At 43.6% G+C, this 287353-nt stretch overlaps 4 protein-coding genes and 2 long non-coding RNA genes across 20 annotated transcripts; 5 read left to right on the forward strand and 1 right to left on the reverse strand.

Moving 5' to 3' along the window:
* The first annotated feature begins 2982 nt into the window (after window positions 1–2982).
* Window positions 2983–46976, forward strand: AK4 (adenylate kinase 4). Of its 5 annotated transcripts, none has more exons than XM_075936168.1 (6): window positions 2983–3212; window positions 3705–3886; window positions 25257–25376; window positions 41126–41298; window positions 41989–42107; window positions 45005–46974. In XM_075936168.1, exons 2-6 carry the CDS (start codon window positions 3742–3744, stop codon window positions 45117–45119), a joined length of 672 nt encoding a protein of 223 aa, XP_075792283.1. In that variant the 5' UTR covers window positions 2983–3212; window positions 3705–3741; the 3' UTR covers window positions 45120–46974. The 5 variants fall into 5 exon arrangements, with proteins under 5 accessions (XP_075792283.1, XP_075792282.1, XP_075792284.1 ...); XM_075936167.1 differs by having other exon boundaries at window positions 2985–3198; window positions 45005–46973; XM_075936169.1 differs by lacking the exon at window positions 2983–3212 and adding an exon at window positions 22661–22753 and having other exon boundaries at window positions 3750–3886.
* Window positions 46977–53820: 6844 nt separating this feature from the next.
* LOC112546121 (uncharacterized) lies at window positions 53821–80246 on the reverse strand. Of its 5 annotated transcripts, none has more exons than XR_003089746.2 (5): window positions 80130–80217; window positions 76727–76813; window positions 56914–57035; window positions 56513–56589; window positions 53827–53962 (listed from the first exon to the last, which is right to left on the reverse strand). It is a non-coding gene; the product is annotated as an uncharacterized LOC112546121 (long non-coding RNA). The 5 variants fall into 5 exon arrangements; XR_012905905.1 differs by lacking the exon at window positions 76727–76813 and adding an exon at window positions 57943–58109 and having other exon boundaries at window positions 80130–80208; XR_012905906.1 differs by lacking the exon at window positions 76727–76813 and adding an exon at window positions 57943–58074 and having other exon boundaries at window positions 80130–80203.
* A 3879-nt stretch (window positions 80247–84125) lies between these two features.
* DNAJC6 (DnaJ heat shock protein family (Hsp40) member C6) lies at window positions 84126–150330 on the forward strand. 2 transcript variants are annotated; one of them, XM_075936171.1, is made up of 19 exons: window positions 84126–84629; window positions 115913–116063; window positions 118890–118939; window positions 119050–119198; window positions 127520–127642; window positions 129430–129563; window positions 130819–131013; window positions 131421–131538; window positions 132313–132392; window positions 133405–133598; window positions 133706–133786; window positions 136332–136778; window positions 140319–140471; window positions 142459–142527; window positions 143148–143282; window positions 144887–145153; window positions 145727–145872; window positions 146799–146975; window positions 148323–150330. In XM_075936171.1, the coding sequence occupies exons 1-19, from the start codon at window positions 84407–84409 to the stop codon at window positions 148422–148424; spliced, it is 2994 nt and encodes a 997-aa protein (XP_075792286.1). In that variant the 5' UTR covers window positions 84126–84406; the 3' UTR covers window positions 148425–150330. The 2 variants fall into 2 exon arrangements, with proteins under 2 accessions (XP_075792286.1, XP_075792287.1); XM_075936172.1 differs by lacking the exon at window positions 84126–84629 and adding an exon at window positions 109904–110515.
* Window positions 150331–154077: 3747 nt separating this feature from the next.
* Window positions 154078–171753, forward strand: LEPROT (leptin receptor overlapping transcript). The gene is made up of 4 exons (XM_006125030.4): window positions 154078–154386; window positions 159471–159546; window positions 161097–161283; window positions 168041–171753. The coding sequence occupies exons 1-4, from the start codon at window positions 154371–154373 to the stop codon at window positions 168155–168157; spliced, it is 396 nt and encodes a 131-aa protein (XP_006125092.1). The 5' UTR covers window positions 154078–154370; the 3' UTR covers window positions 168158–171753.
* A 10358-nt stretch (window positions 171754–182111) lies between these two features.
* LOC142830654 (uncharacterized) lies at window positions 182112–199597 on the forward strand. Its single transcript, XR_012906091.1, has 3 exons — window positions 182112–183357; window positions 186341–186417; window positions 199275–199597. It is a non-coding gene; the product is annotated as an uncharacterized LOC142830654 (long non-coding RNA).
* A 15167-nt stretch (window positions 199598–214764) lies between these two features.
* LEPR (leptin receptor) lies at window positions 214765–280887 on the forward strand. 6 transcript variants are annotated; one of them, XM_075936173.1, is made up of 19 exons: window positions 214765–214892; window positions 229227–229272; window positions 232847–233137; window positions 234495–234618; window positions 239193–239398; window positions 244384–244529; window positions 245251–245395; window positions 247271–247564; window positions 247742–247859; window positions 254153–254352; window positions 258476–258624; window positions 259169–259328; window positions 259416–259498; window positions 262208–262424; window positions 264095–264277; window positions 265189–265284; window positions 268717–268819; window positions 269724–269799; window positions 275184–280887. In XM_075936173.1, exons 2-19 carry the CDS (start codon window positions 229233–229235, stop codon window positions 276006–276008), a joined length of 3456 nt encoding a protein of 1151 aa, XP_075792288.1. In that variant the 5' UTR covers window positions 214765–214892; window positions 229227–229232; the 3' UTR covers window positions 276009–280887. The 6 variants fall into 6 exon arrangements, with proteins under 6 accessions (XP_075792288.1, XP_025041419.2, XP_006125090.2 ...); XM_025185634.2 differs by lacking the exon at window positions 214765–214892 and adding an exon at window positions 215059–215439; XM_006125028.4 differs by lacking the exon at window positions 214765–214892 and adding an exon at window positions 216179–216276.
* Window positions 280888–287353: the final 6466 nt, after the last annotated feature.

Consider the following 287353-nt stretch of genomic DNA (forward strand, 5'->3'; position numbering starts at 1 on the left):
AGGAAGAAATATTTTCTTATGTATAAGTATGATGACACCCCTTCGTTAAACTTTTAAAAGCCAGCTTGGGTGACCCACTAAAATGAGTCTTGCTTTGGTTGGGTGCCACTGAGTGCTTCTTATGTTCTTTAGTAAAGGAAGAAAGCAAAGCAGTGCACTCTCTTGATAAAAGCCAAGCATTTTTATTCCTATGGATCCTGGGAATTGACAACTGAGTTCAACAGAGCTGAAGCCAGAATGCAGCAGCCCTGTATTATTGTGATTCCTTGTGTGATGAACTTTATATACACTTTCTTGCTTTGTACTCTAGTCACAAGTGGCTGAAAGTAGCAAACAAGGCTTCTTTCCCCAGAGTAGGCACTATCCAAGGACAATTAATCCTTTACCACTTCTATTTTATTTAGTCTGCACTCTTGGTTTGTTCCACAGACCAGAACATCTCTCATTCCTAACCTTTGCCATGAAATCTCACATTCGACCTTGTTAGCTGGGTGATTCGCTTGTATTATTCCCCATCTAATTAGCATTCAGTGCTGTTGTAGTGTTTCTGTAGTTCTATTCTCCTTTTTATTGTTAGGTGACCTTTTAAATAAAGAGATCACATAAGCCAAGGATTCAGCAGTTTGTAGATTTCAATGCTTTCTGTTCCCTTTGCTCTGGAGATAGGCTCTTGGTGGGTAGATAGAAGCTTTAGTTTGGGCATCTTACCTGCTCTAGCTATGTGCTCTGAGAAATGGGCTCATGACAAGTGTGGGGATTTCAGGCCTATGTCACTTTTCCACCTGTAGGCCTCCAAGTCCTTTGCAAAAGTAAGTGTTGTTTTCCCAAAGCCCCAGGTCACAGAGCAAGTCCGTGACAAAGCCAGGAATAGAAGCCAGATCCTGTGACTCCCAAGGAGGAGAGGACACTGAGAGAGCTAACAAGCTATGAACATTTTTAAAGTTGTGTTAGGATTTTTCCACACTTTTAACAACATTATTGGTGGCATTCATTAGAATTCCCTGATTTCTTGAACCTGCAAAATAAATCCTCATCGGTATATTTTTAAAATAAAAACTGGTATGTGCACCTCTGTTTGTACAGGTAAGTGGCTTGGCCCCCATGCAGAAAGTATACCAGATATGCCACCTAAGCATTGACCAGTGCACTACAAGACAGCAGTGGGAAGACTATTTGTGTTCTTGGGGTTATTGCACTAACAATTCCTGTCTTTAGTGCCACGGGACTGGTGAAGATTGACAGAGTGGAGAACCAGATGGTGGTTAGCCTGGCTTGAAGGAAGTTTACTACAGATATTTGTAAGAGTTCCACAATGTTGGGAACATTTCTGTGTGTGGACATGAAGCATGTTAGCAGATATTGTGGCATTATGCTAGTGCCTCAAACCAGAAATTCATCTGATGAGCCTGTTTTCATTGTCCAAGCAGGAGGGAGAATCAAAAAGCAGAAAAGGTGGAGAGGAGGGAAGGTTTATATACGTTAAACCTCCATGGTCCAGCACCCTTGGGACCTGACAAGTCCCAAACCAGGGAATTTGCCAGATCAAGGGAGGTCAATGAGCCAGGGGCTCTTCCTTCCATCTATCCTGCTGCTGCCAGGGACTCTGCTCTCCCCACAGCAGAGGGAGGCTCTGCTTTCTCCCCCTGTGGCTCTGCTGCCACCCATGGCTCAAAGCTCTCCCCACAGGCAGGGAGGAGGACTCTACTTTCCCCCCGCCTGGCTCCATTTTCCTATCACTTTATTCCTGTGAGTGCTCCCACGGGGTCACCCGGATGATGCTTGAATAGGAAACTCTGGATTATGGAGTCTCAACCCGTATTTAAAAATATCCGTCAGTTTTAATAATACAGTAATTAGTAACACTAGTAAAGTATTTGCTTTAAACAAACAAAAAAGTGTAATTATGGAACTTGTCCGTGTCCCTTTCGCTTTATAAGCAAGGAAATAGTTCTCCCAACTGAATGAGATCTGACAATACATTATAAATATTTTGTGTGCACGCGCACTAGCACTCTATACACACAGTAACCACAGTCTGCAAAATGACTTTTATAAGAGCTATATTCATTATAGCCCCTCCAGTAACAATGCCATACCAATATAGCATCTCTATAAGCTTTCAGTGATGAGTTATATGAATGAATCCCCTCTTTCAAGTTTTGTACTTTAAGAGACATTCCCTAATGGTGCCTAATATCACATGGCCTGGAGCTGATAAAAATAATTTGATCAGGAATAAAATTATGTTATGAAGCAGTAATCATGAGAACATTTCCAGGTTTTAAGGCAAATACATGATTCTGGGCCACTTACACAACATTATGGGAGTGGTAACCTTTAAAAACCATCCCTTACATTAAAGGCCAGCCTGATAAAAAGTAGGTGCTCCTTCAGATTCTTTCCCTGAGATGGTGCAGGCTAATGACTACCCTTCCCCCCAGATCCCCAATTAACAGTTATTAAATTGGCAGCAGGTTTAAAATAAACAGAAGGAAGCATTTCTTCACACAATGCACAAGCAACCGGTGTAACTCAGTGCGGGAGGTGGTGTGAAGAGCAAAAGTGGGTTCAAGAAAGAAACAGTAAATTCATGGAAGATAAATCCATCAAGGGCTATTAACCAGGATGGTCAAGCACATATCCCCAATGTTCTGGGATCCCAAAGTCTCAGACTGCCAGAAGCTGAGACTGGACACCAGGAGCGGGTTCAATCAATAAATTGCTCGGTTCTCTTCATTCGCAAGGAAGCATCTGGCAGTGGCTGAAACGCCAGGGGACGCTGAGCTCGGGGGAGCCTTGGCCATTCTTGGGGGGAAGGGGCAGCATACGGATCGCCCGCTACTCCCAAGCTGTTCACACTGGGAGGGAAGCAGGCTGCCTGGGAGTTGTAGTCCTTGTGGGCGGTTCCTTTTGGGGGGAGGAGCGGGCGTGGTTGAGACGCGCCAATAGGACTACCACCCCCATTGCGCCCAGCCCTCTGGGGGCGGGGTTGGGAATGTGACAGCTTTTGCAACTGGCTTTCCTCTTCCCCGCAGCTGCGAGGGCTGGAGCTCGACGAGCTGTCGAACGCGAGCGGGGCGCTCCGAGCCAGGCAGCGAGCGCGCGCGGCTGCGCCCGCTCCCGGGACTTCCATTTGCAAAGGGACCAGCCGCAGCCGCCCCAGACACTTTCTCTTAAAGGCGCAGGCGGCGATGCAGGGTCAGTAGCGTGGGGTGAGGGGCCTTTTTAAACGCCATATTGCAGGAGTTCCCCCCCCTCCCCCCTTTAAGAAAGAGTGAGTTGAGTCCCCCCTTCCCTTTGGAAACGCCGCGGGGGCAATCCGGGTAGGGGGACAAGGGGTGGGAAGGAGGCTCCCCCACCCTTTGCAAACAGTCCCCACATTGGCGGGGGTCGAGGGAACCCCGGGAGCTCAGATTCTGGGCGCTCGGAGGCGGCTGGGGAGAATTGCCCGCGTGCAAAGACACCTCCCCCCCCCCCCCCCCCCCCCCGCCCAGTCCGCTTCCCGCACGAGTTGCAAGCGGCTTCGCTGTAACTTTGGGTCGCCCCTCGCTCCAGTGACCGCGCAGGGTGGGTACTATGAAGGGCCTGGCGGGTTCTGTGCCCCTGCCCGCTGGCCTTCCCGCCTCTGGCTGCTGGGCTCGGGAACCGGTCGGGCAGCTTGCCCCCTGCCCTGTAACTTGGCCGGGGTTGCTGTCGCTCCGCAGGGCTCAGCGGGGTGCTCTGATTGCGAGAGAGGCTGCGATGGCTTCCAAACTCCTGCGAGCCGTGGTGCTGGGCCCCCCCGGCTCTGGCAAAGGGACCGTGTGCCAGAGAATCGCCGAGAGCTTCGGGCTCCAGCATCTCTCCAGCGGGCACTTCCTACGGGAGAACATCAGGGCGAAGAGCGGTAAGTGGAAAGCGAGAGTGCCCCGCTGTGGGGAGATCGGCTGCTCGCTCAGGGGCGCCTACGTGTTTCCTTGCATGTAGGAGGCGCCCTGTGGGCAGAGGATCTGGGCTAGCAAGCTGCACGGCGAAATGGTTCTGGGATCAATCGGGGCAGATGAGCCTTAACCACTGCTTGTCCCGAGAGAGGAATTACACTGTGCAATCGAGCCCTTTGCTAAACGTTCATCAGCTCCCCGCTGGCTAGCAACAGGAGCTGAAGGAGCCAGGAAAGTGTGTGTCTGTATGTGTGTGTGTTATATTGGGTGTGAGGAGGCTGGTCAATCTTTAATCTAGTTAGCACACCGTCTTCTATGACATTATGGATCTCGTTTTCAAAAAACTTTCAAAAGTTCTTAGCTAATGAAAATTACAGCAGCCGATGCATGACAGGAGCAAAAATGTGCCTGTGCACAATTTGGAAGGCACAGAGGGGTTAAGTTTTTCCCACTCGTTTTTCCTGCACTAGCAAGTACAGCTACTTAAAGGGATGCTTTTCTTATCCGTGTTAAAAAGACAGGTATCCATGAGTACAATTAAAACAGAACTTTTAAAATTCACTGTGTACACGGCCTGATTTGTTTTAATTGTGTGAAACATGGTAACTTTCTGGTTCTCCTGTCTAAATCCCCACAATTAATTTTTCACTGAAAACTGTTTTTTAAAAAAACAAACAGTGATCCTTGCCTACATAGTAATTGTGGTTTGGAAGAAACCAGTATAAATAGCGTGGGTCCATTCATCCACAGTTAGCTGTGGTTTTGGAGTATGTTGCACTCTAACTTAATCAGAGTAACAATATTACAAAATGGGATATGGTGTAAATATTTGTGTGTGCTGTTAATTTGTGATACCCTAAATATTGTGTATCCTTAATTAACCATAGAATGGTAACTCCCTACTTGTGCAGTGTTAGAAATATCTGTGTTGGGTTGTCCGTTTAGTTTTAAACACTAAAGCCTAAATCTCATCATCCACTCAATAGGTTCATATGGCAGTTGACCCAATGTGGTTCTGTTGCATGCGGGCAGGTTATGGCACAACTGTGAAGTGAAGTGTACTGCGGAGCTGTGCTGTACAAAAGGGCTCCATCTGTGACAACAGAGACTTCTCTGGCTCTTTTTTCAGGGTGGTGGGTAGCACACCGGCATGGCCATTAGCTATGACTGTTGTCACCTACTCCCCTATGTAGTGGGGTGAATGTGTGCATACTAGTAGAAAAGCCTTGAGTGACATATGGACTGCTGGGCAACTCTTGGTCTGGGGGAGGATCTTTACAGTCCCATGACCCTCATAGTTCTCCCAGCTCTGGGCAAGGGAAAAAATTTGGGCTACTTAGAGCTAGGTATTATGAAACTGGCTCCGACTTTGTTGCTTCTGGAACTGGCCATATTTTCCTCTGATGTAGTAATGGTATACTGGCATCGCAACTTATAAAAGAAATACAGTAATTACTCGTTTAACACGTGCCCGCTTAACATGTTTTCGCAATAGCATGATTTTTTTTTAAGGAATGTTTTTCGAATAACACAACCATCCCTGAAATAACACAAAAATAATCAAGTGGCAGACTACTTCGTGCAGCAGTATCAGTTGGTGAAAACAGTGGTAATATGCATGAGTGGATGAATACATGTGGTCACAGCACTCCTCTGCTCATTCACGTGTTTATCTTTGTGTTTTAACAAACTGTGGTGACTTGTGTTGCTAGATATTTTGTGTTGCTAGAGATCTAATGTTGACGTTGATGACCCAGCACCAACAAAAAAATTGACTTTGCCACCACTACCTGAAACGCAACCCCCACCTTTTCCATTATTTTTAATGGGAAAATTGACCCCGCATAGCACATTTTCCCTTAGGATGAACATTTTCAGAAACACATCTATAGTGTTAAATGAGGAATTACTGTAGTCCAATGTGAAACCTTTTATGTGCTAAGTTTCACCTTGGAGCCAGTGTTTATGGCCAAGTTGTAAACTTTTCAGAAATGGGCTTCATAATGATAACGCTAACTGACCAGGGGTTGAATTTCAGTAGCATCTGTTTGCGGGAGTCCATTCCCTCTCACTGCTCACAAGCTAGAGGTTCATCTGTTTACTTATCACCCAGTATAGATTTTTCAGTGAAGATCCCAGAATCCATTTTCTTTGCATGTGTCAATTAGGGAAGTAATCATGTAGTCCAGCGGTGGAGAACCTCAGGCCTGGGGGCCAGATGTGGCCCTCAGTTTGCCTGGATCCAGTTCCTGAGGCTCCGCATTGGAGAGCCAGTGCTGGCTCACTTGCAGCGCTGGAGCACACAAAATCTATTGGCCTGCATCACACTAGGCTCTGGTGTGCGAGGGGAATGTGGGGAATGTCTTTCTCCCTCTGCCAGGGGCTTCTCACTTGTGTGCAGCCCCTGACTGATTTTTTTTTTTTCCGTGGGTCAGTAGCCCCCAACCCAAAAATGGTTCCCTATACTTGGTGTAGTCTATTAATTGATTAGCAAAAGCTTGGCAGTTAATGCTGTCAACTACGTGCATTTCCCCACCCTCTATCCCCTCTGTCAATAAATTTTTTAGAGGGCTAGCCAGCAGCCCGGCTCAGTCCTTGCTCAAACTGCATCCTGGAGCTACCCTCACAGTGGCTCTGCATTTACAGCATATTAGGTGCGGCTTGCACAGGGTCCGGGAGCTACCCGGTGTGGGAGTAGGTCCCAGACCCAGCGTGAGCTGGGACTGATCTGGGCTGCCTCCCTGCCCAGCTCCTAATACACTGTAAATGCAGAGCTGCAGCAGGAATAAGTCCCGGGCCCTGCGTGAGCCTGGACTGAGTGCTTTAACTGTTTTCCCTTATTGACTAGTCTTGTAGTCAATAAAAATTCTACTGATTACACGATTAGCAAATTACCGACTTCTTAATATCCCTAGTATCAATATTAACTCGCCACCTTCAGGCATGAAGGTGAGTAATTATGTAAATGCTCCTCAAATTAGCAATAGCACTCTCTTATTCCCCTCCTTTTCTCTCGCTTACTTCCTGCTGTCTCTACACTAGAATAGGTTTTCTGATATTTCTGTGGGCAAACCCCCTTAGCACTAACACTGCTTATATTGGCAAAAATGCTTTTGTTGATATGGCTTACTTGTACTGGCTTTCTGAGCATAATTAGCTGTACTGGCATAAGCATCTTCATGCAGTTGTAATTCCATCTGCACTAGGGCTTTGGTGGTATAGAAATGCTGCAGAAAACACTGCAAAACTGAAATTGAAAAACTTTTCTACTTTTGACCCTGCCTAGAGCTGTGTCTACACTGGAAAGGTTTGGCAATGAAAGTGTTGTTGACACGTGTAAGTCTCTGAAACTGAAAACTTTTCAAACTTGTTTTTCTACCACCCATTGTCGACATTTCATGGTCACATTGTTAGCTCCACTGTCGACAGAAAGTGCAAAGTACTGTGGGTAAGCATTCCACAGTGCCTGGCATCACCTTCAGTCACTAAGCACTGTGGGAATGCACAACGTAGTGCTAGGCATTTTGGGAACATGAAAAATGTCCCATCAACCACCTCTTTGCTTCCCAGCCACCCCCGGGCTTTCGGCTTGCCTTCACGCCACTTGAATGACAGTCCTTGCTGTGAACTCCAGTATCTGCTGTGAGAAATCATGGATCCCATGTGGTGTTCAATGTGCTTCAGACATGATCCATTGCAGCAAAGCTACATATACAGTCAACAGCAGAGGCTGAAGATTCAGATGTGGACAACAATGTAAGTGACAGGGACAGCACCAAATTTGCATTGTATTGGGCTGTTACAGATTGGCTCTGCGCAGTACTAGGGACGTTAAAATTTCTATTAATAATTGAATAGTTGATAAGGACTATTCGATTAATCAATAAGGACTAGTGTGGTCTGTCTTTGAAATGTACAAGAGCCCCTACATTTCAAAGACTGAAATGCCACGTGGGGTCAGTGGGGGACTCCTCGCTGGCCCCGGGCTCCACATGATGTTCCAACTTTGAAATGTACAAGAGTCCCTGCTGGGGCTCTTGTACATTTCAAAGCAGCAGCGCTGAGTGGAACCAGGGACCTGCCACTTTTGAAATGCTGCGTTAGACTTTGGAAGCCTAACAGTTCAGATACCTGCCAGTAAAGAACCTGTAGTGCAAGGAGGTGGAACTCAGCAGGAGCTATCCTGTGTTTTGAGGTATCTATAGGAAAAAAAACAGACTGTTTTTAATATCTGTTATGTTTACTGGCCACTCTGTTAGGACTTTTGATCTTAGTCATTTTTGAGGCCTTCATATCATCAATTGATCAATAAAGATCAGATCCCGCAAAGTGGTGATAACAAAAGCTGGGAGTGAAAAAGCATCTGTATAGAAGATGACATTTTACAACAGCAAGGAGCTGAGGCAGTGGGGACATAGACTCTGCAGTGACAGGATCCTTAAAACTCAAATTTAACTTTCTGCCAAAAGGCTGTGTGTTCCTGAATTTTTCTAGTTTGTATGAGTTAAATGTCCTCCAAGGGAGTGGCTTGTCTATGGCTCTTGCTTTAATTGCATCATTCACATCACTGCTTCTGCTTTTCTGATATGTCTGGCTATGCATGAACTCTCTTTAAAATGGTATCTGTCGTAAAAGGTTAACAAGCTTAACGAAAGCAGAATGAATGAACATGTTTCTGTCAGCTATCTCTGTACAGATGCTGGGTTAAGTATGGGTTCTGTGTCATAAATACAGATTACAAAGCTGCTGTTTCTTTTAAACCGTTCTGAATGAACAGTCAATTAGCAGCATACTCCAACTTGTCCTGTTATTCTGTTGTTTATGTTGGAGAACAATAAATCTTGACATAAAAGAGAGGTCTGAGTCATCCAGTTTGAGGCAATTTAGTAAGATTCCATTCCAGAGCTCACAGACAAGGTTTATACCTGCTCTTCAGGTTTAGGACCCATCTTTAATTAGGGTGGGGGAAAATACACTGAAATAGTTACTAATCTCTTGAGCCATCCACCCTCAAGTACAGGCTTCTGAACCCTTCATCAGTTAGGCACAGGTTTTTAGCTCAGGTTACTTAACCCTTTCTCTTTCTATGCTTACTCCTTTCTACATTCCGGTGATGCAGATAGTGACGTGCCTTGAAACAGCTGTGATTAGAGTAGTAGTTCTTTATTCTCAATTCTATCCACTGGCACGCTTCCCTTCTGATGATGGAAGAAAGGCATTAGAAAGAAAGAAAAAAGAAGCCATAGCCAAAACTCATAGTCTAGAGGTCAACTTCATCTCTGTTTAACTGGGTAAACCAATGTAGGGATTTAAAACACAAACTTGAAGCAGGTCGGAGTCAATGTCTGACTTTGACCCATTTAGGGTGGGAACTTTGAGCTGCAAGCTCTCTGGCATCTAGACAAGTCTAGCTCCAGACTCAGAGGCGGGGGAGGGGGGGGTAATTGCTCCCGGGTGCCATGCTAGGGGGGTGCCGAGCGCATGCTGCGCAGGCTCATCTGGCCATGCCCTCCCCTCCCCCGCACCCCGGCTCCAGGCCGTCTCTGCCGTGTGCAGTGTTCAATCGGCTCCCACTTGCCTGTGCATGCTGCGCATGGCAGGGACAATCCGAGGCTGGGGCTGGGGTGGGGACGGCCATAGAACTCAACGCCCATGCCAGCGTTCAGTCAGCTCCCCCTTGCCTGCACACACTGCGCAGCATTTGCAGGTGACCAGGGAGATGCCTGGGCATGACATGACATCCCGGCCCAGGACTTTAAAAGTGGTCAGTGCCGCGTGGTGCCGGTCTAGCTTCTGGTTCGGAGTCCGGGAATTTTTGAGGCCTGAGCACAGACTCCGGCCCCGCAAGTGGAAGGCAGAAGGTAAGGGAAGGGGAAAACTAGGGGGAAGGGGTGGGAGAGGAAGGGGCTTGTGTGGAGGGAAGGGGAAGGAAGGAGAGGAGCTTGTGCGGAGGTGGAGGGGAGAGGAAAGATACAAATGCCAGAGGGCCAAGTGCAGACATTGAGGAAAAGGGCAGGAGGGGAGGTGTCAGTGGGAGGGGGGACAGGGTAATGCCGCGAGAGGAGAGGGTAAAGGCATTAGGGTCTGGAGTGGGGAGGGGGAGGTGCTGGGAGAAGGCTTGAAAGAAGGGGTGGACATGAGAAAGGTGGGGATGGAGCAAGTCATGTGTGAGGGCACAGAGGGGCATGAGGGGAATGGGGGCAGAGAGTAGTGAGAGGGTGGGTATCAGGGAAAAAGAGGTCAAAGGGGGCAGGGGCAGTGAGGGAAGGGGGAGGCACCAGGAGGGTGCAGGGCTAAGAGAAGGTGCATGTGCCAGGGGATTCTGGGGTGAAGCAGAAGGGCGAGTGGGAGCCCAAACAAAAAAGTAGTTAGTGTAATGATCTTCTGTTGATATGTGTTTTAGTAGTTAAATTCTTGGACTGTCATTGCTCATGAAAAGTGCTGTCACATGGGTAGAAATCGGGTAAATATTTCACTTTATTAATATCAGCAGAGCTGATTTAAATGGGGTCTGTGTGTTGTGTAGTCTTGCCTTAATCTTTGTATTCATGTCTGTCCATGTGAGAGAAACTATTTGTATATATTTGCTTGCATATGAAACCAAGAATTTGCTTGCATATGCAACCACACTTAAGTTGAGGCCCTCAGCATGTTCTGTACGTATCAGTGTGGCCCCTGGGGCTTCCAAAGTTGAGTTGCCCTAGCTCATCCTTGACAGGTGTCTGTCTAACCTGGTCTTAAATATCTCCAGTGATGAAGATTCTGCAGTCTCCCTAGGCAAATCATTCCAGTGTTTAACCACCCTGACAGGCAGGAAGTTTTTTTCCTAATGTCCAACCTAAACCACCCTTGCTGCAATTTAAGCCCATTGCTTCTCATCCTAACCTCAGAGGCCAAGGAGAACAATTTTTCTTCCTCCTCCTTATGATACTCTTTTTGATACTTGAAAGCTGCTCTCATGTCCCTTTTCGGTCTTCTCTTTTCCAAGGTAAACAAAGCCAATTCCTTCAGCCTTGCCTCATAGCTCATGTTCTCTAGACCTTTCATCATTTGTGTTGATCTTCTCTGGACTATCTTCAGTTTCTCCATGTTTCCTGAAATGTGGCGCCCAGAACTGAACATGATACTCCAGCTGGGGTCTAATGTAAATGGCTCATTCCCTGCTTACGGGACTTGAGACTGGGCAGGTTAATTTCCAGTCCTCCTGTTTATTCTTTTCCTAAGCCAGGAGGGCACAGTAGTTCTGACGGGGGCTCTGCAGGAAGGCAGCCCGCACTGCTCCCTGCCTGAAACCTTGTGCAGGTGTTAAACAGCTGTCCAGCCCACCCTACAGGTGACTGCATTTCAGCGTGCCTGAAGCAGCACAGCATCAGCAATGGACAGGAGAATGGCTCCCAGGCATGGCTTGCTCATGATTGCTTCAGTCCCATTGGATGGGCTCAGCCTCTTTTTTTCGCCTCCCCCGCTTTGCAATGGGGCTGTAGACTCTGGGGGAGAGGGGTGGAGGCGGGCAGAGGTGTCTCCCTGCAGCAGATGTAGACATGTCTCTGTATTAATCATTCTCTCATTTAAGTTTTTAGCTTTTTAGTGAGTCCTTTTACATGGAAACTTTGTATGACGTCTTGGTAGAATAGTCCCTAGGACAAGTGAGGCAGAGACTGTCCCTGTGGGGTGAATGAGGCGGGACTGTACAAGGCGGAAGGTGAGCACCTCTGGGCAGTTGCAAAGATTGGAGAAGGGATGGAAGCCAGACCGAAGATCAATGAGCCCTCGGAAATGGGCCCATGGAAAGGAGACTGGACCTGTGGATGCTTTGGGGGTCAGCAGCAAGGGCCTGCTTTGGGAAGTGAATGTGGCAGCATTGAGACACCACCCAGAAGCCAGCGCCACAGACACTAATTGCAGATTCATGGGACGGCTCTCACAGATCTTGCACATGCATAAGATGATAGATCTGCAGGAGGGGGGCAGTGGCGTAGCGAGGGGACCGGAGGGGTCAGTTGTCCCTGGGATCACCATACTCCAATTTAATTCCATTCTGTTCCCCCTGTTATCCCTTCAGCTCACGGGCTCCTACTCCATCTGCCGCCGGCTGCTGGAGTCTCCTCCCTGCCTCTCTGCTCCGAGTCCAACCCTGCTCCAAACCCGACCCTCCTCCTTCTCCACTGGAGGGTTAGTGCATGTGGGAGCACTAACTGTAGTGAGTGGGGAAAGATGCAGTACAAGTTCCCCCTCAGCTGTGCACCAGGTTTGGGGCCGTGCCACATGGTGGCGGGGGAGGGGAGATTTTTTCCTTTGCCCCCGGACGCATAACACCCTTGCTATGCCTCTGCTAGATGCTCCTCTAGAAGACACTGAAAGCAGTTAGCTGACGGTGTTTTGTCCTGTGTGACACACATTGGTTTCAGCTCAGTATCTAGTAAGTGTAGGTATCTGCTTTACAAGCCCCTGATTCATGGTCTCATCAGAGGTTTGAATGAGCATGGATCCCAAAGTACTGTCTTGCATCTAGGGATGATTATAATCCTAGTGCTGAGTCATACTGGCATGGCTGTTCAGAGGAAACCTTGCACTACTGCTGCCCATTCTTCATTTAGTGGATTGAAAAAGAGAATTTAATCCCCCAGGGAAGTTTGTACCTCTCATTTGTTTTGCTCTTTACAAACAACCCTTTGTTTGTAACCATCTGCTAATGCCTATCTGGCTCTTTTTTAATCTCCTCATAATTAACTGTACCTGTTCCGTGATTGGATCCTGATGGACTATTGAAACTTCAGACAAATTAACCAGGGAAGTGAAATCAGGTGACTTGCCATATCCTTTCTATTATTTAGGTAGCTAACAGCTTGATAATAAGGGCTGCCACACAAAGCAGAGATTGGCATGCATCCCTTCAGAAGAGTATCTCTCTGCCAATCTATTGTGATGATAGTTTTGTGCAGAGTGAGCAGAAATGTAAATCTGTTTACATTAATGTAAATCAGGAGTGGGGGACAGTGGCTCAGAGACCACGTGTTAAAATCTACCACCATACTGAGTAGAAGTTTGGGATGATTTTTTCCTGTCTCTTACGGAGATTGTGTTCTGCTCTGGACACTTATGGATGATCTCTTACAGTCGTGAGTTATTCTTCTTCCCTACAGAAGATAGGGCCAGGTGTAGATGAAACTGGCAACATATAAGGAAGCCACCCTGACAGCCACAAGTCTTGAGGTCAGAGAATGGAATCTGGTAGCTTTGTTCTAGCATTGCAAGTGTTGCAATGCCTAGACTCCTAAGCATTAAGGCCAGAAGGGACCATCATGATCATCTACCCTGCCTCTGGCACGTTGCAGGTCACAGAACCTTTCCTACCCATTTCTGTAATAGACACACAACCTCTGGCTGAGTTACTCAAGTCTTTAAATCAGTAAGGATCAACTTAGGATAATTAGGAGGCGCATAAGTGGCCTCCTTCATTTCATTGGGCCCAAGATGGTTTGCTAGGGTAGCGTAGTTTAACTACGCATTCTTACCTAGAGTTTTCAGTGTATGCTGATTCAGCTGTAGCAGTGCTTTGATTGGATGCAGAGGGAACACACAACTCTCACAGTTAATGTGTGCAATCACGACACACCTCACTTCACGTGCCCTTGGTTTACATATGTGTCACTAATAATGTCAGTTGGAAAAAATCTATATGGACAGAAACCAGCAGAGTCTGGCAACCTTGCGTGTGGGCTACTAATGTAACTTTAACTTGTAGCAAGGACACCCAGGCTGGGGCACAGGCATTCCTTGATCTGTGTCATTTTAAAATATATGAATCGATACAATATTGTACATGAGTCCAAATCACCATCCGGGAAGATGTCAAACAAATACCTTTATTCTGAGGATCTCTGGCTCAGGGATGAAGAGGATGTGAATTATGTTTGGTTTGGTGTCAGCTTGATGTTGGTTTGGGTCAGGTCCCACCACTGTGTGTGTGTGTTTGTGTTTAAACTGGCATTAAAACACAAACCAACAGTATCCAAGCTCTGTGACATGCCCAGTTCTGTATCCCAGCACCAAAGACAGCACAAAGGCAGAAATATGAGCTAGAGCAGGGGTCAGCAACCTTTCTGAAGTGGTGTGCCAAGATTTAACCCTCCTGCTCTAAGCCGTGCCATTCTCCTTGGAGGGTCTCTCTCCACCGTGTGCCCCGTGGACCACCCGGCTCAATGCAAACCTTTCTGGGAACTGCCAGTTGCTAATGGAAACTCACTGTTAATTACATAATTGCACCTGAGCCATTTTGTTAGTGCTGCAGCTGGGGAGAACGGTTTAATTTAAATTATTAAATAGATTAAGCATTTTAACTTTCTCATGTTAGTTCATCAAACTTCATTTTAAATAAAGTAAAACATTATGTCCAACACTAAAGGTTTCAATGTTTCCTTTATTTATGGCAAGGATGGGGAATCTTTTTTTGGGCTGGGGACCACTGACCCACAGAGAAATCAGTTGGGGACCACACAAGTGAGAAGAAAAATCTCCTCTAACCCCCCCCCCCCCAATGCTCATTGATGTGGCCCCCAACTGAGACACCTCACTCCTCTGGCAGTCCAGCCCCCACGGGGTGAGGGGATGGGAAAGGGAGGACTGAGGTTCAGGGCTTCCCATAGGCCAGATTTACTTTTCTGGGGTTCCAGAGTTAGTGGATTTTGTGGACCCCCTTAGGTGCTGGGATGAGAACAAAATGAGGGGCTCAATGTGCGGGATGGACTGCCAGTGAGTGGAATAGGGATGCAGGATGGGCTGAGGAGGGCAAGGTCTAGAAGGGAGTTTGGTGGCAGGAAGGGGTGTGGGGTGGGGTTAATGAGAGAGAGTTTGGTGGTGGAAGGGGGTCAGAGGGAGTTTGGGGGAGTGACACAGAAAAGGTGAGAGGGTGAGAATGCAGCAAAATAGCTAGTTGGGGAGGGAGGCAAAGAAGTGGGGAGTAAAGGAAAGTGCAGCTTCTGCAAAGTAAAATTGTATCCCCCTCACATCTTCCCTCTGCTCCAGCCTCACTCCCTTCAGCTCCAGGATCCCCTGCAGCCTGATCCCCTGCATCGCTCTCTACCCCCTCCCATCCTGCCCCCACATCCCTGTGCCCCCAGAGAGTCTCTTAGGGTTGCCAGATACTTTAAAAAAATACCGAACATGGGTGGGGAAAAAATTGGTTGAACAAAAAAAATAACCCTCTGCTTCCCCCCACCCCCAGACATGGTAGGGGAAGAATGTCCCCACCGGCCTTCCATCCAGACAGAGGCAGTGAAAACCGGACACCTGGCAACCCTAGAGTCTCTTCCCTTCCTAGACCAGCCCTTTGCCTGCAGGCTGCGGCTCTTGGGCTGGGGTAGGCAGATCCTGGGGCTTCCCAGGGCTGGGGAAGGGGTTCCTTGGCCCTGCACACAGACCATGGGGAGCAGCACGTCACCCCACGTGTGCTGGCCGCCCAGCCCCAGCTCTGTAGAGCAGGCCCTCCCAAAGCAGGAAGCCTGAAACGCGGGAGGGAGGGTTAACCCCTTAGCTCCTGGAAGCTGCATGCCCAGGGTGGGCAGGGGTAGCCTAGGGACGTGCGTGTGTGCCTCTTTCTCCCCCTACCCCCAGCAAGAAGCTGGAGCTAGTGTTCCAGCCTGCAGCTGCACAGCTGAGGCTGGAGCCACAACATGAGCTCACAGCTGCATGGGAGGGGAAAGGTGGGGCTGAGCTCCTGCCCTATGTGCTATGGGAAATTGGTTCGCATGCTGGGGGTTGCCTGGGTTGGGGCAAGGTTGGCCGAGGTTGATGTGTACTTAGCACAGGACCTGGAGGGGACGATGGGCTCTGTACCTCCTTTCTTTTCCTGATCCCCGAGTGTCATAGGACTCTTATTTAGGGAGCCAGGAACTGCAGCTGGTAAGAGCAGCCAAAGTAGGAACATTAGACATACACAGAACTTTGTGCAGTGTTGGCTGGGCTTTGGCTGTTTTACCCCAACCCTCTCTCATCTTCCCTTACAGTTTCTTCATTTCGACTTCCCTCCACACCTGCCCCTCTTACCTTCTGCCCTGTCCCCATACACGAGTGGTGGGCAACCTGTGGCCCATTGGGGTTCTTTCTATGTGTGGCCCATGAGGCATTTTGTTTACTGCTGCTCATGTGCAGGGTTGCTAGATACTGCTAGTTTCTGTCTGTGTTGTTTTTTTTCCTCCTGATATTATTAAAGTGACATGCATGTAAAGCAAGGGCACGGGAAGTGAGCTACATGCTCATTGCACACAGCACTGACTGTGGGAGCTGTGTGCTCCCTCTGCATACAATCAAAGCGCTGCTACGGTTCACTCGGCACACCCCACACATTCTAGGTGTGCAAGTGCACTTAGCAAAACTGCCCTATCCAAGGAGACAGTCGTGGTTATGACAGTCTTGCAGCCCACTGTGATGAAGGTGGGTCACTCGTGCAGCCTGCTCACGAGTCTAGGTTGCCCATTGCTGCCATACACTCTTCCCTTTAATGTTCCTGCTCCCTTTGCTTTTCTTTCCATTTAGTGTATCCATCCTCCACACTAACCACACCCAAAAAGAAATAACTGTGGTACTAACCATGACATTTCCTGCCATTGCATGGTTAACTGTGTTTGTGTGTGCTACCCCTTCTCCCAGAGCAGTATCTCTCTGTTTGAACAGTAATATCTTTGCAGTAGGAGCTACCTGCTCCTCTGCTGATACAGTGCCAAGCACAGTTGGGCCCCATTCTTCATTGGTCCTTAGGCACTGCTTCAATAAACATGACCGAGATTGCTTAGCAGATCGGCTGTGCGGTGCTTTCTAGAGGTTAAGAACACACAAGTCTGTGCTTTCCTGTAAGACCCTTAGAGTAGATTACTTTAGGTGTCTTCAAAATCCTAAGCACAATTTCTGGCCTCAACAAGCTGGGGCCATGATTGTTGTATCATGTTAATACACAGTTAACTGTTGCTAGTGTTGACCTAACTGTCTTTTCTTCATTTAATGTTAGATAATTTAGATGATGTATAAACAAGAAATCTTGTAAAAGGCTACTTTGTACAGGGGAAAGCAAAAGGGTTGGGTTTTGTTGTTTTTGTTTGAGAAATATGGCTAAGGGAAGATGGCTGAAGGATTGTTGAAAAATAAAGCCTCTTCCCATTTGGCTTTTCCTTAGGGACATGTGTGCTGTGTGTGTGTAATTTTTTTTATTCATGCCAGTTTCCCAGCAGCTGGGCACTCCAGAACTTTGCAGCAGCTGTGCTGTGAAGATCGCACATGCTCAGAGTCCATGTGTTTGGAAATACATTTGCTGTCATCCAATACAGCACTAACTTCCTCAATCTCTTGACTTGTTTTTATTTAAACACCAGCAGCCTTGGCTGAAAACTCAAGATCTAATGGCAAGAAGTGTAACAAACCTGTAATCACAGGCATGGCTTTGACAAGTGTAGGATCTGGGTGGGGTAGTGGTGGCTTGTGAATGGAGGAGGGAGCTGGGGAGGTGACATTGAGAGCAGAATGTGAATTTGTATGCGCTGCTTAGGTTTTGTTAATTCTCATAATAATGGACCATTCTCCAGGCAGATTAGCATGGTCAGGGACACCAGCATCATGCCACTGCTCTCTGCCCCTTCCCTTTTGAGGCAATCGGAGCTATGTTATAAGAACTCTTGGCTTCTTTAGTGTGGCTGAAAAGGCCCAGATGAAATGTATCCTAGAATATTAAAGGAGCTGATAGAGGAGGTACAGGCAGTCCCCAGGTTACGCGGATCCGACTTATGTCGTAGCCGTATTTACGAACGGGGCTTTTCTCGCCCCAGAGGACGCGGGCGGGGGGACCACCCAGAAGCGCCGAGGTCTCGCCGCCTGCGTCCTCCGGGGCGAGAAAAGCTGCTCCGCGTCTCCCTGGTCTGCTGGGGGGGGGGGGGGGGAAGGCAGCAGACTAGGGAGACGTGGAGCAAAGCTGCGGGGGGACCGCGGCGTGTCCGGGCAGTCCCCCCCACCCGGGTCCTCCGCGGCATTGCTCCGTGTCTCCCTGGTCTGCTGGGTGGGGCGGGGGGAGGACAGCAGACCAGGGAGACAGGGAGGACCCGGGCGGCAGGACCGCGGCGCGTCTCAGTCCCGCCGCCTGCGTCTCCCTGGTCTGCTGGGGGTGGGGCGGGGGCGCAGCTACTGCGCCACCCCTCCCTCCAGCAGACCAGGCTTTTCTCGGGGACGCCTGTGGTAGAGCAGCTGGGGCGCTGCCGGTTGGTTCTGCAGCGCCGCACCTCAGTGCTGCGGGGACAAACCCAGCAGCACCCCAGCTGCTCTGCCCCAGGCGTCCTGATTCAGCCGCTGCTGGTCAGTTTGAGCAGCAGCTGAATCAGGACGCCTGGGGCAGAGCAACTTGGGTGCTGCTGGGTTGGTCCAGTAGCGCCGAGGAGCGGCGCTACTGGAGCAACCCAGCAGCACCCTAGCTGCTCTGCCCCAGCCGTCCCCAAGTCAGCCGCTGCTGAAACTGACCAGCGGCTGACTACAGGAATCCCGAGGCAGAGTTGCTCTGCCCTGGGATTCCTGGAATCAGCCGCTGATCAGTTTCAGCAGCAGCTGGCTGGGGTGCTGCGGGGTTGGTCCCCGCAGCACCGAGGTGCGGCGCTGCGGGGACCTACCCGGCAGCGCCCCAGCTGCTCTGTCCCAGGCGTCCAGATTCAGCCGCTGTTGAAACTGATCAGTGGCTGATTCCAGGAAGCCGGGGCAGAGCAACTCTGCCTCGGGCTTCCTGTAGTCAGCCGCTCGTCAGTTTCAGCAGCGGCTGAATCTGGACGCCAGTTCCGACTTGCATACAGATTCAACTTAAGAACAAACCTACAGTCCCTATCTTGTACATAACCCGGGGACTGCCTGTATCTGAGCCTTTCACTATCATTTTTGAAAAGTCATGGAAGTTGGGAGAGATTCCAGAAGACTGGAAAAGGGCAAATATGCTCATTTATAAAAAGGAAAATAAGAACAACATAGGAAACTACAGACCAGTCAGCTTAGCTTCTGTGCCAGGGAAGATAATGGCGGAAATAATTAAGAAATTCATCTGCAAACATCTGAAAGATAAGAAGGTGATAGGTAACAGCCAGCATGGACTGTCTGGAGAACCGTTCTCAGAGAGTGGTTATTAATGGTTCACAGTCATGCTGGAAGGGCATTACACATGGGGTTTTGCAGGGGGTCTGTTTTGGGATCAGTTTTGATCAATATCTTCATCAACGATTTAGATATTGGCATAGAGAGTACACTTATTAAGTTTGCAGACACCACCAAGCTAGTAGGGGTTGCAAGTGCTTTGGGTCATAATTCAAAATGATTTGGATAGGGCCATAATTCAGAATGATCTGGACAAACTTGAGATATGATCTGAGTTAAATAGAATGAAGTTTAATAAGGACAAATGCAAAGTACTCCACTTAGGAAAGAACAATCTGTTTCACACGTACAAAATGGGAAGAGACTATCTAGGAAGGAGTACTGCAGAAAGGAATCTAGGGGTCATAGTGGACCACAAACTAAATATGAGCCAAGAGTGTGATACTGTTGCAAAAAAAGTTAACATGATTCTGGGATGTATTAACGGGAGTGTTGTGAGCAAGACACGAGAAGTCATTCTTCTACTCTACTCTGCACTGATTAAGCCTCATTTGGAGTATTGTGTCCAGTAGTGGGTATCTCATTTCAAGAAAGATATTGAGAAATGTGAGAAGATCCGGAGAAGAGGAACAGAAACAATTTAAAAACCAGCTCCCCTTGGGGACCAGCTGCTTGTCACACCATGCTGCTGCCTCTGATACAGAGGCAGCAGTCCTTATCTGCAGGGGTTGGGGGGTGGGTCTGAGCTCCCGGATCCAGTACGAAGCAGAATTGAACTGGACTGCCTGCCCACCCAGCTTCTAATACACTTTAAATGCAGAGCTGCAGCAGGGGTAGGTCCTGGACCTGGCACAAGCTGGGATTGAGTCAGGATGCTGGCCAGCCGGCTAAAAAATTTACTTCGGGTGGCGGGGGGGAGGGAATGCATGTAGTCTATAGCATTAACCAATAGGCATTTGCTTATCTGTTAATCGACTGTATTATTACATCCTTAGATTAATAGTCTAGAAAACATCACCTATGGGAGAAGACTGAAAGAACTGGGCTTGTTTAGTTTAGAAAAGAGAAGTCTGAGTAGGGACATGATAGCAGCTTTTAAGTATCTAAAATGGTGTTACAAGGAGAAGGGAGGAAAAATTGTTCTCCTTGGCCTCTGATGATAGAACAAGAAGTAATGGGTTTAAATTGCAGCGAGGGAGGTTTAGGTTGGACACTAGGAAAAACTTCCTAACTCTCAGGGTGGTTAAACACTGGAATAAATTGCCTAGGGAGATTGTGGGATCTCCATCACTGGAGATATTTAAGAGCAAGTTGGATAGACGGCTATCATGGATCATCTAGATGGTGCTTGGTCCTGCTGTGAGGGCAGGAGACTGGACTTGATGACCTCTCCCTTCCAGTTCTAGTATTCTATGATTGATATTAAAAAAGTAGTGAGATGAAGTTTTCTACCTTCTTCTGCAAACCAGGCAGGATTCCTTTTGGAAAACGAAATCTGCATTTCTGTATACTTGGTAAGAAGGAGTTGATTTATGAGGGCATTTCAAGAACTTGAGTTTTGTCAATTAGCTATTGGGTAACTACATTGTTCTCCTGACTCCTTAATAAGCTTTTGGAACACTGTTTTGGTTTTGGAATAGTACTAAACCACTAGATCAGTATTTGCCGTACCCATGTAGTCCATAGTGAAGTGACAATCTCTTAGTGTATATGCTAGGGTCATCTCTTTGTTCTATTTGCACAGCATCTACCACGTGGGGTCCTGTTCCCTTGATGCTCTGTTAATACAAATAACAACTTGCGTTTTGAGAGATTTAGAGCTAGGGGAGGGTGATTTGAAGTTGGAAACTTTAACTTTCTCAGTGGGAGTATAAAGCTGACATTTAAGTCAATATATTCTATCCAAGGGCTGCATTTACACATATGGCTTCAATAGCCATAACTCTGTAAGCTGTAATAAACCTAGAATCTCTCTGTTTAAGCTGGAAAGGGAGAGAAAGTTCTTGGCTCCTTTCAGGAATCTGTCGTGGAAGGTGGAGTTCATTATAGATGCATGTGAGATGTGGTTTTGTAATTCATTGAGGGTGGGGGGAGAAAAGAGAGGTTCAGGCACTGGACTAGGACTCTGAATGCCTGACTTTAGTTCCTAGTTCTGCTACAGAGTCTTTGTGTGACCTGGCTAAGTCACTTAATTACTGTGCTTCAGTTTTCTGCATCCATAAAATGGGGCAGTAAAGTTCCTTTTTTCAGTCATTGTCTGCATAGGTTATAAACCAGTGGTGGGCAAGAGGTGACTAATGGGCCGGATGCACCCCACAGCCACCTCACCAGCACCCCCTCACTGCAGAGCACCTGCAGCTGCTCCAAACAGCAGGCTATAGTTGCTATGAAGTCTGGGCAGGGAGGAGAAAGCTTTGTATGCTGTCCCTGCCCCCTAGCAAAATCCCTCCTCTCCCATTGGCCAGCTTCCAGCCAATAGGAGCTAAGAAATTTTGCTGATGGCAGGGGCAGTGAATGAAGCCTCCTTACTCCCTCTCCCCCCCTCCCCCATTCTGGAGCAGAGTCATATGGAGCATCCCTCCTAGCACACAGGCAGGGAGGCTCAGGTTCCTGCAGAACTGCTGGCTGGGAGCTGCCTATATAAGAATCCCCCAGCCAGAGCCTGCCTCTGGCACCCTACCTCCTGTTTTCCTCCCCACCACAGCTACATGCCCCAGGACACTATCCAGGTCCTCTGTATCCCCTCTCCCCACATCCTCCAGGTCACAACACCCTCCCAGACCCTTCACTCCCTTCTGCAGCCTTCCCCCAGGCCAGAATCCTCTCCTGAATCCACAACCACTCCTGGACCCTGCACTCCAAGCCTCTGCCCCAGATTACAATCCTCTCCTTCACCCAAACTCCTTTTTATACCCCACCCACTATCCCAGACCCTGCACCCCCTCCACAGAAATGCAGCCTTGACACCTTACCAAAATCTTGGAGTGGCTCTCTTCTTCCCCCCCTCCCATTGAAAAGTATTGCCCACTTCTGTTATACACCCTTTGGGGATTAGACTCTTATCATATATTTGTATAGCTCCTAGTACAGTGGTGCCCTAATCTCAGGTGCTGCTGTAATACAAATGATACAAATATTACAAAGATGGAGGAGTCTCCTAAATAACTCATAGGAGATCTTAGCCCTTTAGGATTTGTTCTGTGAAAAACATTAATTCATCCAAACCTTTGTGAGGTGAAGATTCAGTTACTGCAACAGGTTTGCCTGGGTTAACATTGAAGATAAATGCTTTTTCATGACCTAAGAGGTAGAGAATGCTACTTGGCAAATTAATCCCCTGGACACGACTAAACTTCATTCCTGAAAAATGTGCTGCTTTTTAGAGTGAGGATCAAGAAAAATCAGTTAACGCAATTCAGAGGAGGCTGGGAAGGTGACTTGGAGAGAAGGTTATATGTATCTTTTACATATCTGGCACCCGGTACAACTTGGGTTTTACCTTTGGTTTTCAGAGGAAGTATTATGAATGTCAGGGGTAAGTCCTATCTGGCAGGGATTACTTATCAGTGCCCAGACAGGAAGTGTAATCCATTAGTGGCAAGGAACTCAACCTACGCATCCCTTCACAGGTGGTGGTGATAGAATTTTAACCAGGGACCTCCAACACATCACTACTCTCTGAATCATCTACAATATGTTGCGGCATCTTCTGTGTGCTCCAGGTACAATTCAGCTTTGAGTGAAGGATGTGCTGGGACTTCTGACTTAGACCCAGTCCCGCAACCGCTTCTGTGGAGACATATTGCCACTGAAGTCAGTGGGGATCTGTACAGGGCCTAGTCTGTATAGAAAACTTCCCCTTGTGCCTAAGTAAATAAAGATAGTTAGGAACTAGGGTTATCAGATGATTTCAGAAAAATACACTTGATCTCAGAGTGGGGTGGTGGTGGCTGGGAGGAGGTTGAGGGGAATGGGGCTGGCCGGGGGAGATTGGCAGGGGAACTGGCCGGCGGGAAGCAGGGCTGGCCAGGAGGGGGTCAGGGAGAGCAGGGCTGGCCCGGGGGGGTAGGGAGGGAGAGAGGGGCTGGCCCGGGTGCACGCAGATCTTGGGGTGCTGCCTGTCCCGTTCACGGTCCCGGCGGGGATTTCATCCTGCCCTGCCCCCACCCTCCTCCTCTCAGCTATGTAGTTGCATACTGTCTGGCTGGCAGACACACTCACGCAGCATGAGCATGTCTACCAGACAGGCAGTACGCAACTATACTGATACTCATGATAATAATAAAATGTATTTAATTAGAAAATACCAAACATTTATATGTCCGGTATTTTCTCAATTTGTTTCCCGGACAGAAAGCTCAAATACCGGACTGTCCGGTTCAAAACCAGACAACTGGTAACCCTAGGAATGGCAAGTGCTTTGAATCTGAGAGTGTTTTTGCCAAACAACAAGTTATGGCCATGTGAACAGGTTTAAAAAAAAAAGTATATGCAGAAGGCTGTGATTAAAAGTTTATGCCGAAGGGGTGCCTGCGGTTGCATAAGATGAATGTTGATCCTTCTGATGTGTTTAGAGACCTCTGGAGCAGCAGAAAAGTGAACGATAGTGCAGGAGTGGTGGCTGTGTGTATTCATTACAACTGGAGTCTGCTCCAGTACAGAAATGGATTGCCTTCAATTTTAAAAGTCACTCCTGGTCATCTCTCTGTACCTACACAGGCTCACCCTGTTACCACAGCAACTAGCAATAGCTGATTTACCATGCTGTTTTAAATGTCTGCATTCAGAGAGAAGTACCCTATGAATCTCAGCCCAGTGACTCATCTTTGCAGTCCACTAAATGTGCTTTTTGCCTTAGTGTTCCCCAATGTTTCTTTTTAAGATTACATTTTCACGTCAGAATTGGACATCTATTTAATCTTCTCATGTTCCTTGGCAACAATAATCTCAGTTCTAGGATGTTTTTAGGATCCCATTTTATTTTGTTTTATTAATAGAAAGATCCCATTAGCAATCCTTGTTCAACCTGTGGCTTCAACGGTTTCCGAGATTTCTGAAGGGTATGAAAGTAAGTTTGCAAAAGTATTTAAAATGTATTAATTCCTGGGTGATGGATAAGAAATACACATTTCAAGTTCATGGTCTATAAAAACTTGGCTAGAAGTCAAGGTTTTGTATTCAGTAACACAATGCTTTGTATAAAAAGCTCAGGGTTCAGAGTTCATGGTTTCAGAGCCAGGATTTTGATGAACTGTATTTAACTTTGTTAGTATTTTGTGTGGAGATTGTGAGAATTTCTACCTCTGAAGTCCTATGTAAGGGATGGTATACATTTTTTTTACAGCACTTTAACCCTTAATTTTGTGAGGGTGCAAGATAATAGGATTAGGCAAAATCTGACAGGTTTAATCCTACTAAAATTACCAGCACTGTTCAGAATATCTGTGCAGTGTTCCAGTACTCTGATTATTTTTCACACTCATGGGAGCTGCCTCCATAGTACACTGTTGGAAATCCATTCTCTGAGGGATTGCAATTGTTATGTGTACATTTGTGCATATAGGAAAGCAAATTAAATTCATAGTCTACTTGTATAAACACCTAGCATAGCCGTGATTTGTTTAGCTTCTAAGACCATCACAATATCACCATTTAATAGTCACTTTGAAATGCCCCTACTTGTGTTAATAATAACTTTATATTAGTAAAACAAGAGGTTTTTAAAATATTATTTTCAGCATTTCACTGAGCCTTTCTGACTGAACTGAATCATTTAACTTACTAGTGATTTTTGTTTTCTGTTTATTACTTTGTTAATTTGTAGACTTCAGATGTCATAGGATGGATACTCTTCCTTCAGAAAAAACCCTCTCTCTGTCAGGGAGAGGCCAAATTATACAATAAGATATAGATATAGATTTATTTAAGTTTTTGGGGTCAACATAGGCAGAGTGTCCCTCTTAAAATTCTGCGTGTACATCCAACATTGCAAAAATTAGCACAAATCCATTCCTGTATTCTACAGCTTCCTTTATTCCCTATATTAAAACTTCACAGCTGGCAAACTGGGTTTTCCCCACAGCTCTGTTAGGGACCCTGGATACCAATAACAGGGAAGCATCCCCAACAAAGCTAATGAGCAAAAAGAAGGCTAGAGGGAGGAGTTTCTAGATTTGTGTTATCAAGAAGAAATTTTAATTGAAACATGTTTTGTGTCTTTAATAGAATTTGGTGTCTTGGCAAAGCAGTATCTAGAGCGAGGCCTTTTGGTACCGGATAATGTCATCACCGGTGTCGTCATGATGGAGCTGGAGAAAAAGCAGTCTCAGCATTGGATACTTGATGGTAGGTAAACTCATGTGCATGATTTTGGCATCATGGGTGCATCTGTCTGCTCTGGTAGCTCTTTGTGGATTGAAAGTACCGGTCTTCTTGAGGCCTATTTCTTTTAATAAGATATTACTTTCCCAGGAACACAGGAAAACAAATAAAACCAAGTGTAGCCATTGAGTATTTTTAGCAGCTAGGCAGGGGCGGAGGAGAAAGCAAAAACACTTCTGAGAGTTTTTAAAGACAGAGCTGTTCAGGGCTGGCCTCCTCTTAAAGACTGATTCCTCTGGAAATTAAACCTGATTCTACTTGCAATAGATCACAGGTACTAAAGATTTTGTTAATTTAAGCAAGAGGCCAAAAGCACCACTCAAAGGGTACTGTCACTCTAATGAAAGAGGTTTACAGCTCCCATTGTGGTACTCATACAGCACAGTACAGTGCATCGTAGTGCAAACTGCTACAGCGCATGTCTGCAGGCACTGTTTGCCTTATAGCTGTCTCCTCCCTTGTGAATTCTTCACATCCTTAACAGTAAGGTCTCTGTAGTCCAGTATCTGCAATTTGGAAGAAGGGAGGGGGGAACAGAAGATGTACAAGCCTTTATTTAGCTTGTTCTCCCTCCCTTCTGCTCCTCTGAGGAACAGTGCACGTGTGTCTGGTCAGTCTCCCCTGCAAAGGTATGTCAGAATCTATGACTTTTATTGTCTATTGTGTCAAACAGGTCTCTCACACCACCGCCGCCATTCCAAACCATGAAATTAAGCAACTAGTACGTGGGAGTGACTGGGCACATGCCAAGATAAATCACTTGTAGTTTCTTCTTCATAGACATGTGAAGTATTAACCATGCATCATGTATTCTAATCAGAAGCCTTAAAAATACAGTTGGCTTTTTTAAAAAAAAAAACTTCTTGGTTGTGAAGGTGAATTTTTGGTCCTGAAAATAATTGGTTCTCCAATTTCGCATCCTGAATCAATTGTGGGAGCGAGCAAGTAGCGGAATATCTAAATATAGAATCTTAGAAGAATCATAGGGCTAGAAGAGACTTTGAGAGGTAATCTAGTCCAGTCCCCTGCGCTTGTGTCAGGACTAAGCACCATTGACCATTCCTGACTGGTGTTTGTCTAAACTGCTCTTAAAAATCTCCAGTGATGAAGATTCCACAACCTCCCTAGGCAATTTATTCAAGAGTTTAACCACCTGACAGGAAGTTTTTCCTAATGTCCAACCTAAACCTTCTTTGATGCAATTTAAGCCCACCGCTTTTTGTCCTATCCACAAAGGTTAAGGAGAACAATGTTTCTCAATCTTCCTTCTAACAACCTTTTATGTATTTGAAAGCTGTTATCATGTCCCCCCTCAGTCTTCTCCTTTACAAACTAAAGCCCAATTCTTTCAGCCTTTCCCATAGGTCATATTTTCTAGACCTTTAATATTTTTTCTTGTCTTCTCTGGACTTTTTCCAACATGTCAACATCTTTCCTGAAATATAGGGCCCAGAATTGGACACAATATTCCAGTCGATGCCTAATCAGTTCAGAGTAGAGCAGAAGAATTACTCCTCATGTCTTGCTTATAACACTCCTGTGAATACATCCCAGAATGATGGATGGATATTTGTTTGTTTTTTGCAACAGTATCACACTCTTCATTCATATTTATCTTGTGGTCCACTATGACTCCCAGATTTTTCCTCAGCTCTCTTTCATAGGCAGTCATTTCCCATTTTGTATTTGTGCAACTGATTGTTTCTTTCTAAGTGGAGTACTTTGCATGTGCTTATTGAATTTCGTTCTATTTACTTCATATCATTTCTCCAATTCGTCCAGATTATTTTGAATTATAATCCTATCTTCCAAAGCACTTGTAACCCCCTACCAGATTAATATTGTCCACAGACTTTATAAGGTACTTTCTATACCATTATTTAAATCACCGATGAAAACATTGATCAGAATTGGACCCAGAATGGATACCTGTGGGACCCGACTCGTTACGCCCTTACAGCATGACTGTGAACCATTGATTACTACTAAACCCAGATAGAGGTCTTTTGTAAATATCAGGTCTAAAATATGAATTGTTTTGTCTGAGTAAGTGTAGTTTTAAAATCTGGAGTGCCCCACTGTTGCCTGCATTTATACTTGATTTGATTTAGAAGTGGAGCAGTAGTCTTGAGATTACATGGAGGGGGTAAAACAAACACTTCTTGCAAAAGTTCAATTTCTTTCAACGAAATTTAAAAGAAACATTTCAGAGCATCTCTAATTATCTTAAATGTAAAAAGTGACTAATGGAGAGATATTCGGACACCATGTAATGACACAATATAAACTACTATTGGTTCATTTACATTATAATTAGATGTTTGTTTATAAATGCATACACTGGAGATTAGAGGCCACACTAGAGCTGAACTCTCTGGAACATGGATGGGGAACCATTTTTTTTTCTCTCTCAAACCCATTGACCCACAAGATATAAACAGTGGCGGGTCATTCACTTGTGGGAGTGTTTGCAGCTCTTGCCCCACAGTCCATATCAGACTGAATGAAAATAAGCTAGGGGCTGGATCTGGCCTGCATCCATAGGTTCTGCACTCCTATTATAGGGAATGCTTAAACATATGTGACCTTTTCCAGTCAGCATAATCATTCAGACCCTATAGTTCCTTAATCTGGTAATTCCAGAATTTGCCCATCATTAAACTACATCTCAGATTAGGGTTGCCAGATGGTTTCAACAAAAATACTGGACACACTTGACATTACATCACAATCTACATTACATCTGATTGAGAAAATACCGGAGATTTATATTTTCTCAATTTGTTTCACGAACAGAAAGCTCAAATACTAGACTGTCAGGTTCAAAACCGGATACCTGGCAACCGTATTTCAGATTGAGGTCTCATTAATACAAGGGCATTGTATGTCAGAATAAATATAGCCACTGATTTGCATAAATTGATCATTACTGTACTGAAATGTTGCCGCTCATGGGAAGCAAATAAATCATTGCCAGAACTGATGCTCTCCTGTCTCTCCAAATAAAGCAGCCAGTGGTAGTCCGTGTTGCCATGAGGTGACTGGAATGGTTTATGGTACTTGTGTAAATGACCACGTTGTTTCCTTTATGAAGGACATGAACGCTCTGAAACGCAGACTCTTGTTTCTCTTGCAGTGACTTTGATTGACACTTAGAGAATTTATGGACCCAGTCAAGGCTGTCTTACACTGTAACTACTAAAAATGAATATTCTGAGTCTCTCTAAGCTGCCTTCTGTGTCTTTCCTCCACTGCCACCTTGTCTCTGCTGCTTCCCTTGTGCTCTTTCTTGGTTTGCATTAGCTGCACCACAGAAAGAATGGCTTTAATCTCAAGTTCTTGTCCATTAGCTCCAGGCACTGAAATCCCATCACTCTATTTTGATGTGTTGCTGGTGCAAAAAAGAAACTGGAGGACAAATACTACTAGGGTGATCCAATTGTTAAGAACACCCGGATGGTTAGGTCAACCAGTGCTCCTGCAAATGATGGTGCTAAATTGTCCAATGTCAGTTCCAGGCAACACCCTATGTTCCTATTCTCTCCTCCCTTTTCAGTGCTTTCTGCCATTGTTGCTTTTTCACTTCATTAAAACATTCACGTGTGTCACCTGCTTGCACAAGTCAGAGAAGAGAGCATTGAAAGAGTCTGCTGTTCCCCTGGAGGGAGTAAATGTATTGCCAAGTGCACAGGTCTCCCTGGGGTTTTAGTTACCAATACAGGTAACTTTCTAGGGAAGTAGTGTCCAAGAGCCATTGTTACAAGTATTCTACTCACAAGACTCCTCCTGAATGATCGAAGTTCAGTTGGTAAACTTTACAAATACTGCATGTGACAGGGCATTAGCCCTGCACTGGCCCTTTAAGGGCAAACCCCAGCCTGAAGCAGGGCTGGGGAGTTTAGCCCCTAAAGGACCAGTGCAGGGCTAACGCCCTGTGTCACTGCAGTACTCTGGGCAGCATATAGCTAGCATGTGGAATTCCTCGTCGCAAAAATTGAAGAGCTTAAATACATAAATGAATGGATATAATTGAGGCAACTTAACTTATGACCTCACAAAGACCTTCAAGCAGTGGTTGAGATCCTCATTTCCCTGCCTTTCCTTTCTGTCCTTGGCACAAGTTCATCCTGGGAGTGGATTCTCCTGGCTCTATAAAATAAGATATACTGTACTCAAGGTAATCAGTCATACTGGCGTTCTAGAATCGTCGCAGCTCCTGCCTTTAAATAAGAGTGTGAAGACAAGGATGTGCACACTGTATGTATGTGTGTATATACATTTATTTTTTTTGGAATACATATCTGGGTTTCTGACTTTCACTACTTTGTGATAATGCAAGATTTGGCTTCCCCTGTCCATGCTATTGTGTGTGAGAAACCAAATAGCTGACTGGACAATTAGGCTCAAAAGGTCACCCTGAAGGAAACCACAAAACCAGGCTTTCTTTTGGCCTGTCTTTATTGGTTCCACTGTTACTATACAGCCCTTAAGGCAGGGATGGGCAAAATATTGCCCGCAGGCTGATCTGGCTCACCATGGTCCAACAGGCTCCCCAGACAGGCAACGCATACCTCTCATAGCGGCCTGCTGCTGGGGCCAGTGTGTGTCTCACTACACCAGAGGTGGGCAAGAGGCTGCCAGCAGGCTGGATTCAGCCTGCCAAGCCATGGGTCCAGCCTGTGGCTGCCTTGCTGAAATCCTTAGGCAGAGGACAGGTCATGCTGTAAACAGCCAGCTGCTCTCTGCTCTGGAGGGGGAGGAGGGAGTCTTTCCACACTGCCCCTGCTCACACCATCCCTAGCAAAATCCTCAAAGTAACGTTAGTTCACACCACGGGGTTTGATTTGAACGGACATGTCCCGGAGTGCACTTCCTGGTTCGAATCAGCTGGCGAGCGGAATAGCGCGCTGGCGAGATCATGCTAATGAAGCACGGGATATTTAAATCCCCGCTTCCTAGCAATTTCGGTCGGCTACATTTGCATCCCTAGCTCGAACTAGGGAGCAAATGTAGACATACACTGAGATCCCATGGCCAATTTCTGGCCAGTAGAAGTTGAGAAAATTTGCTGGGGATGGGAGAGCAGGGGCAGTGTAGGAAGCCTCGGTCCCTGCCTTCTATGCCCAGAGTAGAGCCACATGGAGGAGCCTCAGATTACAGCAGACAGTCTGCCTCAGGTTCCTGCAGGGCTGCCTAGGTAAGCGCCTCCTGGCAATAGCCTGCCTCTGGCACCCCACCCCCTCTTTTCTCCCAACTACCTGCCCCAGGCCTCCTCCCAAATCCTCTGTATCCTCTTTTCTCCCCTTCTCCCAGGTTACAACTCCCTCCTAGACCCTGCATCTCCTCTCTTACATCCCTCTCCCAGGCCAGAATCCTCTCTTGCATCCCTGACTCCCTGCCTGACCCTGCACCCCATTCCCTTGCCCAAGGTCACCACCCAAACCCTCTGCAACCCCTTCATCCAGGTTACAGCTCCCTCCCAAAACATTCACCCCTTCCCCAGGTCAGAATCTTCTCCTGCACCCTTACCTCCTCCTGGACTGTGCACCTCAAGCCCCTACCCAGATCACAGCCCCCTCCTTCACCCAAACTCCCTCTCAGACCCCACGCCGCCTCCTCCACCCCAGTCCCCTACCCCGAACTCACTCTGTCCCACACCTCCTCCATAGAAGTGCAGCCCTTGACTACTTGCCACAATCTTGGAGTGGCCCCCCATTAAAAATATTGCCCGCCCCTGCTGTACGCTGCACCCCTTGGAGGAGGGGGGAAACAGGTGTATTTGCATGCTGTCTCCACCCCCACCACAATTCTCCCAGCTCCCATTAGTTGGAAACCAGCCAATTGGAGCCGCAGGGGCAGTGTTTGCAGGTGTGTACAGCGTGCACCTTTCCCCCCCAAGGGGCATGCCACGTGGAGACACACATGCTGGCCCTAGCACTGGGCTGCTTAGAGTGGCATGTGGGGCCGTGGCAGGCAGGGAGTCTTCCTGAAAGGTATTGCTGTCTGGGAGCTGCCTATAGTAAGAGCCTCCCAGGCAGACCCTGCACCTGCCACTTCACCCCCTTCCTGGTCTAGGTCACAATCCCTTCCTGCATCCAGACTCCCTTCCTGCCCCCTCTTCTCCACCCCTGGCCCAAGTCAGAACCCACTCCTGAACCCAAACTCCCTCCCACAACGCACACTGCATCCTGCACCACAAATCCCTGCCCAGAGCTCCCTCCTGTATCCATACTCCATCCTTGATCCCACACTTCTCCATTAATATTATAGAAAAGTGGAGACCCTGACCTCTTACCAAATTAGGGCGTGGCCTCCCATTGGAAATTATTACCCATCCTTGCCTTAAGGTCTGAATGACCTCAGTGCTGGGATTTAACATGTCTAGTCCCTGTCTCTCTCTGCACTCACAGAAAGAGAGGAGCAAGCAGCGAGAAATGGCAGGTGCTGGAGCAGGTGCCGGGAGCTGTTCTCCAAAGAAAGTGAACTGTAGTCAAGGGGCACTGTCTTGCTTTTGTGAAGTCAATAAAAAAATGATTGGTGCTAATGTTGCTCTGTAACTGGGGAATACAAGCGCCGGCATGACATGAAGTTGAGCAGATTTGTTGTGGATCTGAGGTGCCCAGGGAGATAGATATTTATAATGGGTTTTTACTGGAGCATATCATTGCAGATTGGTGGTGAGAGCAGCAGGCTTTGGCAGTCCCCCTGGCTGGGAGGCAGAGCGCGACAGAGAATTCCCTCTGCACTGGAACAGGGAGGGACATGGTATTCCTCTGGGTTGTCAGCAGAGACTCAAGAGGAGGAGCAGCTGACTTGGGATGGGCAAAATATGGCTTATGGGCCAGATGTGGTTCGCCAAACATTTTCTTCCCATCCACCATGATGTTCTGGGCCAGGGCTAGAGGAAAATGTCTCATGGCCCCGTGGGGTGGTCAGGCAGTCTACCTGCTTGCTCTGGTCCCAGCCACACCACTCCTGGATGTATCATGGCCAGAGGCTGCTGGGGCAGGCATATCTTGCACACACCTCTTTGAGCAAGAGGGAGCTGCAGGTCTCCATGCACTACTCCCACCCTCAGCACCATCCTCACACTTCCCATTGGCCGGAAACCAGCCAATGGGAGCTGCAGTGGGAGTGTTTGTGGGTGTGGGCAGCACATGGAGATCAGTTATCCCCCTTCTCCAAGGGGCGCACAGAGATATGCTTGCCTGTAAGAGCTTGCAGCTTTAAGCAGCATGAGGGGCCACCATGGCAAATAGACACCTATGGTAAATGCCTCCCCACCAGAGCCTGCACCTGGCACCCCCTCCCACATTCTTGCCCCAAGTCACAACCCTCTCTTGGATCCAAACTCCGTCCCAGATCCTGCACCCCAGTCCCTGCCCGGAGCTTCCTCCTGCACCCAAGCTCCATCCCAGACCCTCTCTTCCCCGCATCCCTGCGTCAGGTCAGAATCTCCTCCTGCACTCAATATCCCTTCAATGTCCTGCACCCCCTCTTACAGCCCAGTCTCTGCCCGTAGCTCCCTCCTGCACCCAAGCTCTGTCCCTGACCTCACAGCCCTTGTATTAACATAACAGAAAAGTGCAGCCTATAACCACTTGCCAAAATTCTTGGAGAGTCCCTGCTGCAAAAATTATTGCCCACCCTTCAGCTGACGTCCTGCATGCATGAGAAGGAATCTAGACGTGCTGCATCCAGATTCTTGGGTCAGTGGGTTTCTGTAATGGTTGGGAGCAAAGGGGGTGCTATGCTTAAATCTCCCGGTGCTTGGTGACTACTGGAACACAGCGCATTGGGAGGTACTTAGGCTGTTGGCCTGCCGTGAGGCAGTGAGTGTCTCTGGAAAAGGCTTGGAAAAAATGAGAGGCTGCCTCTGTATGAATAGGTGTGTGAAAGCTGGCCTGAAATGACTGGGTTTATTGATGCCTTACACACCGCTTGCCCTAGCACAGTGTTCCTCACTGTAAGGCCCGTGAGCCAGTGCAGTTCCTTGTTGATTGCAATTTCCAGTGGTGTAATGGGCTCCTAGCCTGTCCTAACCCTAAGCTACTCCGGGAAGCAGGCAGCAGGGCCGGCCTTAAGCCGATTCGCCAGATTCCCCCAAATGGGGCCCCGTGCCTAAAGGGAATCCATGCCCTGAACCCAGAAGTGTGCCTGGCACCCTGGGTGGTGAATTAATATTCAGAGCCGGCATCCATGCTCCAGCAATATTTGAAGCTGGGTCTCTCCCCTGGCTCTGCCTGGAGTGGGCCCCGGCCCCTTGCTGCCGGTCCCCCCACTCATTCTCCCACCCCGCCCCCAGAGCGTTCCCCTCGGCCCCGTCCTGTCCCAACCATGCACGGCTCTCAGTGCGGCTCCCCCTTGCCGGTGTGACGTTCCCAGGTGGGCAGAGAGGGTGCCCGGGCATGACGTGACATGATGGCCTGGGACTTTAAAACTCCTCGGCACCGCATAGCCTAGCTTTGGGTTCGGAGTCCGGGGCCCGAGCACAGATTCTGGCCCGGCAAAGTGAAAGGCAGAAGGTGGGGGAGGGGTGGGAGAGGAAGGGGCTTGTGCGGAGGGGGTGGGAGAGGAAGAGGCTTGTGCGGAGGGGGGAGAGGGTGGGAGAGGAAGGGTCTTGTGTGGAGGGAGTGGGAGAAGAAGGGGCTTGTGCGGAGGGAGGGGGAAGAAAGAGGAAGGCACCAAGAGACAGGGTGGAGGAGAGACAAATGCCAGGGGGCCAAGTGCAGACAATGAGGAAAAGGGCAGGAGGGGAGGTGTCAGTGGGAGGGGGGACAGGGTAATGCTGGGAGAGGAGAGGAGAGGGGAAGGGCATTGGGGGCTAGAGGAGGGAGGGGGGATGCTGGGAGAAGGCTTGAAAGAAGGGGTGGGCATGAGGAAGGCCAGGATGGAGGAAGTCATGTGTGAGGGCACAGAGGGGCAGGAGGGGAATGGGGCAGAGAGTGGTGAGGGGATGGGCATCAGGCAAAAAGGGGGCAGGGTCAGTAAGGGAAGGGGGAGGCATCAGGAGGGTGCAGGGCTAAGGGAAGGTGCAGGTGTCAGGGGATTCTGGGGTGAAGCAGAAGGACAAACACCTGCAGGGGAGGGACCAGCACCAGAGGAGAGAGGCAGGGCAGGTGTTTAGAGGGAGGTGTTAGAAGAGGGGATGAGGGGGGGTAGCTCACATTATCAGAGTGGGACTACTGTAGGAGTAGGCACAGGGGGGAGAGAAGGGCTGGTGGAGGGGGGCAGGTCACAGGAGGGCTGAGGGCAGTGAGAAGGGCAGGAGTCAGGATAGCAGAGGAGTGTGAGGAATTGGGGGGCAGCAGGCACCCGGGGAGCTGATGGAGCAAGGAGAGAAGACATGGCAGCAGAGAGAAAAGGTAAAGTTTTATAAAATATTTATTAATAACTTGGGTGCCACAGTGGCACATCCAGACAAGCCACATGAACTCAGTACAGGTGCACAACACAAAATCCATTCTGCTTGTGGGAAGAAACTCCTAGGCTATGTCTACGCTTGCGGCTTCTTGCACAAGTACTATGTGAGCTGTGCTTTTGCGCAAGAGCATCCATGGCTGTGTGGACGCTCTCTTACGCAAGAAAGCTCCAACGACCATTTTAGCCATAGGGGTTTCTTGCACAAGAAATCCCTGCCGAGCATCCACACTGCCCTCTTGTGCAAGAGAGCTTACACCTGTTAGAAAAGAGCGTAGCTCTTGTGCAAGATGCCCTCTCTTACCATGCTGTACTGTAAATTTCCTTGCACAAGAGCAGGCGAGCAGTGTGGCTGCTCTGTGGGTTCTTGCTCAAGAACAGCTGTACCTCCGCAAGAAGCCGCGAGTGTAAACATAGCCTTAGAGGGAACACTTCCCCCAGTTTCTCTGCCCCTGAGTTAATGTCACACACATTGGGTTAATGCAGTCACAGGATAGTTGCATGAGGGGGGTTTGGTGGGGGCCAAACGAATCCCTGTTGGTAGGAGGATGCTGGGAAAAGTCCTCAGAGAGGGATGACATGACACTTTTTACTTCTGATCATGTGTCCATCTTGCCCTGAGCGTGTTACCTCCAGAGGTCTGGTTAACGGGGGTCAGAGGTGTGGCTAATGGGGGTCGGGGCTTGGTTAACGGGTCAGGGGGCGTGGCTAATGGGGCACCACCAAAAATTATACAAATCTTCCAGCCCCGGAGCAGGAGTGCGTTGGCTGCCTGCACCACAGGAGGTGTGAGTTTAGCACAGAGTTTTCCTGTGCTGCGGGAGGGTGTGTTCGTGTGTTGGCAGAAGATTTTTTTTGTGGTGTGTGTGTGTGTTTGTTTTTTGGCTCAATCAAAAAATTACTGGGGCCCCCCATCGAAACTTTTATGTGTGCTTCCCCCCCCCCCCCCCAACCAAAATTGCTGTGGGGCCCTGTGGAAATTGTTCGAATTGGGCCCTGCATTTCCTAAAGCCAGCCCTGGCAGGCAGCATGCCCTTGTGGTGGGCCTGGGGTGGGAGAAAGCAGAGGTCTCTCCTGCCTGCAAGCACCGCCTCCCCTGCCCCTGCAGCACCCTCTCCTGTACTCCAAACCCTGAATTTCCTCCCCAAGCCAGCACCCCAACACTGCACGAGTCTGGAGACCCTTCCTGCATACAGTCTCCATCCCAGAGCTTGTGTACCTCTTTCTTTCTTGCTCCCCAACCTCCTGCCCCAGGCTCAGCCCAAAGCATCTCCCACACTGCGAATCCCTTGGCCCAACCCAGAGCCTGTACCCTTCCCGAGTCCCTGTCCCAGCTGGGTGAGAGTTAGTGAAGGTGAGAGGAGGGGGAGCAGGGTGGGACTTTGGGGGAGGGGTGCGGTTTCGGGGAATGGGCACGGCTTCTCAGATGCATCGCTCTTATTCACTTCAAAGATCGTGACAAGCACTGTCCTAGCTAGATACCAGTATTCTAAGCAAAATATGGCACCCTGCTTTGCTCACCCTGCGCTGCATGAAAGGCCCCACCTCCCCTCCGGAAGTGTTTTCTCGCTGTCGGTGCCTTGAGATCCCAGAGGGAGGGGCTGAGGAGCTTGTGTAAGAATGGGGCATGGGAGTGGGGATTCAGGGACATGGTGATGGTTGTAGAAACCCTCTCACTACAGCATCTTCCACACCCCTTGTTTAAAATATACCCGCTGCTTTGCTTTGCGCTCCCCACAGCATGGGATCTGATGGCTCTTCAATGGGCTTCTTGGATTTGTTCTTCGGGTACAGATTTGTTTCATAATTCCAGCTTTATTTTTCCCACAGCTGCACTGTCACCCTTTCCATCTTGCTGTGGGCAAGCCTCCCACTCACACACCTGTTAGCGCTTGGAGAAGCTTTTCCTATTTTCCATCAGAATGATGGTAGCAAACTTGCTCAGTAGCTGGGGTGAGAATCTCTACAGCAGTGGGTGAGTCATAGAGAAAAAACAGCTTGTGTCTAATGCATGTGTTGCACAGCACCCTGATCCTCTGTACTAAATCCTAAATTATTACATACTCATCCCAGTCTTCTGCATATGCCGTTTCCAGGGTGTCTAACCGGGCATACTTCACCCCCATCTTCTAATGCCCCATGGTATGCCTGTGCTGCAGTTAGACACCTTTGGCTGTCCTGCATGGCTGTCCTGTATCAGCTGGCTCGGGCTAAGGGGTTATTTAATTGCAGGGTAGATATTCAGGATTGGCCCAAGAGGGTCCCAGCGCTCAGACGCTCAGACTCTAGTGCAACATTTCCCCTGTAGTTAAACAGCCCATTAGTCTGAGCCAGCTGAAGCGGGGCAGCCAAAGGTGTCTATTTGCAGCACAGACACATCCCCAGACACCTCTCAGGCTGTCGAGTAAGTGGCAAATGTGCATGATCGTATTGACATTGCTATCACCAGCACAGTCTCATTCAGCAAAGTGCACTTGAGCCTCCATACGCCGGGTGTTCCTAATCCAGGAACAGCCATGGTACACAGGAGGAAGAAGTGGATATACATCTCTCATAGAGCTGGAAGGGACCTTGAGAGGTCATCGAGTCCAGTCCCCTGCCCTCACGGCAGGGCCAAGCACCATCCCTGACAGATTTGCCCCAGATCCCTAAATGGCCCCCTCAAGGATTGAATTTACAAGCCTGGGTTTAGCAGGCCAATGCTCAACCCACTGAGCTATTAGCTCTACGTGCTGCTGTTCTGTTCCCTCCCCCCCAGCTGGGGAAGTAGCAGTGCTCAGAGTCGCTTCCCCTGAGGCTTTTCCCCATGGCTCCCATAGGGGCAGTGCATGGGAGCTGTGGGGAACATGGACCCACACTTGCTCCCCAGGACCCCACCCCCTCATGCCCAGCCTGCCTGGCAAAATCTTTAATCCTGCACGCCTCGTTTCCCTGGGTTAGCGGATTAAAGAGAGTCAGATGTATTTACAGTGCTTCACTCCCGTTAGCCCTTCCCACAGAACCAGAGAAGAACAGGAGTCTTCCATAATTGAGATTCTGGGCTCATCTAGCCCTGATTCTTACCTCTGTGCCTCCTTTGTCTCCCCCCCCCTTCCTGTCTTCTCTTTATACACCTTGCCTGATGGACTAATTGGCTCATCCAACCTTATCATCCTGTTAACTTGCACATCTCCAAACAGGCTGATTGATGTCCAAGTGATCAGAGTGCTGGCTCTGGTCAGTTTCCAGTACTCATCACAGGATGGAATTTCAGAAGTTCAGTCTACTTTGAGGAGGAGTGAACTGGCAGTGTATTAAACTCTGTATCTATACTTGCTACCAATATATTAGACATGCTATCAAGTGAACTGCTTTTTGTAAAATTCACTTACTACTGGGTCTCATAACCCTACTGTCCACCCCAACCCTCCCCTTGCCTTGCATGTTTACATGTGCTTCCTGATTTTTTTATCTTTCTTTGACAGGGTCACTTCTTATGGAAGGATGCTTCTGCGCTATATTCTTAACCACTGAATGAAATCATTGCAGTATAGGGAACAGAAAATGTTTGGTTCTGTTCTTTATTTATCTAATGTTTCAAACAAGCACTCACTAGGGACTAGAAAAACGTTTCGTTCTCTGTGGCTTTCAGTTCTATAAAATGTGGAGTATGGCAAAATATATGAGCACGTGTCTCAGAATGTGTTGATATGCCGCATTCCTTCACCCCTACCATCAAGCTGGAATTTAACAAAACCAGTTCTCAACTGCAGCTTGCTCATCCCTTGATTCTACCTTCTGCCAGGAGTGGTCTGACTCAAAACCTTAGCTCTGACTGCTCCTAAAACTTGGAAACTGTCTGCTGGGTTTTAATCATGCAATCCCATCTCTAATCACAGCATCACATGAAGGGCCTCCCACAAGGGGAAAGGGAGCAGTCTTTGGCAACAGCAATAGCCAGAGCACTGGGCCCTTTACATTTCTGCCAGAGCTCTGCAGAGCACAGTTAGGGTGTCATTGCATGCTGGCTGGGGAAGCTGCAGTGCAGTCCAGACAGCACTGAGGGCTTAGCGGCCCTTTAGCCTCATGCCTTTCATCTAAGGCCTCGCCCCTTCTGGGGGACTCAGAGCTGACCCCGCCCCAAATGTCATCCAGGGATCTGCAAAGTGTGTTGTAGTAAAATGAAGGTTCATCTTACTACGTATGTCACCAGACCTGATCACAAGGCTAAACAGATAATTGCTGTCTGTAGAATTTCTCTCTTGATACACACGATTTAGCACAGTATGGCCAGTCCTGAGAATGAGTTTTGCACAGGGAACCCTGTCTGGGGGAGGGGATGAAACATGGACGTTGAGTTGTGTGATTTGTTTTTGAGGTCGCTAGGCTATATGACTAGAAAAGGTTTTCAATGACGGCAGCACTCTCAGTTAATAAGGTGTTAGTCACTCAGAATACAGGGTGAGTAGTGCAAGGTGAAGGTGCACACGAGAACGAGAATTGTGCTAGCAGAAAGCACCATCTCTTCTGGAATTAGGAATCCCAGTGGATGTGGTTACATGAAGTTGTTGCTGGGGCCCAAGTACGATTGAAGCCAGGGCATTTTGTGTGAAGAAAACTCCCATGGTGGTGAGCAGGCAGGCACTCCAGTCTGAAAGGTTTCCTTTGAACATGTCCATTCCTTGGAACGTTTAAGTATTTTTCCTCTCAGGCTCTGTCAGTTTAAAATTATGACTGTGCTGCTTCTGTCTGGTTTATCCATGAGGCAGGACAAGATTTGAAAGGAATGGAAGTAGCCAATGGCCTGCAAACATCTGGCTGTATATGGCGCTTGCAGTGTACTTACTAGGTACAAACTAACATTTAAAGGGCACAGGTGACATCCCACTCATGACATCTGATAAGGGAAATGTGATTATATCTATACAGCCATCTCCTCTCAAGAGACCACCTCAATTGTTTTGAGCACATTTCTACTCCTCTCTTAAAATACCATCCTTTAAGGTTATTGCACTGGTTTTTATTGTTTCATATGGACATCAATGCACTTACTTTATGGTGAAGACACAAATCCTGGTGCTAAGGGGCATCATACACAGTTTACCAGTGTGAACAGTCATTTAGGGTATGTCTACACTACAGTTATTTCGAAATACCGCATCTACACACACAATGCACTGAGTGGACTCTGAATCACATTTAAGGCTGGCCAGAACCAGTTCCGGCAGGGCACCAGGTCAGGACTTAAACCTGAGGCTATCTGAGGTCTGTGCTTAAAGGGACACCCCCCCCCCCCCGGACTGCCAGTTCTCAGGTTTCCCTGCTTGCTTGCCTACCTCGATGAGGGACAGCAAAGCATTTTGTCTCTGCGTGCTCTGATTGCCCTCACTTGGGACACCACAGCACTCTGCAACATGGAGTCAGAGCTGCCCCTGGGCACTCTGGTGCTTCTCGTGGACACATTGCCGTGAGCCTGGCTGCACTTTCTGCAGGCTGCCATCCGGGAGGTCCATGGGGGGGCTGTCAGTATCCAGGAGGCCCTGCGGGAGAGCTTCCACCCTGAGGAGCACTAAGAGCCTCCCTGGTCTGCCCCACTGGGGGCTTGTGCCTCATTCCTCCCTCACATTCTTCTACTTCCTGACCCCCCTTCCTGATGTCCTTTGGGCAAGATCCAAGAATCCCTCCAGCCCTTCCTCTGACTTCATGTAGCTTGTAGAACACGAGATGCAATACTTGGATCCCCTCTGCCCTCTAGAGACCTTGCAGCCTCTGGTATATTTGGCATTGTCCTGTCTCGGTACTTACACAGCATCCTTTTGCTTCACAAATATCCAGTGGGTTTACCCTGGCAACACCCTTCTGACATAAGGAAATTTTATCCCCGTTTTATAGAAGGGAATTGGGGAGACACAGAAATTTGGTGACTTGGCTGAGAAGTCACAGACATAGCACTGAGAATTTCAGCGTTAATATTGGTGGGTCAGTCAGGGAGGTCAGTCAAATCAACAGTTAAGAACTTCATAGGGTCGTCATAGGAAACGTTAAAGGAAACAGACGTTGTATCGACTTGTATTCAACAATGAGCAGACACGATGCATGCAGCAAAGTGGCCTGTCTAAGGCAGAGAGTGTGAATTCTTATTTGTTTATTTTAAATGTATGTGTATTCAAAACCTCTGATGCTTATTGCATTTGCTGTAACAGGAATGGTGGTTTTTCACCAGAATTGATATTGTGAAACTATCCAATAAATACTAATTGCTTTGTTAGTTTATGTATGTTTTTCTCTTTTTTTTGCCTCCACCACCCATTCAGGTTTTCCCAGGACACTAGTCCAAGCTGAAGCACTTGACAGAATCTGTGAACTGGATCTAGTGATCAGTTTAAACATCCCATTTGAGACACTAAAAGACCGTCTGAGTGCTCGCTGGATTCACCCCTCTAGTGGAAGAGTCTATAATATGGAGTTCAACCCACCTCATGTACATGTAAGAGAATTTACCATATTAAAGGCTAATTTAGCTGGAGAAAATTTAAATCTCCTTCTAAATCAGTGAAGATGTCCCACTCAAGAACAGCTGAGTAGTCTTTTTAAAAATATTAGGAAGAGAAATCCTATTATATGTATTCATATATAAGTATGAATGCATGGGAGTTGAATTCTTCTTGCTAAATAGGTTCTAGTTAAGTTTTTCATGCTCAAGCTAAGAAGACAGCTGAAAGATTGTGTGCAAGGCTGGAAACAGTGAGACAAGATTTATTTAGGAAAATGGATTTATGTTAAGCACTGTGCAAAAAAAATTTACTGTAATTACTGTGCTCCCGAATACCATAGTGTATTATTGTGTAGTGGTGGCACAAATGATTATTCTGGGATCTATGGCAAAGTGCACACAAATGCAATTGTGACCACAGCAGAATACAAGGTGTTTTACAATGACTGGTCCTAGTGTCGTGGATCATTGTTAATTATCTCTGTCTCCGATTTTTATCTAATACATATATATAGTGCAGTAAGTAAAGTGTCTATCAGTGATATCATCTTACATGAATGCAAGTTCTTTAGAATTGGCCAACTTCTACCCCCAATTACACTCATTAAAACCCCATGGCTCCTTGTGTGGCACGGGTTGTATCTGGTCACAGTGTTCATGATGGTTTGTTTGTCTTGTACGCAGGGGGTTGATGACATCACAGGTGAACCATTAATCCAACAGGAAGATGATAAACCTGATGCTGTTGCTGCAAGGCTAAGAAAATACAAAGATGCTGCAAAACCAGTAATAGAATTATATAAGTGAGTTTGGACACACACAAGTAATACAGACCATGCCTGTAAAAATAAGTGCTAAATTTTCATCTCCACAAACCTGTTCTTGGCTCACTCAGGGATATCTTTGGGTGGCCTCTCACAAGTAAAGTGGCTTATGTATTAAAATTTTTGCCTGGCCATAATCAGCAACCATACTTTTCAGGGATGGATTTATTCCCTACTCGAGTGGCATGTGGGAGGAATAAGGGGGCTGCAGTAGACCACAGAAAGCTCCCAGGCCAGGAGCAGTGTAGGGATAGTAGAAACGGAGAGGCCAAAAGCAGAAACAATGTCCCTGCTTTGCTTAGTGCTATGGGTATTCTGGGCTGCAAAGCAGCCCTGGTGAAGCTGCTGTAAATTAGAATACACCCCACGGAGGCTATACCTTATGCCAGAACCTGTTTCGAGCCCTACAGTAGCCTGAAACTCAGGCAGTGAGATGGTGATTCCTTTGCCTTTCTTTTTCCTCTACTATAGCTGGTTCACTAGATTCTTTGCTGTGTCGTCGTCCCTCCCTTTTATAAGCCAAAAGCAGAGCCTGCTTTGGCTTCAGCTCAAGAGATGACGCTAATTTTGCTGTTAAATGTAATTTGGGGGAGATCCATATATTTCTATGATGTCTAATCTGCTGTTTTTTCAGTGTACATAGTACTGTGTTTAAAAAGTGGCTAGCACATTTTGGGTGCCATTTTGGGTGGTCTACGTGATAAAGAGTGTAAATTATGTGTCTCTAAGGGTGTGTCTACACAGCACCCTAAACTCGAAATATGATATGCCATTGGCACTTTGCAACTTGCGTATCTTATTTCAAAACTATATAGAAAAAGCTTATTTTGAAATTTGGCATGTCTGCACAGCACCAAATTTCAAAATAATGTACTATTTTGAGCCATTCCTTACCCTCATGCAAGGAGGTATACCAGAATGGCGAAACAGTGCGCCCATTACTTCGAAAAATATTTCAAAATAACAGGCGGCTTGTGTTGACGCAGGGTAGCTATTTTGGGATATCTCCGGTATCCTGAAATAGCCGTGCAGTGTAGACATATCCTAAAAGAGTAGAATTGTACATACAGGTTGAACCTCTCTAGTTGGATACTCTCAGGTCCAGCAACTTCTGTGGTCCAGCATGATTTTAATTAGCCAGATGTCCACTTATCATGGGTGTGGCCAAGTTTCCCTCGGTATCATAAAGTTTGTTTATAGCTACCAGTTCTGGCTCTCATGTTCTGTTCTGAGCTGTTATTTAGCTTTAATTTACTCCTAACTGTCTTTTAGGAGCCCAGAAAGCAGTGGAAGTGTTGGTAATGCTGCTAGACAATATTGACCTCCTCTGGTCTGGCAAATTCTCTGATTTGGCACTGGTCAGGTCCTGAGAGTGCTGCACTAGAGAGGTTCATCCTGTAATCTAGTGGTGATTTTTTTTTTTAAAAGGAGCTTTCTGTCTTTCCTTTTTTTTCTCCTTTTTGATCAGCTCATCTGTCAGCTCCAGTGTGTGCTGGTAGAATTGCATGATTAAAATAGCTGTGTGTCTGTAAGCAATGTATACAAGAGGAATCGTGATCTAGTGACTGGAGCACAGAACTACAGCCGTAACTATAAAATGGGAAGATCTCTACCTCTCTCTTAAGGATGCTGTGTATTTGAAGCTGGAAGATCTTAAAATTAACATTTCTGATCTTTTTAAGTTTATGTAGGGCCTCACAAAGCGTTGGACAATAAAAAAGAGAAAAGCTTAGGGCACAACAAAACCAAAACTGTACATAAAAATATAACATCAATCAGTTTTTAAAACTCCAGTTAAATGGAGGTTAGTTCCTTACTGCGAATGACAGCATGTTCCAGGCACAAAGATCACAAGAGCTTTCTTTAAAAGCTAACACAGACTCAGGATTTATTTGTATGGTTGTAGTGCCATAGAGCCCTTATCCTGGGCCAGAGACCCCTTGTGCTAGGTGCTGTACAAACATGGAACAAAGATGGCCCCTGTCCCAATGACCTTATAATCTAAGTATAAGAAGAAAAGAGACAACCAATGGGTATGGTGTGAGCGTGCTAGGCTGGGTTCTCAGCACATTAGTTGCCTCATCTGTAATTTTATCTCATGAACCAGTCTCAAGCAGTTTGGAAGAGCTTGCCCCACTAAAATTTTGAATGAGGCTCATTAACTACAATTTCCCTCTCTGTAATATTTTTGTGTTTATTGTTCTATACCAAAAGAACAATTTGGCGCCTGATGTAATAGAGCTTCTCACATGAGTAAGAATATTCACATGCTTAAATATTTATAGGCCTGGCTTTTAAGAGAATGTGGTAATGTTCTTGCCTATGCTGTGATTATTCTGGGGCATGTGGTGTACTTCCTATGCCTTACTTTTAGTTCTGTGCTAATGCTTTAGTAATTCTGAGGCTGAGCATTTGAAAACAGTGCAGCACTTGGTAGCATTTTAAAAGTTGAAACAGTCATATGGAATGAAAGGGACATGAAATACAAGATCCTAAGTCACCCAAGACCTTAAGCATGTGAGTAGTCCTTACTGAAGCTTGTAAAACATTTTAAAGGTAAGTGCATACTTTGGTAAGTCTGAGTCTAAGGCTTTTTCCTTGCAGTTTTTCTGCTGATGAGGCATCCATTCTAATGTGATGAGGAATATACTGTAATGAGCAAACCTGCATTGCAGAGGGCATGACTAGATAAATCTCTTATATATAAAATGCAATACAACTCTGTCCAAGATACTAGATACATAGTTGGGTAGCTACCCTGCTATTTGTAGCACACATGCATCTACCTAAGCTGCAAATTACACCTCTCAGCTGGAATGTCTTTCAGAATTTTCAATCAGTTTATACTGATTTCTAATCTTAATTATATTTTTCAGGAACAGAGGTGTCCTACACTCATTTTCTGGGACAGAGACCAACAAAATCTGGCCTTATGTTTACTCTTTGGTTTCCAGCAAGATCCGGCCTGTCCATTCCAAAGAAGCAAATTAACCGTCTCATGCAATAGACCGAGAATTTAATATGGTGGTTTATTTGGTTTCTCTGTGCCATTTTGGTGCTATGTCCAATTAGAGGATAGTACAATATCTAGAACAACTTCCTTGCATTTACTGGAGTTCACAGTTTTAGAAATGCAATTACAGCCACTGTTGGGGGAAAGAGGGAAATAACTCTTTCTATAAAAGGTGAAGTCTGCTGGAATAAGAAATTTTAGTTTTCATGGTGTAAAGTATTGCTAATATGGTCTGGGTACCCCAGCAGACCTAGATATCAGGTCTTTCTAATCTTCCATGGTCCCTTCCCACCTCGCCCCAAATCCATGTACCATGTGCAAGGTGCTGCTGTTCCTTGCTCCACATCACCCTTTTCCTAGAGATAACTCAACATGGCAACTTTTTAAATTTTCTCTGAGAAATAAAAACCCTAAGTGTGGACTTTAACCCCATAGGGAATCAGTGAGTAATGTGGAAAATATTTACACTGCCAAGTTCAAATGTGAATACAACATTTCCAGTATTAATAAACATAGAAGAAAAAGAAATCCTCGGGGTTAAATATATACTTGTGCTATCCTCCAAAAAAATGCTGCTATATTATCTAGTTTTCACCAAGTGTTATGATATATGCCAACCAGGTAATGGAGTAGGCTTTGGTTTGTCTATGAGAAATGAGTTGCACTATTTGTGATTCGGTTGTTTATAGCTTTAATACTACAAGATATAGGCATAGTATATTAGTTTGTCCCAAAGATTTATTCTAATGTCTCTCTTTGGTAATTTTCTCTGAAAAAAAAATGAGTTCATTGTATATCTTTTGCTGTCATTATAACTGAGGTACTTTCTTCTCTCAGTGTAAAAGGCCATTCTAGGGGAAATACCCTTGGCAGGAGATAACTTTTTTCACATATGATGGAACATGTTAGGGTTTGGTCCTTCAGGTCTTATTCAGACACAACTCTCCTTGAAATCTGTGAGCATTATACAACCAGTTGGTTGTATTTAAGCACTTCCTTTGTGAATCAAAAGCAAACTCTTTGTTTATTTCTTGTACGTTCCTTGATAGGCAAAACTGACTCTGTTACTTTATATATGCAGTGTTGTTGTAGCTGAGTTGGTCTCAGGTGATTAGAGAAACAAGGGGGTGAGGCTATATCTTTTATTGAAAGTTGGTCCAGTAAAAGATATTGTCTCATCCGCCACCTTATCTCTGTTACTTTATACTCAGTCTAGTCTTATGTGTGAGGCTATGTATAGATAAGCATGCAGCTAATCTAAAAACACTGCCCAATTTCTTGCCAGAAACCTTTCCAAGCACTGAATAAAAATACTGCATTTTTCTAGAGGTGTCTCAAAGTTTATATAGGCTTTTTTTCTTTGTTCAGATTTTTAGTTTCTGGTTACAGTTTATGAAATGGGAAAGCTTTACTGTGGTGCTTGTGTTTTTTGTTTTGTTTTTGTCCTCTGTTAACATTAATTTCCAGTTACAACTGCAGTGGCCTGAACACTTTGAACTACTAGTGATTCTTTTTTTTAAAACTTGCGGGGGGAAATGTAAGTACCTAGATTGACAACATTACATGTAAATGAATCATTGTGAAGAAACACCTTCAGGATGTATGAGCTCTTTTCCTCAGTTTTCTTTGTTCCTGTTTTCATGTGTTGAGTCACAAAGGTAGGTACAGTGGTGGTTTTTCTAAACTGGAATTACTGTAGATTTGTTTGACTTGATCTTTTATACAGGCAGTCCCCGACTTACGCGGATCCGACTTATGTCGGATCTGCACTTACGAACGGGGCTTTCTCGCCCCGGAGCTCGCAGGCAGCGAGGACTGTCCCCAGCAGACCAGGGACACCAGGAGCAAAGCCGCAGCGGTGGCGGGGTCCCGCGCCTCTGAGGCTTTGCCAGAGCAAAGCCTCAGAGGCGCGGCACCCTGCTGCCGCTACGGCTTTGCTCCCCGTGTCCCTGGTCTGCTGGGGCGGGCGCAGCTAGTGTGCCCCCCCCCCCCAGCAGACCAGGCTTTTGTTGTGGACCCTGGGGCAGAGCAGCTGGGGCGCTGCCGGTTGGTCCCGCAGCGCCACTCTGGGCACTACTGGACCAACCCAGCAGCACCCCAGCTGCTCTGCCCCAGGTGTCCCCAAGTCATCCGCTGCTGAAACTGACCAGCGCTGACTACAGGAATCCCGAGGCAGAGTTGCTCTGCCCCGGGCTTCCTGGAATCAGCCGCTGATCAGTTTCAGCAGCAGCTGACTTGGGGACGCTTGGGGTTCTTAAGTTGAATCTGTATGTAAGTCAGAACTGGCGGTCAGTTTCAGCAGCGGCTGAATCTGGACTCCAGTTCCAACTTACATACAGATTCAACTTAAGAACAAACCTACAGTCCCTGTCTTGTACGTAACCCGGGGACTGCCTGTACTTACACTACCTAAATAACCAGGGGGTGTAATTGACCTCAGAAGGCCATATCTCCTCAAGTTGCCTTATTTTATAAGCTATTTACGAAAAATCAAGATGTGTATTTTTGAGAAATAAGCTGAATTTTACAGATTAGCCTTTTGAGAACTCTTCACCAAACTGCTTCAGTCACATACCTTGCTACAGTCCATTTTACTATCAGTAACCAATTAGAAGAGCTACCTCCATATTACAGTAGACAACTTGATTAATTACAACAGTTAACAAGCAGGGCAAGCATGTGCCTCTGAAATGTCACAGTTCCTTCTTTTTACTCTGGAAAATACACTTCTAAGGGCAGTATTCCTTGTATACTGGGTGGTCACCCAGAAGAGAGTCAAGTGCTGCCCATCTGCTTAGCAGAGTGTCCACTGCTGGCAGCATGTGTTTGTACTGGTGGTGCACATCTGCACACTCCTCAGTGCACATGACAAAATTTATTCCACACAAGGATAGGGAGAAAATAAAAGAAGAGAGGGAACACTTCTGAAGAGTGGCTAGATGTCTGTAGTGGGAGGATTCTTAGATGGAACTCACTTTGTTTTTCTGAGGCCTGGGGAGATTTGTTTGAATAGAATGGGTTTATTTTGGCATTGAAAGAATTGTAATCCTACATTAATGCTTTTCCCAGTCAGAAGGATGCTAATGTTTGTCTTGGCATCCTTTTATGATGGGAAAACAGTGTGTCATAGGTATGTTTACAGCTTCCTTTTCATACCACTCACATTAAATCTGGTGCACAAGGTTTTCACCAGCCTTATTCTGCATTCCATTTTCTTCCCCATAAATCGTGACCCCTTCCTGCTCCTGGCAATAGAAGGCACACTCTGGCAGTCCCAGATTTTTGCAGCCAGTCAGCCATTGTCATCACTAGGCTGTCAGGCTGGCATCCTGTGGCCATTTGGGTGATAGCCATGATGAGACTGAGCAGTACTGCACACTACAGTCTCTCACCAAGGATCTGAGGAAGTGGGTCTGGCCCACGAAAGCTCATCATCTAATAAACCATCTTGTTAGTCTTTAAAGTGCTACATTGTCCTGCATTTTGCTTCAACTACCCCAGACTAACACGGCTACATCTCTATCACTATTCACCAAGGACTGTAACTGTTGTGTTTGCCATAGTATAACTATGATGTTGGATCTTCTTTTTTATTATAGAACCACTGTGAAATGTGGTGAAGCAAGTGCCTTCCTAGCCAGAATACATGGCTTTGGCCTGGGACCAGACAACTTTCTAAATGCCATTATTGCCCCTTTCTAAGTGAGACAAAGCAGAACTGGCATTTGCACTGCTGTGGCATGAAGGTTGAGTGAAAAACCCCAGTGGCCTGACTTGGTCTCTCCATTCATGCATGGGGCAGGGTTTTGAGGTACTTGGAGGGAACAACCTAGAGGAAATGAAGAGATGCGTGCAACACTTTTTGGGAAACCCATGTTATCTGCAATCCGTAGGGTTTTGGAGGCAGGGCCAATGTTGCGAGATGTAATTTGGCAGATCCATAACTAGTGCCATGCTACAAGGCATGGTACTTAGCTGCCTATCCATTCTCCCCCTCACTCCCTAGTTGCCTTCCACTGAAAGTAATGATATAGAGGGGCACTGAGGTGTCCTTTCCACTGACTCAAATGGAGCAGAATCAAATTCCACAAGGTTCTGTCATGGTGTGTGAGGAGAGGGAGCAGCCAGAGAGCATGTGGGAGATCTGTGATAACTGTATGCAGATGAGGACTACTGGAAGGCATCTACCATCCACCTAGTTAAAACATACTAGCAGGCCTATACCCTACACAAAATAAATAGTTCAAATGAGTAATATATTTCAGCACTGAAAGGGGTTATTTTCCTGAATCCTCATTCATTACTGTGAAACCTCTGCTTTCACAAAATGGTTAGGTAAAGGATATTGAAAGTATTTTAAAATATGAAATTGACGACAGTGAAAGTTTGCTTGTGTGCACATCTCTGACCTTTACTGCTGATGTGCTCCACTCATTGCACAGGACAGACCACTGCTGGATTTTGAGCCATCTTAGGAATGGTGTACACTGTCGTGGCCATGTTTTGTTGCCATGAGTGTCCATTCTGTGGGGTGAGGACAACCAGAAGGTGTCAAGGCAGGTGTATTCCCATATGCTACTGAGAAGTGTGATGGAGGGAAGGCCAAGTCTTTGAGATGTTTGGATGGAGCCCTTGAAAAGCGACTGCCAGAGGGGGTGGAGAAGAGGACCAATGTGACGACTGACTAAACATTTCTAATATCTAAAATATATGTGGCTAAACTTATCAGAGTTACTAAACTAATGCAACTGTGGAGTAGGCAGAAAACACCTACCGGTCAAAAAATAGATGCGTGGGAAGGGATGTATTTGCGAACATATTCTGTTTGCCAATAGGTGTTAAATGCGTGTTGGAAATGCTGTGTAATCTCCTCCAAAGCATTCAAATTCCTGGGTCTCCTTTCCCTGCTTTTACGGTCCTGCCCTCCAGTGCTGTTCAGGGGGATATATTTGAACACTGTCATTTGGAGCTTTCCTCCGTGTTAGTTATTTTATTTGTTTTTTGTTTCTGTTCACTCTCTGTATTGAACGTTTTAAAGATTTTACAAGCCTTCCTTGAGACTATGCTCCTTCAGTTTATCAAAACCTACTAACCTGCAAGTGCTGCTGCTTCCATTGTTTTCCAGGGTATTTGTATTTCATAAGATCAGAGATTGTGTTGGGCACTCCATCCTGCATCTTTCCCCTGAGGGAAATTGTGCAAGACAAATGGCTTAGAGCATCACTTAGAATGGCTCTAGCATATCATAGATGTATGCACCTTTGAAATGTAGATAGAACACCTTTTGCTTTACTCTGCCTCGCTCTTGGTCCATTAGTAGTCTTAGCCTTCTTTTTTACACGCGTATATAATGTTTCATATAGTGCTTTACAAACATTAATTAGTCCTCCAGCAGTGCATACTGCCCCTATTTTGCGGAGGTAGGTGGCTTGCCTGAGATCGCTTGTCAGCTAGGAATGTGGGGCTTGTAATTCTGTTCTGAGTGCCCTGGACTACGTTTGGGTAACTTTCTGCTGAAGAAGTTACAAAATTACCTGTTGAAGGCATGTTCATGCCCTGTTCCCATGCAGTACCTACACACTCCATTCTTGATTGCCTTTTTTTTTTCAATTGTTTTTAGTTACAGTATCTAGAGGATGATTGTTGCATGTCCAGGTTGTTTTGAATGAAAGAATTCTGAACATTGATCAGGACTATGTAGCACTTTAAAGACTAACAAAGATGGTTTAAAGTGCTACATAGTCCTGTTTTTTGTTTCAGCTACACCAGACTAATACGGCTACATTTCTATCACTATTGAACATTGATGTTCTTCGATTTTAAATTCACTAATACTGTCACTAACACTGGCACTTTTAAAATCTAGATTGGATGTTTTTCTTCAAGATATAGTCTAGGAATTATTTGAATGAAATTCTATGGCTATATTATACAAGAGGTCAGACTAAATAATCACGATCCAGGTCTCTTCTGTCCTTGGAATCTGTGAATCTATCTATGAAAATAGCAATCACTATTCTTTGTGACATTTACAAACATTTTTACTGTCCTTTTTTTTAAGAGTTGTAAAATTCTTTGCATCAATTTGAGACCTGACCATCATGGGAATAATAGTATATTTATGTATCATATCAGGGCATTGATGAATTGACATAAAGCACTGTAGAAGTATGAAGTAGTGTTTTTTTTAAAGAGTTGGTGCGCACAGTATGTGCATTCCTCAGGGTTTGTTATAGGGTTGCCAGGTGTCTGGTTTTGAAATGGACAGTCCAGTATTTGAGCTTTCTGTTTGGGAAACAAATTGAGAAAATATAAATGAGGAAATATAAATGTCTGGTATTTTCTAAATAAGATGTAATCTAGATTGTGATGTACTGTCAAGTGTGTCCGATATTTTTGTTGAAACCATCTGGCAACCCTAGTTTGTTGTTGATGCTGTAGGTTGGAGTGGTTGTGGTAGAGGTCAGCAATATATTAACATTAATACACTACACATGGCAGCACTGTCATTTCAGCACTAGGTTTTTCATTTTGAGTTTGTAAGATGACTTTCACATCTATTCTTTAGTGTAAAGCAGAGTCCAGGAAACCCTGAATTTGGGTAGGAACACCAAAATTCATTTAAACTGGATACAACCTGGCAATCTGTGTTTCAACCAACCCTCTCATCCCAGAGTCCAGCTCTGTCTGTTTAGCTGTCTTTGGTGTGGGCAAAGGGGTGGAGTGTTTGGAATATACAGGTAAAAGGATGGAATGGATGTGCATGTATTTACCTTAGAACAGCTATGGGAGGGCTTTTTGTGGTTTTAGGCCCCAAATAGATCCACTTTTTAAAGGAGGGGAATAGGTCTAGTTTTAAGGTATGTACTAATTAACTATTGCTTGTACCCTGTCGTTAAAGAATGGATCCAGTCATTGAGAGATGAACATCTTCAGTTTGAGTTACATACCATCTCACAGTGCTTGGGTCATACAAGCTAAGTCTTTCAGTTCTTAGCATGTCCACACACTGAAAATCAGTTGTTTTATTTCACCTTTCTCCTGCATCCTGTCAGAACACAGTTCCCTGACTTTGGTACTTTACTGTGAATCTCATGCTTTATTTTTTGTTCTGTTTTGTTTTGTTTTGAATAAAGTGGTGGCAGTTCTGTAATAAACCAAAGTGGGGGCTGGGAGGAGGAGGTTCCCTCTGTTTGTCTTTTCACCTATGGAGCCATTTGGTATTTGTATGGTTGCTGATGGCTGTAAATGTAGCAGCGAGTTTCTTCTGGGATGGTCTCGTCCTTGGAGAATCCTATAGCTGTTTTGCTGTTTAATATATGTAAATAAAAATTTCCCCCCCTTTTACCTGTTTTATGTGGTGTTTATATTGTGGCAAGTACTGGCACTAAGATCACACTCTTTGGTGAGCACCAGCAGTGTATTTGCTCCTGTGTTTGCAGGAGATACTCCCTGCCTCTAGGATCTTGTAATATGTGTCCTCTTTCCTACAAACTTCTCTACATGGGCACTTTTGGTTTTTAATTTTCTCCTGGGATTTAAAAGTTTGTAGTGAGTCATCATGGCTGCCCACTGACCCAGAAGGAGAAGCCCTCCATAAGACCCCCTTGGTGGGTGGGGCCAGAGCCAACAGCCCCTCCCACAGGAAGTGGAAGGGTAGAGCTAGAACTATAAGAGCTGGCCTTGAGAGCTCAGTAAGAACCCAGAGGGCAAGGGATGACTGGCTAGGGCCCCCAGGAGACAGGCCAACATCACTCCGAACCCCGCCAGGCACCAAGGAAGGACTGAGGGGACCAGAGTCTGTGCCAGGTCCCAGAGCTGAGGTTGTTTTGCCAGGACCAGGGAGGGACCCAGAGCCTATGGATACCATCCCAGCGCTGGCGCTCCCAGAAGACCCCGAGAAACAGCAGTCATGCCAGGATGGTCCACACAGGGAATTAGGAAATGTCCCAGGGAAAGCCGACTCTGCACCAGCTAATGAGATGGAGGTCGAGTGGGCAACACGTTGCTGCCTGGATTCCTTCCAACCAAGTGGCTGCCCATGCTGCCACTGCTAGGGCCCTGGACTGGGACTCAGTAGAGTGGGCAGGCCTGCGTCCCCCCGCCACCTCTCCACTTGGGGTGGCAGGTTCCCCCTGTAGGGGAAAAACCCTTGTGCTTGTTGGCTCTCTGCCAAAGCTGGGAGAGCTGACCCCCGACTCAGCCTGCAGACAGGCCTGAGCCTCAAACTGTTATAGACGTCTTAGTTTGTTTGCTGCCTTTCCCTGACCCAGAGCCATCGCAATTGAACCATAGTCTTGTTTGTTTGTTTGCTGCCCGCCCTGACCCAGGACCAACGCTGCTGAACTGTATAACCACCTTGCTGTTTGACACCCGTCCTGACCCAGGAACAAGAAATTCCTATTATGCCCAGCCTGTGTTGTAAGTCAGCATAGCCGTCCACTGACCCAGAATGGTACAGGATCTTCACTTAGCAACAGCCCAAACAGAAAGTCAGTTTGGAGATAGAAACACCTGGATCAGTGCTGAGATGTATTTATTCCTTTGGCAGAATGGTTTTACAGGGGCCACTTTGGGAAGATAACACTGTCAGGAAGAACTTGCTTTTTGAGTAACTGTTTCCTCTGACCCTCTAATACTAATACATCTCTCTGCTCCTGGGGTTATTGTGTCTCTGGTTGCTTCATTGTTTCTCCCAATGAAGGCATTGCTTATAGTGTAATGTTCACAAATGCAAATGAATCACATGACGGAGCTTTTTCATGCAATTGCCCAGAAATCCAGGTACATCTGTGTATCTCTCTCCAGGATGTAAGGGCTGCTGAAAGAATAACAAAACTGATTATCCTTCATTTATCTTGAACACGTCTCTCTCTACATGCATGTGAAAGTTTGGGCTGGGCACCCTCGTGCCTGAGTCCCTATCAAGACCAGTTTTAAAACTTTTCAAGCAGGAGTCTTCATTCATCGAGGACAGAAGAAATTTTCCCAGTGTGTATCAGTAAAAAGCCTAGCCACTTCTCCCTAGGGCTCCCTGTCTCTGCCTTGTGACTTTCCACACCTAATTAGGGGATCAGCTGTCTGTGTGGTACTCCACAGCGGTGTCTTTCTGCTGTCCCTTGAACATTTAGTGGGTCATTTTTAATGCAAGAGGTATTTGATGTACTTGTGACTGCAAGAATCCTGGAGCCAGCTAAATTCTTCCATTGGCAAGGCCTGGTTCCTATTTGAATCCCACTGGATGAGCTTTGTGGCTTTTGTGGGAGTCAATGGGCAGTAGTTCCGTCACTCCATGAGCAAGAGACACTGTCATGAATATCACACAGCCATCATTGCAACCATTCATTAAGGGGGAGGGATAGCTCAGTGGTTTGAGCATTGGCCTGCTAAACTGAGGGTTGTGAGTTCAATCCTTGAGGAGGCCATTTAGGGATGGGAGCAAAAATTTGTCAGGGATGGTACTTGGTCCTGCTGTGCAGGGGACTGGACTCACTGGCTTTTCAAGGTCCCTTCCAGTATCTAGGAGATAGGCAATCTCCATTAATTTAGGTTCAATGCACTAGGAAGAACAATGGTTAAAGAGACATGAACCAGAAGCAGTTACTCTTGTGGGACAAATAGGTGTCTGTCTTTCTAATCCAAAGCTGATTCAGCACGCTGGAAAGGCCTGTTTTAGATTAAAAACAGATCTGGACTTTCAGTGAGACTGTAATGAAATATGAATTTGAGTCAGTTCTGATGTCCTCTTGCTACGTTTCAGAGCTCTCCCTTATATCATAAGCCAAAAAGCATGGTAAGGTTTTCGTTGCCCAATGTAACAGTTTATTTCTCCACAAAGACGAGGTTACACTGTAGTGATGGATGAGCCAAATACAGGGTAATATGGAATTAAAACAAAATGTTCTAGGAGTGGGAAGCAACATTTAATAAGATGATTGTATTTGTCCTAAAGAAAATACCAAAGGGAAGAACAAGCCTTTCTGCTCAGCTGGTAAATATAACAGTGTGTGCACATGAGCTTAGACATCTTGTTCCTAAATATAAGTTGGCCCAACTGCACTTATAAACCATTACCTGGTTACAGGCACTTTATCATAAGAATACATTTTGCGTTTACATCTAGTACCTTGTATCCAAGAATCTGAAAACATTGCACAAACAGTGAATTAAATTGTTCCATTCCTGTGAAGGGAGAGGGCATTCTTATTGCCATTTTACTAGACAATGGAGATGCATACTTGAAAGTGACTTATCCCAGGCCCCAGAGTCATTAGTGGTAGGGAAGTGAATTGAAATCCTATTTCCTAGTTGTAGGTTCTCTCCACTAGACCATAAAACTTACCAGTCAAGATATCGTTTGTGGTAACTATCCACATAACTCCCTTTTAGACTAGGAAGCCTTTTGACATGAAGTGTTTTTGGCTCCTGTTTATTAAAACTCTTGCTGTGTGCATGAGTGGGGCAATTGTTTCATGGTGGGAGACAATTCCAGGCAATTGGTTTATAGGCATCTTCCATTCTCCCAGTACCTCCAGCTGGTAGCAGTGGGCTAAATTCTAGCTCTACTATACTTTTCACATTCCTTACTAGAAAGTTACTGATGTTACCAATATTACCATAAATGATTAGTACCTATTTTTCAGATAATCTAGGGCGGAGAGATGCTCTTTCCATCACTTACTGGTGGAGGTCTTAACTCCTTGTACATTTGGTAACCTACCATCAGGATGTCTGCCATGGTGCTTTTCTAGCACATTAGTTTCTGTTGTGAGATGCTGCAGATCCAATAGACTGAACCTGATTTTTCCCTGCCACTTGTGTCAATTACAGGGTAATAATTGACCCAGCTGTAAATGACATAAGGTTCACGGCAATGCAGAATCAAGCCCACTATGAGAAAATGATCTTGAATGTGACTTTGCCAGATGATACGCTATGAATACCCCAAATGAGTGTTGTCAGCAACACTCGTCAGTCTTGAACTGGTGGAAGAATCTCCAACACGTGTTAGCGTTTGGTCTTTTTTTTAGCCAATAATTTAAAGACGACTTCTTTCCAAAACTAGAAACTCTCAAGGGCTGGTATGGTGGGCTAAGAATGGCTATGCCAGGCACTACCTAACAGACTAGATCACTTTTCTTTAGTGCATGAAAGGGATCTAGGACTTTGTTGATAACATTCTAGGGGGCTGGTTATTTTTCTGTTAGTGAGCAAGAGCATGCTTGGTTTTATGGATTGTTTTAAAAATAGGGTTAGTAATGTGAGGCAGTGTATTGAGTTTAAAAAGTCTGTTCAAAAGAATACAGTTACATCATGTCTACTTTTTTGCTTGTTTGTGAATGGCCATCTCCCTGCAGGAACAAACACTCACCATACACTCTCTTCCTCCTTCAGCAGGGCTGGCTGTGCTCAAGCAGTTCTCACTGGTGGGGTCATTCAATTCCAAGCCTAAATAGAGCAAGTTACATTTTTGCCTTATTAAAGTCTGTTCACCCCTTCCCCCAGTTCCTACCATGTTACCTCCCATTTAATGTTTAAAACACACCATTGGTCATAGGGTTCTTTTGTGGCCAGCTGGCATTATGGCAGAGCATTTCACCAGTGGCCTGATTTTCAGAAGTGCTGAGCTCCCCCGTTCCTCATTGAAATCAATGGGACTTGCTGGTGCCCAGAACCTCTGAAATTCATCTGTGTGACCTTAATTTCAGGAGCAACAGCCTGATATTCCAATATGCATCTGTTCCTTTCCTGGTACTTTCCTCTCTTACTCACCAAGGTTGTTTAAAGTAGTATCTTTTGTACTCTCAGCAGAACAAGATTTGGAGTGTCCTTGCTGTTTGTGGAATACTGTAATTCAGCTCTGTTCCCCTGCGAATTCCATAGGTACAATCAAGCTGCATGAAATGCAAATATTTAGTAATTTAGCTTCACTGCTTGTATTCTACTTAGTTTATTTTTCCTTTTGGCTATGATGGTTCTCAGGCCTTTGGGCCCCTCTAAAAGCCCATCTTGGATTTGGGGAAACTGGCCATGTAGAGGAGAGTCTAGTTACAGACAATATTTCTGGCCCGTTTTCCTTTGCACATGTAGAGACACAAACTGAAAGAAAATATCACTTTCATTTTGGCAGCTAAGATCTGGAAGGCATCTGATCACCGGTGTGTTGAGAGGAGGGATAAATACACTAAAGATGGTGAGCTGCTCAGATACAATGGTGATATGGGCCAGATAAACACCTTTAAAGATATGTAAAACTTTCACTGGAACTGGTTTGAAACGTGCTTAGAAGAAACAACACATTCCTCCTAAACCTGCTGGGAACATAGTTGCACTGTATAAGGATTATGGGGGTGAATAGTAATCAAATTATACTAATAATTAGTGAGGGCATTTATAGATCCACACAACATGGGTCATGCTTCAAGTCCACTACAATATATTCTCTTTACCCTATAATAGTTTTCTGATTTTTTTTTTTTTAGGCAATAAGGGATAGAATTGATTGCCACAAGCGTCGTCCCAAGGAGAATGACAATCATTTGCTGATTATCATGCATTCTGATTTCAATGTTCTCTACAAAGAACATCTTTTGGATGCAGTTTTACCTATGTGCCCCTTTATCAATGAATTTTTCCAAAGGATTTAGATTTTTTTTTTAAATGAAACTTGATTCAGATCTGAATTAAGGGGAAATCCTTTGACTCCAGATCCTACTCCATGCCACATTTTAGAAAATGTGTTATGTCTGCTCACATCCCCATCCTTCTCTGATTCTGTATAATTCTAACTATAACCCATACCATACACAGTTGCATACAATTATCACACATCAGTTCCCCGGCTTGATGGACATAGCTTGCATGACCTATGACTGGCTGTGAATGACAAATCAAAAGTCAGCATTTCCCAAATCAGCTGGGCTTCCTGCTGATCTGCAGCAAGAGGAGGAAGAGGAGAATGAAAGAATCTGAAAATAAAGGTAAGAAAAGACCATAAATAGGACAGCATGCAATGGAGGAAAACTGAGATGGTGCATAATTAAATAGGTGGCTCTATTTACAATATATTCTGAGGAGTAACAATTTTAAAAAGGCATCCTTTATCTTGGATGCAAAGATCCCAGTAAAAAAAATGCAGTTATATAACTGAGGGAAAGCTTTTTGCATCAACATCTGTTCTGATTTCAATACATCACATAGTGCCATTTGATGGGAAGTTAAGATGCTGAATGTAGTGAGTGCATAGCTAAGTATTTAGCATTTGAATAACTGAAGCAAATCCCCTTTTCCCCACATACCTAGCTAACTAGGCATACATCATTAAAGCTTTGTTTGATAACCTAAATGTATATTTGACATAATTTTGTATTTTCTATTATGTCATCTGAGCATATTACCTCCAATAGAGAAAAATAATGTAACATTTTCAGGTTAAAATAATAATGGTATGATGTGGTTAGTAGTTGAGTGCATCTCTGCTTCTGATAGAAAAATTAACAAGGTATGTGCTTAGGAATATAAATATTTCATATAAAGATACTTAGTCATTTTTGGGTCCTTTATGATTAAACTGAACTTCATAGTTAGAAAAATTCCAAAAATTGTATTTCAGTCCAGAAAAGACTTTATAACTTTCCGTTAAATGTAATTTGGTGTGACCTTATTAAGATAGATGCAAACAAGCCTGCTATGAGAGGTAAAGGCAGAAAGAAATAATAACATTCATAATGTCAGGTATGTTTCTAAGACTGTGTATTAAACTACCATTTCTAAAGTACATATTCCCTACTGTAGTGCTTCTAGGTTCCTCAGGCTTTAAAACATGAAATATTTTATTTCTTCCTGATGTATTTTTGCCTTATATTGCTGTCCATAATTTGGATACTCTGGGAAAGAAAAAAGGTCTATAACTCTGGGAAGCAGAACCCTTTAATCTGTGAATTTGGATTCAGGCCTCCATCTTCTAACATCCCCTAAACTGAGGCTTTTCTCTGAGTCATAGCATCATTCAAGGGGAAAAATCAACTTTGTGTCAAGTAATTTAGATGGTACACACAGCATTAAGACAACACAGGCTGCGCTATATTTAGTCTGCTGTGACAGAGCCTGCTTGTTTGTAGTCCCAGAAATGTTAACAGCTGATACATGCAGTATTTTTTGAGCTCTTTCTCTGACTTTTAAGAAGGGAACAGATTTTGTCCTTGAATACCGTTTTTTTACTGCATGTCTTTGGTAGTGTAAGCTCAAATGTTCTACTGCTGACGGAACTAATCTGCTTCACACATACCGCTTTATCCTGGTGCAGCGTAATCCTAGATGTAGCCAGATAGTGTAGGCCTCAAGCCTGTTCTGTTTGTTGCCTGCTGCTGCTGTATCTTTTTATCTTCCCCACCCCTATCTATGTGACACAGAATTGTGTGTTTTTACAAGTGTTTTCTAAAACTGCTTCTACTTGTCTGAGGAACGTAACAGGGAATGGTTATCAAAGAAAGTCAGACTACTTTGATGGTAGAAAGAGTATAGTACTGAAATGCCCTGTACAGAGGGTTTTTTTGATCAACATTAAACAAACAAGTCCTACAGGCTCAGACCATATAAATAAATGATGTTGCTTTCAATCAAATATCTAATACATGGTCAGGATTTGGTATAGGTCACTGAGGATGTGTTTACATTTCAATTATCAGTGTTAGAGGTTAGAGTCTGTGTATAGTAGATAAGGACATAATATGAACACAACTAATGAATAGAAAATCTGGAAGCGATTGCTGCTCTTGAGCCAATGGGCTTTGGAAGCATTCAGAAATGTATTAACTAATGCTGAAGTATTGTGAGAATCTGTTCTTCGCTGTGTGGGTCACGCGCTTATTAATGCGAAGGCACAGAGAGGAGAGTAAATCTCTTTGAACATGTTAAATATATTCTACAAATTATAATTGTAATGTTGCCAAATAAATAGTTTCCATTCACTTTTAAAATCAGACATAATGAGATACTGGTTCAGCTCGGTATTGATGCATAAGCAGCTGTGTAAAGCTGCTTAAATTAAAACACTATAAATACTACTTTATGAATTCTAATTATTTAATATTACAATATCATGTAAAGGCCCCAGTAGATACTGTAGCCTCATTGTTCTAGGATATGTACATACTCCTAGTGTGAGACAGCCTCTGTGCTGAAGTGCTTGCAAACTTCATAGACAAAAAATATATAAATGGTGGGAGAGGTAATGCAGTCTCTGCCTCTGTGTTGTAGTACAGCACTGAAACAGAGAGATTAAGGGAGTTGTATATGGTCATATAGGAGGGCTATAGACAAAGTGGCAAAGTTAGGAAATAGATCCTGAAACTGGTTTTCAATTAGAAAGTGAAATTTTGCTTAAACTAAATATCTGCTACCCATGGGGAATTTTTTTTGCAGGGGAGAGTTGGTCTAAAACAAAATTCCCAGAAATAAAAACCTTTTGACTGAAAGTCTATTTTTTATTTTTTATTTTAGTTTGTTATAATTTCTGCAGAAAATGTAGACAATCTTTTCCTGTTTTAGAAATATTTGCACAATAAAGAAAAATAGTTTTTCACTTAGCCCTATTCCTGAGTCCCAGTCTGATGCCATAGATACATCATACTGCCTTGCAAGGAACCCTTGAGGCATGTTAATAATATAGGTAGAATTTATTTTTAAATAGAAATGTCACTTACTTAAATTCAAAATAGCTAAAGTTTCCATTTTTGGAGCAGTGGGGACTAACAATATGCCCTGTACAGAAAACAATGTTAACAACTCATTCACCGCTCCACAATAAAAACCACAATATCTTCTCGTTTAAATTACTGCCGGGCCTAAGGAGGTAAATGTTGAGATTTTAATGGCAAAGCATCATCCTAATACTGAGTAAAGTTCATCTGACTCTGGCAGCAATAAATTTCAACAGAAGGAGTTCCCTAAATGACCCTACTCTCTAATGCAATGGTTCTCAAAGTGCGGTCCGTGAACCACTAGTGGTCCATGGCCGCCTCCCAGGTGCTCCGTGGCTCATGCTCAACGCCCCTGCTGCCACTGGAGCCTCGTGGTTGGTGCGCAGCCATGAGGCTGCAGCACTAGCTCTGGCTTGGAGGGTGCATGGGGGGGGAGGGGGGGAGGAGATGTGAAGAAAGTAAACTCATTCCTTTCTGGCACTAGATGCAGAGCTACAGGTGGAGGAGCACCCCCTCACCCCCTCCATGGGAAAGTCCCGCCTGTGGCTGGGTGTCTGCCTTGCCTAGGCCATGCCAAGCTCGCAGTCAACATAGTAACAGTGGCACTTTCTTTGGTTGCTCCCGTGGAGCAGGCAGCAGGTTGGGCTGTGCGGGGATGGTGGGGTGGGCTCTTATGGTGCGTGAGCAGTCAGCACCCTCCCTCTTCCCAGACAGCAGGTTTGGCTGTGCCATGCCCAGTGACAGTGGGAGGAGGCGGCACTGCAGCTGAGGAGCCCACATAGGTGGGGGCTCGGGGACCTTCAGGGCTTTGCATCCCCTGCAGAGCTGGACACCGCAGTGTCACCCACCTGCCCACCCCCACCTCACTGCACCATGCCCAGGTTCCCTGCCTCCTCCCCCAGGGGCACCCCACTTCCTCTTTTCGCTGAATCCCCCTGAACAACTCTGTCCCCCAGCTCTGGCCAGACATCCCCTGCACCCTCCCTCCTGGCCAGACACCCTACCCCAAGCACTCTCCTACATCCTACTCCTGGCCAGACATCATACCCTTGGTCCGCTCCTGCTCCCTACCCCTGGCCAGATGCCCTACTCCCAGCCTGCTTCTGCACCCTACCTTCCACCCAGACCTTGCAACCTTTCCTCATTCTGCACTCCACCTCCCTCCCAGATCCTGCACCCCATCCCTACCCACCTCACTGGCAGCCTGTCCTATACACTCAACCCCTCATTTTTGTCCCCACCCCAGAGCCTAAGGGGGTCCATAAAATCCACAAACTCTAGAACCCCAGGATAGTAAATCTGGTCTATGGAAAGCACCGAACCTCAATCCTCCCTGTCCCTTCCCCTTGCCTTGTGGGGCTGGAATGCCAGAGGAGTGAGGTGTCTCAGTTGGAAACCACATCAGTGAAGGTTGGGGTTTTCGTAGGAGTTTTTTTGCTTCTCACTTGGGAGGTCCCCAATTGATTTTTCTGTGGGTCAGTAGCCCCCAACACAAAAAAGGTTCCCCACACCTGCCATAAATAAAGCGAGCATTGAAACCTTATGTGGACATAATATTTTACTTTATTTAAAATGAAGTTTGATAAACTAACACAAGAAAGTTAAAACACTTAATCTGTTTAAACCATTCTCCATAACTGCAGCACTAGCAAAATGGCTTAGGAATAGTTATGTAATTAATGGTGAGTTTTCATTAGCAACTGGCCGTCTGCAGAAGGGTTTACATTGAGCCAGGTGGTCCACGGGCCAAAAAAGTTTGAGAACTGCTGCTCTAATGCCTGGCTAGAAGAATTTTGCTTTAGCTCTTGACCTCCCTGTTAATATGTACAACTTCCTTAGAAGTTGGTAACTGATGTTGCTGAAATTTTAGGGCAAGGTCATTTTCAAAGCATATAATAAATCAGGTAATGTAATGAGTATGGCAGGAAACAATCTTTCTTATCCCCAGATCCCATGATATTTTTGCAGTAGAAGGATTAAGCATGTACATAAATATTAACAGAATCAAGGCCTTTGATGGCCAATTCTATGTTCATGATCATAAAGACAGTCTCTGCTAGGCTTGTGTGAACTAGACCCCTCAAAGTTAACTTTCAAGATTAAATTAAATGTTTCTCATTCCAACTGGCAGCAAAGACCCTGAATTGTAGTTGTCTGCAGAGCTAGATTTTTTGAGAGATTCCAGCCTTTTATTCAGCCCTGTTCTTCACCGCTACTAGTCACACTTTCAGGAAGAGGCAAAGCCAAATCCCGTGGCTCAACAAAAATTTTGCTGAGTCACTTACCCAGGTGCAGAATGCAGATGTGACTTCACATTTTTGTGAGGCATGAATCCCTTCCACTGGACAAAGCCTGCCTTCTTTTAAATGTGCTTGATATTCTTTTATTGTACAACATCCAGATACATGTCAGGAACGCAAGCCAAAACAGATCACAAAGCAGACTTCAGATCTTTGTAATCCACAAAAGAGTCATTTAAACACCAATTGTAAGCTCAGTGCTGAACAAAACAAAGTATGACGTGGGTTCCTACTTTTCATTTATGCTGTTTAAACTACATCCCTTTTCTCGAAAAAGGATGTAAATTAGACACTTTGAAATTGCAAATGAAGCCAGAATTTAAATTTCCCATGCTTCATTTGCACAATGGCATCAGCGTTTTTTCAAAATGGGGCTTTTCGAAAGAAAAACGGCTGTTTAGACAGGGATTGATCAAAAATAAAACCCTTTTTTGAAAGAGCCTGTACTCCTGAAAAAATGAGGAGTACAGGATCTTTTGAAAAAGGGTTTTATTTTTGATCGATCCCCATCTAAACAGCTGTTTTTCTTTCAAAAAGCCCCTTTTGAAAAAAAACCGCGGCCACCATTATGCAAATGAAGTATGGGAAATTTAAATTCTGGCTTCATTTGCAATTTCAAAGTGTCTAATTTACATCCCTTTTTTGAGGAAAGGGATGCAGTTTAGACACCGTCTATCACTAAGAGGTTTCTGTACTCCATTCTGGCAGTGTAAAAGGGCCTCGAAATGTGCACAAATGTCACTTCCACCCATCTGAAGGCCCTTTACACTATCATAGGTGGATAAGGGATCCTCAGGATACATATGCACCACAAATGTTGGTATGATTGCAGTGCAGGTAGACATACCTGTATTTGCTTTAATCTAGATAGCTCTGTTAACAATGGTAGTCAGAATGAGGCAAGATGAGCTTTACAGTGGACTATTGCCTACTCCAGCCTCCAAGTTTGCTGAAAACACTGGCAATGTATTTGGATTGCTGACCCATGCTAGGATCCATGCTATTGCATCTTCACTACTACTGTTACATGCACTTTAAGTTGAGCCTTTCTAATTCAGCAAATTTGGGATCTGATCGATTCTGAACCAGAGAATTTACAGAACCAAGGAAGGTCAATATTGTCCAGCAGCATTACCAACACTTTCACTACTTATGGGGCTCTTAGAAGACAGTTAGGGGCAAATTAAAGCTAAATAGCAACAGAAAACACAGAGCCAGGATTGGTGGCCATAAACAAACTTTATGGAACTGCAAGAAACTTGGCTGCACCCATGGTAAGTGGACATCCAGCTAACTAAAATCATGCCAGATGATGGATGTTGCTTGACCAGAGAGTGCTGGCCTTGAGAAGTTCAGCCTGTAGCTAGATTAAAGCAAGCATAAGTTTGTATACATGCCCTACAATTACACCTTAACTTGTTATGTAGGCATACCCTCTCTGTTACTGTGAATTAGGCCTTGGGCTGCTACCCGGCTGAACTTCATGTGAGTTCATCCTGCAATGCCATTTCAACAAGCAAAACTGTTTCTTCTTTTGCCTGATGTGCGAGTTATTCTTCCACAACTACATGCTACTATATTTTGATGGCAACAGAGGGGGGTAGGGCACAACCCAAACAATAGCACAGCCCAGGCGGGTACAGATGAATAACGACTTTGGAGATAGTGGAAAGAAAAGTAACATTCTTGAACTCCCAAATTCCATCCCCTAGAGCAGACCCATGGCATATTTAGGAGTGCTGTGGAAGTATGGTCTTTGGGAAAGGGGCCATTTTTGTATTGTGTTGGTACAGCATGTTGCACAAGGGGGCCCTAGCACTACCGCAGTAAGCACTAGGAATATCAGTAATAATATGAGAAGCTATAAGGGAGCAGAGACGCTTTCAGGAGGAAAACAATGATAGAGTGAGTTACAACAGATGGGAAGCCTCTAATTGTTTGGTCCATCTTCAGTCACACACCACACCTCTCTTCTGGACTTGTTTAAAACAAAACTCTCATCTTAGAAATCATTGAGGAAAATCCCTGAAATTTTCTTACTTGCCTCCTATAGACAACCACCTAACCTCAAGATGATTCTTACCAACAACCACGGGACATTCCACACTAATACCAACCCTGGTACCTTCCCTTGCAACAAACCCCATTGCCAGCTTTGTCCACATATTCACTCTGCTGATACCATTATTGGACCTAACCAAGTGAGTTATAAGAGTAAGAACACATATTCCTGCGCATCCAGAAATATAATCTATGCTATCATGTGCCCAAAGTGTCCGTCTGCTATGTACAGTGGACAAACGTCTCAGGCACTTCGCCAGAGGATCAATGCCCACAAAACAGATATTAGACAGGATCACAAAGAAAAAACAATTTCTTGCCATTTCAGCCAGAAAGGACATTGTCTCAACGACTTGATTACCTGCATCCTGCTTCAAAGGCCTTTTAAGACTACACTTGAAAGAGAATCCTCTGAACTGGCATTCATGCTTAAATATGACACTTTACACCTAAGATTGAATAAAGACTCTAATTATCTTACCCATTACAAAGATAGCTTCCCCAATTATCTCCTGTAATATCATTAGAATCATTTACAAAGGAAATTTTAAAGTTCTGCTTTGCTCTATTTCCTGCTAACACAGCTTGTTTCCCTTGCATTTCATTCAGGGTAGAAATGAAAATAAACTAGGGTATGTTTACACTACCCTCCTAATTCGAACTAGGAGGGTAATGTAGGCATACCGCACTTGCAAATGAAGCCCGGGATTTGAATTTCCTGGGCTTCATTTGCATAAAGCCGGCCGGCGCCATTTTTAAATGCCGGCAGTTCAAACCCCGTGCCTTGTGGAATGAGGAGTACAGCTAGTTTGGATTAGGAAGCCTAATCCGAACTAGCTACTCCGTGCCGCGTGTAGCCGCGCGGCACGGGGTTCGAACTGCCGGCATTTAAAAATGGCGCCGGCCGGCTTTATGCAAATGAAGCCTGGGAAATTCAAATCCCGGGCTTCATTTGCAAGTGCAGTATGCCTACATTACCCTCCTAGTTCGAATTAGGAGGGTAGTGTAGACATACCCCTAGTCAGTTTCATTTTTGCTTTACTTCTCTGTGGCACTTCAGGAATGGGGGTTGTATAGACCAGTGTTTCTAAATGATATTCCATGGAACATTGGTGTTCCATGAACAACTCCCAGGTGTGCTGCAATCTCTTTGTTTTTGTTACATTTTTGTTTTCGTCTTTTTTTGTCTGACAACAATTTTTTTGAAGAAAATTTACATAGGTGTTCTGCATTAAAAAAAATTGTTCGGTGTTCTGTGGTCTCAAAAAGTTTAAGAAACACTGGTATACACCCTGCAGAGAAACATTTGAAACCAACTATAGTAAAACTCCAATAGTCCGGCATCCAATAGTCCAGCACTCCCGATAGTCCAGCATCAAAATGGCAAGAGCCTAGTGAGTGAGCTTCGGCAAAAAAAGAGTCACAAGGTAACAGTGGCAGTAGCTGAACTGAGCAAAAAGGGTAAAAAAGGCTTAAAAAAATGAAAACAGTACAGTATACTGTATACAGTATGTACAATAAAAAGGGTTAAGAACACTTTATATACAGTATATAATGTATACAGTGTAGATATATATAACCTGCTTATAGTACCTCCTGATAGTCCGGCATCTCTGATAATCCGGCACGACCTAAATCCCATAGGTTCTGGATTATCGGAAGTCTACTGTAAATGCAAAACAGCCATTTCACTGAAATTGTTTTTAAAAACAATTGAAGCTTTTGACCATTAAGTTTGCCAAAACCTTGACTTCACACAACTTAAACATAGAGCCTAGGTCAATCTGAAGGTGCTTCTTTCATGTGGCCTCCATGCAGAAGGGACCATCAGTAGGTTTAAAAACTACTGGCAGTTTAAAAGACATGAGGACTATAAATACCTTCTGATCCTTCCTAAGACTAATATACCCTCATAGGTGTGTAAAGTACAGTACATTTGAAACACAATTACTGGATTCAGTCCCATTATCTTCCAGGCAAATTGCTGGTTACAACTTTTTATTTTTCTGTCTTTTTTTAAATGTTCCTTGGTCATGTTGTCACCTCTCTTCTGCTCCATATCTTTTCTTTGGAGCGAAAGGAAATGTACTTTTTTGGGACACTCCCTGTTAGATTTTTTTGAACCACATTTAACCATTACTGGTCTACTGCATGTTACCAGGTACCATCAACAATATCTGGGACAGTTCAGCAAGGCCAGCTATGAAATGAAGGGATGACAAAAGACCCTCTCTTTGCCTCTGCACATTCAGCTTTGCATTGTTGTTGCAGCTTGAAATGTAGTGTGGTTCAGTGAGTAGGACACTAGGCTGGGAATCAGGAAATCTGGGTTGTGCTACCTGCTCTGCCACTGACCTACTGTGCAGCCTGAGGCAAGTCACTTCAGCTTGGTATGCTTCTGTTTTCCCTTTGGCACGTTGTCTGTTTTGATTGTAAGTCCCTGGGGGAATGGACTGTCTCTTACTCTGGGGTGTATTGTGCCTGACACAACAAGGTTCTGATCTCAGTTGAGGTCTCTAGATACTACCTCATCATGCAAATAATTTTAGGTCAGGTGCATTGCAGGTTTCTACCTTTTCTCTGAAATACCAGCCTTGATGGTAGGATACAAAAATTGATGGAATAATAATCTGATGTAATATGGAAAATTCCATAATTCGTTTCCCTAAATTTCCATTACATCATTTTATAACCTGAAGAGTTTTTCTCCTTGATTTCATCAAACCTAGTGCAGAGCAGATGGCATGATTTATTTTCACAGGTACTGAGTTATTAAATCTAATCTGAGCTGAAGGTTCCTCCAAACAACTCTAAAAATCATGCTATGAACACACAATGCTGATTATGTCAAATGACATTTTAACAAATATGTTTTTGACCAGAGATTTCAAATACATACTAAAGGAAATCTATTAGGTTCTAATCTTGGTTTAAGATTTCCATAAAAATTACTTTATTAATAAACATTGGGGTTTATTAATTAATATAAAAATCTAGAAATATATACTAAAAAATCTAAAAAGATATACAAAACCTGTTTCAGTTATTTTTCTGCTCTAAATTGAACATTACAGCAGATTATCCCATGGTGACTCTTTAATCTTTATTTTAGCAAGTTGCATTGTTTAACTGAGAATGATCCTTTTTTAAAAAGATATTCAAGTGCTGTAAAGTTTACTTTTTTGTGACACACACTAATTCCCAAATTTCTGCACTGTTGATGTTTCTGTTTTAAGCACAGCTGAAAAACATTATAATGCCACAGACAGCTATAGACATCTGTCTTTCCTTTGTGTGAGTGTTAAGCTAGGAGCTGGGGGAAGTAAGATGGCGTAATCAGACAAAACTACCATGCCTACAAGGAATATTGAGCATGGGAATGGACTGGGCCTTGAAATACAGATCAGTGCGGGTTGTGAGTAAATGTATATTTAGCTGTGATCAGGTTACTTTGTTTTGTTGTTTGGTTAAATTTCTCTGTGCTAAATCCATGTGCACCCCTCCACTCCCATTCACTATATATAAGCTGCACCCAGAGATATTACGTTTCTTTGTGTTTTACTTTGGTTTTACTCCATTGCTCTGTAGCACCTAGTAACCAAGTATGCTTTCTTAAGTATATCCTTTTGGTTTTGTTAATAAAAATCACTTTTTTAAAGGTGATGATTTAATTCTTGTATTCTGGAAAGTAGCAAGAGGTCTGTGTATGCATTCCAAAGACTAAAAGGCCAGCTATCAGAGGATGCATCAACACAGCACTCTTAGCTTGAAATAAGCTACACAGCACAAAATTTCAATATAACTTGCTATTCCAAAATTCCCTTTAGTGAGAGTTACTGGGATGTTGGAATAAGCCACCTGTTATTTCGAAATCTATTTTGAAATAATGGGCTACTTCAGTAGATGCAGAATAGGTATTTCAGGATACTTCCAGTATCCCCAAATAGCTCTTCAGTGTAGACATACCCAGAGATTGCAGTTTGTTTTCTATTTTCCTCAAGCTCTCTTGTGGTAAAAGAGTGTGGGAGGTTTCCTCTCTGGAGGAAGTTCAAATTCTTCTTTCTGGGTTTCAGAAGAAGGGGTTTTGTTTTTACACTTGATGGTGGCAACTACCTTCCAAGGGCAAGAAATCTTTGACCTTGGTGAGTTTTGTAAGCAGAAGTCTATAGAGACCTTAAATACCTTGCCTCTTGCAGACTTCCATCGTCTGCAGTTGGAGTGCCTCAGTAGGGAACAACCTTGGCAGACTTAAGGCAAGATAAGGGGTAGGTATGTGAATGGGTAACAGGTTAACTGGGTGATGCTTACCAGGTAACAGTTAGCTGGTGCCCAGGAGAAGCCCCTGCCCATGGCCTGCTATGGGTGGAAGGCTGCTCCAGCCCCGCTAAGCCCCAGTGTAGGGCCAGAAGCTGCTCCATCCACCCAGAATCCCATTTAGTCAGTTAACTGGTTAAGCTGATTAATCTAACATTTAACCAGGTAACTGATTAATCAGGATTCTGTGTCCCTAATAAGGGTTTTGATTGTGCCAGGAAAACGGGCATGGCTGGAATAGGATTGCTTCTCATAAACCATACAGAAAAGAGACAGAATCACCAGGCAGGTGAAAGGGGCTGGCTGCCCTTCCTCCCGCCTCCCCCCATCTGGGACTGCCCCAAGCCACCTACTCCCCAGGCACCTTTTAGGGAAGTTGGAAAGGCTAAAGCCTCCTCCACCCCCCTAGATTCATATGGGGACATTGCTGGCTGTTCCCCTTTGGCAGGGAGCAAGGGGACAGTGCACCATTTGCTACATTCCTTACTCTGGCTGGGGAGTGCAGGGGGCAGACAAACCTGGATTGCCCCAGTCAGGGGACATGCACTCCTACCGCAACTGTGCCCGCTGGAGCTGCAGCAGCCATGGAGAAGTGCTTCTCCTTTGGCCCCAAGCTGCTGCAGTGAGAGAAGGCTGAAGTTGTCCTCTCTTTCCTTGGGGCAGCCTGCATACTGAACCCCTCATCTCCAGCCCCACCCCAGAGCGCTGATTTAAATGAAGCATGTACATTTTCATTTTCCAAAAAACAAAAATTGTGTTAAGGACCCAAAAACACTGGATAAATCTTCTAGTTGCTTACACTAAAAATAGCTAACAGCCCTTTATGACTTGCTGCTGCTCAATATTGAGGAAAACAGCTGAATCTGTTGAATTGGGATTTTCCACAGCACTCAGCATTGACCTAATTCTGCTCCTGTTAAAATCTCTGGTAAAAGTCCCACTGACTTTAATGGGAGCACAATAAGGCCTATGCTGTGTGCTTCTAAAATCCTCACCCTTCCCAAATCTAGCCAGTTAGTTAGGGGTACTTTAAAATATACATTTTACAGTGTACAAACAGGCACAAAGAGGTTATGTGATTTGGCCAAGTAGTCACAATCTGTAGAACAAAACATCTTCTAATGCCACACCCTATACTTAGACCAGCAGGCTATATTTCTTCTCCAATGTTTTAACAAGATTGAAATACAATGACTACAATCCTTAAGAATTCAGACAAACAAAACCCATGAATGAGGCCTAATACCAAAACAAAGAAAGAAAGGGTTGGGGAAGAAGATAATATTATTGTAGGGCCAACACTGGTCATACTACAAAGCCTTGGAAACAAGAATGTTGAGGAATTCTTTTTAGTAGGAAATGAGGAGGGAAAGCATGTAAAAGGGAGAGATGTGCAAAGGGTAGAGCCCTCCATAGGGAAGGTAAGATCTAATGATGGGTACTGTCTCACGGAAGATAATTGGGACAAGGGTCAAGGAGGGGGGCCTCTACTCTTAGAGAAAGAAGGTTAGAAGACCTTGGGTATGTTTAGACTGCATCCCTCTGTTGGCAGAGGGATGCATATTAGGCAGGTCAACATTGCAAATGAGGCAGGGATTTAAATATCCCATGCCTAATTTGCATAAAAATGGCCACCGCATTTTGCTAACTCAGCACTTTGTCAGCAAAACATGTCAGTCTAGAGGGGGATCTATCAAGAAAGAAAGCCTTTTTCGACAGATCCCTTATGCCGCCTGCAAGGAGGTTTACAGGATCTGTTGAAAAAAGCTTTCTTTCTCGACAAATCCTCCTCTAGGCTGCCACTTTTTGCTGACAAAGTGCTGAGTTGGCAAAATGTGGTAGCCATTTTTATGCAAATTAGGCACAGGATATTTAAATTCCTGCCTCATTTGCAATGTCGACCTGCCTAATCTGCATCCCTCTGTGACAGAGGGATGCAGTCTAGACATACCCCTTCAGATTCTGATGCATTCTTTTAAAGATTCATAGTATAGCTGGGCCAACTATCCAAAGTGTGATTTTTTTGATGAAACTAGCCCTTTGCTCCTGACTCATTCCTGTGTAAATATAGATTTTTTACAAGCTTTTTCAGAACTTTTTGACATCTAGTTTTAGATAAATGTTTCTGTCTGTAGATTACTTGTGAATGACTTGCCAAGAAAGGCTTAAGTGAGCAGCCTCCTAGCACACTGTCACATGGGAATGAATCTACTCCCTGAGGCCATGTCAACTCTAGAAAATTATTTCAAAATTACTAAATTTGACTTAAGAACTCCCAATTTAACAAATTCCAACTAGTGTTTCCGCACTATGGGAAGCCTCAAAATTAGACTGAGGCAGGCTCCGTTAAATGCGGATGTGCTACCTCAGACTTAGAGCACAGGGCAATAATTAGTTCATATTTTGAAATAGCAGCACCAGAGGGACCACACTACCATTATCTGAAATGACTATTTATGAATTAGTGTTATTCCTGATGAAAAGCAGAAGTATAGATTTTGAATTCTGAGGCCTGCTATTTTGAAATAACGGGTTTGATAGTGTGATGCTCCACTTATAAATTCAACTGTGGGGGAGGAGGGAGAGGGTTATTTTGAAATAAAGTCCTAGTGTAAACCAGTGCTTTCTTAATAACTCTCAAACCCACAAAGTACTTTCAGGAAGGCTAAATGACTACTTCTAGTGCAAGTATTTTGAGAGAATACAATTGTGAATGTGTTTATGATGATCACATTCCTTCACTAAATATTCTTGTTAACCCAAGATCAGATACAATGTTTGTGAAAAACTAATAAGAAGAGCCTTGAATACTTGCCAAAATGACTAAATGGCCTTTATTTGACTAAATGTTTGTAAATATGTTTGAGGTATTAGACCTGCTCCAGTAAACATCAACAAGGCTTTTGAGATCCCAGTTTGTTTTATACTTTGCTACAGTAGCACTCCTAGCTTCATTTGATTTTGGAAAACCAAATGTTTAATGCATGAATCAAAAGTCTCAGTGCTCAAAGGCACATCTGACACATTTTTCAGCCCTGCATTTCCTTTCACTAGAGATGGGGGAAACAGAGACAGCCAATTCAAACTGTTTTGAATTTCTGGGTGAGGTGAACAAAGATTCAGATCACCAGGTCCAGCATAGCCTTTATTGTTTAGTACTCAATTGGATACAAAAGAAAAAAGGGACCTATTTTTCCAATGGCAAACTTTCTAAAACTTAAGAAATTCCTGGAAATGCTATTCATGTACTAAACCTGCAAGTAGAGTATCTACATAAATATTATTGGCCAATGAATAGCATTTCACTGGTGATTAATATAGCCTCTGAACACCCCATAAAGGAGGGGCGTATTAGCCCTGTTTTACAGATGAGGAAACTGAGGTACAGAGAAGTGAAGTGAATCCTCTAGTGTCACACACAAACGCTCTATCAGAATCAGGAATGAAATCCAGATGACCTGACTCTTGCTCCTATACCTTAACAAGGGATTCTGGTTCTTCATATTATGACTAAATGTAGTTTCTACCTCAGGAGTGTGTTAGGTGTCCATTGAGATTACAGGCACCATCCTTATGTTATCAGTTAACTGAATGTGTAATGAAGCATAAATTAGTGTCAAAACCTTTTGGTAAGACAGAGACCCCCTCATGCACAGACCCTGTTTACCTCAATTAAGTTCATTATAGGTGTGTGGATTGGGCATAAATATTCAAGGTGAGGCTCTTAGGAGAGGGATGATCTTCCTGAAACTTAGTATCTACTGGAGACCTCTGGGCTGAGTGAGAAGGCTCTACACTATCCAGAATCTACCTGGGTCTGACTAGTTTAGAAGAAAAGTTACCAAAGGCCAGCTTCGGAGAGACGGCTTAAAATTCAGGCAGCTGCTAGAGCCTATGCCAGAGCTCCCACTGGTGGACTGGCACTGGTGGTAGTGCAATGGTGAGGCTAGATTTCAATATGAAACTAGACAATATTTACTGGTGCAGAGGAAAATCATGAGAGGCCCACAGAAGGAACAAGAACACTGGGCAGGCATAATTCAAATCAGAGTCTACTAGGGTGTTGCACCCTCTGCTTGCTACACTCTCCGACCTCCTTCTCTCTGGGGGTAGGTGTCCGGCTGGGGGGCGGGTGCAGGAGTGGGTTTGGGGGCAGGGTGTCTGACTGGGGCGAGGGGGCAGGAGCAGGCCGGGGTGCAGGATCTCAGCAAGGTGGTAAGTGAGGGGGCTGGGTGTGTGGGGTCTCAGGTTGGAGCATATGAGTGAGTGAGCTGGGAGTGTGGGGTCTCAGTTCAGGGTGTGTGTGGCGGGGTTGGGGGTGCAGGGAGGTGGGAGGCCTCACGGATCCCAACCCCTCCCCTGGAGCATCGGGGGGGGGGGGAAGGAGGCTGCACAGGTCTGGTCCCCCCATGAGGGAAACAGTGCACAGCTCCTGGGCCCCCCTTGAGAGTGGGAGGGCACACAGCTCCCAGCCCCGCCCAGAGGGAGGAGGTTGAGCTGCTCCCGGCCCCTTCCCTCAGAGAGGGGAGGGTACATGGCTGCTGGCCCCCTCTTAAACACAGAATGTATGTGTTAAAGTTATAGTTCAAAGCCATACCACATCTGGGGGGCCCAGGAGCTGCAAGCCCTCCCCCCTTGCAGGGGGCTTGGAGCCGCATGCCTTCTCCCTCCCTGGCAGGCCGGGAGCCACTCAGCCTCCTCCCTCTTGTTGGGGGAAGAGAGGAGGGCATGCGACTCCCAGCTCCTCAGAGTGTGGGAGACCTTGTGGTTCCCAGCCCCACCAGAGTGGGGGGAGAGTGTGCAGTTAGTTCCTTGGCTCCCCACGAGGTGGGAGAGCATGTGGCTCCCGGCCCCTCCTGGACGTGGTATGGCTCTGACCTGGAACTTTAATACATACATACCCTCTGCTTTTAATTTAACAATGCACTTTTCTTAATGATACAACAAAGGTCATTGGTAGAAATTACATTTTAAAGAAAGCAGTTCGTTGTGAAACACCTTATGGACTTCAGTGGTGATACACACTGAGAGAAAATGCCTTCAAAATATACTTTACAAACCCTTTCTAGAGTCAATAAGTCCCATTTTCAGGCATGACTTGTCAATGCATCTTAGGCACTTCTGAAAATGTTACCAATAGTGCAGTGTGTAAGGGTGACACAAATGTGGGTCAGGTAGAACTGGCCAGGAATTTTCCATTGAAACATTTGTTTGTTGGAAAATGCCAATTCCTGTACACCTACAGTTTGAATTCTGCTAAACCATCTCCCCTTGTAGGTTGCTGGTGAGCTGGTCTGCCAGTGGCTGCAATTTCTGGCTAGCGGCTGACAGTTAGGGCTAGGGTTTCCAGCTTCCTGATATGCAGCTAAGAGCCTAGGAGTCCTAGCACAAACCATCGAATAACAATTTAAATAGAGGCACATCTTACTACTACTGCAAAGGGCTGCATAATGTGTAGGTCTAGGTGTTCAAAACCCATTCAGCAGCTGTACATCTTTGAGATAGAACATACATTTTATATAAAATATTCAAACAATCCGACAGGGCTTTGAGAAAAGAACTAATGTACATGGGTGGAACTAGTATGTCAAATTGTGAGGCTTTAATTGTATTTTTTAATAAAAAATATATTTTTTTTCTAATGTTCAAGGGACATCCAACTGTTTGTATAAAAACAAAGTTTTCTTCCTTGCCTATAATTTAGCACTGTAGTTAGCTAAATCATGCTTTTAATATTTTTTTTAAATGAAAGAGGGTAAAAAAATGGTTGTTTCAGTAATGATTATTACTAGAGACATTGGTTCTGAAATAGTCTGAAAGAGAATGCAAGCTCAGTCTTGGACTCTAATTCTGTAAGGTGTCAAGAATAGAGAGCTAAGCTCTTAGCAGACTGGACCTTTAACGTGTTAATAATGCAGTAAGGGTACCAAACAGATGAATGTGATATTAGAATAAAAAAGCTAAACAGGATTAGAGTAAAATTAGAGTAAAAAAACTAGCCAGAATTCTGCTAATTAAAATTATGAATCTTAATTATACTAAAATCTTGCAGACTTAAATACACTAACTATCAAAATAAGATGGAAATAGAAAGAATGCAATCCCTCACTGGCTACTATGTTCTAGCTACTATGCTTTAACAAGGAGAAAGCTATGTTTGTGACTCTCCTCTTATATTTATTAAACTAAGTATTTTCACTCAGGAGAGTTCTCTTCCTTGGAGGATGGCACAGATCTCACACACTTAAAACCTCTAGACTATAACAACTGCATCATGCAACAGGTGGGTTGCCAAATGAAGGGCGTCATCTTGCAAACCTTGTGTGGGTAAGTCCTATTGAGTTCAATATGACTTCTTGCTTGAGTTGGGACTTGTCATTGAATAAGCATTTCCAGGGAAGAGGTCCAAGGTCAGACACTGAGCACTTCAAAATCTCAACATTTGAGCGACAGATACCCTAGGGCACAATTGATGAAGAGTCTGCCTTTTGACACCATTATCTGCCTTCTGCATTTTTTGTCCTCCTGGGCCTTGCCTCTTAAGGCTGCAGTGTAGACATTAATTCCTTTAGTGATTTAGGCAATCCTGGGAGGTAGTAGTTTGCCATAAAAAGGGCTGCTTTAATGACCACCAATTTGCTAATTCCTTTTTGCTCGTGTTATCCTCAAATAAAAAATGCTGTGACACAAGAAATCCATGGAAAGAGTCTCATTAGGCCACATTGACTGAAATTGAAATAGGATTAGAATAGCTGGAGCCACTTCAGATGATGAATGGAAAATCTGAACGTACATTAATGAGCTTCATTCACAGGGTACTGATAGTACATATTTCTATCTATTGGAATAACCAGATAGGGCCACATCAGTGGAAACAGAGGGCATATAATATGAAAAAGCTGCATTCTTTATATAGACTGTATTTTACAAAACACAGATATACTAAACACCAGTATAAATTCAGCCTCATCTGGGACCTGATTCAGTGCCCATAGAAGTTGGTGGAAATGTTTTTGCTTTGGACCAAGCCGTCAGGACTTGATTCTTCTCCAATTGAAGGGAGTTTTTCTATTGCCTTTAAGGGGAGCAGGATCAGGTCCTTACTACATAGAAAAGGGGTGAGGGTCCTTTTTTCAGGCAGGGACCATTGACCCACAGAAAAATTACTCAAGGGCCACACACAAATGAGAAGCAACCCCCCAAACCTACCTGTAAATCTCATTTGCATTCAACGTGGGGGCACTGGGGCGCCGCTCATTCTCCAGCCTCACAGGAGGCGGGCCCAAAGCTCTAGGCCTGAAGGAGGTAGGGAGAACACCAAGGTTCAGGATTTCCAGCTTACTGTGCAGAGACTTGCCATAAGCTGGACCAAACTAAGCAGAGAGCTGGATCTGGCCCACAAGCCGTGGTTCCCCACTCTGCTGTACATTTGGTAACTATCCCAATCTGTGCTGATATATGTGGATATTTCAACAGTGCTCCCAAAAGTTCAGTTACTAGGTTTCAATATGGTAAAACAGAATAATGAATAAAATTTACTTTTCAAAGGGATTGAATGTAGTAATCAAAACAACAATTAGTTCATGATTTAGGATACAAAATTAGTTTCCTTCAATTACAATCCTTTTGTGCAACTGTCTTTTCTAAATATGAAGTTTAGTCACAAACTTCAACCATACATTTTTGTAGCGAGGGTGAAATTGGCTTTGTTCTGATTATCAGTTCCTTATTTCATGTATACACTGTCCTAAATAACGTTGATGGAAAGAAATAAAAACTGAAACAGCTTTTAGAGCCAATTTAATTAACTAATTGAGAATACAAATGAGTTACTTTCAGGAAAACTTTCTTGTACATTACAGAACAAACTAACAGGAATGAATAGCCTATGTAAATACTACATTAATATAGGCACTTTTTTGTACATTTAAAAGGGAGAGAGTCCAGTGAAACATTCAGATATGAAATCAGCATTCCTTATGTTGAGTTGCCATAGGCTTTAATCGGTTCTTTACAGGCTCAGTTCACAGCCCGCACCTTTATAAATCAGAGAAAGCAACTTGTTTATCAGACATTAGAATATTGAGCTAGCCATGCAGCTGTTAGACTATGATGAGTAACAGATGCAGGACGGACAACACACTTCTCTGCACATTGGGCAATGTATGCGTGCGGAGTAGGGTGGGGGCTCAGCTCCAGGCCTGGCGGAGGGGGTGGAATGAGGGGCAGCCAGTCCTCAGCACTGCCCAGACCATGGCAGACAGGGGTTCTCGTGGTGATTTAAAGGGCCTGGAGCCCTGGCCACAGCTACTGCTTTGGTAACAGCAGGGACAACCTGTAACCCCAAACCCTTTTAAATCACAGGGCCCTGGGTCAACTGCCCTTTTGTCATCCCCTCCCCCTGAATAGTCGGCGGCCCTGCTTAAATGCATTATTCATTATCAATGTGACTAATTAAAGTGCATGGCTAATATCCTATTTTAAGACAAGATGGAAGGAAATTACATAGCATGATTAAAAGCCTGCATTTGGATGAACTTGGCTAAAAACAAGACAATGTTTGGTGACAGAGGGGAACATGATTAGCCCTAGCTAATTACATCATTTTGTCATTCATTTATTGTGTGATGTTGTGATTAACAAACATGTCATACATAATCATTGTATGCTAAATAAAGTTAAGTTTCAGGATTATAGGGGCATAAGATTGATTAGTAGTTAGGTATTAGGTATCAAAGGGTATGTCTACACTAGCCCCCTAGTTTGAACTAGGGAGGCTAATATAGGCATTTGAAGTTGCAAATCAAGCGCGGGATATTTAAATCCCGGGCTTGATTTGCAACTTGGAATGCCTGCATTAGCCTCCCTAGTTCGAACTAGAGGGCTAGTGTGTACGTGGATTTAAGGGTGAATCTACACTGCACCCGTAGGTCAAAATAAGATACACAATTTGCGTAGCTCAACTGTGTATCTTATTTCGATCTAATTTTGAAATAGCTTATTTCAAAATTTGGATGTCTTCACGGCACCAAATTTTGTAATAAACTGCTATTCCAAAATGTCCTTTAACTATCATGGAACAAGGGTTACAGGGATGTTGGAATAATGAGCCCGTTATTTCGAAATCTATTTTGAAATAATGGGCTTGTTCAAAAGACATGGAATAGCTATTTCAGGATCCCTCTGGAATCCCAAAATAGTGGCACAGTCTAGATGTATCCTGAGTAAGTAGGGCTGAAATACAAGGCCTACAGGCTGAAGCTTTCAAGATTTTAACATACCCATACTTGACTATAGGCTAAAGAAATTCTTGACATAAGTAACTGACCAAAGAATGACACTATGCCACAAAATTATGGGAATAGATCAGTGGTTCTCAAACTCTTTGATCCATGGACCACCTGGCTCAATGTAAACCTCTCCACAGACCATCAGTTGCTAATGGAAACTCACCATTAATTACATAATTATGTCTGAGCCATTTTGTTAGTGCTGGAGCTAAGAAGAATGGTCTAATTTAAAATATTAAACAGATTAAGCATTTTAATTTTCTCATGATAGTTTATCAAACTTCATTTTAAATAAAGTAAAATACTAATTTATGTCCAACACAAAAAGGTTCAATGTTTTCTTACTTTATGGCAGGTGTGGAGAATCTTTTTTGTGTTGGAGGCCACTAACCCACAGAAAAATCAGTTGGGGACCACACAAGTGAGAAGCAAAAAAACTCCTCCAAAAACCTCCAAACCTCATTGATGTGGCCTCCAACTGAGACACCTCAGTCCTCTGGCAGTCCAGCCCCCACAAGGGGAAGGGACAGGAAGGATTGAGGTTCAGGGTTTCTGAAAGGACAGATTTACTTTTCTGGGGTTCTGGTGTTAGTGGATTTTATGGACCCCCTTAGACTCTGGGGTGGGGACAAAAATGAGGGGTTCAGTATGCAGGACAGGGCTGCCACTGAGTGGGATACGGATAGGGATAGAGTGCAGGATCTGTGAGGGAGGTGGGGTGCAGAAGGGGGGAAGAGGTTGCAAGGTCTGGGTGGGAGGTAGGGTGCAGAAGCAGGCTGGGAGTAGGGCATCTGGCTAGGAAAAGGGAGCAGGATCAAGGGAGGATTCAGTGTGTGGCCAGGAAGGAGGGTGCAAGGAGTAATGGTGAATGCAGAAGCAGGGTGGGGGTAAGTGTCTGGCCAGGGGAGGGTGCAGGAAGGGGTTTGAAGTAGAGTGTCTGGTCAGGAGGGTGGGTGTAAGGAGTATCTGGTCAGGGACAGGGGATGAGGCAGGAATGCCTGGAGATAAAGCTGGAGGGCAGAGTGGCTCAGAGGGGTTCAGGGAAATAGGGGAACGGGATGGCTGGGCATGGCACAGTGAGGTGGGGGTGGCGGATGGGTCACCCTGGGATGTCCAGCTCTGCTGGGAGTGGGGTCCTGTGCGGGTCCAGCCTATGTTGACCTAGGGGGTAAGCACTGAGGCGGCTCGACCCCTCCCTCCAGACCGAGTCCCCACAGGTGCAAAGCCCCCAAGGGCCCCAAGCCTCCACCTGCATCCTGCATGTGTGGGCTCCTCAGCCCCAGTCCCACCTCTTCCCCCTGCCACGTGCAGTGCAAACTAACCTGTTGCCAGGGAAGAGGAAGGGCACCAGCCACTCGCACACCATGAGCGCCCGCCCCACCCGGCTGGCCCCGCACAGCCCAACCTGCTGCCTGCCCTGTGAGAGCAACCCAGGGAAGTGCCACTGTTACCATGGCAACTGCAAGCTTGGCATGGCTAGGTGAGGCAGACACCCAGTAGTGGGTAGAACTTTCCCATGGAAGGGGGTGGGGCAGTGCTTTACCACTGGTAGCTCTGCGGCCTGCATGGGGGGCAGTGAGTTTCTTTTTTTCAACTTTCTTACCTGCCCTTCATGTACCCTCCAAGCCGGAGCTAGTGCTGCAGCCTTGCAGCTGCACACCAACCACCAAGCTCCAGCAGCAGTGCAGGCTTCCCGCTCCATGTGTGGGGTGCTGAGCTCCAGCCACAGACCACCTGGGAGGCAGCCTTGGACCTCTAGTGGCAGTTTTGTTCCAAAAACAATACACTACCACTCTCAAACTTTTAATATCACTAGCTATTATTGAATAAATCCAGACACTTCTAATTGCTTTCCTAGCATGCTGTGTTTCTCTTGTGCTACTGCTGTTGGAAATTCTGCATGACGTAGATAAATCTCAGAGGGGTAACCATGTTAGTTTGTATCTGCAAAAACAATGAGGAGTCCTATGGCACCTTAGGGACTAACAGATTTATTAGGGCATAAACTTTTGTGGGTTAAACCCATTTCATCTGATAATCTGATGAAATAGATTTTACCACAAAAGTTTATGCCCTAATAAATCTGCTGGTCTCCAAGGTGCCACAGAACTCCATGTTGATGATGTAGAGAAATATACTTAACAACCCTTATGACACTCTTGATTTTATACATACCTCAAGGAGGACAAATACTCGTCTACTTTTCCTCTTGAATTATGATACCCAGGACCAATGGTTGCTCTGTTTGCACTCCATCTTATAATGGATCTCTGGGGAAAAAATTATGGCCCTAGACTGCCCCATCTCATCATTAAGTTGTCGACAGAGCATGATGCATGTCTCTGTGATCTGTCCTCACTGACATGGGGTCCCTTCCCCATCAGCACGCTGGTCAAATCCCACGCTATGAAAGGGACTTTGCAGAAAAGTGATGGAACTAAAGGTGTCAACATAAGTGATCGCAAGCTAGTTGGGAGAAGAGACTGTCTTTTTGTTCATAGTTTAGCCTTATGGAGTCCTCTTCTATGACTAGAGTTCTTAGGCTCTATAACAGGGGTGGGCAAGATAGCTTCCATGGGCCGCATCCGGCCTGCAAAGCTGGTTGATCCAGCTTGCAGCCACCCTCTCACTCCTCTGCCTCAAGGCCAATCGAGACTTTGGGATGGGGAGTGCACAAAGTCTCAGCTCTCTGCCAGATACGCACAGCACCAGAGGGAACTACCAGCTGTTCAAAACAGTTGGCGGTTCTCTCTAGCCACTGTGCACCCTGGCAGGATAGGGGTTGGGGGTCAGAAAATTCACGTTCCCCACCTCAGGCCCTGATTAGCCTGGGGGAGAACATCAAGTCTCCTTCCATGCCAGGGGCACATGGCTCCTAAACTGAACTGTCAGCTGTTTAAAACAGCTGGTGGTTCTCTCGCACACCTAGCAGGGTGGAAGGGGCGGGGGAGAAGAGGTACAAAGACTTCATGCACTCTACCACCCCCAGGCAATCAGGATCTGTGGGTGGAGGAACAGTGGAAGCCTCCTGCCCTTGCCCCTTCTGCCCAAGGCCCCGGCCCTTCTGGGGATGTCCATGACCATTTCCAAAATTTGTGAAGTGGTCCTCTATCAAAAATTATTGTTCATCCCTGCTCTATAGCAATAAAATATTATTATTATTATTATTAATAATAATAATAATAATAATTAAGAATTAAGAAAGAGGAGGATCCATGAATGGAAGATGAGGATTCCACATCCTCCTTTCCAAAATATGAAGGGAAGAACTGACAGAAGAATCATGGATTAAGCTTTCTCTAATATAAGTGCAACTTGCTTGCAAACTACTGGAAATGTAAATGTTGAACCAGAAAAACATGTGCTGCATGTTTCAGTGAAACCTGATAACAAACATGAAAATAGGGAAATTCCATTTCTAATGAAGTATAAAGCAAATATCAAATTGTTTCAGTGCATTGTGAAGTGTAAGCTACAATTCCAGCTACTGTGAACATTTGCTTGAACAATGACTTCAAGGTTTCCTGCTGATCATTATAACAGGAAAGGCTGTATATTTGGAGTGTTCAGTGGAGACGCAGTATTTACTTGTCCAGGATGAGTTAAGATTTAGGGTCTGGCTCTGCCTTTATCTATAGCAATAAAATATTATTATTATTATTAATAATAATAATTAAGAATTAAGAAAGAGGAGGATCCATGAATGGAAGATGAGGATTCCACATCCTCCTTTCCAAAATATGAAGGGAAGAACTGACAGAAGAATCATGGATTAAGCTTTCTCTAATATAAGTGCAACTTGCTTGCAAACTACTGGAAATGTAAATGTTGAACCAGAAAAACATGTGCTGCATGTTTCAGTGAAACCTGATAACAAACATGAAAATAGGGAAATTCCATTTCTAATGAAGTATAAAGCAAATATCAAATTGTTTCAGTGCATTGTGAAGTGTAAGCTACAATTCCAGCTACTGTGAACATTTGCTTGAACAATGACTTCAAGGTTTCCTGCTGATCATTATAACAGGAAAGGCTGTATATTTGGAGTGTTCAGTGGAGACGCAGTATTTACTTGTCCAGGATGAGTTAAGATTTAGGGTCTGGCTCTGCCTTTATTGATGCTCTTGGGCTACAACTGGACAAAGATAAAAGAAAACAGATCAGTAAATGCAGTAAGTAACAGTCTGCTTAAGCCAGGCACCCCTAAAAGTGGAAAAATGTAAAAAAACAACAAATAGTCTAGTAGCACCTTAAAGACTAACAAAACATGTAGATGGTATCATGACCTTTTTTCCCCTAAAAGTGGGGCAGCCTGTAATAGCTATTCTACTCCAACTTGGGCTAGACTTTCCTCAAGGACTAAAAGAACCATGACAACACCGCAAAAAACGGAAGAGTCACACTTTGAGCAGGGACACCAGTTTGGTTTTATTTTCGAATAAAGAAGGCAGAAATATATCACTTTGATTGTAAAGAATTTCAAAGCTTGCATACTGGCAGTGCAGGAATCATTCAAGATTTACTGGCTGTCTAATGTGAGGGGTGTTGCTCAGCACTGTACATATCCAGTCAAGATTAATTAAAAAAATAAGTTTAACTCCACTGTATATTCAGATTGGTTTCTTGGTATCGTATTTCTAACATGAAACATTTTGGCAAGATTTGCTCTATGCATTTTACTTCATACAATATTTTCACACAATACTACAAAGGGGCAGAATTGATGTAAACCTACCCCAGAATTAGTTTGGTTCAAGTGTCCTGGCAGTGCTAATGACTGCAATTTGTTTGCAGTTTTACAGTCCTTGTGGTGGTTATGATAGGTGAATTATAGCTTCAAATCAGAGAGACCAATATTTTTTCTTGTGAACTCCTCGATTTCTAAGAGATAATTGGATTCAGAATAAAGAGCAGAGAAGACACGAGTAGATAGGGTGTGTGTGTAGGTTGATAATACATAGGGCCTGGGTGTGGAGCTAATATATCGGGAGTGTGTAGCTTATATATGGAGGCGGGTGCGTATGTAAATAACACACAGGGTGTGCAGTAGGGGTGTGTGTAGGTAATATATTATCTGGGGGAGGTGTTACACACACCTGAGACTGTGAACACTCCAGACCTAATCTTTGAATCATCCCCATCAAACCCTTTGAAAAGGAGCGCGCGGGGCGGGGGAGGAGGGGAGTTAAGAGGCTTTGTTCGGCTCTAGGCTGAGCCAGGAGCCATTAGGCCTTCCCCCGCTCCCCCGCCGCCTCACACGGCGCCCCCTCCCCCGCCCAGGCGGGCTGGGGCTGCTGCCATGCGTGCCCCTCCCCTCTGTCGGCGCGGCGCAGGCCAGGCCGCGGGAGGCAGGGCGCGGGCCGGGCCTGACGCCCCCTGCTTGGTTTCCGGGCCCGGGCTCCACACACCGCTGGCTCCGGGCCAGGGGGCGCCGAGGCTGCGTGGCGGCCGCCGGGGAGCGCTGCGCTCAGGCCGCGCCGGGGAGCGGAGCCGGCGGCCCACGCCCAGCAGCCAGGGCCCTGCTGGGGCTGCGCCCGGCGGCCCGGGGAAGCGCCTCCCGCCCGCCCGCCCGCCGCGCCGCTCCCTCTCCGACTCGCCCATGAGCCTGCTCGGGAGCTACCGCAAAAAGCCCGGCAATGACGGGTACGAATCTTTGCAGCTGGTGGAGAGCAACGGTGAGCTCAGCGGGGGCAGCAAGGAGCGCGCCGGCGGCAGCAAGCAAGGGGTGATCCCGGCCGTCTTGGCCGCAGCCCGGAGCCCGGCTCGACAGCAGCCGCAGCCGCAGCCTCTGGACTGCAGCACCAGCACCATGGACAGCTCAGGTAAGGGGCGTCCCCTGCCCTTCTCCCGCCGCCCGCCCAGAGGGCAGGCCGGGGATTCCAGCAGCCACGGGCTTGGGGATCGGCTTACGGACCCACCTTCCTGCTCCCGGGCCAGGAGCGGGCAGGGAGGAGGGTCTGGCTGCCCTGGATGGATGTGGGGAGGAAACCCGAGAGGGGCAGGGTCCTGCAAATTTAAAGAGTTCTTCTTCCCAGCCCATGAATAAACACAGCCCAGGGCGCTACTGCTCGGTCCTGCTAATGAGGGGGCTGAGATGTTGGTCCTTGTGAGGGAGGGGAGGCTGACATCTCTTAATGGCAGGAAATTGTCGAAACCATAGCAAGAAAATGCGTGTTCATCGAAATGCAACCTGGGCATTGCCCTTGCATGGTAAATCTTTGGAATGGGCATGCTTAGGAGAGTAGGAGGGAGTTCATTATTCACCTGAGAAATGCATTGTGCTGTTGTGCAGCTAAATATACTGAATAGGTAACAATCATCTGAAGATGCTGATGCAGTGTTGTAAGTATTGATTGACTAAACAATGATGGAATTATTTTTATAAGGAAACATGAGCATGAGTCTGTATGGTAAGTGATAATAGAAGTCCTTTGTCTGGGCTAACAGCTTTCAGAAGAGCAGTAACAACATAGGTGGTTTGGGTGATGGTCAGATCATAGATTCAATTCAATTTTGGAGAGCTGGAAATCAAAAATACTTTTTGATAGTGTAAAATTAAAAGCAAATGACTGTCATTGCAATGAGAAGAAAAGGCTGTTGTGAAACCATTGTTTAAATTGAAATAAAGCATAAATAAATAAAAGGGAGAGAAATCCAGAATATAGTCTGTTGATTTCTTTTGAAGTCATTTGGGAATCATTTTGTTCTAAAAACAACTCATAGAATTAAATCCAATAACTTTTGATCATGCTGCATGAACTTTTATTTTATTTTAGTTAAATCTTGCCATGGAGGGACCAGATGGCCCATGTGACTGGTAACACAAAAGAGCTCTTTACCTCTAGGTCACATATTCAAATTTGCCTGATTCTCTAGTGATTTGAACATAGTTATCTTATGACATTTCAGTGCTGGCTGAAATGAATTGGTTTCAGTTCACTTCCTAGTGGGTCATTTGACACATCATAATTGCTATCCCAAGTTTTTTCAGAGAACTTTAGAGCCAAAAGGTCTATTGAGTGGAACTCAAGTATCATTTTGAGCTCTAGGGGTCCAAATTGGTGTGTGAACACTAATAACTTAGCTAGCTGTATGCTTATTCACAGTAAGTTGCTAAGTTGTAGTTACCTAGGTTCTCATATTGACACCCACCTGAGATACTTGGAGGCTATGGTCTACATCAGTGGTCCCCAACCTTTTGAGGTTGTTGGGCGCCAGGGGGCGTGGCCGTTCGCCCGCCGGGCGCCAGCGGGCGGGGACACTTGCATGCCCGGGGGCGGCCCCCCCCATAGCTGCATGCCCGGGGGCGGGGCCCCCCCATAGCCACATGTCCAGGGCCGGTGCCCCCTCCAAGGGCCACGCGCCCTGGGCTGGCGCTCCTCCCCCCCCCCCCGCCAAGCGCCGCGTCCCGGGGCCGGCACTCTCCCCCCCCCCCCCGCCAAGCGCCACGCACCCGGGGCCGGCACTCTCCCGCCCCCCCCCCCGCCAAGCGCCGCGCGCCCGGGGCCGGCGCTCTCCTGCCCCCCCCCAGCGCCGCGCGCCCGGGGCCGGCGCTCTCCCGCCCTCCCCCCCGCCAAGCGCCACGCGCCCGGGGCCGGCGCTCCTCTCCCCCCCCCCCCGCCAAGCGCTGCGCGCCCGGGGCCGGCGCTCCTCTCCCCCCCCCCCCGCCAAGCGCCGCGCGCCCGGGGCCGGCGCTCCTTTCCCCTCCCCCGCCGAGCGCCGCGCGCCCGGGGCCGGCGCTCCTTTCCCCTCCCCCGCCGAGCGCTGCGCGCCCGGGGCCGGCGCTCCTCTCCCCCCCCCGCCGAGTGCCGCGCGCGCGGGGCCGGCGCTCCTCTCCCCCCCCCCCCCCCGCTGAGCGCTGCGCGCCCGGGGCCGGCGCTCACCGTGCGCCATGTGCCCGGGGCCAGGCCAGCCCCGAGCACCTGGTGGGCGCATGCAAATGCGCTATGGCGCCCGCGGGCACCGTGTTGGGGAACACGGGTGTACATAATATGTACTGTATTTTTGATGTATTATTAAAGCAATTGGTCTTGGAATTGATTAGAATATAGAAATAGAGGAACTAAGTGTGTCAGATGATAATATTTATATCTAGCCATATCTGGCAAATATTCTATAGAAAATGTCAAATGGTGACCTTTGCTTAATGCTGGCTTCTGTGTTACTTGAGTGTTCTTGTTACAATTGCTCTGCTATTTGTTCAATTTTCACTATTTCCTCCCTCAATAAAAACAAGTGTTCATGATGATGGTTACATAGAATTGTTCTACAGAACTTTTTACAGGTTTTACTGGACTTTCTCTGTCTGATGCTGATTGATTTGCTGTGTGCTCCAACCTTCTCCTGCAGGCTCTTCACCGCAGTTTTACGTCACACCTCCCTCTCTTGGCCTCTTCTTACCTGTCCTGTCCCTTTCTCACTTTTTCTTCCCTCCTATTTAAATGATCCCCCTGTCCCTTCAAAATCAAACAACATGCAATTTGGTGCCACAACGTTGTTCACTGTATTTGTGTGTTATATCTCTTCCCACCAAACTGTGTTTGTCTTGTCTAGATAGACTGTAAGTGCTCCAGGGCAAGGGACATTGACAGAACCTAGCAAAATAGGACCCCGTTCTTGATTGGCTTGCGGAAGGTGGGGAGGGTGGACTGCTGTAATTAGCATGATTAATAACATTTATTTGATGAATTTCATAAGTACTGCAAGCAACTGTGTATCTGACAGCACAACAACACTGTTTTATGCTGCTGAAATTGGTTTATAATATTTCTTGATAGTGATTTGTCTCTGCTAAAATGAGACCATTTTTTGATTGATGAGGTATTCTCTGCAAGATCAGAAATACTGGGTCACCTGTGATATTCTACTCAAAACTTGATGTCCATTTCTTCCACCTTGTTGGCCCAATTAAATTTTTATGCTGTGAGAGATTATCAATAACAGTCTACTGTAAATATACAAATTACATACATTTAGCTAGTTTGCAGAATAAAACAAGTTTTAAGAGCTTTAACTACTCCTCAGGTGTTTATATGGTTGCCATTGACTTCTACTAGGGTGTTGCTTATGAATGTAAGTACATAATTTGTTTTTAAAGCTATACAATTATTGTTAGATAAGTGGGTGAAATTAGACAGTCCAACAAGACAAAGACAGTAAACTTAACCTAGTAAACTTTATCAAAGGGAACACACAGCAAAACTGTCAAGATAATCTCCTGTCTTGGTAGCCTATATAAAACTACCAGTGGGATATGGTGCAGTATCACAAGATGGTTTGTGTCAAAATAGGTCTGTGTCTCTGATAACCAATCTGACATCTAAATGCTGTATGCAGTGATGTTGATTCAGTGAATAATACTTTTCTCTCTAAATTAATACTTTCATAGTATTAAATATGTGCTGTGCTTTCTTTTGGATGAGAGGAAGTGATTCCTGATTTATTTTTATATGGACTACATGTTGTATATTCAGAATATATAATATATATATATATAGTTCATGAGGGGGTTTTCTGGCCAAAGTATAACTCACTCACATTCTACTCAAGTGATTTTTCTCTGGGTTTTCAACAGACTATAACTTTCTTCATTTCCCATCTTAATTTATGTTAATGTCAGTATTCTGCTTCTGCAGAAGTTACCATATTTCTTTTATGGAACTGGTGGTATTTGGGTGGTGGGTGAAGTGATCCTTCAGTGTAGCTTTAAGTTGTCAGGCACCTTGGGGCTGTTCAGCATACAAGATGCCAAGAATGCAATGACTTGGCATGTTTGGTTGAGGTAGTTATTGTACCTTGAACCCACATGTCTTTGTGTGCAGAGAAGGACAGGGTCTGGTACTTCACATCACTTCTACACTAATGGAACTCCACCAAAGAACCATTCTGTAAAACTGAAGAAACAGTGCGGAATCAGGCCTTTCACCTCTGGTTAGAGCAGTACATTTGAAAGAAATTTCCAGAGTTAAATAGCAATCCCTCCTATTAAGCCAGACTTAGGCCAATGGCTGAGGAGAAATCATTGCTGTTCTCTTGCAGGTGTTCCTGGGGGAAGACAGCTTTAAAATCAGTCTGGATCTTATTATGAGTTTCATTGATGAAGACTTAATGAGCATGTTTTCCAGCTGACGTAATCTGGATCCTTCTTATGCAAACTATACTCACTTTAGGGACTGCACTTGCTCTGGTTGGGCACTCAGTAGAGTGGGTGCTACCAGAAATCTGTACCACCTGCACTCCTGGTGGACTCCATGTCTAGGGTGCTGGAGTCTGGGTTCCTCTTTCCATGAAGTGAACTGGATCCATAGTTTTGATGCTGTTTTGTTGCTGGTAGTGTTTCTTAGCGTTACATTTAAGAATGCTCTTCACTATGTCAGGAGTGCATTAATAAATTGCCAGTTACATAAGGAAAACCCAGAAGAGAAAAGAGTGACAGAAATTGGGGTATAACCTAGGATTGGTCATTTCATTCCAAGGTAAACACCAACACTTTGGGGCATAGATGGGTCTGGGTTTGATCAAACTCTGGCTTTAACTTGAGTTGATGTTTTAGGTTTTCCAGTTATAACATTGTCTTCTCAACTCATGTAAGATTAAAGGGATGTGTTTGTGCATAGAAGGAGTAGTGCCCAGAGATTGACAATGTGAAATACAGAAAGATGTACAAAATACATTCCTTTTATTCTAGGTAGGCACGGTTCTGCAAAGAAAACATTTAAAATCCACATTTTTGACAATATTAAGTTTAAGGTAGCTTCGTTACTCTAGATTTAGATGTTATAAAGTAATTAGGGAACTTTATAATTCCCTTATTATAAAGGAACTGAGGATGGTGAAAGACCATTGTGAAGCCATATTACTGGGAATTCTGGATCAGAATCTCAGCTGTTGTAGTAAAGTCAGTGCAGTTGTGCTAAATTATCCCAGCTCAGAATTTGACCCTCTATCTTAAAAAAAATATATTTTTGAATCTTACTTAAAGACTAAAATTAGGTCTAAACAGACTTGCAATCCTATAAATAACTCTTTGCAATTAAAATAACCAAACACTTTAGGCTACATTCTAACTTGCCAGGTATTTATATAGGGAGAATGAAAAAATCCTTTTCTTTAAATTTGAAGGATTACATTTAAATTTGAAGGATTACATTAAGTAAACTCGTATTTGGGCATAGCTTGGGGAAGAAAGCATTTTCAGGCAAATATATAAGGTAGGTGTGTATGTGTGTGTGTGTGTGTGTGTGTGTTAGGGTATGTCTACACTACATTCCTCTTTCAAGAGAGGAATGTAAATGCAGCTGAACGAAATTGCAAATGAAGTGCGGATTTGAATTTCCCACGCTTCATTTGCATAATCGCATCCTGGCGCTATTTCGAAATACCCTATTTTGAAAAAAGAAACACTGTCTAGATGCGGTTATTTAAAAAGAAAACCCTTCTTTTGAAATTACCCTTAAACCTCATTGTATAAGGAGTAAGGGTAATGCTATGGACTATACACATTTTCCTCCCCCCACACCTTGCCAGTAAATTTTTAGCAGACTGGCCAGCAGTCCTGGCTTGCAATGGGTCCGGGACCTACCTCTGCTGCGGCTCTTCATTTTCAGTGTACCAGGAAGGCAGGCAGCCTGACTCAGTTTCGGCTTATACTGGGTCCCAGAGCTCATACCCCCTAAGATAAGGGCTACTGCCACCCCATACACTGCTGCCTCTTGATCAGAGGCAGCAACACAGGGTGACAGGCAGCAGGTCCATGAGGGGAGCTGGTTTTTAAACTGGCTCCCCTCGTGGACCAGCTCCCGCCTGACACCCTGTGCTGCTGCCTCTGATACAAAGGCAGCAGCGCAGAGTAGCAGGGGGCTCCTCAGGAGTGGGGCCGGAGCACACTGGCTGCTGGCCTCACCTGTGGGGACTATAGAATAGTTGACCAACTGATAAGAGTTCATGAGGTTACTCTATTCAATTAACCAGTATTTAACACGCAAATAAAACTATAAAATGTAATCTGATTAGAATAGGAGATTTTAACTGAAGTCATGTTTTGATCTGAACATTTTCTTCCACTGATTGTGTAATATGTAAATGTGTTTTGCTTAAGCATCGCAACATTGTGTTAGCACATGAAAACAAGAGACACTTGATTGATCTATGTCCATTGTCCAAATTGAGTGAAACAGAGAAAATTCTTGTTTGAATAATTTAAGATGTTGGTTATACAAGGTAGGAAATTTAAATAATTTGAACTTTGTTTTTCTCTGTCATCACATAAGATGTGAAAGTTTAACATTCTGGTTCAAATCACACTTGTGTTGACTTCCCTTTTTGTTTTAAATAGGAATGCAAAGGTATAAATGAAGGCAGAATTTGACCTGCACTAAGGCTTCATGCGTAGGCTGGTCTTCACTAAGAGTTTAGGTTGAAGGTAGTCACATTAGGTCAATTTTATAACAAATGAGTTTATACCACCAACTCCCTTTCACTGACTTTCAGGGGCTTTTAAACTCAATTTCTGTACTCCTTTTTGATGAGAAGAGTAGTGCTAAATTCAGCCTTCCATGCTTGACTTTGGGATAGTGCAAACACAGCACTGTTAAAGTTGATGTTCTTGGACTCCAGGAGGTGTTCCATAGTGCCCCTAATGTGACTGCTCTGGCCAGCACTTTCAGCTCTGCTACACTCCCTGATACAGAGGAAAAGCTCTGGGAAATGTTGAATTTTATTTCCTGTTTGGTCAGCATGATGAGCTCTGCAGCACTCCTGAGCCATGAATGCCCAAGAGCTCTTGGATCTGATTGCTATGTGTAGAGAAGAATCTGTGCAGGCAGAACTCCGAAGCAGCAGAAGAAACACTGATATCTAAGCCAAAATTGCTAAGGCCATGGTGGGAAAAGGATACAGCAAGGACAGCCAGCAGTACCATGTGAAAATAAAGGTGCGCACGCAAGTGTTCCAGAAGACAGAGAAGGCAAATGTTCGGTCCAGGTCAGAGCCTCAGACATGCTGCTTCTATGAGCAGCTGCATGCGATTCAAGGGGGGACCCAACCAAAACTGTCCATGAATACCTCCCAAGCAACTCTTCAGGCAGCCATGGGCAGTGACGAGGAGAACATAGTGGATGAGGAGAAGCAGAATGCTTAGCAGGCAAGCAGAGGATCTGATCTCCCCAACAGCCAGGACCTTTTTCTAACTTTGGAGCCAATCCCCTGCCGGGGGTAGTGCTGCTGGACCCTCATGGAGGGGAGGGCATGTCCGGTGAGTTCATATTTGTAATCATGCTGCAGTGGTTAAATGTAATTAATTGGCTTTAATCTGTTTGATCAGTCCTGAGGGATACCGTGGATACAGCAGTGGCACCCCAGAAAAGTTTGTTAATGTGTTTGGAGATGGAGCAGGAATCCTCCCTGCACATCTCTACAAAGCTCTCAGGGTATGTCTACACTACCCCGCTAGTTCGAACTAGCGGGGTAATATAGGCATACCGCACTTGCAAATGAAGCCCGGGATTTGAATTTCCCGGGCTTCATTTGCATAAGCGGGGAGCCGCCACTTTTAAAACCCCGCTGGTTCGAACCCCGTGCAGCGCGGCTACACGGGGCACAAACTAGGTAGTTCGAACTCGGCTTCCTAGTTCGAACTACCGTTACTCCTCGTGAAATGAGGAGTAACGGTAGTTCGAAGTAGGAAGCCTAGTTCGAACTACCTAGTTTGTGCCCCGTGTAGCCGCGCTGCACGGGGTTCGAACCAGCAGGGTTTTAAAAATGGCGGCTCCCCGCTTATGCAAATGAAGCCCGGGAAATTCAAATCCTGGGCTTCATTTGCAAGTGCGGTATGCCTACATTACCCTCCTAGTTCAAACTAGGAGGGTAGTGTAAACATACCCTCATAGAGGTACTCTTTCATCCTTCTCAGAAGGTTTCTGGGGAGGCTGCCTTATTCCATCCTCCATGGTAGGATACCTCCCCACACCAAAACAGCAGTGATCTAGCATCATTACAGCACAAAGCATAGCAGCATAAGGTCCATGTTTCTAGGCACATTCAAATCAGCATCCACTTGCTGTCATGCTCTGTGATTCAGAGAAGACTGATATGGTGCTTGGCAGCCTTGATAAAATAGGGGCAGTTCTGTAATTGATAGCACTGAGGCAATCCACCTCCGTTTGCTCATTCCCAATGAAGCATGAGGCTAGCTTTGCTGTTCTGTTTGCAATGGACGTGAAGGGATCATCCCAGAGAACATGCTGTTTGGGATGGAGGGGGAGGATCAGGTTTTCAAAGCGAAAGTAAAAGAGCAAAAATCACAACCTGTTGCTTAACCTGCTCAGTTTAAAATGAAAAATTTGGCCTTGTAATAGTTAACCTTCTGTGTTTTACAATGTATCTTTTTTAAAGTCTACTCTTGGGTGTTTTCCCCCCCAGTGCAGCTGGAACAATGATTCTGTTACCTGCTCCCTCAATTCCTCCGGCACTTTGGCTGTCACAGATCAGAAGGTGAAAAAAACGTACATGGGATGCAGTGTTTAATGAGCTAATACAGTCCACCCAAACAGATAGAGCTCAACTGAATGAATGGAGAACAACACTACTAGACATCATCTGCTTGGAACATGAGTACAGGAGAGTAAGACACAGTACAAGATGTTGACACCCATGGGAGAGCAAACAGAGCTGATGAGGTGCCTGGAAGAGATGCAGGAAGAGCATCTGGAGCACAGAATCCCCCTGCATCCTATGATAAAACTGCCTCCTCAACAAGTTCCAGTGCCTCCTCTCCCAGACATCTAGAATGTGTGCAGGTGGGGTGGGGAAGGAGGAAGTCCCAGGAGATCTTTCACTCAACTCACAGGGATGCTTTCATTCCCAGAACTTTGATTGCTACAGAGGGGAACTGTAATAAGTCATTTGCCCTTGCACCTTTTCCCCCACCACTCACTTATCAGCAGGACTCGACAAATAATACAATCTACTCGCCTGTGGCGAGTAGATTGTAACCTGGAAGAGCCGGGTTCAGGCAATCTGTGCATGCGCAGATCACCGGGCAGCACAGCTGGTGATCTCACACCCTAAACTCTCACACCCTAAGCAGGTGATCTCACTGCTTATCAGATCTCACACCCTAAACTCTTCTGTCTCTGTTCCCTGTGTTTCCTAAATAAAAATGAATGCTTTGAGAACAACAGGATCTTTATTCATTGTGCCAAATGCTTTTGGGGCAGAGGTAGGGGGAGTAGTGCAGGCCATTACATGTACAGAAGGGGGCGCCCTGTTAAGAGCAACATACATCATTGTCTGGTCATTCATAAAACTGGTTTTCAAAGCCTTTCTCACTGGTGGTGCCCCTCAATGTGCTCTCCTTATTGCTCTAGTGTCTGGCTGCTCACATTTAGCTGCTAGGCAATCTGCCTTGACCTTCCTCCCCGCCCACCCTGCTAGAAACATTTCCCCGATCACTTTCACATATATTATGGAGCATGCAGCAACAACAATGGGAGTGTCACTTTCACCGAGGTAAAACATAGTCAATAAACTGAAAGCATGCCTTTAAATGGCCAAAGGCACATTCTACCACCATTCTGCACTTGCTCAGCCTGTAGGTGAGTTGCTTCTTACTGCTGTCTAGGCTGCTTGTGTTCGGCTTCATGACCCATGGGAACAAGGAGTAGACTAGGTTTCTGAGGATAGCTATTAGCATTTCAATGTTTCCAGTGGTATTTTTCCAGTATAACATATGTCACTCAGGAGGGTGGTTTATTCACACCCACAAGCAACATAGCGTATACACACATAAGTGGTAGCATGTATGCATCCTTAAGGCTTCTCTACACTGGCATGTTTTGTTGACAAAAACAACCTTTTATTGACAAAACAGTGAGAGCAAGCACAATACAATGAAACTTTTGTCCAAAAAAAATCCAGTTTTGATAACAAAAAACGCCCTCTTCGTTAGAGATTTTTGTCTTCCTCCCCCTACTGTCAACCAAGAACCAGTGTGGACTCTGCTGTTTGTTTTGTCAAGAGAACTGGCTTCCGACAGTATCCAACAATACCTGCATGATGGCTGTGCTCAAGTGTTTTGGGATCTCTGCTGTCCTTCAGGCATGTGCCCCTCCCCTCTCAAAGTTCAAGGAAATATCTGACAGCTGAGTGAGCTGCTCAATTTTGGGAACAAACAAAAAGAACAAATCATTGGAATGCTACTGATGCAGGGCGAAGGCTGGAGAGAATATTGTGCTGCTTTGACATTTTCTTCAGCACAGAGAACTCACAAGAGCTACTGATGATGCTGATCCCAGCAGCTGAGAACGCTGTGGGAGAACTTGGAGGGAATCTCAAGAAGCACAGGAATCAGCTCTGCCTTCCCATAACACTGTACTCTGGGACGTTTACCCACATTGCTTTGCTCTATCTGTCAACAGGGGAGCTGCAATGTGGCCAGGAAATGTCAACAATGGGAAGCAGAAAAAACAGTTTGACTGCTTTTCACTTTTACCGACTTTTGTATGTCGACAGCACTTTTGGGGTATGTCTAAACTACATGCCTCCGTCGATGGAGGCATGTAGATTAGACAGATCGACAGAGGGAAATGAAGCCGTGATTAAAATAATCGCGGCTTCATTTAAATTTAAATGGCTGCTCCGCTCTGCCGATCAGCTGTTTGTCGGCAGATCGGGGCAGTCTCGACGCGCTGCGTCGACAAAGAAGCCTTTCTTGATCGGCACAGGTAAACCTGGTTTCACGAGGCATACCTGTGCCGATCAAGAAAGGCTTCTTTGTCGACGTGGCGCGTCCAGACTGCCCCGATCTGCTGACAAACAGCTGATCGGCAGAGCGGGGCAGCCATTTAAATTTAAATGTAGCCGCGATTATTTTAATCGCGGCTTCATTTCCCTCTGCCGATCTGTCTAATCTACATGCCTCCGTCGACGGAGGCATGTAGTCTAGACACACCCTTGTTGTCAAACCTTCCCAGTGTAGACACAGTCTTAGAGAGGGCGACGAGGAGTCCTGTGGCACCTTATAGACTAACTGAAGTGTAGGAGCATAAGCTTTCGTGGGCAAAGACCCACTTCGTCAGATGCATGTAGTGGAAATTTCCAGAGGCAGGAATAAATATGCAGGCCAGGATCAGGCTGGAGATGACCAGGTGGATCCAATCAAGGAGGATGAGGCCCACTTCTAGCAGCTGATCTGGAGGTGTGAATTCCAAGAGAGCAGAAGCTGCTTTTGTAGTTAGCAAGCCATTCACAGTCTTTGTTTAATCCAGAGTTGATTGTGTCAAACTTAAAGATGAACTGTAGCTCAGCAGTTTCTCTTTGAAGTCTGGTCCTGAAGTTTTTTTGCTGCAGGATGGCTACTTTTAGATCTGCAATTGTGTGTCCAGGAAGATTGAAGTGTTCCCCTACAGGTTTTTGTATGTTGCAATTCCTAATATCAGATTTGTGTCCATTGATTCTTTTACGTAGGGACTGTCCTGTTTGGCCGATGTATATAGCAGTGGGGCATAGAGAGGACTGAACTTAGAAAGAGGACAAAAAAGTCAAAATTAGCAATGGAAAATTTGAGCAGAAATGGAGAGAGAGAAAATATAAAGCGAATACAAAAATAATATCTGGTATGAAATATGGAGAAGAGTTTATAGGTGGCTGGAGAATGGGTATCAAGCAATGGAGGAATAAAGTGAGTTTCTTGCTTCTGCTGTGACGTGCGTAATAAAGCTCTCTTGAAATCTATGTCTACACTGCTGTTTTTTTGGCAGAAAATATGCAAATCGCTCTTCATTTGCATATCTTCTGTTGATTCTTTTCGCAGAAGAGATTTTGCTGATAAAAAGCCCCAGTTTGCTGGGAAAAAAAAACCTTTTTTGCAAGAGCCTGTAAAACTCATTTTTTTGAGGAATAAGGGATCTTGCAAAAAAGGGTTTTTTTTCTGACAAATGGCCCTGTCTACTCTGGGCTTTTTATCGGCAAAACCTCTTCTGCAAAAAAGGATCCGCCGAAGATATGCAAATGAGAGTACGATTTGCATATCTTCTGCCAAAAAAATCCTGGCAGTGTAGACATAGCCGAAGCAACAAGATGAATATTGAAAGAATATGAGTGTTTGGTAAACACACACATATGAAAGTAATCATAAGAACATACCTAACTAAACACATGAAATTGCTGCTCACATTGGTCTTGTGCAGTATTCTTAAATTATTCATAATCTGAAAATGATCTAAAATCTATTGTAAGTATAAATTCAGGATTTCTTGTAACTGTTTTAAATTTGCATGCCCACAAATCAAAGCCTTGTGTGTTGGTGCTTACCCCTGACTGAGTCAGGAGAGAGACATCTCCATATCACTGGCAATGAGATCGAGCATCTCAGACAATGTCTGCTTTGTTTTGTATCTCTGCACTTTTCAAAGAGAAGGTTCCATTTCATAAGCCTCTTTGTTTTGAACAGTGAATAGCATGGCCAGATTCTTTCTGCATGTGATGTTGCAGTAGCTTTGCTTGATGTTTTTTTCTCAGTTTTAGTGTGAACTTTGAAAGCAAGTTATGTAGCTTCAGCAAGTGTCAGCATTTAATCACTTCAACTACCAACACATTTTACTAACCATAATGTAAATTTCACAAACTAGGAAAATCTTTCATTTGGTATAAATAAACGTGACTGATCAATAGGGGAGGAAGGAGGAAAATTACTCACAATGCTGATGTTTTGCCCAGGTCACTTGTAACACTGAGCTATTTTGTACCTCTCCCTTCAAATATATCTGCTTATTGGTAAGGATATTGTTTAGACGATAAGGCAAACTTGTAAAGTTCTGCAGAAACAGCAGTAATATTTCCTAGAGTTCTCAACATTTTCATGAAGATTTTATGTACGCAGTCTGATAAACCCTTAAGGCTTTATTAATACAAAACTACTTAATGTAGTCATTCTGTGTTGGTTTTATAACTATACTAGAAGATTTAGCTGGCATTGTTAATTCAATTTTTGGGGTTGTTGGTTTTTTTGGAAAATAAAATGAAAGTATACATTCTTCATTTAAATGCTCACTCAGGGCTGGGGCTGGGATGATGGGTTCAATATGCAGGTTGCCTTGGGAAGAGAGGCTATCCCAGCTTTCTTGCACTGCAGCAGCTTGCGGCCAGGTGAGGAGCACCTCTCCATGGCTGATGCAGCTCCACGTGGGCAAAGCCAAGGGAAGAGTTCATGTCCCCCAGCTGGGGCAGGTTCAGAGTCATCTGTCCCCTGCACTCCCCAGGCAGAGTGAAGAATGCAGCAAACTGCATTTTCCCCTCACTCCCTTATGAAGGGGAACAGCCAGCAATGTTCCTGTACAAATTGGGGTGGGGGGAGCTTTAGCCCCCTGCCCTCCTTAGAGGGCACCTGGGGGACGGGAGGCTTGAGGCTGGGACAGTCCCAGACTAGGGGGGGACACCTCCAGCCAGCCCCTTTTCCTGCCTGGTGATTCTGTCTGAGCTCTTTTTTCTGTGGTCTTATGAGAAGCAATCCCATTCCAGGTGCATCCCATTTTCCTGGCACAACCAAACCCTTACCTTGCTTTAAGTTATGATAAGAGGAAGCTGTGTACCAAATTTGGTGGTCCTCTCTCTTACCATTTAGGAGGAGTTCTTGAACAGAGATAGACAGATGGACAGACAGACAAACTCTCTCAAATATATAGTAGATATGCAAATATAGGGATTATCCATAGAAAGTATAGTGTTGAATGTTTACATGAAGGGGGAGCTTGACACTGAAAGAAAGTGATGACAAATTACATGTGGAAATTAATACTAGACTCCTTATAAGAAGCACTTTTCATTGGTAGATCTTCAAGTCCCTTACAAAAGGAGGTCAGTATCATTAATCCCATTTTAGAGGTGTGGATACTGAGGCACAGAGAGTGGAAAGTGAATTGTCAAAAGTAATTCAATAGACCACTGGCAGTGCTAGAATTAGAACTGAGATGTCCCAGTTCCCAGTACAGTACTTTAGCCACTAGCACACACTGTTACGGATAGGACATAGCCTTTGTACATTAGCATAATTGCATAATAAACAGAGCTCATTCATGCAAGTATGTGTCCTGAAAGACTACATGTGAACTTGTGACTGTACACTGCTGCACATGTTCATGTCATAACCTCCCAATTGCCCATATCTGAAACGCTGAAGCATGTTTCTGAATTACAGCACACAGCACAGATGCTACATGCATGAGGGGTGGCCTCATATCAGTACATACTAGTGCTGTGTGGACATGGCCAATGAATGTGTGCCAGATTATGGGTATTGATAGTCCTCCTGAGCTATTCCCACAATGCATTCATCTTTTTACTTACCACCTGACCCTTACCCAAAGGCATGGGTTGACCTCCCCACTTTCCATTGCTAAGATTGCAGCAACCTGCATTGAGCACTTCAGATCAGTTCTCCCAGGAACTCAGGGAGATCAGGACAGGCGACCATGGATCATGATCCAACAGTTACCTCTGGTCCCTCGCGCACATTTGGGTTCTGATGGATGTGTGGTCACTGTTCACTGTCCTCCACAGCTTTGCTTGGTACAGCAGGAACATACTCCTCTAACTCATTTTATAAAGGTTGGAAGAGGCAGGATTCACTAGACTCCAGCCCACTGCTGGGTGCACATGAATCAGGTGAAGTACTCAACAATCACTCCAGAAGGGAACCTAATAAACATATGCCCATTCTACAATGAGTTGGCCCAGGCACCTTCTAGGACTGCAAATGTGAAGCTAGAATTGATTGATAATAGAACAGGACACCAAGTTCTCGGAATGTATTGAAGACCTTTTTTTTTTAATTTCAGAAGGTGGAGAAAGTACTAGATTTTTTTTTTTAACAAATGAGGTTGAGGGAAATGGTTGAGAATTTTAAAGTGAAAGGTAGCTTGGGTGTAAGTGATCATGAAATGTTAAGAGTTCATGATTCTAACTCTTAGAGGGGAGAACAGCAAAATAAAGACAATGGATTTCAGGAAGGCAGACTTTAGTAAACTCAGGGAGCTGGTAGGTAAGTTCGCATGGGAAGCAAGACTAAGTGGAAAAACAATTGAAGGCAGTTGGCAGTTTTTCAAAGGGATGTTATTAAGGGTACAAGAGCACACTACTCCTCTGCATAGAAAAGATAGGAAGTATGGCAAGACACCACCCTGACATAACCAGGATATCATGAATGATTTAAAAATTAAAAAGGAGGCCTATACAAAGTAGAAACTAGGTCAGAGTACAAAGGATGAATATAAACACAAAACATAAATACGTAGGGGCAAAATTAGGAAGGCGAAGGCACAAAATGAGCTCGTTTTAGCTCGAGATGTAAAGAGTAACAAGAAACATTCTACAAATATTAGAAGTAAGAGGAAGACCAATGACAGGGTAGGACCATTGCTTAATGAAGAGGGAAAAAATAACAGAAAATGTGGAAATGGCAGAGCTGTCTGTGTTCATTAATAAGATTGGTTGGTGGTGATTGGACGCCTACAATAATGAATGCTGGAGAAAAGGAGGTAGGTTCAAAAGTTAAACTAGGAAAAGAACAAGTTAAGAATTGCTTAGAAAAGTTAGAGGCCTTTAAGTCACCAGGGCCTGATGAAACACATCCTAGAATACTCAATGAGCTGATTGAGGAGACATCTGAACCATTATCTATCATCTTTAAAAAGTCATGGAAGACGGGAGAGATTTTAGAAGTCTAGAACAGGGCAAATGTGGTACCCATCTATAAAAAGGGAAATAAGGACAATCCAGGGGACTGGATTTGATGACCAGTTAAAAGTAATATTTGACCACTTAAATGTTTTAAATGGAAAAGTGTGGGGGAGGCCGGGCTGGAGTGGCCCCCCTGCGGTGAACAGGAGCTGCTCCAGTGTGCCTGGCCTGGCTTGCTGTGACAGGTCCCATGGGACTGAAGCAGCCCCCAGTGATTAACCATCTTCCTTTAACCATTAAGGATGAGGCTTACTGGTTAACCCATTCACATTCTTACTCTGAAGTGTTACATATTTCCAAAAAATGAGTGAGCTAGTACTGGATCAGGCTGTTTGCACAAGCCTGCTTCTTCATTTGGAAGTTATGTAGAAATTGGTCATCATCCCAGGACTCCAGTACAATATGGTCTCACCACACTGTGCTGCTCCTCCAGGGCCAGAAGCAGCAGTTCACCCATGGCATACTATTGTGATCCCAGCATTGAAGGCATCTGTTCCATGGGACTGCTGTAGGTTTTCATTCACCCTCTTTAGCATTTCATATATATCTGGACTCATTCCATCCCTCAGCCAGTGCAGGTCCACAGAAACATTTTTCCTGCAAGCAGGATCAGAATTACATCATCCTGGACTTGCTTTTTATCTTCCAATGCAGTTTGGCAGAATGCAAAGAGAACTCGGAGCTGCTACTGCAGAATGTGTGATGGCAACATACAGTATCAGCAGCACATAGAAAGGCAGTTCCCAACCTGTTTTCTGTGATGCAGAAGATTATGGGATACTGTCCTGTAATAGCGACAAGGAGGTAGCATGAAGTAATGTTTTCTCCCCTAGACCAATGAGTTAAATTGCATTTTTTTGTTTTGCTTTTAGACTCAATTAATAGGCATATTCATTGTTTCCAATACATTCAGCTATGAGATAAATTTGAAACATTCAGAAAATGCACATAGTGACAGCAGTGTATACATTTATAGACACAAGGGTGAGATGAAAGTTGAGGTGGTAGAAAGAATTTAAAAAACTGAGGCAGATGCAAGGGACAAACCAGAAAAAGCAAAGAGATTGCAGCTAATATCAAAGAAACTGTAACTGACATCAGATTCCTCACTGGCAAAAAGAGGACACAAACTAAAGAAACACTAAAAATACATGGCTGTGTCTGCACTGGTGTGATCTCGCGCAAAAGCAGCCGCTCTTGCGCAAAAACTTGCTGCCTGTCCACACTGGCCGCATGTTCTTGCGCAAGTAAACTGACATTCTAATGTATAAAATCAGGGCTCCTTGCGCGAGAACTCTGATGCTACCGCTCAGGAATAAGCCCTCTTGCACAAGAGCTCTTCCAGAAGAGGCCAGTGTAGACAGGCAACATGAATTTCTTGCGTAAGAAAGTCCTATGGTTAAAATGGCCATCAGAGCTTTCTTGTGCAAGTGAGCGTCTACACTGGCATGGATGCTCTTGCGCAAAAGCACATGCCAGTGTAGACGCTCTCTTCTGGAAGAGTTTTTGCAGAAGAACTCTTCCGTAAAAGAGTTTTTGCGTGAGAACGTGCCCGTGTAGACGTAGCCCAGGTGTATTTAAGAGAGGATCAAGGGGTGACACAGAATACCTGCTGCATATGTGAGCTTAGAGAAGGAAAGTTTCTGTGTTCTCTGATTAGAGACAAAACAGATCATCTGGAAAAGTACAGACTGCGGAAGATGGCATGGATTAATAAGAAATCATGAGTATTTCTGATAAATTTCTCACAGTGACAGTAAAGACTCAAGAATTAAGCAATGACACTTCACTGAGATTTCAAGAAAGTTTTTAATATTATATTGCATACGTAACTAACAAGGTTTATAAGATGTATTGAAAACATCAATTTAAAAGCAGGTCTTTATAAAAGGTTATTGCTCATTGGGTACTACTTGGGTAAGGGGAGGCGCAGTGAAGTATGGCAGAGAACTTTGTGACATCCACTTTTCACACATGCTTTACATACCAGGTGTAAAGATGTCCCAGAGTATGTATCTTCTATACTGACTCCCTGAGAAGCCATGAGTGTCAGGAATGAGGTCCTGCAGCTGCATCTGTCCAGTCATCAGGCAACTAATGAGCACAGCTAGTTATAACAGAACCATATGATTGGCTGAGGCAGTCAGGTGGTTTGCTCTTTTAGCCAAGCACCTCCACAGGACCAGAGCTGCTCAATATCTCCTTATGTGCATCTCACTTTATTCCAGCCTAGATGTGCCCTGCACCCCACCTCACACTAGTCCTGAATTTGCTGTCTCCAGATAATTGAGTTCTGATGCTCAGCTCTGGTGTCTAGTGCTGACTCTGTCTGAAACCTTGCCTCTGGAATTTGGACGCTAATTTTGGTTCCGTTCTTTAGCTCCAGTCACTGGCTCTGACTCTGCCTTAACTTTGGGCACTGGCATTTTGACTCTGATCACTAGACCTCATCCACCAATGACCCACTCACTCTCCTGACAAGGAAGCATCTTAGAAAAGGGCAAATGAAAACTTAAACAGTAAATATAAAAGAACAGTACAAGCAGCCTCTGGATTACGTACAAGATAGGGACTGTAGGTTTGTACTTAAGTCGAATTTGTACTTAAGTCGGAACTGGCATCCAGATTCAGCCGCTGCTGAAACTGACCAGCGGCTGACTACTGGAAGCCCGAGGCAGAGTTTCTCTGCCCCGGGCTTCCTGGAATCAGCTGCTGATCAGTTTCAACAGCAGCTGAATCTGGATGCCTGGGACAGAACAGCTGGAGCGCTGCCGCACCTCAGCGCTACGGGACCAACCGGCAGCGCCCCAGCTGCTCTACCACAGGCGTCCCGAGAAAAGCCTGGTCTGCTGGACGGGGGAGGGAGGGTGCACTAGCTGCCCCCCCCCCCCCCCCCAGCAAACCATGGAGACGCGGGCGGCGGGACCGAGACGCGCCGCGGTCCCGCCGCCTGGGTCCTCCGCGGCTTTCCTCCGCGTGTCCCTGGTCTGCAGAGCAGGGACACGCGGAGCAAAGCCGCGGAGGACCCGGGTGACCAGGGAGACGCGGAGCAAAGCTGCGGAGGACCCGGGCGTCGCGGTCCCGCCCGGGTCCTCCGTGGCTTTGCACCGCGTCTCCCTGGTCTGCTGGGGCCTCCACCCCCCAGCAGACCAGGGAGACGCGGAGCAGCTTTTCTCGCCCCAGAGGACGAGGGCGGCGGGACCTCGGTGCATCTGGGTGGTCCCGCCGGCCGCATCCTTCGGGGCGAGAAAAGCCCCGTTCATAAGTGCGGATCCGACATAAGTTGGATCCGCGTAACTCGGGGACTGCCTGTATTTAGACACTAACTCAAGAAAGGGAAAGGGGCAGGGAAGACACTACCAAGGAGGAATCTGAAGTTTAGTTTTAATATTAGTCAGTGCTTAAGAAAACCAAGTATATGCTGGGATGCACAGAGAACAGGGATGTAAAATCCTGTATAATCAGTTAACTGGTCAAACATTACATTTAATAGAATCATAGGATACTAGGACTAGAAGGGACCTCGAGAGGTCTTCGAGTCCAGTCCCCTGCCCTCATGGCAGCACCCAGTACTGTCTAGACCATCCCCAATAGACATTTATCTAACCTACTCTTAAATATCTCCAGAGATGGAGATTCCACAACCTCCCTGGGCAATTTGTTCCAGTGTTTAACCACCCTGACAGTTACAAACTTTTCCCTAATGTCCAACCTAAACCTCCTTTACTGCAGTTTAAGCCCATTGCTTCTTGTTCTGGTCCTGTGGAGGTGCTTGCCTAAAGGGGAAAACCACCTGACTGCCTCAGCAAATCACGTGGTTCATCCTCAGAGGCCAGGAAGAAACATTTTTCTTCCTCCTCCTCATGACACCCTTTTAGATACCTGAAAACCACTATCGGCTCCCCTCTCAATCTTCTCTTTTCCAAACTAAATGAGCCCAGTTCTTTCAGTCTTCCCTCATAGGTCATGTTCTCGAGACCTTTAATCATTCTTGTTGCTCTTCTCTGGACCTTCTCCTGTTTCTCCACATCTTTCTTGAAATGTGGCACGCAGAACTGGACACAATACTCCAAGTGAGACCTAACCAGCGCAGAGTAGAGCGGAAGAATGACTTCTCATGTCTTGCTCACAACACACCTGCTAATGCATCCCAGAATCATGTTTGCTTTTTTTGCAACAGCATCACACTGCTGACTCATATTCAGCTTGTGGTCCACTATAACCCCTAGATCCCTTTCTGCCATACTCCTTCCTAGACAGTCGCTTCCACTTTTGTATGTGTGAAACTGATTGTTCCTTCCTAAGTGGAGCACTTTGCATTTGTCCTTATTAAACTTCATCCTGTTTACCTCAGATCATTTCTTCAATTTGTCCAGATCATTTTGAATTATGACCAGGGCTTGACAAATTAGTCAATCTACTTGACCGGAGCGAGTAGATTTTAAGCCGGCACGGCGCCGCAGTGCGATCAGCGTATGCACAGCGCCGTCTGCACATACACAGCGTGACAAACTGTGCAGCTGGTGAGCGGGGCTCGCTGCCCCTTGTCAAGCCCTGATTATGACCCTATCCTCCAAAGCAGTTGCAACCCCTCTCAGCTTGGTATCATCTGCAAACTTAATAAGCATACTCTCTGTGCCGATATCTAAATTGTTGATGAAGATATTGAACAGAACCGGTCCCAAAACAGACCCTTGCGGAACCCCACTTGTTATACCTTTCCAGCAGGATTGTGAACCATTAATAACTACTCTCTGAGAATGGTTATCCAGCCAGTTATACACCCACCTCATGGTAGCCCCATCTAAGTTGTATTTGCCTAGTTTAGTGATAAGAATATCATGCAAGACCGTATCAAATGCCTTACTAAAGTCTAGGTATACCACATCCACTGCTTCTCCCTTATCCACAAGACTCATTATCCTATCAAAGAAAGCTATCAGATTGGTTTGACATGATTTGTTCTTTACAAATCCATGCTGGCTGTTCCCTATCACCTTATTATCTTCCAAGTGTTTGCAGATGATTTCCTTAATTACAGTACTTGCTCCGTTATCTTTCCTGGATAATTTAACTGGTTAACCACTTAAATGGGATCTCATGGTGTGGTGGGCCCAGCCAGACTGGAGCAGCCCCAGCCTGGCCAGGCTACTAGATAACCTGTAAGAATTACCTAGTAAGGGTGATGCTTACCATTTAACCAGTGACATCCCTAATAGAGAGATGATTAGATCACCAATCCCATGAGACTATAACAGTGTTTAAAGAAAAAAATGTTGCTCCTTTATTTGGAGCATTGTGCAGTTTGGCCATTTTACAGTATTTGGAAGACTGTAAAGTTTAAAAATGGAAGGATAAAGGGTCTTGAGAATGTGGGAAAGCTAAATTCATTAGAAAATGGTAATGACTGAGGAGCCTCTAGCTAATCAAATATTGAATGGAAAGGAAATATTCTGCTAAGCTTTTATAGAGTGACAGGGGCAGGAAAATAATGTAAAAATAATTATTATTTTCTAAATAGATAATTAGCATAAGAAACAGACAAAGAGGCAGTAATAGAAACTGCATAAAGAATGCCAGTCTGGAGGGTGACATAATACAAGATACAAACATGAGCTGCAGGCTCTTCTGTAATCTGTCGAATGTACCCAAGCTGTATAACTGTCCATGAATGTATTTGAAACTTTTATCATTAGGCACATACCTGGCTACTGTGGATAATTGTGTGTGGTCATTGTAGGACTCTGAGGAGATTCATTGACGTCAGTAAGAAACCTGAATTCTAGCAACATCCTAAGGTTTGCATATGTTAAGTTTGGCTTCAATGTACGCTATCCTATTTGCTGAACAACAGCATTTTAAGCCATTTCTACACCCTTGCAGCCTGAATTCCTTTACTTTCCTAAAAGTACAACCATATTCTTCCTCTATTTCAGATTCACAGCCTTTTAGCAACTGAAGCATTCTGGTGCCACAATTTACATGGCAAATGTATGGATCTTTCATGTAGCACTACAACTGGCAATTCAGCCCTTACAGACCACACACTGATGCAGGATGGGTGTGCTGTATTATGTTAAGTTTTCATTGAATACCAGGTCTGTATGTGTTTTAGACCTTGGTGTGTCCCGTAAGTAACATTAAACATACTTCAGTTATAGTGAAGCCATCCACTTACAAAAGCAAATGCATACAATCTTCTTGCTGAAGGGGTGTAGCCATAGCATCTCTAAGGGTATGTGTAGACTACATACCTCTTTTTCAAAAAAAAATTAGGAGTACAGGATCTTTCAAAAAAGCCTCTTGCGCAAAAATGGAACCTAATTAATTATGCAAATGAGGCAAAATGATATTCCATGCTTTGCCTCATTTGCATATTTTTTGCACAAAATGGGGGCAGCATAGACATAGCTCAAGAGTTTTGGAGTATGCTCTCTACTTTACTTTGGGAAACACTACACTGGACCACAGTGCAACATAACTGTTCCTTGCACTTAATACTTCATAGAATACTAGGACTGGAAGGGACCTCGCGAGGTCATCGAGTCCAGCCCCCTGCCTCCATGGCAGGACCAAATACGGTCTAGACCATCCCTGATAGACATTTATCTAACCTACTCTTAAATATCTCCAGAGATGGGGATTCCAAAACCTCCCTGGGCAATTTATTCCAGTGTTTAACTACCCTGACAGTTAGGAACTTTTTCCTAATGTCAACCTAAACCTCCCTTACTGCAGTTTAAGCCCATTGCTTCTTGTTCTATCCTCAGAGGCCAAGATGAACAAGTTTTCTCCCTCCTCCTTATGATACCCTTTTAGATACCTGAAAACTGCTATCATGTCCTCCCTCAATCTTCTCTTTTCTAAAATAAACAAACCCAATTCTTTCAGCCGTCCTTCATAGGTAACGTTCTCTAGACCTTTAGTCATTCTTGTTGCTCTTCTCTGGACCCTCTCCAATTTCTCCACATCTTTCTTGAAATGCGGTGCCCAGAACTGGACACAATACTCCAATCGAGGCCTAACCAGCGCAGAGTAGAGCGGAAGAATGACTTCTCATGTCTTGCTCACAACACACCTGTTAATGCATCCCAGAATCATGTTTGCTTTTTTTGCAACAGCATCACACTGCTGACTCATATTCAGCTTGTGGTCCACTATAACCCTTAGATCCCTTTCTGCCATACTCTTTCCTAGACAGTCGCTTCCCCTTTTGTATGTGTGAAACTGATTGTTCCTTCCTAAGTGGAGCACTTTACATTTGTCTATATTAAACTTCCTCCTGTTTACCTCAGATCATTTCTCCAATTTGTCCAGATCATTTTGAATTATGACCCTATCCTCCAGAGCAGTCGCAACCCCTCCCAGCTTGGTATCATCTGCAAATTCCTTCACATAACCAGTCATGGCAGAGCAACCACAGACTGTTGGCTTATTAGCTGGCTGCCCCTCGAACAGTGCTAAGCGGTTTACCCTCATTCCAGATACCTGCCCCTTCTGCGGCGTGAGGGAGAACCTGGCGCACGCCTACCTCGAATGCGCCAGGTTGCAGCCCCTATTCCGGCTCCTCCAGAACCTCTTATTGAGGTTCTGGCTGCACTTTTCCCCCCACCTATTCATCTACGCACACCCTATCCGTGGCCCCACAAAGTCGCGAGACCTCCTCGTCAACCTCCTCCTGGCCCTAGCTAAGAGCACCATCTACAATACCAGGAGGAGGATGCTAGACGAGGGGGTTCTCTGCGACTGTGGGGCCTACTTCCGCTCCTCCCTTGTGTCACGAATCCGAGCAGAGTTCCTCTGGGCGGCGTCCACTGGCTCCATCGACAGCTTTGAGGAGCAGTGGGCGCTGTCCGGGGTTCTCTGCTCGGTGTCCCCATCCGGCTCCCTTATTTTGAACCTCTAACCCGCACTCCTTGATCCTTTATTCATTATTTGTCCCAAGGAATTAGTTGGACATGGGTCCAGTGTCTCTCCCATAAGGCTGGGGAGGGGCTTTTAGAAGGTGGGCGGGCTTTGCCCGCCCACCATCCCATGTTTTCAAATAGTTCGAACAGTGCTAAGTTGCTACATCATGGAGCTATAAAAGATGGACCATTTTAAAAGTTCACTTTGCAGGGATTGATGATGTTTATTAGAAGTACAGGAATGAAATCTAGCAAATCTGTGGAGTTGATTAGTGTACTCTGCTGATCTACTCTGTCACAGCCAGCTTACTCATGGGATACATTTCTGAGAGGGACTGTCTCTCCCAGGTATTGCTTTATAAGAGCAGCACATGTTTCAACTTATGTACACTGAAGCATTCTAGGGAACCCAACAATACTGAAAAATTAAAGAAAAAATTAAAAGGACAATTGGATCAAAGGAGCAAAAGCTGCAGCTTAAATATTTCTATTTTCAAATTTCCTAATTCTTTAGGAAGAGGTTAGGATCTAGGCTCTAATCTATCCTGGATGTCTGAGGGATTTTTGCAAGTCACTTTCATCCAGGTGAGTGAGACCATTTATGAATCTACTATACCCTTTGGTGCTTTAAGTGTCTCATTTAAATTAGATGAATCTCAGAGGGGCACAGCTATAACAGCTCATTTCCAGTTTGCAGTTATAAGCAGGCCTGGGTAAAGGGTTATCTCTAACACTTGTTAGATTTTGATGGCCACTATTGCAAGTATATTTGACAAATTCAACACTTAATATTATCCATTATCAGAGGCTGAAAGGAGTCACCTGTGCAAAGGAGTGTCCTTTACAAATACCAGCCACCTTCACATTTTAAGTATGATGTGTTTGTATGTTTCCATTAATATTCATCACATGATTTGAGAATCTCTGCTGAAATGCAATAAGCATGGAAGGAGTGAGTTAGGAAATCCTCACTTCTAATCCTTATTAATACTTCCTCTGGCCTTGAACAAGTCATAATTTAACTTTTCCCTTCCTTAAAAAAGGGGCTGATACTGAAGCACTTCAGTGGTTGTATTAGTAGCTGTGGGGACATAGGGAATGCAGGATTAGACTCCTTCTTGCATATATCACAAAGTTGTCATGTGTCTTAACATTACCTTTGAAGTAAAGTGCAGGTTCATAATTATAAAGATGTTTGTATGTCTTAAGAGTTTGTTTAAAAACAAAACTCAAATGACATCCCAGAAGCTGCTATGGTAACAACTTGAGGGGAAAAACAAGATCTGTAAACTGAAGTGTTTTGGGGAAAATGTGGCTTAAAAGCCAGAATTTTGGGAATTGAAGCACCTGTGCAAAGTCAGCTGATGAGCTAGGTGAGCTCCTCTAAGTACAGTGTCAGAGTGCTAACATGGGGTATAGTCACTGGAGTATTTGATACGTGGAGCATAAAAGCAGCACTGATGTTGAGAAGAAAATGGAAATCTTGCATGTTTTGGAATCTATCTATAGTTTCTGCTCTGATTTGAGTGATAGTCTATTTTGCCACAGTACATCTGACATAGACTCTGCCCTCAATTTATAGAGTCACCACTCCTAGGGGGAAACTGGAAGATACTTTTTTTCCTGAGCATGTGCCTGCGAGATCCTTGTTAAAGTTTTGTTGTGATATTTAAGACACAATGAAGGGGATTCTTGTGCTTCTGGTGGAGTAACTCCCTATTTGGATACTGCTAATGCTAAAATGTCCCTGAAATGGAGTGCTTATCCATGAGTATGATGTAATTTAAAAGATCTCTCCCTTCCCATTCTGAAGTGGACAAGATTTGCGCTAGGAGGAAGGACATTCCTGATTCTTTGGGGGAAGTGGGTGAGGAAAGGGTTAATTTGCTGCAAGGAACACAGCTGCCTGCTCTTGTTGCAGGAATCTGCAAGGGAGCAGGGTGGGGTTATCCCTATTGACTCTGTTTAGTCTGCCTCAAAAGGGAGCAGAGAGACCAACTGCAAGGAAGAGGAATAGTCCTGGGCTGGGAAGTGTGTTATGGAGCATAGCGAGTACCCCCATGATGTTGGTGAGCTGAAGTAAACTTGATTCCTTTGCACTACTGTTTGCCTTAAAGGACTAGAAGACTTCTTGGCTTGTTAGTTGTCTGGATGAAGGACTTTGATGGGCTTAGTTTCCTGACTTTGCATATCTGCCTTTACCTCCACTTCAAGTTAAATGCTGTCTTTGCAAACTTCCAAGAGACAGACTGAATATTGATGTTGACAAGTGCATTTTAAATGCTTGTTTGCTCAATGGCTTCTTCCTGAGGCATAAGAAAAAAAGCCATGAATGAAATGGGAAAGTGTCCTAGCCCTACACCCATTGCTGCCAGTGCATGCATCCCTAGAATACTGGGTTTCTCACAGGTGAAGGTGATGTGCTTGAAAAAACTTCTTAACAAAATATAGGCAATTAATCTCTATCCTCTAGGTCACTAGTATCAAACTGCAAACACTATATAAGAAGTGTTAACTAAAGCCTTGTGTTCATGTTCTAGTACATAGAGCACTGAATCAGAGCCAGCAGCTCTGACTCTAGTTTCAGCTCTACCAGTGACCTTTGCACATTAGAACTTTGCCAGGTATTAACACTGAATTTCACATCTCTATTCTTGGGTTTTAATTTAATATTGTTAAAGCATAAGCAAATGGGCTATTGCACTGCAACTGCTCCTTCCTGGGTGGGAATAGGGTTGTCAGATGGTTTCAACAAAAATACTGGACACACTTGACGTTGCATCACAATCTACATTACATCTTATTTAGAAAATACAGAGCATTTATATTTTCTCAATTTGTTCCCTGAACAGAAAGCTCAAATACTGGACTGTCTGTTTCAATACTGGACACCTGGCAACCATAGGTGGGAATGGCCCCCTTATAATCTTGTGTAGCAGCCTAGTTTCCCACACTGGTAATGTACAGACTATGCCAACAACAATACCAATTGTGCCTGCTGCATTCACATTTTAAGGAAGATGCTTATATTTTTATTGTCATATATTAATTAAGTTGGATTCTTGGGGGTTCTGAGAATAGAGGTGGTTCTTGAATGCTAAAAGAGCACTTAGTTTCAAACTGTGCATCCCTTCCAAGCCCGTGTGCCTATCCATTGAGCTGTATGTTAGGCTGTAAGCTCTGAATCCTTCCCTTTGGTGTCTAGGCAGCAGCTATATAGAGAGGTGTTCTTTTATGATCCTTGGTTATTGATTGGCTTCATTAAAATTATACCAGGGCTACTGATAATTTTTCTAACATTTTTGAAAACCATAATCAAATGACGTTTTAGTATAGGTTGTGAATTGGTGTGTGTATGTGGTTTTGTTTTTAAATCTGCTTAATTCCTGCCTTGGAAATGTTCTTGATTTAAATTTCAATTTTAAAAGGAAAGTGAAAGTATAGATACATTACTGCTGAGGTTCTATTGATTTCTTCATTGACAGAGCGAAACAAAGTTTTGTGGATAGTGGTCGGGGGATGTTATGTCTACTGATGGTTACTGAGGTTTATATGCATGATATAAGCAGCCTTTGAAGGTGTCTCTTTCGCATATCCTGTTTTATATTATCAGTGTGCTCTCAGAAGTGGCTAACCAATCAATGATGATAGTAGTTAATACTACTAGACTTGCTTGATGGGTTGCAGCAAGAGAGGCAGTGGTATATAATTTCAGACCTCAGTTGGTGAAAGAGCTCTGTGAATCTCAAAAGGTTTTCCCTTCCACTAACAGAAGGTGGTCCAATGAAAGCCATTACTTCATCCACCTTTTCTCTCTCAATATATAGCTCGGCTAAATCCTGGCATAGTAGTTAATGTTGTTGTTGTTGTTTTTTTTTTAATAACTCAATGTCAGCACTTGCAGAATCAATTTTCTCTTTTTGTACTGTGAAAATATTGCCCCACTAGTAGCATGTGTAGACTAAACAAGGCAAAAAAGCTGGGATTTGTGTAGAAAGAAATGGTTATGCCGACATTATCTGAACAGAGTGGATAATTTTGCAGTCCTATTCTTGTCATGGATTAATTCCCTGGTTTCAGTCTGTTGTTTTCTTAGCATCTGAGATGCTCCATCACTTCTGCTCAGTGATACTGATTTTGTTCTGGCTTTCATTGCTTTTATGTTTTTTCATGGCTTTGGGAAAGTGTTTGCCAGGCACAGAGGAGCTGTTGCCAAATATACATGTTCAATAATTGGAGAATAATGTGCAGTAGAAAGAGAGAGTTTTAAAATACGCTCTCTCTGGAATGAAATATCACTCTGTATTCTTGTAAATTGTCTGAGGAATCTGCACAGTATCTTGTAATTAAAAATTTGCTTTATCTGTCAGATCATAGAAGACACTTCAGATTCACTGGCTAGAAGATATCCGGTGCAGTAACTACCAAGGTTTTGTGTCAAGTGCTGGTGTATTGTAGGCTTCTCAATGTGTGTAGGATGGATAACTGTGATAACTGCTTGTCCTTGCAACTTCACTTTTGGTTTTGTGCCCCCAGTTGCTTGATACTCGCTATCTCAGCTCTTCAGTGGCAACATCTTGAGATTCTTTCTATATTCTCTTTCAGCACCATATGTACTTGTAGCACATAGGGACTTATTGTGATGATACTGTTGTATCAGTCTTGACTTTCTTGATCTCTTCAAGAAAGATGGAATTTATATTCTCATTAGACAGACACACACACACTCACCCTTTCTAGGCTTTAACTTTCTAACTCTTGCATTTTCACTTCTTTTGAAAGGGGTGTATGTCATCCTTTTCTACGTGTTCCTGCAGTTCCTTTAGCAACTACACTTAATTAATTACCATTTATTTTCAGCTTCTTCTTCTATTTCCATGTGTTCTACTATCTCACTTCAGTTCTCTCCAAAGTGAATTGGAAAAAAATATATATTTGAGTACAAAGACTGACTCCCACTTTCTTGCTTCATATGCTAGACATATCAGATGGTGTTTGCTCTCCACTATTCTTCCTTATTCCCCTGTATGTCACATACTTCAACTTACAGTGAACACCTTATGTAATCAGCCTTTCACTACCATATGACCTGGCTCTTTAGAAGTGTGTAGGATGGAAGGGAGTAATAGATCAAGTGTAGTACCTTACAAAGACAGCAAGAAGCACAGGTAAAGTTTGTGGAGTATTGCAATTCTCCTAGCGAGAAGACTTCAAAATATAGGTAACTAGTCTTTACTTTTACAGCTGCTGTATGGATTGCATTCTAACTGTTCTGAAACTACCACTGTACCATAGGCTAACTTGAATAAAGGCATAGCTTTCAAACTATAGGATCTATTGGTTCATTACACAGACTCCATTACTGTTTAGATTTTAAACAAGTGTTGTGTAAATTATTTTTTTAAATAGGGATGTAGGATTGGTGGTTTATAGCAAAGTGGAAACTATGTCTACAAAGTAAATCTAGTAACTGGGCTGTCGATGATTTAGTACTATTTATGATCAGTACAGGAGCACTACATAGGTATATGTTAACCTGAGTTGCATAAATGTATATAATACTGCATGACCAAAAATTACCAATAGACCTGAAAGCTATGAGTTGTCAGGAATAATGTAGAACAGGAGTCAGTAACGTTTTCAAATCCTAGAGCCAAACTACGTCAAAATTCAGAACAAGCGGTAAACAAAGAACAGTATAAGAATGGCTATTTGTATGACTGAAACTATGCAACTTAATCATCATGTCCGTTAATAATATTAATAGCAGCATAAATGAAACCTTGTATTCACAGACTTTATTTAATGGGATTTCTGCTGCTGGATGAGGGATTGGGCCAGAATTGCAACTTCACCTCCTACCCGTGCTGCAGCAGGGGATGGGGTGTTCCACTATCCCTTTCTTCAGTTAGATGGGAGTGGGACCACGGGGCCTGTCCCAGGATCGGGGCTGGAGACAGAACGTTGCGGCTAGATGAGTGCTGGGCCCCAATTGAGGTCTTATTGCTGCAGCCCTGGCCCCAGGAGCAGCCAAACCATCCCTGGACTCTGGCATGGGGGCAGCGGGGATGACCAAAAGAGCCATATTTGTGTCATGAGCCATAGGTTGCTGACTCCTCCATCATATTGGTTTCACAGCATAAGTTTATAACTGTGAAGACATGCCTTTTTATTATTGTTGACATTGCATAATGGGCCCTGGTCCAGATTGGGGCAGGGCCCATATGTTTATTCAGCAAACTGTATTAATTGCCCAAAGAGATTATATTTTCTTTGTCAAAAAGTCACAAACATGTCCCTTCTCCTCATCCCCTAATAAAATTGACAAGCCTGCCCTTGCTGACTTGAAAACAGATATTGCCAGGAACATATACTCTTGACTATCTCCACTCTTAAGATGCCCTGTTTGAGAAAAGGAATGTCTACTGCCTTCCCCTCTTGCATGTTGTGTGTGTATTAGGAGGGTGGAAGGCAGAGAATAGAAAAGCTATTGCTTTGTATTTCTCCTAGGAGACTAGATATTCAGGGATTGGTAATTGGGAGACAGAGCCTTTCATTTCTGAGATGCATTCAGGCTGGTGACTATGTCAGCTATGAAGAGAATTGCTGTCTAATTGTATTTTAACCTGTACAAAAGATTGTTGCCTTTTTATGGTAGAGAAGTCAGTTACAGGAAGGACAACCTTGATGGAAAGTGAATTCTGCTTTCACCTTGAGGGTTGATTGAGACAAAAAGTAGCATAGCTTGTACTGCTCTTGTCTATGCTGTGCCTAGTCTATAGACCAAACTTAATGACTCTTTGAGCAATGCATGACAATCCTAAGAAGTGCTGGGGCTCATTTCAGCTCTGCAGGAGGTGCCTGCTGAGGGGGAAGGGAGGATATCTTGGAGTTTCAGCCCCGTGGGAGGCACCTGCTCAGGCTTAGGGCTTCAGATGCTTCAGTTGCATTTGCTGCAGCTTCTTCCCAAGGATAAAATACCCCTCCCTGCATCTCCCTGCTGTTAGCTGTGCATGGAGAGTCTGTGACTAACATCTGGGAGCTTGAGAGAGGCCACTGAAGAAAAGAGGGGGAATGTGCCTGGGGTATGTGACTCAAAATGTTGAGGGCACAATTTATAGGTTCAACCTTCCCAACTCTTTCGGGTGGCAGTTTTATCTGGTAGAAGCTCCTACCCCATCATTCTGTTGCGGGGCAGAAGTTCCAAGCTCCTTCCCCTGTTTGGTAGGTGGAAAATTGGGGGCTGCAGTTTGGTCATTCCTTTGTTACAAACTGTCAGCCTGGTGCCTTGGCTAAGAGGGCTTTGAAATCCATTTTTCACTGGAGACTTCTGAGAATAGCCTTTTCCCTGATCTTAAGTAAAGCACTGGGCTGTGTTATCATGAGGCTAAACCAGAATGCCTAATGGCAGTATGTTTGTTATTCTGAATGAGTGACATCTCCGGCTGTGTGTTTTATTTTTTAAGGGGCATCCTCGCCAGACATGGAATCCACCTATGCAGGAGGCTTGCTAGATATGGTGAAAGGAGGAGCAGGGAGACTCTTCAGCAACTTGAAGGACAACCTGAAAGACACACTAAAAGATACCTCTTCAAAAGTTATGCAATCTGTTGCCAGGTATCGTACTACCAGAGCGTCTCCATGTAGGCAAAACCAATATTTTAGCTGCAGGATGTAAGTGGGGAGGAAACTATTTTGTCCCTAATTGGCATTGGACAAAGAGCCTGGGAAAAGACCAGTTTATCTAGAATACTTAAGAGTGTTTGTGACTTTCATGATTGAATTGGTCTTATAATTGGATATATTGTTTAAATGAAGTTAAGACCACCTAAAGCAAAATATGTAACCTTGGGATGAGTCAACGTCAGATCCTGAACTTCCTGGTGGGCCTTTCCTAGCCATTCTTTTCTCCAAGTCTCTCTTCCGCTCTGTTTCCCTTATGCAATCCCGCTTCTACCCTATGCAGACAGCTCCTCTTTTTGTTCCGATCCTTAAATCCATTCTTGAGTGCTATCTGTTCAGTTGACTTGTTGCACAGGCAGTTCGTCACTGCTGCTGACCACACCTGGACTATGCACTGTGCTCTGGTGCCGCCTTGTGGTGTGCTCTGTGTATTCTGGGCTCACCTGAGTTTGCAGAGCACTGCATAGCTCATGATCCTCAAAGAGGCTTTCAGGTGTCTGTGGAAGTGATTGACTATGGAGGGAGCTTAAAAATTTCCATTAGAAATTGGAATCAAGGTAGCTCCCACTAATGGAAAGTGGAGGATGCTCTTTTGAAAAGAAGCATGCAATGGGGTAAAGACAGCTGGATATAAAAATCAGAATAGTTCAAGCCATTGTTGGAAAGAAATATGGGTATGTCTACACTACAATGTTAGTTCGAACTAACGGACGTTAGTTCGAACTAACATTCATAGCCGCTACACTAGCGCTCCGCTAGTTCGAATTTGAATCTAACTAGCGGAGCGCTTAGTTCGAACTAGGAAAACCTCATTTTACGAGGATTAAGCCTAGTTCGAACTTACTAGTTCGAATTAAGGGGTGTGTAGCCCCTTAATTCGAACTAGTGGGAGGCTAGCCCTCCCCAGGTTTCCCTGGTGGACACTCTGGCCAACACCAGGGAAACTCTATGCCCCCCTCCCGGCCCCGGACCCCTTAAAGGGGCACGGGCTGGCTACAGTGCCCGTGCCAGGTGCAAGCCTGCCAGCACCCATCCAGCAGACCCTGCACCTGGCACGGCACAGAGCCACCCACCCGATGTCCCCCAGCCCACCCCCTCTTGCCGGGACCAGGCTGGCGGCTCCCGGGAGCTTGCCCTGGACCGCAAGAGGCGGGCACCTTCCTGGGCTAGTGCAGACATCGTGGACCTCATCCACGATCTCCGCACTAGGCACAGGAAAGTGGCCGTCTGGGGCAGGAGAGCTGCCAGCCTGGCCACCCAGGAGCAGGTGTGCATGAAAATCAAGGGGGTCCACTGAGACCCCCGACCCTGAGCCCTGAGCTTACAATGGCCGTCCTGGGTCAGACCAAAGGTCCATCTAGCCCAGTAGCCTGTCTGCCAACAGCGGCCAACCCTAGGGACCCTGGAGGGGATGGACCGGAGACAGTGACCAAGCCATTTGTCTCGTGCCATCCCTCTCCAGCCTTCCACAAACTTTGGGCAGAGACACCTCTCCTACCCCCTGGCTAAGACTACTCCATGGACCCAACCTCCATGACTTGATCTCACTTCCCTTTAAACTCAGTTCTAGTTGTAGCCTTCACAGCCTCCTGCAGCAAGGAGTTCCACAGGTTAACTATTTGCTTTGTCAAGAACAACTTTCTTTTACTAGTTTGAAGCCTGCTACCCATTCCTTTCCTTTGGTGTCCTCTAGTCCTTCTTTATGGGAACTCAGGAAGAACTTTTCTGAATGCACCCTCTCCACCCAACCCCTGCTTTTAGAGACCTCTATCCTGTCCCCGCTCCATCTCCTCTTTTCTAAGCTGAACAGTCCCAGTCTCTGTAGCCTCTCTTCATCTGGGACCTGTTCCCAACCCCTGATCGTGTTAGTTGCCCTCCCCTCTCCCAGCCTTTCTCTTCCCCTCTCCCACCTCCTTTTCCCAGTCTCCCCCAGTTTTGTTCAATAAAGACAGAGTCAATGTTGGAAGAAACGTTATCTTTATTTTGTACATCAATAAGAAGGGGGGCTAGGGAAGGGTAAGTGGAAGGAGGTGAGGGAGGAATGGGGTACGAGCCCCCGATGGGGAGGACTGGGCTGGCTCTGCGGGCTTCTGGGGGTGGAAGCTCTCCTGCAGCCCCCCGATTGCCCCCTCTCCCCAGATGGCAGCCTGCGGCAAGTGCAGCCGGGCGGATGGCCAAGTGGTGTGATGTGCCCAGTGTGGGTACTCCAGGCAATTCAAGCCAGGACTGCTTTGCAAGCGGGGCACCCCTTAGAACTGTCTGTCCGGGGTGGGGGTCGGGACCCTTTAAGTGCAGCCCTCGGCTAGCCTGAGACAGCATCTCCACGCTCTAAGTCCTCCTCTGATGCCCTGCCGGCACTGCTTCCAGCCATCCTTAAGCCCTGTTCAGGGTCCACTCAATGTGGACGCGCTAGTTTGAATTAGCAAAACGCTAATTCGAACTAGTTTTTAGTTCTAGACGCGTTAGTTCGAATTAGCTTAGTTCGAATTAACTAATTCGAACTAAGTTAGTTCGAATTAACATTGTAGTGTAGACGTACCCTATTTTAAAACTCTGCTTTTCATCTTGTTTAGACTTAACTATAGTATAGTATACTTAAGCATGGTAAGTAGTTTCTCACCTGTTAGCCATTCCTAACCAGAAGTGAGCTTTTGTGGAGAAACATTGTTGTCTTGGCTTCTGTATCCCTTCTGAGCTCAGTCTTCTCCTGTATGTAGGTGTGCATGTTAACAAGTGTCTTTCCTGTTTTCTTTCCTTTAGTTACACCAAGGGAGAGCTAGATATTTCTTATGTTACCTCAAGAATCATTGGTAAGTGTCAGTCACTTGTGTAAATGAAATCATGCTGTCTCTGGTACTGTATGAACCCATTTCTGAACCCTGTTATGGTCCACACTTACTCTTATGTTTGGTCTTGATAGTTATGTCGTTTCCTGCTGAAGGCGTTGAACTGGGGTTCAGGAATCACATTGAAGATGTGCGGACATTCTTAGATTCACGACATGCTGACCACTACACCGTGTTCAATTTGTCACAGAAGTCTTATCGTAGTGCCAAGTTTCATAATCGGGTAAGTGGTTTCTATTGGGTAACAAAGCCCATGATCGCAAACTTTGGGGGACCGACAGTTTCCTATATTTCTTGATACAGTAAATTTACAATAATCCGGCACCTTTAGGACCCAGGGGGTGCCAGATTATCAAATATGCCGGACTATTGGAAGGGGGGGGGCTATGAGGGGTCTGAAGTGCAGTGGGGGGGATGAGCCCTTCGGCACTGAGGGACCAACCCAGCAGCACCCCAGCTGCTCTGCCCTGGGATTCCCAGAGTCAGCCGCTGGTTAGTTTCAACAGTGGCTGAATCGGGGAAGCCGGGGGCAGAGCAGCTCCAATTGTCCAGCACTTCCGGGTTCCAGATGGTGCCGGACCATCAGGAGTGTCGGACCATTGGATGCCAGACCACTGGAGTTTTACTGTGTCTTGCTCAGAGGCCTTACAACACACGGGAACAGGCTGGCTTTAAAGACCCATCATGCTCCCTGGATTCTGGCCTCCTGTGGAGCCTCAAACAGCCCCTGGCATAAGTTAAAGCAACCTTTGAAGGATGTAACTGCACCAGAGTTTGTAATGGAAGACACGCTAGGGCTACTTACGTTGCCCTTATGCTGTTTGTGGCTCCTGTTCAGCTACGAGATTGGGGGTGGGCAAATACCAATCTGCCAGCGTTAGTTCCTGGCAGGCCACCACACCCCCATATTTACCTATTTAAAAGCAAGATCCCCTGAGTACCGTCTCAACAGTCTCACTTCCCCTCCCCCCCCCCGTGCTGCTGCTTCTATTAGAGGCGGGGGAGAGGGGGTGCTAAAGGGCACTGCTGCTGCAGGTATGGGGGATCACAGCTCTTATTGGCTGCAGATTGCCATTCCTGGCCAGTGGGAGCTGCAATCATCTGTATCTGTGGAGGTGCAGATAAATATAGTGGCAGCAACCCACGACAGGCTAACCCTGGTGATCAGATGCTGCTTTATTGCCCACCCTGTACTAGGAACTGGTGCAGGGGAGTGGGGAATAAGTACTTATTCTTGCCAAAAAATTCTGACTTATCAGTCTCTAAAAATTAGTGTAGTATAGGGTTGTTTAAAAGGTGGATATTTAACTGAGTAGTCAATAGGCACCCTGCTTAGTCCCAGCTCACACCAGGTTTGGGACCAAACCCTGCTGCGGCTCTGCACCTTAAAAGGCAGTCAGGGGGGTAGGAGGGTGAGAGCTGGCTGCCAGGCTCCTACTGCCTTTTAAATTGCAGAGCCACAGTGGGGTTTGGTCCTGCACCTGGTGCAAGCTGGGACTGAGCCATGTTGCCTGCTCAGCTGGCAGCAGCACCTGTCCATGAGGGGGGAGGGGTCCCAGTGGGAAGCTGGGACCTCCAGGAGACAGGGGCTGCTGCTGTGAAGCAGTCCATGTTCACGGCAGCCTGGCTGTGGACAGGAGCTGCTTTGTGGCAGCCGCTGCGCCTCCCTCTTTCCCCACTGCCTCTAATAGAAGCAGCAGTGCAGGGGCAGGGAGAGACAGGTGGCACTGTTGAGACGGTGTTTAGGGGTTCTGGCTTTTAAGCTAGCTCCTCCCCCCCCCATCTTGCTGCCTATGATACAGAGGCAGTAAGGCGGGGGGGGGGTGAATGCGAGTAGTCAACTCGACTACTCCCTTGGTAGTTGACTACTACCTTACATCCCTAGTATAGCGTATTGACTGAGGTGCACATCTCTTTACAATTGTAGTATGCATGACTGAAAATAGCTCTCGTATGCATTGCAACCAAACAGTGTAATACTCTACTAAGGCCTGAAAAGCAGAGGAGAATGCAATCAGCTACCTACTGATACTGTATGTAAGGAAGCTTCACTTCTCTTCTAGACAGAATTAAAAAAACCAAAGCAGTGAGAACTGGTATCCTAGCAAAGGTACTTCTAAAAAGTTTTCTTAAAATAAAACAACATACTTCTGGGTTGCAAAATTGTTCTTAGTTGCATAAAATCTTGATGCAGTTGGTGCAGGACCACCAATGGGGGGGCAGGGGAGCAAAAGAGGCAACTACCCCAGGGCTCAGTGTTTCAGAGCTGCTCAGGGCTCCCAGTCATCTCCGCCACTGCTGCAGTAGTGGTAGTGGGTGGAACTCCGAGTTCTTTTTTGATTATTGCTGCAGGGCGTGCTCTAGGCAGCACTAAGGGCTCATCTAGACTACGCTAGAGTGTCAAATGAGGATCATCTTCTGATCTCACTTTCGAAAGAGGAGCTTTTGAAAGTGAAAGTAGTTCAGATGCGGCTTTTTTGGCAACCCCCTTCCCTTGTTGAAAAGTCGTGTAAACCTCATTTTTTGAGGAAGAGTGGCTTTTTGACAAAGCGGGGGGAGGGAGGAGGGGACTTGCCGAAAAAGCCGTGTCTAAACTACTTTGACTTTCAAAAGCTTTGCGAAGTGAGATCCTCTTTCGACACTAGCGTAGTCTAGAGGAGCCCTAAAGGCTGTGGGGGAGAGGTGTTCCAAGTGACACTGAGGACTGTTTGGGGGCTGGCACTGTGTGCGCTCTGGGCCCTGCCATTTCCATCTGAGGCCCCGCCCTTTCCAGGAGCGCACAGTTCTCTCCGCTTCTCCCCCATGCAAGGGCCCATGGAGACTGTTGGCTCCTCTACATTGGTGACCACTTTTATTTTTTGAGAGCAGGAATATCTGGTGGCTAAAGGACCGGATTGGAAGTTAGCTAAGGGTTCTGTATCTGCCTCTGCTACTGGCTTATTTGAGAAACCATTAATATTTTCTGCCTTAGTTTCCTCCTCTGTAAAACCAGAATGATACTAGAGAAAAGTGTTGGGCTACAGTTAATTGAAGACTTGAAAACTTTTGGAGATGCATATAGATACAGAAGGTAGAAAATATCTAATACATAATGGTAGGAAAGTTTTGCTATCAAATGATCCTCCTCCTTTCTAGCTTGATCTTCCACAAAAGTGCAACAGTAATTACTAGATGTCACTTTTCATTGTGGGTAAGGTAATCTTTTGCTATAGTAGCTTAACTTCTATTTTTCAGATTTACAGTTGAGTCCATTTGCAGCCATTGTAGAGATCAGCCCTTCCATTTACGTTGATGCACACACTATGGATTTTAACACCAAAAATAGCTCAGTTTGTAAACTGGCTTTCTGTGAGGATGTTGCATGCTGTAAATGAATCGGAAAACCTATTAAAGTAATGAAAGTGCTTTTAATTCACTTTTGCTTAACAAATATAGATGTTTGCTGACAATGGAGCTGAGATAAGGAGTACTCAAACAGACTAACATCAGGGCTCTCATGCATCAGTGGGAGATGCAGTTGGATCTGTATTTTCAGCAGTTCAACTTAAAATACTTTAGTGGTATTGCTGCTGCATTTGAAAGAATGCTATAGGCAGAAAATAGAATTCATGCTCTTATTTAATACTGTATATGTTAACTACTAAGAATGACTAGTCATTTTGTTAGCTGTTGCCTCAAGACATGAGGAGAAAATGATAAATAACAAAATTTAGAGCCATTGGAAGAACAGAAATAATAACAGTTTAAAGTTCATTGGACTACTAAAGGGCTAGTCTTCTAATGACTTTCCTGGTGGTAGGTTGTCTGGCAGTTTCCCAAGGAAGCTGGAAGCAATTCAAAATAATAGTTGGTGCATTAAAAACAAGATGATGATACTGTCCTAACACTAGGATTTAAAAAAAAGTCCACTATATTTTAAAAGTCATATAAAACTTCCACTTATTTGTATATTGTGTTGAATTTCCTTAGTGATATTAAGGTAGCACTTCAAATAAAGGAAACTGCATAACATATACTTTAAAATTTCCTAATTACATATCTGCTTACTGCCCTCTAATTACAGACCAACTAAATGCATAATTATGGACTGCTTGAAATGCATATTCACTTTATAGATAGTAATGGCTTTTCAGAGCCGTTGCAGTCTGATGCATCAAGACTAGTTAAAAGCCATTTAGTTCATGGGTCATTGGTCATATTGACAGTAACAATCTCTCTTGGAGAACAGCAAAACACAATCGAGACTAATTACCTGCTTTCAAAAATCCTGGTGCAAAACTGTCTGGAAAAAATGCATTTCAGTTTGCCTGGTGATAGCCTAATAGAATGGCCTAACATACACTCCTTGTGCTTAATGCGAGCGCTCCCTAATGTGTGCTTATGTGCTATTGATCAGAATGACTATTTCTAACTATTGTACGTACATACATTGAGAATTGTGTTACAGATCTTAACTGCAGCAACAGGTGGAAAACAAATGGAAATGGAAAACATGCTTATGGGGAGTTCCAGCTTTGCTGTAGTGTAGTTCCTCTTACTAGCATTAAAGATTCTAACTAAATAGAATCCAAAATACAGAATTAATTGCTTAGACATTATGGGCAGAGTCTGAGTAAGATGTCTTGCCAAACTCATCTCTCTCTTTAATGCTTTTATATGATTATCCCAAGGAATTTTCCCATATTTAGGACTGTCTAACCAAATAATCTTTTCCTCTTCTCCCCCACCCCCGCACACCCCAAGCTCCATGTCTGCTTGGAGGGAAGCTGCCTGTCAGACAGAGTGAAACTTGGTACTGCAGCTTCCTATTAACATCTTTTTAAATGGCATTAATTTAAAAATAAGCCAAATGAAGAAATAGGTTTGTGGAAGGGTTACTGATCTGCAAGTTGGCAAAGCTCTGCAAACATTGTCCTTGAGACAACTGTGTGATTCAGAGAGTATGTGGATGAGGGATAGCTACAAGTACTTTGCTTATTTGTACAGCTAATGTTATGGCTGACACTTCAGTGACTGTTTCATACCCAGTTTCTTTCCACAGAAAATTACTTGTAAGTATTAAGAGATTGCTGTAGAAATCAGATCTGTCAGTACCTAGAGTGCAAGAATTAATGTTTACTAATTAGGCACTAGTGGCTTGATCTTCCAGGTTGCTGAGGTCTTTTAAATTCCACTCCATGAAGTAAATGGGAGCAAGAGATGCTCAGCACCTTTTGAAAACCAGGTCCTAGCTTTAAGAACTAGCACAATGTTTAAACCTGTGACCAAGGGAAGGACTTGCTACCAAGTAACTGGTTCCAGAGGTAGCTGCATTGGTCTGTTTTAGCAAGAACAACAAAGAATCCAGTGGCACCTTAAAGATTAACAATTTTATTATAGAATAAGATTTTGTGAGCTGCAACATGCTTCATCAGATGCATGAAGTGAAAGACAAAGGAAACGGATAGTAGGGATACAGAGATGGGAGTGTTAAATCACAGCTAATTTAAGCTAATTTAATCCGGGTGGAGGTGGATAAGAAGGTGAGAATACCTAAAGTGGAAAATTCCTTATGGTCACGAGTGAGCCATTCTCAATCCCTATTCAGACTAGGGATGTTAAATATCGGTTAACTGAATAATCGAATGACCTCACGAATTCTTATCGGTTAGTCGACTATTCTGTAGTCCCTTAGGGCGGGGCCAGCAGCAGCGAGGGGTGCCAGGCAGGAGCCAATCTACGAGGGCAGCCAGTTTAAAAACCATCTCCTCTTGCAGACCAGCTGCTTGTTGCCTTATGCTGCTGCTCCTGATAAAGAAGCAGCAGTGTGGCAGCAGCCTCTGTCTGCAAGGGGACGGGGCCTGCCTGAGCTGCACCCAGCATGAACTGGAACTGAGCCAGGCTGCCTGCCTCCTAGCTCCTAATACTCATTAAATGCAGAGCCACAGAGGGGGTAGGTCCCACACTTGGTGTGAGTCAGAACTGGTTGGGTGGGGGGCAGGAAGGAGAGGGAAATGTGTGTAGTCTATAGCATTAACTTATAAACTTTTGCTTATCAGTTAATCGACTATGCTATTATATCCCTATTCAGACCCATTCTGATGGTGGCAAATTTGCATATGAATTCCAGCTCAACTGTTTCACCTTTCAGCCTGTTTTGAAAATTGCCATCCTCATAGTTACAGTCTTAGATTTTTTTTTCTTTGTGTCCAGGGAAGCTAAAATGTTCTCCTATTGATTTTGGTATGTTACTGTTCTTGATGTCTGGTTTGTGTCCATTTGTTCTGTTGCATACAGACAGTTTGGCTTGTCCAGTGTACATGGCAGAGGGGCATTACTAGCACAAGAAGGTATTTATCATATTAGATGTGCAGGTGAATGAACCTTTGATGGAATGGCTAATGTGTGTAAGTCCTATGATGGTGTCACTAAGCTAGATGTGTGGATGCAGTTGTCAACGGGATTTGTTGCTAAGATTGGTTCTTGAGTGAGTATTTCTGTTGCGGGGGTGTGTGGTTGGTGGTGAACATAATATGTTGTAGCTGGAGAAGAGGGTTGCCTGAAAGTGAGATTTGTTTTTTGACTTTGGGAAGCAGGCTAAGGGATTGTCATCTAGGATAGACTGTAGATCCTTGATGATGCATTGAAGAGGTTTTAGCTGGGGGCTGTAGACAATGGCCAATGATGTTCTGTTGCTCTCTTTGTTGGGTCTTCCCTCTAGTATGGTACTTGCCTGGCTCTGTTGATCTGTTGCTTCCCTTCCCCAGGTGGGTATTATAGTTTTAAGAATGCTTGATCATCCTGTAGATCATGGGTTCCCAAAGTAGAGGGCTGTGAAGAAATTCCCGGGGGGGGGGGGGCGGCACAAGGCAACCAAGCCCTACCCCGGTCAATCCCATCCCAAGTTTTGCTGCTATTTTTTTGGGAGGGGGGGGCGTGAGAGTTTCTCAAAAATCAAAAAGGGGGCGTGATGCCGAAAAGTTTGGGAACCACTGCTGTAGATATTTGTCTCTGAGGGACTGGAGCAAATAGGGTTGTTTAGGGCTTGACTGTAGCAGTGGATCATGTGATGTGTTGTGGATGCAAGCTGGAGGCATGTAGGTAAGCGTAGCAGTCAGATTTCTGAGAGAGGGTGGTGTTGATGTGATCATCTTTTATTTGTATGGGCATGCCCAGGAGATGCATCTCTTGTGTGGAGTGGTCCAGGCTGAGACTGGCAGTGGGGTGGAAATCGGTGGAATCCTTCAAGCGCCTGCTTCCTAGAGGTCCAGATCAGGCTGGGCAAAATGTGGCCTGGGGGCCGTATCTGGCCTGCCTAACTCTTTGATCCAACCCACGGACTGCATCTGGCCATTTTCTATCCTTATCCTGCCGCCCATACCACCGAATTTCCAGGTGGTGGCTTAGGTATCAGGATCCGATTTAAATGTCTCATGGCTGCTGGTCAGGGTGCTACCCCGGCAGGGGCCAGAGCTGCAAACCCCTTTAAATGAGTCACAGCAGCCCATGGCAACGCAGTAGTGGTGGGGTTAGGAGCCATGAGCCTTTTTTCTGTGGTGTGTTTTTAAATTCAAAGTCTCTGGCCCCAGACAACTTGCCCCACCCCTTCCAGGGTGGAGCCAGTCCATGACTACACTGAAGGATTTATTAAATGGCTGTGCCCTGTGAAAATTATTGCCCACTCCATTCCAGATGATGTCATTGATGTAGCTCAAGTAGAAGTAAGGTACTTGGGGACGAGAGTTGAAGAAGTGTTATTCTAAGTCTGCCATAAAAATGTTGATGTACAATGAAGCCATGTTGGTATCAGTAACAGTGCCACTGACTTGAAAGTATAAGTTGTCACCAAATTTGGCATGGTTGTAGGTGGGAACAAAGTCACAAAGCTCAGCAACCAGCTCTGCCATGGCATCCTTGGGGATACAGTTCCGGTCAGCTTGTATTCCATCTTTGTGTGGAATTTTGGTGTAGAGAGCTTCTACATCCATAGTGCCTAGGATGGCGTTTTCTGGAAGAAAATTATAATTTCCTCAGGAAGTCAGTTGTATCTTGAAGATATCTGGGAGTATCCCTGCTACATTTCTCCTTTCTTTCACTTCATGCATCTGATGAAATGAGTTGCAGCACACGAAAGCTTACGCCATAAGAAAATAGCTAATCTTTAAGGTGTCACTGAACTCCTTGTTTACAATGTAACTGCATAATCAAAGCACAGCAATTTGATCCAACTCTTCCTTGAAAAGAGTTCTGAGCTTTAAATGATTTCGAAGGATGATCTGAGTTGCATGCTAAATATTTTAAATCCATTTTAAAATGTATTGTCAGGGACGAAATATCAATTTCACATTATGAACAAAAAAATCCTCTTCTCTTGCCCTTTCTCTAATTCATGCCTCCCTCATTAAGCAGAATTATGCATTAGAAAAGACGCTGCAGGGGTTTAAAGTGCGTAATTTACCTTGTGTGGAAGGGACCTGATTTTTTTTCCCTGTCAAAAAGGATCATGAAAGTGCCTCAATTAAGGGGATTATGAAATTTATTTTTCTTCATGGTGTGATCCCTTAGGTATCTGAATGTAGCTGGCCAATGAGACAAGCACCCAATCTGCATAATCTCTATGCTGTATGTAAGAACATGCACAACTGGTTACAACAGAACCCCAAAAACGTATGTGTCATCCATTGCATGGTAAGTCAGCCAGTAGCTGCATTTGAGAAATCTCTACTTGTAAACTCCTTGTGTCCATGACCAGCAACAAAATGCATCATTGTACAAGAATACAATTAAGTAAATCCATAGAGAAGAATAAGCATTATACAATCTGTGAATATGCAAAATTCTAAGATTAACATAAAGAGAATTCAAATTGATTAAAGCTAAAATTGCCTTTAATCTTATATGTATTTGATCACCTAGTTTGAGAGACCTTTAATACCCAACAAAACAGCCGATGTTTCATTGAGTGTTGTCATGGTTTGTCATAACTACATAGGCCATTTCTAGTTGGGGGGTGGGGAGGAGGAAGGAAAAGAGAGCTTTAAGAATAATTATACTTACCATTAAAGTATGCGTCTATTCTGAAAATTCTCCCTGCAACAAGAGGGACATTTTACCCAGAGCTGCTTCATGTGAGTATTAAGTCAGTTCTACCAACTTACATGGAAAAAATAAGTTTGACACTTCCTCCAGGTAGCTCTGCAAAGTCAACATACCTGAGGAAGATGAGTGTCATTACATACATATTTGTTAACAAAGTAGTATATCCAAGGCCTTGTGAGGGCCATATTATTGCACACATGTTGAGGACAGCTACACAATCATGCTCTTATCTTTTGGAACCTTTACTGTTAATGACCAAGAAGGTGTTGTGGTGTTTAACTTTTGGAGCTCAGATGGACATTCAGGGCTAACAGTTTGGGCAGTAAAAACTTTGATATAGGCAGATTTCATTTGTAATCCCCTGATAAATATTAACCCAGGGGCCTCCAAGTGTCAGTCTCAATTTGAGTATAGTTTTACTATGAAAAGCAGAAACTTATAAATCATCTAGGCAAGTTGTGTCCCAACCCAAAAGACTCTAACATGACACAGCTCCAGAACCTGTTAAGTGCACAAATTAATGTGTCAAAGGGCCTTTTTTCTCCTTGACCTTCTATCTTCCCCATCTCCCTGTAACTAACTTGTGCAGCCACAAATGATAGGCAGGATACTAATATGGGGCCCTCTTCAGCCAGGTACTTAAACCAGTGATTAACATAAAGCATGCAGTGATGATGTTGTACCTGTTTTTGCCCCCAAGGTATTAGGAAAACCAGGTGGGTGAGATTTCTTTTATTGGACCAACTTCTGTTGGTTAGAGACAGAAGCTTTTTGGCTTATAGGTAGCTGTAGCCCTGAAGAAGAGCTTTCTGTAAGCTCAAAAGATTCTCTTACCAATAGAAGTTGGTCCAATAAAAGATACTACCTCATCCACCTTGTCTAACTTAAGACATCTTAATGGCCCTATTGATTTCAAGCAAGTGTCCATATTTAGCAGCATATGTAGGCCTGAGTTTGGTCTGGGTTGGCAGACCCTGTGTCAAGATAGCCACTGAAGCAGTTTTTTGAAATAGCAAAATGTAGTGAACCCAAGTTATGCAGTTTATTTTAATACTCCAAACCAAATTACTAAAATGTACAGTAAAAGGTCCAGTCCAAAGACAAGAGTTAGTTATGGGCCTTCAAAACTTATGTGAATCTACTCTTGTAATGGACAAATAGTTGAATAAGTTTAAATCAAGTGTATTGACTTTGGTGCTTTAACTTCAGTCATTACCATTTGAACCAGAGTTTCTAGTCTAGACCTTCCTCCTGTAGTTGTAATACTGCCATGTCATTGAAATCTTGCTGAGCTGTACTTTTTAAATATGTGGACTATCTTTTCCCTTCAATTAAAAGGATATCTCTGATAGGTGCTCTTGCATTTTATCTGACAGGATGGTCGTGCAGCATCAGCAGTTCTGGTCAGTGCAATGTTCTGTTTCTGTCATCTCTTCTCTAGTCCAAATGCAGCTATTCAGTTGCTCAACTCAAAGAGACCAGGAATAGGACTCTGGCCATCCCACAGAAGGTATAGTATGTTAGTCAGGAAAGCACTATTCAACATAGTCAAATTCCTTAGGTGACCAGGCCTGGGCCCTGCAAACATGCCTATGAGTGGTCCCATGGAAGTCAGTGGAGCTACTTGTGCAACATGCTAGTCTGAGTAATCTGGGTCTAAAGTATTAAACAAGGAGTTTGGAGCATGGAATGTTTGGGATTTAGTCCTATCATGTCACCATCACCAGAGCTTTGTGGCCCTATTGGGATCCAGGGCCAGAGCTTTGTGGTGAATGCTGATTTCCTCAAATTGTGGCTAAGGGTTAATAGATGAAAGCTATGTACGTTCATGATGGCTTTATACCTTAGCTGAACTTTTTTTTTCTCCCCAAGTCTGGGTTTAATTTTGTTTCAGACGTCCCCAGAATGAGTCTGATCAGAAACTTGCTTTGTAAAATGCCTTGCTTGCAGTTGGTTTGTCTTGCAACAGAAGAATATCTTGTTTGCAGGCTCCTGCAGAGTAAATCAGAAAAATGCAGTGATAAATATTTAAATATTTTTTAGGAATAAGGGTTCTTGCGCAAAAGGGGGGTTTTGCGCAAAAGGCACCATCTACACAGCACTTTTTTGTGCAAAAACCTCTTCAGCAAAAAGGATCGGAAGAGAATATGCAAATGAGTGCTCCATTTGCATTTCCTTTTCCGGAAAAAGTTCATAGTGTAGCCGTAGCTTTAGTCGTGTTAAGCTGAAAGCCACGTTGCTGTATCCTGGTAAGCTTTGGAATTGAATCACTATTTTTTCTGTTGGAAAAGTGCAGTTTAACATCATTACAGAAACAACTTTCCAACCCGCTTAGCTGGAGCTAAATTAACTTTCCTCTATGGGTAAATCTACACTGCACAAAATACCTGCAACTGTGAGTCATGGAGCCCATCTTTTTGCTACGGTGCTCAAAAATGGGGTTACCATCAAAGCCGATCCAGCTGAACCCCATTTAAGGAATTTGGGACACACTGAACTGGGGGGGGAAAAAAGTGCTGATCGTTAGGACTGCTGATCAGACAATCCTGCTACACTGAGTCTGTAGTCCTGGGCTCTGAGACTGCCTGCACATTTTTTTATTGTTTTTATGTGCTTTTTTTGCAGTATAGATCTGCCCTAAGATATTAGTGCTTTAAAAAATGCAGAATAGGTATGTAAGCATTTTATGCCAGACTTGAAAAACAAATGTCATAATAGATCACTCTATGATGGGATCATGTGGTGATGGCTCTCTTTTGTTCCAGATACCTAGCCTACATTTGTGATCTAATAGCAGAAAAACCCATCCACCCTCACTGCAAGCCTCTTACTATAAAATCAGTCTCCCTCAGTCCCGTCCCCTGTTTCAATAAGCAGAGAAATGGGTGTCGTCCCTTCTGTGACATTCTAATTGGAGAAACCAGAATCTTTACAACCTCCCAGGAATACGAAAGAATGAAGTAAGTTACTATGGCTTTCTGTTATTAGAATGGTTAAGAAACCTCTTTTATGATGTAATATGTTTAATTTCCTATACTCTGTATTTTTTCCTGATTGTAATTGATTTGGGTAAGATAATGCTACTAGAAGTGAAACTATTATTAGAAAGCTGATACCTGGTATTAAAACTCAGTGCCAAGTTTGTCTGTATTTCTATCATGAGGGACTGGGGTTTAATCCTGGCATATTTCAGCACTACATTAGTAGTTCTATATGAACTATATTAGTGTTTCAAATGACAACGAGCAAGAGAGACTTCTATTTGCTAATTATGGCCTGAGTTTTGAGATTATGTATTTTAAGCCCTAACTTTTAATGGTACTACTGAAATGATCATAAGGGATTTCTTCCTGATTTTGTTTTAAAGGGAATTCCGTGTGCAAGAAGGGAAGGTCGTAATCCCATTAGGAGTCACTGTTCATGGAGATGTTGTCCTTTCTGTCTACCATATGAGATCAACCATTGGCGGACGACTTCAAGCAAAAGTATAGTTTGGTCACCTTTTGATAAGCACAGCACACACTCACTCACACTGAGTGAGACTCCCCCTGGCACTCAAAGCTTGAGGTGGAAGGAGCGGAGTAACCATGACCCCAAAGTCTTAAGATTTTGGGCATCTGGGAGTGATACTCAGAGTAGGCAGTGACAGTGCTGATGGCTCCATATGGAGGGGGCCAGGCGGAATTCTTCTATCTGCTAGACTGCAAAGACCTGAAAGTCCCTTTACCAGTTACCAGCTTGAAGTAAGAGTCCCCTGGACTCCCTAACTTGCCACTTAGGGAAGATGTTGGCAACAAGCTAGTATCTCCACATTCCTAATGCACCATTTTGTCATCCTCAAGGCGGTCTGGGTTAGAGTGGAGCCTCCATTTGCAGGAGGAGAATCCCCACATTTTCTCAGGATTAGAACAACAGAGATTTTAACCCACATAATGGTAACATAGTTGTCTAAACGGATATACTGAAATAAAACTAAGACTTCTTGAGAAAGGAGAGCAAAGGGACGAATGTTCACTTAGCACTGAGATGTTCAGAATTGCATGCCGGGAAGGAGGGTGGAAGATAGAGAAGGTGTTGCCTGCTGGGGGAGGGAGGGAGGGACTCAGGTGATGACCTAATAAGTCTTTACTGCCTGCTACATCATTTTATTTGCTTAAGTAGTAATGGTTAGTGAAGTAGAACTGTATGTCTCATAAAGCAAGTTAGTTAATTCACTTTAAAAAGTGTAAATTTTAATTTTGTGGGTTTTTTTTTTTTAGATGACAAACACACAGATATTCCAAATTCAGTTTCATACTGGATTCATAGCACTGGGAACAACTATATTAAAATTTACAAAGTAAGTATCTCTTAATCAGACCAGCTGCCAGTGCTTCATGCAAACTTCAGCATATTATCGACATACAAACAACCTGACTATCTCTGATAAGCTTGATAAAGTAACCAACATGTGCTGGACTACAAATAGAGCATACCTATAGCAATGGCTCTTCTAGGATCTGCTGCTTGAGTGGCTTTGACAACATGCAATGGACTAAACTGTTAGTTTTTTATTCCAGTTCCTCCCAAATACTTGTTCTGAGGTGCCTAGGAAATGGGGCTTTCTATAGGACCATCTTTCTTTTATTTTGGGGGCACTATCTCTTCTCTAGGTACAATTCAGGGATTCTCAAGCGACATAATGGGCAGATGCCAGAAAAAATACTTGAGCCTGTTTGTGCTGTTGTTTAGCTCTAATTTTACCCTTGTGTCCTTTAAGAGCCCAGTAAGCAGTAGAAGTGTTGGTAATGCTTCCAGACAATATTGACCTCCTGTGGTTTGACAAATGGTTCAACCTGTGTTTGATTTTTTTGGGGAATGGGGCCCTAGCTCACATCTAGCTTATTGCAGTAGCAAACTAATTTGGGTAACTGATTCAACTTCATTATAAATGATGAAGCATCTCTCTTCAGGAGGAGTGTCTATATTTTCAGCTGCAGATAGCAGCACAATCCCTCAACAAATGAGGTTAATTTGTTTTTTAAATGAAGACTGTTAGGATGGAGTGAGTTGAGTCTTTAGAGTACAGTTTTTGCCCTCCTGTTTTTCCTTCTTTGGGCACTAACAAAAGAATAACTTAGTCTATACTTTGCTGACTGACGTGTTACTACAAGATGAATCATTCAGTTGTTTGCTTCATCCCCTGCCACTTTGCTGCTGTTTGAATGCAGTTGAAAAGATGCTAGAAGTGAATGGGGAGAGTGGAAAAATGAATAACATGGAGGTACACAGGTTAAAGGCTAAACTTTTTATGTCTGCAAAAAAAAAAATTACCTTGCTACTTTTAACTGAACAACTTTGTCAACCTTTAGACCTGAACTGGATGCATGTGATTCCCCAGACAAATATCCCCAACTATTTCATGTTACACTGGAGATAGAAATAGACTCTGCTGATAGACAGACTGACCTGACGCCTCCCTGGGAGAACTTCACAACAAAAGACATCAATGCAAGCATTCTCTTCTCCTCTCACCAGGAGCATCAAGATGCTCTCGCCTTGGCAGGTGAGAACTGCACTGCTTTGTGCTTGTTCTTCAGCTTCTAATGCTGACATTGCCTTTTGCTATCTTGTGACTTCCTTCTATCCTGGTGTGTTGGCTCTGTCTTACAGGTCGAGGCCCTGTTGATGCACCTCAGGATAACCTAAAAAACGTTGGACAGGGGGCATTTCTCTCCTCTCTCAGCTGGCAAGGTACTTGGACTTGGCCCCTATTTTCAGCCAAAATATTGTTAAAAAAGGTGTGTCTTGTTTTTAAAGGATGAATGTGCTAAAGGAAAGGCTTGGCTTGGGATCCTGGCTGCTTATTATGCTCCAATTTGAGTTAAAATCATAGAATCATAGAATAGAATAATAGGACTGGAAGGGACCTCAAGAGGTCATCGAGTCCAGCCCCCCTCCCTCAAGGCAGGACCAAGCTCCACCTACACCATCCCTGACAGATGTCTATCTAACCTGTTCTTAAATATCTCCAGAGAGGGAGATTCCACCACCTCCCTTGGCAATTTATTCCAATATTTGACCACCCTGACAGTTAGGAATTTTTTCCTAATGTCCAATCTAAACCTCCCCTGCTGCACTTTAAGCCCATTACTCCTTGTCCTGTCCTCAGAAACCAAGAGGAACAAATTTTCTCCTTCCTCCTTGTGACACCCTTTTAGATATTTGAAAAACCGCTATCATGTCCCCCCTTAATCTTCTTTTTTCCAAACTAAACAAGCCCAGTTCATGAAGCCTGGCTTCATAGGTCATGTTCTCTAGACCTTTAATCATTCTTGTCGCTCTTCTCTGTACCCTTTCCAATTTCTCCACATCTTTCTTGAAATGTGGCGCCCAGAACTGGACACAGTACTCCAGCTGAGGCCTAACTAGTGCAGAGTAGAGCGGCAGAATGACTTCACGAGTTTTGCTTACAACACACCTGTTGATACAACCTAGAATCATATTTGCTTTTTTTGCAACAGCATCACACTGTTGACTCATATTCAACTTGTGGTCCACTATGACCCCTAGATCCCTTTCCGCCATGCTCCTTCCTAGACAGTCGCTTCCCATCTTGTATGTATGGAACTGATTGTTCCTTCCTAGGTGGAGCACTTTGCATTTCTCTTTATTAAACCTCATCCTGTTTACCTCTGACCATTTCTCTAACTTGCTAAGGTCGTTTTGAATTATGTCCCTATCCTCCAAAGAAGTCGCAACCCCACCCAGTTTGGTATCATCCGCAAACTTAATAAGCGTACTCTCTATCCCAATATCTACATCATTGATGAAGATATTGAACAGTACGGGTCCCAAAACAGACCCTTGAGGAACTCCACTTGTTATCCCTTTCCAGCAGGATTTAGAACCGTTAACAACAACTCTCTGACTACGGTTATCCAGCCAATTATGCACCCACCTTATCGTGGCCCTATCTAAGTTATATTTGCCTAGTTTATCAATAAGAATATCATGCGAGACCGTATCAAATGCCTTACTAAAGTCTAGGTATATGACATCCACCGCTTCTCCCTTATCCACAAGGCTCGTTATCTTATCAAAGAAAGCTATCAGATTAGTTTGGCATGACTTGTTCTTCACAAACCCATGCTGGCTATTCCCTATCACTTTATTACCTTCCAAGTGTTTGCATAGGATTTCCTTAATTACCTGCTCCATTATCTTCCCTGGGACAGACGTTAAACTGACCGGTCTGTAGTTTCCTGGGTTGTTCTTATTCCCCTTTTTATAGATGGGCACAATATTTGCCCTTTTCCAGTCTTCTGGAATCTCCCCTGTCTGCCATGATTTTTCAAAGATCATAGCTAAAGGCTCAGATACCTCCTCTATCAGCTCCTTGAGTATCCTGGGATGCATTTCATCAGGACCTGGTGACTTGCTGACATCTAACTTTCCTAAGTGACTTTTAACTTGTTCTTTGTGAATCCTATCTTCTAAACCTACCCTCTCTCTGCTTGTATTCACTACGTTAGGCTAGAAAGAGCCCACGCACCTCAGCCCCCACCACCCCTTTCATTTTTCTGAGGGAGTAAGCACAGTGACCACGCTATCCATGCAATAGTCTGACTGAGGTAGTCCATAATCTCAAACTCAAAAACATTGATTCCAGCTGCTAGTATAAATTAAGACTGTTTTAAAATACATGCCTCTTCCAATATTGCTGTTTCTCTTACAACATCCCTTGGCACCTTATATGACTGTCTGGGGGGAAATATTCTGTGCCTGCCATTGGAGGGCTGGTATTTCATGGGACATAATGGTGTAAGAGAACATGTTCTGTATTACCATAAGTCTCCTTGCAGTATCAGTGCAACCTCATGAAGGAACCCCACATGAAGAATCCCCCTTTTACCAAACTAAAAAGTTAAAGCGGATTAAAGTTAGTGATGATTTCATTAAAATGCATCTACATTGTTGCCCTTGCCTTGTGTTTGAGTCTCTGTAAATAAAACGTGAGATAAATGAGTCTAAGCATCACATCTGGACCTAGGAACAGCTAATGACTTGACAGAGCCTGGATGAGAACAACTTCCCTATCAATAAAGCAAGGCTATTTCCTCACAGGGTGGAGAGATTGGGATTTAAGATAAATTAAGCCCTTCCATTTTCAATTTAGCTGAACCCATGTGATATGATACTTGCTGCTTTTTTTTTCCATGGGAGGTTAGTAAACTGCTTGTATGTAAGAAGCTATAAAGAACACATAGCTAACACAAATCCTTTTTTGGTCTCTTAGATCAAAAATCTGACAAAGGCAGTTCTCACCCCACTTCTGAGGATCGGGCAGCACTAGTGCACGAGGAGAGTGAACAATCAGATGATGAACTCTTATCCCTTTCGAGTCAGCACAGCAATGCTAGCAGTGACAAACCCCACGGGACTCCAAAACACAGCAAAAAGCAGCAAGAGGCTCCAGCTCCACCTCCGCCTGAGGATGTCGACCTTCTGGGTCTAGATGGTAGTCCTATGAGCAAGACTTTCTCCTCTCAGTCCACTGCTCTCCCTTCTAACTCAGACTTGCTGAGTGATCTGTTTGGGGTCGGTGGTTCCAGTGCCCCCAGCCAAGGTGGGCAGGCAGCTTCTGAGGATGTCTTTCATGTGGGCGGGACCGGATCGGCACAGTCCACCCCTCGACGTTCTGCAGCTTCAGCATCTCCATCTCCATCCCCAAGAGTAGGAGAAGGTAATACTTCTGAGCCTAGTGCCTGACTTGATACACATGTATCCTATTATTCCAGGGTTACAACTGTTGAATGAGTCTTTGTGCTATTGGACTCGTTATGGAGGTAATGGACAAGTGAGACTCTATATGGGGAGGGATTTGGAGTATCTGAGAGGCCTGCCCCCCTGTCCCTGTCCCTCCCAAAGGCATTTTGCACTACATAGAGCATCACTTTCTGAGGAATCTCAAATACTGTAGTTTTCAGTAGTCCCTGCTAATGCATACATTCTTCTTCTCCGGTGAAGAGACCTGTTCATTACACTTCTTTTCAGGTAAGTTCGTTATATTGGTGATATTCAGTCAGGGCCGGACTTAAGGGTGGGCTAGCCGGGCAGCTGCGCAGGGCACCAACCTATGGGGGTTAACCCCCGTAGCACCAGCCAGCAGCACCCTTCCCTCCTCCCCCCCCCCCCGAGGTTGCAGGGCCCTGCATGGCCAGGCGTAGCCCGCCCCGGGCTGTGCACATCGGCGGTGGCTGGGCCAACTGGGAAGCGCATGTGCTGTGTGTCTACCCATGCGCCCTGGGGGCGGGCCCACGTATGGGCCCTGTGCCCGGAGGCAGGGCCGCAGGTCCTGGGGGGCGGGCCTGTGCATGCGTTGTGTGCCTGGAGGCGGGGCCATGCACCCCGTGGGCGGCACCACGCACCTGAAGCCCAGGGAGCCAAAATTTCTTGGGCCGGCCCTGCATTCAGTATTTGGTTTTTGTAGGTTAATAGTCTCCTCCCACCAACGCAACAATTTTTAAAATACTGTGAAGCAAAGGTAGAAAGAGAATGTTTTAGAGTTCATAAACCTTACAGGGACCCAGTGTCCAACTCTAGGAAATTCTGGATTCCAATCTATAAAGACTAGCTGCTGCTACTCATAACTCTCCAGTTAGTGGAATGCTACAGAGTCTGGTAGGCTGGTAGGCATGTGTTCTGAACTACCAGCTGTTGGCTTTATGATGTAAATGGACCTGTATAGCAACATCTAGATTTCAACTTCTTCATAGTAGCTCAGGAGGGTGAGGAGCTGTGGTTGTGGTCCATCTCTAGTTTTAGAAAACAAGGCAGAAACATACACGTGAATTATCTCTTCTTTGAGCAGGCAAGTACTGAAACATTAAAAATATTCTCGCCCGCCTGCTTGCTGAAAACGTACAAGGCAAACTGTTCGGATCAGAGGTTCTCAAACTGTGGTCTGAGAGTTCCATTTAGGTGGTCCATGGATGGTTTCCTAAGTCGTATACCTGGGCAGTGTCATGTGGGAAAATGAATGGCTGTCCACCTAATTAGTGGAGCCATGCAGGTATAGCTTCACTAATTAGGTGCTTTGATGCTGGAGAAGACGCGCATGTAAAGTGAAGTGGTGGCTCTGGAGGTATAGGGAGTAGATGTGGGGGACCTGTAGTGGAGTATTCGGGACATGTAGGGCTGGAGAGGCCAGAAAAAGAGGTGGCTTTTGCCAGCTCCAGGGTTGTGGCTAGGGATGTGAACGCATAAATGGCTAACTGGTAAGCCTGTTGAAAGCAGGGCTGCAGACGGGAGCCTGTGTGCTTTGGGAGCTGGCTTAAAAGCCAGCTCCTGGGGTGTACCGGCTCCCAGGGAGTCTGCTGCCACCCTGCAGCTGCTGCCTCTGATACACTGAGCATTGATAAGTTTACCCATAGGCTGTGTGGGAGGGGGACCATGCTCCTTGGGGAGGAAAGAGACAGGAGGGGGACCATGCTCCTTGGGGAGGAAAAGGAGGAATGGAGGATCTACAAAGGAAATGATCAAGGCAGAGTTTCAAAAGCCCAGATTGGGGAAGAGTCTCTGAGAAGTGGTTAATCAATGTTAATTAATTACGTGGAACCTCCAATCTACCTTGATTGCAAGCTTGAGAGGAGCTATTTCAGATCACTAAGTACTATGCTTAAATTGCAGCATGTCCCTGCTGTGGGTGGACACTTGTTTTAAGAGAGAGCTGTAAAGATCAACTTCTCCTCTATCCTCTTAAAGAGAAATACTATTTCAAAATCAGTGTAAAAAAAAAAAAGTATGTTAAAGGCTGGGACATTGGTGCGTGTGTGGTTTTTTTTTTTTTTTTTTTTTTTTTTTTGGTCATCTTATCCCGCAACTTTCAGTCTTAAACCGGTTAATTGAAACTAGTGATAGCATATGTACATCAATACAGAACTGAACTCCATATATTGAACTTCCTTATCCTATTTTCCCCCTCTGCAATCACTTAGTACTGCTCTGAGTCTTAATGCTGTGGTGTTTAAAATCCATTTGTAGTGCACTAGATCAGAACTGTTTAAGACTGGAGTAGAGTTCACTGTAGTAATAGCCACTAACGGTGAGGTTGTCATAGCCAGTTTTTGAAGATTCAGAAGTCAACTAGGATAAGGAATCCAATGTCCTATTTTTAGAGTGGAAACTTTATTTACTAGTGCACAGAGAAGGGCTAGGAAGGGAGTTCCCAGATGAATAGGTTGGGCAGAATGAGGAAGACAGGTGAGAGAGCTAGGTTGTGTAGGACCTTAAAAGCAATTATAAGAACAGTAATTCAATGTAAATGACATATAACTTCTCTAGCATTCAGTGTTCACAGCTCAGGATTGTATTCTATAATCTGTTCTGTTACATATTTTGCATGGTCAGATTAGATTGCTCCCCTCTTTCCTTAAACTTTGTTCTTTGCTGCTGGCAACTTCTTGTAGAAATAGCTTTAGAGAAGCACAAATGCCCTTTGGACACTTCATAATCTTGGAGACATCCTCTGGGTGTCTTCAAAACATTTAGAGAACTTCTAGAACTCCCCTTTTTATTTCTCAGGAAGGGGAATAGGTTAGACAGACTCATACACCAGGTTTTTGGGCTGCTCACTGACTTCTCCACACTGTGTGCCAGTCAGAAATTAGGAAGGTGTGTTATAAGCGTCCCACTTCAGCTGAAGTGAGGAGCAGTTCTCCTCCTTGGCTAAGACAGGTGGGATGTGTACCTGTGTTGCCATGGATGTGTCCCACAGAGCCTAGAGTTATAGCGGTTGGAATACTTTTAAATCTCAACTATAAGCAGGCCCCACAATGGGGGAGGAGGGGCTAAAGGTGATCCCACAATGGCCGGGGACAATGGGCGGCCATTGCCTCAGGACCTGGCAATTCAAAGAGGCCTGGGGCTCTGGCCACTGTGCACCAGGCCCTTTAAATTGCTGCTGGAGTGCTGGGCCATGTGCTCCAAGCAGCACTAAGGGTTGGGGGGTTGGCACGCCATGCTCTGGGCAATGCTGAGGGCTGACTGCCCTCAGCCTTGCCCCCTCCAGGAGTGCAGAGCAGGACCCCCCCCCCCCTCCCACACACACACATTGCCCAGGGACCTCTGCTGGTTGAATCTGGGTGTGCACCCTACCTCCTGTTTAGTGTGGGTAGGAATTAGAAATGATGCCTACTTGTTTTGAGGAGACTGGATCTAATCCAGGCTGACAGGGAAAGTATGGTGTGAGCTGGAGAAATTAACATCTAATGCATTTTTACAGCAACTGCCTTTGACCCATTTGGAACTAGCTCAAAGCCATCTGGTCCAGATCTACTGGGTTCTTTCCTTGGTTCATCAAATGCTACTGGTGATCCTTTCCTTCAAGCAACAAGAAGTCCTTCACCTACAGTGCACAGTGACCCTTTTCACATGGGTAAGAAACTCAGTGCCTCATTTATAGTATTTAAAACAGGTGCTTATACAATAATGGTGAGGGAACAAGCCATTAATAAGCACAAACATACTTATCTCTGAAATAATGACTAGAGTATAGCTGCTCAATGGAGAGAGAAGAAAGGGCTTTCAGTTCCTAGATTTCCATTTTATTTCTCATTTGAATCCTGTTACGCTCCTAATCCGTACTTAATTAATGAACCATTTCTGCATATGAAGAAATGAGACCGCTAAACAGCGATGCCTGCTTGTATATGCATGTGTTTGAGGTCTGATATTAACCAATTTATCATTAATCATACTAAATAAGGCACAGCACACTAAGCCTGGTAAATAAAATGCAGGTCTCTTAATGTTTTTAGTCAGGCATCAGTCATCCTGGATCTAGATTTCTGATGGTTCTTTTCTTCATATCAGATTTCTTGTTGGGTTTTTTGTTGAGTCTGTCAGACTTATCCTAAGCTTTGTATGCCTAAAGAAAAGGAAAGGGCTTTTGTGCAACCAGCAATCTCTCCTCGTACTGCTCTTCAATCTGAGAATCATGTCTCTATGCCCATTTATTTTTGCAAGACCCACCAAGTAGTCTCTCCCTTCAAGTGAACTAGATGTCCTGCTCCTCATTCAGATATGGAGAACTTTTGATCCTGTAGCCTTTTCTGCCTTAAACAAATTCAGCCCCAAACTAATCCTTGTCTGATCATCTAAAACTCCTTTATAGGGGGGCGGGGGAGGGAGCAGGGAGAGATCCTCTTTGGACAGTTAGTAGCATTACAGAAGAGGGGATCCTTACTAGGGATATAAAAGTACAACCATTTAAATGGTTATACGCAAGCAGAGAGTGGTACAGCGGCAGGGAGCTGGCTGCTACCTCTGATACAGAGCCCACAGGCCATATCTACTGAGTTAGAGGCATATGTATGAGGTTCAGTTTTCATTTTACATTTTCTCTGTGTGGTGCTGTGCATGCATAGGGGTCCTTTCTTTCACAAGCCAGGCCCATCACTCCAGAGAGATGTTCACTTTCACAAGAGTGGTACAAAAAATCAATAAAAGACTGAAGGGTATGTAAAGTTGCCACAGTGTGTTAAGTTAAACAATGTTTGGAATCGATTTTTATTTAAAACACTTTCAATGTAAGGGATTATTGGGAAATTTTATGTATCCATGTTCACCCCAAAGTATTGACTGGGGAAATATTAACATTACTAGGGTAGAGAAAAATAGGTTTCAGGGTACATGATCTACATGGAAGATTGGGACTTGCTTCATTTTAAAGCACAGAATTTGAGGATAATGCTGATCTAAACTTGGGTTAGACCTATTTTCCTTTTCCTATGACAGTTACCCTTTTAACAGATCTACTCTCCTAAAACATGGGAATTTGCAAACACTTCAAAATTTGAACTCCTCTACTGCTAGAACTTGCACCTACTGAATGTGCTAGATAATTCAATCTTCCACCAAGTACAGTAGCTTTGTGCTTTGTTCATTACTTAAATTATTTCTGGTAATTAATGTTTAGGCATCTCAAACTGGCGGTCTTAATTTCTGATAAAATTGAGTGCAAAACAACATAATCCCCATTCGGTAATTGATGCTTCTTAAGTAAATATCCTAATGGATGGTAATTGTAGTCAGTTAGTGTGATCATGCATTGCCTTTTAACCAAGCTAGAGAAGCTTGCATTGGAACGTGCAGCTTGTACAACGGAATCCCTTGAAACAGACATTAACTAAGTGTTCTATACTTAAAAAAAACTTAATGTGGTGGTGGGGGTTCAAAGAGAAACATTAGTCACAATAGCTGAGACTTTTGCAGATATGTAACTCTTCCACCATTACCATATCATAGAGAATCAATATATTTTCATTCTTTTCCTGTAGCATTTTTTAACCTGCTTTTCTTCTCTGAGGTTAAGTTATATTGTTTGTTTTTAAAATATCTTAAGTAGTAATCATTTTGTTTAGCTTCTAGTACTCCAACAGTTTCCATTCAACCAGATGTTTCAGGTGGCTGGGACTGGTCCAACAAATCAGGTTTGTATGATACCACTTCGAAGGTGAATTCTTAAATATTACCACTAGCTGCAGAGAGCTTGTTTCATCTTCCATTACCTAAAACTGTACTCGTTTTACATTATATATTAAAACAACAAATGTATTTAATCCATTGATGAAACACAGAAAGGTTCTCCCCTGAACTTACTGTGGCGTGCAAAATATTTTTCATGCAGAATTTCACATTCCTGCAAAAAATATGTCTAAACAAGGTAGTATTGCTGTCTTCTAACTTCCAAATTTTACTTCTCCCCATTTATGAAAGCATCAGTATGCAAGCCTTCCAAACTTTGCATGCCACAATGTAAAAGTTGAGCTGAAGGTTTTGGATTGAAAATTGCACTGGTCCTCATTTTCAGCAAAAATAAAAACCCTGACAAATGTAGCAGGCATCTCATTAAATCACTATGAATGATCATAAAATACCATAACTGCTGTAGAAGCAATCTGAGAATACAGGCCTAATATTTTCTTGCATAGTTGGTGCTAAATGTGGGCTCTTAAGGGTGTGTGTAAAATATTTTGAAATCCATGTAAATGTTATGTTCAAGCAGAGCTAATGGTAAAGAGAACCTTTACAAATTCTGTTTCTCTCTTAGGTGGCCTCAGTAGGGGAAGCAAGTCAGCTGCTACAAGTCCCACAGGATCTCTCCATAGCACTCCCACTCATCAGTCCAAACCACAAACCCTGGATCCTTTTGCTGACTTGGGGGCTCTTGGCGCAAATCTAGCAGGTTGTTTTTAATAACAATATAAAATCACATGGATGGCCAGGTTAGAAGAGATGCTGATGTGAAAGTATTGCATTAGAATGGGAAACTTGGGGCTTTGAGGGAGCAGTATACCTGGGGTTTGTAGTGGCTGTTGACTGCACTTGCACCTCAGAAAGCAGCCATTTCAAAGAAGGGAGGGAGGATTAAATTCTTTACAGCTCTTCAGAACTGGGTGTCTTCTGAGCTTGCATCTGTAGGTGCTTGCTGAAAAACTTAGATGGGACCTCACCATCATCAGCCAGCATGGGTCTGTCAAGGTATGACTTGCCAATGACCTTATAACACCTTTCCATTAGCTAGTAGCTGCTGCCTTGATTTTTATCTTTAGCTGAAATCTGAAGGCAGAAAACTGGGTAAGCCAAAAAACGGGGCTTAGATTTCAGGGGGGCCTGGGGAAGTTTCTACATGACTTCAGAAGGCTTTGTTTCTTCTGCCTGGGTTTTGATTTTCCTCTGACTGGCAGCAGCTGATCTTTTAGCTGTTCTTGCTTCTCTGTCCTGACTTGCTGCACCCAAAGTTGTGGCCTGGAACCGGTTTTAATTTGCCTCCCCCTGCAAATGGCTCTTTGCTTTTTGACTTCTAGATAAATGCTTTCATCTTAGGTTGTCCTTCAAAATGGAATGAGAGGATACCAAACACTTAATATTGGGAAGGCTTGTGATCATGTTGGTTTTAAGACAATTTGTTCAGTATCTTTTGACTTTCATCCACTTTAATAGACGCAGAATTTTTGTTTTCATTTCCTAAATCCCACCCTTAACTACTTCCTTTGAGCAATCTAACATGCATTTGCTCCTGTTTTATTTCCTCACATGTGCCAGTTGTCAACATGGTTCTGGAATTAGGTTTTTCAGTTCCCTCTGCTGGCTTTTACTTGCTTTGCAGGAACAAAACAAACAAGTGCCAGGCATCGTATAAGCAATTGTTGGTCTTGCTTTAGTGATTTTGTGTAGTGATGTGATGGATTCTAAAAGACCATGGACCCTATGAGATTGATCAAACTTAAATGTTCAGTGTAGTTCAAATGAACATGACCAAACTTCAGCTAGATACTTTAAGCTCTAAAGACTAATATTTTTGGTTACATAATTATTTTAGTTTTGGCCACTTGAGGTGCCTTATGGAAATGCCCCCCAGGAAGCAGTTTGTGCCTGTTCATACAATCTCATGGCAAATGTTTTAGTAAAGTGCTACTTGGTATTGCAGTTACCACAGGAAATTATTTGGTTCCTGATTATCTGTCATATGTACCACACGAGGCTAGCTGTGCTTGTTAGTTGGTATTCTAATAGCCTCTACAGGGTCTATCCAAGGTCAGGGACACTTTATGCTAGGGGCTGTACAGACTTAGCAAGGAACACTCCCTGCATCAAAGAATTTACAAACTAAATATATAGTAAGACCAAAGGAAATCAGGCACAGAGGTGAAGAGACTTGCACAAGGTCACACAACTGGTCAGAGGCTGAGTCAGTGCATTGGGTTCTGTTCTCAGCTCAAAGACTAGTGTCCTGTCCATTGGAATATGCTGCTAACCTTTTCTTCCCCCCTCCCTCACCCATTGCAGGAGGGTCTTCATTGGCCAGTAAACCAACCACACCAACAGGAATCAGTGGAGGATTCCCCCCTATGGGCTCACCCCAGAAACCATCTCCTCAGCCAATGGGAGGTGCTGGTTGGCAGCAAGGTGCTGGCTATTCCTGGCAACAGTCACAGTCCAAACCCCAGCAAAACATACAACATGCCTCTCCACAGAACCGGCCCAATTACAATGTGAGCTTTTCAGCAATGCCTGGTGGGCAGAATGACCGTGGAAAAGGACCAGCCAATGCTGGTAAGATTATTTTAATGACTCCCAAAATACTTGCTGCTGTTAATGTAGCTTTTCACAAAACAATGAACAATTTATGGCTGGAGCAAATACAACCAACCAGATCACCATATGATCTCCAAGGGCAGTTACATCAATACCCAGGCAGAGAAGATGGAGGGGAATGGTGATTCTGAAGTTTGGGAGTATTCCTGAAATTCTTAACACTCCTGCAGCAATGATTCCAAAAGTGGCAATAGATTTTGTGTGGCTCTGTTTGAGTGACCAGCTAGACTGTCTGATAGCAGAACATACGTTTTTCATGTCAGCCTAGCACCTGAGTACTTGCAATACCTGAAACTAGAGCCCAGGTGTGTTAAGGTGGACATATGCAACTAGTAGCCATGTCTGAAAATGCCCTGTACTCTGGGGGTGGCTTCTGTACTATAAGGTGAGAATTTACATAGACTACCCTAGTATTAAGGTTATGTGCTTTGTGATCGGAATGTTGCTTTTGTAGACAGCTTGAGGAACATGTTTAGTCCTCCTACATATTTGTAAGAATAGACTCTGACATAAGCTTTCTGATTTATTAAGACTCAAAACCAAAGATGTCTGCTGATTTTGAAGATCTGCTATCTGGTCAAGGCTTTAATGCCCACAAAGACAAAAAGGGGCCCAGAACAATAGCTGAAATGAGAAAAGAAGAAATGGCTAAGGAGATGGACCCTGAAAAATTAAAAGTAAGCTGCATTTTTGTTATAGTGTGATAACTGTACCCACATTTGGACTGGCCTTCCATCAGGCAAGCTGAAAACTGAAATCCAGATCAATTTCTTCCTTATAAATAAGTTAAAACTAGTCACTCTTAATTCTCCATATAATCCATTTAAAAAAAACTCCCATGCCAGAAACTACCAATTGTTTTGCTTACAGGATTCCTGTACTTTGCTAGCACTCGCTCACAATATTATGCACTCATCCACTGCATGTTTTTGTCCCAAGATCTGCTAAAATGTACTGTCACACTGTGAACTGACATGCTGGGACATAGTTATCGTCTCTCCATGGTAGTCCCCACACAGTTGAATCCTTAAAGGGCCTATTCCATCATTTCACTTGTGCATCAATGCCTGCCATGAGATGTCCACAAATCTATTCTCAGGCGTGGTGGTGGTGGTAGTAAGTAACAATGTAAGAGTTCCACAAAAGGCTACCATAGTGGCGCAGTCACTTTGGTGATCCTGAGCTATTTAATCTCCAAGTGTGTGTTCGTACTAGGAATGTACATATATAAATCAGTCTTGTACAGAAGGTGAATGAAAGCTGAACTGTTCTTCCAATACAACAGAGATTCCTTAAACAGATGCTTCAAAATTGGAAAGTGGAACTAGTTTGAGAAAACAGTAAGGTTTTGCTGACTAGGTAAATGCTACTAGCCTTTTATAGCAAAGCCTTGTAAGAGGTGCTGTTTAAAAGTGTGTGGGGGGTGGGGAAGAATTCACTTTGAGATTATCTGATAACATGCCCTTCAACCTTTTCCTACAATCTGAGTCCAAGTGTGGGGGAGTGATCCTTGGAAACCTTTACTGTCTAAATGCCAACATGTGGATGTGACACTTTAATTTTAGAATTGGTTTTGGATGCTGAGAATTTTCTCTATCTCCAGATCCTAGAGTGGATTGAGGGGAAGGAGAGAAACATAAGAGCATTACTGTCAACAATGCACACAGTGTTATGGGCTGGGGAGACTAAATGGAAGCCTATTGGTATGGCAGATCTTGTAACTCCAGAACAAGTGAAGAAAGTTTACCGGAGAGCAGTACTTGTTGTTCATCCTGACAAAGTAAGTATCTTTTAAGAACTAATTGTGTGAATAATGCACAACTATTGCAATTGAAAGTGTGAGATGTGAGTGCATCAATTTATGAAATAGAGCAATATGAAAGCTGAATCCAAAATTGCTAACTCAGTTTTTCTTGAGACCAGCCCCTTAAGAGTCCCAAGGAATTCAAATTGGGTACAAACTTCCCTCAAAAACAAGAATGTTCAGGTTCAGGATTTTAAAACCTGAGGATGGACCAGTTTTTAAGCCAAAATATCCATGAACTGCTACCATACTATCAAATGTTCCACAGGACATTAGTTTATAGTGAATGCAAATGGGAAGAGATCTCTAATTGTTTTAAAGTGATCTTTACTTTTATAATGATGGAAACTTGGAAGAATCCCAGTCTGCAGTCTATCAGAGTGACATCAAACAGGACATTGATGTTCAGATTTGATCCATTGATCCCAGGCTGGCAGTCTGGAGAGGCGCCTGTCTTTGAGAGGAGGCAACTTCGGTTTTGCTCTATCCATTGCCCCAAGACTGGGTTTGCATAATCCAAAATGACCTCGGAGAATTTTGTCTGGGTTGTGACTCACCACAAGTGAGGCTTGCAAGATAAAGTGGGAGATGCTTCTGTTGGGGAGCTGAAATAATGACCTGCCGTCAGGTGGCAGCCCTCTTTATTGTGTGTAGGGATGTGAAAGGGTATCTAGTGGGAGCTGGAGCAGCTCCTGGCCTGCCGCGGGCAGAGAGGCTGCTCCAGCCCCGCAGGGAGTTCGCAGTGGACAGGGGTTACTCTCCTCTGTCCATGGTGGACCCAGGCACCACGCAAGCAGGGGCTGCTCCAGTGTGGGGCTGAGTGCCGGGAGGTGGAGGCCCACGGGCTGGGAGCTGCTCCAGCCTGGCTGGAACAGTCCGTCACCCAGATCCCACTTAATTAGTTAATCAGTTAAACATCAGGTTAACTGATTAACCAGGATTTTATATCCCGTGTGTATAGGGTGACATCCAATCCAGTGTCCTTTCATGAAAGCCTGAAGTTTAAAAACAAAAAACAGCAACCCTTCCTAGCCCCCATCTTGGGACTACAGTGCTATGCTCTGGAGATGGGCTCCTCAGAGCTAGTCTGGGAGCCTTCCTGTACTGAAAAGCTGAGAAGGACCACAAAGTTTCATTAAGCTTGTAGCCAGAGAAAGCAGCCCTCGGTAAGCATGGTTAGGTTTAGTGAAGCAAAAGCAAACTGAGAAGACCTTCTTTTTTCTTGATGTTAACTACTTTTAGTGTAATCATTTTTAGAATGTCAATTGTGCATATTCTCCTCTTGTAGATATATGATGGATTCTTTACTCTGTTCCCTTTTAGGCTACAGGGCAGCCATATGAACAGTATGCAAAGATGATCTTCATGGAGTTAAATGATGCCTGGTCAGAATTTGAAAACCAAGGTCAAAAGCCTTTGTATTAACATTTTCTCAGACCTGTGCTTGTATAGTCTCTGGTCACAATTTTGCGATTTTTTTTTTTTTTTCCCCACAGACAACTAAAATCTGGCAGGAAATTTTGAAAGGTTTTTTTTTTTTTTTTTTTCCAATATGACTTGTAACTCGAACACTTACCACGAAGAATGAAATGGATGTTTCCTCATAGGTACATCGCACTGTTGAAAGCACAGGAGCATTTTAGCCACATATCTCTTAAGGGGACCTGTGTAGCTAAAATCACTTGCACTCTGGAAACTTATCCCATATTTCCAGAGTCAAGTAGGGAGAGGACGAAAGCCTTCTAGACCACAGTGGGACTGGTTTTGTCTTGGGATGCTTGATGTCCCATTTCTTCCAATGAAGTCAAGTGAGACACAGAACTGCAACTGCGTGTAATAACTGGAGATCGTGTCCAACCTTCCAAGATGAGATCCAAATGTGTTTGGCTCAGGGGACCTGGTTTAGGGACGCCTAATAATAATATTAATTTATCATCATTTGGTACCTAATCACTCATAGGATATTCTCAAAGACAAAGCTGAGCAACTGGATAAGTCATTATGGCAACTTAAAGGGCCTTAAGTAGAGAACTGTACTGCACATTACAGACAGGCAGTTAAATATTTAGAGCACCACACAGCAGATCAAATATTTGATGTTACACCAGCTTACGTGAAACACATGTTAAGAGGTAATGTTCAGGGAATAGTGAACTGCGCGGGATGAGTCCATAGTTGTAGAATGTGAAGGGTAAGCATTTACCGCATTGCTGGTGAGGGCTCTACCCATTAGTAGAACTGTCTGATAGCCCCCTCCCTTTTTTTTAAAGATTCCAGTGTCAATTATGCTGTTGCTGCAGAAGCTTCCCACACTAATTTAAAACATTTCCTATTTGAGGGTCTGAAAGATTTTGCATCCCCGTGATTTATCAATTGCAGCCAGCTATCTAAAAGTTTTTCAGAGCATTTGGGCAAGGGGTCATAGCAGAAATATAATTGGTTACCACTTCACTCTTCAGATCACAGTATGCAAGTTATCCAGACATATAGAATTTGTCTGATCTTTGAGGTAACAACAGGGCAGTTTGAATATTTGAATCACATTGCTCCAAAGCAATAATGGCAACATAGAGAAGTTGAAGCCTTTCTCATCTAGTTATAGAGCAAGTTATGTTGTTTAAGGCTATTTCTCCTTTTGTAAAGTAACTAGAAATAATGGTTAAGTTACCAACACTTCATGGATGATATGGAATATGTATATGGAATCTATCTGCTTTAGCTTTAAAAGTTCAGCATATGCATAAGACAGGCAGAAAAGTTTCCATATTGATTCTTTAGGAAAAGATCTAATCTGATGTGAAAATCTTTGGAAAGCTGGTATTTTTAAAGACAATCGATTTGTTTATTTACTTTACATTTTAATTTTCCAGTGTCAGAATATTTACAGCAAAGGCAAGCATTACATTGGACATTACTTTCTGTATAAGACTCCTTTTTTGTTGCATTGGTCCATTATTTATTATGGTTAACTAACAATGTGATACTAACACTCATTTTTCTTTTTTTATATACAAGATCTTAAAATGTTCAAGATAACCATAACAAATGATGTTATTTATTAACATATATTATGAAATGTTTTGGTCCAGTATGTGCTTGTCTTATTTAAAAAGATAACTGGAATGTGAATCATGTTCCTGTGGTTTGTTTTATTTTGTTTCTCATTCATGTTTGTAGATATTGTGTGAACTATGCCTATATAATAAAAGGATCTCATTGATGTAATGTACATTTTTGAAATGATAAACTACATTAGCTTTGTATCAAGTCTGTCATGGCAGAGAGCTCTGGATAACTCATCAATTTTCTCAAAATACAAACTGTCATTAAACTTGATATTACCCAGAAAAAATAAACTTACCCAAATGTAAACTTTCATTTTTTTCTTCAACTAATGTTTTTATGGATGCATGAAAGTTTTGGGACCTACTTATCTCCAAATTAGTTAACTCTGCAATTTGTTCATTTCTTGTAGTGACAGAGCTTATTGATGTTCAGGTTTACTGTTTGTCTAAAAATTATTGTAATTTTTTGTAAATATTCTATATACTCGAAATGTGAGTAGTCTAAAACATTTGTATATATATTAAAAAATCTCCAATTCAATAAATTCAGGTATGTTCTGTGCTTGTAAAGAAACATTCACTTTATTAGTCCCATCCCACAGTGCAATATCAGTTCTCATCCTTAAAGGAAACCTGCACAACCCCTTCAAAAGACTTGCCTGGGAACTAATTCTTAATGTTGCTAGACATCAAAAAATATGGACATAAAGATGCTGGATGTATGGACCATTACAACAATCTTTAACCTAACAATGCTCCTTTTATCTTAAAAGGCTTCTTCAGTATGTGTTGACTCCTTTTTCTGTTCCACTCTTGTATTTAGCTCTGCTCCGGGCAGCTCTCCAAATACCGCATTGGCACAGTAGCACTCTGATCAAGATGCTCTTAGATAATGGGAGAAAGCTCTTTTGTCAATTTAGTTAATTCACCTATCTGACAGGTGGTAACTATGCTGGTGGGAGATGCTTTTCTGCCACTATAGTACTGTCTACATGGGGGAAAGAGGGGTGGATTGGGTTGGTTATAACTGTGGCTCAGGGATAGGGGGTTTTCACGCCCAGCAATGTAGTTACACTGGTTAGGTCTGTCATGTAGACCTGACTCATGAATTCCTTTCCCAGATCTGCAGAAAAGCTGTGTTGCTCTGGAGCTTGTCTCTTTCACCAACCAAAGATGGCCCAGTAAAAGATATTACCTCACCGACTTTCTCACTACTATATTTATGTATTTGTTTCTGGAAAGACATTGTTTTGCTTGCCTGTGCAGTTTCTATTGAGTTCAAGCAATATAGGCATGTAATATATACTACCCAAACCTCACTTAAGAATTAGACCAATGCATTCACATAAGAAAATCTAACCCAATATAAAGTAACTTTTCCTCACTGACCTGCTACCATTGGTACATAACAATACTCACAGGCTAATGCACTGCAGCTCCTACAGCATTCGAAACATTTCATATTGTCTCCATTTCTATCAAACACATATCAAGCAAGAACAGTGGTGCGTGTAACTTTGCATTTCAATTGCCCCAACATGTGTGGCTTTTTGCTTTTATATGTTGATCATCTTTTCTCCTACTGTGCTACCCTAAAAATGATAAACCTCATTTAATGGGCCCATGTTAGTGACTATGATGCGAAACAGGACTAATCTAAGTAAGTAGTAAACGGCAGTACAGTTGAATAATCTTGATGCTGGTTTTCTATAAGAGAAAAGTAAACAATACCCATGTGTAAGCGGGGGAATGGTCCCGCTATTGTGGGGAACTTTCCTGGCTTCTATACCACCCCGGTGAAATGGACCAGCGAAAGGATCTGAGTCCCCGCTCCCACTTCCTTTACCCCATGGCCTCCCTGATCCTGAGGGCTCCCCCTCCACTCTCCTGAGTAACAGAGCCCTCGAAACCCCAACAAGGCTGGGCCCAGGTTTCCTGGGTCTTACTCCCCGACCTTGTAGTCACTAGGGGCAGGAGTTAGGGTGTCCCCACTCCGAGGTGCTCTCTTTACACTGCAGGCCTTCTTGGCCCAGCGATCACTTCATAAGGTTCAAAGCAAATACAATTTATTAAACATCAACTGATTAAAGAGAAAAGAATAAGAAAAAAATGAGTGATTAAATGAGAACACACAGCCCTGCTCTGTAGCACAGGGACATCAAAACAGCAGTCTGCAGAGTGTAAGGACAGTTCACAGTCTCTTCCTTAGAAGCCCTGGATGTGATGCAGGGGGCTGCAGGCTGGACACACTTGCTCTGGCAGTGACCACACAGCTTCAAGCTCTAAGTGGCCAGACCTCTCTCCCAGTCCAGAGCCTTTCCCCACACTTTGCAGGTCCCAGTTGCTCACCACATCCAGCTGCAGGCTGTGCTGCTTGGCTAGTCTTCAGCTCCTTGTGTTGCTTCTCTGTTCCTTTTGGCTCTCTGAGCACTGCCAGTCTGCTGCTCAACACAGGGTCAGCACTCCTTGAGCTGTGTATACCTGGCTCTGCAGCTGCAAAACTTCTTCTGCACACAGCTTGCACTCCTTGGGCTGTCTCTCAGCTCTCTGTTCCTTTTGCAGGACTTCTTCTGCACACAGCTTGCACTCCTTGGGCTGTCTCGCAGCTCTCTGTTTTTGCAGGACTTCTTCTGCACACAGCTTGCATTCCTTGAGCTGTCTCTCAGCTTTCTGTTTGCTCAGAGAGAGCCAGAACAATCCCAGCTCACAGGGAGGACGGGGCCTGGCCTCTCCCCTTCCTCACTGGCCTGTCCAACCTGTCAATCAGGCTGAGCTGGAGTGTTGGCTGCTTTCCATTGTCTCTGGGGTCTGTCAGTCTCATGAACCCTTCCCCTTCTGAAACTGGGAGCTGACAAACCAAAAAACTCCCATAGAGTTTTAGTAAGGGGTAACAGTCCCCTTACACATGTTTTAATTAGGTGGCAACCCCTGATCTGGATTTGCGGTATGTTTGGTTCAGACCATCAGTGGGCTATCGACCACATCTTTTATTATTAAATTCCAACCATCTGATTTTCTAGAGGATTGTTTCCTTAAATGAGACAAGGCTGGGGCAATGCTACAAGACTGCCCCTAGAAAATAACTTTCTTAAAGCTCTTTTTCCTCACGAACTGCATGTGCTATCTATCTGCTTTTCCTGGGGGTTGGGATGGGTACCACCGTGCATTTAAACAGTTCAAGGAGAAATGCCTGTACATGAGTGTTACCTGTAAGCTGAGTATTTGTGCTGCCTTTGGAGAGATTTCAGTGCCATCCATTTGATTAGCAGAGCACTCACAGCTAGGTGTATTGTTTCTATTGGTGGTGCCCTGTTGCCCCAGCCTGGGCATCCCCTACCTGCTCCCATCCCAATTTCTCTCCCAGCTACCCCCTCCGGAGCTCAAGCGGCATCCTGATCCCTCCAGAGTATGGACATCTCCTCCCACCCCTGTCAGTGCCTTGTAACTTCCCACCACCCATCCTTCTTCTCCTGCCTGAGTTTGGGCATGTTGCCACACCTAGACACATCAATTCCCTTCTATGAAACAGTTGCTCCTTCAAGTGCCTCCTGAACTTAGAGCTTCCTCACTCTCAAATCCAGTAGGACTCTACTGCTGCTTCTGCGGAAACTTGCTGCATTGGGATAGTAAATAGAAGCAAACCTTCATGTAGCAGCCACAACTTTTTAATTCACATTGCTCCCACCAATGCAGCTCAGATTGAAACACCAGTGAGAAAAAGTCTATGTATGGCTGGGTCCTCATCCTTCTCTGGATGGAGACAGGAAGGACCCTGGCAGGCCCAATGTTCCCTCAATTTTTCCCTCCATGTGCTGAATAAAGTTAGCGCACTGAGGCATGGGTGGATGTGCACCACCAGTGGAGTGACAAATGGGCGCTCTGCCAATGAGCTGGGCCGCATGTAAATCTCTCCTGGGCGGCTGCCCGAGAGTTCAGCTCACAGGGAACAGGCCATGCCCCGCTCTGCAGGCCTCCTGCCACGCCAGGGCATCCCACGCGGGGTGCCACTGACCGCTCTAAGGCACAAACTCCGCCCGCCCGGCCACCGCCTCCTCGGCCGCTCGGCTGGGCCTGGTCTCCCTCCCTCTGCCGCTGGCCGGGGCAGGCTGCGGGGGTGAAAAGGCTCGTGCGGGAAGAAGCGCGGCTGAGCGGTCACGCGTGGGGAGCGCTGGCCCTTTAACGGCCCCGTTCGCGTAGCTGGGGGCGGGGCTGGGGGCAAGTCTCCGGGAGCGGAAGCCGGAAGTCACCGCAGCCCAGCTCGGCGCCCCAAAAAGCGGAGCTCGCCCCCCTTCTGCTGCCCGCGAACATGGCGGGGGTGAAAGGTACCGAGCGCCCCCGCCACATCTCGTCACTCGCGGATCTCCGCAGCCCCCTCCCCCCCCGCCGTGCCTCATCACCCCCCCCCGCTCTCCCTCGCCACGGCCCCCTCCCCCCCGCCGTGCCTCATCACCCCCCCGCTCTCCCTCGCCACGGCCCCCTCCCCCCGCCGTGCCTCATCACCCCCCCCCGCTCTCCCTCGCCACGGCCCCCTCCCCCCCGCCGTGCCTCATCACCCCCCCGCTCTCCCTCGCCACGGCCCCCTCCCCCCGCCGTGCCTCATCACCCCCCCGCTCTCCCTCGCCACGGCCCCCTCCCCCCGCCGTGCCTCATCACCCCCCCGCTTCCTCCGCCAGCGGCCCCCTCCCCCCCGCCGTGCCTCATCACCCCCCGCTCCTCCCCCCCGCCAACGGCCCCCTCCTCCCCGCTGTGCCTCATCACCCCCCCGCTCTCCCTCGCCAATGGCCCCCCCCGCTGTGTCTCGTCACCCCCCCGCTTCTCCCACCACCAACGGCCCCCCCCGCTGTGCCTCGTCACCCCCCCCCCGCTTCTCCCACCACCAACGGCCCCCTTCCCCTCCGCTGTTCCTTGTTCCCCCCCCCCCGCTTCCCCGTCTGCTAACGCCCCCCCCCGCTTCCCCCTCCGCCAACGGCCTCCTCCCCCCCCCCCCCGCTTCCTCCATCTCCACCAACGGCCCACTCCCCCTGCTGTGCCTCGTCACCCCCCCTTCCTCTACCCGCCCCCTTCCCCCGCTGTGCCTCGTCACCCCCCCTCCCGCTCCACCAACGGCCCCCCCCGCTTCCTCTTCCTCCACCCGCCCCCTTCCCCCGCTGTGCCTCGTCACCCCCCCTTCCTCTACCCGCCCCCTTCCCCCGCTGTGCCTCGTCACCCCCCCCTCCCGCTCCACCAACGGGCCCCCCCCCCGCTTCCTCTTCCTCCACCCGCCCCCTTCCCCCGCTGTGCCTCGTCACCCCCCCTCCCGCTCCACCAACGGCCCCCCCCCTTCCTCCTTCTCCACCAACGGCCCACTCCCCCCGCTATGCCTCGTCACCCCCCCCCCCGCTTCCTTCTCCACCAACGGCGCCCTCCCCCTGCTATGCCTCCTCATCCTCCTCACCAACCACTCCCTCACCCCGCTGTGCCTCGTCACCTCCCTTCCACAGCCGTCCCTTCCCCTCTCTTCGCCCCCCTTCCCCTCTCTGCTAATCGTCCCCTCCCCCCATGTGACTCGTCATGCCCCTCCATTCCTCCTCCGCCAACTGCCATCCCGCTTGAGCTGGGCACCTTGCACCCGCCTGGGCATCCCAGTTCCCTGCTCTGCGGCATGTCGCTCCTCCGGTCCCTCCTGAGCTTGGAGCTTTGTCACATTCTGTTTCTCCTCCTGAGCCATGAAATCTCCAGGTTCTTCCTGTTTGCTCCTTTTCCAGCTGCCCTCCCCTAGGATGCCACCTGGCATCTGGTTGAAAAGGGACATTGGTGGCCCCAGTGAGCACCACTGACTGACTGTGCTGTTAATATTTGTGCTGCATGGTTCAATGCTGGGGCAGCCAACAGGTATCCCTGGGCAAAGCCACCCCTAGAAGGGTGTGCAGCTCAGGGCAACCCCCTTTTCACTTCAGATCCTGGTTATCTGGCTAATCGTGTAATTGATAAAATTTTTATCATCTACGCGATTAGTCAATGAGGATCGCTTTGCAGAGGGGTTGTTCCAGGAGCCAGCTCAAGCTGGGAATGAGCAGTTCTGGCTTGTGCTGGCCCTGGGAGCAACCTGTGCTGTGGCTCTGAATTTTAAATGCATTTTAAATGCTGCCAGGCTCTTACTACTTCTAAAATGCAGAGAGAGGCACGGTGTCCCGGACCACCATAAACCAGGACTTCTTGGTCCCGGCTTGTGTTGAGTCCAGCAGCCCCTGTTCGTGGCGGCCAACGCTGTCTGCAACAAACAAGAGCTGCTGTAGGTTGCTGCCAGAGCAGCCTCTGTTCGAGGCATCCGGGGCTGTCCGTGGCTAGGGGCTGCTGCCAGAGCAGCCCCTGTGCGTGGCCGGCCCGGGCTACCACAAACAGGAGCTGCTTAGCAGCAGCAGCCTCTCTCCACAGGGGGCCCAGTTCCCCGCTGGGAGTCCCGCGGATGGGCTGCTGCCGAAACAGCTTCTGCCCATGGCAAGCCTCGGCTTTGCAGCAGCCTCCCTTATCCCTCCTTGATAGAGGAAGCAAAGTGTGGGGAAGCGGCACCATGGAGATAGTGCTGGGGGGAACTGGCTTTTAAGGAAGTAGGCTGGGGAGCCAGTAGTCTATACTCCAGTCGATTACTTGCTAACATCACTATCCTGCACACTAGCCTCCATCCTACTCCCATCACAAACCTCTCATCCCCAGCTCCACCTCAGAGCCCTCCTTCCCCTCTGCACCTGAATGCTTGCCCCAGCCTAGTGAAAATGAGTGAGGGTGGAGAAAGGGTGAGTGACAGAGGGAGGAGGATGGAATGAGTAAAGGTCAGCTAAGCATGTTTGGTTTGCTATAATCATAAAGTTGGCAACCCTCCTCCCACAGTTCCCTCTCATCTCACACTCTCCTTTACTCCTCTGAATCTCCCTAATTCACCCGGTTCTCCCATTCCTACTGAGTTCTAGACACCCCTTTCCCCCGTTTTCCTTGCTGCTACAGGCTGGGGACCGAATGGTTAAGTAGCAGTTCTGCAGAAAAGGACCTGGGGGTTACAGTGGATGAGAAGCTGGATATGAGTCAACAGTGTGCCCTTGTAGCCGAGAGCGCTAATGGCATATTAGGGTGCATTAGGAGGAGCATTGCCAGCAGATCCAGAGAAGTGATTATTCGCCTTTATTTGGCTTTGGTGTGGCCACGTCTGGGCTACGTCTAGACTGGCATGATTTTCCGGAAATGCTTTTAACGGAAAAGTTTTCCGTTAAAAGCATTTTTCGAAAAGAGCGTCTAGATTGGCACGGACGCTTTTCCCCAAAAGCACTTTTTGCGGAAAAGCATCCGTGCCAATCTAGATGCGCTTTTCCGCAAAAAAGCCCCGATCGCCATTTTCGCGATCGAGGCTTTTTTGCAGAAAACAAATCTCAGCTGTCTACACTGGCCTTTTTGCGCAAAAGTTTTGCGCAAAAGGACTTTTGCCCGAACGGGAGCAGCATAGTATTTCCGCAAGAAGCACTGATTTCTTACAGTAGGAAGTCAGTGCTTTTGTGGAAATTCAAGCAGCCAGTGTAGACAGCTGGCAAGTTTTTCCGGAAAAGCAGCTGATTTTCCTGAAAAACTGGCCAGTCTAGAAACAGCCCTGGAGTATTGTGTCCAGTTCTGGGCCCCTCACTATAGAAAGGATGTAGATGCATTGGAGAGGGTCCAGTGGAGGGTGACCAAAATGATTAGGGGGCTGGCGCGCATGACCTATGAGGAGAGACTGAGGGATTTGGAGTTGTTTAGTCTTCAGAAGAGAAGAGTGACAGGGGATTTGATAACAGTCTTGAATCTCCTGAAGGGAAGTTCCAAAGAGGACGGAGAAGGGCTATTCACAGTAGTGACAGATGGCAGAAAAAGGAGCAATGGTATCAAGTTACAGTGGGAGACGTCTAGGTTGGTTATTAGGAAAAACTATTTCACTAGGAGGATGGTGAAGCACTGGGTGGGTTGATTTAGTTGGGACTGATCCTCCCTTGGGCAGAGAGCTAGACTTGATGACCTCTTGAGGTCTCTTCCAGCTCTATGATTCTACCCATTACTACAGGGTCTGGACACACCAGTTCTCTCTTATGGCCCCCGGGGACACCTCTGTTTCTTCCTTGTCTGCCCTCTAGTCTGGTCTCCCTGAAGTATCTGGTTCCCCTATTTCTCATTTTGCCCTCAGAGTAGGTCCTCAGCTTTGCCACCCCTCAGCAGTATTCACTGAAGTGGCTGACATCTGTAAAAGTTGGAAATCAGTATACATAGCCAAGCCGGTATACACAGCTAGCCAATTTGAAAACTAGCTTACTGTGTGTACAGGCTTCCCCCTTCGCCCGTGCTGCTGCTGCCTCTCTATCAGAGACAGGAGGGTGGGGGGAGCAGCTCCTGCCTGCTCCCCTGCACTTTTGCCTATATGGCATGCACGGGAAACCATCTCCCGCCTCCTTCCACCTGCTGCTGCTTCTGATTTAGAGGCAGCAAGGAGGGCAGGGTGTGTCTTAAGGATGTGATATTGTAGTTGAAGCAAAAACTTATAGGTTAATGCTACAGACTACATACATCCCCTGCCAGTAATATTTTTAGCAGGTTGGCCAGCAGCATGGTTCAGGCCTGGCCTGTGTGAAGTCTGGGACCTACTCCTAGTGCAGCTCTGCATTTAAAGTGTATTAGGAGCCACTTGGGCAGGCAACTCAGCTCAGTTCTGGCTTGCCTCTGATACAGAGGCAGCAGTGTAGAGTGGCAGGGGGCTCCTTGGGCATGGAATCAGAGCATACTGGCTGCCAGCCCACCCACGGGGACCATAGAATAGTGGAGTAACTGATAAGAATTCATGAGGTCAAGTGACTATTCAATTAACCAATATTTAACATCCCTAGTGCGTGTCGTCGTTAGAATGAACCAATAAGCCCAGGCTTATCGGTTAATTGTGTAAATAACTACACACTAACATCCCTACGTAAGATCCTCAAATATCAGTATCCTCAAATATCAGTATCTGATGATACTTTGGCCTCTTTTTTAGCTTGGTGCTACTGAGAGAAACTAGCTGGTTTTATTTTTTGCTTTCCATGCATTCTAAGGGTGCTACAGTGTGTTAGTTGCAAACACTGTAGGGAACAGTCTGAAGCCCAATAAAAGAGGAGTATGTTCTCAAGAGCAGAAAAGGTGAAACAAATGAGAAAATGAGAAATGAATGTATCTGCTACAATGATCATTAGTAACCAAGTCACACAACTGACTTGAAATAACCACTTTTAATTGCATCTTCTGATTCATGTCAAGGGCAGTTTTTACTCTTGGAAAAAGTGTTGCTGCGACAATGTCAGGCTGTCTTCCATTTAAAGTTATAATTATATTTTAGTTTTGAGTTTTCAGCATAACCATTCATTTCTTTTCTCTTGTACAGCCCTTGTTGGTTTATCTTTCAGTGGAGCCATTGGTTTAACTTTTCTTATGTTGGGATGTGCCCTAGAGTATTATGGGTAAGAAATAATTCATCTCAAAAATAAAAAATGATTTTGTTCTCACTTTGTATTCTTGTATTGCCCATGTAAATACACATATGCAGTTTAGTTGTGTGTTGATCCCATATGATTTGGAGTATGCACATTTAACTTCTGTTCTATTAGCTAAAAAAAAAAGTCCAGTAGTTGTTAACTAAGAATTATAGACTCTGAATGTCTTTGAAACCCATTTAACTTGGCATTTATGATTATTCATATGAAACCTACTATTCTTGAATATCATTGAAAGGTCTAGAACCAACACTTAGTAATGGATACAGCCCTGCATGGGCTAGGGATGTAAAAACCACATTAATTTTAATCTGTTAACTAATTAAACAAGGGCAAGCAGAGGCTGAAGCGGGAACCTTCCTCCCACCTCAGTGTGGATGGTATGTCCTGCCGTGGACCGGAACAGTTACATAAATGTTTTCTGTAAAAGTGGACTAAAATCATTATATACATAGTATCAGCTGAGTAGCAATATAGTTAATTTTGTTTAGTGGGTCAGTAATTTTTAACTTTGTGGAAGTATTTTTGTATAGATTTCTCAGCTATTGATTTGATTTTAATCAGTATTGATTTTCTTAAAATATTGAATTAATGGAGTAGAGGTGAACTTATCTGATATACATAAGCAGCATTAAATGTATATTATTTATATTTATACATTTTATATTTTACTAATATTTATATTTTACTAATTCTAAACAACAACCAGATGCTTTATTTTTGAAAAAGAGTATACAAATAACCATAAAATTAAAGAACTTTAAGATTAACTATTAGGTGTACGCTTTTTCAGTAGTGTATGTAGGGCAAAAAAAAGAGAAGAAAAGAAATATGCTTATGTAGTAATTTTTTTCTGACAATTAAGAGGTTAAAAAGTAGGTTAGTTTAGTGGTTCCCAACCTTTTTTATATTGTGGACTGGCAAACCCATTTACAAACGTTACTGTCTGCCAAAAGCCCTGACCCCCACCAGAGCCACTATGAACAGCCAGCTTCAGCTCTGGTAGTCTCCCCCCACCCACTACTAGCCCCGCCCCCAGAAACTTCCCAGTGCCAGCCCCTGCTTCTTAGAGCCCCTTAAGCACTAGCTCTACCCCTGGAATCCCCAGTGCCTGCCCTCCTCACCTAGCCTTGCACTGCCACCCAGCTGCCAGCTAAGCGCTGCTGCCCAGGTCACAGCTGCTCTAAGGTTGCTGTGTCGGGCTCCACATGGCCCTCCCAGTGCTCTTCGCATCCAGGAGGAGACCCTGCCCCTTCTGGCACTGGCTGTCTGAGAGATGGGGCAGGACATGCCTCTCCCAATAGCCACAGTGGCAGGGGAGGCAGTGGGCGGTGTACCCCAGCCCCAGGCTCCAGAGCTGCTGCAGCCTGGCAGCCAGCAGTCTGTGGCCCAGCACCAGTCCATGTTAATTCAAACATTGGCCCTGATCTTGTGAAAGTCTCTTTGAAATCAAAACAGATTGACATCTTTAATGAGAACAGTAATTTAGATTTCTTTTGGGGCTTTTTCTCCTGCAGTGTTTACTGGCCTCTGTTTGTCTTGGTATTTTACATCATTTGTCCAATACCTCACTGCATTGCAAGAAGAATAAGTGATGACACTGACGCAGCTAGCAGTGCCTGCAGGGAATTGGCATATTTCTTCACAACTGGAATTGTTGTTTCTGCCTTTGGATTGCCTATAATCCTTGCACGTGTTGAAGCGGTACGTTCTGCTGACTCTTTCTTATTATAATAAACTTCCTATGGTTGCACATTTGTTTACAGTTTTTTATGACCCTACTTAACTAATATTGTTGCTCTTTTCAGCCTAAACATTGGAGTCATTTTTGCTCACAAACTTTCATTTTCATCCTTAACTAGTCTGCCTGTTCCCATTTCCAGAATTCTTGATAGTGGAACTTCTGAATTTGTATCTGTGCCTCTTCCTTTTCTGTGTCGGGTATTACAACTCCTTTATTCTGGCTTATTAAAAAATCTTTTGGCTATAGAAAAATTATATGGCATTCAAAATTATGTGGCCAAAATACATTCTTGCTTAAAGAAATAACACTATGTATCCAAAACTACCTTCCTGGTTTTCAAAACATTCCATAAACTTGCTGTACCCTACATTTTATCCACCCACTAACTCCATTTCTCTTTGCCTTATCCCTGTTCTGCTCCTCTGTGGAATGGATTTAGTCTGACACTGTTTCTTTGCTATGTATGCTATCCTCCTGAAGCATTTTTCCCCTTAATATCACTTTACAACTTCCTCTTCTGCTTAGGCTTTTGTATGCTTCATTCTTATGTATTTTATAATCGTCTGTATGAAAGACACGGTGTAAAAACAAATTGTTTTTACCAGTTGCAGGTTTTTAATAATAGACAAAACCAGAATGCCCACAAGAGGGTACTCTAATCCCTAGCGATATCTTTTTAAAAGCAAAGTTTCAGAAGAGTAGCTGTGTTAACCTGTATCTGCAAAAACAGCAAGGAGTCCTGTGGCATCTTGGATACTAACAGATTTATTAGGGCATAAGGTTTCATGGGTAAAACCCATTTCATCGGATGAATTGCAGTGGAAATTAGAGAGGCAGGGGTATATGCATAAGTACTAATGTAAAAAAAGATGGGTGTTATTTATCAGGTGTAAGACCAATGTTAATGATGCCAGTTCAGTCAGGGTGGATGTGGCTCACTCAACAGCTGATAGAAAGGTGTGAATACCAAGAGAGGGAAAATTGCCTTTGTAGTGAGAGAACCAATCTAAACCTTATTCAATCCTACTGTAATTGTATTACATTTTCAATGAATTGCAGTTGTACTGTTTCACTTTATAATCTGGTTTTGGAGTTTTTTGGTAGAAGAATGGCTCCTTTAGCCTCCCTGGACACTCAGTAAATGATTTAAAAGTGTTCTCCATTTATTTGGTCAGAGATTGCCCAGTTTGGCCAATATACATGGCAGAAGGATGTTACTGGCATGTGATGGCATTAAATCATGTTAGTAGATGTGCAGGTGGATGTAGGGATGTTAAATAACAGTTAATTGACTAGTCAGTTACTTTACTATTCTATAGTCCCTATGCTGGAGCCGGCAGCCAGTGTGTTCCAGCCTCATTCCTGAGGAGTCCCCTGCTATTCTGCGCTGATCCCTCTGTATCAGTAGCGTGGGGTGCCAGGTGAGAGCTGGTCCACAAGGGGAGCCAATTTAAAAAACAGCTTTCCTTGCAGACTGGCTGCCTATCACTCAGTGCTGCTGCCTCTGATAAAGAGGCAGCAGTGTGGGATGGCAGCAATCTCTGTCCGGGGTGGTGGGGTCTGAGCTCCTGGACTCAGCATGAGCCAGAACTGAGCTGGGCTACCTGCCTGCCTGCCTGGATCCTAAAACACTTTAAATTGGGGTGGGCAATAAATTTTGTTGGGGAGGGGCCACTTCATGATTTTGAAATGTGTTTGAGAGTCACACTCTTCCGTGATATTAATGGAGGAGATGCGGGGACTGGGATGGAGGTTGGGTGCAGAAGGGAGCTTGGGGTAAGAGGTTGGGGTGAAGGAGGGAGACTGGAGTCTGGGAGGGAGTTTGGGTAAAGGAGGTGGTTGTGACCTAGGGCAGGGAACTGGAGTGCAGGGGTTTGGGATGTGACTTAGGGTAAGAGGGGATTGTGATCTGGGGCAGGAGATTGGGGTGCGAGATCTGGGAGGGGTTATGAGTATGTTGATTTGTGGGGCAGAGGGTTGGAAAAGGGAGGAGATGGGGTGCCAAAGGCAGGCTTTGGCCAGGAGACATACCAGCCAGCAGCCAAACCAGTCTGCCTGCCTGCCAAGCTAAGACTTGCAGAGATTAAAACATTTTCCAGCCTGCCTGCCTGGCCCTGTGCTCATGTGAATAACTGAGCCAAGAAGGGGGTATGTGGTTCTTTTGCTGCCTGTTATTCAAGGGACAGTGTGGGCTCCCCGCAACGTGGTGTGGGGGGGCTGAACTCCCCACATGCTGCTCAAAATCGGATTGTGTGCCACTTATGGCACATGTGCTGTAGGTTGCCAACTCCGTTGTAGATTGTCAGTGATGTGCTAGAGGAGTATTAGCTGGGGGCTGTTGGTGATAACCAGTGGTATTCTGTTATTTTCTTTGTTGGGCCTGTCTTACGTTAGGTGACTTCTGGATACTCCTCTGGCTCTGTCAATCTGTTTCCTCACTTCCCCAGATGGTTATTTAAGTTTTAAGAAGGCTTGATGAAGATCTTGTAGGTGTTTTTCTCTGTCTGAGGGATTGGAGCAAATACATTTCTATCATAGGGCTTGGCTATATATACAATGAATTGTGTGATGTGTCTTGGATGGAAACTAGAGGTATGTAGGTAAGAATAATGGGCAATAGATTTCCGGAATCAGGTGGTATTTATGTGGCTGTCATTTATTTCTATCATAGTGTACAGAAGATAGATCTCTTGTGTGGATTGGACTAGGCTGAGGTTGATGGTGGGGTGGAAATTGTTGAAATCCCTGTGGAATTCTTCAAGGACCTTTTCCCCAGTGGATGATATCAATATAGTGAAAGGAGAGGAGGGATGCTAGGGGTTGAAAGCTGAGGAAATGTTCTAGGTAAGCCAAAAAATGTTGTCATGCTGTGGGACCCTGCAGGTACCCATAGCAATGCCACTGTCTTGAAGGTATAAATTGTCCCCAAATTGGAAATAGTTTTGGATGAGAACAAAGTCACATAGTTCAGCCACCAGGTGTGTTGTGGCATTAGGGATGTAAGCAAAAGCTTATCAGATAGTCGACTAGTCCCTTGACTAGTTGCTTCCCGCACCCTTACAGCAAGGGGGGGGCAGGAGCTGGTGCTGGGAGGAGCTGGCTTAAAAGCAGGGGGAGGGGGAGACGGGGGTAGTGGGAACCGGATGCAAGCAATGAATCAGCTGATTCCCAGCTCGTGTCCTGCTGGCTCTTAATACGTTTAAAAATCAGAAGCACAGTGGAGGAGACCTGGCGCGAGCTGACCTAGCTGATTCCTGGCTCGTGCTGGGTCCTGTGCTGCACTCCAGCCTTTTTACATTTAAGCTGGGAATCAGCTGGCCTGGCCTGTGCTGGGTCTCCCCTGGCACTGTGCTTCAGTCTTTTAAATGTATTAAGAACTAGTAGGCTCTTAGCACATTGAAAAGGAAGAGCCGCAGTGGGATTAGCTCCTGGAGCTGAGAAGTAACCCTGCTTTGGCTCCCCCACTTACCGACTAATTGACTAGTTGATGGAAAATCTATTGACTAGCCAATTAGTTGATTAAATGAAATTTAACTTCCCTATGTGGCATTGTTGGGGAAACTGTTCCTGACATCTTATAGTCCATCCTCACATGGAATTTGGTGTAAAGAGCTTCTATATTCATAGTGGTCAGGATGGTGTTTTCAGGAAGATCACCAATGGATTGTAGTTTCTCAGGAAGTCAGTGGTGACTTGAAGATAGCTGGAAGTGCTGGTAGCATAGAATCTGAGGAGAGAATCCATATGGCCAGACAACCCTGCTGTAATACTGTGCTAATACCTGAGATGATGAGGTGTCCAGAATTTCCAGGTTTATGGATCTTGGGTACAGAACATTATTTTTGTTTGTAAATTAAACATCATTTTGAAAGGTAAAAAATCCAGAATACTCTTGGTTGGGACTCTATGGGTATGTATGTAGATTTGGTCCTGTGCTGTTTCTTGAGCAGATGAATTAGTTTTGTTGTTGTTGTTTTTCCTCAGTGGAATCAGAGGAAAGTGGTCTGTAGAATGTTGTGTTGGTGAATTGCCTGGCAGCCTTCTGTTTATAATCTAACCTATTGATGATAACTACAGAACCTCCTTTGTCAGCCTCTTTGATTATAAGGTCATAGTTGTTTTTGAGTCTATGGATAGCATTATGTTCTACATGGCAGAGGTTATGTTGTTTGTTCACTATTTCAGCCTGTGCAGATCTGTGAAAGTCCAGACTATCATTACAACCATCAAGAGGAGTCCACACAGAATTCTTCTTCTTGTAGCGTTGGTAGGAGGGATCCTGTGGGCCAGTGCAAGGTTCAGTGATGTGTTGGAAATATTCCTTGAGTCAAACACAGCGAGAATAGCCTTTCAGATCAATGCAGAGCTTTATCATGTGCATGGGAATGGTGGGACAGAAAGAGGGTCCCCAAGATGGGACAGACTCTTCTGATGGACTAAGTGTGAGGTTGGATAGATTAACAATGCTGTTGGGTGAGTTGAGGGTACCACTGTTGTATCCCTTTCCCCCCCCCCCCCCCCTCCATGGCCTATAGGGGTATGTCTAGACTACATGGCTCTGTCGACGGAGCCATGTAAACAAGTTTACCCGGCATAGTCAATGAAGCGGGGATTTAAATAATCCCTGCTTCATTAAAATAAACATGTCCACCGCGCTGTGCCGACAAGCAGCTGATCCAGCACAGCATGGCAATCTAGACGCGGATTTGTCGGCTGGGGAAGCCTTTGCCGACCGATCCCTTATGCCTCGTGAAACGAGGTTTACAGGATCAGTCATCAAAGGCTTCCCCAGCCAATAGATCTGCATCTAGACTGCCGTGCTGTACCGGATCAGCTGATCGTCGGCACAGTGCAGCGGTCATGTTTATTTTAATGACACGGGGATTATTTAAATCCCCACTTCATTGACTATTCCGGTCAAACTAGTTTACATGGCTCCGTCGATGGAGCCATGTAGTCTAGACATACCCTAGGAGTTTGAATAGTTTATTTTCCTTTTTCTTTTGCAGGGAAGTGTGCATTGTAAATTACTTGTTTAGTTTTTGTAAAGTCCAGCTCTGTGGAAGGTTTTTTATGAAAATCTCTAGTTTTGAGAGCTCATTCTTGATAGTCTCCTGTTTGCTGTACACCATCAACTTTGCCCAGACAGCTATACAAGTGACACCATCACAGGTCCATACCACATAAGCCACAACATCAGAGGCTCATACACCTGCACATCTACTAATGTGATATATGCTAAGTGATCTCTGCAATATATATTGGCCAGACTGGGCAGTCTCTGCACCGAAAGATAAATGGACACCAATGAGACCTCAAGAAAAGTAACATACGTAAACCCGTAGGAAAACACATTATTCTCCCTGGACACTAAGAAATGGATTACAAAGAGAAACAGCAGAGCTGCAATTCATCTGCAAATGTAATATCGAATTAGGACTGAATAAGGATTTAGATTGGTTATCTCACTAAAAAGGCAATTTTCCTCTCTTGGTATTCAGACCTCTCCAAAAGCTGCTGAGTGAGTGAGCAACATCCACTCTGACTGACTTGGCTTTGTTAGTACTGGTCTTACACTTGATAAGTAACTCCTGTCTTTTCATATACCGGTTGGACCTCCCAAAACTGGGACTCCTTCATCTAACAACATCTGTGGTCTGGCAGTACCACAGGTGTTCCTGGACCAGGGAATCCTGGCTGAGCGTCCCAGTGGTCAGAAGGCTTGGAGCCCGCTGGGGCTGGGACTGGGGCTGGAGCCCCGGTTGAGCAGCAGGGGCCGTGGCAGTCCCAATAGCAGGGCTGGAGGTGTGACAGTTGCAGGAGCTGCGATAGCAGGGTGGCGGCCTGAGTGGGACTGAGGCTGGACATGCAGCAGTCCACGGCAGCTCCAATAGCGGGGCCGAGGTTGGAGATGCAGCAGCCCTGGTAACGGGGCCGGGGCTAGAGATGCAGCAGCTATGGCAGCCCCAGTAGTAGGACCGGGGCTTTCTGGGGTTGCAGCAGGGGTGCAGCTGGGGCTAGCAGTGGGGTGGGAAGGTGGTCTGGGAAGCCAGTAACGGGATCTCCTCTGGTCTGGCAAATTCCCAATTAGGTCCCGAGGGTGCCAGACCAGAGAGGTCCAACCTGTACTAGAACATCTATATATCCCTGCCTCTGTAATTTCCACTCCAATGCATCTGAAGTGGGTTTTACCCACTAAAGCTTATGTCCTAAGATGCCCCAGGACTCTTCATTGTTTTTTTTCCCTATAAAAACAAAATCCCGGTGCATGGGATTGTTTGGCTTCAAACAGCTATTGCTATTTATTATTGCAAATTATTTTTCTCTGTTATTCCTTGCCTTGAATTAATAGAATATTTTCCAATTTATAATGCATAGATGTTAGGAGAAAGCATTGAGTTTGAAAGAATTTTCTGTATACTGTGGTGTTTTTTTCTCTTTGCTGAGATGATTCTGCTTTAAGATAATTATTTTGTTCTGAAAAATAGTGTATTGAAGAAGAGTGTCTAATGAAGGGATAATTTATAAGTATAATACTAGTTACTTCATTGGTTGCTAATTGAATGCTTCAACTGAATGAATTGTTGGTCTTTTCCCTTATGCTTTTAGCACCCCTATGTAATATTTCATTTAGTTTATCTAATGCATGAAAATAACACACGTCTGTACATATCATGTAAACCAAATAAGGATTTTTTTTCTTGTCTTGTATTTCAGATCAAGTGGGGAGCCTGTGGTCTTGTGCTAGCTGGCAATGCAGTCATTTTTCTTACCATTTTAGGCTTTTTTCTTGTATTTGGTAGAGGAGATGACTTTAGCTGGGAACAGTGGTAGAACTTCACTATGATGTTGGTGATGTGCAACATACATGTTTATATACTGTATATATGTATGTACGTTGGAATGTTTGTGCCTGCACATGTAGCCTTATGCTATCAGACTATACTATGCTATTTTACACTTGTATGTCAACCAAATTAAGGGGAAAGAGCCTTCTGACAGGTTTTTTTAAATAGGTAGAGAAGGAGCTGAAATCACAATAGCTAAATCTGTCCTTAAATCTTTGTTTACACAGCGTGCACTATATTACTGATTTTTAGTTTTTAATTTTGATACAGTATCAGTGGTATGCATGTTGGAAGTCAGCCAACATGTCTGACATTTTTAACAGCATTAAATTAACAATTAAAAGGGGTCTATATTCACATACTTTCCAGTCTCCTGGTTTTGCTAATTTGATTAACTCCTGTTTTGTGACTAGGATAGAACAAATATTTGGCTTTGTATTCAAATAACTGCTATTCTCAGTAGCTTGTTTTCTGTTTAAAAAAAAAACCCATTTCATACCTATAATTGCTGTTGCCAACGTTCTCTTTTCTGATCTACAATAAGAGAGAGTGACAAGCATTGGCAGTTCTAAGGGATTATATACAAATTTCTCACCTTTGCATTAATGGCCCATAGTGCACCACTAGAACCACATCATGTCTTGGATCCCACTGCTATAGATGAAGGTAAATTCAACCAACCCTTCAATTCATAATCAGCATTCAACAAATAAAAAAGGAAACCCGGTCTAGTTGTAACTGTGGATATACGTTGAGGGTAATTTGAGAACATCATTTTAATTTCATAAAATGTTATAAACTGACATTACTTCGTATGTATAATTTCCACACTAAAGAACTATTTCAAACTGCCGTAGGAAAGTTTATAATATGAATGCATTGAACAATTCTGTTGTATTGTGAGTCAAATTCCTGAATTATAAAGAAGTGAAATGTTCCAGTTATACATCTTTTAATACAGCAGATACTATAGGACTGGTATCACATCAGTTCATCAGATTTTTTTTTAAAATACTTTTACTGAAACAATTACTTTCAACTCATGTAAGAAAAATGGTAATATTCAAACAGTTTATTTTAAAATGTTGCTGCTCTAAACCTTCACATAATCACACTATTATTATATTAGCGAATTTTCCTACTTTGAGATTGTGAAGGAAACGTTAATTTGTAAAGATTTATTCTGACATGACCTTAATTTTTGAGGCATATGTAAATCATTTTAGTACGCTTGAAAAAGAGCAAAGAACCAGTAACTCTAATTTATTGTGTCATAGAAAAATGGGTGCATCAAATTATGACATTTACAGTTAGAAGAAACTGAATATTTAGATTAGGTAGATATTTTAACCACCAGTTTTGTGGAATAGCAATTTGAGAAGGAACAAATTTGCAGCTTATTCGTTCATAACTGAATGTGGCTTGCTTGTGAATATATGGAGACTAAAACGCTATGAATATATATACAAAGGCCATGAAGAGTATGGCCTACAGAACTGACAAAATGCTATCTCCCCAAACAAAAAACATCTGCACAAGCATTGGTGTCCAAAACAACTTTACACAATTGACATCCTGTGGATTTCCGCACAAATAAAGGCTTGAAATTAATTATTGATATATTAGTGCTCTGAGAGAGTTTATCCTTCTTCTCAATGAAAAAAAAAGGAAACTGAAAATATTTTTGAAACACAAATAATGCAGTGTACTCACATTTCACTTTGCTGATAGGAATATATTGCTTATTATATAGTTCACATAGATACAGTTTTAGATTTATTTAGACATAAAACTGTTTTGTTATCTTCCAAGTTGAGACTGCACTATATTGATGTGATGAAAGTTTCCACTGGCATTGAAGATTTGCTACATTTTCAAATTGAAGGAAATTAAAAATCATTAAGTATGTCTGAAACACAATTTTTCTTGTAAAACACTTCCTCAGATGTTAGTTTTCCTAGCTTCTCTACAATGAACATTGCTAGCCTTCACTGTAGGATATTTAACAGTAGAATATGCCAAACATCAGAAAACGTGTTTTGTTTTCACAATCAAGGCTGCTATCCTTGTTTGTCACAACATGCTGATTTTAGTGTAGAATGTTATAATTGTAAAATATTACTCAGGGAAATTATGTGCTCAAATTACTGGTTCATCTGTTTTGAGGAAAATTCAGTTTTGGTTTGTGTGTTTTTCCTGGATTTTGAAGAAGTTTTTTTTTTATCACTAATTGCTGTACTTTTGCTACACTATTTAGTTGAGTGAAAATTAAGAAAAGTACAAATTGTATTTGATCCTGCAGATAACTAAGCTTTTGAGTTGGCCCATTAAATATAGTAGAACTAATATGAGTAAAGAATTGGGCTTTTGGGGCTTAAATGAATGTTTTGTATTTCACTTTTTGGGCTTGATACACAGAATTAAAAAGGTTGCACTAAACACATTTCTAGTTACCACTCCAATGAGTTTTCTTTAAGGTGGTGGCTTTCTTTTACTCAAAAAGGAAGAATTGTTTTATGGACAGTAGCGCCATGGGAAGAAAGAGACTGTCAGATGTTAACTGTCAATATCCTCTTCTTAATCAGCATCAGAAACTATCTTTTAAAAAGAATGGGAGGAATAGAAAACAAGGTCCTATGGCGGTTGTGTAGTGCTTTGAAGACTATCTATACAGCAGTGCTAATCTCGAAATAAGCTATGCAGCTTGAGCTACGCTAATTGTGTACCTTAAGTCGAAGTAGTTTATTTCAAATTTGGGCACGTGTACACAGCACTTATTTCGAAATAGAGTACTCTTCCTCCACTTCCCTTGATCCTCGTACAATGAGGGTTACAGGAGTCGGAGAAAGAAGTCCTCCAGCTTGATATTATTTCGACATTGTCAAAATAACTGTTTGTGTGTAGACGCGGACTATGTTATTTCGTAATGACATCAGTTATTCTGAAATATTGCTGCTGTGTAGACGAACCTTTTGTGTTGAACCTAGATACCATCGGATTGGGGTACGGAACAGTAAATAGCTTTGGCTAGAGAGACTAAAAGTTTTTTCTGAAAAAGTCTACATATGCTAATCCTCACTGTCCATTTCCATGGACTTAAATCTCAGAATTCTCTGAACCTCCTTAAATGTAAATTTGCTTGAATTAATTTTTAGTTAAATTATCAGAGTTGGGAAGAAAGTTTTCAGTTTGTCAAGAACTGTGCCCATTCACAAGAGTCTGGTGCACTGACAGCCGCTAGTAGGCATAAGAGCATCCATTTATTGCAGTCTCATAATGTTTTTTCTTAATGCTAATGAACATATATTCAAAGTGCCTTAGCCTCAAGATTTATTGTAGTTTTGAGAAGGCATAGACATAAAAACTCTATTTTGCAACAGGACTGAAACTATCGTCACATAATATATATCTTTAGTGTTGACCAATAGCTTTTTTGTATTTTAAAATACAGTATAATTTTTGTAACTTTTGTAAAATTTCTTTTCCATAATTGCCAGATTATTGAAATCATTAATACATTTGTAAATTAAAGCATTCTCAACTTTTCAAATTAATAAAACTGCCTTACTGTAGCTGACACTCGTAAGTTGCCCTGTGTCTGTCTTTTATTAATTCTGTTTTGAATGTTTTTTTAAAAATTCCTTTACCTTTTTATTACACCTTAGGAAGAAAGAGGCTAAGATATGAAAGCATAATTAATATGCGAAAGCAAGTAATGATCTGCCTAGGTGGTCAGTGCTAATAGGATCAAAGCCTACCGAAACAAGTTTCAAAAATTGTATTCTAATTCAGACAGCAACAGTTGGTTTCTGCCTACATTGGAGTATGCATTTGGATCAGTGGTCTGCTGTGTTGGCACTTGCCACCAAAGCCATCTTAAGAACACTGTTCCACTGCACAACATTCTAGCAAGGATATTCATTGGTTGAAAATGGTGTGTACGTGAGCTCTCCTGGAAATGAACCATTTACAGCTTATCACTGATATACATTGAGTGCTCTGTAGACATTTTTTCTCATGTTCTTCTCAGCAAGAACAGCTTCACTAGTGGTAGCAAGAATGCTTACTGAGTGCTAGTGTTTTACCACTGTATCCTCTAACCCCGCTTTCAACAGCTGTGTAACTTGCCCTATGCATTTTGAGCATTGGCTTAGCTTTCCTCTGCCTCTTCATCCATAAAATGGTAACAATGTTGAGGCAGGGTATTCAGAAGCCTAATAGATATCTTATAGGCCACATTGAGAATCCCATAAAGTGTGATGACACTTGGTCTTGAAGTATAAAGGATATACAGTTCATTCACTAGTGAGTAAGCAATGTCCCTAGGTATATGTTAATAGTGTGTGAGAGAGAGAACATCTGTTTCCTATCAAATGGGAGCTGGTTTCAGGCATTATTTCAGTAGGTTAGTGATTTAGTCCAAAGTGGTTCTCAACCTCATACCTGCCACTCAAACCTTGTGTGGAGAACATTTCACAAGAGGCTTCCCCTCCCCTACAGATAGTGAACACAAGAATGGTTCTTCTTCAAGAGACGTCCCTGGAGGTGCTCCACAGTAGGTGTGTTCCAGTGCCTCAGAGCATATTTTTTATAGCAGTGCATTGGAGCCGCACATGCGCGGGCCCCCCTGTACCATTCTGCATGTGCAGCCACCCTTCCTTCAGTTCCTTTCTACTGTCCCCAGCTTCAGATGGACCTCTGCAGTGCTCCTTGTTCCTCACCTGTTTTGAAGAGAATTAGTTAGATTAGTTCACACCAAGTTCTTTCCTTTGTAGTTACTAGTGTTAGCATTTAAGAAAAAATAAACAACTGCTGCCCGCGTCAGCAGACTCCCTTGGACAAGGGATAACGTTGCTGAGAGATGGACTCAACCACCTTTAAACAATATGCTGACTACAATGATGCTACGTCAGCCTCAGATGGCCATGATGCGTGTTAAGTGCCTCGGGCACTCACAATGGGACTGCGCACGCGGAGAGACAGACCTCCGCTTGAAAATGAACCTAACAGAGAAGGGCAAACACCCTTCCTCAGATCCTGGCTCTGGGCAGATCCCCACAGCCAAATGGGATAAACCACCTACATCCCCAAAGAAACGGGACACCTCATTGCCGCAACACCCGCACTCGCCTAAATGGCGAACAATCAAGAGGCAGTCGGGTAACCCTGACAAAGTCCGCCTCAGCACCTATGATAGACCAGGTACCTCAAGCAAGCCCCGCCATCATCATAAAAGTGCTGCACAAGGCGCCCAACCAGAGGCGACAGGCCATACAGGCACCTATGGCTGCCTCAAAAAGCACAGCACCGAGCACAGCACTGACTACCATTGGGCTGAGTACAGCGGCGCTTCAAGTGCTCACTAAGGCACTGCAGCAGTTAGCAGGGCAACCACATGTCACCAACCCCTTCTTGTTTCCTATAGCAACCCCCTATGCTGCGCAGAATTCTCCACACCCCACAATCCTACCATCAGTTACAGAGAGCAGAGATCTGGTGATCTCTTCTACCCTAAACTCTCCATTTCTGAGTGATGACAAACAACCTCACTCATCACTATCTAATTACACAGACTCACCCTCTCCCTATCAACTGAAGGGGATGATGACTTAGTGGTTTTCTCACCACAGCTATCTCCACGTACAGAGGCATCCGGAATATTGTTTAGTTCCGTCCAGCCTAACTTTACCAGAGCACCCATGGCTCCCTGGGCACCATATCCATGGATGCCACCACCAATGCCTTACCGCCCGCGCCCCCCCCCCCCCCCATGGCACTTGTGGAACCAATGGCTTCAACAACACAAGAAAAGACAACAAAACCAAGCACACGACAAAAGCTCCCTCTCCCCTCACCCAATCATCTCAAACGGGTATGAGGCAAAATGAAACTGAAGAACATCACTCCCTGAATTCGATTCCAGGGGTATTACTTGGCACAAATTCATCATCTAGTACAGATGAGGCCATCATGCCACTGCCCTACGCAACCACTGAAGACTTCTCTTCTTTTCAGGATCTTTTAAAAAGAGTCACAACTGACTTGAACATCCCCATGGAGGAAGTGCAGGATACGTAGCACGAACTCACAAATATCCTCCAGGAAACAACCTTCTGCAGAAATTGCCTTGCCAATCAACCCTGCCATGCTCGAACCTGCCAAGACCTAGTGGCAAACACCTGCCTCAATTCCATCTACCTGTAAAAAAGGTAGACCAAAAGTATTATGTCCTACCTAAGAACTCAGAATTTCTGTTCACTCACCCACCACCAAACTCACTGGTAGTGGATGCGGCTCAGCAGAGGAATAAGCAATAAAACCATTCTGTGCCATCTGATAAGGACAATAAAAGACTTGACTTCTTCAAGTGGTCCCCGTGGGTGCTCCACTCAAGGTGTCGGGCTTGTCCCCGCGCCACTGATTGGAGGCTTTTCACAGCCGTAATCGGCTGGGCCGCGCATGCGCAGTAGCAGTCACGCGCCGTTCGCACCCTTTCTGGCATCGCGCGGTCCAGCTCCCCGCCAGTTCCTCTCAACCGTCCTCGGTTGCTGGCGGAGCTCCGTTTTCTTCCTCAGAGATAAAGCCATTCTACAGAGAAAAAGTTTAAAATTAGTTGGTTTTTGTTTTCTAGTGCTTAGTTGATTAGTTAGTTAGTAGATCAGTTAGTTACAAAAAAAAGAAAATTATTTGTTCATTTGTTATACTAGTTAGCGTTATAGTTAGTTTTTATATACACCTCGTTATTCCTCCTGCGAGCCAGAATGGCTGGCTCTCCAGGGTTTAAAAAGTGTTCGCAGTGCAAAGACCCGATACTGGCGTCAGATGGTCATGACGCATGCATCTGCTACCTCGGGGAGTCCCATGTCCCACGGAAATGTGCCCATTGCTCTAGATTAACTGCCAGGGCACGTAGGGATAGAGACATGAGGCTGAAGTTGATACTTTTCGACAAGGCACTTCAGCCTTCCAAAGCTGTTTTGCATGACTCAACGTCGGCGGAGAAAAGGAGAGCATCACCACCTGGGGTACTGGCTAGTAAAAAGAGAAAAGCCTCTCCCACACACTCCTTAGCTGCTGCTCCTTCGACTAGGGTCAGCAAACGAGACAAACCCGGCACGTTAGGAGCTGGTCGGAACGCTAGAACCGCGGCACAAACCCACTCAAAAGGGCCTATGCCTTTGGTGCGCTCAGCATCGGTGCCAGCGCCTTTGCCCGCCCGCAAGGATAATTCTAAAAAAGCGGTGCCGCCACTTCAAAAACAGTAGACAACGCATGCGCTGGAACCGTGCCGATCGGCACCCGTCGTTGAGCATCACGGAGCCGGCAAGTCGGCACTGCAGTTGGCACCAGCAGCTCTAAATGAGCTGACGCCACGCAGGCCACCGGATGATTTCCAACAGCTGGTTCTGCAACTGGCACCGGCGAAGCGCCAAGATACACTACCAGAGGCGGCACCGAGAGCGCGCAAACCCTCTGCACTAGAAGCGGCACCGGATAGACACCGTGGGGTGACCATGGTGCCACCGATTGAACTTATTCCAACTCCGGAGGCAATAACTATCCCAGAGGGAAATTCTCCAACCTCATCCGTTCCACATTCTCCCATCTTGGTTATGGATGATCCAGATCAGACCTTAAGGCACCCTTCTACCAATGACTCTCATGAAGTAGGCACTTCGGTCCCTACAAAGGCGGTGAGGAAATCGGTTCCAAGAATTCCATCTCTCTCCCCCATCACCGGTATTCTCTCCATCCCCTCCACAGTACCCTTCACCACACTGGAGATCTCGCTCCCGCGGTAGCCCTAGATCTCCACATCAACACTTGAGGTCCCATTACACCTACATATATAGGCATTCTCCACCTCGACAATGAATGCCATCACATAGATCTTGTTCTCCTACTCTTTAAAAGGGTAGCACAGTCACAGAACGTGCAGTCATCAGAGGTGCAATCTAAACAATACAAACTTTTAAAGAACCCGCACCCCAGCCAACAACCGAGGGCAGCGCGCCCTATTGACGAAGCAATCCTAGAACCAGCCACAGAAATTTGGCATACCCCTGCATCGACTATGCCTACATCAAAGAGGGTAGAAAAAAGATACTTTGTACCATCGAAGGGCCTAGAATTTCTTTTCACCTATCCCCAGCCAAACTCCCTGCTGGTGAGCCAAAAATCCACAGGTGAAGAGCTTGGGGTCAGATAAGGATGCCAAGAAGTTAGACATCTTTGGTCGAAAGGTCTACTATTCATCCACGCTTCTTCCCGCATTGCTAACTATGCGGCCTTGCTCTCTAATTATAGCTTTGATAATATCGCTAAGATAACAGAACTAGCATAGAACGCCTCGGAAGCAGACAAAGCTTTATTACGTGCAATAGTGCAGGAAGGCTACGCGTGTTCAAGGGTGAGCCTACAGATTGCCATGAATGTAGCAGACACCGCAGAAAGATCAGTGGCAACTGCGGTGTCCATGAGGAGAGCGTCATGGTTAGCTGCAGCGGGTGCTCCTAGAGATTTGCAGGCTAAAGTCAAGGATCTTCCTTTCGACAAGCTGAAATTATTCACAGACAAAACAGACGAAGTCCTACACACAGGAAAGGAGTCACGGACAACTCTACATACGCTGGGGATGTACGTGCCTCCATTCCGTGGTAGAAGGTATTTCCCGTACCAAAGACAGTATGACTCGACAGCAGACTCGTCCGTTCGAACAAGCACGCACTAAACAGAGACCGGAACAGAGGCACCCCCCAGCTATCTAGAGCGACCCATGCGCCAACTGCCAAACAGCAGGTTTGACTCCTCTGTCAAGAGCATACCCACACCAGTTGTCATTGTCAACACAGTCAGCGTCAACCCCATATTCCATCAACATCTATGGCCCTATTACCACTGATGGGTGGAAATAAAGCAGACAAATGGGTACTGGAATTTAGAAGGTCAGGGTTCATCATTCCCTTTACTTCCCTCCCTCCCACCACCCCACCAACCCCGTCCCTTTTCAGGGGCCCCTCTCATGAGGACCTTATACGGCAAGAAGCCCATTGCCTACTTGCCATTGGCGCAATAGAAAAGGTCCCAACCGAATTCAAGGGAAGAGGGGTTTTTTCACGCTATTTCCTAACGCAAAAGAAGACAGGGGGTTGGGCCAGCTGAATTGTTACCTTCAAAAACAGTGATTCAAGATGGTAACTCTTACTACAATAATTCCATCTCTAGATAAGAACGACTGGTTTGCTGCTCTCGACTTGCAGGATGCCTATTTCCACATCACTGTACACCCGGTGCACAGATGTTTCCTTCGCTTCGTAATAAACAATGAGCATTTCCAATACAGGGTTCTCCCGTTCGGTCTTGCTTCCGCTCCAAGGGTCTTTTCAAAGACTTTAGCTGTCGTCGCTGCATATCATTGCCACACACAAGTCGTCATATTTCCCTATTTGGATGATTGTCTGATAAAAGCACCAACACAGCCAGAGGCCTTGCGAATGATGTCCATAACCAGAAAAATGTTTGACTCCCTCGGCCTTATAGTGAACAAGCAAAAGTCAATGCTGGTTCCAACACAAAAGTATAAAATTCATAGGGGCAGTCCTCGACTCCATCACAGCGAGGGCATATTTACCACTAGACAGATTCCAGGCGATCCAAGACCTGGTGAATGTCCTCGACAAAGCTCTGACAGTATCCATACACACATGTCTGCGTCTGCTGGGGCATATGGCTGTCATCACCTTTGTCGTTCCTCATGCGAGGCTTCACTTCAGAGGCCTGCAGCACTGGTTGGCAAGAGTGTACACACCATCAAAACACAGTATCTACAAGATAGTCACTTTGCAGGCTTATGTACGAAGTTCCCTACTCTGGTGGACACAAACACCAAACCTTTTGTCGGGAGTCCCGTTTCATCGACCACAGCCCACCATGCAGAAAATAACGGACGCTTCACTCATTGGGTGGGGTGCGCACATGAGCGACAAGCACATTCAGGAAAAATGGTCTTTCAGTGAGAGATCTCTTCATATCAATCTGCTAGAGCTGCGCGCCATCTTCCACGCATGCAAGCATTTTCTTCCGCAAATAGCAGGCACCTCTGTCAGAATCTTCATGGACAACGTGGCAGCAATGTACTACGTGAACAGACAGGAAGGGGCAAGATCACGCTCCTTATGTGCCAAAGCAGTGCGATTTTGGAATTGGTGCATATGGAACAACATCACCATAACAGCGTCTTATTTACCTGGCATCACCAATGTCATTGCAGATTCTCTAAGCAGATGTTTTCCCGTAGACCACGAGTGGGAGATAAGGTCAGACGTACCACATCAAGTCTTTCAGAAATGGGGAACACCGACAGTGGATCTCTTTGCCACTGCCAGCAACACCAAACATCCCCTGTTCTGCTCCAGAGCGGGCATGGGCAAGGGGTTCCTCGGCGATGCTCTTCTAACCACCTGGCAAAGAGCACTTCTCTACACCTTTCCCCCAACTGTCCTCATCCCAAGGACACTAGAGAAAATAAGAACGGAAGCAGCAACGGTCATCCTGATAGCCCCGGCCTGGCCGAGACCAGCATGGTACCCGTTCCTGCTCAGAATGTCGCTACGACCACCCTGGCCATATATTTTGACTACATGAACCTCCCAGCGTGATTGTGGCCCTGCCTCCCCAGCCACTCCCTCTTTCCCCGCCAGGCTTCCACATGCAACCAGCTGAGGTGTCCCAGTGCCAATCGTGGCCCCGCCTCCCCAGCCAGTCCCCCCGCCAGGCTTCCGTCCGGCACCCAGCTGGAAAAGCAGAAAATACCGCACATTGCACATGTCCAGTATTTTCTGAATTTTTTTACTGGACAGAGGGCGCAAAAACCGGATTGTCTGGTTGAATACCGGACACCTGGCAACCCTACTTGCAGTGTGTTTCACAGGCTGCAGAGTCCCCTGTAATGTGTTCCACAGTATGACTGTGTGTTGTGTGAAGAAATACTTCCTTTTGTTTGCTTTGAATCTGCTGCCTCTTGATTTCAGTGGGTGACTCCTGGTCCTTATAACATTAAGGCGTAGATAACGTTTCCCTATTCACTTACTCCATATCACACCATTTATGATTTTATGGTGCTCTGTCATATCCCATCTTCCTTGTCTCTTTTTAAGATGAAAAGTAGCAGTCGTCTTCAATCTTTCCTCAGAGAAGCTATTCCATACCTCTAATAATTTTTGTAGCCATTCTTTTGTACTTTCCCAAATATAATATTTTTTTTTCTGAGAGAGGACAATCAGACCTGCATGCAGTATTCATAGTGTAGGCGTACCACAAATTGAGATAATGACATATTTCAGACTAATTCATTTTCTGTAGTAACAGTAACAGGAACAGTGTTTGAGTGTGACCCCTAATTAACTCATGAAAGGAACAAAGGCGTCTCCAATCCACCCCCAGTTCTACAGTGGGGAATAGAGAGAAGACTGGCTGGATCAGGATCTGGAAGTAGGATAAGGAGCAGTGTCCCCTGTAAGCTGAATGCTTTGCGGGGGGACCCAGGTGAATTTCAAAAGCTGCCCAGCTGATTAGCAGGGTGCTCGCAGCACCCACAGTTGACAAAAGGTGTTTCTACTGATGGTGCACATCTGCACATGCTTCAGTGCACGTAACAAAATTTATTTCATACCCAAATGGGAAAAATTAAAACATTGCTAGTGAGCTTTTCAGTTCAGTAGGAATTGTTTCCACTCTAGGTAAGGTTGGCAGGAACTGGGAAGTGGATTCAAGCCTTGGAGTGCAAAGTTCAAAGCCAGAGTCTGGTAGGTAGGGCCTAAAAGTATTTACCCCGTGTCAGTTGTGCAGGGGCCATTGTGTGAAATGAGTTGTGGTGCCCTGATAGTTCCTTACGTACAAACGTCTGACTCTAAGCTAACCATGAACATTAGCACTCAGTGGGATCCGTGTTGGCAATCTTATGGTCAAGGACCGAATGGATCATGCATCACCCTTTACCAATCCAGGAAGCTACTATGTGTCATGGCTGAGATATATATGTAGAGGGTAATAACTTAGCCTGTGCTAAACAGAGGGCTTTAGGCACCAGCTGCTGTCAGCCCAGGACCTTTTTACAGCGCTAAGTTCACTTGAATTTTTTGAATCTACAAAATTTTTTGAATGTCATTGTTAATGTAAGTGTAGCTAGACGAGTCAAACACTATTGCTTTAAGCTCCATGGATGCTTCTCTGTTGTGAAGGGTGTCCTTTCATTACTTATTTTAAGATCCATTACTTATTAAATGCCAAATGCTTTTTGTCCTAAATCAAATCAGTACAGGTCATACCACCCCGTATTTCAGCAACAATCATGAATTGTGGTGCACATGTATGATGAAAATGGCACAATTGTTGGTGTTGCTTAAAAATACATTTTCCTATTATTTTTTATCTATATTTTGTTGAACCTGGGCTGGTCATCCTACTTTAGAGTTAAGTAAAAGAAAAGGTTAACGTTCAGAGAAGCGGATGGCATGCTAAAAGGCACTTTTTAGGCAGCAAGTGTTCTATGAGTTTTAGCCCATGAGTCATTTTCAAGTCTCACTGTAGGAGTTTGCTGTTCAATCTAGAAAAACTCATTCTTTAGTTTGAAAATGAATCACAGAAACCTGGGATTAACTATTATGGTGTTTTAGCTTCTTAGAGATTCACTGACACTTTAAAAGAAGCTTACGTGCTTCTTTTGTTAACCTAGCTACTAGTTCATGCGGAGGTAGAATAACTACAGCAGCAGTATCCTGCTGCTTTTTTTCCCCCCCAATTCTTCTGTAGGACGAGGTTTTTCCAACATTTGGCCTGTCAAAACTGGACCAAATGTCAGAAAAAAACCCTTCTTTTGAAAGCCCCCTTTATTCCTAGTGGAAAGAGGAACATAGGGGTGACCGAAAGAGCATGTTTGCTCTTCCACTAAAAAAAGCAGAAGAACAAACACATGCCTGGATGCAGAAGAGTTTTTCTGGGATATCTTTGGAACCCTGAAAAACTCCTGAAGTCTAGCCATACCTTCGCTGGGTTGAGATAGGATGTGTAGGCTCTGGGGTGCGAATGAGGGATTTGGGTGTGGGAAGGGGTGAGAGGTGCAAGCTCTGGGAGGAAATCTGGATGCAGGAGGAGATGGAGAAGGGGACGCTGGCTTGGGGAGAGGGGGCCAGGCTGGGCAGTGTTAGGGTCAGATGGAGGGTTGGGGTACTAAGCAAGCCACAGGCTTGTGGATGTGAGAGTGCAAGAATTTGGGTTGGGATATGTCAGGGGCTCAGAGCAGAGGGTTCTAGTGTAGGACAGGCTTAGATCTACGGTCTGGAGGCGGGGTGCAGGAGTGTTATGATGCTGCAGCCAGATGGGGGCTTGGTCCCAGTTGGGGGCTTGTTGGCCAGGCTTCCTTTTTAAATAAAATACTATGTCAAACACAAACATTTCTGCATTGTCTTTATTTATGAGGGCAGGGAACCTTTTTTGAATCAAGGACACTGACCCACAGAAAAGTCAGTTGGGGCCACGCAAGTGAGATGCAATAACTCCTCCAAAAACACCCCAGCTGTGTCTAGACTGGCAAGTTTTTCCGCAAAAGCAGCTGCTTTTGCAGAAAAACTTGCCAGCTGTCTACAATGGCTGCTTGAATTTCCGCAAGAACACTGACTTCCTACTGTCTGAAATCAGTGCTTCTTGCAGAAATACTATGCTGCTCCTGTTCGGGCAAAAGTCCTTTTGCGCAAAGCTTTTACACAAAAGGGCCAGTGTAGACAGCTCAGATTTGTTTTGCACAAAAAAGCCCCGATCGTGAAAATGGCGATCGGGGCTTTTCTGCGGAAAAGCTCATCTAGATTGCCACGGATGCTTTTCCACAAAAATTGCTTTTGCGGAAAAGCATCCTGCCAATCTAGATGCTCTTTTCCACAAAAGCTTTTAATGGAAAACTTTTCCATTAAAAGCAGTTACAGAAAATCATGCCAGTCTAGACGTAGCCCCCAAGCCTCACTAATGTGGCCCTGGCAGGGGGTACACCCCTGTCAAGGGGTTCATCCCCCTCCTACCGAGCCTATACAGTACCCCAAAGTCCCAATGTACAAGTCCAGGCCCCTCTATCAGGGCATACACGGTAACCAAAGCCTCAATGTAAAAGTGCAGGCCCCTCTATCAGGGCATATACGGTACTAGAGGCCTAGCCGCTCTGAGAAGCCTTCTCTGGCCCGGGGTTTGCTTATCCAGGGAAGGGAAAATGGGTGCTAGGGGGACCCTGGCCCTCCCTCTCCACCGGGTCCCAGCCCAGGGCCCTTTAGGCAGGGTCTATGGCTCCTGCCGGCTCGGCGGGGGATCCGGCTGATACAGGCTGAGCCAAACTTTGTATCCTTTGCCCTGGGCTGCTTCCTACCGCGCCCTGGCTCCCCCCGGGCCCCTTCGCCTCCGAGGCGGTGCCTGTCGGGGTTGTGGGCGCGCTCCTGCCGCCCTGGGTCGGCGGCTGCTTCCTCCGTGTCAGGGTCCAGCGCGGGCGGCGACTCTGGTCCCAGCGGCTGCAGGAACACTGGCCCGGCCCGGCCCGGTCTCCTCCCTCACCCTGCGGCCTCCCTGACTGCACGGCTCCTTCTGCCTTTGTACCCGGCCGCTGCTGGGAGCATGCACAGCAGGGTCGGAGGGGCGCGGCTTCCTCCGCCAGCTGGGCCTGGGCTATCCCCTGTTCGTCAGTGCGAGGCCTGTCTGCCCTGTCACAGGCCCCAACTGTGCTGGTGGGAGCAGGGAACATGGTACTGGGAAGGGTGCTAGTGGGTGCTGGGGCAGGGGTTAGGGTGCCAGTGGGTGAGAGGGGACAGGGTGCCGGAGGGCAGAGGAGAGAAGATAGGGTGCTGGGGGGGGGTAGGGGACAGGGTTTTGCATCAGGGCACAGGGTGTTGCTGGGGGCAGGGAGTCCCCATACCCGCCTCCTGCTGGGACTCCTCTGGGGACGACTCCCCGCCCCGCAGAGGAGGGAAAGCCCTGGTGCGTGCCTCCTCCGGGGACAGCTCCCCCCTTCCCCTCCCACAGAGGAGGTTAAAGCCCCGGCGCGCACCTTCTCTGGGGACTCCCCGCAAGTTCCCGGCACACCACACCACGGACCTGGGGGAGGGGAGCAGCCAGCGCACTTCCAGAAGCCGGCACCCTTCGTTGTCGCTGGAGGTAGGTAGTGGGGCTTCTTGGTCATGGGGGGAAATTGGAGGGGGGGGGCCCAAATGTCTGGCAATAGATTGGTCGAGCCCTTGCAATCGACCAGTCGATCGCGATCGACCAGTTGGTGACCACAGGTGTAAAGCATTTCAACTCTGAGGACGGGGTTTCACATTGTGGCTTGGGTCACAAGGGATATAAGGAGGCTTCTGATCTCACCCTTTTTCCTAATGCATTTGTGGACTTCATTAAGTTCCTCAAGTACTACTATTAGTTTCGGTAGCACATCTAGATATATGCACAGGTTTATATTTCATATTTCTAACTACAAATACCAGAATGATATGTACTCATTCAGCATATTACAAGGTTTTTAATGGCTGGTCACATGCCACATTTTGCTTAAAGCACATATGAGTTAGGAACATGAATATTCCAAACCACATTTCCATAAAGGATATGGGAGTGCAACGTCACACTGACCTCTGCCTTCTCATCATGATGCACAGATTTCCTTGATGGTGCTTCTGCTCCTGTCCTGGATCCTTCCCAGAATCATCTGTAGTTCCTTATTTCCCACAGCTCATACTACTTCTGGAGCTATTATTGCTGTTTTGGAATCTTCACAGACCAATACTAGAGTTCCATGAATGTCTGGGTCACCAGGTAAAGCTCTTTAAATCTATCTGGACCCGGCTTATACCCAATGATTAGTTTTACCTAGACCGTGTGACCATTCCCTCACTGTACAAGGGCCATCAGTCCTTGACTTTGCAACAGATTGCTTGTCTTCAGTGTTCAAATGCTTATTAGGCCATTCGCGATCCTCACGGGGTAAAGCAATTGGAAAAGAGAAAGGAATTATTGATTCTACCTAAACATTTCTGAGGAAGAGAACATGAGAAAGAGAAGGCCTGGGGTCAGTGCCCCTTTATACAGACTGGCTGTGTCTGGACTGGCAAGTTGTCTACACTGGCCGCTTGAATTTCCGCAAGAACATTGACTTCCTACTGTCTGAAATCAGTGCTTCTTGTGGAAATACTATGCTGCTCCCGTTCGGGCAAAAGTCCCTTTTGCGCAAAGCTTTTGCACAAAAGGGCCAGTGTAGACAGCTCAGATTTGTTTTGCGCAAAAAAGCCCCGATCGTGAAAATGGCGATCAGGTTTCTTTGCGGAAAAGTGCGTCTAGATTGGCATGGACACTTTTCCGCAAAAAGTGCTTTTGCGGAAAAGCATCCTGCCAATCTAGACGCTCTTTTCCACAAATGCTTTTAACTGAAAATTTTTCCATTAAAAGCATTTGCGTAAAATAGTGCCAGGCTAGACGTAGCCACTGAGTAATTTTTTATGCTAGTTGTGGCAAGTTTACATCCAATACAATCTTGCTAAGCTGCACCTCCCCCTCCCCCCCACTTATCATCACACCAACATTAAGTAGAGTGAAGTCTTTTTGCCAGATACACTAATTAAGGTTCTGTGTGATATTCTCCCAAATAATTAAAATGAAACTATAATGATCACAGTCCATTTTGTGATGGAGAAGCCTTTAATTTTGTTGACTGTTCACTTACTAATTCATGCATTTGTAATAGAGCTCCCAGTCATTAGTATACATTACCAGGATTTTATTATAATTATTTTGTGGTTTTATTGTAACTGCCTGTTTTCCTGGGTAATGTTTACAGTTTGATGAACTGATTCAGATGTGAAGTTAAAAATGCTAAGCATAAGTAGTGGATTCTCCATCACAAGAAGTCATTAAATCATGATTAGACATCATTCCACAAGAGATGTTTTAGCTCAAACAGAAGCTATGGGCTTGATGCAGAAATTACTGGAAGAGGTTCTGTGGCCTATTATGCAGAAAGGCAGGTTAAAGGTAGAGTCTCTTCTTGCCTTAAAACCTATGACTATGAACTTTATTTTGAAGTCTCCGGCTTGGAACTGAACAGAGAACTGAACAGGGGTAGACTTATTTTCTTGGTCCGTGTAAATGAATTATTGTGCTTGCGGTTTTGTTTTTCTATTTGAGGAATGGGGGAGAAGTTAAAGGTACATGCTACACAAAAGCTTATTCCTGGAGTTAGAGGATTGATTGTGACACTTCTATATTTCAGTTACTCTTTGTTTTGACTTTTTAAAACTAGTACTGCAGTGTCCATATTTCACTGAATTCCAGTCTGTGTGGTATTTCACAACACACTAGGCAACATTGTTCCCAGTCTTCCATTTAAAATAACTTAAACATCTTACACAACATAAAAATAGAAGTGATGGTAGTTGTAACGTATGTGATCCTTTTGAAATCAGTGGGAATTTTGCCCTTGATTTCAGTGAAGGCTAGACTGGGCTCTATGGTCCTGGTGCTGTAATGCCCTGTACACATTCAGATTGTGTCCTGTGTGTATATTCCTGCTACTGACTTGTAGTTAATTGTGCTCAAGCATGTCTGCCTTCTTACAGGCTGGACAACGGAAGATAGACACACCACTATCAGATTACAAGTGGGAGACAAGACACCTTGTGGTTTGTAAAGTTGAAGTTGCAAGATATTGTGTGTGGTACGGTCTTTGTTGCCAGCAAATGAAAGCTACAGTAGGCTAGGGTATTCTATAATGTTAATATTTAAGTTAGTATTAAATTCATTTCTTTTGTTCCTCTTATTATGTGTCCCGTTTGTCTCTAAAGTTCTGCCATAGAAAAATTCCATTGCTGTTCCATAACTGATTAGTCATCATCATGAGCCTTTTTAAGAGTTACTTGCAAAATGCAGACATCATAGTATTCAGTGTTTACACTAGTGTCAGTGAAACCGATGGGACTGCTCTGGCGAGTAGCAACTGTTTGCAGGTTAGTGCCTGACTTTGCCTCAAAGAAGACAGACCCTAAGGCTGAAGAATCAGTTATTTAACCAATCACCTTATTTTTAAACATCATTTTTAAGGCAAAATTCTCCACACTCCAAGCTTCCCCTTAATATTCTGCTTTTCCTACAGATGAAAAAACTCAGTGGCATCAGTGAGAGATCTGGGTATTTCAGGGAGATCAGAATATCATAGCTTACATACCACAAGTAAGTGTTAGAAGGATTTTGCCCTCAGTTTGATTTAAAACATTTACAGTGTAACTTAAAAACAACTTACATTTTACTTTGGAATTTGCAAACTGTACAAAAATAAAATAACCAAAGAAATATACATATAAACATTGATGGCCTGAGGCATACAGGCATAATAAAGGGACAATTCTGAAGTTTAGATAATTCTGTTATCTGTAAGTTTAATATAGGAGATCTTTTTATTATTATTTGACATACAGTCTGTCCTGCTTTATACTTCAGCAGGCATTTGGGGTACAGTTGTTTAAAATAATAACCTCACTACAGATTTTTTCTTTAAATATTTCAAAATATTTGTGGGATAGCTTATATGGTTTTCTCTGAATTTTTAACCTTTTAAACCTGTTCTGTTTTTAATATAAAAGCTGAATGAGCTGTTCTATTACATCTCAAAGTATGTGGCCTGTCTCTTTCTCTGACTATGTCTAACTATAGTGCTTTATCTTGTGATCCAGCTGAGAATACTGGTGTCATCTGAATTTTTTCAGGGCATGAGATTTCTTTTAAGTGCATTTATTTCTTGACTTGATGTGACAGAAGGTTTAATTAACTTAGGTCTAACAAACTTCTGTTATATAATATTGCTGCTGCAAGTGATGGATGAAATAAGTAGCTAATAATAATACTCATGACTCTGCATATTACATTTTCTTCAGTGCCAAGAATAATAGAAATCAACAAAAAAGTAGACTTTCAGAATCACTTCCCATAAGGAAGTGTTGAACTTTCTTATTCTTTGTAAAAGAGTTTAAGTAAATAAATCAAAGAGGAAAACAAAGTTGTTCTTCTATTTGTTCTTCAAACACCTAAATGGACATTTTATTGTAAACCTCTCTGCTAAGTTATGGTACCGGGTATTATAAGTTCCTGAATCTAATTTTATTTTCAACATTAAATCTCTTTTGTAATGTGAAGGTAATGAGGAAATCTGTAGGTAAACTCATTATGAGGATCAGTCAATACATGTTTTCCTGTAGCGTTTCTAGTAATTGAGTTAACTCAGTAGCATTTCCCTGGCTTTCTGCAAATTTTTAAATTGCAGCAATAGACATTTATTAGTATTGTATTTTTACTTAAATAGGAAGCCTGGGAACAGGTTTCAGGCTATTTTACTCCCATTTAAACACCTCTGGTTCAGAATTCCCTGCCAGAACTCAACATCTTGAAGTTACTTTCATTCATTATGGTGGATAATTAATTTCTTTCCTCCCTTCCACAAGTGAAACAGGAGCATAATGACTAAGCAGAAAAAAGCCAAAGTAAGTGTTGGTGGAATTTTCAGTGGGTAGTATGTAGTTAGTATTAGTTTAGGTTCCCATTAGTATCACCAAAATATCTACTGGTCATTGGATAGCCTGGCTCTCTCTGTTCTTAGGAACAAAACAGGGTCCAGAAATATTTGCAATTCTCTAGTATCTTTCACCCAAGAATCTCCAACTGATTGACAAATAATATGCTGCTATAGAAAGTGTCAAAATCTTTAATACATCTATTTAACTTTTATTTGAAGTAGTTAGATCTTAGCCATCTTCTAATGAATCAACAAGATAGAAAATCCTCCAAAAGCCTATCATAAGATGCATGTTGGAGTAATGCTGTATTAAAGATGTTCTTTTACTATTTAAAGACTTGTCAAAAGAAGTTGATTACCGTATATACTCGAGTATAAGCCGAGTTTTTCAGCACATTTTTTGTGCTGAATAATGCCCCCCTCGGCTTATACTCGAGTCAGCGTCTCAAGAACAGCGTCTCGGGCGGGCTCAGCGCGTCTCTGCCGCTGGCCGGGTCTAGCCGGGTCTAGCCCCGGAAGTCGGGGCGAGAAAGCCCCGTTCGTAAGCTGCTCCGGTGCCCCTGGTCTGCTGGAGACCGTCTCCAGCAGACCAGGGGCACTGGGCGGGTTCCCGCGCTTCTGAGGCTTTGCCAGAGCAAAGCCTCAGAGGCGCGGGAACCCCCGCGGCTGCGGCTTCAGTCCGGGAGCCTGTGGTCTGCTGGGGACGGTCCCCAGCAGACCACAGGCACCCAGATTGAAGCGGCAGCAGCGGCGGTTCCCCGCGCCTCTGAGGCTTTGCTCTGGCAGACATGTTTCAGGATTTTGGTTACAATGCCTCATAAATAAAGGTGGACCATGTTGCTTGGAGAGAGGAATATCTAAAAGGGCAGAAACAAGGATTATAATATTTTAAAGAAGATCCAGGAATATAGGATACAGTAGAAATATTGCAATGTTTTGTATTTGGATTTTTGCTTATGGGTCTTTTCATGCCTCCCCCCCATTCTTTATGAAAATTGACTTATGAATAAGAATATGCATAACTCAAAGATGCTTTATGCAGAACAAGTCCAGTAACATAATTTGTAATGTTACAAACTGCTGAATCTGTATATCATCTTTTTTTGTGCTTGTATCTATCTAGTATGTGAAGTTAGAAATATGAAGTATGAATCTGTTTTTAATTCTAAATGTGCTAATGAGGGTCATTAGTGATACATTAAGAACTTGATGGGTCAGCACTCAACTCAAACCAACAACCCGTGACTGGCTTATTTTTCCCGTAAGCTCAAACTGTGGTTGGTCCTAGAAAGACATGTGTTCATGTAACCTAATACTGGAATCCATCTAGAATCAGGTACTTTTCCATGGGGGATGGACAACTGAACAAAGGGTACCTGCCCTGGGGGAAAGTCTATATAAGGAATTAGGTTTTTGTCTTCAGCTGGCTTGAGAAATAGCATCCCCACTCCAAGAGGATACATATGAAGAGACCTAGAAACAAAGATCTGTAGCAAGAGAGTGAAGGCAAAGCTGCTGGGCAGAGGTCAGAAAAAGATCAATGCTAGTCTGACATAAAAGCAAGGGTGAAAACTATAGCTTGAACAGCATTTCTTACCCCTGATCTACACTAAACCAGGCAGGTTGGCTTAAGGTAAACCATCCAGCTACACAAAATGTGTAGCTGGATTTGGTTTACCTTAAGCCGAACCACTGCAGTGTCTACACTGTGGGAGGCTGACAGGTGCACACACTCCTCTTGGCTTTCTTTACTCTTCACAGGATGCTGGCGGGGGCTGCCCTCAGCATTTGATCTGGGGGGGAGGGGTCTACCCTAGACCTGCTAAATCGAATGGTAGAAGATCAAGCTCCAGAGGGTCTGTAGTGGACATGAGCCCTTAGGCTGTGTCTAGACTGGCAAGTTTTTCCGGAAAATCAGCCGCTTTTCCGGAAAAACTTGCCAGCTGTCTACACTAGCCGCTTGAATTTCTGGAAAAACACTGACGATCTCATGTAAGATCGTCAGTGCTTTTCCGGAAATACTATGCTGATCCTGTTCAGGCAAAAGTCTTTTTCCGAAAGACTTTTGCGCAAAAGGGCCAGTGTAGACAGCACAGTACTGTTTTCCTCAAAAAAGCCCTGATCGCGAAAATGGCGATCGGGGCTTTTTTGCTGAAAACCGCGTCTACATTGGCCATGGACGCTTTTCCGCAAAAAGTGCTTTTGCAGAAAAGCATCCTGCCAATCTAGACGTGCTTTTCCGAAAATGCTTTTAACGGAAAACTTTTCCGCTAAAAGCATTTTCGGAAAATCATGCCAGTGTGGACGTAGCCTTAGTGTATTAGAATTAACAGACATCTTTATGAGCTTGCTCTGTGTAAAAAGGGATAAGATGGGTAAGGTTTCTCTGGGTAAGACGGATTTATTTGGGGTTTTGGTCCCTTTTGAGGGTTGGGTTCCTGGATGCTGTCAACAGCTTTATAGCTGAGCTCTCCCAGAGGTAAGCTGGTTCAGCATTGGTGTTGTTCTTCAGGGGAGCAGAAACCGCATCTCTGTGCCTTGGCTGAGAGCCTGGCCCAGCGAGACAAAGTGGTAGGAAGCCCCAGAGGGAAGGAAGATAGGCACCAGTGGCTCAATCAGCACACCAGAAGGATTTCTGTGATAGCTCTAATGCTGTGATTTCACATGGAGAGCTCCAGTGGATGTGTCTACACAGAGTCTACCCCAAGGAAAACCCACAAAAAGAGGGGGAAGCCATTGAAACTTAAATTTTCACTCGTGGTTTCTCTGGCCTCCGAGATATTTGAGTGTCCTGTGGATTCTGGGGCTCATTGGGTTTATCCCCATTGACTCCATCGCAGTTGACTACAGGGCAGTAAAACAAATGAGCTTGAGTTGTGCTCTCTGAATTCTTGATTTCATGTGGCATCAAGATTCCTTGTGGCAGCTATTAAGACTTAACCTCAGGCCCCAAGAAGGGCCAAACAATGTTGCTTGAAGCAGCATTAGCTCCCAGGGGAGTTTCCTTCTGACATGAATGCCAGACAGAGCAGTTGTTCCCTGGCTCAGTCTGATTTAGCATATCAGTGCACTGCCATATATCCATAAAGCTTCAACCATGCAGTGATGAGTGCTCTTCAGAGGAGCTTCCCAGGGGCTGGAGGAGCGTGCATTGACATGCAGCTTCCTTCTAAATATGCTTCCAGCTCTTTTCTGTCTACTTTCCCTCTCCTGTCATAATTTAGGTTGATAGGAGCATCAAGTCCATGGTTATTAAAATAGAATACAGTTTGCCATTCTGCCTGTCTTCAGTGCCCCAATTGTGCCATGAGGTAAACACAATGACCACAATTTTCAAACTTCGGGCCAAAGATTAGACACTTAAATCGTTACCTCATATCCCTGTCTATAAAAAGGAGATAATCAGACCGACCCCTCTGTAAAGAACGGTGAGATCTATGGATGAAACGTGCAATGTAAGAGCTATTTTTTACTGGTTTTTAAGAGACTATTTAGGTGAGTCAATATGGATGTAGGTGTATGATGGGATTCACTCACCAGAATGGCACCTTCTGTTGGCTGTCTCAGGGATCAGATCTCTCAGTTGGCACATCTTCTCCCACCACTTTCTCTGCCTGCAGAACTGTTTCAGTATAGGAACCGTGGCATCCTCTTCATGGCTTAGCCTGCTATTGTCATCATCCATGTTTGCCCTTTTCTGAGGGGAAGGGAGATAGATATCTCAGTCCTGTTCTGTCTTTTCCCCAGTGGAGAGTGGGTACCTGGGCACATCCACTACTCTAGGGCCTGGTTCAGGGATCCTGTAGATAAAAGCCTCCTGCTGCCTCTCCTTAATTTCTCTGCCAGTGCTACTTCAATTCCCTGGATCACTTTTCTGTAGTCCCAGCACCTTCTTCAGCCTCTTCTCAGTTTCACAGCCAGCTAGGAGCCCCCTCTTGCTTCCCAGGTCCCTGCCAGCAACCCTCTGTCCAATATTCTCTTTGATTCCTGCAGCTGGCTAGAAACACACTTCTCTCTCCTTGAGCTCCCTGCAGCAACTGACCCTAATTCTGTCCTGCAGCTCCCAGGAGGACTGGGCATGAACTGACTGTTCCCTAGGATGCTTAAACCCTTTCCTTTTTGAGCAGGGTGAACACCCAACACTCCACCACCCACGGTTGCCAGTTTTGAGGGGGCAGGTATCCCTTTTCCTGCTTTTTCATAGCTGCATCCGCATGACATCTTTCTCCTGCCTTATCTCACCAACCATGAAGAGTACTTTCCCTCTGTTGTCCATGGTCTTCTCTTGATTTCTTTTGCAAAGACTCCAGGTCTCAACCTCTTGCAAGTCCTGCTCTGTGGTTACAAGTCTCCCCTGCCACGGTCCAAGCCCCCATCCTCTTGTGGTTCATCCTGCCATTAATCCCTGCATCTGTCAACTTCCTCCCACGGGGAGGTCTCTCTTCTCCCCTCCAGTTTCTCCTCATTTTCCATCTGCCCCTCCAGCTACCCCACCACCTATGGGCCTCTTTATTTTTCCTCACTGGGGAACAGGAGAGAAAGCCTCTTTATATGGCGGCTTGTCCCACACTAAATCAGAATGTTCTTCTTTTTTCCAATACTTTTTGGGTGGTCCCCCCAATCCTTGCCTCTGTGCTTGCCCTTGGTATGACTGTCTTTTCCCAATTACATGGGAACACTGCACGTGTCCCTGGCTCCCACCATCAAAACACCAGAGCCTCTGGTCTCTCCGTTCTAGAGTGTCTTTTTGGTTCTTGGACCTTCCAGTTCCTCCCAATTCTCTCCTGTGAGACCATGCATGAATACTGCTGATGAGCTGGTGTCTTCCCCAAGTAGTCCAGGACCTATACCAGTACTTACTAGAGTCTCTGCTGATTTTTCTATAATCAGTCTCCATATGGCATTGGATGCCCCTGCAATTTCTCTACTCCACTTTGTGAAAATGTCAAATTCAGCAGTTAATAAAAGTCTGTACTGGGAGTATTTCTATTTTCTCTCCCCTCTTTGGGGTCATTGTCCTGCTCAGTCTCTCTTGCCTTTTATATCAGGGTTTTTTTTCTGTCACTTTCTTAGCCCCCCTCCATCAGTGGCGACTGAATGCCTGCATTCTCCACCATGTGATACAGGGTTCACTCACCAGAATGGCACTTCCTGCTGGTAGTCTTGGGAATTTAGCTCTCAGAGCCAGATTTGCCCTCTTCTAGTGGCGCCTCTCCCACCTCCTTCTCTGCCTGCAGACCCACCTTATTCTAGAAACCACAGCATCCTCTTCCTGACTCTATCCTCAAGCTGTATCAGCATTGGTGTTAGCCTCTCTTTTGAGGGGGTGAGGATGAACAGCTCAGTTCTGCCATTTCCTCAGTTGTGAGTGAGGGGGGAGCTGGGTCCATCCACTACTCCAGGTTCCCGCCCTGGGACCCTGTAGATAGCAGCCTCCTGCTGTCCCTTCTTAACTTCTCCATTAGTGCCACTTCAGTTCCCTGGGCAAGTTCCCTGTAGCCCCTGCACCGCAGTCCCAGCAGCCAGCCAGGAGCTCACTCTTGCTCCTTAGGTCTCTGCCAATAACTGCTCTGTCCAAGATGCTACCTTCCCAGAGTGCCCTAGGAACACAGGCCCCTCTCCCTACGCTCCCTGCAGCAACCAGCCCTGCTGTGCCATCCAGTTCCCCTCTTATGAGTATGTCTACACTACAGGACAAAGTCAAATTAATATATGCAACTTCAGCTACATTAATTGTGTAGCTGAAGTTGAAACAGCTTAACTTGGCTTTTGGTGCTGTCTACACTGCAAGAAGTCGAAGGAAGAACATTCCTAGTGAAAGCAGGGTTACTGGCATCAACCAGAGTGCCCTTCTCACTTAGAATTTGCTGTCTTAACTAAACCGCTAATTTGAACCCTGGAAGATTGACAGTGGTAGCTTCTATCTTCCTCTGTAGTGTAGACATAGTCTACTGGGTGCAGATTGGCTGCTCTGTGCAGGTTATCTCTGATTGGCTGTTGCCTGTACAGCCTCCCTAGGCTGCTTTTTAACCTCTTCCTTTTTGGTGAGAGGTGACCACCCAATCGCAAGGTGCTTAAACTTAGGCATTCAATTTTTAAAAATGTTGGTCATTGTACATTTCATAATGTAACTATAGAAAATCTCTTAACCTTTGATTAAGTACTTAAAATTGGTGTGGAAAAACTCCAGATCTGTACATGATCTTGCTCAAAAACATTTGATCTAACTTTTTAAGCAGAGATTTGTTTTCATTATTGCTGTGACTCTGGAGTGAGTTCCATAATTATGAAACACCTGTAGAACAAAGTTTGTTGTCTATAAAGCAAACATACAATCTCTAATAAAGTGGAGCCAAATACCTCAAGGAACGAGGAGGCTAGAAAGTCACATGAAAACAAATAACTGTCATTCGGTTCACTTAAATACCTCAGTGGTTGTTCAGCCAGAACAACAAGCCATAATAACACTTCAGTGTTCCATATTACACTGATGGAAGCAGGCCCACTGACTGGGAGGAACAGGGAAGGGCACAATTGTCCCAGGGCCTACTGATTTTTAAAGAGGCCCAGGCCTCCTGACTGTTGGTACTGTGGTAGTGGCAGCGGCTGGATCCCCATGAGGTGCTGCAGAGCCCCAGGCAGCATTCTCCAAATGGCGCTGAGAGTGTGTGCGCATGATCCAGGTGGTGCTAAGGGCCAGCTGCCCCAGCTTTGCCCCTTCCACACAGAGCCCTGCCCTTTGTGGAAGCTTGGGGCCGCCCTCCCACCTTGCCTTGGAGCTAGGAAGTCTTTTGACTGGCCTAGATGGAAGCCACGTAAGTACCTGGACAGATGTATGAACTGGTGCATGGTCTGTGTCACTAGTGGCATGTACTTCTAGCTAGAGCATTGTGCAGATACAAAATTTGTATCCCCATCTGCAAAAATGATCCACATATCTCTACATTCATATTTGCAGACGTAGATACCCATGGATATAAAGCAAATATCTCTGGATTTTCAGGGCTCTACTTCTGGGTGCCATATCTAAAGCGAATTACAAAAACGGGAATATTATTAGTCGTATTAAACTTTGGATGATCATTCCAAATCATATTGTTGCCGGCACAGAGTGCCCGAGGGAGGCAACAGCTGGGTTCGGTGCCCGGTGTGCGCGCTCCAATAAACACACCGGTATGGAGAAGCAAAAAAAGTTTATTTGAATGCTCAAATAGGTGCCAGGAGACTAGACATCTCAGATCAAGCACACCAACGTAAGCAGTTTTCCCTCCTTATATACCGAGGTTGTTTACTTGCAGGAAAATAGTGAACTGTTGCAAGTTTCCCATGCTGGGACATGCTGCCAGCCCCATCCTCCTCCTCTCCTCTACAGAGACATATCTGAATTCTTCTTCTAGACCACTGATAGTAATTAGGCAACCTCAAGGTCTGTCTTGCCATTCCCAGCTATTAGCGAGCCAGAGAAAAGTTATGCCTGGAGGCGGAAGGTGTGGAAGGGGGGGTGCTTTTAGGGTGCTTGGGCCTAGAGCGGGGGGGCTTCATCAATTCTTTTGATCTTCCACTCCTCCGAGTTACCTAGGATCATGCCCAGTGACCCCAACAATACGAACCATATGTTTAGTTGGTGATTTAAAAAAAATACAAATGTTCTTTGTAATTTTAGTGGCACCAGTCATAGTTCTGATAAGCATAAATATATTGAACATATATATGCACGTTACATAATATCTTATCAGGGCAAACCTTAAGTAACACATCCATTCCAGATCAACGCCATTAAGAGTTTATATTGCCTAACGTATTCCAGTCATGTAGATAAGCTCTTTGGGGAACTTTGTGAGTTTATGGCCTAATCAGTATCCTTATTTTAACACTGCCCATGGGCTTGGTACTGTACATGTCACGAAAATAAAGAGGTTTTAAGGGGTAGCTGTGTGTGTTAGTTTGTTTCAGCAAAAACAGCAAGAAGTCCAGCAGCTCTTCAAAGACTAACAAATGTATTAGGATATTAGAGCATAAGCTTTCATGAGCTACAATTCACCTCTTCAGATGAAGAGTAAAGGCAAGAGATAAAAATAAAGAAATGTTACCTGAGGAATTTAGCCTTAGACACAAGGATAATAATAAGATGTTCAAGACATTTGGAAGGATGGAATAAAAAAAGCCCCAATCCAAGTCAAGTATTTAACTCAGCTAATTCTCCTTCCTCTCTACCACCTGCATTACATTAGAGATGATGTTTAATATGAGTAATGTGGAAGAAATTAGTCTTCAAGATAGATATGAATAAGAGAATAGGAAGGTTATCCTGTGCACAGGTACACTCTGTGCCTTCTTCCAGAAACAGGAGTGGGAGAAAGGAGAGTGTTTAAAACTGGCCTTATTGGCAGAACGCAGGGACATAAGCGACATGAGCTGAGAAACAGGCTTAGTCAGAGTTGTGCAAGGCCATGAAGCTGGAAGTTTAAATGTGATACACTGAACAAATGTTAGTTTATTAGTTTAGAATGTAATTCAACAACAGACTGTTAAGCTTGAGGCAGGAGTCACTGGGCAACACTCTGTGGTCTACATTATGAAGGCAGGCAGATGAGATGATCATAATGGTCCCTTCTGGCCTTAAAATCTATGAAGCATCAATTGAAAGACTAACCTCAGTGGATGTTCTTTTAACACTATACCTAAGGCACAGAAATGAAATGGTAATGAGATCCCTTCATGCTCTAGACATATTTATCTTCAGACATCTTAGAAATTCTGAATACTCCTGAATAATCACATTGATGCACTACTACTTCTGATGTTGTGACATAATGGAATGGATTAAATATTCCATTTTTATTTATAAAATAATTAAGAATCGCTACTTAAAACTGACTGAAATATTTTATCTTATTTCCTTGTTTAATGTGGCTCCTTGTTTATGTTGTAATGAAACCACTTGACACTTTAAACAAGAAAATAAGATAAGCACTCAGCATAGTAAAGTGAGGAGCAGCTGTCTTCAATATCGTTGTGTTAGCCTGGAATTATTTTCTAGGAAATTGGAGCACTTGCTCTTCTAGTTACTACTATATACTTTAATTTTCCTTCCTTTTGACTTATTTGTGAGAGTACCAAAGGGTAGCCCATCTGAATAGAACTGTAGAAGTTGTTCTCAAAGCAAGAGGTTTTCTTGTTTGTCTGATTTACGAAATAGTCACTTTTTGAAAAGCCAGTGAAATCTTGTTCTAAAACGGGTCAGTTTCATTCAGAAATGGTATGCCTCAAATTTTTACAAAACAAAAAAATATGTCTAGTATTTTGTTTGGCTGAAGACCAGCTTTCACATCTGGGGTAAAATCCTGTTCCCACTGAAGTCAATGGCAGAACTCCTGTTGACTTCAATAGAACTACAATTTCACTACTGAAATATTGAATTAATTGATGTGGAAACAGGCATGTTTGGAAAAATTTAGAAGCTTGCAAGGCTTCTGAGCTCCAAAAAGGCAAGGAATAAAAGTGAATAGTTCTGCATGAAATTGTATAAAATACTTTCACTCACTTACTAGATGCTATGCAAGATACCTGTATAACTGGGTTCTGGAGCAATTTTTATAAAGCATTTCTTTTTGCATAAGAAATAGCATTTATCTTATTTTGGTGCGTTTTTTTGAGCATGGATCTTACTCCACTAATGGATTATATGGTTAATAGATTTGACAATACTTTTTCCTTTAAACTCATGAGCAAATTGTACTTTTGACTTAGATCAAAGTCATCAGCTAAAAGGAACTTTATGTGACCAGCAATGTTCCTTCTATGCTTCTGAACCATTCATGCACATTTTCACAATAGTCTGAATAAAGCATATATCAAGAAGAAAAATGGGAGGGAAAAACCAAGTGGCCCATTGGATACTGTTCTTTCTGAAGTTACTAATGCTGCTTATCTTCACTCATTCAATTATGTGTACTCTCTTATATTATCCAGTAGCTAATTCCTGGCAGGTAAGTGCATGATCTAGAGGCGTTTTTACCGGAATCAAGATGCCTGGCTAAAACACCAGCAATTTTTTGTACATTATATAAAACTACATCGTATTTGTTCCATATTTCTCTTCTTCCGCCTCTTCCCAATAGTCTTCTTTGGTTTCTTTTTCCTCAAGACCTCTTCTTCTGTTCATAATGGATCACTTTAGGGAGCACACATTCTCTATTCAGAATCGAGCACATTTGTACAAAACAGGAAAATCTTGAATTACCTTATTCTGTTTCTGTAGCTTGGAAATCTATATATATGGCAAGTGTCTCATAAACTGAAAGTGATGCATTAGGGGAAAAAACCTTCAGGAACTGGACAAATGCATCATTAGAAATATTCAGTGAGAACAGGGATTTTAGCTTCCCTTTTTGTTTGGATCCAGATCTGGGTATGGATCTGAAACGTTGTTGTCGTCTTCTGCCATCTAACTCCATTGGTTTCTATGGAGTTTGAACTAGGATGAATCTGACTGTGGTATCATCCTAATGTGTACTGATATAACGACTTAAGCAAAGCAGGTAACATTTTTAGGATACATTCTTATCTTTTCAGCTCTAAATAGGTACCCCAAAGGACAAGAGGTATGTAGGCAGATAAACAAAGTTATGCAAGAGCAACAATACACAACAGTTAATCAAGGGTGACAAGATATGCTTCTCTTCATAATGCTGAGCACAACAGTGTCAGTGAGAAAATAATGGACAGATGGAGGTAACAACATATGGAAAAGTGTCCATAAAAGTAAGGGTGAAGGAATATAGAAGGGTAAAGGAATATAGCAAAAGGGATAATGTGGACCAGAAAGAGCAGAGATCACATAAGTCATCCCATAGAGATGGAATAGGCATAGAGAGTGTCTATTTTTCCCAAAGAAATATTAGTAATCATTATTTTAACATGCTTTCCACAGAGAAGGCAAAGCTGGAACTAAAAAGCAATAATATTCCTATTTCTTCACAACTCTTTACTCCCCCTGAACCAATCACACCTCCCCTAGCCCCCAGATCTTCTAAGGGCTTGTCTTCACTAGAGGTCAGATTGATAGGGCAGTGATCGATCCAGCAGGGGTCGATTTATCATGTCTACTATAGACGTGACAAATGGACTACCAATCACTCTCCCATTAACTACAGTACTCCCCCAAAATGAGAAGACTAAGGGGAGTCAATGGGAGAGTTTTTTCTGGTGATCCAGAACAGTGTGGACTCCATGGTAAACAGATCTAAACTCTATCGATTTGAGTTTGTCTAGTGGCCCAAGTAGCACCTCGTTTAAAACCTATTTTCTTACAAAATCAGACATAAAAATACAAAAGTGTTACTGTACAATATTACTGAAAAATTGCTCACTTTATCAGATTTGCCATATAATTATAAAATAAATTGGCATATACACATTATATTTACATTTCAACATAAACTATGTAGAGCAGTATATGCAAGTCATTGTATGAAATTTTAGTTTGTACTGACTTTGCTCTGCTTTTTACGTAACCTAGGTAAATATCTACATGAGCTGAGATCCCTTGGAAAACTTCTGTGAATTCATGGAAAACCTCAGCAGATACCCCTGACTGAGAATCACTGATTTAAGGATTCATCATTTAAAAGAAAAGCAGCCCAATTTTTTTTCTTAAGTTATAATATGCGTAGTGAAGACCTTAGGAACAAAATGTCAATTTATTAGAAAACAGGTCTGCCTTTAAAATTGTGAAACACAAAGGGCCATGTGGCAGATTGGTTTTCTGTATCTGTATTTGTTGCTTTCAAATCTATGATGTAAATGCTACTATAGTAACTAGTGTTTATATTTAAAAGGCCCAGTAAAAAAGACACATGAAACCCATATAACTTCTTGATGCGTAAATTAAACTCAAATGTACTTTTTTACCCTACATTATAGTTACGCTGTAGCTTCCTTGCACATGTATATTGTCCATACTGAAGTATCCAGTACTCTCTTCCACCCCAGTTATCTATTTTTTAAGTTGTACATTGCTAAGCAGCAGTGATGGAACAGTTAGTATAACAGTGGAGCCATCAAACCAAAATGTAAATGCTGCATATGATGGAAATCACTACCATGAAGGGGTGCAGCAGTAGCACCCCCCAGTTCCAGCACCTGTGTTTCTAAAGCAGAATAGTGTAATGGCTGGTCTGCAGTTCATGCTGATATTGCTAATCATCTGGGATCAGGTTGTGCTCTGGTCCTATGCACCTATGTGGAGGCACAGAAAGGAGCAAAGGTTCCTCCTCCAGCTTGTGTCACAGTTCCCCTAATCCTGCTGGCCGGGGGAGGAAGGAGTTTAGGTGCTATACTTGAGATGCTTTCCAATCATTGCTAGCTCACCACATGGAGCAGGAGGAATACATTGTACCCCATAAAGAAAAGTCATGAATTCTTGCCTTTTACTAACCCCAAACAATATAGGAAAACCTGGGAGGCAGTGCATAGCTTGAATCACCACATTCCTACTGCTTCCCACTCCTCCCTGTAGTACTGCAATATCATATCACTCCTGAGTCAGTACAGTGCCTTGAATAGCACAATCTAGCCCTGTAGGCATATCTGCACTGGACTCTTTTTCAAAAATCTGCGAGGATAGAAAGAGAGGGCTCTCTGTTCTGGCATTGTGTGCCAGAACACTGCTTGGGTCCTAACTTTTTTGTTTTGGCTCCCACCCATGGGCCGTGTGTTGAGTAGCCCTGACCTAGAGTAAGGATGGAATGATTTTGTATTGAACTTGCAGATTGCAATAGGGTATGTGGAGTTGCTTTCTACCCGTCCGTTATACAAGGAACAGCAAGTGTAACTTTCCCCAGTACTCTTAACAAAAAGAGTCTGTGATGAATGTGGGGGTGTTTAGTAATAAATATTGATCTGGACCCCAAAATGTGTTTCTATGTAGGATTCCTGAATGGGGGAAGAAAACAACTTGATGTTTCCCCACTGTCATATGACTGGGCAATCGGGTCTAGTGGTCAGAGCAGGAGTCTGAGGTCAGGAATCAGAGTGGAGGGTCAAAGCCAGGTTGCTGGCATGAGGCAAAGCAGGGACAGGGCTGGCAATAAGTTGGCCAGGCTCAGGAGCGATTGCAGCGATGGGCCAATGCTTTGAGCTGCTGCTGCTGGGCTCAAGGGCCTGTCTGCTGACACTTCCTGCCAATGGTATAGCCAATTAAGTAGCTTCCTAGGCCAGCTGTGCTCATTAGGTTACTTGGAGGCTGGGTCTAGATGACACTCTTTTATCAGAAAAAGCTATGCAAATCGAGTAGCTTTTTCCGATTGCTTTTCCGGAAGAGGCTTTTCTGTCATTTGGCTCCGTCTAGATGGGGCCAAATGGCGGAAAAGCCTCCTCTTTTAGCTCTTATTCCTCACAGAACAAGGTTGACAGGGCTCCCCGAAAGACCATGTTTGCTCTTCAGGAAAAAAAAGCAGATGAACAAACGTGTTCCCTGGATGTGGTGGAGTTTTTCCAGGATACCAGAAGTATCCCGGAAAAACCCGCCAGTCTAGATGTACCTGGAGAGTGGATCTACTGCAAGCCCTGATGCCTGCCACCCACCATCTGCCTTGTGACTGGTCTAACTGCCAAACAATGGATCTGCCATCACAGGGGCATTATCTTAGATGGCCAGACAGCCCAAATAAGAGAAAGCAGAGCAGAAAGAAGACTTCACATGTAGGTCCTGTAACAAAAAAAACATGGAGCAATACGGTGATCTGGGCTCAGGCAAACACTGGGCAGGGGGAGGGAACTTGGCCAAAAGGGAATTTTTTTTTTTTAGAATGGGGATTGGAGGGAACAGATGGGGGTGCATACCTTCTGGAAGGCAAACTGAGAGTGGGCCAAGAATGCCAGCGCTTGCTAAAAGAACAGAAGTGGAGCCTATTCTGTTCCTCTAACTCAGGCTACATCTTCACATAGGCAGAAGTGTTGTTCCCAGCTCAAGCAGACATATTTGTGTTCGCTCCCTCTGAGCTAGTATACTACCATAATAGCCTAGCTGTGATAGCATGGGGAATGATGAGTAGCTACTGGAACCATGGACATACCCATGGGGTTCTACTCAGCAGGGTTGTACTTGCCACAGCCTAGTGGGACCACAGCAATTTTTATAATGGAGGTGCTGAGAGCCATTAAACCCATCTGTAAACCTGTGTATGATGGAAACCACTTCAAGCCAGGGGGTGCAGCAATACCCGAAACCCCTTGTTTCTACACTGATGACACAGCCCTTCCAGCCAGGGCAACACTACTATTTTCAGCAAGCTGACTCAGTGAAAGCTAGCATGAATATGTCCACACCAGGTGGGATCACAGCCCGAGCTCCCAGGGTAACTGTAGCTTTAGTTTGTAGTGAAACACAAGATTAAATGAGCCTAAACGTGTGTATGTTGAACAGTCTCAGAGCGGTAGCCATCTTAGTCTGTAACTTTAAAAATGAGTAGTTCTATGGCATCTTTTCTATATAAACCAAAATATATGGAATTATGAGCCTTCCTGGGTAAAACCCATTTATCAGATGAGCTGGAGTGGAAATATATATAACAGCAAAAAGCATTTACCTGGCAATTGTAGAACCCGTGTTAATGAAGCTAATTAAATGGCCTGAATGTATCCCATTCATAGCTATTGATGTGGAAATGTGAATGTTAAAGACTGGGGAAATCGGCTTAGTAGTGTGTTAACCAATTAGTGTTTCTGTTCAAGCCCAGAGTAACAGTGTCAAATTTTCAAATGAATTCTAGCTCTCCAATCTGTCTCTGTAATTGGGTAGTGAAATTCCTTTGTAGAAGACTGGCTAATTTTAACTCCATTATTGAGTACCCATCAGGTTAATGTATGTTACCTGCAGGTTTATGTATGTTACCACTCCTGATGTCTGATTTGTGTCTTTTTATCCTTTGTCACAGAGACTGTCCAATTTGGCCAATATACATGGCAGAGGGGTATTGCCAGTACTTGATCACATATTGTCACATTAGTGGATGTGCAGTTGAATGAGCCCCTGATGTTGTGGCTTATGTGGGTAGGTCCTGTGATGGTGTCGCTTGTATAGATATGTGGACAGAGTTGGCAACAGGGTTTGTTGCAGTGGCCAGTTCTCGGGTGAGTGTATCTGAGGTGTGACGTGTGGCTGCTGGTAAGTATATACAAGTAAGTGTGTACATTGGTGGTTGTTAATCTTAATTTTTTTGTAAGGCCTTATTCCATTTGGTAAATAAACCTACTTGCTTAAAGAAAGTTCTTTACCTTTGTATAGCTCTGGTCACAAGCTCTCACAGGCAAGAACTGCTTATATGCTATTTGGATCTCTACCATAACTATCAGATACCATAGACAGGATGTGGTGGCCGGATCCCAGTCTGAGTGGGAGAATTGTGAAATTCCACCCCAAAGCAGCTAGGAAAGGAGGCCTAGAATCTGATCAGATGCACTAAGAGAGACCAGAACGGAAACATAGGCACAAATAGCCCCGTAACCATGACATGGGCAGAAGTCCTCAGCAGACAGCTGCCTGGATTTCCTGGAAAATGGGTGGTAGACCTATCCTAGTATAAATAGATTATGCAGACACTCTTCATGAGCCAGAAGCTGTTGCCTATATGCAGCCTATTCTTTTTCTGTCTTGAAAAATGGGCGAGGACATGTATGTAAATTTCAGACCCTAAAATAAGATTAATAGAACCCACAGTCAGCCCAAGAAAATAGAACATCAAGGTCCTGATCCTCCCTGGGGCCCATAGATGCTCTTGTAATACAAAGGTATATATATAATTATGATGATCATAACTATTGGATATGGGGAAGTGCGTGAGATGTGGCCTATTGGGTCTCCATTTCCCTGCCTTGCTCTCCACACCAAATGTGAGTGCATACGCACTTGGGATTTAATATCCTGAATCTACTGGCTGTGTCCCTTGCACAACCTTAGTCTGCTCAGATTTCCCATCTTCACACTGAGCAGCGCTAAATAGTTCGAGGGTCCTAGGCCATGCTGTGCAGCGGGGTGCTTAGTTTTCTTGTGTGGGCCCTCTTCCTCTTCATACTCCAACCCACGCAGCAGGAAGGGTATCATCAGGCACTGCTTTCTGCACCTGGTGTAGCCAATGCTTAAAGCATAATCCAGTCTGAAAGTCACAAGACACATGGCTAGCAAATGTGGTGACTTAGGGATATTAGAGAAAGGGCTGCCATCACCGTATTGCCAACTTTTTTGTGGTTTCAACTCTTTTGTATTTTTGTTTCCTTAAAGTCTCAACTCCTAAGGCATTTCTCTCTCACCAAGAAAAGCGATTGGCTGCTTCCCTCCAATTCGGTAATGTGACACCAACATTCTAGCTGGTGTTACTGGGAGCTACAGGTGCTCAGCCTCTTTGAAAATGAGACCCTTGTTACCCGGAGAGCTGGGGTAAACAATTGCTGTGCTGTGAGCTATGCAATTAATTAAAGCCTAAGGTGCCCTCCCACAGATTCGGCCTGGTATCCTGTATCTAATCACCAGGGAAACAGCTTAGAAATCGCCAAACAACAAGAATTTAGGGCCAAACCATATATTTTAAAGGTAAGATCAAACATCAACAACAACATACAACTTAGCAACAGTCCCACCCTAACCCTAGAAAAGAAGAAGATAGAAGAGTCCCACACACACACACACACAAGGGTATACATTACATTCAAAGCGGCGATTGATGTTCGATGTCCGTGACCTTCAACCTCGCAGCTAGTGAAAAGCCTTAAGGGAGGACAAACGGAGCATTCCCTCGATGGATGCTTCTCGCCTCCTACGAGCTGACGCTTGGTGGGCACCGGATCCTGTCCGAGTATCCGTAAGTGAGACAGTGTTATAAGTCCCAAAGTCTTAGTGGGAGCGGAAAAGGCTTCCCTTATTCCAGTTAAAGTCACTAGCAGTGGGTAGTCTTGTCAGACGGCAGGCTGGAACCTTGGCCTCCGGCAGGTAGACGATGACGCAGGGGAACAATGATGATCACAGACGCACACACAGGACATGAAGGGGGCCAAAGAACACGAATGCTCCTTGACAGGGGTATATAAACACTTCATGGCGGGAAAACCATGAAGAGAGCGGGATGCAGAGAACTAGAGCTGGGTGCATAAGACTTGGGTGCTGTGTGCAAAGGATGGGTGCACACGCAGACAATTGGGGCGGTGTGCACAGCCTTTGGTGCTGAGTGCACAGGTTTAGTGCTGGGTGTACAGCCTTCCTCTACTTGTTTTGGCGGGAAAAACTGCTCTGAGGGAAAAAGAACCCCTCAGACTCCATTTTGTATTATGCCCAGGCAACACCCTTGATTTTATTTTTTCATAGGTAATATTTTTAGTTATCCAGATCTGGTTTTGATCATGGTGCAGATGTAAACTATAGGTCAGGTAGCTTCCTTAAAATGAGTTTTTTGAATCCATGAGCAGAAACCAATGCTTAAATCAGTCACTAACATACCCAATCCTGCTGTCTCTAAAGTACAATTTAGAACTTGCATTACTTCAAAATGAACAAGACTGGACCAACTCCTCACAGAATTTGGGAGATTTTATATCGAGACTGTGTTGTTGAAAAGTTTCTTCTCTTGATGCTGGCATAATAAGTTTTAGAATGAGTCAGGGTTTGAAGGTCCCCACTTTGTTGCCAGCATCTCTGTCATTAGTAAACTGTGATTCATTCCTGACTGCCCATAGGGTGAATCACTGTCAAGGAGGGGTAGACAGCTAACGATGAATATTTGTCCTAGTAGGTAAACAAATGTATACTTGGATACCAGCAATTGTTTCTTAAATTGAAAGTGATTTTTCATTCTTCTTTAACAAAATTACTCCGATATCCTTCAGTATGGGTATGAATCCTTCTCTTACTTATGAGCCTGTAAATCTGGATTAACTTGGTTGAAATCTAAGGCCAGTGCTCCCCCCCCCCAGTAATCCCCAAAGCTGCATCCTCGGTGGATGTGGAGCCATGGGGTTAGGGGCAGGGGAGGGAGGTGAACAGCAGGCCGGGAGTTTGAGACACCTGTGCTAGGTGCTCTGAACAAATTTCAGACAAACTATTTTTGGTTCTTTTCTGGTTTGTATAATTTCAAGATGGTCTCATGCATGAAACTAAAGAAGTTTTCAGCCACACACACAAAAAAAATATCCTAGGAAGACTCCCAGCTCGTGCCCACATCCCCAGCAATTGTCAGTAAGGAAGATGGGGATCCGTGTACTCAGTATTTTAGTCTATCTTTTCCCAAGGATAAAGATAGGAGGAAAATAGCAAAAGATCCTAAGAGGAGCTATGGAAGAAACCAGGGTTGAATCTTCTGTTCCTTTCCTTCATGTTTCTGTGGATGCCTGGGAGGAAGCTAGGTTTCTTCTCCCACTAAAGGGGATCCTCCTCTACTCCTCTAGCTCGTATGTTAGTAGGAAGGAATTCCCTACCTGAGCTAGAAGTGTGTCCAAATCTAAATTCTATTCCTGCTTCAATTTGTTTCTAACCAGAGGCCTATCCTGCACCTGTGCCTGGATCTGAATACCACCAGCACCTCTCCATTCAAAGGACTCAAGGTCTGCTCCCAGGTTTCAACCTCTAGTGTCTGAGTGGGTTAAAAATGAGGGCAAACAAGTTTTCTGATCTATACATGTTTCCATGAGGTATCAGAATTTCTTTATGAATATCACTTTGCTCATGTTGCAGACTGGGTGCTGCAGCACAGGTTAGGTTTGACAATTGGGTTTACACTTTTTGTTAGATCATTCTTATCTTTCCTGCATAAACCAAGTAATTAACTTGTCTATGTGTGCGGACAGACCTGTCCTTTCCCATACACACAATACATAGCTGCATAGGGCACTTTAAAATTTGGAGCACCACTGGGTCTTAATGTCCACCTGCCTGCCTCTTCCTCTCCCCATTGTGTGACTCTGGTTCCTCTGGAGAGGATCCAGATAATTTAAAAGTGAAAAAGCCTGCCAGACCTATTAGCAGAAGTCAAACCTGTGAAAGAGCCATTCAAGTGGTAATGAGCACTTAACAGGTATTTGCCGACCCCAGGTGTATGCTGTCAGTTTCAGAATTTACTGTGATAGTCCACAATAATTGTTTTAAAAATATTTTATTGGTGTGTTGCTGAAGATTATAACATCACATCTCTAAAAATGGTCATTCCCTCTGACTGCCATCAGGCATTGAGCACCTTTTTAATAGGACTGCGTAGGACCCCATAAATCCTAAGGATAGCGGTTGACTGTGGCCAGAATTTGATGGATTTTTTGAGCAAGGTGACAAGCTAGCTGGAGGCTTGGCTGTTGAGATGAATATCAAGTATACAAATTATAGTAAAAACTGAATTTCTTATAGAGAAGAAAAACCAGAAATTCCACTCTGTTGATGCTTTTTAGTTAGTTTGTTATCTTAGCTCTGTAGCTCCCATCAGGGTTTACTTGTACAATCTACAAACTAAATGGAATAAAATTCCTAGTCAGAATCTATCACAGTGCATTTAATTTCACAGATATATTTGACAGTGATAGATTCGATGCCAAAATTTGCAGATGGTACAAAATTACTCAAGATAGGTAAGCTGACTGCAAATAATTGCAAAGGGATCTCACAAAACTGGTTGATTAAGCAACAAAATAGCAGATGACATTAAATATTGATTAGTGCAAGTAATCTACATCTGGAAAACATAATCCTAACTATGCATACAAAATGTAGGGGGTCTAAATTAGCTGTTATCTCTCAAGAAAGAGAACTCTGAGTCATCATGGATAGCGTCTAAAAACATCTACTCAATGTGAAGCAGCAGTCAAAAAAAGCTAATAAAATATTGGAAAAGGCTTGGAGAAGAAGACAGAAAAATATCAGAATGCCACTATATAAATTTGTGATTCACCCATATATTGAATATTGTATGCAATGCAGGTTGCTGCATCTCAAAAGAAAGATACAGGCAGTCCCCGGGTTACGTACAAGATAGGGACTGTAGGTTTGTTCTTAAGTTGAATCTGTATGTAAGTTGGAACTGGCGTCCAGATTCAATCGCTGCTGAAACTGACCAGCAGCTGACTACAGGAAGTTGGTCCTGTAGTCAGCCGCTAATCAGTTTCAACAGGCTGAATCTGGACGCCAGTTCCGACTTACATACAGATTCAACTTAAGAACCCCAGGCATCCCCAAGTCAGCTGCTGCTGAAACTGATCAGCGGCTGATTCCAGGAAGCCCGGGGCAGAGCAACTCTGCCTCAGGCTTCCTGTAGTCAGCGCTGGTCAGTTTCAGTAGCGGCTGACTTGGGGACGCCTGGGGCAGAGCGCAGAGGACTAACCCAGCAGCGCCCCAGCTGCTCTACCACAGGCGTCCGGAGAAAAGCCTGGTCTGCTGGGGGGGGGGGGGGGGGGCGCGCAACATGGAGGATGAAGAACTTGCCCTGTCTTTCTGTGAAACATTCCCCTTGCCCTGTCTTTCTGTGAAAAGCTCTGGATTGTATGACTATTGTAAAAATTACATTCTTTGCTGGGAAACTAACGATCTATTGGTTAGATGTGGAGACCGGATTCTAGGGAGACTTTGCCCCAATAAACTGAATATTCTGTTAAGGGGAGGGAGAATATGTTTTAAAAATTCCTCTTAGTTTTCACATAATAAGAAGATAAAATATTTAAGAGCATGGCAATACAGTTATAAGTTAGCAGCATCGTGTATGCTGTATGGTAAGATACAGGTTTCAAAGAAGGAATAATGGGAGATGGATGGAGTTTTATGTTTATAGAAAATGCTATTAGAAAGTTATTTTGATTTAAAAGAAAATATAAGGGGGAACTATAACAATAAAAACAAATATTAAATATTAGAATTCAAGAACACTTTTAAAATAGAATTTTTATTGAGTGAAGGTTGGTTACTATTTTAATGAGTAGAGTCTGATAGCATTATTTTGTTTACATGGATTGTGAACTATGGAAAGTCAGTAAACAAATTAAAATCAGCCAGTAGGCTTGTTTATTTATAAGACTGAACAGAGCTTGTTTGTACAGTTCAGGAGACACTGTGATATCATGTTTAAGCCCACTTATTAAGAAAAGATACACAAAGAGGAGGCTGTGAAATAGCTTGCAGTAGGTAGACAAAATGTGCTTTTGCCTCACACACGGCTTTTTTCTTTTCAACAACATTACGTTTTAAAATAAAAGCAAAAATAATTTGGCAAACATTTTTCCACAGCTTAATTCATAGATTTGCTTCTATTTACTACTTCTTTTAACAGTTGTTATATTGTATTTACCTAGAGACAATACAAGAACAAGCAACACCAAACATTAAAGCCACATATTACTTTGATATCCCAGGAATAATATATGTTGCTCTTCTAATAGTGATGAATCTTTTATTTAATTCTGGTGCTTTGATATTATTTTATTCATTTCTTTTTATTGGTATTAAGGTAGTACCTACAATATGCTTAGGAGCTCCTTTGCATACACATAAGGCATGATATAAGAACATAGACATATTTCCTGGTCCAAAGGGCTCATAATGCAAGAAGACCAGCAATAGGTAGAGATGAATAAATATAAAATGTAAAATGATAACATATAACTCCACTATCCCCAACCATACCTAATTAAGAAATTAGCCAGCTAAGAATGGCCATATGTATTATGACAGAAGAGGATCTTGAGGAGGAATTTGAAGGAAAAGGTGGTCTAGTCCAGAGAGGGTTTTTAATATGAAAGAGGAGAAAAGATTGAAGTAGGGTTGCCAACTCTCTGATCACAGAAAACTGAACACCTTTGTCCTGCCCCCTCCCTGAGACTCCAGCCCTACTCACTCCATTGCCCCTCCCTCTGTCACTTGTTCTCCCCCACCTTGCTTATTTTTGCAGGCTGGGGCAGGGAACTAGGATGTAGGAGGTGGCGAGGCCACAGGCTGGGGATGTGAAAAGTTGCAGGAGGGCCAGAAATGAAAGATTCAGGATGTGGGAGGAAGGGGTGGGGGCCATGGTGTCTGGGGTTTGGCCAGTGGTGTGGGCTTAGGCATGGGGCTGGGATGCAGGATCTTATGTGGGATGGGGCATGAGGACTTTGGAATGCAGGAAGGGTGCAGCATGTGGGCTCTAGGAGGGAGTTTGGTGAGGGAGGGGACTCAGGTCTGAAGTTGGGGTTCAGGCAATGCTTAGTTTAGGTTTCTCCCAGAAGTGGCTGCCTTATCTGTGTGACTCTTAGGCAGAAGCACATCCAGGTGGCTTTGTGTATTCTTCTTGGCTACAGGTGCTGCCCCTGCAGCTCCCATTGGCCACGGTTCCCATCCAATGGGAGTTGCAGAGACAACACTTGGAGCAGGGTCAGCATACAGAGCCTCTTTGGCTGCCCTTCTGCCTGGGGGCAACAGGAACATGCTGGCCATTGCTGGGAGCTGTGTGGAGCCAGGTCAGGCAGGGAGCTGTGCCGCTGACCAGAGCTGTCAGGATCCCTTTTCAACCAAGCATTCTCATTGAAAACTAGATGCCTGGCAACCCTAGACTGAAGACAGACATGAAAAGAGGAAACTGGGAAGTAAAGGCTGGTATCATTAACAGGAAGTGACATAACAGACAAGAGAAGATAAATAGAGGCAGCAAAGTTGTGAAAGACATAAGGGGAAGCATAAATATGATGTGGTGAAAAAGGCAGGATAGTGACTGTATTCAGAGGGAGAGGTGACGTGGAAAGAGTGATTGGCAAGGAAGGAACTTTAGCAATAATGGCGCAAATTCCAAATATTTTTCTATGGAAGTTGTAGAAAAGGGTTAATGTAATGGGAAAAAAATACATGTACGAGCATAAATTCTTCAAGTGCAATTTTAGTACTATGTGATAGCTGCCTACTACAGATTTTTTTTAAATTTGTCTTTATGGGGTTTCCTGCACCTTCCTGAGTCATCTGGTGCCTATGTCTGTGGAGAATGAATACTGCACTAGCTGGCGCATATGTATGGTCTGATGATAAATGGGTTAACAGAATAAAAGCCTACTTAGAAAGGATACTATACGTAATCTTATTGGTAGAAAATAAGATAGAGCTATGTTTGGGTACCTTTGTTTTGTTTGGTATACTCCTTTACATATCACAGCTAGGGGTTGTTAATTGACGATAACTTCTAAATACAGCTATGTGGCATGTCATTATGGTAAATTGCAGTTCTTCTACAGTGTGTCATTATTCATTTTAGAGCCAGAACTATATATTGTGTAATATAATGGTTTTCTCCCCTTTTTAAATTTCAGCAAAGATATGGACATTACAAATTAGAGCTTTTATATAACTTACTGTAACCATTCAAGTTCATTTTCCTACCAGGGTGGTCTCATCATCTGAAGTAGAATTGTTAGTAAAACAAATGCATGGATTGTTTCCACCAATGTCTACAATAGAGGCCACAAAAGGAGAGAGAAATAGTGTCACTCTGAATCCAGACATTTCATGGAAATGAGTGTTCTAGAAATTACTGGGGAAAATTTATCTACATTTTTCAACATAATGGTTCATTGGCTGAGTTACAGGCTAAGCATTATTCTTATTTGTAAAACATTATCTTGGTTTTTCTGTTCCATCCAGAGATTAGTTCTAACTGAAAATCTGCTACAACGGTGTTCCTGTTGTAGGCCCCAGATTGTACCTTCCTTAAGAGAAAGTAAATCCCAAACAGCTTCTCTGGAGGGTGAATTTAGAGCTATATTAAAAAAAATACTTGGGACAGATTGTGATACTCTGCATTATACTGAATAGTCCTAAGAGTCTGAGTGCAGTGAATAGGTCCACTTATAGATAAAAGTGGTCACTTGATACGCAACAGGAGTTAGAGCCTGGCCATTTTAAAATGGCTTTTAAACTCAGAAGTACAGCCCTTCAGTGACTAATATGCAAAAGTCATGAATTTAAATGTTCCATTTACACATGAAGAGGAGGATTTGTGTGGGCAAACCAAATAAGTATTCAATAATAATCCAAAACAGAATGAGTGGAATCCTAGATGCTTTGAAAACAATGACGAAACTTCCAGAATTTTGTCCAAGGGATGTTAAATATCAGTTAACTGAATAGTTAAGTAACCTCACAAATTCTTATCAGTTAGTCGACTATTCTATAGTCCCTGGGGGCGGGGCCAGCAGCAGCGCGGGATGCCAGGTGGGAGCTAGTCCACGAGAGGAGCCAATTTAAAAACCAGTTCCTCTTGTGAACCAGCTGCTTGTTGTCCTGTGCTCCTGCCTCTGATAAAGAGGCAGCAGTGCAGGGTGGCAGCAGCCCCTGTCTGTGGGGGGACAGGGCCTGACCTCCTGGACCCAGCACAAACCGGAACTGAGCCAGGTTGCCTGCTTGCCCAACTCCTAATATATTTTAAATGCCTACCTGCCCGGCTCCTAATACACTTTAAATGTAGAGCCACAGCAGAGGTAGGTCCCACATCCAGCATGAGCCCGAACTGAGCTGGGCTGCTGGCCAGCCTGCTAAAAAATGTACTGGTTGGGCTTGGGGAAGGAGGGAGAAGGAAAATGCATGTAGTCTATCGCATTAACCTATAAGCTGTTGCTTATCGGCTAATCAATTACACTATTACATCCCTATTTTATCTTTTATTTTACAACTGAGATTCTATGGCATTTGGATAATTAATGTAGCAATTTTAAAAATACATATTTTCTGGATAACAGTTCTTTTTAAAATGACTATCTTGATATTTTTTACAAAGACTGTGTTTCTAATTGCTGCTAGAAAGCATAATAATTATCTAAAATACAAATGTTTCCTAATCAAATTTCAATTCTTCTTTTGTACCTGAACACTGGGTTATTGCTCATAAGTGTTGAATTTAAACAATCAAAAACTTCATGTAATCAGCTACATACATTTTTAATTTGGGAAAATCTGACAGGACATTGACTTTAACATTTTCATAACTTTTAAAAATAAGGTAATTTACTGCCAATTGATACCCCTACTCACACTAACTACTGTAGTATCTAACTCTCTGACTAGGACTGTTGAAGCAGGTTTGTGGAATAAGATGCTATTCAGCATAAGTAAGGGCATCTCAAGTATCTGAATTTGGTGCTTAAAAAGCAAATAATCTTTATTTTTCTACTAACACAAGAGGGATATTTGTATCATTATAATTCTCAACTTTAATTTTATTATCACATTATTTTGTGAAAATATAAAGATCTTTTGAGAGACACAGGAAGTAGGCAAATATCAGGCAAATATTCTTCTACTTTTACTTACTGTCACGTTTTACATTAGTAATTAGATATTTATGCATGCTGCATTCTTAAAACCATTAATCAAAATATTCAAACAGACCTTAGTTTAATTTTTTACAAATCTTAAACTATGGATTCAGACAGCACTAATCTCAATTTAGGTAAAACAGACCAACTCTGCATTAGGAAAAAGATAAGTACTGTCAATACATTTTCTTCGTTACTCATGGTTAATACAGGAGAAAAGTATCTGCAAAAAGTATCTCTGAATATTTAGTTTCTTTTTTAATTAATTTGCTTGGACCAAATACACCATAGTGTGGTATTTTTGTCCCTCTGCCTCCATGCCCAATCAATTAGATAGGCATTAATGAATGTTCATTTGAAGAATGCGAATTTCAAAGAGGAATACACAAACATATATGGAAGCTTCCTTGTGGAAGCATTTATGTGCTCATCTGACTGATGAGCTGGATCAATAGCAAGTCTCTTAACAGATCAGGCGCTATTAAGCAACTGCTTAAATTGTAAATATTAGTATCGATCATGCTGAGTTCCTATCCCAGACCTGAAGAAGAGCTCTCTATAGCTCAAAAGTGTCTTTCATCAACAGAAGTTGGTCCAATGAAAGATATTATTTCTTCATACCTAATATCTTGGGACCATACTATACCTCCACAACAGGAATGTATTACTGGCAGTCAATTGTTTGTGAACAATCCTTAATGAAAGAAATATAATACAAAAACAGAAACCCACAAACCAAACCAATTAGCTTGATTTCATTCTTTAGAATTTAAGTGTGGTCTCCCAGATAGTAAGTAAATTTTAACCTCAGCTAGATAAACTAAAATAACACAAGTCATAGATAGTGGTGTTAGATAGGCGAAGTCCTCACAAACAAACAAAGCCTTTCACTTTTGCAGTCTTGACATGAAATGTGTCAAATTGGCAATTTGAAGCAACTTTAAAAAAAATTAAACATGAGTTTGAAATGGGTAAAAACAAAATAGAAAGGGCTAAACTAAATGTTGGGTCAAACAAACTGTTTCACTTTATCCTGAACAACTTTTCTATTGCTCCCCTCTCAAGCTGAACCGTTATTTGAACAGCTCTAGCAAAGAGCCTTGAGTTGCTAACCCAATGCAAATAAATAACAGACAGGCTTTCAGCCCAGCGGCTGAGGGGTCCCCATGTGGGGAAGATGGAGTTTGGTGTGAAAGGTATTACGCCTGCCACGCACATTGAGCAGGATTTTGGCTGTATTCGCAGGAGGCATTCTCCATCTCCCACTGAAAACCAAACTCCCTCGTGCTCCAAAGAACGGGAAGGCAAGGGCAGCAGGGCGGACTGGGCCCAAGGGGCGGGTGGCTGCGAGCGGGGGGAGGAGGTGATGGTGGCAGAAAGTTAAATGAGGTGCTGGAGTCAATCCCATCCGCGTGGCACCAGTCAGTGCCGGGCAGAGCCGTGGCGCGCTGCACGCCGCGGGGCAGAGAGCAGGGCAGGGTGGGTGTGGCGCGAGAGCCGGGCAGCCCGGGGACGCAGCTCGGTGGACGCTGGGGCAGCAGCCCGAGGCAGGGGACGGTGACAAGGCGCAGCCCCGGGCGCCAGAGCCGCGCCACGTGATGCTCACTCCAGCCCCTGGCCGGCTTCCTACGGCCCCAGCTGCAGCAGCTGCCCAGGTAGCGCGAGCGGCGGCCGCCTCGCCCCACGTGCCGCCTCCCTGCGCCTCCCCCCGGCCGCTGGACCCCAGCCCCGCCGCGCAGCGCGCACGGAGGGGGCTCGGCCAGCTCGCCGCCCGGCAGCAGGCGAGGCCGGCGTCCGAGGAGATGGTCCCCGCGGGGTGACGCGTGGAGAGGCAGGAGCCGCGGAGAAGGTACGTGCCGGCCGGGAAGGGGCTTGCGGGGCGCTCCTGCGGGAGCTCGGGGGGCTGGGGAGCGCGCCCCGGGCAGCCCGTCTGCAGGCTGCTTCCCAGCCTGGGCCACTTCCCCTGCGCGGGGCGAGAGCGCGGTGGGGCCCCCAAGCGAGCAGGGAGCAGCGAGGCAGGATTCAGGACCCTGGCGGCCAGTCCCACGTTCCGCGCTGGGTCACTTTAGCCCGGAGTTGTCAGGCAGGCCGGAGGGGACTAGCGAGGAACCTGCCTTGCAGCCAACTCCGCAGCCGTCTCGTCTGCAGCAGCGCAACCTGTGTGGGGAAAAGCGTCCAGGGAATGTGACAGCCCTTCCGGCCATGCTGCAGCCTGCCCAGCCTGAGACTGCAGCCAGCATATTGGGCTCGCTGGAAAATACTGAGAACTATGATTGCAAAAGAGTTGATGGAAAGTAATATTGCATCTTTTCACCTGAAAAGAGACCCTGACAATTTAAAGCCAAGTTTGAACCCTGAGTTTAAAGTAGATACAGTAGAATGTATAGGTACTACAGGTAAGGATGGCTCTTGTGTATGGACAGGGTGGCCTCTATGTTTTGGCACTACAGGATTAGGTGTGTATCAGGTATTGGAACTTGGGGTGCTGCGTGAAGAGATTTCCATTATACAAAGGGTATCTGGTTTGGTTTAATGGCTCTCCACACCCTCACTATAAAAATTATTCCAGCACCTGGGGTATATTCTCAGAACATTAATGAGTAAGTAGCATGTGATGGTTCTCTCCCAAACAGCTTTCAACCCCAGTTTTCTTAGCAGTCAATTTTTGAAGTGATGAAAGAGGAAAACTGAACATTATTTTTATTTGCTATATCAAATATGAATGCAGTTTGGTCCTAGCAATGAAAAGTGTAGCTTTGTTTTTGTGGAAAAAAGACATTTTGCATTACACCATCTTTCATACTTTTTAAAAAGTTGGGGTGTGTAAAACGTTAACAAAACAAAGTCCACTTTGCTATTGAGTTTTATTCCACAAGGAACAGACATTTGCCAACTAAGCAATGTGTTGAGTTCTCTTGGAATTAGTCCCAGGAAAACAGCAGAAGTTAACCAAAGAGATATATTTGAAGTCAGAAGTTGGCATGTGCGCACGTGTATGTTCATAATCCATTAGGCTGTTTGATTTTTTTTCTGAGTAACAATCTAAGGCAAAAGTAAAGTTTTACTAACATTGTCAAAACAACAGCCAATAACATGACAGTTTTGAAATATTTTCAAAAGGGTATAAGTAGGACTTTGGAAATGAGACTGAATAGTTCTGCATATTTATTTTCTTGTTTGCAGTGTTGTAGCTGTGTTTTGGTACCCAGAAACAGAGAGACAAGGTGTGGGAGGTAATATCTTTTATTGGACTTGCTTTTGTTGGTGGAAGATATAAGTTTTTTAAGCGTCAGATAGCTCTTCTTCAGGCCTTGAAAAAGTAAGCAGAGTTTCACTAGATAAATTCAGGGTGGAAGTGAAATTGTTAAACATAAGGGAATTAAAAATGTTGCAGAAAAACACTTAAAATGAAATGGGCAATTAACACCTCTGCATTCATAGAACAAAGGAGGATTAGTATGTTACAAATTGTTGTAATGAACCATGGAACTAGTGCCTCTATTGAGATACTGATTTTTAGTATCTAGCAGAGTTATGAATTTAAGTTCCTGTGTTGGTCTTTTGAAGGTGTTGTACTGATTTCCTTTGAGGACTAGAATTGATAGATATGGACCGATTGTGCTGTGAAAAACATTCACTCATGCCTGACAGGGTGTCTGACTTTTTGTTATGTCTCTGTGTGAGTTTATTCAAGAGTGTAGTGATTTGTCTCTTTTCTTCTATATGTGTTGCAGTGTTTGATGTGCTGCACTATGTACTATGCATGTTGTGATAGGTATATGTGGATTTTGAAAGGTGTGGGTGTGGAGAGGGGCAGTATTGATCATTGTACCTTCAGGTTTTTGCATCTGTTGTTCTGACAGGGTCTGTTGTGTTCTGGTCTGCAGGGGGCATGCTTTGGATGATGAGCTTAGTGAGATTGAGAGGGGGGACATGCTTGCAGGCCAGAAAAAAGGACTTGGTAAAATTTCAGGACAGTGCCCCCCTCAAGCATGGATTGTAATTATATTTGATGAGTCCCCCTCCGGATTCCACTGTGGGATGGTAGGTGACAACAAGGGAAGTGACACTGAGGGGGAGTTTCTTTTTTCTGTATTGAAGCAGGTTCTCTCGGGATACTTGGGTGGCCGTTCTACGATTTTTAGTATAGCTAACTCTTCATTGCATCATGTGCAGTTGTACAAGACTAAAAAGGGTCAGTAACTGTACAGAAAGACCTTTCTCCTGTAAAAATAGACTGCGGGTATTTGGAAAGAAAAGTATGATAATATTTCTTCAGAAATAGGTTGGTCAGAAGTTACTCAGCTGGAGTGCGCCCTGGCTTTTTACATTTGTCAAAAATGACTGAATTTGTCTATCACATCTCAATTATGAATTTAGGCATTCCCATAAAAGTGACTTGATTTTTCAATAGTGAACAGCCTCATCTTCCAGAAAGTAAATATGAGTTGTGCTTGTTCAGCATCTTAATAAAATCAGACCACCTTTATGATGGTGCCTAAATTCATTTTTAGATTTTTTTAATTGTAGGCACCCAAATTAGAAAATGTATGTAGATGCAGTATGCCGGCAAAGAGAGCAATGAAGATAGTGCAACTCTTAAGATATATACATTCAGTTGTAACCTAAAAGTGACCTGTCAAATCAGATACAGAAATTAGCCAGAGAAAGAACATTTCTTGATCCATTGACCTCTTTTCCATTTAGTTTTCATGGGAAAAGTTTTGGGGAAAAATAGGTAAAGACTCATATGCAATTTAAAGATACACATTAAAAATATATGTAACTATTCCAATGAGAACTGCAATTTATACCTGTGGATTTTTTAAACTTGCTTATGCATTAGGTAGTACATCAGCCTTTCACAAAGACAGCATCTGTGTCTAGCTCCCCCCAAGCGCCCTTTCCCTTTCGGCTTAATGTCCAAGTCAGCAGAAAACAAGTTTCAATGAACATGCAGTAGACAGTTCATTAATCTCTGAATCATTGACACTATAGGAGCCATTATGGTCCATAATGACAAAACAGTACGTAATGTGAAATTTAATACGCTAATTACTGACAAGCACATTATAAATAACATTTATAATGAAAACACTGAGAAATCCTTAACTGCTACATGCAGCTATACAGGAAAGCTTTAAATGTCAATTTACAACAGCTTTGCATAGAATAAATTGAATGCATTCAATAGTGCAGAATAAAGTGCTTAAAGGAAACATTTTATGCCTGCAAAGAACAAGAGTTATAGTTTTCTCTAGTAAGCCTTTAAAATAACCAGCTTGTAAAACCTCAGTCATTTCAGTGAATTTGCATCATGAGCCTAAATAAACTGTGCAAAAATTCTTTTATCAAATTTTGGCATGGATTACAAGGAGTGCAATTTTAAACATAAAGGCTACGTCTACACTGGCCCCAAATTCCGGAAAAGGGATGCAAAGCAGGTAAGGCAGCATAGGGAAATCCGCGGGGGATTTAAATATCCCCCGCGGATTTAAATAAACATGTCCGCCGCTTTTTTTCCGGCTTGGGGAAAAGCCGGAAAAAAGCGTTTAGGCTGGCGCGATCCTCCGGAATAAAGCCCTTTTCCGGAGGATCTCTTATTCCTACACCTGTAGTTTTTCTTATGGAAACACCTGTAGGAATAAGAGATCCTCCGGAAAAGGGCTTTATTCTGGAGGATCGCGCCAGTCTAGACGTTTTTTTCCGGCTTTTCCCCAAGCCGGAAAAAAAGCGGCGGACATGTTTATTTAAATCCGCGGGGGAGGAGCTGTGTCTAGCACTAGTTGGAGCTCTCGTTGGCAGAGAGGTACTGGCATGAATGGAGGTAGCCTATTAATTTCTTGAGATTCAGAACTGAGGCACTTTGGTGAGGGAATGCGGGGTAATTGTTCCATTGGTGACTGTATAATACTTAATGTGGAGAACTGAAGGAGCTGGGTTTCATGGCTAAAATTTTGGCATAATCCATAAGAAAAACATTCACTAAAAATCAGTTTCACAGTTAATTTCCAAAACATTTCATTTGCTCAGAACATTCTATATGAAAATGAACAAATCTAATAAAAATCCAAGGGCCTGCTTTTGAGAGATGCTGACTGAGTACCCCCAGGTCTTGCTGAAGTTCAATGGAAGCTGCACATACTCAGCACCTTTGAAAATCAGGCCTGCCACTGGTATGCATAAGCATTATTTCTAGGATGTTCTATGTTTTTTTTAAAATCTCTTTAATATTTAAAAGCATTTATTTTATTTTTTGAAGGCAGTGGCTGCTGTGTGCTCACAATATTATGTTCCCGTTTCCCATTAACTAGCAGCTGTTAGCTTTTTTTGTAAGCAAATGCAAGAAACGGAGAAAACTGAAACATGATATTCAGGTAATTATGCTTTTGCAGTGATCCGTCCTCTGAGGTTCTTAGAGCTTCATCAATCTTTAGCCAGTTTAAATAGACCCCCCACAGGATGGCTGACAGATTTGTCAGGCCCCTGGGCAAGTTGGGGGAGTCCCGGGCTCTGCACCCAGAAGGGGTAGGGCCTCGGGCAGAAGTAGAGGACTGGGCTAATCTCCCATAGCTGGCCCTTAGAATCATAGAACCATAGAGTTGGAAGAGACCTTAGAAGGTCATCAAGTCCAGCCCCCTGCCTTAGGCAGGACCAATCCCAACTAAATCAACCCAGCCAGGGGTTTGTCAAGCCGAAACTTAAAAATCTCTAGGGATGGAGACTCCACTACCTCCCTAGGTAACCCATTCCAGTGCTTTACCACCCTCCTAATGAAATAGTTTTTTCTAATATCCAACCTGGACCTCTCTCGCCACATCTTGAGACTATTGTTCCTTGTTCTGCCATCCATCATTACTGTGAATAGCCTTTCTCCATCCGCTTTGGAACCTCCCTTCAGGAAGTTAAAGGCTGCTATCAAATCCCCCCTCACTCTTCTCTTCTGCAGACTATACAGACCCAACTCCCTCAGTCTCTCCTCGTAGGTCATATGCTCCAGCCCCCTGATCACTTCGGTTGCCCTCCACTGGACCCTCTCCAATGCGTCCACATCCTTTTTGTAGTGGGGGGACCCAGAACTGGACATAATACTCCAGATGTGGCCTCACGAGAGCCGAATAAAGGGGAATAATCACATCTCTGGATCTGGTGGCAGTGCTCCTCTTAATGCAACCTAATATGTCATTAGCCTTCTTGGCTACAAGGGCAAACTGTTGACTCATATCCAGCTTCTCATCCACTGTAACTCCCAGGTCCTTTTCTTCAGAACTACTACTTAGCCAGTCGGTCCCCAGCCTGTAACAATGCTTGGGATTCTTCCGTCCCAAGTGCCGGACTCTGCACTTGTCCTTGTTGACCCTCATCAGATTTCTTGTGGCCCAATCCTCCAATTTGTCTAAGTCACTCTGTACCCTATCTCTTCCCTAGAGCGTATCTATCTCTCCCTGGCTGTGTCCTGACTCGGGTTTTTTCGAAAAAAATAGCCTTTTTTCGAAAAAACCTCACCTGCGTCCAGACTCAAGCCGCGTTCTTTCGAAATTAAATCGAAAGAACGCGGCTTTTCTTTCGATGGCGGTAAACCTCATTTCACGAGGAAGAACGCCTTCTTTCGAAAGTTCCTCTTTCGAAAGAAGGCGTTCTTCAATGTAAATAGGGCTTCTTCGAAAGAGAGCATCCAGACTCACTGGATGCTTTCTTTCGAAAAAGCAAGCCGCTTTTTCGAAAGTTCAACGTGCAGTCTAGACGCTGTCTTTCGAAAGAGGCTTGCAGTCTAGACATAGTCCCTTTAGCTTAGTGTCATCTGCAAACTTGCTGAGGGTGCAATCCATCCCCTCATTCAGGTCATTAATAAAGATATTGAACAAAACTGGTCCTAGAACAGAACCTTGGGGCACTCTGCTAGAAACTGACCGCAATCCTGACATCGAGCCATTGATCACTACCCGCTGGGTCCGACCTTCTAGCCAGCTTTCTATCCATCTTACCGTCCATTTATCCAATCCACAATCCCTTAACTTGCTGGCAAGAATATTTTGGGAGACCGTATCAAAAGCCTTTCTAAAGTCAAGGTATATCACATCCACTGACTTTCCCATGTCTACAAAGCTAGTTACCTCCTCATAGAAGCTAATCAGATTGGTCAGGCACGACCTGCCCTTCGTGAATCCATGCTGACTATTCCTGATCACTTTCCCCTCTTCCAAGTGCCTCAAAATGGCTTCCTTAAGGATCCCTTCCATGATTTTTCTAGGGACTGAGGTAAGACTGACCGGCCTATAGTTCCCTGAATAGTCCTTCTTCCCTTTTTTGAAGATGGGCACTACATTTGCCTTTTTCCAATTATCCGGGATCTCTCCCAATCTCCATGACCCTTCAGTGCTGCCCAGAGTGCACCGGCCAGGCAGAGATTTAAAAAGGCTTGCGAGCTCCTGCCACTGTGGCAATAATAGCAGCCTTAAACTCATAACCAGTCAGTCCAATTACCAATAACAGCTAAAGTAACTCAGCCCTGTTCGTCTCAAGAATATGATATTTGTCACTTAATATTTTACTGAATAGGCTTTCTTGCTGTTGCATCCCTTATTTTTAAATTGCATGTTTAATGTATAAACTAAAAGAATTGTATGTTGATTTATCAAGGCAGCTGGGTAGGGGTGAGGGGAGAATCTAGAAGAAAAGTAACTTTTCAATTTGCTTCACTTGTGAAATACCGAGAACCATTTAGGCAGGAAAGTGTAAACCACCAGATGTTTCCAGCTGTTTTTCTGCTGTAAAACTGATGGGGCTGGGCCTGGAATCCCTTTCCCCTGCTAATCAACCTAGTGTATTATGTAATAAAGACTGTTTTGTAATTACCTGTCTTAGTTTCATCAGCCTCCACCTCTCCATTCTCATACTTGCTGCTATCACTAATCAAGGTAGGGAATTTCACATACAATTTGTTTTCAGTGTGTGTAAGATGGTGAAGTCCCGATCCTATAGTGCTAGGTGCTATTGCAATTATAAAACTCCTATCTGTGCATTGGAGTAGAAGAGCTGAACCTCCACCCAAGATGCCATGCTATAAGGACAGGTGACTGGAGGCTTATGTCCTTCCATTCTCACCACAACCAGTGCTGAAAGAATGTCAGACAACTTATATTCTCTTCCTGAATTGCATATGTGTGTATATACCTATCTGAGTGCTGTTACTGCATCTTGGTGGGTGGGGTAGCTAGCAAGTGGTTGATGTTGGGTTTGTAAACATTTTCTAAGCCAAGAACCTGGGCTTAGAAAAGTTGATTATTCTGCTCGTTTCTTTACTGTGGCAAGTCATAGAACATTGCACTTTATAAAGCCTGAATGCCAACTAATTTTTTTGGACATAGGCCAAGGCAGGAAAATTTCAGGTTGAAAAAGGATCGAAACAACAGGTAGTTAGAATAAGAATGCATACACCACCTCTGTGATAATACTCAGTACAGTTTCTGCAATATCTGGTGGTGCTTTAACTCTTGGAGATAAGTGACTTCTAGTATTTGTCCTTGCTATAATTGTTCACATCACGGAAGAACTGTAGAATCATAGAAGGTTAGGGAAGGAAGAGAACCTTAGGAGGTCATCTAATCCAACCCTCTGCTCAAAGTAGGACCAACACAACTAAATTATCCCTCCCAACCTGGCCTTGGTTCCACCAGCTCCCTAGGTGTAACCCATTGCAGTGCTTCACCTCCCTCCTAGTAAATAGTTTTTCCTAATAACCAACCTAGACTTCCCTCACTGCTACTTAAGACCAGGCTAGCTCCAACCTCTTTGGAACCTCCTCTCTCCTTTCAGGTAGTTGAAGGCTGCTATCAAATCTACCCTCACTCTTTTCTCTCTGAAGACTAAATAAGCCCAAATCCCTCAGCTTCTTTCCATAAGTCATGCATCCCAGCCCTCTAATCATTTTTGTTGCCTTTCACTGGATTTTCTCGAATTTGTCCACATCCTTTCTTTGATTTCACCCGGCTTTCTCTCCCCACCCCCACTGTGATTAGAATTATATACGAGACAATAAACAAGGGTGGGAAACCTCACGCTCAAGGGCCAGATGCGGCCCTGGCTTGCCTGAATACAGCCCCCAAGGCTCCACCTTGCCCCCCCCTGCATTGGGGAGCCTGTGATGGTGCTCCAGCCTCTGTGCTGCCCCACCATGAGACTGGAGAACACAAAATCTATTACGCTGGGCCCCCCAGGCTCTGGTGTTTGAGGGGAATATGAAGAGTGTCTTTCTGCTTCTCAGTTGGGCCCCACATCAGTGAGGGCTTTTTGTGTGTGGCCCCTGACTGATTTTTTCTGTGGGTCGGTGGTCCCTGACCCAAAAAAGGTTTCCCACCCCTGCAATAAAAAATACAACTTCGGGACTGTGGCATTAACCTAAAAATGCTCTTCATTTAGAAGTAAGGAAGCAACAAACCTACTTATCCCAGAGTGCTTATATTTTGCTTCCTATTTTCTGCAACTATTGTTAGAAGACTTGCATTTTCTCCCTTAACTCATTTTTTTTAAAGTCATTGTTCACACTTTGGTGGGGTAAAAGGCACTAAACTCAGAGCCCAATCCAACACAACAGGAGCAGCAGCTGCCACCTTACCCTAAGGGTGCCCCTCTATGAAGTCTCAAAGGGCTTAGTCCTGTTGGTGCTTTTTTCCTACCCTATATCAGAGCTGTGGAGAGGTTCAGTGAATGTGCAGATGACCTCTAACTTTGGTTTGCTTTACAAATGTGTATGGGACTGTTTTCCAGTTTCTGAATGTTATTGGAACAAAGATAAAAAGAAGCTGCCCCAACTAAATCCACATTAGACAGATGTGATGGCAGTAGGAAAAAACAAGCATTCTAAGGAACTCACTGTAGCAGTGACCTCATTTTCTATCCGGGGCATCTGTCCACTGGTGGTCATATTAATACCTGATGTCCAAGTTCTATTTGATTTATTACTACTTACTCACATGGAAGCAGTGACCAGAAATTCCTTTGCCATCTTCCTAACCAGACAAGTATGATACTTCTTCTTGGTTATAGATCTACTTGTAGGGACCACCTTCAGCCTCCTTAGGTTTTACAGTGAAAGCATTATGGAAGCTGCACCTAGTACATCAAGGTGTGGTCTATGTACTGACAAGGACAAATGAGAGTACATACCTCACTGATGCACCATGATCTACTTTGAAGTAGTACCATGAGAACTGAATTCAACCCAAAATAGTGGCACTGATCTTAAAGCCCTTTTATGGGATAGCTCTGGGTACGTCTACACTACAGTGCTAGTTCGAACTAACTTAGTTCGAATTAGTTAATTTGAACTAAGCTAGTTCGAACTAACGCATCTAGAACTAAAAACTAGTTCGAACTAGCGTTTTGCTAGTTCGAACTAGCAAGTCCACATTGAGTGGACTCTGAACAGGGCTTAAGGATGGCCGGAAGCAGTGCCGGCAGGGCATAAAAGGAGGACTTAGAGCATGGAGATGCTGTCTCAGGCTAGCCGAGGGCTGCGCTTAAAGGGTCCCGACGCCCACCCCGGACACACAGTTCTAAGGGGTGCCCCGCTTGCAAAGAAGTTTTGGCTTGGAGTGCCCTGAGTGCCCACACTGGACACATCACACCACTCGGCCATCAGCCCGGCTGCACTTGCCGCAGGCTGCCATCTGGGGAGAGGGAGTAATTGGGGGGCTGCAGGAGAGCTTCCACCCCCAGAAGCCCGCAGAGCCAGCCCAGTCCTCCCCATCGGGGGCTCGTACCCCATTCCTCCCTCACCTCCTTCCACTTACCCTTCCTTAGCCCCCCTTCTTATTGATGTACAAAATAAAGATAACGTTTCTTCCAACATTGACTCTGTCTTTATTGAAAAAAAACTGGGGGAGACTGGGAAAAGGAGGTGGGAGAGGGGAAGAGAAAGGCTGGGAGAAGGGAGGGCAACTAACATGATCAGGGGTTGGGAACAGGTCCCAGATGAAGAAAGGCTACAGAGACTGGGACTGTTCAGCTTAGAAAAGAGGAGACGGAGGGGGGACAGGATAGAGGTCTCTAAAAGCAGGGGTTGGGTGGAGAGGGTGCATTCAGAAAAGTTCTTCCTGAGTTCCCATAAAGAAGGACTAGAGGACACCAAAGGAAAGGAATGGGTAGCAGGCTTCAAACTAGTAAGAGAAAGTTGTTGTTCTTGACAAAGCAAATAGTTAACCCGTGGAACTCCTTGCTGCAGGAGGCTGTGAAGGCTACAACTAGAACAGAGTTTAAAGGGAAGTGAGATCAAGTCATGGAGGTTGGGTCCATGGAGTCCTATTAGCCAGAGGGTAGGAGTGGTGTCCCTGCCCAAAGTTTGTGGAAGGCTGGAGAGGGATGGCACGAGACAAATGGCTTGGTCATTGTCTTTGGTCCATCCCCTCCAGGGTCCCTAGGGTTGGCCGCTGTTGGCAGACAGGCTACTGGGCTAGATGGACCTTTGGTCTGACCCAGGACGGCCATTGTAAGCTCAGGGCTCAGGGTCGGGGGTCTCAGAGGACCCCCTTGATTTTCATGCACACCTGGTCCTGGGTGGCCAGGCTGGCAGCTCTCCTGCCCTAGACGGCCACTTTCCTGTGCCTAGTGCGGAGATCGTGGACGAGGTCCACGATGTCCGCACTAGCCCAGGAAGGTGCCCGCCTCTTGCGGTCCAGGGCAAACTCCCGGGAGCCGCCAGCCTGGTCCCGGCAAGAGGGGGTGGGCTGGGGGGCATCGGATGGGTGGCTCTGTGCCGTGCCAGGTGCAGGGTCTGCTAGCTGGGTGCTGGCAGGCTTGCACCTGGCACGGGCACCGTAGCCAGCCCGTGCCCCTTTAAGGGGTCCGGGGCCGGGAGGGGGGCATAGAGTTTCCCTGGTGTTGGCCAGAGTGGCCACCAGGGAAACCTGGGGAGGGCTAGCCTCCCACTAGTTCGAACTAAAGGGCTACACAGCCCTTAGTTCAAACTAGCTAGTTCGAACTAGGCGTTAGTCCTCGTAAAATGAGGTTTACCTAGTTCGAACTAAGCGCTCCGCTAGTTCGATTCAAATTCGAACTAGCGGAGCGCTAGTGTAGCACCTATTAAAGTTAGTTCGAACTAACGTCCGTTAGTTCGAACTAACTTTGTAGTGTAGACATACCCTCCGATACTTAAGTCACAGTCTTTTCTCTATGGCAGTTATTGATGGGAACTCTGTGACTGACAGTTCTCAAGGGAAAGCTCTAAGGACTTGGGTTAAGACCTGTTCTCTTGGCTGTGGGATTTCCTTCCAGGCAATGAAGATATATGCCAGAGTCAAGGTGAGATAATTCTATAGCACAATTGTGATAATATCTAAAAAATATGGAGAGTAACAATAATCAGTGTACTTCAGTGCAGTACATGTCTGATTTCCTGGCTCCCCCCCGCAGCCCAACTGAGCTGCATGCCAGTTCCCGGGACCCCCTTGTACTCCAACTGAGCCGCCCACCGGCTCCTGTGCTGCTCCCTCCTCCCACAGCCCAACTGAACCATGCCTGGATCTGATTTCTGAAAGTATGTTTTCTGTGCATCAGGAGCTAAATTTTCACACTGAAAATCAGGTGGTCTACTAACCCTCATCTAGCACCACTCAGGTCCTGCGGATGCTGGACCAGGGAGGTTCAACCTATATAATCATTGTGTAATATTAGTAGTAGTCAGTGGTTCTGTCATGTAAAACATCACCTCCCAATTTTGTCTGTTAGAAATACAGAAAAGAATGGTTAATTTTCATTATAGGTCTATGGTAATTCTGGACACATTTAGAGCAAGAGCTGTAATTTGTTTATTACTTCCAGACTTCGTGTCCATCTATTACAGAATGGACTACTGGAGGGAGAAGTGTTGGTAGTTATGTGTTCTATGTTAATATGACTCTGTGTTAACTCTGACTGATATGGGATTTCCCCTATAGCTCTGCAGAGTAAACCCAGCTCAGCTGCTTATGGTTTGACAGATTAGAAAAACACTGCCAACCAGAAGAGTAAATCTTCATACTGAGTAGAGGCAGTGAAATAGTAAATCTAAGAGATCTTGGAATGTAGCCCAAAATGTACTTTAATTTTTCCTTTATCTAGTTTTAAATTGTACGTCTTTAGCTCTTGTCTGTATCTGCAAACCATAACTCTATGTAATACAGTATAGAAGAAATGCCCTTACTGGGAAGAGTACTGGCACCATAGCCTTAATGAAGGGAGATAATCCCGTTGACTTGTTCTGAATCTGTTGTGTTGGAGTTTACTTCTTTCGGGAATTTGATATTCCAAGTAAAATTAATTGGACTAAATCTTTTCAAAGTCAGCAGATGACCTGTCTGGGATGACTGACAAAGCCAGCGACTCATTTGTATCTGTAATTCAGTCTATAGAATTGAACTCCTGTTGAAGATTGAGGGTTTGTTGATTACATAGGATAAAAGGTTGGAAAAATATGCAAATGTGACATGTCTTTAAGTCTGTAACAGGTAGACAGGAGGTAGTAGCGGCTGCAGGAAGTTTTACCTAGAAGCTCCACAGTGAGGTCAAAGAAGACCAGTGCTAGCTTTAGCAATAATACTGGTTTCTTTATTATAATAAAGTTTTATGTTCCATATTGGGAGATAACTTTCTGTAGCATTGCTGCTATTTAGAATTCTTGTTTGAGTCCCAGACCTTTTGAGTATCCTTGCCAAGCAGTGCACTGGAGGTTTGTAGGAATTGGGAAGGAATTCTGCTCTCTTCTCTTCCCACATGCAGGTTCCCTCTCTTCAGGCCACAAATTTGGCAGCAGATTGGTTGCACTAGTCCCTGTGGTCGGTGCACTTCTCAGTATCCTGCTTTATGCAGGAAATGAATTACTAGTGGCTCCATGTAGTCATGGTTATAAGGCCCCTAGATAACGAGATCCCCTATGGGAGCCTTGTTTATGCCGTAAGCAACACCTGATGGCATGGGAAGGATTCAGATTCAGAATGAGGTTTTGCTCTGTAGTATATAGTGGTTATGGATGTCTTTGGGGACGTGCCCAAATCATGATTTCTGATCCTGGGTTTATAGATTCCATTGCAGGTAGGGTTCTCAGTCCAGTATGAGGGAAAGTATGATCAAGCACAGGAGGGTGAATTTTGTTGGGAGAAAATTCAGGACTGAATAGTAAACTTACTGAAAAATGCTTTTGATGAGCCACTGAAACTGTTCACCAATTCAGGCTGAATGTAGCAAGACACTGCAGCTGAAAGAAGCCTGGAAACAAGAAAGAATGGTTGAAGTTCATTTTGAAAATGACAAAATAAACCATTTTGAAATGATATTTGAAATGGGTTGTTGAATGCAATCTCTCTCTCTCTCTCTCTCTCTCTCTCTCTCCTTTCTGTTTCATTGAGAATCTCAATTTTAGTTTGAAACAAGCCCATTGCCTTCAGATTTTTTAGTTCAGTTGCTGAACTAAAAGGTCAATTATTAGCTCAGCCCTACAGACAAGTTGTATGAATGTAAAACTCAAAACCCAAGACCTCTGCTGAATAATTCATACCTCTGCAGATATTGTAGATACATTGATCATAATTACAAACATCTTTTGTAATTGGGTGTGAGTAGAATTTGAGAGACTACATGGCAAAAATCTGAAATTGTACTAAGCAATTATGTTTTAATTGTCGTGCTTAACTTTCCACTGTTTAAATGACTTCTTTCTGACTGAAAACGAATTACAGAAATCATGGGGATCAAACGTGTGCTGTATATTGGAAATTGCTATCTCTGTCATTTTAACTGTGCAGATTCACAATATCTTGAAGGGGAAGAATAGGAAATAATTTGCTTGTGAGTCAGGAAATGCATAAGGAATGAAGAGCGCTTCCTAAGTGTAATGGTGAGAGATTGCCTGTTTGATATTTAATCAATACTCTAAGCAGTGTTTCTTTTCTGCTGTGATGCTGTCTGTTCTGTCTTCCTTCCTGTAAAAGAGCAAACATCAAATTAATAAAGCACACCATTATTTTTAATTTTAAGAATTATACAGAGCCATGGTATGTTTAAGGAATCTATATTTTCATAGGTTAACAACATTTAAAGAATAGGCTTTTAAAGGATGCCAAGATCAAACAGAATAATAGATGTACTTCTGAAATGGAAACAATCTCTTCCATTGTTTCTTAATTTATTACATTTTGGTTGTTTTTTTCAGAACAAGATGTATTTGCATAAACTTTTGACTGTGTTTCTGCACTTGGGTAAGTTGTACTGAAAATGTGGGTTTTTCTGAACATATTCTGTAGCTATTGACTTTGACAAAGTAAAAACTTGATTCTGCAAGATGCTGAATGCCCTCATTTCCAATGGAAACATTTGATGCACAGTACCTTACAGACTGGACAATAACTTTCTGATGAAAATAACAATGCAAGTGATAGCTGATCAATATCTAATTAGCTAGTTTTGATAAAAAAATGATTGACAAACCTGCAACTGTAATACATTTATTATAGTTAGTCAAGAGAAACTAGTGCAGCTCCCATAACTAGCATTCATACAGATAAGAATTTTATGGGCAATCTGGACCCCGCTGAAGTCAGAACAGAACTCATATTGACTTCAATGGAGTGAGGCTTTCACATGAAGTTGGTTGGTTTGGTTTAGTGCAAAAACATATCCCCCTACTTCATATACAGAATCGTTGGAATGAGTGATCAGTTTATGGTAAATATAATAGCTCAAATATGAGGACTTCATTTTTCCTTTCTGATGTAGAAGAAATAAACAGAGTAGATTAAATCAGATGTGCATGAATTTTCTCATGCACATTAATATTGGTATATGCTGTAGAACAGATTTCATTTCACTTGTAACTTTAGTTTAGTTGGCAAATTGTCCTTTTAAATTTCCCAAGATGTTGATGAAAGATAAAGTAGATATTTAAATCCAATGCACTATGTTGTTTCAAAAGTTGTTTCTCTCCAATCTTTGCAGCAGGTTTTCTTAGGCTTTTTCATGTCTTTATTTGTTCAATATCAAATGGGTCATTACATTGTCCCAATTTAATTCATATCTTAAAATTACCTGCATTTATAGAAATGTCTTTTAATTGGGCAACTAGAGCGCTCAGGGGACTTGAATTGGGAGATAGAGTTGTTTGTCTCTAGTCACTGGTCAGCAGATTTCTACTTGTACTGTTGCTTCTTATACTAGACCTGTTCTCTAGATAAATTCCTATATCGGTGACAAGTGAATATTCTTACTGTCTACTGATTTATAGAAAAAAGCATGTGTTTATTGAGGAATATAAAATACACAAGCCTGTGCTCAGTAATACTATTACAATTTTATTGTAGCTTATTCATTTCATTTACCTTTCTTGAAAAGGTATTGTAGCAATGGCATGCACATTGATCTGATGGGATTTGGTTGGTTTGTCCTGTGAGATTCTGCAGTGTGATTTGTCCTTCAAAATTAATATATATCTATATCTATATCTATAAGACAAACTGAAATCCCCTTTCAGTGCCAGCTGTAAAATGGGCAGCATATTAGTTGTATATCCTGACCCGTAGATAGTCATGTCCCTCAATTTGTTTTTGCATCATGGATAATGCACTAATATTCTGTTCAGTTAACTGAATTTTCTACATGGAGTCAGGGAACTTAATGACACTGATGTTTGACAAGGCACAGACTCTGCCTTGTTAAACAAGAGAAAATACACACCATTATGGGTACTGCTGATCATAAAATATGTATATCCAAAGAAACTGAACACTTCAGATACTGATGTGAATAACATGAATTTACCTATCAGAGGGGTAGCCGTGCATCTGACGAAGTGGGTCTTTGCCCATGAAAGCTTGTGCTCCAATAAATCTTTTAGTCTATGAGATGCCACAGGACTCCTTGTCACTTTTGCATAAATTTACCTAGAAACCTATTTTTCACTTTGCAGTGGTTTACTATTCAGTTTATGTAAATATTCTAGCAGATTGTGCTTGTGAAGACAAAAGACAAATACTCTCTTGTTTTTGTTATTGTGGGATCCATTTACAAGATGTTTAGGCTCAAGACATTTTTATGTAATAAACTGTAAATATTTCCTGCATGTTACACTAAAAACAAGGATACCTGTAAGCCAGTTACATGAATTTCAATAACTAAAGCTTTTTTTAATTCAAAGAGGCATATTTATCTTTATCAGAAGTATTATTAGCAGACTTCAGTCTCTGATTTACCAACAGAAGCCATGTAATATAACAAATGTGTTCCTACATTATATACAGTTTTTATTTTCAAGGCATCTAACCTTAATAGAAAATACCACCTTTTACTAGATATTATTTTCTATAAAATCAGTCTTTTGGGACTGTTTATCTACTTGGCCATTTTTGTAAAACACATTAAACATGGATTTAACAATTGTAAATAGTGTCTTGTAAAATCACAAACAAGTGTATGGTGGCAGCATTTAAAAACTATTACAATGAACAAAACCTGAAAGAAAAGACATCTGATAATTTTAAATGAAATCTTGGCATCATTGAAGCCCCTTGACACAACTTTCAATTACTTCTGTGTAGCCAGGACAAGGCTGCCAACTGCAGAAAACTGTTTTTATGGAAAGTATAGAAAAGAATTATGGACAACCAAACTTTTTATGGACATTCTTATATAATGTAAAGATGGCTCAAAAGGACAAAACTGAATAGTAGGCTGTTGTGATGTATGAATAAACACATTGAAAAGTTATTATGCTAGTTTAACTTGCCTACTAGCCACATCAGCATCCTCCAAGTTCTGCAGTTTGTGATCAAACATCGCAACAGTCACACTGTCAAACTTTGTATTAATAATGTTTTTTGACAGCCAATAATCCTTCCTGCATAGGACTTGACAGTTTATATCTCTCTCTATATATTAAAAAAACCTTTTCCTACGGGATGACAAAGTGATGGCATCACGTCACTCTACGTCCCCAGGAGCCCTGACCACATGACAGCTCTGTGAAATGGGGAGACAGTATCTACATGATTTTACAGATTCTATGCACAGGTCCAATTTTCACACGTTTTTTATGGACTATCTGTGAATTTACTGCTGGCTGACAACCCTGATTCAGGATTTCACATATTATCACTGTAGGTTTTTACATTATTATAAACACTAGAATTTCTTTTGCATGTCTTTAGAAAATGCTACAAATAACATTTTTAATGCAGTTTCTGTACTCACATGATGATATTCGTTAGCAAGGACAAAATATTTCTACATATATTATTAGTTAACAGAGAGTTAAGCCACAATATTAAAATTCAGTTTATGAACACCCCAAAATTGGGCATATCCAGGTTCTAAAAATTTAGAAGATAGCTGCAAAATGTGGACCCAAGTCTGGATTTTCAGACCTCACAGTTTGTGTGTGTTCAGCTTTAGGGCTAAATTTTCTCCTAAATTGATGCATCACCTTTGACTTCAATCCCTGTTTAATGTGTTAATTCTAATTAATTTGCAGCAGTTTACACCAGGAGACAACTATAGATTTTTCTCGTGTTGGCCTATCTTTGTTTTTGTTTTTTTCTAATGTGATGTTATATGCAGTAATTATAAAAAATGAGCAAAGGTAACTTTATTCAGGTATGAGGCATATGGGTGAGATCTGGAAGCCTAATTGAATAAATCTATGCTAATTCAGAGGAGACTGGCACTTGGAGATTCTTGTCTAATATTTTTAAGCACCTTTGTTTCCTTGGAACAGCAGCTAGTTTATTTTCATAGTTGCAAGTAGCGTAACTCATTTTCTTCTTTATATCTTTGTATTTCCAGATTTTATTCAGCTGGCAGTTTCTCACTGTATGGTACATCAGATTCCAGCATCAAGCTTTATGTTCCCTTGCATGTCACCAAATGAGACTTCTGGGGTTGTGGAGAGCAGTCCTGGGTCACCTGGAGAGCATGGAACTGCTGAAACCAATTCTCTGGTGCAGGTGGCTGAAGAGAGTTTGCTCTGTTGCCTATGGAATGAAACACACTCAGATTGTTCTTTGTACACAGCAGGCATTGAAACAAAGACATTTATTTCCTCAGAAGTAAATATCTTAGCACCTCAGCAAACAAGTAGGTTTCTAGTGTAGCTCTTTAAAGTGAGTCAATAATGGACATTGTGTTTTCTTTGGGTTTTGAATATTTTCTTATTGTTATCACTTGTTTCCATTTGTGCCTGGATTGTACTGGTCACTGTACAAACTTAAATGAAGGCAAATTTCTTGCCCTGGAGAGAGTGAAGAGTGCCAAGTAGAAAGGCAGACAAAAGATAGAAGTGGTGAATGGTCACGTGTTGATGATATAAATCCATTTTGTTAGTCATATAGATGACTGTCCTCAGTTGTCCCTTACTTTTAGCACTTACTTACTAGTTGGCCAACTTCTTGTGAGTGTCATGATAGAACTGGGTCTGCAGAGGCATGCTGAATAAAATGTAGATAAGGACATAGACATTTTGAATGGATTTTTAGCTTGAGAAAGTGAATCTTGCCCTGCCTTCAGGTCCACGGTATGTTATCATCCACTGTGTCTATACTTGCATCCTGTCATTTGAAAGATGGTTGTTTATTCCTCTTGCCCTCGTGCACAATGTACGTAGTGGGAAAGGTAATGCTGAAAGTCCAATTGAGATAAGCAAGGTCAAGATTTTATCCTGTATTTTCAGCACTGCCTCTGATCAGGTCTTCTTTTCAAGAAATGGTCAGAATTATTGTATTGATTTCTAATGCTGCAAAGAGGTGTTGTTCCTGAATGGTAGCAAAAAGATTAAAAATAATATTAGAAACTTAACATGTCCATTCATCTCCTACCCCCCTGCTAAAAATTGTCACTAGCTGCACATTAGAAAATTTGTTTAAACTATTTTTTGTGATTATAATATGTTAATTTTATGTCCTGTTCTGTACATTCTTTGGAGTAAGAGGCTACCTGGCGGATCATTAATTTTTAAATGCAGTATTTAACGTGGCAACATCTTAAATGCAACTGCTAAGATATTTAGGAACCTAAATCTTTTCTCAGAAGGATTTAGGCACTTAGGAAACAACTGTCAATATGATTTTGCTAAGTGCTAAAACCATTTGGAAATATATTTAGGCTCCTAAATCAGTTGGGCATTGCAATGCTGAATGCAGCAACACATATCTTTTAAAAATCAGGGCCTAAAGCCCTAATCTTGCAGACATTGCTTACTCGCTCACACAAATAGCCCGAAATTCCAAAGGACTAGTCACATAAGTAATATAATGCACATGATTTGCCTGGTTCGGACCCAATACAGTTATGAGAGAGTATTATTTTTGAAATGTCCTGGTTTTTCATTTTAGTGTAGCATATGTGCTAGAGCATAAGACTTACAGATAAATTTTATTTCTTTAAATGTCTTTGGTTTCAGTATGGTTTAGAAAATGTTTACCTCTTTTAAATATAGATTTAAGCTGGGACATTCAATGTTGGACTAACGGAAACCTGGAACTGTTAGTTTGTGTCCTGAAATTGTCTAACAAGAAGTCATATTTGAATGGAGAATTCAAGATTAATCTTTTGTATGTTCTGTAAGTATAAAATATATGACGCTTCCCATTTGTAAGGATATCCTAAAATACCAATAAAGGTCCTATGACTTTGTCATCGTATAGTAGTATTTGTGATCAGAAATGCAGTGGTAGCATTAGTCTGTACAATCATTACCTTGAAAGAAACTTACCAATTTTCTACTCCAGACTCCCTGAGAAATTGATTTACACATCTCCAAATTAATGACCTGCTGCTAATGTGTTAATTTTCCTCTCCAAAGATTATCTGTAGTACCTTTTGTTGTTGTTGTTGCTTTTTACCATTCTAAACTTATTTAACATTCATCACGTGGTGGTCAGTTTTTCCCCCCAGGAGTGAAGGTAAATTATAGTTTCTGTAGTGAGACCTGATGTTCCAAAGGAATAGTTGATTTCTTAATTTCATATTTTGTTAAAGGGGTAGTTTTCCTTGTTGGCTCACTGATTCCTTTCACATGCAGGCCAGAATAGTTTGAAAACAGTCCCAGTTCTAAAAGTATGCTTTCATGGCATTTGTTTCTCTCTGGGAGGCCTCAATTCAGTTACAAGTGCCAATATTCTGATATTTAGGCCATAAAAGCAATGAAAACAATGATCTTGTTTTGTTATTGTCTCCTCAATAGTTCACATATGGTCTTTTGACAGCTCAAGAGTTTCAGCCTTTAAAAAACATTTTTGATTCACCCTCCCACCCCCAAATATTATAGACTTCATCTAAAGTAGCTATGAATAGAAAGTGCTGCCCATGACAGAGCAGGTTTGAAGAAGAGACTGCAGTCAAATAGGACTCTGAAATATACTGCAGGAAAGATACTAGTAACAAGAGGGCTGCCAAGATGGAGATGATGTCGTTGTCCGATAGCCACCATATCTTCTATAGCATAATATCCTAGGAAGGAGGGGATTATTTCATCCAGTAGTTTGAGAGCCATAAAAATGGCAAGCTGGGAGTGAGCTGGAAAAGTCATCTAGTCCAGCTCTCCTGTGTGGAAGCAGAACCAAGGAAATCTAGATCAGCCCAGATAGGTGTTTGTCTCACTTGTTCTTGAAAACGTCCAATCACCGGGATTCCACTACCTCCCATAGAAGCCTAGTCCAGATGTTAACTATTTGCATAGTTGGAAAGATTTTCTTTAATATCTAACCTAAATCTCCCTTGCTGTGGACTGAGCCGATTACTACTTGTGGCTATGGAGAATATTTATCACTGTCGTCTTTATGGGTTTCAAGACTCACTAAGTTTCCTGTTAGTCTTCTCCCATCCATTCAAGTCTTAACCCACCTGATTTTTCCTTAGCAATCAACGTTTCTAAACTTTTTCTTATTTTTGTTGCTCTCTCAACTCTCTCCAGTTGTTCAGTTCCCTTGCTAGGTTCAACTCATTTTGTACCTTAGCTTTTCTGTTTTTGTACCTGCATTCTTGTGCTGTTCTTTTGTACTTGTCCCTAAGAATTTGCCCATGGTTTCACCCTTTGTAGAATTATTTTTTTATTTTTTTTCAGTTCATTAAAGCACTCTAATAGAGCTAAATGACCTCTTGTTTTTCTACCTGTCTTTTCTTCACATCAGGGTAGCTTGCTATTGTACCTTTAATATTGAGACTCTGACAGCTCTCCTGAACTTCTTTTTCTCTTGGATTTTCTTCCCATGAGACTTTATCTAACCAGTTCTCTGGTTGTGAAAGTCTGCTTTTGTGAAGTTCCTTGTTCTTCTTCTACTGTTCTCTTTCCTTTTCTTTAGAATCATGAAATCATCACTTCAAGGTCACTTTCACCCAAATTGCCTTTAATCTATAGCTTCAGAACCAATTCCTCTCTCTTGCCCAGAGCCAGTCTGAAGTTCCTCCACCTTCTGGAGCAAGAAATTGGTCCCCAGTAAATTGCAAGAATTAACAGGACATCTTGAGCTTTTGCAGTATAACTTTTCCAGCAGATATCTAAGTTATTACAGTGTCCCCATTACAACCACATTGTGTTTTTTGGATATTTCTGTTCTAGCAATGCTTCATCCACCTTCCTCTCCTGATTAGTGTTCTGGAGTAGTCCTTTAGCATAACCTCACCCATTTCCCTCTCCCCCCCCTTTATTTTCATCTAGGAATTTTCAACTGGTCTGCGCCTCATCTTCTTCTGGATAAGTGTATATAATCTTAATGTGTAAAGCAACAGTCCATCTTTGTTCCAACCACTGGCTGTGGGCAGCTGTAAGCACTTTGCCACTCAGCTGGGCAACACCTGAATCTCTCTTGAGTGGCTACCCAAGCCCTCAGTTTACAGGGAACATTGGCTTGAGGTTGGTCATAGAAAGGCACTCATTTTTGGTGAACTATATAATTCACTGTGATTTTGTGACTCGTGTCCAATGTGGCAATTCTGTATTTGTGCCATTAAAATTATTGCATTAGACAGCTATACGTTCTGTCTGTAATTGGACATATGGATTGGCCTGCTTTAAAAGTTTCTTCCATTTTCAAAGATTCTGTTTCAGAGAGATTTTCTAAACTTAAAATAGGAATGCTGCTGGAACTGGAGTGCAGAATTAAGTACTTTTAATGCCAATTATCTGTTTATGCAAAATGCATGTGGTGATCAGTATATTAGATGTATTGACTACCTTCTCAAGTTTGTAAAATGGCTTAGCTTGATACCATTTCTTGAAAGTGACCCAAAGAAAAGTATTGTATATGCTTTAGAAGTGTGATCTAATGCCTGTCTGGATCAAATATTAGAAAGAAATGAATGAGTTTTGACCTAAATTGCAGTGTGACAGCATACATCTCCATTTGTATGCTGCATCACACTTCATATCATTCAGCCTGTGCATTTCTGTATGCCCTAGATATTACATCTGATTCCTTAAAAAAATTCTTAAAGCATAATGTACTATTCCATCACTGGGAAATTTGCTCCAGCTGCTTTTGTTAAATAAACATTTTTATTTCTTGTTAGCAGTTTGAGTTCCATCCATTTAAAATTTTGGAAGGTTTTATTAAACCATATAGTTTTGCAGATTTTTGTACTAAGACTATTTTCATTTGTATGCTAATCTCCAAAGAAAAGTATTCCAACATGTGAAAAATTCATGCAAACAAATCTGGAGAGTTCAGCCAGAAGTAGTCTCTTGGGCTGTACTTCAGTTTAGAAAGAAACAAAACAGAATACTAAAGAGTTAGTTACTAAATACTTTCCACAAACCCATCCAAAGCAATAGTACTAGTAATGCCCGGGATTAAATGAGATTTGCTTTGCTAAGAAAAAGTCAAATTATCTAAGAAATAAACATGCTCTGTCTTCAAAGTAAACAAAGTGTCGCCATCTTGAAAGTAATCACATAAAGTTAGATTTTTAGAGTATATTTTGTTATGCTATGTATGTGCAAAATTCACCAGTTATCATCTGGTGTGGCTAATAAGTAATTTAGAAACATACCTGGACCTGGTGGAAGGGGGGAGGAAAGGAAAAGAGGGCAATTGTCCCACAGCCTGATGATTCTAAAGGTCTGGAGCCTCGTGATGGCTCTAAGGGCTGGAAGGGCAGCCCGTCACACTCCAGACAGCGCTAAGGGCTGGCTACTTCAGCCCTGCCCCTTCCGCCTGAGACCCCACCCCTTCTGGAAGAGTGGAGCTGGTCCCCTCCCCTCATCTTGCTCAGAGGCCTAGAGTGGCTGTAAGCTCTGGGGATGTAAGCAACTAGCGATAAGCATAAGCTTATCGGATAATTGACTAGTAATGCGACTAGTCGCTTCTATCCTGCCCCTGCTTCCCCCGCTGCTTCTATCAGAGAGAGGCAGCAAAAGGGGGGGGGCACTGGTGTGGGGGAGAAGCCGGCTTAAAAGCCAGTTTCCCCCAGCACCATCTCCGTGGGAGCCAGGGGAGGTAGAAGCACAGTGGGAAACAGCATGAGCGGAGACTGAAACAGTCTCCGCTCACGTTGCTTCTGCTGTGATTCTGCTTTTGAAATATACAAGAGCCCCTGTAGAGTTGTTACAGTTCAAGGACGGAGTCACTCTTATCAGCTAATCGAATAGTCGATCGAAATCCCATCCACGGTTCGATTAGTTAATCTAAATATAACATCCCTAGTCACTCCCCTGAACATATCCTAAACCTGGTCCAAATCCTGCAGCTTGCTGCACACGTAATATTTTGGTTTTGGCTGAATTTCAGGATTTTATATTATTATGACTCTTGATGGTAAATTTGGAGAGGGATATCAAAACTCAGGTTTCATGTTTAATCAGCATTTGAATATTGGGAATTGGGATGAGACCTTCATGAGTGACAGAGGATTTCTTAAAACTTCCTCTGATGCAGTTGTTTCTGGCCGCTGTCAGAGACAGGTTACTGGAGTAGATGGTCTGATCCAGTCTAGCAATCCCTAGAAATATCTTTCATTCGGCTCCTTTGCTGCCCACAGAGGTATAGCTGTAGAAAATGCACACAGCCTGATCTGTCTCTTGTGCTTTGCTGTTTTCAGTACTGTGCCTACTGTTTAATCCAAAGGGTTATATCTAATAAAGTATGCAGAAGATTGTCCAGGACATGATGCTTTTTAAATGTTTTTTTTTTCAATATAGATCAGAGTTGCCATTGGAAGACATGTCTACAGGTTCTCTAAAAGACAATTTTATGATTACTCAATGCGACTGTACTGGGTATGACAAATATGAATGTCGCATACCTTCACTAAAACTCAACTACACTTATATTATGTGGTTAAACATCATACATGGTGCAACATTTCTTCAGTCACCTTTAATGTCAGTCAAACCCATAAATATTGGTGAGTTCAATTTATTGTACACCTTTATTATAGAAAGTAGCAACAGGAAGTCCTTATTTTGTGGCTACCGATAGAACCTCCCATATCTGAGACTATCTGGTCCGGTAACATCTGTCATCCAGCAGGGACATAGATGTTGCTGGACCGAAGAGCCCCAGAGGCAGGAGCAAGTCAGGGGACTTGTCTGGGACAAGTGGCATCTGGGAAGCCCTCTCTGCCCTGGATGGAGAACTCCTGGCATTAATGGAGCAAGGTAGCTGAGAAGCCTTATCCCCAACTGAGGAAAATTACTGGTGTTGGTGGGGCTAGGGAGTGGCTGGGGAACCCGCAGTGTCTGCTGGGCTATGTGACCAAGGACTCCCAGCCCCAGTTGGGGAATCCCTGGTTTCAGTGGGGTGGCTGGGCGGCCCTGGCCAGGAACCTCAAGAAACCCCCAATGGCATCATGGCCAGGGTAACCACACAGCCTTTGCCGGGGAACCCCCCAGCTGAAGCAGGGCTGGTTGAGGTGGGCAGCTGAAATCCCCAGCAGCAGCAGGACATGCTTAGCAGCAGGGCAGGTGGCCCCAGCTGGGAACCCAGAGAATACTCTGTGGCAGCAGGACTCGCGGTGGCCAAGGGTCCAACTGGGAACCCTGGGAGACCATGGGGCAGCAGGGTGGAGAGTCCGTGCTGGAGCCTGTGAGTGATGCAGCCAGCAGGGGAGCACTGACATCCCTGGTCCAGCAAAATCCCTGGTTCAAGACAGTTCCAGTCCTGAGGGTGCTGGACCAGGGAGGTCCAACCTGTAGTTAGTTTTTGCAAGAGTAACTCACACGCTTGCACTTAGACCACTTACAGAGAGAGGAAGAATGAGTTTTCTCTGCAGCCTTAGCTGAGAGCCAGCTGGCTTTCAGCTCAAGCAGTAGAGGCTCATGCATTATGCTCCAGAGGTCCCAGGTTTGGTTTCCGCCTGTTGGTGTTACACAAGGATGTCAGCTGCAGCTGTATTAATTCTTCAGGGTAGCTTCTGTAAGGATCCGTGATGCGTATCCCTCCAGGCCTCCTAGGGTACGTCTAGACTACATGGCTCCGTCGACGGAGCCATGTAGATTTGTTGTTTTGGAAAAGGGAAATGAAGCCGCAATTTAAATGATCGCGGCTTCATTTACATTTACATGGCTGCTGCGCTGAGCCGACAAAGAGCTGATCAGCTGTTTGTCGGCTCGCGCGCTAGTCTGGACGTTCCCCCTGTCGACATCAAAGCCCTTTGTCGGCAGCCCCGGTAAACCTCATTCCACGAGGAATAACGGGGCTGCCGACAAAGGGCTTTGATGTCGACAGGGGGAATGTCCAGACTAGCCCGCGAGCCGACAAACAGCTGATCAGCTGTTTGTCGGCTCAGCGTGGCAGCCATGTAAATGTAAATGAAGCCGCGATCATTTAAATCGCGGCTTCATTTCCCTTTGCCTACAACCCTAATCTACATGCCTCTGCCGACAGAGACATGTAGTCTAGACACAGCCCTAATCTCCACCTTTCTTCAGGCAAATCTAGATTGAAGGAGGAACAATGTGTTGGGGGCACCTGAGCATTCACTTTGAATGCGGGAAAGTATATCAGCATATGGAGAACCAATGATCTGGTTCCTAACTGTTACCTAAGTTGTAACAGAAGATAAACTTTCTGCTATTTGTGCAGGTTTATTTTAAAGCATTTTCATCAGCAGCATTTGCATGTTCTTTCCTGGTCTCATTTTGGCACTTCCTTCATTAAAAGTACAATTTCCACTTTTTTAAATGTGGAAGATGTGGAAACCATTTTCATAGTTAGCTAGTAGAAGCCATCTTGTATAACAGAAACCATTTCAGCTTCTTGCTTCTGCACGTATACCAGAGTGAACTTTCTGTCACCCCATGTGAGAGGCCTACAGGATGAGCTATTGGAATGTGTTAATTGAGCTGTTTGAGAGGGGAGCGCTCACTCCTTGTTACCTGTCCCCCTTTCTTGCTGATAACAGTTTGCCTTTTAAGTTGAATTGATGATTTCTGTAATTGGATGCCCTGACGTCAAACTTGTTTGGTTAAGGGTATAAGATACTAGGATTGATTGTATTAGCCAGCCTTACTGGGCCCGGCTCTGCTGGGACCACGTTTGGCTCACGTTGTGCCTTATTGATCAATAAAGCTGTTTGTTAGCCGCCTAACCACATGGAAGCTTGGTTTTTTGCTTCAGCAAAGATTTACTTTTGCTATTTCCTCAGTTCATTAGCTCGGTGGAATCTGATGACTGATCTATTTGATACTTTGTTGCCATAAATGCTGCATAAAAAATGGTTGATAAATACATAACCATTTCCTGAATAGTTGAAAACATTTTTATTTATAACAAAATACTACGTATATTCCGGCATACAAGACGACCTCTGATGTTAAAAAACATCCCCCAAAAATCGGGGGTCGTCTTGTATGCCGGGTATACATCCCAGGCGCGCCTGGGATGCCCGGCCGCCGGCTTCACCCGAGGCTTTCAAAGCCGCGGAGGGGCTCCGGTGGGGGGGCAGCCCAGGCATGCCTGGGCTGCCCCGCCGCCGGCTTCCCCTGAGGCTTTCAAAGCTGCTGCGGCTTTGCTCCCGGTGCCTTTGGTCTGCTGGGGACCATCTACAGCAGACCAGGGACACCGGGAGCAAAGGAGGCGGAGGGACGCTGGGGTATAAGATGAAACCCTAACTTTTAATTAAAAAGATAGGGGGTCGTCTTATACGCCCAGTCGCCCTATACGCCGGAAAATACGGTATTTTTTTCTTGCTACTTTTTAAAAAGAATTAAAACTCCTTTGGATTAACACTTTTATCTTAATTACAAATTACATTAATATTTTTGGAGATGAGGGGATTATATTGATGATTACATACTGATTTCATTTTCATGATGTAATGATCAATTTGTTTCACAGCTGCATCTGCCATTATTAAAAGTGACTACAGATATAATTCATGTAATATGTTCTAAGCAATAAATAATGTCAGAGCTATTTTTGAAATATATAATTTTTAATAACCTGCCATTTTCTTGATAAAGGAAATAATTAGTTTTAAAATGAAATGGTTAATATTAGTGAAGAGAGATGTTTGCTTTGCACATGCAAGCCATAGCAATAGAATACTTGGCTACAAAATGCGAAAACATTGTCTACCTATGCTAACACTTAGATTACAATATAGAAAAGTTTTTTTACGTGTGGTTCTGTATTACCACAAGGACATTGTCATCAAAATTGCATAATGCATTATTAAAAGCAATGGACCACATCCTGAATCCTTCACTCTTGCCTTTCTCTACTGAAGCTAGTTAGTATACACAGAATTAGAGATGCCACAGACAGACTGAGAGATTTGGCCCTAACTATTTAGCTTCCAAAAAATCAAATGTTGATATATTTGTGATAGATTCTGACAACCTCAACAAAACTGAGTAGTTCCTTAGTCCTTGAATAACCTATAGATTTCAGTGAGACCACTTTTAGTGTAAGGAGATCAGAAAATGAGCCTCATATTTAAGAACTTACATCTATAATGCAGTTCAGACAGGTGGTCTCCAGTATTTGACCAGCGCTCCAGTAAGGTCAAAGAGGATGTTCAGGGGGTCTGCGCATGCAGATCAAATTGAAGGATGCAGTACTGCTTTTAAGATGGCCTTCTGAAGCATAGGCTATAAAACTCAGAAGTTCCTCATTTCCAGATTAAAGACACAAGGTTGGCTGTTTATTCTAACCTGAAAAATACCACTTATCAAAGCTATTTATCCGGAGTGAGAACTTCAGTGTTTTCTTTACAATGTGCTCGAAAAGGCAGGCCAACTAGAGTAATTGCACAGCAATAAATACATTCACTTCATCTCTGGTAAAAGTAAAATCCAAGTGTCTTGATTTTAACCCAGCATGATTATTATTTATAAGTAGTCATCCATTTTCCCCTTCTGTAGTGTTCTCTTTAACTCTGTTAGAGCCTTGCAAAACCTTCATTTTCTTTTGCTTCATTACAGTTTCCTATGAGGCCACCTTTCACAGCCAAAATCCTAGCAACCATAGTAGAATTGATGCAGCTACTTTCTGAGCCAGCTCCCATTCAGCAAAATCTGTGTCTGTGCTTTGTAGAATTGGGACCCTGGATAACAAGAAGCTGATTCTGGCTTAAGATAACTGCTACACCAAAGGTGGCCAAACTTATTGACCTTCTGAGCCTATTCTGAAATTGAAGAGTTGGGGTATGTCTGCTGGGGCTCATACTTTTAGCCCTGACCCCCAGCAGGTGTGCCCTGCTGGGCTGAAGCCTCGAGACCCTGTTCCTCACTACCAGGGTGACACATGGAGGGAGGTATGCAGGAGTCACCTCCCCCTTCCCAATTTTTGCCAGGCGTTATTGGCCCTACTTGATCCTATGGTGCTTCCGGGAATTCTCTCTACATGGCAGCTGCTAGAGCTGGCACACTGGAAATTATGGTGCTGGACAGAGGTGTCAGCAGACAGCTGGGAGCTGACTGCTTTTTCTGCTTTTTCTGCTGCCTCTCCTCATGGAGCTAAAGCAGCTGCTGCCTCTTCACTGTAGATAACACCTAGGGGTGACAGGGAAGGGCTGCTGAGGGTAGGGGGTGAGATGTGATTCAGGTTCACCAAACCTTTTAAATGGTGCCCACTGCTCTCAGTGGGCACCATTTATCTCTGCAACAGCATGACCCCATAGCTAACCATGTTTGCTAAACTATTACAGGCTATTCTGTTTTCAGAGTAGTTTAGGCTTAAATTATTTGCTAGAAGTATATTCAAATCAGAGTAGAGCAACTTCTAAAAACAAAGATTAAGGACAAGACGAGAGAGAGAAAGAGAGAGAAAGAGGTAACTGATTGAATTTGTGGCTAGTGCAAACATCTTGCGCAACAATCCTTGACAGTGACTGCCAGTTAAAAAAAAAAATAAATAAAAAGCTCGGTTTTAATATTTTTTTTACAGTAAAGCCTGAATCTCCAATGAACCTGCGAATAGAAATGGCAGACAAAGGACAGTTAAAGATCTGCTGGTCCAATCCAGTACTAACACCATATCCACTTAAGTATGAAGTGAAGTTTTCTGAGAATGCTACTCAAAATGCCTGGCAAGTGAGTGTGCTTATTATTTATTTTTATTGAAGATTTACTCATTCTAATTGTGTATTTAAATAGAACCTGCCTGAAGCTCTCTATCTAGATATCATAGTGGCTGTGACTTACTCAGAACCTAGGGGAAGAATTCCTCTTGGGGGACAGCTACTAGAGCATATTTCGCAAAACCTGCTTGGGTCAACACAGACTTTAAATTCAGGACTGACAGCATTAAAATGATTTAGCCTCTGCTGAATGAGCAAAAGGGCTAAGTTACTTGGAAGCAGCAGCAGACTCATAAATCTCTTATATGGAACAGCCATTAGAGACAGAAATGCTCCTCCCCACCCCTGCCCTCACAGCTTCACCTACAGACCTCTGAACTCTGCCCACGGGTAAATCTGGGTCTCATTGAAGTTGATCACAAAGCACCCATTGGCTTCAGTGGAGCTAGGGTTTCTAAGTGTGTGTGTCATATATAGTTTTATTATTGAATCATTTTTTCCACTGCCACAGTGTAGCTATCGCTGGGGTGAAAAGCAGCATCTATTTAACAAAAGATTGTAGCTGTTTTCTCCTGGTGTGTCTAACTTCCAACCTACTTGATTTAGATGTGATGAAAATTGAATGCTTTTGAGCAGTTCTAGTAGCCCTCAAAATAAACAGCTTCTTTCATTTGATTTCTCTTATTTTTCTGAAGTGGTGAAAAATAATAATGGCTTCTGATATAATTTAACAGGTGGATGAGATTGTAATAGAAACCTCCCTCATCATAGGGAGTATGCTGGTTGATTCTTCATATTTAGTTCAAGTACGGTGCATGAGTCTTCACGGTCCAGGATTCTGGAGTGATTGGAGTGCACCTTATAATTTAAATGCAGAAGGTATGTCCTCTACAATAATTTAAATAGCCATTATGTTAGAAATATGGTTTGCCCTCCCCCAATGAGAAAACAACAGAGGAGCTGAAAACCTACTCATGAAGAATTTTGAGTAGAAGGAGGGAGATGATCCAAGGTTGGGAAACTAGCCAGACCTTATTTTCCCAAGGGAGAGGGCAGCTCAGATAGAGCTAACCAAATTTCAGCTCTGCAGAGACAAGGAGGCATAGGATTCCAGGTACAAATGACAGAGCTTAGAATGTCAGAGAAGAAAGTCATCAAAGAGACAGTGGAGCCGAGTCTACCAGAGATAAATGAATGTGGAACAGACAGCCCAGGTCAAAGAGAAGAGAATGGAGTGGGCCCATTAATGTGCTTGACATAGGCGCACACACTGGTCAAACTGTTCTATACTAGGCGCCTCTAAAATAAGCATCCAAATATCTAACCTGACCTATCAGGTCAGTTACTTAGCTAACCTAAATCCTAATTTAGGCACCTGTGGGCACTCACATTTTGAAATGTTGGGTCATATGAATATATGCTTACACTGCATGTGTGCGTTTGTGTGTATACAAACGAATACAGGCATACCTTCAAAGAGATTATATGCATGTATAAAATATAAATATGTACAGTTTGTAGAAAACTCTGAGATGCAGTAGATAATCTCTCTCTATTAAATATTCTATTGTAGGATATTAATTGTGTTAAACACATTTTACTGGCTAAAAATCATGTTGTGATAAGCATGATGACAACCTTAGAGAGAGTAATTTTTTCACTGCAGGGAGCTCAAATTTGCCTAGTCTCCCAGTGGCTAATGTTAGCATTAACCAATGGAAGAACAGTAAAACCAGCAGGATAGTTAGTACAGCAAAGAGGCTGCTTTGCATTCATACAAGCACATTAACACTGGGAGTACAAAATGCTCAAAACAGGCAGTAGTATTTTTATACAACAGATTAGCATTATGTTTTGATCTGTATTTAAACAGAAAGACTATGCTGATGACCAAGAGACAGTATTTTGCACCACTGTTCACAAGACTGTATTTTGGGCGCATCTTGGTCCATTATGAGTGTAATTAGGAAAATTGTTCAGTTGATGTGTATCTTCGCATAGATCCAAATAGTCGAGTTGATGGATTTTTCAAAATAAACTTTAAAATATTAATCGTCTCACAACTATCATGTATTTTTGAGTGCATACACCTCTGTGCTGTGTAATTAATACACTATATTTTGTATGTGTTTTGCATGACAGGTGGTCTATAGATGGTCCTGTTCTGTATTGCAAACTCCTGCCACAGCACTGAAATTATTACTCTTTTTCTAAAGTTTGAGAGAATGCTTATTGACAGAGACTTTCCATGTTCAAAATAGTATACTGAAGTGTAATATCTAGTTCTTCATGCAGCTTGCAGCTTCCCAGCATTTCCTTTTCACTCATAAACAGAGTTGCCTTTTCACTTGTACAACAGTATGTTTGTGTATGCAATGTAGGTGCACACTTCTGAAAATACACTTACACTTACTCCACGTGTAAGATGATGCAGTATATTATATGACCTTGCATTTATTCCATTTCATCTATTCCATCATGAGTAAGGATGTTGAAGGTGAATGTCCGTGTAGATAAAAATGTTCAAATAAATATAAATAATGATACATATGAATCATGGGGTCCCTTCTGCTGCTGTCCCTGTACTCATGTAACACTCATTAAATTCCAAGAGTTGAATTTCTGTTTAGGAGCAAGATTTTTATAGAAGTTTGCATCATTAATTATCCTATCATTTTGTAAAGCTACCTTTTTTGTGTGAAGTTTCATATCTCTTAAAGATTCTTTTTCTGTTTCTTTCTTTCCCTGTAATAGATGTCATGTATTTTCCTGCCAAGATACTGACGAGTGTGGGTTCTAATGTTTCCTTCTATTGCATTTATAATGACAAAAACAAAATGATTTTGTCCAAGAAGATTGTTTGGTGGCTGAATTTAGCAGAGGAGATCCCAGAGAGTCAGTATACACTTGTGAATGCTCGTGTTAGCAAAGTTACTCTTTTCAACTTGAATGCAACAAAACCTAGAGGAAAATTCTCCTTCAATGCATTGTACTGTTGTAGTCAAAACAGAGAATGTCATCATCGATATGCTGAATTATATGTAGTAGGTAAGGGTTTGGATGTCTTTCCTTTTTTATATATACTTCAATGTACTTGACATTTTCAAGTCAGAACATTTCAGTTTGATTCCAAGAAGCTTTTTGCAGGCAACAGTGACTTATTGTTTTGTCTGCTTAACAATTTTACCTTTATTTGTATTAATATTTTCAATGTGTTTTAAATAGATGTCAATATCAATATCACATGTGAAACTGATGGGTACTTAACTAAAATGACTTGCAGATGGTCCACCAACACACATTCATTGCTTGTGGGGAGTTCCTTACAGTTAAAATACTACAGGTGTGTATAGTTTTTAATGTAGTTATATTTGTTTGGAAACTGTTACTTTGGAAATATGAATGCAGTAATAGATGTTCAATAAAAGTGAATATAAAATCTGCCAAGCCATTGTGTGTCAAACTTTCACCCAATCTCCTAACTGGCTTCCGAAATGGAACCCACAGATTTCAGCTGGTCTCATGTATGTGCACAAATGAGGTCATAGATCCAAGCATCCTGTATGTGTTGTATTCACGCATTATTCAGCATGTACAAAAAAAATCATGGACACAGTTTTGAAGGCAAGCCTTGAAAATATGGATAAAACATATTTAAAACTAAAACAGGAAATATTATTAAATAACTATACTGTGAGAAATTTGGTTTTATTCCTCTGGCAGCAGGGCTGAATCCTGACAGAGCAAACTAGTATACCTTTTAAACCTTCAGTTTTCTTTCAGATTCTGTTCCATTTTTGCAGTACAAATCCCCATCTTGCTTTTCTACAATGGATTTTGATTTGTATGACTTCTCACAATGGGAAAATTTGCTTGAATCATAATTTGTATGATTGAGATTAGTTGTTCATCTGTATAAATTAAACCTGACTTCCCACACACACACACAGTGATTAAATATATGGTGGCAGAATTTGGCTGACTCCAAAAGAAAAAGAACTTGCTCAGAAGAAGATTGTTACTTTACACTTAACAGTGTTGGTGGGTGGAGCAGTTTTCAGTTTGCTACTAATATTCATGGTCTAACTTTCAGGTTAAGCAATGTGCAAGCTTAGGACCAAATTCTAGTCTACATTTGCCAGTGTGGAATCTTCATAGACGGTCTCTGATGTAACAAATTTGGTCTCTTGCTTAGGGAAAAGATCGATGCTGCTGTGATTGATCTTCTGGAGTTCTATTTAGCGGGTCTTTACTAGAGGGTGCCCCATCCACGGCCGATGCTTCTGTGAGGAGTAAGGGAAGCCGATGGGAACATTTGTTCCTGTTGGTCTCCTGACGTGGGGATGGCAGGGAAACTTGAATTAAGGTATGTCGACTCCAGCTACATAATTAACGTAGCTGGAGTTGCGTATCTTAATTTGACCTTCCCCTTTAGTATAGACCTGGCCTTAGAGAGGTTTGGTGAATAGAATTCAAATCCTTACTGTAGTGCAGGAGAAGAGGGGTTCTGTTCAGACCTAGTTTTCCTCTTGTTCCTGTGGTTTTCCCCTTATTTCCTAAATCAAAGCAATTCTGACCATCCTCAGTAGATAGAGCCTAAGTGGTAGGATGCTGCTTTTATAAAGATGGTCCATTTCATCACAGACAAAGGAAAAATACTCCGTATATCTTTAAATCCTTTTCTCTTCATCAGCTTCTCCAACCATTGGTACTTGTCTGTAGTCTTGATTACTTTTTCCTGTCATTCCCTGGTACCAAATAATTTCAGAGGACATCATATGATTCTGTCTCTTTCTTAGGTCCCCCGAGTTTTCCTTTTTGACCTTTGGAGAGTAGCAATGCTACAAGAGGACAAAAGTGTGGTATAGTTAGTTCATCATTCATACATTTGTGCCAGGAACATCCTATGAAAAGGTCTTTCTCACATCATCTAATAGTTTTAAACACAAAAGATTTTTATAAATGCACAGTATTTGAATAAATAGAATGGAAAAACAAAGCCTCCCTGAGCAGAAATCATTGGATTTATTCTCTACTGGGGTAAACTTGATTTGTGAGAATCCTTTTAGCAAAGAATTTTAAGTCCCAGTCCTGCAAACACTTATGCTCTGATTCAGGAAAGCTAAAATGCTTTCTTGAATAGGGGTGAATTTAAGTAAAGAGCTTTCCTGAATTGGGCCCAGCAGTGTGAAGTGAGAGTGGTTCCACTAAGCTCAACTGTATTTGTAGGATTGGATCATAAATACTAAGTGCTGGGCACTATAGGGAACCTGTTGATGGATAGAACAATAAACAGAATGTTTAGAATTTCATATGAAAATCTTTTCTGGCCCTATATTGTGACCAATTGACTTCTAGGCTAAATGTTACCTTGAATACCTGCTAGAGACACTTATGTTGTAAGAAGTAACTTTCATTGTTCTTTCCCCTTTACTTCCCTCATCTTTCCATGTTAGTCTCTCACATCTCTGGAGAGAGATGATATTTCCTAATATTTATAATCTCATTATAATATGATGAGGTATTGACACTAACATGGTGTAGAAAGTGCATGCCAGCTTTCTTCTTTGTTTCTGTATTGATTCTGTTGAGGTATTATTAAAAATATAAATCTAAATGAAAAAGAGAACATTTTTCATGAGAATAATTAAACTAGAAAATATATTTTAAAAAAATCTAACTAATGGCGTAATTTCCAGGATCTTTAAAAAACAGACAACTTTATTATTTTCACAATGTTTGGGCAGATGTTGAACACAAACACAAAAGCTGAGTGAAATTAACCATTCTGTTTTCACTACCCAAGCTGAACAAAATGCCAAATTTAAGCAGCCACCATAAATATTTAAGAATAAACCTTGAACTGGAAAACTTCCTTCTGTTTTAATTATCCAAAGTGGTGATATTAGAAATACTATGAAGATAACTTAATATATAGAAATGTCTCCATAGTGCCTCTCCAGATCCTTTGGGGGGGTATACAAGGCCATCCTCCAAATTGGAGTCTAAAGGTTAGATTTAAACATGTTATTTTTGCATCATTGTTGCTTTTTGCTAGAAACATAATGTGCCAGTTTCTGATTTCTTCACAATCACTGATGCAATTAAAATGTTGCAAACAAAATTCCATTGTACATTACATTGCAATATTTTTGCCTTTTCACTATTTTGATTGGGCTGTAATTCCACCTTCCTCTACAGATCAACACTGCCAACAAAAATAGCACAGACCATGCAATAAAAATCCAGAATGATGGGATAAATCTTTAGAGCAGAATGTAGTGATTTACTACATATTAGTTTCATTGACATTAACAGGAGAAATATAACTAAATGTACCTCCTTAGGGGCCAATTAAGTAGCCAGTTTTTCTCTGGTGGGTATCTCAAAAAGCCTGAGCTCCACAGGCCTGCATGCAAATTCTAATATCTTAGGGAAAATTTGAAAACATTCCTCTTTTCATTAGCCACAAAATGTCACCTTGATCATTTTGCAACATTCCCACATGCAGTTCAGAGTCTATGGTTTATCTGAACTTGTTTGCAATATATGCATGTTGGAAACCTATTAAAATAAATCTTACCATCACTATACCAGGTAGATTTTTAAATGGGATTTCATTCTTATAGAGCTCCAACCATTTGTGTCTAGTTAGGCAGAATAACCCACCACATCTCAACCTGCACTTAGAGAGCTAGATCCTGAGCAGATACTAACAATCACACGCTTATTGAAGTCAGTAGAATTAAATTAATTTTCACCAGCTGAGGATCTGAAACAGGAACATTACCTCTAACACATAGTCCTCATATTTTTTTGTCCTTAGTGTTTCTGCCCACTTCCTAGCTTTTTTCTTATGGCTTGTTTAACTTTTAAGCTAATCTGCATTAAGGCCACATTAAATCTGACTGAGAATGTCTATATGTGAGTTTAATGAGGTTTAACAAGTCTACTTTAAATTCACATCTGTAGTTAATCTGGATTAATTTTATGTGTGTCCTCATGTAGACAAACCCTTAGTTGGTTGTTCCTGTAGCACTGTGTTCCCAAGAGGTCTTCCAGTGGAAAAAACTGGTGGTCTGGTTCCCACATTCCTACAGCCCCTTTGCTTCATTCCCCACTCTTTTTATGTATTTGTAGGTTGGGGGAAAGGGCTCCAAGTACAGTAATTCCTCATTTAACACGTGCCCACTTAACACGTTTTTGCGATAACACGATTTTTTTTAGGGAACGTTTTTTTGAATCACATGACCGTCCCCGGAATAACATGATTTCCCTAGCCAGCCCATTGCCAGCGGCTGTGCAGGGCTTCCCCCGCCTCCCTGCAAAGCGGCGGAGGGTTCGCCGCTCGCTGCGCCGTTTCCCGGAGACCCCCCCTTGCCGGACGCAATGCGGGTCCCAGCGGACCCATCACAGGGGCATACTCCCAACCCAATCCCCCTCCTCTCTCCTCCCCTCCCTGCTGTAACCCAGTCCCCTTTCTCCTCCAACCTTATGTCCTAGTCCTAACAGACACCACCGCTTGAAACACAATCCCCACCTTTTCCATTATTTTCAGTGGGAAAATTGACCCTGCATAACACGTTTTCACTTAACACAATCATTTTCTGAAACATATCTATAGTGTTAAATGAGGAATTACTGTAGACTCAAAAATGTTTTTAACTAAAAATAAAATCTTTCCATCCTCTCTCAGCTTCATTAGCCTATCTCCAGCTCAGCCTGCAGCAGCTTTGCTGTGCTCAATAACGCTTTCCATAGGCCTGTATGTCTCTTTCTGCAGGGCCAAGAGGAAAACCTGAGAGGGAAGTGGAGTTACCCTGGTGGATTGGTGTTATATGATCAGTGTGGCAGGAGGGAGCAGAAGGGAAAGGAAGAGAAAAGAGATGAGAAGCACAGAAGAGGAGGGAAAGGAAGGAATAAGACAAAAGATCTTAAAAGGAGTGAATGAGAGAAATACCGAAATGGAAGTGAAAGAGATGGGAAAGTTAGGGGTCTAGAAGAAGGGTGAACGGATGGAAAAGGACATAACTAAGAAAGAGGGAACGAGTAATAGCACAAGGGGTGTGAAGAAAGGAACCAATGAAGGGAAAATTCTGTCAGACATTTCTGTTAGCATTCTACATTTTGTGGGTCTGTAAGCCACTGTGCAGCATCTGAAGGTTTAATAGTGTGGTCTAATGCGCCTTATACATTTATTTATTTAAAATATTTTTACCTGCCTCTCTCTTTAAAATATTCAAGGCAGCTTAAAAAATTTTTTAAAACACAATAAATAAATGGCCATGAAGAGCCATAATTTGATTCTCTGTATTGTCCCACTGGTCATTCCATTCCAGAACAGAGCCCATGAACATACTCAGAACTAAATGCACAAATCTTATTTTGACTCAACTTTATTATAGTAATTTCATCACTTCTCTCCCTTCCTGCAACACACGCGCGCACACACACACACACACACACACACACACACACACACACACACACACACACACACACACACTTGTACCCCTAGAAACTCTCTCCACTATTTCGCCTGGATGCTGGGGAGGAAGAAAGAGATGGCTCGTGGTGCTTTAGTTTTTAAATGCATGAGAGGTGATCAGATTTTACAGAAATGGGGGAAGGAGTTTAAACATATGTGAAGTTTTAAAAAAAAGTTTTAAAAAATGTATACTGCACTGCCAAAATTCGGTGCTCTGAAGCTCACAAGGTAATTCATTGTCTATGGATCCTTTCAGCACCTGATCCAAATCCCATAGGGTATGTCTACACTACCCTCCTAATTCGAACTAGGAGGGTAATGTAGGCATACCGCACTTGCAAATGAAGCCCGGGATTTGAATCTCCCGGACTTCATTTGCATAAGCCGGGCGCCGCCATTTTTAAATCCCGGCTAGTTCGAACCCCGTGCCACGCGGCTAGACGCAGCACGGAGTAGCTAGTTCGGATTAGGCTTCTAATCCAAACTAGCTGTACTCCTCATGGAAGACATACCCATAGACTTTAATAGAAGGACTCCTGTTGATTTTAATGAGCCTTGGATCAGGCCCAAATTCTACCTCTCTGCCAACTCTACCCAAAAAGTCACCAGTTAATTAGTGGCAAGTGTGTAGGTGATCAAGCACTGTTCTATATAGGCCACAACAACAGCCATCTGGTAACTGCTTCGCATCAGGTATGGGTTGGGTTTGAAGTGGTAAAGTTGAAGAATCTTTGGTATCTTATCATCATATTCCCTTGAGCCATGCAATGCAATTTTAATGAAAACAAGCAAATCTTTAAACACTGTGTTAAGAATGATTATAATATTTCTAATTTTATAAGCATGGCACCCAGAGAATAAAATATTGTCCCTGTGCTTAATTGAAAGTATCATTCCTTTTTATGTTTGAGTTACTTTGAAAAGGTGACCCTCTAAGGTAATTTTGGGGAGGATAGGGGAAGTTTTCAGTTTATAAAGAACTGTTATAATTTTGGCTTTAAACATGGCATGTGAAATTCAAGATTTCCAATCAATATTATTTCTAAGCCTCTAGATGACAGTATTTTCTTTATTTTTCTTCTGAGTTATATTCATAACATAAACAGCTCTTTGTTGAAAATTAATTGAATGTTTTCATCTCTTTTAAGGAGTAATATCTATTGTTCTGACTTTCCAAGTATTCCTCCAAAGTCAGAGGCAAAAGAATGCCATTTACAGAGGAATCATTATTATGAGTGTACATTTCAGCCTATTTTTCTTTTATCTGGATATACCATGTGGATAGAAGTAAAGCATCAACTAGGAACACTTGAATCCCCACCAACCTGTGTCATTCCAGCAGATGTGGGTATGTCAAAATATTTCCTTAATATCTTATTCTTCCAATAGTAGTCTTGGGCAGCAATGTCTATATGGTTTAGTTCAGGGGTGGGCAATAATTTTTTGCTGGGGGCCACTTCAGAAATTTTTGAAGTGGTTCCGGGCCGCACCAGAAGGGGTGGGGCCAGAATACTTCCCTGCTTCCCCACCCACAGACCATGATTGGTCTGGGAGTGGGGGAGTATATAAAGTCTGCCTCCTCCCCAGAGGTTCCTCCTAGGCACCCATGCCTCTGAGGTGGGAGGAAACTTTGTGTGCTCCCCTTTCTGCCCCCAGGCCAATCAGGGTTTGGGGGCAGGGGAGCACACGAAGTCTCCTCCTGCCCTGCTAGGAGCATGTGAGGTTTCTAAGCACGGCGTGCTCCTTGCAGGGCAGAGACAACTTTGTGCGCTCCCCCTACCCACAGGCCCTAATTGGCCAGGGGGTGGGGGAGCGGCAGGGCCTTCACGGGCCAGATCAACCTGCATGGTGGGCTGGATCTGGCCTTTTGCCCCCCTCTGGTTTAGGTGAAGGTGTTCGACACCACCTTTTGGACAAATCAGATGCTGGAAGGAGCAGCAAGGTCCTGATTGTAATACCATTGAAGTCAATGGGATCCTTCCACTGAAGTCAATGAGACCTTTCCATTGACTTCAGTGAGCTTTAGATTAGGTCTTTATTTCACACAGTGTGTTTTGAGCTGAAAGAATCAGTTTAACAGCGTGTATCAATTGGTGGCCATTGCAGAGTAATTTACAAGAAAGGTTGGATTTTTTAAAAAGTTGTTTTTGTTTTTGTGGGATTTTTAAAACTTATGGCACACAAAAAAAGTGCATTTTCAATTACTAAGGAGCTACAGGATTGAAAACGTTGAGGGTCAGGAACTGTCTCTTAGTACTTTTGTAGAATGTCAAGTAGAGTGGGACCAAAATTGTGACTGGGTTCTCTAGGCACAACACCAAAAAATAATAATAATGCTAACTTAAAAGAGACCTAATCACATAGGGTACGTCTAGACTACAGGCTTTTGTCGACAGAAGTTTTGTCGACAGATACTGTCGACAAAGTTTCTGTCGACAAAGAGCATCTAGACTACATTCAGTTCTGTCGACAAAGCAAGCTGGTTTGTCGACAAAACCCTGTGTAGTCTAGACACAACCCTAGATGCAATAACACCTTCTGTCGACAGAACTCTGTCAACAGAAGGCGTTATGCCTCGTAAAATGAGGTTTACCAGCGTCGACAAAACTGATGAGTTCTGTCGACGTTATGTCGACAGAACTCAGCGGTAGTGTAGACGCAGGTTTAGTTTTGTCGACAAAAGTCCACTTTTGTCGACAAAACCCTGTAGTCTAGATACACCCATAGTTTCACTCACTTGCTGCTGATGTTTACTGTGCAATGTTTTTTCCTGATCTATATTTCTAAACAGACCCCAGCTATTTCAGGATTAAACTAGGGAGACAGAAACCCATTCTGAGTAATCACGAATCCACTTAGAAACTGTGTGGCTAACTAATGTTGGAATAACTTCAGGGACCATGGATCAGTTTGACTTTAATTTAACTGTTATAGGGTTCACATTTGCTTAGAAGAGGCTTTATAAAAGAAGCAGAGAAGGAAAAGAGGAGAGAAATTACTGAAAAAAACCATAAGTACTAAATAAAGGTCTCCTTCACCTCAGTAGCTTTTGGGAGAGAGTATATAGCACAGAGTTCTATTCACTAGAATAACTTATTTTAATTGTGAATTTCCCTTACAAAACACTTGGTTTTAAATTTAAGGAAAAAAGTTTCAGTGCAAGAACTAGTTTTGCTAAACGAGGATCTGATCTATCTTCCACTGACGTCACTGGGAGTAGTATTTCACCCCTACATAGTACCTCAAAACTTCCCTTGTTCCTGTTGTGTGCTACCTGCCCCTGAATCTACTGACCTATCCCTAAGCACCCATTGACATAATGGATCCTCCCACCCCCGTTTTAATGTCTATGCTGTGCGCCTGCATATTTTCAGATCTTCTGTTAATTTTTTGCTATGAAGGTTAAGAATACAGATGTTAAGTCTTCTGCATAAGTTATACTGAATCTTCTATTGCTAGCTAAAATTTAAATTCAGGGAACAATGACCAAAGGAATTGCTGAAGGAAAATAACCCAAAACATTAGGATCCTCTTATATCTTATATATAGGTATTGAAATGCAGAATTTCATTTTTCGTTTTGCTTTTTGTACTTCGTCTTCCTAAGCTCTAGAAAGAGCAATGAGTCAATAAATGATAGTACAGTAAAACCTGTTCTGTCTGGAACTTAAGTATCCAGAAAACTGTGGAAACCAGCAAATTTTTGACACCAGGAAAAGAAGAAGAAAAAAGGAAACTGGCTCTTTAAGTGCTCCTCAGACGAGCATGAAGCACATACCTGAGGAGGGGCGAACTGAAGCAAGCTTCTCGGCTCCCCCCGCAGCTCCCGCGACCCCTTCCTGGCAGGTCGCCCTGCCATCTCTGCCTCCTGTCCCCCGGGCTTTCACCCACACACACACCAGGCCACATCCTGCAGCTCGTGGCCCCCTCAGCAGGCCACATCTCTGCATGGCTCCTGTGGGCCCCCTCCCGTAGGCCCCACACTGCTCCTCCCCCACCACACACACACACACTCAGATAACCTAAAAATTTTGGTTATCAGTACGCTCTAATCCTCATGCATGCTGGATAACACAGGTTTTACTGTACGATGACAGTGTGGACTTAACAATGTGGCCATTCAAACATATTTAAGTAAGTACAGTTCAAAGAGATGGTCTTTTCTAGGTAAAAAACTCAATTCAGTCTTTCCACCTGTTTTGATCAACATGTTTGCTGATTCTGATGAAGTTAGTGACAGTGACACATTATAATTGTAGCCTTCAGTGTTACTTCTTAGACACACATGTTACCGGTATTGGTGCACATAGTAGAGTATATGGGGCTGTGTTCATTCTGTACAGCCTATACAGTGTGCCAAAATAATCTTGTTTTCACTAATGCAACAGTTGCAACTTAGTAAAGTAATTTAAGTTCGTCATAGGTTCTAACAGATCAAATATCCACTGGCTTCCAGTTAGAGGAGAGTCCTCCTAAGATACATCTAGTAGATACATTAAGGAGTGCTGGCAAATGACAGCTTTCAGACATACTTGGCTTGAAGAGTTCATAAAAGTCTCAGCTACACACTCCTCTCTCTAAACACAGCGGCGACAAGATAAAACTGTTGAAGTACAGTGCATGACGCAAGCTCTGCACCTTACCACCAACAAAGTGATCATTCCAGTTCTCCTTACCTTGCTGTTTTCTTCAACTTCTTTTCTTGCTTTTTAACAGGGTTGCCCAAAGAACTTTGAACCAGACATTCCCTTGCTGCAACTGAAATTTTCCACATGAAAAGAGTAATTTTGGCAAGATTTTCCATCTAGAAAATCAAAACATTTAATTTCAGTTTGACCCCTTATTAGTTTCTGCTCTTGCCTGAGCCTTTGCAGTGCAATATGGGAATTGTAATTCTGAATTACTTGTGCCTCCATATTCTCCTTTGGCCACTGATGCCTCTCCCTACTTCATCTTCCAAGATGTACCACTGCAAACTCCTCGTAATAGAGTCTCCAGGAGGCAGCATGGCAGCTGAAGTGGATGCAGATATCAGGGTTGACTTGACCCAGCCTGAAGCAATGATAAACCAAAGTGAAATGTTTTTGACATTTCTGAATTGACATTTTTCTGATTTTTTTTTCATTCTGTGAAAAATTCTAATATTTCAACTTTTTGTCCTGATTTGGGGCAACATCTCACGGGACAGAAATTCAGTTTGTCAGTCAGCTCTACTTTTTAGCTACATTGGTGGCAAATGAGTAAGCAAACATGTAGTGGGATGCTAGACATTACAGTGAGAAGATTTTGAGATACTCCAGAGAAGATCTGGAACAACCACTGATATTTGCAGGGGAGAACTTGCATTACTGTAACTAATATTACAGTATGGTCCTATGCAAAAGGGGAAGAACAGGAACATTAAGTACCATTGGTTACAATTAGAAATTTCGCAGTATACATTTCAGTTGTTTTTTCTCTTCAATTTTATAGTGAAGCCATTTCCTCCCTCTAATGTTGAGGCAGAAATCACTGAGAATACTGGACTGCTGAATGTGAGCTGGACAAATCCAGCACTTCCAAACAGCGACCTCAAGGTTCAGATTCGGTACTCTGTGAACAGGGAAGAAATATTATGGGAGGTACTGTTCATACAAAATAACATTTACATCTTAACAGTGTTTATACATGTAAAGTCCAGGTCAATCAGTCAATCTGTGTTGAATTCATTCTGTGTCAAGGGTGGGCAAATACCATCCTGCAGACTGGATCTGGTCTGCCATGGTTAGTCACTGGTGGGCCCCCACACCACTGTATTCACCTGTGCCTCTACAGGTACTGGGGATCACCACTCCTATTGGCTACAGATGACTGTTCCCAGCTAGTGGGAGTTGCAATCGCCTGTACCCGCGGAGGTGCTGGTAAATATAGCGGCAGTGGCCCACCAGGGTCTAACTCTGGTGAACTGCCCCCATTTTATTGCCCAGCCCTGTTGTATGTGAAAATTGTTTTAGTTTGCATTAGAATTTATTTTCTGTAGCAAAATTATATTAGTGAGCTCTCTCTTTTCATTGGATTGAGTGGCAGGAGGTTTAAATTTACCAGCTTAGGAGTTAAGACTTCAGTCCAGTGCCCAGAAAACTGTGTGGTGTTCCTAATCTAAATATTTTAAAATTCTTTTTGCAGATCTCTGAGGTTTCAAATGCACCAACAAGATCAGCCATACTAAAGGTGCCAGACCTTTGTGTTGTATATGTTGTTCAGGTGCGCTGCAGTGGACTAGATGGATTAGGTTACTGGAGTGATTGGAGTAAACCAGCATATACTGTTGTAAAGGATATCAAAGGTGCATGTACTTTATAAATGCACTCTGAGGATTATAGTTTTATGCGTGTGTGAAATTGTTCATTTTAAAATGGTTGTAATTTTGCAGCTCCTCTGAGAGGCCCTGAATTTTGGAGAGTTATTAATGAAGATCCCATAAGGAAGCAGAAAAATGTTACTTTATTTTGGAAGGTATGAAGAATTATATTTCAGCTTCTATCGCACTCTCTCGGTTTCTCACTCATAATATGGATGATGCCACAATTGGATGGCTTTGTGGGATGCATGATTCAGAAGTGTTGGTGTAGAGAGTTGCATAAAGCAAGCACATACTGTTTTGAATGACACACTCACACATTTATTATTCATGGTCCCTTTATAGACAGTACAATTAGGATACAGTTTAATTAATTTTACCTCCTCTCACTCAGCAAAGCTGTCAGCAGAGGAGCCTAAAATATTGGTGACAGTACTGCAGTATAATGGGAATATAGTGCTTATTTCTTTTCCTACCATCTCCTTTTCTCTATCCTTCCTTCTCTCTGCAGTTCTCTCCCTGTGTTTCTTATACACTGAAATCTTTCTTGCCACTAGCTGGCAGAGATCAAGCTGGTTTCTTTCCTACTCACCAACAAGAGATAGTATTCTGTTAACAGGAAAGAATCCTTCCTTCTTCTGTGTGGTTGTTCTGGATTGTTATGAGGTCACAGTGAGTCTTCACTCACTCACTAGTTTTCATTCAGCAACAGGGCAGGATTCCAAACCAGCAGTTCAACAGAACACTAGCCAATGTCCCAGCAAACTGTTCAGGTTGTCACCTCAGAAGTCCGACTTAGGGTGCAGTCAGGGCCTATTCACCCAAGCTCAGTTGCATGGGGCAATCAGTAGCACAGGCATTATACTGTTCATATTTGTTCATAATTCACACAGCACATATACACATACTCCCTACCTCTCAAAGCAAGCAAGTTTTTGTGCTCTGCTAAAGAACCACTGCATAGCGAATTCAACCTACCAACCTCTCAGCACCACCCTGGATAGGAAGGACAGTATTTTGTCCAGAGTATAAAGCACTCTCCCTCCTTCCTGTCAGGACACATTTTGCCACTGGGCTGCACTGATTTAGCAGCAGTTTGGAAGAAAAGAATTCCCAATATATTATGTATAAATCAAATCATTATAGTTTATGACTTGACCAGGTAATCTTATAAATATTTTCGAAAGTTTGTTTTGTTTGTTTGTCCCAAAAGATCTCCGAAATAGTAAGAGCTAGAAGCACAACATTTTTGAACGGCTACTACGGATTTCCTAACTTAAATAACTGGATTGGTTTATATCTCGAAATCAGTTCCCCCAGAGCCTCAATTGGTCCCACTGATAATTAGCTTTTAGTAGCACCTGATCATAGGCATTTGCTGGACTCTTCTGTTAAGCGGGTCACATAAACTGCAACTATGAGATCTTTTCCCTATGATAAAAGTAAAAGGTTTTTCAAATAAATTTTATGTTAAAGTAATTTACGTAGTTCATTCACCACACCTTTTTGTTATCAAGAAATGAGTTAAATGTAAATGTGTTTTGTAAGCACATCACTAGCTATGTTAATTTCTTAAAGTAATATATAAAAGTATTTCCAATAAAATATGTAATATGTTAATGTAATTGACGTAGATCATTCATCCCACCTTTTACAATATTTTCCCCAGCTGACGCCAGGTATTTCTGCTAGTACACTATAAAATATAATTACAAAGATGTGCCATTCATGTATTAGTGGTTTTTTTTAATATTGTTCTTGGGTGTGATGCTCGCATGTGCCAAACCCACATATAACAAAGACTTCAGCTGACTCCGTGTAGTGGTCAGAAAGGGATCCCTCCCAGTCCTTCTTCCCCCACATGGTTTATGGTGTGCTGTTTTTGTATTCTTCCTCTGGAGCATGTAGACGGCCACAGCTGGAGATGGGCCAGGGTAGACCAGTGCTCTGAGATGACACTGAGAATGCTCTCTTTCAAGGGCTTGGCTGTCTGAGTCTTGTTAAGAGCCTAACTAATTAGCATATGCGGAATTTCCCCCAGGTCACATAAACCTTGGGAATTTTCACCCTTCTCTGCAGTTTGTGGGATTATCTGTGTTTACCTCACTTAATTGTTTCCTTGCCATTGCAGGACCCTCCGGCATTGGTACACCTCAGTCCCTTCTATTCTTTGCCTGTAGCGCATAATTCAGGTTATTTTGGGCTCATTTCATTTGTGAGGTGCAAAATGTAGATGCTGAGGGTGTTGGCTTGTGATATTCAGGAGGTCAGACTGGGTGATTTTGTGGGCCCTTCAGGCCTTAGACTGAATGACCTGAGTCTTTAAAAACAATGGATGCAAGTTATTTTGAAAAACATTAGTCTCAATTTGCCATATTCTCAGAAAAGGAAGCCCTTGCTCTGTATGCAAAATTGTTCTAGCAACTATAAACCATTCCCTGTACAATTGCTATGGCTCTGCATGCAAACTGTGTAATTGCACATGCAAACGATTAGTTAATTGACTGACTGACTACCCTTATTTGCACATGTAGCCATGGTAACTACACCTGCAGCCTAGCGTGCATTGTTGCGTATGGTCCTGAGCCTCCTTTACTGAAAATATGACCATAAACTAGAATGATGGTAGTTTCTTCTGGCTCTGCATCCTTTAAAAATAATCCAGTAAACCCGTGAGTTTCTAGAGCAAACTAAAGGTTTGCATTTCCTCAATCACATTTGTCTTAGGAGGTATAGTAAGTAGAGATGTCAGGTCCCTGATGATGAATGAACTTCAGCCTGTTTAAATGGACAGCAGTATTTTAGGTATCAGAAAAATAGTCTCACCCTTGGGTATCGTTTAATACACTGCTGTTTCCTTGCAGCCATTGAACAAGAATTACTCCTTATGCAGCATGTGCGGATACATTGTAAAGCATCATACTTCAGAAAACATGAGTTGGACCGAATCTGTCAACCCTGGCACTACCTATACATTTCCATGGACTGAGCATGAACACACCATTACAGTTCTAGCTGTGAACTCAATCGGCCCTTCCTCAATGAATTTTAATTTAACTCTGTCACAGCAAATGAGCGCAGGTAAGAATAATGGGTTAGTCATCATACTGGTGCATTCAGGAGATTAGAAATGCCTACTCTGCCTTTTGACAGTTTTAACAAAGTAAGCTTTATTGAATGAGAATGGGTGATGACATTCTGTGCCCTTATAGGGATGAAAAGTCTGAAACTCCACATTTTTAACAGAACAGAAATTCCTCAATATTTTGTTTCAGCAGCACCAAAACATTCACACTAGAGGGACATTTTGGTGGCTCCAAAATGAAATATGCACCCCAGGATCCTTGGCCACTCCCCCTGCAGACTGCTTAGCTTCCCAGGCAGCTGAAGAACTGGGTAGCTCAGGGATCTAGCCATCCAGAGCGGGCATCCTACTGTGGGTGACCTAGGTGGGCTGCAGGGGAACTGAAGATCCCAGGAAACTGAGGACTTGGCATGATCCAGCTTTCTGAGATTCCTCTCCATGGGCACATCTACACTGCAGGGCAAAGGTCGAATTAAGCCATGAAACTTCAGCTACATCAACTGTGCAACTGAAGTCAAAATAGCTTAACTAGGCTTTTAGCACTGTCTACACAGCAGGAGATCTAAGGAAGAACACTCTTCCTTCAACTTCCCTTACTCCTCGTGAAATGAGGGTTACAGGAGTTTGAATAAGAAGTCGTTGAGCTCGACATAATTTCAAAATAATGGCTTGCTGTGTAGCTGTGCATTTTGTTATTTTGAAATAACGTCAGTTATTCTGAAATAACACTGCTGCATAGACGCGCCCGGTAGACACAGTGGGAGAATCAGGGAGTCAGGTGGGCTGGGCATGAATATACCCCAGAAAGGCTGCAGTTAGCAGCATAAGCACAGGTGGAGCTTAGCCACCTGGGTTTTGATCCTCTTTTCCTAAAGGAGCATAATGACACATGGGAATTAGGTTTATACTCTATATTGCGAACTACATGTTGATGGGTTTTAGCTATTACCATATGTCTCAACCTGGGGGTGAAAGCTGTGAAAGATTTAGGTAAGAACCAGAAATATTGTTCAAAACAGGAGTATTGCCTTAAAGAGAGATTAATATAGGAAATGTGCTAAGAACACAGTCCACAGATGTGATCCATTTAATACCTAGGCAATACACTATAAAATATGATTGCAAAAGATACATCATTCATGTATTTAAAGAGGGTGTTTTTTTAAATATTGCACTTGTGTCTGATGGTTATATGTGTGAGAAACCATCAGAAACAAAAACTCCATGTACTCAGGGCTTGTCTAGCCAATGAGCTAATGTGTTCTACGAGGGGCTGATTTCTCAAGTGCACTAGCGATTGACATCAATTGCTCCATGTAGAAGCTTGCTGGTGTGCTTTAATGTAGTGCTGTTTCAAACAATATTACATTAAAACGCACTTAAGTGTGAGTTGGCAGAATTTGCATGGATCAATTAATGTGCAACATGTGTGATTTTAGAAATCACACCTGTGTAGAACATATTAACCCAATATGAAGACAAGTCCTATGTTGGCATAAAATGACGTTATTTTCATTGACTTAAGTAGAGATGTAAAAATAAACAACAATAGACCTAAACCATTATAGTCTTTCTCATCTCTATGTGGGACCTTAGCTGCAGCATGTAAAACACTGATTTGATATAACTGATTTCATTTTAATCATGATTTTTCCTGTTTTATCAGTGCATATTGTGCAGACACTCAGCGCTTATCCAGTAAACAGCAGTTGTGTAATTCTGACCTGGACACTTTCACCTTCAATGTATGTAATAACATCTTTTGTTATTGAATGGAAAAACCTCAATGAGGAAGAACAAATGAAATGGATTCGAGTTGCTCCAGATATTAGCAAATACTATATTTATGGTGAGTTTGTACTTGAAAATAAACACACATGATATTTTACCGGTGTTACAGTGTATTGAAAGGTAGCTCTTTCTGGGTACAGTAATATGGCCTCTGTAATATTCTCTTATTTTTTTTAATAATATTGTATTGGATCTAACTTGTCAGTTGAAGATCAACTATGGAGTTAATGACTTGGACTGATACAGGATTGCTGACTGGCTCTTGTTGCTGTTTAAGAATCCAGGCCTTGGTCCTCACCTTGTGTCACATGGGCATTGGTCTGTAAGCACATGCGCACCTTAGTCACTGCATACAAAAGGACAATAGGTTAGTTGGCTCAGATATGCACAAACCTCCACATAGTTTATTTACTGTGGGCCTGGCCCTCCTTTCATTTGCACCTGCTTTATGCTGAAATAATGGCATTGATCTTAGTGGAGTTGTGCCTAATTTACATCCATTTAAGGATCATCATCATTATTATAATGGACTTGGGAAACAGTATGTTTCGTCTTTGTTATGTTCTGCACATGTGTATTTGCTTAGTGTGGAAGTGATAAAGAGGGAAGCTCAGTTGTATATTATGGTAACACCAATATGTGCTGAATATATGTTTAAATATAAATATTTCCATGTGTGTACATATTATTGAGGTTTTACGTATGTGCTTTGTGGCTTTAAGATTTATAATCTTTTCATCAAAAGTTAATAATTCCATTGGGGAAAAATAGCTAATGTATCCAACATAGATTTTTAGGTGTACATTTAAACCCAAGATTCAAGGGATTAAATGAATAACTCTTGTTTTTCCTGTGGGCTTGCCTTGAGCCACTGATGCATGAGATCAAAGCCTCTCTAAAAGCTAAAAAGTATTTAATGGTCTTACTAACTTCGAATGTAAACTCCAAAGTTTGATTTCTTCTTTCTAGATCATTTTATTCTTATTGAAAAGTACCAGTTTAGCCTGTACCCAATATTTCCTGAAGGAGTAGGCAACCCCAAAACAGCTGATGGATTCATCAAAGGTAACCAATATGATCTGAATTATTATTTTTTTTATTAAGCAGCAGCTGGTTAGTAAAAGTTCCCTTTGGCTATTATATGGACTCTTGTTCATGTTTTTTATGAGAAACATCAAACACTGTTGAAAACACAATGATTGAAGTATAATTGACCCCAGTCTGGATCTTCAGTCAGTATAAATTGGCATAACTTGGTTGAAGTTAGTAGAGTGCCTACACCAACTTCTCCTGACATTGTTTCTGCAGTTAATTTAATATCATAGAATCATAGAATCATAGAACTGGAAGAGACCTCAGAAGGTCATCAAGTCCAGCCCCCTGCTCTAGGCAGGACCAATTCCAACTAAATCAACCCGGCCAGGGCTTTGTCAAGCCGAGACTTAAACACCTCTAGGGATGGAAACTCCACTACTTCCCTAGGTAACCCATTCCAGTGCTTCACCACCCTCCTAGTGAAATAGTTTTTCCTAATATCCAACCTGGACCTCTCCCACCACAACTTGAGACCATTGCTCCTTGTTCTGCCATCTGTCACTACTGAGAACAGCCTCTCTCCATCCTCTTTGGAACCTCCCTTCAGGAAGTTGAAGGCTGCTATCAAATCCCCCCTCACTCTTCGCTTCTGCAGACTAAACAGACCCAAGTCCCTCAGCCTCTCCTCATAAGTCATATGCTCCAGCCCCCTAATCATTTTGGTTGCCCTCCGCTGAACCCTCTCCAATGCGTCCACATCCTTTTTGTAGTGGGGGGCCCAGAACTGGACACAATACTCCAGATGCGGCCTCACCAAAGCCGAATAAAGGGGAATGATGACATCTCTGGATCTGCTGGCAATGCTCCTCTTAATGCAACCTAATATGCCATTAGCCTTCTTGGCTACAAGGGCACACTGTTGACTCATATCTAGCATCTCATCCACTGTAACCCCCAGGTCCTTTTCTGCAGAACTACTACTTAGCTGGTTGGTCCCCAGCTTGTAACTATGCTTGGGATTCTTCCGTCCCAAGTGCAGGACTCTACACTTGTCCTTGTTGAACCTCATCAGATTTCTTGTGGCCCAATCCTCCAATTTGTCTAAGTCATTCTGTACCCTATCTCTGCCCTTAAGCGTATCTACCTCTCCCCCCAGCTTAGTGTCATCCGCAAACTTGCTGAGGGTGCAATCCATCCCCTCATCCAGATCATTAATAAAGATATTGAACAAAACCGGTCCTAGAACCAAACCTTGGGGCACTCCGCTAGAAACCGACCGCCATCTTGACATTGAGCCATTGATCACTACCCGCTGGGCCCGGCCTTCTAGCCATCTTTCTATCCATCTTACCGTCCATTCATCCAATCCACAATCCCTTAACTTGCTGGCAAGAATATTGTGGGAGACCGTATCAAAAGCCTTGCTAAAGTCAAGGTATATAACATCCACTGACTTCCCCATGTCCACCGAGCCAGATACCTCATCATAGAAGTTAATCAGATTGGTCAGGCACGACTTGCCCTTTGTGAATCCATGCTGATTATTCCTAATCACTTTCCTCTCATCCAAGTGCCTCAATATGGATTCCTTAAGGATCCCTTCCATGATTTTTCCAGGAACCGAGGTAAGACTGACTGGCCTATAGTTCCCTGGATCATCCTTCTTCCCTTTTTTGAAGATGGGCACTACATTTGCCTTTTTCCAATTATCCGGGATCTCTCCCGATCTCCATGACCCTTCAGTGCTGCCCAGAGTGCACCGGCCAGTCATCTGGGATTTCTCCCAATTTCCACGACTTTACAAAGATAATAGCCAAAGGCTCCACAATGACATTTGCCAACTCCCTCAGTACCCTCGGATGCACTAAGTCTGGACCCATGGATTTATGTACGTTTAGCTTTTCTAAATAGTTCCTAACCTGTTCTTTACCCACCACGGGCTGTCCATCTTCATCCCATCTTGTGTCACTTGGCGCAGAAGTCCAGGAGCCGACCTTGTCCGTGAATACAGAGGCAAAGAAAGCATTGAGTACTTCAGCTTTCCCCACATCATCTGTCACTAGGTTACCTCCTTCATCCATTAGGGGCCGCACACCCGCTCTGATCACCTTCTTCTTGTTAATGTGCCTGTAGAAACCTTTCTTGTTATCCTTCACATCCTTGGCCAGTCGCAATTCCATTTGCGCTTTCGCCTTCCTGATAACCCCCCGGCATTCTCGAGCTATACCTTTAAACTCCTCCCTGATCATTTGTCCAAGTTTCCACTCTTTGTAAGCTTCCTTTTTGTGCTTAAGTTCACCAAGGATTACCCCTGTAAGCCAGTCCGGTCTCCTACCATGTTTGCCTCTCTTGCTACGTGTCGGGATGGTTTCTTTCTGTGCCTTCAATAAGTCTTCTTTAAAATACTGCCAGCTGTCCTGGACTCCTTTCCCCTTCATGTTAACATCCCAGGGGATTCTGCCCATCAGATCTCGGAGGGAGTCAAAATCTGCTTTTTTGAAGTCCAAGGTGTGTATTTTACTACTCTCTTTTCTTCCTTTGGTCAGGATCCTGAAATCTACCATCTCATGATCACTGCTTCCCAGGTTGTCACCCACCTGCACTTCCCCTATTAGTTCCTCCCTGTTTGTGAGCAGAAGGTCAAGCTGCGCATGGCCCCTGGTCGGATCCTTCAGCACCTGTGTCAAGAAGTTATCCCCAACATTCTCCAAAAACTTCCCGGATTGCCTGTGTACTGCCGTATAGGTTTCCCAGCAGATGTCAGGGTGATTAAAGTCCCCCACGAGAACCAGGGCCTGCGATCTGGAAGCTTCGCTCAGTTTTCCGAAGAAAGCCTCATCTACCTCATCCACCTGATTCGGTGGCCTGTAACAAACACCAACCACAACATCAATGCTGTTGTTTGCTCCTATAAACTTAACCCATAGACTCTCAACAGGTTTTTCTCCCTCTTTATACTGGAGTTCAGAGCAATCGTAGTGCTCTCTTACATATAGTGCATTTCAATATTTGGCCCACGTTTTCAAACAGGTCAGTGTTCTGCATAGGAGGATCATATGTTGGGACAATCCCAAGGAATTTCAGAGGTCCTATATTCTCATGTTTCTTCAGCCTCTGTGTATGGGCTACTACCATTGCTTTAGTGTTGATCCTGAGTAACTGGGAAACAATGGAAAATCCCACAGGGATGTAGAAGCCACTGAATTTTTAGAGTAATGTTACTTCCAGTGTATTTATACATAAGTCAGGGGTCCCTAGTGTGACCCAGTACAATTTACTTAAGGTTGATATAATAAGCATATATAAACTACTAATGTACAGTTGAATAATTTGTTTCTGATTTGTAAGCATATGGATGATTATGTAAACTGTTCTTTGTATGCATTTTTTAATTGCAATAATGATAGGACTGATGATGAGAAATATTGCAAATAGTTTGAAATAGATTCCTTTCATTTTTAGGTAGGAATGAAAACCAGAATGATGCCAGCCTCTATGTGACTTTGCCAATAGTTATTTCATCCTTCATTTTCTTGCTTGGAACTTTGCTGATCTCACACCAAAGGCATGTTTTTTTATTTTCATATATGATGTGCTTATAAGAAGATAATACAACTTAAAAAGCATGTGCCTATAGAAATATTCATACCTAGTTAACATTTGGTGCCATTTATATATTTTAGCTGTACATTATCTGAAAGGCAGCACAGTCAAGTGCAGTATATCTCAAATATATTTGATCATTCTGCCCCCTTCATGTCTGTAATAGTTTATATCCCAACACACCAAGCAAGAACATATACCAATAAAAATAACCCACTAGCACCTTTCACTAAATATTAAAAAGAAGGCATTTATTCAGACAGAGCCATGTAAGTGTATTGTAATGTAAATTTAAATGAGATACAGCATCATGTTGTTTTTGTTAATGTGATTGGTGTGCCTGTTGTTTGCAGAGCAATTCTATGATTTGCACAAATGAGCCAATAATCCATTGTAATAAGAGCAAAAACAAAACTGCTGTTGTAGTTGATGCTTACAATTAAATGTGCACACTGCCTCATAGCAAATGTAACAGAAATGTGTCAAAATTCACAGTGCTATTAGAGTAAAATGCACAGCCCCATTTGCAGACCGACATGGCTGGAGGAATCAACTTTGCTAGTTATTCATTACTGTGGGTAAAATATGAGCAGTAAACTTTTTTTTTCCTCCTAAGTTTCTCACCCCCCCACCTCCAGAATACAACCCCAAATTTGAGAATCTCCATTCTAATGGATTGAATGTTGCACTGGGAACTAGGAATCTCTGAATGCCCATGTTCAGTACCTCTGAAAATCAGGCCATTATCCTGTCTCTGCTTATGTCCTTGAGCTACCATGATAGTGAGCAGTTTATATTTCTGTCTGGGGCATTCCCATATAAAATGTGTCTATTCAGTACTAAATCAATACTACTAAATATTTCAGAATGAAGAAATTGTTCTGGGAGGATGTTCCAAATCCAAAGAACTGCTCCTGGGCACAAGGAGTTAATTTCCAAAAGGTATGGGTTTCCATAATGATACCTTTTATTTTTCTGTGGGATGATATGTTTCACATGCTGACATTAAGTTTCAAGTGTTTAATTATTTGGATAATTCTTAATAGTTTAACACAAGTCCTTTGAAACATAAGAACGGCCATACTGGGTCAGACCAATGGTCCATCTAGCCCAGTATCCTGTCTGCTGACAGTGACCAATACCAGATGCCCCAGAGGGAGGGAATACGACACATAATTCTCACGTGATCCCTCCCCTGTCACCCATTTCCAAACAATTAGAGGCTAGGGACACCATTCCTACCCATCCTGGCTAATAGCCATTGATGGAACTAAACTTCATGAATCTATCCAGCTTTTTTTTTTAACCCTGTCAAAATCCTAGCCTTCACCAAATTCTCTGGCAAGGAGTTCCAGAGGTTGACTGTGCATAGCTAAATGCAGGACTTTTCTTCAGCTGTAGAAAGCTGACAGTTGGATGTGGGCTGGAACCTCCAATCAAGACCTGTTTTGAAATTCATGGGCAATCTTAGGGTATGTTTGTGTTGCATTGTCAACCTGGGTCTGTGAACCCAGTGTTTCCAATCCTGCACTTGAGCATCCACTCTACATTGTAAACTTGAGCTTAGAGTTGCTGAACCTGGGTCTCACAGCAAAGTTAATGCATTCACACTGCATTTAGGCAGACTTCCTGACTCTAAACTGAAGCAGGAGCTGCATCCACACTGCAAAATATAGGGCAGGATTTGGGCTCTGATCCACTCATCCAGCAGGAACCCAGGTCCTATATGTTTGCAACCTGAGTCAGACTAATTTTTGTGTGGATGGAAGGGGGACTGGGACTCAGCATCCAGGCTTAATGTGCAGTAGACATACTTATAGAGCTAAATCCTGCCACCAGATGATTCTTAGTTATATGACAGCCATTGAAATGGAGGCAGGAAGGGCATATGACCACGCCCATGGACAAATTCTTTGCTGGTGCAAGCCAACTCAGTCACAGTTAAGCTGTGCTGATGTACAGCCTTAACTGGACTTGCATTGGTTCAAACCAGCTAAGAATTTGTGTCTTAGTTCTAGAATTTTATACTGTAACTGTATAATCATTGAGACAGTAACTTAAACATTCAGGATTATTATTTCAAAAAGAAAATGCATCTAATGGACCACAACTATTTGACTTTTTTTCCAGATGTTTAATTTTCATTCCCAGTGAAGTTTTCTTTTCTCATCTTTTATTTTATTTCATTTAAACAGAGAATGGACATTCTTTGAAGTCTAATCATGATCACTTCCTGCTGAACCATTGTGCCAGCTCCCAGACTTCATATACAGAATTGTTAGAAGATTTTTCTGTTTACATTCAGAAGACAGGAAACACAGATACAATATATACTGATTGATTTTAAAGATAGCCCTGGAAATAGTTTTGTTCAAAACTTAAGATGCCCTTGAAAAATCAGGGACAGTTGCCATATTGCAGCCTAGAGCAGGATTTACTACACACGTAGGCAAAAAACTTGCTTTAAATCACATTTTGAACCTTTATTTAGTGACCTGATTAGTAAGGCTCTGACTCACAAAGGGCTGAATGCTTTCACCTCCTAGACTTCACTAAGAGCTGAGAGTGCCCAGCAATGTTCCCAGCAATCTTTTCCATCCATGTGCAGAATAAATGTTTGTGCCCCAATACATGTTCCAATGTGCATGCCAGTAAAAACAAAAAACCTAGCTGTGAGCACTTTGCTAATTGAATCACTCTCGAGCTGCTACACAAGCACACAAGTGCTGGGCACCAGTGTTCCCTGTAAGCTATGAGGATGGAGCAATATAAGCAGAAGTATCAGAATGGTCTGAAATTCAGCTAGTTAACTGAAAGACTTTCCCAATTCGCCACTTACATTTTTTTAAACAGAGTTATTGTTTGTTTAATCCAAGAACTACAGTAGTCTGATTCTGATGCTGAACAGCTGTGGGAGTTTCCACTGACTTCAAGCATGTTGAGGAGGCCAACCCCTGCCTTTGGATGTGCGTAGTGCTCCCATTAAGGTCAATGGGAGCTAATCAGATGCATCTGAGTGCAAAATTTAGTCCAAAGAATTTGCAGAAATAATTCCAAGTGTTCATTCATAGTTTTCTCTAAAAAGGACCATTGTACATATTATGTTGTGTAGACAGGTACTTCATTCATTATCATTTAAACATCTAGCAACTCCCATAGCCACTTGACTAATAGTGTCTGACATTAGTTCTCTCTCTTTCTCTGTCTATATATTAATCTATTGGTATTCTTAGAATGGCAACTTCTGCTTAGTGTAATCTCCATTTAACATGGTTTCCTTTTTGTAGCTAACCTTTTACTACAGTAACTTTTTTTTCTTTTTGTTTAAAGCGCTGCTGTATTGTTAGAAAGCAAAGACTATCATTTAATATTAAACAAAGTTCATTGAAATACATAATACAGGGACTGGTCCAAAGCTCCCTGAAATCAGTGAAATGCTTTCTGTGACATCCGTGGAGCAGTGGACTAGCACTGCAGTACTGCTATAATGACAGTGATGGAAAACATGCTTTAAAATTCTGAAAAGTATCAAATGTGGCTAAAGTGCATTGACCAAAGATTTGCATATTGTTGAGGAAGTGTGTGAGTTGCACAGAGACTTATTTTTTTGTTTACTTAATTCACTTAGCTAGACATAGAAAAGGAAACTTGCTACACTGCTCCCAATAATTTGCATGTTGGATCAGGGACTATGGGCCCTATTTCTCCTCTCATGCTGGTGTAAATTGGGAATAAGTCCATTGAAATGGGTGAAGTTAGACTAATCTACAAACTGGCAAAGAGAGGAAAGCATTTATACTCTCATGACATTACTCCATATTCGTATGTCCTGTGGAGTTCCTAGCTAAGGAGAAAGAACGTAATGCACATAAATATAAAGTGTAATGTGCTGAATTGGAAATTGAAAGATCATGTGACCTTTGACAGCTTGTTCTACTGCAGTTCAGTCTATATGTTTAATGCCTGCTTCCTTTTTACATTTTATTGTTTATGTCTACAATACAATAAAAGACTCTTGGCATGGCTGCAGCTGGCCTGTGTGAGCTTATTTGAATTCACAGAGCTGTGGAGTTAAAAATTGCAGTGTTGGTATTTGAGCAAAGGCTGGAGCCAGGAGTCTGAAGCTTCACAAGGCAGGGACAATCTCAGAGCCCAGCATCCAGCCTGAATCTGACTGTCTACACTGCAGCTTTTAGCCCTGAGACTCGTTATTTTTATTGCAATGTAGACATACCAGTGCTGTCCTCTGATGAGCACTGTAGTGCATGTCTAATTCCATGTGCATCCTAGGCCAAGGGAAATAGGAAGAATTTATGTGGTTAGGGCCCTCATTTATGTGAATGCAATTTTCAGTAGGAAAAACAAAGTGCAGAACTTGTACTGTAACTCTCATTAGCTTTGATAGTCATTGATTGGATTAAAGCTTCCACATATCAGCACTAGAAAGTACTAATGTTCTTATGTCTGAAGCCATGTGTAAATCTTATTTTCCTTTGATTCATCTGTCAGAAGTGCACTAGATTCAATATGTGGTTACTAATACATGTATTAAATATGGCATGTTCTGTGATTGCTCTTTTGGGTCATAATCTCATTCTGCAGACCTTACTTATCCAAACCTCCAAATGATTTCCAAGGAAGATATGACTGAGTAATGACTATGGCACCATCCCGGAAAAGATTTATGAACATGTTTAACTTTACATAGTGTGAATAATCCCATTGACCTCAACGGGATTATTCACAGTGTATAAAATTAAGCAGTTACCTAAACACTGCAGGATTGTGAGCGGAACACATTTTATAGACTGTCTGTGTCTGGCAAACGAGGGTGAATGAAATTTTACTCGAAGCCACCCGAGGCGTTTGTAGAATTATGCTAACTGCTATAAAATATTTTAGCACAAATCATATGACACACACATTGAGAACATATTTTATAGTGATATTTATCCATATGACTCTGTCATTATTTACATAATATTACAGTATTACATCTTTTCCAGGAGATTGTATACTCATTGTATTTGTATATTCATCAAATATATTTTACTTAGTGATGTGTTTGATTCAAGAGAAAGTGAGCTTTAATAATTGAAATATCTATTTTAAAAAGTGGTATTTGATTATTTGATAACAAGTCATAGTCAGTATTCTTAATGTGATTCTGTAGAACTCATATCCAGAGTTAGGCTTCAAGGCATAAGGCAATCTCTAGTTATTGGTGTTCAGGGAGATACATGCCTGCCCACAGATCGACAACTGCCTACTATGGGGTTTCCACTTATACAGGCCACTGTTGGTGAGAGAATACTGGACTAAATGAACAATTGGTCTGATCCATTATAATATTTCCTATGTTCCTATCTGAATTAATAGTTGATCTGCCATAGGGAAGGATAAATTTCAGCAAGGAACATCCAATATGAATTGAAGACATTGCTTGGTGTATGCATTGTAGCAACTGCCTGCAGTTCTTTTCAGTAATCAGTTTGATAATTTTAAATGTCATATTCACAGTGTTTTTGAAGTCCATGAGAATTCTGAGATGCAAGCAATGTAGTAGTTATCCTAAGTTTGCATTTAGGCTCCAATTCAGCAAGGTACTGAATCAAGTGTCAATATTTTAATCTGTAAGTAGTTTACATACATACTTAAATACCTTGCCAATCAGGGTCTTAAATGTTATGGTGATGGCTATTCTAAGTTAAACAAATGCCCAATAGCTTAAGATAGATAAAATAGTACAATATCTTCTTATAATGTACAGCAGTCTAAGCATTTTGACATATTCCTCTTTACTTTGGATGGTTTCCTGCTGTGATTTTAATATCTGGACGGCTTATTAACATAAACACAATCTGTTGTTTTTAACTCATTGTTTTTTTATTTGTCTCCATTAAATTCATCAGTGGGTATACACTTTAGAGTGAACTTTTCTTGGTAGTAAATAGGAGAGCCAGTTTCCTATTATACATAACATTTCAAATATACCATAGTATGAATTGATATTTCACATCCTTGTTTGATGCAGAGATGATGCATTTCCATGTAGTATGTGTGTGTACGTATGCATGTGTGTGTATAAAGAGTCTAAAAAAATTATTGGGTGGCAGGATTTGACTCTGGCATGTGCTTGCTTTCTGTAGCCCCAATTCCCCATTGCCACATACCAGACTTAGTTTTCATTTTTCAGATATGTACTTTTTATACGAAAATATAAATACCATACTAGTTTTCATTTGTGGCTTTAAAGTACAGTAACTTCATAATGAAATAAAGCTATTAAATGATAGTTGAGCATTAAAATATGTCTTTTCTTCTAGCCTGAAACTTTTGAGCATCTTTTTATCAAGCATCCTGAAGCAATATCATTTGGGCCTTTTCTGGAACCAGAAATAGTTTTGGAAGACATCAATGTTGCTAACGCATTGAAAAGTGAAGACAAGAAAGATTTATTAACAGTTGATTCAATGTTCACAAAGACTCAAGACGCTGAGCATGACTCGGCTTGTTCTAGCAGCCATTTCAGTAATAGCCTTTCTGAAAGTTCCCATGTTGACAGAGTCAGTGAAGGAATTACAAGACAGTCCAATATTAAGTATGCTACAATTATTAGTCACTGCAAATCAAGTGGGCTTTATGAACAGCAAAAGAATCTAAGTGGTTCATTTAATGGATGCTTCCTAGGTAAAGATTCCTTAGTTACAGATCCTTTCTCTAGATCTTGGGAGGTGGAGAATTGTGCATTTCTAATATTACCTGAGCAACAGCTGAGCCAACCCAGCAAAACTATATCTCTTTCCGTTGTTTCTTCTGAGGGTTTTTCAGAACCTTCAGACCATGATGAGACCTTCAGTGATGGAGACAGTCCTGAAAGAAGCCTGTATTACTTAGGGCTAACATCAGTTAAGAAAAATGAAAATGATATTTTTTTAACAGAAGATTCTAGAGTGATGTGTCATCTTCACACAAATGATTTATTCAAAGACATGGGGTTTCTTCAGGATACTTCTTCTGATTTAAATCCCTTTATCAAAAATAGTCTTACATATGAAAGCTCGGTTAAAACCTTCATACCGTACATGCCACAATTTCAGGCAACTAGAATTAAACTGCAAGACACAGCGGAGACCAAACTTAAGCTATAAAAACATAGTCCATATTTCTATCTGATTGCTGCTGTTAATATTTTTCTGAAGGGTCAGTATCTCCCACTCCCTGTCCCTGCATCTCTCCCTCAGGAAACTCTTAATGTACTGGACTTGCAGTGTCCACATTTTGAAGTTGGATGCCTGTGCCTACATTTGAGTGATATATAAATCAGCACTTTGGACCCACAGAATTCCACATATTATTGGCCTGATTAAAACCTCAGATCGGGGCTTTCATTTCACTGTTTCAAGTTAACATCTGGTATGTAATTGGCTATTTGTGGTGCCTACTCTACATGCTTCTTCAATCGTGTCTCGTTGTGGACACTCACATAAGAAAACTGGTTTTGAAAGCTCCTTAGACAAGGATTCCAAAGGAGGCATTTCATTTAAATGTACCTTTTGTTAGGTCAGATCCTAGTGGAAAGCCAGTCTTGGAGCCAAGCCATTGGCAACTTTATAGCTGTCCTGGACATGGCTACCAAACCTCTCCACTCCTGGGAGAGGGGAGCCCATTGTAAGTGGGGAATGGGCAGTTCCCCAACACCAAAGACCAGCAGACAACAGTCCCAGCATATGGTTCCAAAGGGCCCATCTGGCAATAGAACCACAACTCTCAGTAGAAGTAAGGATGAAGGCAGAGACCAAACATGTTTAAAAAAGCTCGGAGATGGCAGCATTCTCCCTTCACCAACTTCTACGTGCTGCAGCAGCAAAGGGTTCAGAATTATTGCTGTGCCGACGCTGGAGTACCCCATGCTTCCCCAGCTGGAGGGGAAAGTTGATAGTGAGCTGCCTTGTAGGGCAGCGTTTCTTAAAGTGTGTTCCTTAGCACACCGGTGTGCCGCGAGGCAGTCGGAGGGGTGCCGCAGAGAGAACAGAAAAAATTCTGCTCCCTGCCCCGTGCAGAGCCTGTAGACAGCTCCCGCTGCAGCTGCCTCCCCTTCCCCCCCAACACACAGGATGGTGCCTGTCCCACCAGGCCTCCAGTGCTGCACAGCCTCCATCTCCTCCACGTGTGCTGCTGCTGCTGCTGGGAGGAGGAGGGGTGGCCGGAGCTGAGGAGCCACTCCCAGACCTCGGCGTTTTAAAACTGCCACCTGTGGGGAACCCGGTTCAGGCTCTGCCCCCCACCCCACCTGGGGCACACTCAAACTTTGCTGCTCCTCCCCTCGGGGTGCGCTTGGGCTCTGCTGCCCCGTCCCATGCGCTGCTGCTCTCTCTCCCCTGTGCCCCTCCCCAGCCTGCTGGGGAAGTGACAGTTTAATCTGGCTGGGACGGTCAGTTTCTACCCCTCCCCCCCCCCCCCCCGCCAGCAGGAAGCCTGGCCTGTTGCTGCAGTTGCACTGGGTTCCCCGCTTCATGGGGGTGGGGAAGGGGAACTGAGCTCTCTACCTCACTCCCCCCCGAAGAACAAGAACATGCTCCCTGGAGGCTTTCTCTGCTGCAGCAGGGTGCCAAGCCAGGTAAGCGTCCACCCCTCACGCCCAGACCCTGCACCCAACCCCCCCTCACTCCCCTCCCTCTGCCAAGACCCCACATTCCCAGCTTGCTCTAACATCCTGCCTCAAGTCCCCTCCTGCATCCTCCCTCCTGGCCAGACACCCTGCCCTGATACCTGCTCCTCACCAGACATTCTTCCCCAACACACCTCCTCTACCCTCCCTCTTGGCCAGACACCCTGCCTCGAGACTCTCCTCTACCCTGCCTCCTGGCCAGACACCCTGCCCCGATACCTGCTCCTCACCAGACATTCTTCCCCAACACACCTCGTCTACCCTCCCTCTTGGCTAGACACATGACCTTATTTAGCATTTGTTTATTATTATCCTTACTTTTTGTGGTCTACGTTTTCAGCTCCATGTAACAGACTGTTATTAGGGCAGTCTTTCTGGGGAAGTTGCGCATTTTGACTCCCAGGTTTTTTTTTTTTTTTTTTTTTGGCTCCTCAGAAAAATCTTTGTTGTACCCCATTAAAAGAAATTATTGTTTGGTGTTCCTCGATCTTAAAAAGTTTAAGAAACATTGCCGTAGGGAGTATGACCCGCCTGAGCCCTCCCGCTTGCATGATCAGCTCTGTAGCTCTGAAATGCAAAGGTGAAAAAAGTCCTCTTGGGAGCATTTCCGCATAACAATGGGCTGCCCAAAGGAGAAGCCACTTGTTCAGCTAACTGGTTTGGTAACAGGGAGCCAGGTTTTTGTGGTGGGGGGAACACACACATGTATGAGCACTGTCTTGGCTGGAGGGGTCTGGCTGGCCAGTGCCAAATATGTCTTCGGCACCTCCACAGACCCTCAGAGCAGCCAAGAAAATTAAAAGCAGGGTGGTGGTGGGGAGAGTTTGTCACCTCAATCAAACAAAAGGCAGAGGAGCTGCTGTACAGTGCCTCCCCTCCCCCGATAGTTAGCAGCTCGTTAAATTGCCCTGCTTACTCACTGTGTGTATGCACACTTGTATGTACGTGTAGAGAGTATATTCATCTCAGACTAGTGTGGTAAGACCTCCCTTTCCAATTTAAATACCTTTATGCAGGGCCGCCAATGGGAGGGGGGATAAAAGAGGGCAATTGCCACTGGGCCTAGCAATTTAAGAGGCTCTGGGCCGCTGCTACTGTAGCAGCAGCTGGAGCCTGGACCCTTTAAATTGCCTCTGGAGCCCTTTACAGCATGGTCTGGGCAGCACTGAGGGCTGGCTGCCTCCAGTCCTGCCCCTTCTGCCCAATGTCATGCCCCCTGTGGATGGGGTGAGAGAGGGGGGTCAGAGCTGAGCTGAACTCCCCCCCGCCCTCCCCACACACACATATAACCCAGGACCCAGTAGAGTCTGTCTCCAGCCCTGCTTTTATGTATAATACAATGCTTCTGTAGAACCAGTGCACCCCTTCACCACGCTTATTTATGTTGGGTGGTGTTATACACAAGCCCCTACATACTTATTCTGGATAATAGTGAGTATACACTGTTTAGATGGGATCTGCATAACACTGAACATGTAAAAAAGAAGCCAGAGCTATATCAGTCATTGTTTTTAAAAAAGTTAAGGGAATTTATTTCTAAGTACATTTTTGAAAGTGAGACATTTATCAGTATAGGTAAAGGTTCAGGCCTCGCTTCCATCATCCTATCCCTTCTACATAAAAATAAAAGCACCTACCACAAGAAGCAGATAGTTACAAGGAAACTGTATCTGTTAATCAAGTGAAAGTGTGTTAAGTAGTTCACTAGTGTATAAAGCATCGCCAACTGTAAGAGAATGCATCAGTGGCTAGCTGGCCCGTGCATGGGATGGCGGGGGAGGGACATTACCCCCATGGCCCAGTGATTCAAAGGGACCGGGGGCTTCTGGCTGTTGCAATGGCAGCAGCTCGAGCCCCAGGCTTTTTAAATTGCTATTGCAGTGACACACTGCACTCTCCATGTGGGTCTGAGGGCTGCGGGGGGAGGAGAGCACACTATGCTCCAGACAGTACGGAAGGCTGGCTGTCCCGTCTCCACCCCTTCTCGGGGCATGGAGCCAGCCCCTCCTAGCTTTCCGAGGTGCCCGTGGAAGCTGTCAGCATCCCTTTTGGCTAGAGATACACATTTAATGCAGTAAGGGAACAGGAGTCAGATTTCTTGTAGAAGTCTTTATAGCCTCACCATTTGTGTATTTTTGCCTAAGCAAAATAATGCACATGGAAATCAAATGGACACACTTTTTGGACGTCCCTTTTGGAAAATGAGGCTGTAATAGTGAAGGTACCACAATATAGCATTGAATTTCAGTCCTTTTCATGAGACCCTATTATAGAAAAGCAATGATAAGAAGCTAGTGTGGTCAAATGGCAAACTAGTAAAGATTGGGAGCCAAAGTGTCCTTTCTATAGATTTAATTCTACTGGGATTAAGAGTCTCTATGTGAGCTCAAACTAGTCATGTCACCTCACCTCTTTATATCTTGAACCCAGCTGAAAAAGGGTAAGAAGTAGGGACTCTCAGAAAACAGGGCATTAAGTCTACACTGAATTTTCTATGCTAAATTACAAAACAAAAATCCAAACTTATTCTTAAACCAAATATGTATTTTCTACTTATAATGACTAATTATTTTTATACTGAGAATTTTTCAGATAGTAATTAATTACTAAGCAGTATTCAAATATGTAAAGGTGTTAAGTTTAGGTATTATTCCAAAATTTACCCAAAAGGCAACATAAGAACAACAAAAATGTTGAGTTATGTAGCAGAACTTTATTTAACTAGGATATGCTAAAGAGTGAAAGAGCTCTGAGCGAAGTTTTTATGTTTTCAAAGGTAACTGGTGATTTTGGGTGCTTCCATTTCAAGAGGCCTGATATGACACCTGAAAAAGGTCTGATGGTCAGAGAATGGGGTGCCTTGTGCTTTCTGAAAATCTCAGGTTGAGCACCCAAAATCGCTAGTCACTTGAGAATTTAGGCAAAGTCTTGTTGCAAAGCTCGCTGAAGTCAATGGGCTTCTGTTGACCAGTGACCTTTTGGTCTGGCTCATTGATGTGCCTTAAGGATTCAGTCTTATATGTGGCGTTAGACACGGGAATTTAAAGATAACATTAGTAAAATACATGAAAAGCTCTTACTGACATCCGTGTAAATATATCAGTCTCCAGCTGCCCAGTTAGATAACACATGAGCATTTCATCACTTGAGTGACAAGTAGCCCTCGGTGTTATAATGCAGCACTTCTGACGGCTATTCCTGCAAATCCTGCATCTTCCTGCATACCTTCTGAAGGCCCCAGGCAGTGAAACCTGTGTGGTTGTGCTATGTGGAGGGAACCCTGCATAGGTTCAACACGCATCCCAGGCTACGTCTATAATGCGGGGTTTTTGCGGAAGAGGAAATGCAAATGGAGTGCTCATTTGCATATCTCGTACTCTCATTTGCATATCTTCTGATCCTTTTTGCGAAAGAGTTTTTTGCCATAAAAAGCCCTGTGTAGACAGGGCTATTTGTCAGAAAAAAAATACCCTTTTGCGCAAGATCCCTTATTCCTCAAAAAATGAGGTTTACGGTCTCTTGCGAAAAAGGGGTATTTTTCCCGACAAAGGGCCCTGTCTACACAGGGCTTTTTATCACAAAAACCTCTTATGCAAAAAGAATCGGAGGAAGATATGCAAATAAGAGCATGAGATATGCAAATGAGTGGTCCAGTTGTATTTCCTCTTCCACAAAAAACCCTCAGTGTAGACACAGCCCCGGAGTACAGTGGAGCCCGGCTCTGTGGGGACTTCCTATGCTCCTGTGCAGCATGAACTGGATTGGGGAGAAGCAGTTGCAGGTCTGGTAGAGGCACGAGTGTTTGCTTCCTGTTCAGCCAGCATGTAGGAAGTGTTGTGAGCTGCTGCAGGCTAGCAGTGGAGTAATTGCTACAGAGCAACTGCAAAACCATTCCACAGTGTGGGTGAAGGATCCTTTCCCATCCCAGCCCTGAAGAATCGCCTGCTGCAAGCTGTGCTGCTCTGACTTGATGCTGGAGGCAGAAGGGATTCAGTTCATTGAAACGACTGCAATAAGAGAAATTTGTAAAGATGTGTGTCTCATTGAGTTTCATTTGGCTTGCAACTCTGGCTATTGTCCAAAATTTTCATAATACCAAAGCTAGCTGGTAGCGTTTCAAGTAAATGAAGAGCTACTGCATTTTTGCAAATCCTAATGGTGACCACTGCTATGAGAGGCTCTGATCCAGAAAAATGTGTAGCTTTATGCATGTGAATCATCCTATTGAACGTCAAAGAGTCTAAAGGGCTTTCCTGGAGTGGACCCTAAATCAGAAGGTATTCTCCTGGTTCTGTGAATATGCGTATCTTAGAATCAGTTGAGTTGTCTACTATTGATCTTTTTTGGATCAGTATGAAATAACATGGCTAAGCGTTGCTGCAATGAACATCTCCAGTGTAGAATCATCACACCCTCCACGTGGCCCTTCTTTCTTCAGCCTCCTTAATTTCCTCCCCTGCAATGCCTCTAAACTCAGAACACTGTGCCCTTCCATTTATGTTACTTGGCTAATTTTGCCACCCAGAATGCTCAAATCAAAGTGGAGGCTTGGAAGCATTTGGGGGCCTGATTTTTCAGAAATGGTTAGAGGTTGCAGCTCCAGTTAAAGTCGGTAGGCGTTTCAAGTACTTTGTGCCTCTGAAAAATCTTGCCCTTATTCTGGGGCACTTTTTGTGGTCTCAGCCATCTTCCCTCTACCCAACTGCGCATAACAACTGCTATCCTTTAAAAATTAACTGCCTTGGTGTTTGCAGAATTTTGTACAAGTAGTGAAAGAAAATTGTGAGTGCCTTTATTTAATTGTGGGGAGGGAATGCAAGCTTGTATGGGCAGCCACTGTACAATTTATACAACTTTTAATCCCTTATTTTGTGTATTGAATGTTTTATCCCTTTTTGCTAAATCAGCCTCCAAACCACCTCTAAATTCCTATGTTTTTGATGGCTCAAATTGATTCTTTCCCTGGCCTTTGTGGGGTAAGGCAGGAGACATCTGTACCACCCCATTTTACTACATGACATCTGCAGCTTCATCTGTATAAAACACTTGATCCCACTCTTTATCTCTACACTCATCTGTGAAAAGGAAACACCTGCATATCCTAGATCCACCATCTGCTACTCTGCCGCTGCACTCCTTTAATCCCCTGTAATTTATTGCTGCTATGGCTGGCAGTGTGTAGCATTGCTTTCTTTGACAGTAAGGATTAAGAGTTGGCAGCAGCTATATCATTCTTTTCTTGAAATCTAATGAGTCTCCTTCAATCTTTCCTCATTCTGTTGTACTTTAACAGAAATTAGATATCAGTCATGTCACCTCAGATAATTGTTTTTTAAATTAATCCTTTTCTACATTAACAACAGCTTCACAAAATGTAACATGCCTGGGATTGACAATATATTCATTTTAAGTGTGAGCAAAATCATTAGTGTTTTATTAATTACAAGGATGGACAAGTGGATTTTGTGCATAAGCAAATACAGTTATGAAATATTTTGGAAGGATGATTCACCATATTACTCAGAGAGAACTGTAAAGAGAATGACATAGAAAGTCAAGGGAGAGTCTACTGGTATTTTCTTTGAAGGTTGGTTGGTTTTGCTTGATTCTCTGTGTTCTACTCTGTACAGAATTCTGGACCAGTCAACTGAATGATCGTCCATTTATGGGCCAACTGTACATTTCAGATAGTCATTTTTCTTGATCTCAGGGTAGAAGTGTGACCATCAGAGATTTGGGGTCAGATTCACCTCTATAAGTGAGCACAACTCCACTGAACAATGCAGTTGCTCCTGTTTATTCCAGTAGTGAGAATTTGAATCTTGATCTTCAAAGTGCACATCGGTTGGCCCATAGTCTACAAGTTGCATTGAAGTAATATTTGCAAGTATGCTTTTTGGGGAGGGAGATTCTGGATCTCATTTGCACATACAACAATGTAAGTTAAATACCCTACAAATATACATAACTTAAATGGATTCAACTGCTGAGATAGGGACATATAAGAAGTTGAAATCCTGTATTAGTTGCATTGGGCCAGATCTTTCAACATGTTTAAGTTTAAGGAATAGCTGAAGTAACACCACTGAGACTAGTGTACAAGGGTTATGTCCTCAGGCCTAGTCCATCACCCATCAGTGGAAGGATGCATCCTCCCAAGTTGTGAGGAGCAATGAAGGTGACTGACATGGAAAAAAGACAAAATATTCAAGCAAATATGTTTCCTGCTCCATCTCTCTCCTCCTGAGCAGAATTTCCTGGAGTCTGACCCCTCTTTCTTCCTATTAGCCTAGGGAAGTTGCTGTAGGCCAAGGATAATAGAAAGATGGGGGGAAAAGAGATGGTCAGCAGAGGGAGCCAGACATCATCCTGTGGGGAACTGGGTGAATGGGGCAGAGAAGGAGGGTTGCTGAGAGACAGAATTCTCTTCTGTCATCTTCAACATACATTTTCTTCCCCTAGTTGCTAGTATCCCTCAGTCAGCCTATATAGATCTTCAGTAAAGTAGACTCCTGAAAATCAGTCAACCCCGGTTAGGTAGTCATCTACATTCAGAGAAAAGACAAGAGTCCCCTCCAAGAGGAATGGAAGGATCATAGCTGTGGAGTACAGATGCACTGCAGAGATTCTTTTGGGCACTATTCCACAGATGTACCATAAGCTATGACTTGACCCAGCAAAAGGACGGCACAAGTTAGTGGCAGTAAAATACTCTCCTCTCAATATACCTCAACTTGTGCTAAAAATAATTGAGTTATAACTCCCTTCATTTGACACTGCTAAAACTGCCAATAAGATTGCAAATTCTGGAGAGTGATTTTTGTGCTGTGGTTACATATCCATCAGGAAAGCCTTTAGTTTAAATTGTCTGGTAAACACGAGCACATCTATGACTTCTGAAGTAAATAACTATACAAGCTAGAACTGAAGGCTTGCAAATTAATTCTGAATAGCATTTGAGAGTATAACCCAGTTAGGTTAAAATTATATTAATTAAAGGTGGCATTATTACTGTTACGGGTCATTTGCTTGTAAAGGTTAGATGTCCATTTTATTTTTGTATTGCAATTGATATAGGTAATGTGAATCATTTAGAATAACAAGAATTGCTTTTTCCTATATTCTGTATACTTGTGGATTATTAGTCTGTTCAGTTTGAGTCATTCTTTTGTCTAATTACCCCTAACTTTGAATGTGCAATAGAATGTTGGGGCAGAGGAGGGTTCCTTGTCAAAGCAGTGAACTAAATTTTTTATGTAGCTTTCACTTTTAGAATATTTTCAATTATGTGAGTGATTATTTCTTGCTTCTCAGAATGTTACTTTAAACAGTGCTTTCTAACAACGGCAGAGTAATTTTGTATATATTTTTGTGAATAAAATGTTTATTGTTGAAGTTATATTTAAATGCTTGGGTGTATTATTTAAATAAAAGAGAAGAACCACCTTTAGAATTTCACTTTCCCAGCATACATAGCTCACCCAACTTTGAAAATAACAGAGACCCTGTATTCTATATAGACCTTCAAAGTATAATCTCATCTAGCGGCTGTGGACCACCTCTGCTGGACACTCAGTCTTGAATCTTGTATTTCTTCTATGGTAACTATACCTCTTGATTATATAGAAAAAGACTTTATAGGGCAGCAGTAAGGAAATGAGATGTAAAGAAACAAACCAAAACACTTCCTGCCTTTAGTACACTGGGTGAGGATGTTTGGTTACATTCTTTTATTTCATATCATCTGGTTTAATTTCCTCCTATCTTGGTGTAGGGTTTTACCAGTTCTGTCCTCATTGCATTCTGCTCCAACTACTTTAATTTTTCCAAGTCGCTTTGCTACTTGGTAGTAGCCTCCCATGTTTGCTACCTTTGCCAGTTTTTGTGCCACCCACCAATTTGGTCACGGATGAATTTATTCTAAAGGCCCAAATCAGTTGTACCACATCCAGAGCGCTGCTTGGATTTGTTTGATTTACCTCAGTTGCTCTCTTTTAGTTTTAAAGTCTGTTATAGTTGTTCTGAGAGACAGGACAAGGTTTTTTTTAATGTAATCTACCAGACAACCACTGAACTTTTTTTTTCTTCTTTTTTGGCTCACATTGTAACTCTAATACAAGAGTTTAGTATAATTATAGATAGATACAACAAAACAAAATTACTGCTGGAGGGTTCATAATAGATCCTATGTGTCCACTGAACGGTCACTTGGGTAAACCTTGAACTTATACTATTATTAATCTTGACTTGTAACTGAAAACAAGCAAAAAACAGAACTGTAGAATAGAGAATGTTTATAGCTCCAGTTACTAATTTTTCTGTCACGTTTCTCCTAAGTGTGTTTAATTATATTGCCATCTAGTGGCAGCTTAATTCACTCCATAGTGCACAAAGTTCTGTGTGACAGAAAAACCCCACCTACAGTGTAAAGCATTTCACATTTTGCAAAGCCAAACATTTCTTTTTGCTCCAGAAGGGGAAGAGGACACTCTGTACAGCCAGATTTCCTTCCAGTGCTGTGAATTTTCCACGCAAAACCTGTGCAATGCTTAATTCAAAGTAACCGCTTTACTGTAGTTAAAGCATATAGGTCAGTGGTTTTCAAACTTTTTGCCCCGTGGACCACCTGGCTTAATGTAAACTTTTCCACGGACCACCAGTTGCTAATGGAAACTCACTTTTAATTACATAATTACATCTGGGCCATTTTGTTAGTGCTGCAGCTAAGGAGAATGATTTCATTTAAATTATTAAACCGATTAAGTATTTTAACTTTCTCCTGTTAGTTTATCAAACTACATTTTGAATAAAGTAAAATATTCATTCATGTCCAACATACAAGGTTTCAATGTTTTCTTCATTTATGGCAGGTGTGGGGAACCTTTTTTGTGTCGGGGGCCACTGGCCCAGAGAAAAATCAGTTGGGGACCATACAAGTGAGATGCAAAAAAACTCCTCCAAAAACCCCCAACTGAGACCTCTCACTCCTCTGACACGCCATCCCTTTGGGATGAGGGGAAGGGACAGGGAAGATTGAGGTTCGGGGCTTTCCATAGGCCAAATTTACTTTTCTGGGGTTCCAGAGTTAGTGGATTTTATGGTCTCGCTTAGGCTCTCAGGTGGGGGGCAAAAAATGAGTTCATTGTACAGGACAGGGCTGTCAGTGAGTGGGATAGGGATGGGGTACAGGATCTGGGAGAGAGGTGGGGTGCAGAATGGGGAAAGGTTGCAAGGTTTGGGTGGGAGGTAGGTGCACAAGCAGTTTGGGAGTAGGGTATCTGGCCCGGGGTAGGGAGCAGGAGCAGGAGCAAGGGAGCTGCAGCGTGTGGCCAGGTGGGAGGGTACAAGGAGCAAAGGTGGATGTAGGAGCAGGGTGGGGATAGGTGTTTGGCCAGGAAGAAGGGTGCAGGAGTGGGCTTGGGATAGGGTATCTGGCCAAGGGCAGGGAATGCTGGGAGATAAAGCTGGGGGGCTGAGTGGCTGAGGGGGTTCAGGGAGATGGGGGCAGGGTGCCCATGGGAATATGGCTGGGGTCAGTGTGGCTTAGGGGGGTTTCAAATAAATGGGGGAGGTGACACAGGGATGCTGGACACGGCGAGGCGGAGGGGGTGACTATGGGGTGTCCAGCTCTGCTGGAGCTGGGGTCCTGTGGGGGGTCCAGTCTATGGCGCCTTTGGGGGGGTGAGTGCCATGGTGGCTTGGCCCCTCTCTCCAGACCGAGTCCCCGTGGGTGCAAAGCCCTGAAGGATCTGAGCTCCCACCTGAGTCCTGCGTGTGTGGGCTCCTCAGCCCCAGTGCCGCCTCCTCCCACCGCCACCAGGTGCA

Source organism: Pelodiscus sinensis, chromosome 9, assembly GCF_049634645.1.
Source record: "Pelodiscus sinensis isolate JC-2024 chromosome 9, ASM4963464v1, whole genome shotgun sequence".
Lineage (NCBI taxonomy): Eukaryota > Metazoa > Chordata > Testudines > Trionychidae > Pelodiscus > Pelodiscus sinensis.

Coding starts and splice junctions, on each gene's coding strand:
- AK4 (XM_025185638.2), top strand. CDS start 9,505: ATGCTGCGCATGGCAGGGACAATCCGAGGCTGGGGCTGGGGTGGGGAC. Junction 41,299..41,988: donor TCAACCCACCTCATGTACAT/GTAAGAGAATTT, acceptor TCTTGTACGCAG/GGGGTTGATGACATCACAGG. Junction 42,108..45,004: donor CCAGTAATAGAATTATATAA/GTGAGTTTGGAC, acceptor TATATTTTTCAG/GAACAGAGGTGTCCTACACT.
- DNAJC6 (XM_075936171.1), top strand. CDS start 84,407: ATGAGCCTGCTCGGGAGCTACCGCAAAAAGCCCGGCAATGACGGGTAC. Junction 140,472..142,458: donor CAGTGACCCTTTTCACATGG/GTAAGAAACTCA, acceptor CATTTTGTTTAG/CTTCTAGTACTCCAACAGTT. Junction 142,528..143,147: donor GGACTGGTCCAACAAATCAG/GTTTGTATGATA, acceptor TTTCTCTCTTAG/GTGGCCTCAGTAGGGGAAGC.
- LEPROT (XM_006125030.4), top strand. Junction 159,547..161,096: donor TGTGCCCTAGAGTATTATGG/GTAAGAAATAAT, acceptor TTTCTCCTGCAG/TGTTTACTGGCCTCTGTTTG. Junction 161,284..168,040: donor TCCTTGCACGTGTTGAAGCG/GTACGTTCTGCT, acceptor CTTGTATTTCAG/ATCAAGTGGGGAGCCTGTGG.
- LEPR (XM_006125027.4), top strand. Junction 247,565..247,741: donor TGCTGAATTATATGTAGTAG/GTAAGGGTTTGG, acceptor TGTTTTAAATAG/ATGTCAATATCAATATCACA. Junction 259,329..259,415: donor TGTTGTAAAGGATATCAAAG/GTGCATGTACTT, acceptor GTAATTTTGCAG/CTCCTCTGAGAGGCCCTGAA.